At 45.3% G+C, this 288,358-nt stretch overlaps 1 protein-coding gene across 1 annotated transcript; it reads left to right on the top strand.

Annotated features, from left to right (window-relative positions):
• Positions 1-78,602: 78,602 nt before the first annotated feature.
• LOC309415180 (E3 ubiquitin-protein ligase UHRF2-like) lies at positions 78,603-235,971 on the top strand (the record flags this gene model as incomplete). The annotated part of the gene is made up of 16 exons (XM_082012621.1): positions 78,603-78,755; positions 128,050-128,292; positions 171,591-171,853; positions 183,809-184,027; positions 195,940-196,049; positions 202,153-202,339; positions 205,443-205,566; positions 205,909-206,016; positions 209,672-209,776; positions 221,630-221,736; positions 224,799-224,961; positions 230,247-230,384; positions 231,207-231,330; positions 231,713-231,873; positions 234,085-234,183; positions 235,825-235,971. The coding sequence occupies 16 exons, from the start codon at positions 78,603-78,605 to the stop codon at positions 235,969-235,971; spliced, it is 2,451 nt and encodes an 816-aa protein (XP_081868747.1).
• Between the last annotated feature and the right edge of the window lie 52,387 nt (positions 235,972-288,358).

Genomic DNA, 288,358 nt, shown 5'->3' with positions numbered 1-288,358 from the left:
ATGTTACTGGAATACCGCATTCCCCAACTGGACAAGCTATCGTTGAACGAATGAATCATTCCCTGAAGGGTTTATTGCAAAAACAAAAAGGGGGAGAGGCTACCACACCACCGCAAGAACGTTTGAATAAAGCCTTACATGTGTTATATTATTTGCGTCTAGCAGAAGGAGAAACAGTATCTCCCATAATAAAACATGAAACAGGAATGACAGGAAGTCTGTTTGAGTTAACACAAAATGTGCAAGTAAAAGTTAAAAATTTGGAAAAGAATATGTGGGAAGGACCTTTTCAACTGCTAACCTGGGGACGAGGTTATGCTTGTGTCATTACAGATTCTGGAACTCGTTAGGTGTTGGGATCACTCTGCACGGCTCGACCTTAAGGAGAAGGAGCTGCAGCATTGAGAAGCTGGTAAACAGCTAGATATCTGCACGGCTCGGCCTTGAGAAGAGGGAGCTGTGGCACTGGGAAGCTGGTAAACAGCTGGACATCTGCAGGGCTCGGCCTTGAGGAGAAGGAGCTGTGGTAAACAGCTAAGAAGCAGCACTGTATAAGAAAAACAGGATGGAACCCGGACCACGTAGCAGTAAGCGCAAGTAGGAGGAGTATGATAATGCACTCTTTAGAGCTAAGCCAATGATTGTAAGACAAGTATGCATAAGGTAGAACTTAGTGTATAAATATGTGTAAGGTTTTGCAATAAAGTTGAAGCTTGCTTTATCACTCATATTGAGTCGACTGCATGCCTTCCCTCGCTCGTCGCAAGTGGCGCCCGAACAGGGACCCCCATCCTTGTTTTTCACCGGACAGCGAGATCGGAGAAGCACTGGTAGCAGCGACCAGGGAGCAGAAGATCGGCGGACGCTGCCGCGGCGCGCCTGATCCGTGCTTGAACCCAGGATAATTAAGAAGGGGTTCGCCGTCCGAAAGAAGGCTACCCAAGGGAAAAGGCTGCAAAAATAATTGACCGGATAATTAAGAAGGTCAACGTAGCGCGCAATGGAAATAGAGGTAGCATTCGAAATCTTAAAATGCTTTTTAGAAAAGCGGGGAGTAAGCCAATTAAAAGATCTGGCTGGGTTAATTGCGTTAGGGAAAGCGAAAGGGTTTTTTAAAGACCCTGAAAGTATGTTTGAAGTAGATGAGTGGCGTTCTTATGGAGATTGTTTGTGGGATCTAGTAATCGATGATGAAAAATCAGCAAAAAATTAATGAAATCTTGGAGAGATGTTATTCATTGCATGAAAAGATATAAAACTGAAAAGCGAATAGCACAGGCAACAAAGACAGTATAAAATCTACGACGCTCTAGAGGTTGATCCTAGAGACATTAAAAGAACTAAAGGCAGAACGCATCGCATGAAGAAGGGGCGATGGTCAGACTCCTGCTGCATATGCTCTCTAAGAGAGGACTGAAATATGATGAATATACACTTAGAAGGCTTCTAATTTGGTGCCAAAAAGGGTACCCCCCCGATGCGTCTGTGGCGTTTAAGGCAGAGACGTGGGAGGAGATAGGAAAAATGTTATAGGAACATATTGGGAATGGAGATAAAACCACCGCAGAGTTAGTGACGACATGGAAGTTGATGTTAAACACATTAAAAGCCTTAAAGGGAGAGAGAAAAGCTGCAGCTGATATGGAGGAGGCTGTTAAACCACCTTCAACCAATCCCTTTTTAACTGAGTCAGAGGGTCCAGGACCTTCAGCGACTCCGACTGCACCTCCTGAGGTGCCAGATGCACCGAGTAAACCGGCTGCATAGATAAGTCAGAGAAACAGATCTACGATGATGTATGTGAGGGCAAGACGGGACAACGTTGCCCAGAACAATGTACTCAATGTTCCCCTGTGTGCCCATGTGAAAGATCAATGGGGTGAGTCTCGAAAGGAGATGGGCAAGCAGCGGAGCTAGCAACAACATGGCAATTGCTATTGGAGACTGTTTTGAAGAGCCAGGGGCTAGCAGCAGACTCTGCAACAGCTTTTGAGTTACCTACCTGGGAGAAAGCAGGGAAATTGGTGTTTGAGGCAGCCTCTAAAGGGGATCATACGGCTGCGAAAGTGTTAACAACCTGGCGATTAGTCAGAGACTCTATAAAGGCGATAAAATCAGAGCGAACAGCGGTGGCAGCAGCTGCCGCTGCCACAGCCTTGGGAGAGAAGGGAGGCCGAGCTGGGGATGGTGAGAACGAGCAACCCCCGCCCGCCCCCCCCCACCCCCCCGCCCCCCCCCCCCGCTAACGCAACCAGCGGAGGTGGCAAGTCCTCCTTGGCTCCCGCCTCCTGACCCGTGCCGCAACAGGAGGGGGCTGCCTGGGATGATCCTTCCCCCAAGTCAAGATACGACCCTGCCCAACAGTGGCGAGGCATGAGACAAGAGACTTTGGCAGAGAGGGAGGGGACGGAGTGAAGTGGGTACCGGCCAGGTCGGTACGGCCGGCAGTAAGACCTGAAGATCTTGTCACACGTCCCACGGACGCAGTCAACTCCGTCGTACCACCAGCTGATGCTTTCACTCTTTTGTATGCGGAATGATGGCTCGTTGACTGTCTCAGCGGCTCTCCCCAGACGGTCAAGAGCAGGAACTTCAATATGCCATATTTGTAAAACGGTGTTGTGGGTTTGTTCTATGTCGTTGTAATTATTGTCACAAATGTATCATTTCTTTTGCAGGGAATCAAAGAGTATATTTCAATTGCTTTTTTACCATTCCCTTAGCAGCTGAGGATGCAGAGAAGTTTGCCTTTACGGTACCATCGGTAAATAAAGGAGAGCTAGCAAAAAGTATCATTGGGTAGTGTTACCACAAGGAATGCAAAATTCACCTACGATGTGTCAGACATTTGTGGCATGGGCTCTAGAACCGGTGTGGAAAAAGTATCCAGATTTAATAATGTATCATTATATAGTTGATATATTAATAGCAGGGACACAATTGAATGCAGACCACATTTTACAGCACTTAGAGCACTATTTAGGAAAACGGGGTTTAAAAATAGCACCAAAAAAAAAAAAAAAAAAAAAAAAAAAAAAGGCAAAAGAAGGGACCATGGCAATATTTGAGCTGGATTATTACCAGGGCAGCGGTCCACCCACAAAAAATAAAGATTAAGGCGAAAATAGAAAATCTTTCTGATGTCCAAAAATTAATGGGGGACATACAGTGGGTTCGCAATATTTGCGGAATTACTAATGATGATCTAAGGCCATTGATGCCGCTCCTGGAGTCTTCGGTGGAGGCTCCAGAGCGACGTCAACTGAATGAGGATCAACACCAAGCTTTGCAGAAAATTACTGAGAAGATAGCCAGGTCACAGGATGTAAACCCCACGTTACCCATTTTTCAGAATGCTACCAATTGGTGTAATTATACAACGAGCAACATCTCACGCTCTACCATTGTCCCAATGAGATTCCCTAAAGGAATATTCTTGATTTGTGGTGATCGTGCATGGCAAGGTGTTCCCTCCCGTTTGAGAGGTGGTCCTTACACATTGGGGCACCTAACATTGTTAACTCCCAACACTTCTATGATATTGAACCTTACCCGACGGCATAGAATAAGATGACAGATTTGAAAATATCAGGAAGAGTGCAATGACCAACTGGATTTTTGGACTGCGGACAAAACCATACTAACCTCTTTCCTTGCCCCTGGGGTCGCTGCTGCCCAAGGCTTAACCACTTTAAATAAATTGGGATGTTGGCTAGCGAAACAAACCAATGCTACTTCTGCAACACTCAGTGCTTTGTTAATGGAAACTGACTCAATAAGGCATGCGACATTGCAAAATAGGGCAGCTATCGACTTCCTACTTTTGGCCCAAGGGCACGGGTGTGAGGAGTTTGATGGCATGTGTTGTATGAATTTAACAGATACATCACAGTCGGTAACTCAACAATTACAAAAACTGAAGGACTTAACGGACAGGTTACAGACAAGTTCACTAAACCTCGAATCATAGCTGTCAAGTTTGGGCCTAAGTGGATGGTTACAAGACTTAATAAAAGGGGCAGTTGTTATAGTACTTGTTATCTTAATACTAATGCTTATTGTACCATGTTTATTGCATTGTCTACAAGGAATGGTTCAAAAGGTAGTAAAGAATGCTTGGCTAGCTAATAACTCAAACGAGTATCTTACACACCCAATGAATGAGCTTTGTTAGATAATCACGCTCAAAACAAAAAGGGGGAGAGGCTACCACATTACCCTAAGAACGTTTGAATAAAGCCTTATATGTGTTAAATTATTTGCGGAAGGAGAAAGGACCTTTTCAACTGCTAACCAGGGGACGAGGTTGACGGTGGTGGCTGTTTAAAACCATGGGTAAAACCATGGGTAACCCACTTTGCAGGTGCCTTGAAGTGGGTGAGGCCATGGGTGGGGCAGTCGCCATCGTCATCGTTGGACACATCATGACACTATCAGGTGTCATCGCAATCTGGATGCCACCTCAGTCAAAAGAAAATGTAGGGGTAAATCACACTGAAATTTGCGGTATCATGAGATGAACGTGGAAAGCTTTTGAGGCAAAGCGTTCTATAACTACAAATGCTTTGGTAAGATATAATATTGGTCTTCATAGCCTTATACAAGTACCTTTTTTCTATCACTAGGAGTAGTTTATATCACTAGAAGTAGTACAGCTAGAATTGTTTTGCTTTGTAATATTCTGCTATTGACTTAAGCATAAATTGATACGTGACTGCTGAGTTATGAAAAAATGCCGTGTGAACAAAGCCTACAAACCAATAGACGGGATGGCTGTGGCGCGTGCAGCACGTCTGGCCAGCGGGCGCATACGCCATAGGCTCCCTGTGTTAAAAGCTGACAACTGAGGTGAGTTCCGACACTCGCTGGCCACGTGTGTCGAAACTCGTTCCTCTGCAAATGTGTAATACCGGGATTTCCTGAAGGGCAGTGGGCTGGTGTACGGCAAGGCCACCGTTGCCTCCGTGGGGACGCCCACGTAAAGCTGGCACCTACCAACTGCTGGGCTGAGTTCGCGGCACAGGACGATACAAGAATGTACAGAGGGTCCATCTTTCTCACAGTCCTCGGGTTGCGAATGATCCATCAGGTTTTGTTTTTACAAAAACAAAAAGGGGGAGATGTTGGGATCACTCTGCACGGCTCGACCTTAAGGAGAAGGAGCTGCAGCATTGAGAAGCTGGTAAACAGCTAGATATCTGCACGGCTCGGCCTTGAGAAGAGGGAGCTGTGGCACTGGGAAGCTGGTAAACAGCTGGACATCTGCAGGGCTCGGCCTTGAGGAGAAGGAGCTGTGGTAAACAGCTAAGAAGCAGCACTGTATAAGAAAAACAGGATGGAACCCGGACCACGTAGCAGCAAGCGCAAGTAGGAGGAGTATGATAATGCACTCTTTAGAGCTAAGCCAATGATTGTAAGACAAGTATGCATAAAGTAGAACTTAGTGTATAAATATGTGTAAGGTTTTGCAATAAAGTTGAAGCTTGCTTTATCACTCATATTGAGTCGACTGCATGCCTTCCCTCGCTCGTCGCAGTTAGGTACCCGCAAAATGGGTAAAACCATGGGTGAAACAGTCACCATCATCATCGTCAGACACATCTTGACACTACCAGGTGTCATCGCAATCTGGATGCCACCTCAGCCAAAAGAAAATGTATGGGTAAATCACATTGAAATTCGTGGTATCATGAGAGGAACATGGAAAGCTTTTAGGGCAAAGCGCTCTATAACTACAAATCCTTTGGTAAGATATAATATTGGTTTTCATAGCTTTGTGCAGGCGCTTTTTCCATCGCAAGGAGTAGTTTCCATCGCTAGGAGTAGTACAGTTAGAACTGTTTGCCTTGTAACATTCTGCTATTAATTTAAGCATAGTTGATATGTGACTGCTGGATTATGGTAATATGCCGTGTGAACAAAGCCTACAAACCAATAGACGGGATGGCTGTGGCGCGTGCAGCACGTCTGGCCAGCGGGCGCATACGCCATAGGCTCCCTGTGTTAAAAGCTGACAACTGAGGTGAGTTCCGACACTCGCTGGCCACGTGTGTCGAAACTCGTTCCTCTGCAAATGTGTAATACCGGGATTTCCCGAAGGGCAGTGGGCCGGTGTACGGCAAGGCCACCGTTGCCTCTGTGGGGACGCCCACGTAAAGCTGGCACCTACCGACTGCTGGGCTGAGTTCACGGCACAGGACGATACAAGAATGTACAGATGGTCCATCTTCCTCACAGTCCTTGGGTTGCGAATGATCCATCAGGTTTTGTTTATGGATAAACAAAAAGGGGGAGATGTTGGGATCACCCTGCATGGCTCGACCTTAAGGAGAAGCAGCTGTGGCATTGAGAAGCTGGTAAACAGCTGGATATCTGCACGGCTCGGCCCTGAGGAGAAGGAGCTGTGGTAAACAACTAAGAAGAAGCAAAGGAGTGCAGGAACACCTGCAAGCAGTGAATCCTGACTGTGTGAGAGGCGCATGGACAGTGCGTGATATTTTGTATATAGCCAATTGCAATAATGTGTGTAACAAGCTGTAACCAATCATGAGTGTGTGCGCAGTGACTAAGTGAAAATTATGATATATATTGGAGTCAGACAAGACAATAAACGGCATTGACCTGATCATATTGGTCGAGTACGTCGTGTCCGTGACTTCTGCGTCACTCCTACCCTCCAGCAGATCAACACTCCCACTCAACTTGGTGTCATCTGCAAACTTACTGAGGGAGCACTTGATCCCCTCATCCAGGTCATCGATAAAGATATTGAACAAGATAGGCCCCAGAACCGAGCCCTGGGGAACACCGCTTGTGACTGGCCACCAGCTGGATTTAATGCCATTCACATGATGTCATGCTCAGGAATAAAAGCTGAGAGAAAGGAGGGGGATGCAGGGACATTCCTGGGTATGTCATTTGCCTTCCCAAGCAACTGCTACACGTACTGAGGCCCTGCTTTCCAGGAAGTGGCTGGGCATCTTCCTGCCAATGGGAAGTAGTGAATAAATTCCTCTTTTCACTTTGCCTCTGCATACAGCTTTTGCTTTTCTTATTAAACTGTCTTTATCCCAATCCATGAGTTTTCCATCTTATTTTCTCCCCGTGTCTTATTGAGGAGGGGAATGAGAGAGCAACTGGGTGGGGATCTGGCAGCCAGCCAAGATCAACCCACCACAAGGTTGTTACTGTTAATTTCACATTTAGCTTCAGATTAACTTTCCATTCTGGGGCACATTCTAGACATTTCAGGAAATCTAATTTTCCTGCCTATATTTGCTGATTTCTAAGTGCTATACTTCATCACAGAGCAATATTTAAAACTGTCTGCATTTTTAACACAAAGGTAATCTGTCCTTTGGAGATATTTCACATATAAGGATTAATAATTTACATAAGTTGTTATGGCAATTATATATCAAAGTATAAATCTAGACTGTGGTGTTGATGCCCTGTGAAATCAAAATCAAATGTAAATATCAAGTCTTTGATTCAAGCTGCGTAGAATAGTTTGCTAAAAATAAAACAATAGTATTTTTTTTCCCCTGGACTGTCTGCTTTTAGAATGAATTTTAAACCCATGGTTTCCTGTGTGAGTTAATATGACTCAGACTTTTTCCATAGGAGTCCCTCATGTACCTATTTACATGAATTCTGATTCAATAGTGACAGGGAAAAAATTAATTAATAAAATTATAAACTAATCCTTAATTGATAATAGACACAAGTAGGTTTTATTTGCCTATGGGACAGGTGGGTGCAAAAAACTCCTTCAAAAAAAATAGTCTCCATTTATCACTTTATTAATTTTAGATAAAGAAAAACTATGATGACAGCTGTGACTTTAGAGATCTCTGTAGCCTCCCTTGATGGTGATAGCTTGGTCTAAGAGAACGACTGGTTGGACTACAAGCTGATGTGCTTTGTACCACTTCCCTCTTATAGTTGAACATGTATGTTTTTGCATCTACAAAATGAAAAGGAAATTGTTTGAAAATCTGTTTCTAACTCACTTATACTGTTTCTGAAGCGTATGACATGCAATACTGGTTCTAGATAAATAGACCAAAATCAGAGGAAGAGGGCGTGTCTGTCATGGATTTTGAGTGTTATATGGCAATTTTTTGTTGCATCATGAAATGTACGAAATGGTTTTCAAGTGACAACCATTAAATACATGAGGATTCCTGATCTTAGAAAATCACTGCTCAGGGAGTGGAGGAAACGTAAAGGAGATTATGACAGTTAATCTTATATCATGAGTGGCATGGAGAATGTGAATGAGGAATGATTCTTTGTTCTGTCACAGAATAACTGGAATGCAATTTTCACAGAATCACAGAATCACAGAATCACTAGGTTGGAAAGGACCTTCAAGATCATCAAGTCCAACCATTAATCCAGCACCACCATGTCCCCTAAACCATGTCCTGAAGCGCCACATCCGCACGTTTTTTGAGCACTTCCAGAGATGGCGACTCCACCACCTCCCTGGGCAGCCTGTTCCAATGCCTGACCACCCTCTCAGTGAAGAAATTTTTCCTAATATCCAATCTAAACCTCCCCTGGCGCAACTTGAGGCCATTTCCTCTTGTCCTATCGCTAGTTACTTGGGAGAAGAGACCAACACCCTCGTCGCCACAACCCCCTTTCAGGTAGTTGTAGAGAGCGATAAGGTCTCCTCTCAGCCTCCTCTTCTCCAGACTGAACAACCCCAGTTCCCTCAGTCGCTCCTCATAAGACTTGTGCTCCAGACCCCTCACCATCTTCGTTGCCCTTCTCTGGACACACTCCAGCACCTCAACATCCTTCTTGTAGTGAGGGGCCCAAAAGTGAACACAGGATTCAAGGTGCGGCCTCACCAGTGCCGAGTACAGGGGCACAATCACTTCCCTGCTCCTGCTGGCCACACTATTCCTGATACAGGCCAGGACGCTGTTGGCCTTCTTGGCCACCTGGGCACATTGCCGGCTCATGTTCAGCCGGCTGTCAACCAGCACCCCCAGGTCCCTTTCCGCCAGGCTGCTCTCTAGCCACTCCTCCCCAAGCCTGTAGCGTTGCATAAATTTTGATCAGGTCAGAACAGAAGCAGTTTATTACTATAGCTATATGAGAGAATACAGAGCAGCAGACAGATTCTGATGATATGAGCTTTGCCCAAATGAGGCAGTTTATACATCTTCAGGCTATATAACTTGTTCTTTGCCAAACTGTGTGTTTACGTGACAAGGTTTTGGTAGCGGAGGGGTCTGCAGAGGTAGCCTCTGTGAGAAGAGACCAGGAGCTGCTCCGTGCCCAACAGATCAAGTTCCAGCCAGCTCCAAAATGGACCCACCACTGTCCAAAGCTGAGCCAATCAGCAAATCTGGTGACACCTCTATGATAATGCATTTAAGAAAGGGTAAAAATGCCATGCAGCAGTTGAGAAAGAATAAGAAAAAATGTGTGTTGTTGTCCCAAATATGGGTTCTTCCACCCGGTGTGCAGAGAGCTGAAAAACACACAGAGCCGAGATATTTGCTTTTATTCCAAATCTGCGCAGAGTTGGGTGCTAGGTGGTAGGCCCACAAAGCTAGCATGCCTCAGTTAACACACAGAAAATATTTATACACTTCGAGCAACAGTTATCAGTATTTTTTAAAAGTTGGCTCCGTTACCCTTGTTCCCATTGGTTCTCGCAAGCCTCGTCTCCACTTAAAGTCACAGCATCCTTCTTTTTTCCTAGACATGCTCAGTGAGGAAGGGGCTTTTGTGAGGAGGGGGCTTTCCCTGCCCAGGGGCAGGTTTCTATTACGCCAGTTATACGTTCATTAGATGTGAATATGGATAGTTCACTCAAGGTTGAGTAGTTGTGTTCTTTTGTGATTATCTTGTTCCTTCCCTCAAGGTTGCACCTTGTTAACTGCTCACAGAGACTAAACAATACCCCCAGCTTCATTCCTTGCATACCTTCAACATGTGAGAAACAATCCTGCAGACACCAATGTCAGTGAAGTAGGAGGAGGTGCTCCAAGCACCAGAGCAGATATTCCCCTGCAGCCCATGGAGAAGACCATGGTGAAGCAGGTTGTCCTTGTGGAGGACAACACTGGAGCAGATATCCACACTGCAGCCCATGGAGAACCCCATAATGGAACAGGTTGGATATGCCCAAAAGGAAGCTGCAGCCCATTGAGAGCCCATGCTGGAGCAGGCTCCTGGCAGGAACTGCAGTCTGTGGGGGACCCACACCGGAGCAGTCCATTCCTGAAGGATTTTAACCTGTGAAGTGAACCTATGTTGGAGCAGTTCGTGAAGGACTATAATCTATGGGAGGGACCCCATGCTGGAACAGGGGGAAAGTGTGAAGAGGAAAGAGTGGCAGAGACAAACTGTTATGGACTGACTGCAACCCCCCATTTCCCCTGAGCCACTCAGCAGGGAAAGAGGTAGGAGAGTTGAGAATGAAGGAGTGAAATTGAGTCTAGGCAAAAGGAGTGTAACCAAGGTGGTAGGGAATTAAAATAAAATAGGGTTAGAAAATAGGTTTGTGAATTTGTAGCAAGTTGTAACTATAAGAACATTATGCACCAGCAATGCTGCTCGAGAACCCACCTAACCCTTCCCATCTTGATTTAATTATCAAGGAGTTAAGTGTAACATTGTGATCATGGTATTATGTTTTGTTCTAATAGCAAGTAGCTAGAAAGAAGGAACACCTTGGTCAGTTCTACGGTCCAGTGGGTGGGTAATTATTCATTCTATAGTCTTGTCTTAAAACAAAGGACTGTGGGATGAATGATTGCATATTGGACCGACAGCCCGTGAAGGTCTATTTAGTGTTGCCAAGCTTAAGTGAACTTTGTAGGAAAGGTAATTCCAGCAGGGGGAGATCGCGACCACCGACTCAGAGACCACCCACTCAAGAAACCCTCCGACTCAAAAGATTAAGGAAGTAAAATCCCAAGAAATTATAGTGAGCATGCGTGGTCATTTACATGTTAGGCGAGGAATATTTAACCAATCATTGTATGGAAACTTGATGAATATGTATTAATCTTGCCTATAAATGTTTGATTTTTGAACTGATCGACGAACACGATTTGGGAGGAGCTATCCCCCGTGTTCCCGGCGCCGTGAATAAAGAATGCCTGCCTTTTAACACTACATTGGTGTTACGAGGTTTATTCCCGATTTCGGTGACAGGAGGGTAAGGGAAGGTGGTTTTAGTTTTGTCTTTGCTTCTCACTATCCTACTCTAATTGGCAATAAATTAAATTAATTTTTCCTAAGTTGCCTCTGTTGCGCCCGTGACTGTACTTGGTAAGTGATCTCCCTCTCTTTATCTCAACCCATGAGATTTTCCATCATCTTATTTTATCCCCTTGTTCTGTTGAGGAGAGGAAGTGAAAGAGCAGCTGGGTGGGCATCTGGCAGCCAGCCAAGATCAACCCACCACACATGAAAACAAGGCAAGCTGGCATTTGCATCCCACTCAAATCTCTGGGTTTGGTATAAATCTTACTGCACCAGTTTAAAGAGGGGGAAAAAAACTGTCCTTGGTGAATGACATAAGGTGCATGTTTAACTCAGAGCTCAGACATTCCTGGGCTGATTGGAGATACACAATCTATCTAATACACTAATATGCAGAGCACAGGTCTCAAATTAAATTGTGAAAGGCCAAAACAGGTGTCAATGGCTCACTGACTGGATTGGCAAATGATGAATAGTAATGTTATATAAATGTTTACATTTATAACAATAATGGAACTGGCATGGTGTATTTCATAGGGCTTACTCCCCAGCTGGGGTGAATGGTCCTTGGCTACACTTCAAACCATCAACATCTTCCCATTGATCATTAATCCTTCTTAAACACCTTAACCATTATTTATTTCCATACTGAAATATCTTTAAATAAAAAATTCTGCTTGCAGTGCTATAATTTTTAGGTAAGCTCAACCAATCAGGGCATTTTATAAGGAAATCAGAACAATATGAGGCAAAATAAATGCATTCACTCATGTAAAAGTCTAGAAGAAGTAAAGAATACATGAATAATGAATAATATGCAATTAGCATTTCATTTAGAGTGAGAAAGCAGGAAAAAAAAGTGTAGGAGTGGGAGCACTGAAGGGTCAGTAGAAGATTTGTTTCTGTGGGAGTCCATGTGCTACTTTCAGACAAACTACAGACACTTAGGAATTGAGCAAGTGCTTCAGCAAAAATGTTGAGAATACAAAATTTTAATAATTTACAGCTTCAGTGGGGTTTTATAATGCTGGGGTGAGCAGTTTTCCCAACAGCAGAGTTCCTAATAATGATAGTTATTTGCAATTGTGGAGGAAAAAGTGTGTTAAGTGTCTGCACTTTCATCAGGATGAGAGAATGGGCTGTTGAAGGTTTTTTCACGGGAAACACTGGCACTTTAAAAGGCTTATCATTTTCTAAGGAAGAATGAGATTATACAATAGAAATGTTACAGGGTGTATCTACTTTTGGCAATTTATATCAGTAAGTATGTTGTTGATAATACCACACAGACACCCCTTCTCTACCTCATCTATTACAGACATAAATATGCAAACTCCTCAAATTAAAGCTGGCCGTATTTTAATTAAAAATATTCCTATATTTTGAAAGCTGACACTGGGGATAGCAAAAAGAAAAACCTTCCTAAACTGATAGAATAGATGTAAAAGAGGGAAAGTTACAACCAAGTTTTCCATTATGCCTCTCTGTGAGGTTGAGAGCAGGTAAACTGCTGAAGAAACCTTAAATTTCTTTTTACCTTAAACCTTAAAATTCTCCGGAGGCCAAGGGCTCGCAGAGCGGAGGGTAGCACCCTTCCTAAAGCAACAAAAGCGCAGGGAGAGAGAGGGTACCCCAGCCCCTCCCCCCCTCTGAGCCCTCAAGGAACACGAGCGACCCGGAGCGCGACGAACAGGACGTGGCGCGACAGTTAACAGGGCGGTCAAACAGGACGTGGCACGTCAGTTCACGCAGGCAGGGCACGCAGGCAGGGCACGCAGGCAGGGCACGCAGGCAGGGTGCAGCCCCACCCTAGCTCTAGAGGTTCTCTCAAGGAGTGGTCATGACCCTCCCAGAAGAGGCCCCAGCTATGGTCTCCACTCAGCTGAAAGCTGTTACCAAAATGAATGTGGCGACCTAGAGGGAGCTCCCACTCAAACACACAGCTGTCCAGGTCTCCAGCTGCAAGGAGTGCCTGAGCCTGTCACTTGTGCCAGAGTGCAGCAGAGACAACACCTGTGTGCGGTGTGACCAGGTGAGTGATCTGCTCAGCCTGGTGGCAGAGCTATGAGAGGAAGCGGAGAGGCTGAGGAGTATCAGGGAGTGTGAGAGGGAGATAGGTTGGTGGAGCCACACCCTGCCATCCCTGAGGCAAAGGCAGCAGATGGAGGCTCCATGAGAAGCAGGGGATCCCCTATCCTCTTGCCACCAGGCAGGAGGAGGGGACCAAGGAGATGAGGGGGAATGGAAACAGGTCCCTGCTCAGGGTGGCAGGCGAATCCCCTCCCGGCCTCCCTCACCTTCCCAGCTGCCCTTACACAACAGATATGGGGCTCTGGAACTTGAGGGCCAGGAACATGAGCATATAGATGAAGGTCCATCCAGGGGGTTGCCTAGGGTGAGTCAGCCAGCCCCATGCATTACGACTGCCTCTGTTAAGAAAAAAAGGAGGGTAATTGTTGTAGGCGATTCCCTTCTGAGGGGAACAGAGGGCCCAATATGCTGACCAGACCCAACCCACAGGGAAGTCTGCTGCCTCCCTGGGGCCCGGGTGAGAGATGTCACCAGGAAACTCCCTGGTCTGGTCTGGCCCACTGATTACTACCTGCTGTTGGTTATGCAGGTTGGCAGCGACAGGGTTGCGCAAAGAAGTCTAAAAGGGATTAAAAGGGACTTCAGAGCGCTGGGGCGACTGGTTGAAGGATCAGAAGCACAGGTAGTGTTTTCGTCAGTCCCTTCAGTGGCAGGGAAGAACACTGAAGGGGACAGGAAAACACACTTGGTCAACGTGTGGCTCAGGGGCTGGTGCCGTCGGCAGAATTTTGGGTTTTTTGACCATGGAGCGGTTTACACGGCACTGGGCCTGCTGGCAGCAGAGAGAGTTCAACTATCTCCAAGGGGCAAAAGGATTCTCGCTTATGAGTTGCTGGGCCTCATCGAGAGGGCTTTAAACTAGATTCGAAGGGGGAAGGGGATAAAACCAGGCTCACTAGAGATGAGCCTAGGGGTGGCATGCCAGAGTTGGGGGCGAAATCGATAGCCCAGCTCAAGTGCACCTACACCAATGCACACAGCGTGGGCAGCAAGCAGGAGGAGCTGGAAGCCATTGTGCAGCGGGACAGCTATGACTTAGTTGCCATCACAGAAACATGGTGGGATGACTCTCATGACTGGAGTGCTGCAATGGATGGCTATAAGCTCTTCAGAAGGGATAGGCATGGAAGGAAAGGCGGTGGGGTGGCTCCGTATGTTAGGGAGAGTTTTGATTGTATAGAAATCAACGATTGTGAAGACCAAGTCGCGTGCTTATGGGTAAGGATGAGGGGGAAGGCCAATGAGGCAGATATCGTGCTGGGAGTCTGTTATAGACCACCTAACCAGGATGAAGAGGCAGACGAAACATTCTGCAAGCGACTGGCAGAAGTCTCGCAATCGCGAGCCCTTGTTCTTGTGGGGAACTTCAACTTACTGGACGTCTGCTGGAAATATAACACGGCAGAGAGGAAACAGTCTAGGAGGTTCCTGGAGTGTGTGGAGGATAACTTCCTGACGCAGCTGGTAAGTGAGCCTACCAGGGGAGGTGCCTTGCTTGTCCTGCTGTTTACAAACAGGGAAGGACTGGTGGGAGATGTGGTGGTTGGAGGCCATCTTGGGCTTAGCGACCACGACATGATACAATTCTCGATTCTTGGTGAAGTAAGGAGTGGGGTCAGCAAAACTGCTACCATGGACTTCCGGAGGGCAGACTTCGGCCTGTTCAGGACACTGGTTGAGAGAGTCCCTTGGGAGACCGTCCTGAAGGGCAAAAGGGTCCAGGAAGGCTGGACAGTCTTCAGGAAGGAAATCTTAAAGGCACAGGAACAGGCGGTCCCCATGTGCCATAAGACGAGCTGGCGGGGAAGACGACCGGCCTGGCTGAACAGGGAGCTTTTTCTGGGACTCAGGGAAAAGAGGAGAGTTTATCACCTTTGGAAGAAGGGGAAGGCAATTAAGGAAGAGTACAAGGATCTCGTTAGGTCAAGCAGAGACAAAATTAGAAAGGCAAAAGCCCAGCTAGAGTTCAACCTCGCCACGGTCGTAAAGGATAACAAAAAATGTTTTTACAAATATATTGACAACAAAAAGAGAGCCAAAGAGAATCTCCATCCTTTATGGTATGCGGGGGGACACATTGCCACCAAGGATGAGGAAAAGGCTGAGGTATTTAATGCCGCCTTTGCCTCAGTCTTCAATAGCCAAACCAGATATCCTCAGGGTATTCAGACCCCTGAGCTGGAAGACAGGGATGAAGAGCAGAATAAACTCCCCGTAATCCAGGAGGAAACAGTTAAGGACCTGCTATGTCGCCTGGATACCAACAAGTCTATGGGGCCTGATGGGATCCACCCAAGAGTACTGAGGGAGATGGCAGAAGAGCTTGCCAAGCCACTCTCCATCATTTATCAGCAGTCCTGGTTAACAGGGGAGGTCCCAGAAGACTGGAGGCTTGCCAATGTGACACCCATCTACAAGAAGGGCCGGAAGGAGGATCCCGGGAACTACAGGCCTGTCAGCCTGACCTTGGTACCAGGGAAGATTATGGAGAGGTTCATCTTGAGGGCGCTCACAGGGCACGTGCAGGACAACCAAGGAATCAGGCCCAGCCAGCATGGGTTCATGAAAGGCAGGTCCTGCTTGACCAACCTGATCTCCTTCTATGACCAGGTGACCCGCCTAGTGGATGAGGGAAAGGCTGTGGATGTTGTCTACCTGGACTTTAGTAAAGCCTTTGACAGTGTCTCCCACAGCATTCTCCTGGAGCAACTGGTGGCTCGTGGCTTAGACAGGTGTACTCTTCGCTGGGTAAAAAACCTGGCTGGACGGCCGAGCCCAGAGAGTAGTGGTGAACGGAGTTAAATCCAGTTGGTGGCTGATCACAAGCGGTGTTCCCCAGGGCTTGGTCTTGGGGCCAGTCTTGTTCAATATCTTTATCGATGATCTGGATGAGGGGATCGAGTGCTCCCTCAGTAAGTTTGCAGATGACACCAAGTTGGGTGGGAGTGTTGATCTGCTGGAGGGTAGGAGGGCTCTGCAGAGGGATCTGGACAGGCTGGATCGATGGGCCGAGATCAACTGTATGAGGTTTTATAAGGCCAAGTGCCAGGTCCTGCACTTTGGCCACAACCACCCCATGCAACGCTACAGGCTTGGGGAGGAGTGGCTGGAGAGCTGCCCGGTGGAAAAGGATCTGGGGATGCTGTCTGACAGCCGGATGAATATGAGCCGGCAGTGTGCCCAGGTGGCCAAGAAGGCCAACAGCATCCTGGCCTGTATCAGAAATAGTGTGGTGGCCAGCAGGACCAGGGAAGTGATTGTGCCCCTGTACTCGGCACTGGTGAGGCTGCACCTCGAATCCTGTGTTCAGTTTTGGGCCCCTCACTACAAGAAAGGTGTTGAGGTGCTGGAGCATATCCAAAGAAGGGCCACGAAGCTGGTGAGGGGTCTGGAGCACAAGTCTTATGAGGAGCGTCTGAGGGAACTGAGGTTGTTCAGTCTGGAGAAGAGGAGGCTGAGGGGAGACCTTATCGCTCTCTACAACTACCTGAAAGGGGGTTGTGGCGAGGTGGGTGTTGGTCTCCTCTCCCAAGTAACTAGCGATAGGACGAGAGGAAATGGCCTCAAGTTACACCAGGGGAGGTTTAGACTAGATATTTGGAAAAATTTCTTTACCGAGAGAGTGGTCAAGCATTGGAACAGGCTGCCCAGGGAGATGGTGGAGTCACCATCACTGGAAGCGTTCAAAAAACGTGTAGACGTGGTACTTCAAGATATGATTTAGTGGGCATGGTGGTGTTGGGTTGGTGGTTGGACTTGATGATCTTAAAGGTCTTTTCCAACCTTAATGATTCTGTGATTCTGTGATTTTCTGTATCTCTTTAGTTAATTAACTGCCATTACAGGTATCATATAAATATCATCTAGTCCAAACCCCCTGCTGTGGGCAGGGACATCTTCAACTAGATCAGGTTGCTCAAAGCCCTGTTCAACCTGACCTTGAACGCTTCCAATGATGGGGCATCCACAACTTCTCTGGGCAACCTGTTCCAGTCTTTCACAACTCTCTTTGTAAAAAAAAAAATAATCAATTAATTAATTCTTCCTTATGTCCAGTCTAAATCTACCCTTTCAGTTTAAAACTGTTGCCCCTTGTCCTGTCACAACAAGCCCTGGTAAAAAGTGTCTCTCTGTCATTCTCATAAGCACCCTTTAAGTACTGAAAGCCGCAGTAAGGTCTCCCTGGGATTGTGTCTTACAGAAGTCAAGGTAAATGACATCAGTTGCTCTTCCATTATCCACCAATGCCTTATCCTCCAAGTCACCTTAAAACATTTAATTTATCTGGGAAATTACAGGAAAAAAATTTGCATGGATTTATACTGGGAAGTGTATCTGTCCTGGTTTTGCTGGGATAGAATCGTAAAATCAGTTTTCTGTTCAGGAAAGCTGCATTTCTGAGAAGACTGCAGCACCCATTACTGTGAGAACAAATGGCCAGCCATGGTATGCGGGTTTCCATAGTGATCAAGGCCTCTAGCAGTCTTGAGATAGCCAGGTGCTAAAGCTAGGAGGAACAGAGGCCAAGACAGATGACCCAGGCTGGCCAACAGAAGTATTCCATACCATAAACGTCACACTCACTATAAATTGGGGAGTCTGCTGGGAATGGCTCGCTCTCCCTCAATGGCTGCCATCCCTGGAAGGACTCGCCCATTGCTTTGCTTCTGAGGCCTACTCTCCTGTCCTAGTTTCAGCTGGGATAGAGTTAATTTTCTTCATAGAAGCTGGTATGAGACTATGTTTTGGATTTGGGGTGAGAAAATGTTCATAACGTGCTGATGTTTTGGGTTGTTGCTAAGCAGTCAAGGACTGTCCAGCTTCTCATGCTGGCCTGCCAGGGAGAAGGCTGGGGGTGCACGGGAAGCTGGGAGGGGACACAGCCGGGACAGCTGACCCAGGCTGGCCAAAGAGATATTCCATACCATATGACGTCAATGCTCAGTATATAAAGCTAGGACAAGGAAGAAGGAAGGGGTGGAGGGACATTCAGAGTTACGGCGTCTGTCTTCCCAAGAAACTGTTACGCGTGATGGATCCCTGCTTTCCTGGAGATGGCTGAATGCCTGCCTGCCAATGGAAAGTAGTGAATGAATTCCTTGCTTTGCTCTGCTTGTGTGCACAGCTTTTGCTTTACCTATTAAACTGCCTTTATCTCAAACCATGAGTTTCCTCACTTTTACTCTTCCGATTCTCTCCCCCGTCCCACCATAGGGGAGGTGAGCGAGCGGCTGCGTGGGGCTTAGTTGCTGGCTGGGGTTAAACCATGACATCTCCCTTCGCTGGAACTGTGCTGCTCGCAGTGTCCGCCAACCAGCATTTGCTGCTGGGAGCACACAGCTTGCGACCGCTATCTGGGCTGAGTATAACTCTGTGTACTTTATATTGCTTTACTATTAACACTAGTTTTATTAAACCTGTTTCTATTTCAACCCATTTGAACCCACGAGTTTCCTTTTTTTCCCCAATTTCCCTTTCTCAGCTGAGAGGGGGTTTTTGGGGGATAGAGCAAGTGCTAGTGTTTAGTCCGGAGGTGGGCTAAACCAAGACAGTATCATACATATATCATGTTTTTTAAAAGTTCTTTCTGTACAAAATTCCTATGATGTATTTGACTTTTTTGAGAATATAAAAGAAATTGTATATTCTGTCTACAAATGACTACTTCGCATTCTGTTGGGAAAGAGGTTTCCATAACAAAAAAATAGTAAATATTAGTTAAAGTATTTATTTCTTTTTAAAATATAATATTTCAATAAATGAATAAAGTCAGGGAATATACTACATCTGAGTTAGAACGTGAGCAGGACTACTTCCACCAGGACAAGTCACTGGCTTTGCCTGACAGAGTGGCCTTAACAATATGTTCACAATATTCCGTTCTAAGCAAAGATGTAGATGAAAGTAAATGCCATAAAACGGAATTTACTTGCATCTAATGTGGTCAGTATAAAGGATAACTTATTGTGATATACATCAAACAGGTCAGTTTGTTTACTTTTTTTTATTGCTACACAATTGGCTCTAACGTAACATGATTTATACCAACTGCTTAATCAACTGGGAATTTAAACTGCCATAGAAATCATGGCATTATAAAGCGCTGCTTGATGTCCTTTCTGTAAAATGTTTCACTTGCCAAGTTTTACCCTGGTGTCATTCCACAAGTGTGCAGAATGGCTTGTGGGTTTGCTACAAATCTACTTTCCTCAAGCAAAGCATCACTCTTGTATACACTGAACTTTGTCCTAAACTTCCAAGATACTTTTATACTTAGTATGTAAAGTATTGGGGGGGGGGGGTATGCATTCATATTTCCTGAATGTGGCAGCATCTATATGGACTGTAATAGACCTTGGAATCCTATGGGGAACATCAGAATAGTTTAAACAAACATGCATTTTTGATCTTACATTGTAAGACATTCGACTGCATTGAATTGTAGACTTATTGTCCTGATTTCGGCTGGGATAGAGTTAATTTTCTTTGTAGAAGCTGGTATGAGGCTATGTTTTGGATTTGGGATGAGAAAATGTTGATAACGTGCTGATGTTTTGGGTTGTTGCTAAGCAGTCAAGGACTGTCCAGCTTCTCATGCTGGCCTGCCAGCAAGAAGGCAGGGGGTGCACGGGAAGCTGGGAGGGGACACAGCCAGGACAGCTGACCCAGGCTGGCCAAAGGGATATTCCATACCCATATGATCACAGAATCACAGAATGGTAGGAGTTGGAAGGGACCTCTGAAGATCATCTGGTCCAACCCCCCTGCCAAGGCAGGATCACCTAGGGCAGGTTGCACAGGAACGCGTCCAGTTGGGTTTTGAAGGTCTCCAGAGAAGGAGACTCCACAACCTCTCTGGGCAGCCTGTTCCAGCGCTCCGTCACCCTCACAGTAAAGAAGTTTTTCCTCATGTTGCAGTTTCCTCATGCTGCCGTTTATGCCCATTGCTTTCCAGCCGGTCAACCCCTAACCTGTACTGGTGCATGGGGTTGTTCCTCCCCAGGTGCAGAACTCTACACCTGTCCTAGTGCCCAGTCTGACAATTTCCTTCATAGTATATCCTTGAGCCCTAATTCTCCAGCTTGAAGATATTTCTATAGGACTGCCTAGTAGTAGTTCTAACTGGAAGACTACTGTAACACTGGGGAGTTAGTGATACACATAATAGTTGACCTGAGTAGGCACAGGGCTGTGCTGTGCTGCGCGCATTCCTTGGCTGCAGGATAAACTTAGCTGACTAATTGTAATGGCGAAGTCTGTAGGTGGCTCCCACTTGGTACCTGGTGATGACACCAGTGGTGTGTCTTTGTCTTTATCTTGAAGTGAAGCAGCATGTTCTCATGTGAACATGCTTTTGCTTGAACAGTGGAGATTATTACTAGAATTACTTCTAAGAAAATCCTGTAAGATGGGATCTGCACAGCATGCCATTCCCTGATGGAAGGTAATTTTAATCAATAACTTATGGAATCTGAGTGCCTTTCTTACTGGGATCTATAATGAACACTTGCACCCATGCATTACATCTGACGTAGTCTGCAGGATCCCTGTGAGAAATGCCTTTTTGGAAAAAGGATAGTGAGGAAAAGACTGAATGGGTGCCCAGCTGGCCCCACACGCAGCCACAGGGGACACTCATGCAGTGTTTGGCCTGGGTGACCTCCTCAACGAGCTGGAAATGAGCAAAATAGTTATTTGGATGTCCCGCCCCAGTTGAAATATTAACTTGTCTCTCATGGTTTCGGCTGGGATAGAGTTGGTTTTTCTTCCTGATAGCTGTTATAGTGCTGTGCTTTGGATTTAGGTTGAGAATAATGTTGATAACACAATGATGTTTTTAGTTGTTGCTAAGTAGTTGTAGTGCTTAAACTCGGTCAAGGACTTTTCAGCTTCCCATGCTCTGCCAGCAGGGAGGTACACAAGAAGCTGGGAGGGGACACAGCCAGGACAGCTGACCCAGACTGGCCAAAAGGATATTCCCTACCATATAACGTCATGCTCAGTATATAAAACTGGAGTTGGCCAGGGGGTGGGAATTGCTGCTCAGGGATGGGCTATCGATCACTGGGTGGTGAGCAATTGTTGCATTGTGCATAATTTGTTTTTGTCTATGCCTTTATCAGTATTATTATTACTATTATTACTTCCTCTTCCTTTGCTGTCCTGTTAAACTGTTTTTATCTCAACCCACAAGGGTTTTTTTCCGATTCTCTCCCCCATCCCACCTAGGGGCGGGAGGCGAGCGGCTGCGTGGTGCTTAGTTGCTGGCTGGGGCTAAACCACAACAGTCTCCAAAAGCAATGGGTGGGAAAAGGAAAAACCCATCAGGATTTGCATCTTATTAGGTTGTTACTTGTTGGGATCACCCTGCATGGCTCGACCTTAAGGAGAAGGAGCTGTGGCGTTGATCTGCACGGTTCGACCTTAAGGAGAAGGAGCTGTGGCATTGAGAAGCTGGTAAACAGCTGGATATCTGCACGGCTCGGCCTTGAGGAGAAGGAGCTGTGGTAAACAACTAAGAAGCAGCAAAGGAGTACAGGAACACCTGCAAGCAGCGAATCCTGACTGTGTGAGAGGCGCGTGGACAGCGCGTGATATTTTATATATAGCCAATTGCAATAATGTGTGTAACAAGCTGTAACCAATCATGAGTGTGTGCGCAGTGACTAAGCGAAAATTATGATATATATTGGGGTCAGATAAGACAATAAACGTCATTGACCTGATCATATTGGTCGTATGCGTCGTGTCCGAGACTTCCGCGTCAGTTACTAACATGCTTGAAATGAGTGTGGGAATGTTTTGACCAGATAGAAGAGTTACAAAAGACTAATAAGATATGGTAAGAACTAGTTCAGGTATTCCAGCAACAAGAAACACCAGCCTTGAAGGAGCACGCTGCTTGTCGTGCTGTTTGGGGGCAGGATGGGCAGCGTCTGGTTTGTAAGCAGCAGGTACAAGGAAAGGTTGGGATCCTGGAATGTGGAATCATTGATTATGAACAAAGCAAAGGGCCCTCCTGGGCAGCCTCGATGCAAGTTTACACCCAGGGAGAATTGTAGACCGTTGCTGAAACATATTGGCAAAAAACAGGGGAGAGACTAGGGCAGTGGCTAATGTGAGTGTGTAAGATAATCAAGTAGGGTAAAAGCTCTAATGCTATTAACGATTGAGGGGGTGGGCTCCAGGAGGAGAGTACGTGTGTGTCGCGGTTTAACCCCAGCCAGCAACTAAGCACCACGCAGCCGCTCGCTCACTCCCCCACAGCGGGACAGGGGAGACAATCAGAAGAGTAACAGTGAGAAAACTCATGGTTTGAGATAAAGGCAGTTTTATAGGTAAAGCAGAAGTCACGCGCACAGAAGCAGAGCAAACCAGGGAATTCATTCACTACTCCCCACCGGCAGGCAGGTGTTCAGCCATCTCCAGGAAAGCAGGGCTCCATCACGCGTAATGGTTTCTTGGGAAGATGGACGCCATAACCCTGAACATCCCCTCCACCCCTTCCTTCTTCCTTGTCCCAGCTTTATATACCGAGCATGATGTCATATGGTATGGAATATCCCTTTGGCCAGCCTGGGTCAGCTGTCCCGGCTGTGTCCTCTCCCAGCTTCCTGTGCACCTCCAGCCTTCTCTCTGGCAGGCCAGCATGAAAAGCTGGACAGTCCTTGACTGCTTAGCAACAACCCAAAACATCAGCACGTTATGAACATCTTCTCACCCCAAATCCAAAATATAGTCTCATACTCGCTTCTGTGAAGAAAATTAACTCTATGCCAGCTGAAACCAGGACAGTGTGGGTGTCTGTGTGCTGCATTATAAAGCTGATGACCATTATGCTTCAGGGCAGAAGATGCATGCATCAGCTGATCATCTGAATGGTTGGGGTCTCCCATGATGGTGGGGACCTCACTGGAGATCCAGAGCACCTGTAACACTTATGCCTTCAGACAGCAAGCACACAGCTCTACCTGCTGGTTGGGGTCTGTTGTGCTGGCGAGGCTTCACTGGGGCTTTAGTGTGCACGTAAATGTAACCATTACACTTAAACACTCCACCATGGTTGGGGTTCAACCCTTGGCCAACTTACAAACCATTTTGAACCTGACCAAGGTGTTTAAATGAAAAGACAGCAATGGCTTGCGAGAGTGGGGTGGAGGGGCGTTCCCCTGGGTCCTGCAGTCCTCCCCGCCCAATTGTTCTGTAACAGTTCAGCAGTGAGTATTCCTGAATCCTTGGGAACAGAGCCCCTGTGTGAGGGGATGGAGGATTCATCCTTTTTCAAATGTACCCAAAGTGTTACAGTTGGTGATCAAACTAACTATATAACTCTGAAGGAGCATAGGAACACCCCAGCTATTGAACCAGCAAATGGTATTTGCCATAGAGCAAAGACGCAAGAAAATAGGCTAACCCTCTATACTTTGCTCCTTAGAAGTTGGAAAAATAGTTACATAAGAAATAAACAATTGCAAAAGGATTTCCTCACTTAAAAAGTCACAGAATCACAAAATCACAGAATGGTAGGGGTTGGAAGGGACCTCTGAAGATCATCTGGTTCCAACCCCCCTGCCAAGGCAGGATCACCTAGGGCAGGCTGCACAGGAACGCGTCCAGTCGGGTTTTGAAGGTCTCCAGAGAAGGAGACTCCACAACCTCTCTGGGCAGCCTGTTCCAGCGCTCCGTCACCCTCACAGTAAAGAAGTTTTTCCTCATGTTGAGGTGGAACTTCCTGTGCTGCAGTTTATGCCCATTGCCCCTCGTCCTATCACTGGGCACTACTGAAAAGAGACTGGCTCCATCCTCCTGGCAGCCACCCTTCAGATATTTATAGACATTGATAAGGTCCCCTCTCAGCCTTCTCTTCTCCAGACTAAACAGCCCCAGGTCTCTCAGCCTTCCCTCATACGAGAGATGTTCCAGCCCCTTAATCATCTTCGTAGGCCTCCGTTGGACTGTCTCCAAAAGTTCCCTGTCTCTCTTGAGCTGGGGAGCCCAGAACTGGACACAATACTCCAGATGAGGCCTCACCAGCGCAGAGTAGAGGGGGATGATAACCTCTCTCGACCTGCTGGTCAAACTCTTCTTAATGCACCCCAGGATACCATTGGCCCTCTTGGCCACCAGGGCACATTGCTGTCCCATGGATAACTTACTGTCTACCAGGACGCCAAGGTCCTTCTCCATGGAGCTGCTTTCCAGCGGGTCAACCCCTAACCTGTACTGGTGCGTGGGGTTGTTCCTCCCCAGGTGCAGAACTCTACACTTGTCCTTGTTAAATTTCATGAGGTTCCCCTCCGCCCAACTCTCCAGTCGGTCCAGATCCCGTTGAATGGCAGCACAGCCTCCTGGTGTATCAGCCACTCCTCCCAGTTTTGTATCGTCAGCAAACTTGCTGAGGGTACATTCCAACCTTTCATCTAGGTCATTGATGAAGATGTTGAACTGGACCCAGTACTGATCCCTGGGGAACACCACTAGCTACAGGCCTCCAGCTGGACTCTGCGCCGCTGACCGCAACCCTTTGAGCTCTGTTGCTTAGCCAGTTCTCGATCCATCTCACAGTCCACTAGGAACCCATACTTCCTGAGCTTTGCTATGAGGATGTTATGGGAGACAGTGTCAAAAGCGTTACTGAAGTCAAGGTAAACCACATCCACTGCTTCATCCCTTCATCTACCCAGCTAGTCACTCCATCATAGAAGGCTATCAGGTTGGTCAAGCACGGTCTCCCCATGGTGAATCCATGCTGACTACTCCGGAGAACTTTCTTTTCATCCATGTGCCTAGAGATGGCCTCCAGAGGGAGCTGTTCCATCACCTTCCCAGGGATGGAGGTGAGGCTGACCGGTCTATAATTTCCCGGGTCTTCCTTCTTGCCCTTTTTGAAGACTGGGGTGACATTGGCTTTCCTCCAGTCCTCAGGCACCTCTCCTGTTCTCCATGATTTTTCAGAAATGATGGAGAGAGGTGTTGCAACAACATCAGCCAGCTCCCTCAGCACTCGCGGGTGCATCCCATCAGGGCCCATGGATTTGTGAGCGTTCAGTTCAGCCAAATGATCTCTAACCCAAACCTCGTCGACCAGTGGAGAGTCCTCCTCCCTCCAGGCTTTTTCACTTACCTCCAGGGTCTGGGGATTCCTGAGGAGTAGTCTTAGCAGTAAAGGCTGAAGTGAAAAAGGCATTCAGTAACTCTGCCTTCTCTGCCTCCTCTGTCACCAGGGCTCCCACTTCATTCACCAAAGGTCCCACATTTTCCCTAGTCTTCCTTTTACCACTGATATACTTGAAGAAGCCCTTCTTGTTCTCTTTTACTTCCTTCACCAGATTTAGTTCCAAGAGGGCCTTGGCCTTCCTTGTTGCATCCCTGCACATCCTGACAACATTCCTATAGTCCTCCCAAGCGACCAGTCCCTTTTTCCACCTACTGTAAACTCCTTTCTTCCATACAAGTTTTTCCAACAGTTCCTTGCTCATCCATGGGAGTCTCCTGCCTCCTCTACTTGATTTCTTACTTAAAGGAATGCACCAATCTTGAGCTTTGAGGAAGTGGTGCTGGAATATTAACCAACTCTCTTGGACTCCCCTACCTTCTAGACTCCTAGCCCAAAGGATACCTCCAAGTAGGTCTTTGAAGAGGACAAAGTTAGCCCTCCTGAAGTCCAGGGTCGCAATCTTACTTATCGCCCTGCTTCTTCCTCATACGATACTGAACTCCACCATGTCGTGATCACTTCAGCCAAGGCTACCCCCAACCTTTACGTCCCCAACCAGTCCTCCTTGTTTGTTAATACAAGGTCCAGCAGCACACCTCTCCTCGTTGGCTCCTCCACCACTTGCGTCAGAAAGTTGTCATCAATGCACTGCAGGAACCTTCTGGACTGTGTGTGCCTAGCTGCGTGGCCTTTCCAACAAATATCTGGGTGATTCAAGTCACCCATAAGCACCAGGGCATGTGATTTTGAGGCTACTTCTAGTTGTTTGTAGAAGGCTTCATCTACTACTTCTTCCTAGTCCGGTGGTCTATAGTGAACACCCACAACAATATCGGCCATATTAGCCTGCCCCTTGATTCTTACCCATAAACTTTCAACAGGTACTTCATCCCCCCCTAGGCAGAGCTCAATACATTCCAGTTGTTTACGTTCATAAAGAGCAACACCGCCTCCTCGCCTTCCTGGCCTATCTTTCCTAAACAGGACGTAGACATCCATGTCAACGTTCCAGTCATGCGAGCTATCCCACCATGTCTCCGTGATTGCAATGATATCATGGCCCTGTGACCGCACACAGATCTCTAGTTCTTCCTGTTTATTCCCCATGCTGCGTGCGTCGGTGTACAGGCGTTTCAGGAAGGGAGTCGATCAATTGTCACAGACAATCTTGATATTATTATCACCCTCCCCCTTTGCATCTAGTTTAAAGCCCTGTCAATCAGCCCCGCTATCTCTTGGGCAAAGACCCTCTTCCACCTTTGAGAGAGGTGGCTCCCGTTTGATGCCAGCATTCCTGGTGCCGTGTATGCCATCCCATTATCAAAAACCCCAAAATTGTGGCGGTAACACCAGCCACGGAGCCATGTGTTGATGGACTGGATCCTCCTGTACCTTCCAGTGTCACTGCTTTCAACTGGAAGGACGGAAGAAAAAATAACCTGTGCCCCAGATTCTCTCACTAACCGTCCCAAGGCCCTAAACTCTCTCTTAATTGTTCGTGGACTACAAATTGCTGCTTCTTCTCCACCCACATGGACAATCAGTAGTGGGTAGTAATCTGTGGGCCTCACTAAGCTAGGAAGTTTCCTAGTGATGTCCTTAACCCGGGCTCCAGGGAGACAGCAGACCTCCCTGTGAGGAGGGTCTACGTGGCATATCGGACCCTCTGTTCCCCTCAGAGCAGAGTCGCCTACAACTACAACCCTTCTTTTTTTCCTTTTGTGTGTGGTGGTGATACAGGCAGTAGGCCTGTCTGACTGTGTAGACAACTCTGGTGTAGCTTGCCCGTCATCCACGTCCTCATTTGGCTGTTCTTTCTCAACCAGAGCCTCGTACCTGTTGCTCAGAGGCACCTGGGGGGGGCAAGGTGGGCACGAGGGGGTTTTGCCTGCTGTCCCTACCATGGACTTGCCTCCACTGACTCTTTTCATTTAGGCTTCTGCCTTTGGCTTGACAGGGGCAGGATACAGAGGCCCCTTGATCCTGGGTGCTTTCTGATGGGTGCTCCCAATTCTGTTTCAAGGAGTGCAGAGCCTGGCTCCACCAGGCACCAGAGCAGAGATTCCCCTGCAGCTCGTGGTGAAGACGTGGTAAGGCAGGCTGTCCCCCTGCAGCCCATGGAGGTCCACGGTGGAGCAAATATCCACCTGCAGATATTTGGAAAACCTCACGCCAGAGCAGGTGGATGCCCGAAGGAGAGTGTGACCCCGTGGGAAGCCCGCACTGGAGCAGGATCCTGGCAGGACCTGTGGAGAAGAGCCCATGCTGGAGCAGGTTTGCTGGCAGGACTTGTGACCCCCACGGGGGACCCAGGCTGGAGCAGTTAACAAAGAACTGCAGTCCGTGGGAAGGACTCATGTTGGAGAAGTTCATGGAGGACTGTCTCCTGTGGGAGGGACCCCATGCTGGAGCAGGGGAAGAGTGTGGGGAGGAAGGAGTGTCAGAGACAACGTGTGATGGACTGCGACCCCCATTCTCCATCCCCCTGCGCCACTCAGGGGAGGAGGTAGAGAAAATTGGGAGTAAAGTTCAGCCTGGGAAGAAGGGAGGGGTGGGGGGGAAGTTGTTTTAAGATTGGGTTTTATTTCTCATTACCCTACTCTGATTTGATTGGCAATAAATTAAATTAAATTCCCCGAGTTGAGTCTGTTTTGCCTGTGATGGTAACTGGTGAGTGATCTCTCCCTGTCCTTATCTTGACCCACGAGCCTTTCATTATATTTTCTCTCCCCTGTCCATCTAAGGAAGGGGGAGTGATAGAGTGGCTTGGTGGGCACCTAGTGTTCAGCCAGGGTCAACCCATCACACAGCCAAATTGTTACAGTGCATATTGTGATAATGGAATTGTTTCCCCACAGTTTTAGCAGACTTTGACCTGATAAAATACACAAAATATAATTTATGTCAGTCACACATGCATCCACTGCACTTCATTCAGAAAGGTCCTCTCTAACTAGAGATAGGTTTCATTAAACATATTTTTTTGAATATGCAGAAATTCTTAGGCATCGCAGTCAACCAACCTGTCTATTCAAAGCAGAAAATTGCAGTGAATATCTTTCTTCAAAATATATGATAGATCTAATATCTGGACAAGACAATGGAACATACCACCATGTTTAACAGAAGATGTTAGAGATGGTTTTACCTACAGGAAAAAACAGACTTCTAAAAATAGATTGGACTTCTGAAGAAATACATAAGACGCTGCCCAAATCTGTTAAACGACGGTCCAAGCAGAGCAGTTCTCTGGATGATAGCACAAATGAGCTTTCACTGAGAAAGAAAGATAAGTTGAGCACTACTAAGGCTAGAGTCCAGAGTTCCGAAAGTGGCATGCAGACAGACAGTTGTTTGACTGAGCTGAAACAATATGAACAACCAACTCCAGAATCATTTTTCCTGTCAGAACCTGCAACATCAATATCAAACTTTCTGAAAGGGACCAAACGCATCCAGGCCTTGCTTGCCAAGAGTATTGGAAACAGTGTGACATTAACAAATTGACTGCCACCTCCCCCAGGCATAAATGTATCTACTTCTGAAAAAACAGTTATATCACCTATGGAATCACTGCCAATAAAACCAGCACTGCCTTGCCAGACCAGTTCAAAAAGTCCTTTGCAAACAGCATACAAAATGCCAGGTAGCCATTATGTATTGAGAGGCCTTCACAACAGTTCAAAGAAAATTCAAATGCAAGCTGAAATTGACCCTAAAACTGGAGAAAAAGTCATGCAACAAGTCACGCAACCTAAGAATTTTCTTATTCAGCAGAATGAAGGAAAAACTATATCAAAGAACATTCAGTCATGGCAACAAAAGTCTCCTGAACTGCACTGTACAACCATCTCACAAGCAGCAACTGTCAATGTTTCTTTAACACTTGTCCTGTTAATACCAACTGCACATGCTCCCAATACACTGCCTAGTACAATTTTTAACAAGCATATTATGCATGTCACCGATAACTAGTCCTGTGAACAGACTGCAATCATTGCCTTCTGTAAACTCAACAAGTAACTTCTTATCACCAACAATTACAATGAGACACAGTGAAACTGACAAAACCAAGCCTACAGTTTCAGCTGCCCCATTCCCTATATCTTTGTCTTTACCCACTGTTTCTGCAGGTAGTCAGCCTTTTACATCAGCAACAACATTAAGTGGATCTACAAATACTTCTTCCTTTTATAGTCTCACATCACAGAAGACCAATGACTCCTTTAAAGCTAAGCAAGAACTAAAAACAGTGTGTATAAGAGAATCACAGGCTATTCTGGTCACAACACGAGGTGGGAACACAGGAATTGTTAAAGTACAGACAAACCCAGACCAGATTGCAGCTAAGTTTATCTCCTAATGCAGCTTTTGCTTATGCACCTCAACTTAAGGCATTTTTGGTGCCAAAATCCACAACATTATCAATCTCTACTCTGTCATCTATAACAGCCACATCTGATTTTCCAGTTTTTGGACAAGCATCTGTTTCTGTGTTTGCCACATCAGCAGCTGCTTCTTTCAACATTCCATCTTTTCCTGCTGGCTTAAATCAGATAATGGGGAAAAATTTCATATATATGTTAGGGCAGCTTCCTCATGGGGGCATCTTGAATCAAACAGAGAAAACCTGTCATGTATCTTCTCCTACTTTCTTGGCCCCCCTTTCCTCGACTAGTACTTTGATGTCAGCAATTCCAAACAGTCCTATTAATGCAATTAGTGTTGGACAGGATAACACTGGCATTACCCCAAGTTCTTCAATGCAGCAACGAGGTGATACTAAAGCTAAAAAACATCCCCTTATACAATCTGAGATTAGTACAGCAACAAATGGTGATGTAATCAGTGGTAGTCCTATTCAAAAAGTTATGTTAGTCAAAAATCCACCTATTTTGTCTCCATGTGGGGCTACAGGAGTCAATATAATACCTTCTCTAACCTCCACTGGTGTAAGTGCCCAGAAATTATTTTTCATTAATACTCCACTTCCTAGTGGTACATCAAACACTAATCTAGTTGTGGAGTCATCAAAACAGATCCTCCCATCTTCCCTAAATAAAACATTTGTTAGTGCCACAGAGCAGCCACAGTTGGTTTTGATCCCACCTACAGCAGAAGTACCAATAAAAAAAAATCGTCACCTAATGTGGCTCAAGTAAAAGATGTGAAAATCAGACTAAATATAGGGCACACCTTTGTAAATACCAAAGGCAATGAACAACAAACTCCATCGATTAATATATTGCAGTCTGTCAATTCTAAGGGAGAAGACAAAAAGAATACAGGTCTTTATGTCTGTCAAGCAGTGGTAGCTTGGTTCCAGTACATTCAGGGTTTACAAGTCAAAATGTTATATCATTGAATAAATCCATAGGTGTTGCAATGAAAGCCGCAACTGCCTTTACAGTAACAGCAGCAAATGCATGTTTGGAATCTGTTTCAGTAACACCAAGTGAGACTTCTGTTTGGACACAACCTACTGTCTTGATTGATGGAAACAACACTTCAAGAATAAGGCCGGGTTTAGTTAAGCAACTGTGTACATTGAATATCAGAAATACTGTGGGTATATCAACTGTGGAAACTGTTACCGAAAAAGTCAGCAAGAAAACCCTCTAACGCTTAGTTTGAAGTTTTAGAAGGCAGGCATTCTTTATTGCAGCGCTGGATGCACGGGGGATCGCTCCACCTAACGTGCATACCCTGAAACAAAAGTTCATCCTTTGTATACCTTAAAGACATGAATATTCACACATATTTTCCGAGAAATCTCCACCTCCCTGCCTATCTACTACAATTACATAACACTGGCATTGCAAAACTACACTACACATGCGCGGGGGTCTCGGGTGGTCGTCGGTGGTCATTTGGGGAGTTAGCCCCCTACTCCTTTTTCCCTTTTATGGTCACAGGTCTCCTGAGGATAGTTTCTTCTCCTTGGATGTTTGCCCCTCCTGTTGTACAGCCAAGCGATTCCTTCTTATCATCCTTGTTTGAGCATTCCTGCTAGGGTGTTTCTATTCGCAAGGTTAAGATATCTCCTCTGTACTCATTAATTTATCAGTCCTTGCTCTTAACTCTTCTTTGTTTTGATTTCATGAGGCCTCTTGGTTAGCATCGAGGCAAATATAGCCTAAGGACTATGAGAGTAAGCTGTTAAACATAATCACACAGTTATTAGGCTAAAGAAATCTGTACAAAAGTTAAACTAATCATGTAATCAATAACCTTCCAAAAAGTACATAAATGTATCAAAACAAGATATCTTGCTTCACCTGTGCTAATTTCAACAACACGACCAACAGTATCTCCTCAGAACTTATCATCTACTTTACAGTTTCCAGCTGTTAGCCTGCCTGGATCTGTAGCCATCTCCCCCAAAGTGATACATACAGTTCCTCAGTTGATAGCAGTTCCAAATCTCCCCTCACTTCCAAAAGACCAGCCGCCCACATTGCTTCAGTTTCAGTTACCAGGTATTTCAGCTGCTTTGCCATCTAATGCAGATATTCACGAGCCTCAAACTATATTGTCCTCTGCTTCGCAAAATACAGGTGAAGTCATTAATTTCCCCAGCTTTTCTTTACAGTGCCAGCAGATGTCTCCCAATATAGTGAAAGTCATACTTACACCTGTGCTTCTGCTATTCAGATGTCTGTCTTATTTTGTTGAAAACATAGTGGATTTCTTTAAAAAATTGTTAGATTATGGCTCTTTTCCATTTACCTGTGGGGCTTGAGAGGAGGAACAATATATTCAGGTTCAGTCAGAGTTATGCTTTCAGAGGGTTAATAAAATAGTCATGGCATGAATTTGTATATATTCCTGAATTCTTAACAATCTGTACTAAACTATATGTACAAAGAACTGTGCTGTTTTATTCATGTCTTGTTGACCCAATGTGTAGGGTTTTTAAATTTTCTAGTAGTTTTGGACCAGTGTACTGTTTGGCAACAATGCAGAAGAATCTGCATGTAATAAATCAAGGTGATATACTGCTTTGCATTGGTAATAGTTTAAAAGTATTTGTTGCATTGTGGCAGAAAATACATATATATATATATATATATATATGCGCACATCTTTTCTTTTAATGCAGTAGCATCTCACCATGGCTGGGTGCCTCTCTAAAGTGCCTCTGCATGCAATAGGGAGCAAACAGAAGGAATTAAAGGTCTGTGTGCAGCTGCAGGGCTGTGATCTCATCAGGATCATCAGAGACATGGTGGGATAGCTCAGACAGCTGGAGTGCTGCCATGGGTGGATACAAGCTCTTTCCATGGGTGGATACAGGCTCTTTAGGAAGGACAGGCGAAGAAGGGGAGTTGCCTTTTACGTGAGAGAGCAGCTGCAATGCATGGAGCTTTGTCTAGGGATGGATGATGAGCCAGTTGAGAGTTTAGGGGTTAGGATTAGAGGGCAGACCATCATGGATGACGCTGTGGACTGCCTGATCAGGAGAAAGTAGATGATGCCTTCTTCAGACAACTGGAAGAAGCCTCACGTTCACAGGTACTGGTCCTCATGGGAGACTTGAACCTCCCTGACATCTGTTGGAAGGACAACACAGCAGGGCACAAGCAAACCAGGAGGTTTCAGGAGTGCATTGTTGACAACTTCCTAACACAGTTGATTGAGGAGCAAAGAGAGGTGCTCTGCTGGACCTCATACTTACAAACAAGGAAGAAATGGTTGGGGATGTGAACATTAGGCATACCCTTGGCTGCAGTGATCATGAGATGGTGGAGTTAATGATCCTGAGAGGAAAGAACAAGGCAAATAGCAGGCTCACAACCCTGGACTTCAGGAGAGCAGACTTTAGCCTGTTCAAGGAGTTGCTTGGAAGAATCCCATGGCAGACAGTCATGGAGAGAAGAGGGATCCAGGACAGCTGGTTGATTTTCAAGGATCACCTCCTCCAACTTCCAGTTGGCCCATTCTGAAGAGCAGAAAAATCAAGGAAAGGCAGCAGGAAGCCTGCATAGATGCACAAGGAGCTCCTGCCTGAAGTCAAATATAAAAAGGAAGCCTACGAGAGGTGGAAGCAAGGTCAGGTGACCCAAGAGGAATATGCAGATACTGTCCGATCGTGCAGGGATGGGGTTAGGAAAGTCAAAGCCTGCCTGGAGTTGAATCTGGTGAGGGACGTGAAGGGCAACAAGAAAGAATTGTACAAGTACATAAGCAGCAAAAGGAAGGCTAGGGAAAATGCAGGCCTGTTGATGAATGGGGCAGAGACCCTGGTGGGAAAGGACATGGAAAAATGCCAAGGTACTCAATGCCTTCTTTGCCTCGGTGTTTACAGGTAAGACCAGCCTTCAGGAACCCCAGGCCTCTGAGACCGGGGGAAAGTCTGGAGCAAGGAAGACCCTTGGTGGAGGTTAGGGAACATTTAAACTGGACATACATAAGGTCACGGGGCCTTATAGAATGCACACAAGTGCTGAAGAAGCTGTCCAATGTCCTTGTGAGGCCACTCTTGATTATCTTTGAAAGGTCATGGCTATCTGGGGAGGTTCCTGAGGACTTAAGAGGACAAAGCCAGATTCTTCTGAGTGGTGCCCAGTGACAGGACAAGAAGCGATGGGCACAAATTGAAACACATGAAATTCCTTCTGAACATAAGGAAACACTTTTTTATTGTGAAAGTGATTGAACACTGGAACAGGGTGCCCAGAGAGGTTGTGGTGTCTCCATCCTTGGAAATATTCAAAACCTGACTGGACAAGGCTTCAAGCAACCCGCTGACCCTGCTTGAGCAGGGGGATTAGACCAGATGATCTCCAGAGGTATCTTTCAACCTCAACTATTCTGTGATTCTGTGAAAATGTCTTTCAGTATTATATAACAACACAACAACAATATAACAATATATTATATATGTATATATGATATGCAATACACATATACAACAATATATATAACAATAACAAATAAGATTACACTGTAGTGTATTACAATTAATGTATTACATTATATTGGAATGCAATATGTTACAATGACAAGATCTGTTTTTAAAAATATTAAATATATTATTTTAAATTTTGGTCTAGGTCTGATTAGAAGAAACAAGAACACTTGTGACTTTTTAGTGTGGTTGATAATTCTGTTATATTAGAAAATTTGAGTTACAGCCATTGTTAACTAATGACTGTCACTTGATTTCTCCTTCTAATGTTTTAGTCCTTCCCCCTTTTTTTTTCTTAAAAATTCAGCAGATGATAATGTGGACTAACAGCAGATGCTCAGTTGGAGTAATTATGATTGCGACTGCTCTCTTTGGATCAGTGCTTCTTTTTATGCTCTGCATTAAAAAAGTATTGTTGGAATAATTGCTGGAGGTGGCTTAGAAATCAAACTTATATTCACACTCTAAGAACAGCATTGAAGCAGGGTGGAATGCAGCTAATGTGCAACGCGTCTGTACCATGGCAATTCCCTAGGCAACCCTAGATGTTGGCAACATCAGGGGAACTTGGTGTGCTGACTCTGAGAGAAATTGCATGGAGGGCAGTTTCCTTATGTTCAGAAGGAATTTCATGTGTTTCAATTTGTGCCCATCGCTTCTTGTCCTGTCACTGGGCACCACTCAGAAGAATCTGGCTTTGTCCTCTTAAGTCCTCAGGAACCTCCCCAGATAGCCATGACCTTTCAAAGATAATCAAGAGTGGCCTCACAAGGACATTGGACAGCTTCTTCAGCACTTGTGTGCATTCTATAAGGCCCCGTGACCTTATGTATGTCCAGTTTAAATGTTCCCTAACCTCCACCAAGGGTCTTCCTTGCTCCAGACTTTCCCCCGGTCTCAGAGGCCTGGGGTTCCTGAAGGCTGGTCTTACCTGTAAACACCGAGGCAAAGAAGGCATTGAGTACCTTGGCATTTTTCCATGTCCTTTCCCACCAGGGTCTCTGCCCCATTCATCAACAGGCCTGCATTTTCCCTAGCCTTCCTTTTGCTGCTTATGTACTTGTACAATTCTTTCTTGTTGCCCTTCACGTCCCTCACCAGATTCAACTCCAGGCAGGCTTTGACTTTCCTAACCCCATCCCTGCACGATCGGACAGTATCTGCATATTCCTCTTGGGTCACCTGACCTTGCTTCCACCTCTCGTAGGCTTCCTTTTTATATTTGACTTCAGGCAGGAGCTCCTTGTGCATCTATGCAGGCTTCCTGCTGCCTTTCCTTGATTTTTCTGCTCTTCAGAATGGGCCAACTGGAAGTTGGAGGAGGTGATCCTTGAAAATCAACCAGCTGTCCTGGATCCCTCTTCTCTCCATGACTGTCTGCCATGGGATTCTTCCAAGCAACTCCTTGAACAGGCTAAAGTCTGCTCTCCTGAAGTCCAGGGTTGTGAGCCTGCTATTTGCCTTGTTCTTTCCTCTCAGGATCATTAACTCCACCATCTCATGATCACTGCAGCCAAGGGTATGCCTAATGTTCACATCCCCAACCATTTCTTCCTTGTTTGTAAGTATGAGGTCCAGCAGAGCACCTCTCTTTGCTCCTCAATCAACTGTGTTAGGAAGTTGTCAACAATGCACTCCTGAAACCTCCTGGTTTGCTTGTGCCCTGCTGTGTTGTCCTTCCAACAGATGTCAGGGAGGTTCAAGTCTCCCATGAGGACCAGTACCTGTGAACGTGAGGCTTCTTCCAGTTGTCTGAAGAAGGCATCATCTACTTTCTCCTGATCAGGCAGTCCACAGCGTCATCCATGATGGTCTGCCCTCTAATCCTAACCCCTAAACTCTCAACTGGCTCATCATCCATCCCTAGACAAAGCTCCATGCATTGCAGCTGCTCTCTCACGTAAAAGGCAACTCCCCTTCTTCGCCTGTCCTTCCTAAAGAGCCTGTATCCACCCATGGAAAGAGCTTGTATCCACCCATGGCAGCACTCCAGCTGTCTGAGCTATCCCACCATGTCTCTGATGATCCTGATGAGATCACAGCCCTGCAGCTGCACACAGACCTTTAATTCCTTCTGTTTGCTCCCTATTGCATGCAGAGGCACTTTAGAGAGGCACCCAGCCATGGTGAGATGCTACTGCATTAAAAGAAAAGATGTGCGCATATATATATATATATATATATATGTATTTTCTGCCACAATGCAACAAATACTTTTAAACTATTACCAATGCAAAGCAGTATATCACCTTGATTTATTACATGCAGATTCTTCTGCATTGTTGCCAAACAGTACACTGGTCCAAAACTACTAGAAAATTTAAAAACCCTACACATTGGGTCAACAAGACATGAATAAAACAGCACAGTTCTTTGTACATATAGTTTAGTACAGATTGTTAAGAATTCAGGAATATATACAAATTCATGCCATGACTATTTTATTAACCCTCTGAAAGCATAACTCTGACTGAACCTGAATATATTGTTCCTCCTCTCAAGCCCCACAGGTAAATGGAAAAGAGCCATAATCTAACAATTTTTTAAAGAAATCCACTATGTTTTCAACAAAATAAGACAGACATCTGAATAGCAGAAGCACAGGTGTAAGTATGACTTTCACTATATTGGGAGACATCTGCTGGCACTGTAAAGAAAAGCTGGGGAAATTAATGACTTCACCTGTATTTTGCGAAGCAGAGGACAATATAGTTTGAGGCTCGTGAATATCTGCATTAGATGGCAAAGCAGCTGAAATACCTGGTAACTGAAACTGAAGCAATGTGGGCGGCTGGTCTTTTGGAAGTGAGGGGAGATTTGGAACTGCTATCAACTGAGGAACTGTATGTATCACTTTGGGGGAGATGGCTACAGATCCAGGCAGGCTAACAGCTGGAAACTGTAAAGTAGATGATAAGTTCTGAGGAGATACTGTTGGTCGTGTTGTTGAAATTAGCACAGGTGAAGCAAGATATCTTGTTTTGATACATTTATGTACTTTTTGGAAGGTTATTGATTACATGATTAGTTTAACTTTTGTACAGATTTCTTTAGCCTAATAACTGTGTGATTATGTTTAACAGCTTACTCTCATAGTCCTTAGGCTATATTTGCCTCGATGCTAACCAAGAGGCCTCATGAAATCAAAACAAAGAAGAGTTAAGAGCAAGGACTGATAAATTAATGAGTACAGAGGAGATATCTTAACCTTGCGAATAGAAACACCCTAGCAGGAATGCTCAAACAAGGATGATAAGAAGGAATCGCTTGGCTGTACAACAGGAGGGGCAAACATCCAAGGAGAAGAAACTATCCTCAGGAGACCTGTGACCATAAAAGGGAAAAAGGAGTAGGGGGCTAACTCCCCAAATGACCACCGACGACCACCCGAGACCCCCGCGCATGTGTAGTGTAGTTTTGCAATGCCAGTGTTATGTAATTGTAGTAGATAGGCAGGGAGGTGGAGATTTCTCGGAAAATATGTGTGAATATTCATGTCTTTAAGGTATACAAAGGATGAACTTTTGTTTCAGGGTATGCACGTTAGGTGGAGCGATCCCCCGTGCATCCAGCGCTGCAATAAAGAATGCCTGCCTTCTAAAACTTCAAACTAAGCGTTAGAGGGTTTTCTTGCTGACTTTTTCGGTAACAGTTTCCACAGTTGATATACCCACAGTATTTCTGATATTCAATGTACACAGTTGCTTAACTAAACCCGGCCTTATTCTTGAAGTGTTGTTTCCATCAATCAAGACAGTAGGTTGTGTCCAAACAGAAGTCTCACTTGGTGTTACTGAAACAGATTCCAAACATGCATTTGCTGCTGTTACTGTAAAGGCAGTTGCGGCTTTCATTGCAACACCTATGGATTTATTCAATGATATAACATTTTGACTTGTAAACCCTGAATGTACTGGAACCAAGCTACCACTGCTTGACAGACATAAAGACCTGTATTCTTTTTGTCTTCTCCCTTAGAATTGACAGACTGCAATATATTAATCGATGGAGTTTGTTGTTCATTGCCTTTGGTATTTACAAAGGTGTGCCCTATATTTAGTCTGATTTTCACATCTTTTACTTGAGCCACATTAGGTGACGATTTTTTTTTATTGGTACTTCTGCTGTAGGTGGGATCAAAACCAACTGTGGCTGCTCTGTGGCACTAACAAATGTTTTATTTAGGGAAGATGGGAGGATCTGTTTTGATGACTCCACAACTAGATTAGTGTTTGATGTACCACTAGGAAGTGGAGTATTAATGAAAAATAATTTCTGGGCACTTACACCAGTGGAGGTTAGAGAAGGTATTATATTGACTCCTGTAGCCCCACATGGAGACAAAATAGGTGGATTTTTGACTAACATAACTTTTTGAATAGGACTACCACTGATTACATCACCATTTGTTGCTGTACTAATCTCAGATTGTATAAGGGGATGTTTTTTAGCTTTAGTATCACCTCGTTGCTGCATTGAAGAACTTGGGGTAATGCCAGTGTTATCCTGTCCAACACTAATTGCATTAATAGGACTGTTTGGAATTGCTGACATCAAAGTACTAGTCGAGGAAAGGGGGGCCAAGAAAGTAGGAGAAGATACATGACAGGTTTTCTCTGTTTGATTCAAGATGCCCCCATGAGGAAGCTGCCCTAACATATATATGAAATTTTTCCCCATTATCTGATTTAAGCCAGCAGGAAAAGATGGAATGTTGAAAGAAGCAGCTGCTGATGTGGCAAACACAGAAACAGATGCTTGTCCAAAAACTGGAAAATCAGATGTGGCTGTTATAGATGACAGAGTAGAGATTGATAATGTTGTGGATTTTGGCACCAAAAATGCCTTAAGTTGAGGTGCATAAGCAAAAGCTGCATTAGGAGATAAACTTAGCTGCAATCTGGTCTGGGTTTGTCTGTACTTTAACAATTCCTGTGTTCCCACCTCGTGTTGTGACCAGAATAGCCTGTGATTCTCTTATACACACTGTTTTTAGTTCTTGCTTAGCTTTAAAGGAGTCATTGGTCTTCTGTGATGTGAGACTATAAAAGGAAGAAGTATTTGTAGATCCACTTAATGTTGTTGCTGATGTAAAAGGCTGACTACCTGCAGAAACAGTGGGTAAAGACAAAGATATAGGGAATGGGGCAGCTGAAACTGTAGGCTTGGTTTTGTCAGTTTCACTGTGTCTCATTGTAATTGTTGGTGATAAGAAGTTACTTGTTGAGTTTACAGAAGGCAATGATTGCAGTCTGTTCACAGGACTAGTTATCGGTGACATGCATAATATGCTTGTTAAAAATTGTACTAGGCAGTGTATTGGGAGCATGTGCAGTTGGTATTAACAGGACAAGTGTTAAAGAAACATTGACAGTTGCTGCTTGTGAGATGGTTGTACAGTGCAGTTCAGGAGACTTTTGTTGCCATGACTGAATGTTCTTTGATATAGTTTTTCCTTCATTCTGCTGAATAAGAAAATTCTTAGGTTGCGTGACTTGTTGCATGACTTTTTCTCCAGTTTTAGGGTCAATTTCAGCTTGCATTTGAATTTTCTTTGAACTGTTGTGAAGGCCTCTCAATACATAATGGCTACCTGGCATTTTGTATGCTGTTTGCAAAGGACTTTTTGAACTGGTCTGGCAAGGCAGTGCTGGTTTTATTGGCAGTGATTCCATAGGTGATATAACTGTTTTTTCAGAAGTAGATACATTTATGCCTGGGGGAGGTGGCAGTCAATTTGTTAATGTCACACTGTTTCCAATACTCTTGGCAAGCAAGGCCTGGATGCGTTTGGTCCCTTTCAGAAAGTTTGATATTGATGTTGCAGGTTCTGACAGGAAAAATGATTCTGGAGTTGGTTGTTCATATTGTTTCAGCTCAGTCAAACAACTGTCTGTCTGCATGCCACTTTCGGAACTCTGGACTCTAGCCTTAGTAGTGCTCAACTTATCTTTCTTTCTCAGTGAAAGCTCATTTGTGCTATCATCCAGAGAACTGCTCTGCTTGGACCGTCGTTTAACAGATTTGGGCAGCGTCTTATGTATTTCTTCAGAAGTCCAATCTATTTTTAGAAGTCTGTTTTTTCCTGTAGGTAAAACCATCTCTAACATCTTCTGTTAAACATGGTGGTATGTTCCATTGTCTTGTCCAGATATTAGATCTATCATATATTTTGAAGAAAGATATTCACTGCAATTTTCTGCTTTGAATAGACAGGTTGGTTGACTGCGATGCCTAAGAATTTCTGCATATTCAAAAAAATATGTTTAATGAAACCTATCTCTAGTTAGAGAGGACCTTTCTGAATGAAGTGCAGTGGATGCATGTGTGACTGACATAAATTATATTTTGTGTATTTTATCAGGTCAAAGTCTGCTAAAACTGTGGGGAAACAATTCCATTATCACAATATGCACTGTAACAATTTGGCTGTGTGATGGGTTGACCCTGGCTGAACACTAGGTGCCCACCAAGCCACTCTATCACTCCCCCTTCCTTAGATGGACAGGGGAGAGAAAATATAATGAAAGGCTCGTGGGTCAAGATAAGGACAGGGAGAGATCACTCACCAGTTACCATCACAGGCAAAACAGACTCAACTCGGGGAATTTAATTTAATTTATTGCCAATCAAATCAGAGTAGGGTAATGAGAAATAAAACCCAATCTTAAAACAACTTCCCCCCCACCCCTCCCTTCTTCCCAGGCTGAACTTTACTCCCAATTTTCTCTACCTCCTCCCCTGAGTGGCGCAGGGGGATGGAGAATGGGGGTCGCAGTCCATCACACGTTGTCTCTGACACTCCTTCCTCCCCACACTCTTCCCCTGCTCCAGCATGGGGTCCCTCCCACAGGAGACAGTCCTCCATGAACTTCTCCAACATGAGTCCTTCCCACGGACTGCAGTTCTTTGTTAACTGCTCCAGCCTGGGTCCCCCGTGGGGGTCACAAGTCCTGCCAGCAAACCTGCTCCAGCATGGGCTCTTCTCCACAGGTCCTGCCAGGATCCTGCTCCAGTGCGGGCTTCCCACGGGGTCACACTCTCCTTCGGGCATCCACCTGCTCTGGCGTGAGGTTTTCCAAATATCTGCAGGTGGATATTTGCTCCACCGTGGACCTCCATGGGCTGCAGGGGGACAGCCTGCCTTACCACGTCTTCACCACGAGCTGCAGGGGAATCTCTGCTCTGGTGCCTGGTGGAGCCAGGCTCTGCACTCCTTGAAACAGAATTGGGAGCACCCATCAGAAAGCACCCAGGATCAAGGGGCCTCTGTATCCTGCCCCTGTCAAGCCAAAGGCAGAAGCCTAAATGAAAAGAGTCAGTGGAGGCAAGTCCATGGTAGGGACAGCAGGCAAAACCCCCTCGTGCCCACCTTGCCCCCCCCAGGTGCCTCTGAGCAACAGGTACGAGGCTCTGGTTGAGAAAGAACAGCCAAATGAGGACGTGGATGACGGGCAAGCTACACCAGAGTTGTCTACACAGTCAGACAGGCCTACTGCCTGTATCACCACCACACACAAAAGGAAAAAAAGAAGGGTTGTAGTTGTAGGCGACTCTGCTCTGAGGGGAACAGAGGGTCCGATATGCCACGTAGACCCTCCTCACAGGGAGGTCTGCTGTCTCCCTGGAGCCCGGGTTAAGGACGTCACTAGGAAACTTCCTAGCTTAGTGAGGCCCACAGATTACTACCCACTACTGATTGTCCATGTGGGTGGAGAAGAAGCAGCAATTTGTAGTCCACGAACAATTAAGAGAGAGTTTAGGGCCTTGGGACGGTTAGTGAGAGAATCTGGGGCACAGGTTATTTTTTCTTCCGTCCTTCCAGTTGAAAGCAGTGACACTGGAAGGTACAGGAGGATCCAGTCCATCAACACATGGCTCCGTGGCTGGTGTTACCGCCACAATTTTGGGGTTTTTGATAATGGGATGGCATACACGGCACCAGGAATGCTGGCATCAAACGGGAGCCACCTCTCTCAAAGGTGGAAGAGGGTCTTTGCCCAAGAGATAGCGGGGCTGATTGACAGGGCTTTAAACTAGATGCAAAGGGGGAGGGTGATAATAATATCAAGATTGTCTGTGACAATTGATCGACTCCCTTCCTGAAACGCCTGTACACCGACGCACGCAGCATGGGGAATAAACAGGAAGAACTAGAGATCTGTGTGCGGTCACAGGGCCATGATATCATTGCAATCACGGAGACATGGTGGGATAGCTCGCATGACTGGAACGTTGACATGGATGTCTACGTCCTGTTTAGGAAAGATAGGCCAGGAAGGCGAGGAGGCGGTGTTGCTCTTTATGAACGTAAACAACTGGAATGTATTGAGCTCTGCCTAGGGGGGGATGAAGTACCTGTTGAAAGTTTATGGGTAAGAATCAAGGGGCAGGCTAATATGGCCGATATTGTTGTGGGTGTTCACTATAGACCACCGGACTAGGAAGAAGTAGTAGATGAAGCCTTCTACAAACAACTAGAAGTAGCCTCAAAATCACATGCCCTGGTGCTTATGGGTGACTTGAATCACCCAGATATTTGTTGGAAAGGCCACGCAGCTAGGCACACACAGTCCAGAAGGTTCCTGCAGTGCATTGATGACAACTTTCTGACGCAAGTGGTGGAGGAGCCAACGAGGAGAGGTGTGCTGCTGGACCTTGTATTAACAAACAAGGAGGACTGGTTGGGGACGTAAAGGTTGGGGGTAGCCTTGGCTGAAGTGATCACGACATGGTGGAGTTCAGTATCGTATGAGGAAGAAGCAGGGCGATAAGTAAGATTGCGACCCTGGACTTCAGGAGGGCTAACTTTGTCCTCTTCAAAGACCTACTTGGAGGTATCCTTTGGGCTAGGAGTCTAGAAGGTAGGGGAGTCCAAGAGAGTTGGTTAATATTCCAGCACCACTTCCTCAAAGCTCAAGATTGGTGCATTCCTTTAAGTAAGAAATCAAGTAGAGGAGGCAGGAGACTCCCATGGATGAGCAAGGAACTGTTGGAAAAACTTGTATGGAAGAAAGGAGTTTACAGTAGGTGGAAAAAGGGACTGGTCGCTTGGGAGGACTATAGGAATGTTGTCAGGATGTGCAGGGATGCAACAAGGAAGGCCAAGGCCCTCTTGGAACTAAATCTGGTGAAGGAAGTAAAAGAGAACAAGAAGGGCTTCTTCAAGTATATCAGTGGTAAAAGGAAGACTAGGGAAAATGTGGGACCTTTGGTGAATGAAGTGGGAGCCCTGGTGACAGAGGAGGCAGAGAAGGCAGAGTTACTGAATGCCTTTTTCACTTCAGCCTTTACTGCTAAGACTACTCCTCAGGAATCCCCAGACCCTGGAGGTAAGTGAAAAAGCCTGGAGGGAGGAGGACTCTCCACTGGTCGACGAGGTTTGGGTTAGAGATCATTTGGCTGAACTGAACGCTCACAAATCCATGGGCCCTGATGGGATGCACCCGCGAGTGCTGAGGGAGCTGGCTGATGTTGTTGCAACACCTCTCTCCATCATTTCTGAAAAATCATGGAGAACAGGAGAGGTGCCTGAGGACTGGAGGAAAGCCAATGTCACCCCAGTCTTCAAAAAGGGCAAGAAGGAAGACCCGGGAAATTATAGACCGGTCAGCCTCACCTCCATCCCTGGGAAGGTGATGGAACAGCTCCCTCTGGAGGCCATCTCTAGGCACATGGATGAAAAGAAAGTTCTCCGGAGTAGTCAGCATGGATTCACCATGGGGAGACCGTGCTTGACCAACCTGATAGCCTTCTATGATGGAGTGACTAGCTGGGTAGATGAAGGGATGAAGCAGTGGATGTGGTTTACCTTGACTTCAGTAACGCTTTTGACACTGTCTCCCATAACATCCTCATAGCAAAGCTCAGGAAGTATGGGTTCCTAGTGGACTGTGAGATGGATCGAGAACTGGCTAAGCAACAGAGCTCAAAGGGTTGCGGTCAGCGGCGCAGAGTCCAGCTGGAGGCCTGTAGCTAGTGGTGTTCCCCAGGGATCAGTACTGGGTCCAGTTCAACATCTTCATCAATGACCTAGATGAAAGGTTGGAATGTACCCTCAGCAAGTTTGCTGACGATACAAAACTGGGAGGAGTGGCTGATACACCAGGAGGCTGTGCTGCCATTCAACGGGATCTGGACCGACTGGAGAGTTGGGCGGAGGGGAACCTCATGAAATTTAACAAGGACAAGTGTAGAGTTCTGCACCTGGGGAGGAACAACCCCACGCACCAGTACAGGTTAGGGGTTGACCCGCTGGAAAGCAGCTCCATGGAGAAGGACCTTGGCGTCCTGGTAGACAGTAAGTTATCCATGGGACAGCAATGTGCCCTGGTGGCCAAGAGGGCCAATGGTATCCTGGGGTGCATTAAGAAGAGTTTGACCAGCAGGTCGAGAGAGGTTATCATCCCCCTCTACTCTGCGCTGGTGAGGCCTCATCTGGAGTATTGTGTCCAGTTCTGGGCTCCCCAGCTCAAGAGAGACAGGGAACTTTTGGAGACAGTCCAACGGAGGCCTACGAAGATGATTAAGGGGCTGGAACATCTCTCGTATGAGGGAAGGCTGAGAGACCTGGGGCTGTTTAGTCTGGAGAAGAGAAGGCTGAGAGGGGACCTTATCAATGTCTATAAATATCTGAAGGGTGGCTGCCAGGAGGATGGAGCCAGTCTCTTTTCAGTAGTGCCCAGTGATAGGACGAGGGGCAATGGGCATAAACTGCAGCACAGGAAGTTCCACCTCAACATGAGGAAAAACTTCTTTACTGTGAGGGTGACGGAGCGCTGGAACAGGCTGCCCAGAGAGGTTGTGGAGTCTCCTTCTCTGGAGACCTTCAAAACCCGACTGGACGCGTTCCTGTGCAGCCTGCCCTAGGTGATCCTGCCTTGGCAGGGGGGTTGGAACCAGATGATCTTCAGAGGTCCCTTCCAACCCCTACCATTCTGTGATTTTGTGATTCTGTGACTTTTTAAGTGAGGAAATCCTTTTGCAATTGTTTATTTCTTATGTAACTATTTTTCCAACTTCTAAGGAGCAAAGTATAGAGGGTTAGCCTATTTTCTTGCGTCTTTGCTCTATGGCAAATACCATTTGCTGGTTCAATAGCTGGGGTGTTCCTATGCTCCTTCAGAGTTATATAGTTAGTTTGATCACCAACTGTAACACTTTGGGTACATTTGAAAAAGGATGAATCCTCCATCCCCTCACACAGGGGCTCTGTTCCCAAGGATTCAGGAATACTCACTGCTGAACTGTTACAGAACAATTGGGCGGGGAGGACTGCAGGACCCAGGGGAACGCCCCTCCACCCCACTCTCGCAAGCCATTGCTGTCTTTTCATTTAAACACCTTGGTCAGGTTCAAAATGGTTTGTAAGTTGGCCAAGGGTTGAACCCCAACCATGGTGGAGTGTTTAAGTGTAATGGTTACATTTACGTGCACACTAAAGCCCCAGTGAAGCCTCGCCAGCACAACAGACCCCAACCAGCAGGTAGAGCTGTGTGCTTGCTGTCTGAAGGCATAAGTGTTACAGGTGCTCTGGATCTCCAGTGAGGTCCCCACCATCATGGGAGACCCCAACCATTCAGATGATCAGCTGATGCATGCATCTTCTGCCCTGAAGCATAATGGTCATCAGCTTTATAATGCAGCACACAGACACCCACACTGTCCTGGTTTCAGCTGGCATAGAGTTAATTTTCTTCACAGAAGCGAGTATGAGACTATATTTTGGATTTGGGGTGAGAAGATGTTCATAACGTGCTGATGTTTTGGGTTGTTGCTAAGCAGTCAAGGACTGTCCAGCTTTTCATGCTGGCCTGCCAGAGAGAAGGCTGGAGGTGCACAGGAAGCTGGGAGAGGACACAGCCGGGACAGCTGACCCAGGCTGGCCAAAGGGATATTCCATACCATATGACATCATGCTCGGTATATAAAGCTGGGACAAGGAAGAAGGAAGGGGTGGAGGGGATGTTCAGGGTTATGGCGTCCATCTTCCCAAGAAACCATTACGCGTGATGGAGCCCTGCTTTCCTGGAGATGGCTGAACACCTGCCTGCCGGTGGGGAGTAGTGAATGAATTCCCTGGTTTGCTCTGCTTCTGTGCGCGTGACTTCTGCTTTACCTATAAAACTGCCTTTATCTCAAACCATGAGTTTTCTCACTGTTACTCTTCTGATTGTCTCCCCTGTCCCGCTGTGGGGGAGTGAGCGAGCGGCTGCGTGGTGCTTAGTTGCTGGCTGGGGTTAAACCGCGACACACACGTACTCTCCTCCTGGAGCCCACCCCCTCAATCGTTAATAGCATTAGAGCTTTTACCCTACTTGATTATCTTACACACTCACATTAGCCACTGCCCTAGTCTCTCCCCTGTTTTTTGCCAATATGTTTCAGCAACGGTCTACAATTCTCCCTGGGTGTAAACTTGCATCGAGGCTGCCCAGGAGGGCCCTTTGCTTTGTTCATAATCAATGATTCCACATTCCAGGATCCCAACCTTTCCTTGTACCTGCTGCTTACAAACCAGACGCTGCCCATCCTGCCCCCAAACAGCACGACAAGCAGCGTGCTCCTTCAAGGCTGGTGTTTCTTGTTGCTGGAATACCTGAACTAGTTCTTACCATATCTTATTAGTCTTTTGTAACTCTTCTATCTGGTCAAAACATTCCCACACTCATTTCAAGCATGTTAGTAACTGACGCGGAAGTCTCGGACACGACGCATACGACCAATATGATCAGGTCAATGACGTTTATTGTCTTATCTGACCCCAATATATATCATAATTTTCGCTTAGTCACTGCGCACACACTCATGATTGGTTACAGCTTGTTACACACATTATTGCAATTGGCTATATATAAAATATCACGCGCTGTCCACGCGCCTCTCACACAGTCAGGATTCGCTGCTTGCAGGTGTTCCTGTACTCCTTTGCTGCTTCTTAGTTGTTTACCACAGCTCCTTCTCCTCAAGGCCGAGCCGTGCAGATATCCAGCTGTTTACCAGCTTCTCAATGCCACAGCTCCTTCTCCTTAAGGTCGAACCGTGCAGATCAACGCCACAGCTCCTTCTCCTTAAGGTCGAGCCATGCAGGGTGATCCCAACAAGTAACAACCTAATAAGATGCAAATCCTGATGGGTTTTTCCTTTTCCCACCCATTGCTTTTGGAGACTGTTGTGGTTTAGCCCCAGCCAGCAACTAAGCACCACGCAGCCGCTCGCCTCCCGCCCCTAGGTGGGATGGGGGAGAGAATCGGAAAAAAACCCTTGTGGGTTGAGATAAAAACAGTTTAACAGGACAGCAAAGGAAGAGGAAGTAATAATAGTAATAATAATACTGATAAAGGCATAGACAAAAACAAATTATGCACAATGCAACAATTGCTCACCACCCAGTGATCGATAGCCCATCCCTGAGCAGCAATTCCCACCCCCTGGCCAACTCCAGTTTTATATACTGAGCATGACGTTATATGGTAGGGAATATCCTTTTGGCCAGTCTGGGTCAGCTGTCCTGGCTGTGTCCCCTCCCAGCTTCTTGTGTACCTCCCTGCTGGCAGAGCATGGGAAGCTGAAAAGTCCTTGACCGAGTTTAAGCACTACAACTACTTAGCAACAACTAAAAACATCATTGTGTTATCAACATTATTCTCAACCTAAATCCAAAGCACAGCACTATAACAGCTATCAGGAAGAAAAACCAACTCTATCCCAGCCGAAACCATGAGAGACAAGTTAATATTTCAACTGGGGCGGGACATCCAAATAACTATTTTGCTCATTTCCAGCTCGTTGAGGAGGTCACCCAGGCCAAACACTGCATGAGTGTCCCCTGTGGCTGCGTGTGGGGCCAGCTGGGCACCCATTCAGTCTTTTCCTCACTATCCTTTTTCCAAAAAGGCATTTCTCACAGGGATCCTGCAGACTACGTCAGATGTAATGCATGGGTGCAAGTGTTCATTATAGATCCCAGTAAGAAAGGCACTCAGATTCCATAAGTTATTGATTAAAATTACCTTCCATCAGGGAATGGCATGCTGTGCAGATCCCATCTTACAGGATTTTCTTAGAAGTAATTCTAGTAATAATCTCCACTGTTCAAGCAAAAGCATGTTCACATGAGAACATGCTGCTTCACTTCAAGATAAAGACAAAGACACACCACTGGTGTCATCACCAGGTACCAAGTGGGAGCCACCTACAGACTTCGCCATTACAATTAGTCAGCTAAGTTTATCCTGCAGCCAAGGAATGCGCGCAGCACAGCACAGCCCTGTGCCTACTCAGGTCAACTATTATGTGTATCACTAACTCCCCAGTGTTACAGTAGTCTTCCAGTTAGAACTACTACTAGGCAGTCCTATAGAAATATCTTCAAGCTGGAGAATTAGGGCTCAAGGATATACTATGAAGGAAATTGTCAGACTGGGCACTAGGACAGGTGTAGAGTTCTGCACCTGGGGAGGAACAACCCCATGCACCAGTACAGGTTAGGGGTTGACCGGCTGGAAAGCAATGGGCATAAACGGCAGCATGAGGAAACTGCAACATGAGGAAAAACTTCTTTACTGTGAGGGTGACGGAGCGCTGGAACAGGCTGCCCAGAGAGGTTGTGGAGTCTCCTTCTCTGGAGACCTTCAAAACCCAACTGGACGCGTTCCTGTGCAACCTGCCCTAGGTGATCCTGCCTTGGCAGGGGGGTTGGACCAGATGATCTTCAGAGGTCCCTTCCAACTCCTACCATTCTGTGATTCTGTGATCATATGGGTATGGAATATCCCTTTGGCCAGCCTGGGTCAGCTGTCCTGGCTGTGTCCCCTCCCAGCTTCCCGTGCACCCCCTGCCTTCTTGCTGGCAGGCCAGCATGAGAAGCTGGACAGTCCTTGACTGCTTAGCAACAACCCAAAACATCAGCACGTTATCAACATTTTCTCATCCCAAATCCAAAACATAGCCTCATACCAGCTTCTACAAAGAAAATTAACTCTATCCCAGCCGAAATCAGGACAATAAGTCTACAATTCAATGCAGTCGAATGTCTTACAATGTAAGATCAAAAATGCATGTTTGTTTAAACTATTCTGATGTTCCCCATAGGATTCCAAGGTCTATTACAGTCCATATAGATGCTGCCACATTTAGGAAATATGAATGCATACCCCCCCCCCCCAATACTTTACATACTAAGTATAAAAGTATCTTGGAAGTTTAGGACAAAGTTCAGTGTATACAAGAGTGATGCTTTGCTTGAGGAAAGTAGATTTGTAGCAAACCCACAAGCCATTCTGCACACTTGTGGAATGACACCAGGGTAAAACTTGGCAAGTGAAACATTTTACAGAAAGGACATCAAGCAGCGCTTTATAATGCCATGATTTCTATGGCAGTTTAAATTCCCAGTTGATTAAGCAGTTGGTATAAATCATGTTACGTTAGAGCCAATTGTGTAGCAATAAAAAAAAGTAAACAAACTGACCTGTTTGATGTATATCACAATAAGTTATCCTTTATACTGACCACATTAGATGCAAGTAAATTCCGTTTTATGGCATTTACTTTCATCTACATCTTTGCTTAGAACGGAATATTGTGAACATATTGTTAAGGCCACTCTGTCAGGCAAAGCCAGTGACTTGTCCTGGTGGAAGTAGTCCTGCTCACGTTCTAACTCAGATGTAGTATATTCCCTGACTTTATTCATTTATTGAAATATTATATTTTAAAAAGAAATAAATACTTTAACTAATATTTACTATTTTTTTGTTATGGAAACCTCTTTCCCAACAGAATGCGAAGTAGTCATTTGTAGACAGAATATACAATTTCTTTTATATTCTCAAAAAAGTCAAATACATCATAGGAATTTTGTACAGAAAGAACTTTTAAAAAACATGATATATGTATGATACTGTCTTGGTTTAGCCCACCTCCGGACTAAACACTAGCACTTGCTCTATCCCCCAAAAACCCCCTCTCAGCTGAGAAAGGGAAATTGGGGAAAAAAAGGAAACTCGTGGGTTCAAATGGGTTGAAATAGAAACAGGTTTAATAAAACTAGTGTTAATAGTAAAGCAATATAAAGTACACAGAGTTATACTCAGCCCAGATAGCGGTCGCAAGCTGTGTGCTCCCAGCAGCAAATGCTGGTTGGCGGACACTGCGAGCAGCACAGTTCCAGCGAAGGGAGATGTCATGGTTTAACCCCAGCCAGCAACTAAGCCCCACGCAGCCGCTCGCTCACCTCCCCTATGGTGGGACGGGGGAGAGAATCGGAAGAGTAAAAGTGAGGAAACTCATGGTTTGAGATAAAGGCAGTTTAATAGGTAAAGCAAAAGCTGTGCACACAAGCAGAGCAAAGCAAGGAATTCATTCACTACTTTCCATTGGCAGGCAGGCATTCAGCCATCTCCAGGAAAGCAGGGATCCATCACGCGTAACAGTTTCTTGGGAAGACAGACGCCGTAACTCTGAATGTCCCTCCACCCCTTCCTTCTTCCTTGTCCTAGCTTTATATACTGAGCATTGACGTCATATGGTATGGAATATCTCTTTGGCCAGCCTGGGTCAGCTGTCCCGGCTGTGTCCCCTCCCAGCTTCCCGTGCACCCCCAGCCTTCTCCCTGGCAGGCCAGCATGAGAAGCTGGACAGTCCTTGACTGCTTAGCAACAACCCAAAACATCAGCACGTTATGAACATTTTCTCACCCCAAATCCAAAACATAGTCTCATACCAGCTTCTATGAAGAAAATTAACTCTATCCCAGCTGAAACTAGGACAGGAGAGTAGGCCTCAGAAGCAAAGCAATGGGCGAGTCCTTCCAGGGATGGCAGCCATTGAGGGAGAGCGAGCCATTCCCAGCAGACTCCCCAATTTATAGTGAGTGTGACGTTTATGGTATGGAATACTTCTGTTGGCCAGCCTGGGTCATCTGTCTTGGCCTCTGTTCCTCCTAGCTTTAGCACCTGGCTATCTCAAGACTGCTAGAGGCCTTGATCACTATGGAAACCCGCATACCATGGCTGGCCATTTGTTCTCACAGTAATGGGTGCTGCAGTCTTCTCAGAAATGCAGCTTTCCTGAACAGAAAACTGATTTTACGATTCTATCCCAGCAAAACCAGGACAGATACACTTCCCAGTATAAATCCATGCAAATTTTTTTCCTGTAATTTCCCAGATAAATTAAATGTTTTAAGGTGACTTGGAGGATAAGGCATTGGTGGATAATGGAAGAGCAACTGATGTCATTTACCTTGACTTCTGTAAGACACAATCCCAGGGAGACCTTACTGCGGCTTTCAGTACTTAAAGGGTGCTTATGAGAATGACAGAGAGACACTTTTTACCAGGGCTTGTTGTGACAGGACAAGGGGCAACAGTTTTAAACTGAAAGGGTAGATTTAGACTGGACATAAGGAAGAATTAATTAATTGATTATTTTTTTTTTTACAAAGAGAGTTGTGAAAGACTGGAACAGGTTGCCCAGAGAAGTTGTGGATGCCCCATCATTGGAAGCGTTCAAGGTCAGGTTGAACAGGGCTTTGAGCAACCTGATCTAGTTGAAGATGTCCCTGCCCACAGCAGGGGGTTTGGACTAGATGATATTTATATGATACCTGTAATGGCAGTTAATTAACTAAAGAGATACAGAAAATCACAGAATCACAGAATCATTAAGGTTGGAAAAGACCTTTAAGATCATCAAGTCCAACCACCAACCCAACACCACCATGCCCACTAAATCATATCTTGAAGTACCACGTCTACACGTTTTTTGAACGCTTCCAGTGATGGTGACTCCACCATCTCCCTGGGCAGCCTGTTCCAATGCTTGACCACTCTCTCGGTAAAGAAATTTTTCCAAATATCTAGTCTAAACCTCCCCTGGTGTAACTTGAGGCCATTTCCTCTCGTCCTATCGCTAGTTACTTGGGAGAGGAGACCAACACCCACCTCGCCACAACCCCCTTTCAGGTAGTTGTAGAGAGCGATAAGGTCTCCCCTCAGCCTCCTCTTCTCCAGACTGAACAACCTCAGTTCCCTCAGACGCTCCTCATAAGACTTGTGCTCCAGACCCCTCACCAGCTTCGTGGCCCTTCTTTGGATATGCTCCAGCACCTCAACACCTTTCTTGTAGTGAGGGGCCCAAAACTGAACACAGGATTCGAGGTGCAGCCTCACCAGTGCCGAGTACAGGGGCACAATCACTTCCCTGGTCCTGCTGGCCACCACACTATTTCTGATACAGGCCAGGATGCTGTTGGCCTTCTTGGCCACCTGGGCACACTGCCGGCTCATATTCATCCGGCTGTCAGACAGCATCCCCAGATCCTTTTCCACCGGGCAGCTCTCCAGCCACTCCTCCCCAAGCCTGTAGCGTTGCATGGGGTGGTTGTGGCCAAAGTGCAGGACCTGGCACTTGGCCTTATAAAACCTCATACAGTTGATCTCGGCCCATCGATCCAGCCTGTCCAGATCCCTCTGCAGAGCCCTCCTACCCTCGAGCAGATCAACACTCCCACCCAACTTGGTGTCATCTGCAAACTTACTGAGGGAGCACTCGATCCCCTCATCCAGATCATCGATAAAGATATTGAACAAGACTGGCCCCAAGACCAAGCCCTGGGGAACACCGCTTGTGATCAGCCACCAACTGGATTTAACTCCGTTCACCACTACTCTCTGGGCTCGGCCGTCCAGCCAGGTTTTTTACCCAGCGAAGAGTACACCTGTCTAAGCCACGAGCCACCAGTTGCTCCAGGAGAATGCTGTGGGAGACACTGTCAAAGGCTTTACTAAAGTCCAGGTAGACAACATCCACAGCCTTTCCCTCATCCACTAGGCGGGTCACCTGGTCATAGAAGGAGATCAGGTTGGTCAAGCAGGACCTGCCTTTCATGAACCCATGCTGGCTGGGCCTGATTCCTTGGTTGTCCTGCACGTGCCCTGTGAGCGCCCTCAAGATGAACCTCTCCATAATCTTCCCTGGTACCAAGGTCAGGCTGACAGGCCTGTAGTTCCCGGGATCCTCCTTCCGGCCCTTCTTGTAGATGGGTGTCACATTGGCAAGCCTCCAGTCTTCTGGGACCTCCCCTGTTAACCAGGACTGCTGATAAATGATGGAGAGTGGCTTGGCAAGCTCTTCTGCCATCTCCCTCAGTACTCTTGGGTGGATCCCATCAGGCCCCATAGACTTGTTGGTATCCAGGCGACATAGCAGGTCCTTAACTGTTTCCTCCTGGATTACGGGGAGTTTATTCTGCTCTTCATCCCTGTCTTCCAGCTCAGGGGTCTGAATACCCTGAGGATATCTGGTTTGGCTATTGAAGACTGAGGCAAAGGCGGCATTAAATACCTCAGCCTTTTCCTCATCCTTGGTGGCAATGTGTCCCCCCGCATACCATAAAGGATGGAGATTCTCTTTGGCTCTCTTTTTGTTGTCAATATATTTGTAAAAACATTTTTTGTTATCCTTTACGACCGTGGCGAGGTTGAACTCTAGCTGGGCTTTTGCCTTTCTAATTTTGTCTCTGCTTGACCTAACGAGATCCTTGTACTCTTCCTTAATTGCCTTCCCCTTCTTCCAAAGGTGATAAACTCTCCTCTTTTCCCTGAGTCCCAGAAAAAGCTCCCTGTTCAGCCAGGCCGGTCGTCTTCCCCGCCAGCTCGTCTTATGGCACATGGGGACCGCCTGTTCCTGTGCCTTTAAGATTTCCTTCCTGAAGACTGTCCAGCCTTCCTGGACCCTTTTGCCCTTCAGGACGGTCTCCCAAGGGACTCTCTCAACCAGTGTCCTGAACAGGCCGAAGTCTGCCCTCCGGAAGTCCATGGTAGCAGTTTTGCTGACCCCACTCCTTACTTCACCAAGAATCGAGAATTGTATCATGTCGTGGTCGCTAAGCCCAAGATGGCCTCCAACCACCACATCTCCCACCAGTCCTTCCCTGTTTGTAAACAGCAGGACAAGCAAGGCACCTCCCCTGGTAGGCTCACTTACCAGCTGCGTCAGGAAGTTATCCTCCACACACTCCAGGAACCTCCTAGACTGTTTCCTCTCTGCCGTGTTATATTTCCAGCAGACGTCCAGTAAGTTGAAGTTCCCCACAAGAACAAGGGCTCGCGATTGCGAGACTTCTGCCAGTCGCTTGCAGAATGTTTCGTCTGCCTCTTCATCCTGGTTAGGTGGTCTATAACAGACTCCCAGCACGATATCTGCCTCATTGGCCTTCCCCCTCATCCTTACCCATAAGCACGCGACTTGGTCTTCACAATCGTTGATTTCTATACAATCAAAACTCTCCCTAACATACGGAGCCACCCCACCGCCTTTCCTTCCATGCCTATCCCTTCTGAAGAGCTTATAGCCATCCATTGCAGCACTCCAGTCATGAGAGTCATCCCACCATGTTTCTGTGATGGCAACTAAGTCATAGCTGTCCCGCTGCACAATGGCTTCCAGCTCCTCCTGCTTGCTGCCCACGCTGTGTGCATTGGTGTAGGTGCACTTGAGCTGGGCTATCGATTTCGCCCCCAACTCTGGCATGCCACCCCTAGGCTCATCTCTAGTGAGCCTGGTTTTATCCCCTTCCCCCTTCGAATCTAGTTTAAAGCCCTCTCGATGAGGCCCAGCAACTCATAAGCGAGAATCCTTTTGCCCCTTGGAGATAGTTGAACTCTCTCTGCTGCCAGCAGGCCCAGTGCCGTGTAAACCGCTCCATGGTCAAAAAACCCAAAATTCTGCCGACGGCACCAGCCCCTGAGCCACACGTTGACCAAGTGTGTTTTCCTGTCCCCTTCAGTGTTCTTCCCTGCCACTGAAGGGACTGACGAAAACACTACCTGTGCTTCTGATCCTTCAACCAGTCGCCCCAGCGCTCTGAAGTCCCTTTTAATCCCTTTTAGACTTCTTTGCGCAACCCTGTCGCTGCCAACCTGCATAACCAACAGCAGGTAGTAATCAGTGGGCCAGACCAGACCAGGGAGTTTCCTGGTGACATCTCTCACCCGGGCCCCAGGGAGGCAGCAGACTTCCCTGTGGGTTGGGTCTGGTCAGCATATTGGGCCCTCTGTTCCCCTCAGAAGGGAATCGCCTACAACAATTACCCTCCTTTTTTTCTTAACAGAGGCAGTCGTAATGCATGGGGCTGGCTGACTCACCCTAGGCAACCCCCTGGATGGACCTTCATCTATATGCTCATGTTCCTGGCCCTCAAGTTCCAGAGCCCCATATCTGTTGTGTAAGGGCAGCTGGGAAGGTGAGGGAGGCCGGGAGGGGATTCGCCTGCCACCCTGAGCAGGGACCTGTTTCCATTCCCCCTCATCTCCTTGGTCCCCTCCTCCTGCCTGGTGGCAAGAGGATAGGGGATCCCCTGCTTCTCATGGAGCCTCCATCTGCTGCCTTTGCCTCAGGGATGGCAGGGTGTGGCTCCACCAACCTATCTCCCTCTCACACTCCCTGATACTCCTCAGCCTCTCCGCTTCCTCTCATAGCTCTGCCACCAGGCTGAGCAGATCACTCACCTGGTCACACCGCACACAGGTGTTGTCTCTGCTGCACTCTGGCACAAGTGACAGGCTCAGGCACTCCTTGCAGCTGGAGACCTGGACAGCTGTGTGTTTGAGTGGGAGCTCCCTCTAGGTCGCCACATTCATTTTGGTAACAGCTTTCAGCTGAGTGGAGACCATAGCTGGGGCCTCTTCTGGGAGGGTCATGACCACTCCTTGAGAGAACCTCTAGAGCTAGGGTGGGGCTGCACCCTGCCTGCGTGCCCTGCCTGCGTGCCCTGCCTGCGTGAACTGACGTGCCACGTCCTGTTTGACCGCCCTGTTAACTGTCGCGCCACGTCCTGTTCGTCGCGCTCCGGGTCGCTCGTGTTCCTTGAGGGCTCGGAGGGGGGGAGGGGCTGGGGTACCCTCTCTCTCCCTGCGCTTTTGTTGCTTTAGGAAGGGTGCTACCCTCCGCTCTGCGAGCCCTTGGCCTCCGGAGAATTTTAAGGTTTAAGGTAAAAAGAAATTTAAGGTTTCTTCAGCAGTTTACCTGCTCTCAACCTCACAGAGAGGCATAATGGAAAACTTGGTTGTAACTTTCCCTCTTTTACATCTATTCTATCAGTTTAGGAAGGTTTTTCTTTTTGCTATCCCCAGTGTCAGCTTTCAAAATATAGGAATATTTTTAATTAAAATACGGCCAGCTTTAATTTGAGGAGTTTGCATATTTATGTCTGTAATAGATGAGGTAGAGAAGGGGTGTCTGTGTGGTATTATCAACAACATACTTACTGATATAAATTGCCAAAAGTAGGTCCACCTTAGAATATAATAATCATAATTATTGATAAAATAAATCAAATAGAATAAATCAAACCTAAATCATAGAATACTTTGGGTTGGAAGGGACCTTTTAGGGTCATCTAGTCCAACCCCCTTGCAATGAGCGGGGACATCTTCAACTTGATCATGTTGCTCAGAGCCCCATCCAACCTGGCCTTGAATGTTTCCAGGGACAGGGCAACTACCACCTCTCTGGGCAACCTGTGCCACTGTTTCACCATCCTCATTGTGAAACATTTCTTCCTTATATCTCATCTAAATCTACCCTCTTCTTACCCCTTGTCCTGTTGCAACAGGCCCTGCTAAAAAGTCTGTCCCCATCTTTCATATAAGCCCCCTTTAAGCCCTGGAAGGCTGCAATAAGGTCTCCCCGGAGCCTTTTCTTCTCCAGGCTGAACAACCCCAACTCTCTCAGCCTTTACTCATAGGAGAGGTGTTCCAGCCCTCTGATCATTTTTGTGGCCCTCCTCTGGATCTGCTCCAGCAGGTCCATGTCTTTCCTGTGCTCAGGGCTCCAGAGCTAGGTGCTGCACTCCAGGTGGGGTCTCACCAGAGCAGAGCAGAGGGGCAGAATTACCTCCCTCGACCTGCTGGCCACGCTTCTTTGGATGCAGCCCAGGACACAGTTGGCCTTCTGGGCTGCGAGCACACATTGACAGCTCATGTCTAATTTTTCATCCACCAGTGCCCCCAAGTCCTTCTCGGCAGGGCTGCTCTCAATCCCTTCATCCCCCAGCCTGTATTGATACCGAGGGTTGCCTCGGCCCAGGTGCAGGACCCTGCACTTGGCCTTGTTGAACCTCATGAGGTTCACACAGGCCCATTCCTTAAGCTTGTCCAGGTCCCTCTGGATGGTACCCTGTCCCCCAGGCATGTCAACCACATCACTCCACTTGGTGTCATCTGGAAACTCGCTGAGGTTGCACTCAATCCCACTGTCTATGTCATAGTTGAAGATATTAAAGAGTACTGGTGCCAATACGGACCCCTGAAGAATACCACTTGTCACCTATCTCCAACATTGAGCCGAATGGAGGACTCCAATCACAATAATTGCACTGTTTGTTAGGAGACCCCTTCTAATCAATGTGCTTGAGGCATCACTTTCTTTCCTACCATGATTACCTTCTGTCTATGAAAAAATTACAAATGTATAAAAATTAAATTAAGAAAAAAGTCAAATAAAACATTGTAGGAAACCATTCTTAGCTTCCCCAACCAAACTATTGGAAAGAGTCCAGAGGCAAATAAAAGTCCAGTTACTTCAAAATAAGATACTGTGGTAGGTTGACCCCAGCGAGCAGCTAAACACCCACACAGCCGCTCATTCACTCCTCAGCCAGACCCAGTACAATCTCCACCCTTTATATCATACCATTTACATCATGCTCAGGTGCTACACTATTCAATAAATCCTCATTAACCCCCTCCCTCCCTTCCTGTCTGTACTGGATTTGGCTGAGATAGAGTTAAATTTCTTCATAGTAACTTGTATAGTGCTATATTTTGGATCTGTGATGAAAACAGTGTTGATAACACAGGGATGAATTAGTTATTGTTGAACAGTGCTTGCACAGTGTCAAGGCCTTTTCAGATTCTCATGCTGCCCCGCCAGCAAGTAGGCTGGGGATACACAAGAAGTTGGGAGGGGACACAGCCGGGACAGCTGACCCCAACTGACCAAAGGGATATTCCATATTATATGATGTCATGCTCAGCAATAAAAATGGAGGGGAAGTTTGCCAGGGCTGCCATTGTTTGGGGACGGGCTGGGCATCAGTTGGCTGGTGGTGAGCAATTTTGGGGTTTTTTTTTAATCACTTGTTTTTCTTGGTTTTGTTTTTCTTTTTTTCCTTTTTTCCTTTTTTCCTAATTAAACTTTGTTTCCTTTTTTTTAACTTATTAAACTGCCTTTACCTCAGCCCACAAATTTTCTTGCTTTTGGCCTTCTGATTCTCTTCCCCATCCTGCTTTGGGGGGGAGTGAGTGAGCAGCTGTGCGGTGCTTAGCTGCCTACCAGGATTAAACCACAACAGTCCTTTTTGGTGCCCAGCATGGGACTTGAAGGGTTTGAAATAATGACAGATTTGACTAGAGCCTATTAGAAGGAACTTATAATTACTATATCTATTTAACAGTTACTGGTCATGATGTTGACTTATTTGTTCTCAACACTGGTTTATCTGTTTCCTTATCTGATCCATGCCACTCTCCCTTTTTTGCTGTACATCATATTTGAGATCTTGTTAAAGGCTTTTTTTGGCTTTTGCATTTTGCTGTGCTGTGTAGCACTTTGTTTGTTTTTTGCCTGGGAGATCTATGATAAAAGCACTGGCCTTGAGCCTAACCTGGTATTTGGGGCCTGCATTGCTGCTGTCCCAGAACTTTGGGAACCATCTCACGGGGACAATTAACAATTACACTTTCTCCCTTTTCTCCTCTGAGAGCCAATTTGTGGTAAAACCAAAAAATGGCACCTTCCCCTTCTCCTGCAGAGTCGATGTTTTCTTCCATGTTACAATAACTCTTCAGTATCTTGAACATCCTTGGGTAATCAAAATGCTCCTATTGGTATGTCTCAAGAATCTCTTTCCAGGTTTTCCTAAGGTTAACCAACTGTTTAGGAATATCACATAGGGATATGCCCTGAGGCAGTGTGGTTATGGGTGGCAAGGTGTGTGGGAGAATATGGGCAGGTACCTAGAATGATTGTCACCTCTGATGGTCTGGGACTTTACCCCTGAACAAGCACAGGATCCTAATGAAGTGATAGAATGTTTCAAAAAAGTATGCCCTGGCCCTGGCCCTGGCTCTGGCTGTGCCAAAGAGACACAACTTCTTGCACTGTGCTGAGGCCTGATTTATGCTTACTGTGCACTATTCAGCACTGTTCAGCACCCCTAAAGGGAAGAGAAGGTCTCTGGATCTGAAGACATAAAAACAGATACTTTGGCTAAAACAGAGACCCAACCCTCAACTATATCGGTCGCCGTGATAGTCAAGAAGAAACAATGGAAAGTCTACTTGGTTAGTAAGGGAGGAAGACACTTCTAAAAGGGAGCAGGAGGGAGAATCAGAAGAGGCACCTGTTCTGCAGCAGAGCAGTCACAAGAACAGGAAGGGGAAGAGACTGAAATCATAAACGAGTCAGAAACCACACGGTCCCTACCCCTGAGTGAGCTGTGAGATATGCAAAAAGATTTCATTCGTCATCTAGGCGAGCAAATTATCATCTGGTTGCTCTGATGATGGGATACTGGGGCCAATAGTCAGGAATTAGAGGGTAAGGAAGCCCAGAAGCTGGGATCCCTTGCTAGGGACAAGGCCGTTGACAAAGACACAGCCATCCTCAGCCTCTGGAGGCAGCTCCTTTTGAACACGAAGGAAAGGTATCCCTTCAAGGAAGATCTTGTAAATTACTGAGGCAAGTAGACCACCACTGAGGGAGGTAACCATTTGTCGTGGTTTAGCCCCAGCCGGCAACTAAGCCCCACGCAGCCGCTCGCTCACTCCCCCACGGTGGGACGGGGGAGAGAATCGGAAGAGTAACAGTGAGGAAACTCATGGTTTGAGATAAAGACAGTTTAATAAGTAAAGCAAAAGCCGCGCACGCAAGCAAAGCAAGACAAAGAATTCATTCACTACTCCCCATGGGCAGGCAGGTGTTCAGCCATCTCCAGGGAAGCAGGGCTCCGTCACTCGTAATGGTTTCTTGGGAAGACAGACGCCATAACTCCGAACGTCCCTCCACCCCTTCCTTCTTCTTCGTCCCAGCTTTATATACTGAGCATGATGTTATATGGTATGGAATATCATTTTGGCCAGCCTGGGTCAGCTGTCCCAGCTGTGTCCCCTCCCAGCTTCCTGTGCACTCCCAGCCTGCTCGCTGCAGGCCAGCATGAGAAGCTGGACTGTCCTTGACTGCTTAGCAACAACCCAAAACATCAGCACATTATCAACAGTTTCTCATCCCAAATCCAAAACACAGTCTCACACTAGCTTCTGTGAAGAAAACCAGCTCTATCCTGGCTGAAACCAGGACAGTATCCACCCCTTATTCCATACCATTTACGTCATGCCTGGGTCCTGTACTTTTCAATACATTCCAATTATTCATTATTACTCTTCCTGTCTTTTAATATATACACACAGATATCACTTTCTTAGTCCATGGGCCATCACTTTAAAATGCCTGTGGAGTTCATTCAGTCCATGACTCTGGGCTTCATCCATCATAGCAGTCTCTCAGGGCAGGGGAGATGGTATGTGGTGTTGGATCGTTATCTGACACGGTCCATGTCCATGATGTGCAGGTCGAAGATGTCGATCTCGAGGAAATTGTTGGGCGCAAGCTGCTGAAGCCAGTTCTGGTTCCATCACTGCTGCATGTTGCTTAGTTTCAGTGAAGCTCATTCTTCATCAGTCTGGGTGATTCTTACTGTAATACCATTGATATGGTAGATAGCAGCCATAGTAGTAATGACATACTGTATTGTGTAACAATTAACATAACACAATTCAAATCATTGACTATTTTCACCCAAAATCAAGTCTCCTTGAGGTACTGTTGCGTTAAGAGGCAGAGCAATTTGGCAGAAACTAAACCCCCTTGCTTTCCAGTCGATCCTCAGATATCAGAGGGACTGGGGGCGGCTGAGCTTAGGTTCTGAATGATGCCCAAAGTCAGCGTTAGTAGTCCGGTCGCGCCCAACACCTTCGTTGGACTATCACGGGTCCGGATGCACTACTAACATCACACTACCTGCTCAGCCGGACACCTCCTGAACTAACACGGCCGCACTCAGAGGTATGGTCGCGTTCAGGGACAACATACACACGGCTGAGTCAATCAATAGTGCGATTTATTGAAGCAACAGATACACAGGTTCTTTGGATTGCCGGTGATAAATTCACTGTCTGCAAAGCATGTGCAAATACCAAAAATATGAGTGACACTACTTGGCTATAAACGCATTAAAAAATGTAAAGTGACTCTATAGAGATTTCTAAGTTTCCCAGGGAGGCACTTGGTATGACCAAGTGTTCGAATCTTACCCAACGGCGTCCCGATGGGGGGGAAGAGAGGCTCAGCCCGTCGACTGATCCCAGAAGTTAGAATAGTACACGACGATGGTATCTTCCCTAACATCCAGCTCTTAAAACATTATTTTATAGTGTTTTACTTTGCAGGTGGAGCTTGAGTGACTCTAGTCATACATACCTTTATCAGGATTGGTGCAGAATTCTCTCGCTTCGCGTTTAAAGGTACAGACTAGGAAAAATTCAGTGTGCACACTCATTGAGGAGGGGTCGCACCTTGGGAGGGTGGTAACTTTTGAGAGGGGTGTGCATTTTAGTATTATAATGATATTATAATTAGCAAAGTTCACTCCAAGTACAGCACTTCATCAAAGTTGACAGGTCCTTGACCCAGGGCATCGCAAGCTCAGCTTATCAATGTACATCCTGTGCATCCCTAAACTCCCCTGTTCACAGAGCGTGGCCGCCATGTCTCCACTCCGCTCCACCCTCCATGTAATCTCTCCCAGAGTCAGCACACCAGGTGTCCCTGATGTTGCCAACATCCAAGGCCGTTCAGGGAGTCTCCATGGCACAGACTCATTGTACGAGTGCTACGTTCCACCTGGTTTCAAGGCTGTTCTTAGAGGGTAAATTTCCAAAGGACCCCTCAGCGATCACTCCACAGGTACACATCGGACTTCCCCATCCTTCCGCATTACCCACCAAGTGCACCCAGGTCCCTGGGCAAAGGCAATCCCGCGAATGGGTTTGCCTTTGCCTGAGGCAGGGTAACCCAGACTGTCTTCCCCAGCATATTTCTCACATGCACCACAGGGACTTTATCCCCTTCTACAGTACGTAAAAGTTTTGATTGGGCAGGGCCGGCTCTATTAGTAGATCCCCTAGAGTTGACTAACCAGGTGGCTTTTGCTAAATGTTTATCCCAATGTTTGAATGACCCGTCACCCATTGCTCTCAGGGTAGTCTTTAACAGTCCGTTGTATCGTTCAATTTTTCCGGAAGCTGGTGCATGATAGGGGATGTGATACACCCACTCAATGCCGTGCTCTTTGGCCCAGGTGTCTATGAGGTTGTTTCGGAAATGAGTCCCATTGTCCGACTCAATTCTTTCGGGGGTGCCATGTCGCCATAAGACTTGCTTTTCAAGGCCCAGTATAGTGTTCCGGGTGGTAGCATGGGGCACAGGGTATGTTTCCAGCCATCCGGTGGTTGCTTCCACCATGGTAAGCACATAGCGCTTGCCTTGGCGAGTTTGTGGAAGTGTGATATAGTCAATCTGCCAGGCCTCTCCATATTTATATTTCAGCCATCGTCCTTCATACCAGAGGGGCTTTAACCGCTTGACTTGTTTGATAGCAGCACACATTTCACATTCATGGATAACCTGTGCAATAGCATCCATGGTCAGGTCCACCCCTCGATCCCGAGCCCATCTATATGTTGCATCTCTTCCCTGATGGCCTGAGGTGTCATGGGCCCACCGAGCTATAAATAATTCACCCTTATGTTGCCAGTCCAGATCCACCTGAGCCACTTCTATCTTAGCAGCCTGATCCACCTGATGGTTGTTTTGATGTTCTTCCAGTGGCCCGACTCTTGGGTACGTGAGCATCTACATGGCGTACTTTTATGACTAGATTCTCTAGTCGGGCAGCAATATCTTGCCACAATTCAGCAGCCCAGATGGGCTTGCCTCTGCGTTGCCAGTTGCTCTGCTTCCATTGCTGTAGCCACCCCCATAGAGCATTTGCCACCATCCATGAGTCAATATAAAGATAGAGTACTGGCCATTTTTCTCGTTCAGCAATATCTAAAGCCAGCTGGATGGCTTTCACCTCTGCAAACTGACTTGATTCACCTTGTCCTTCAGCAGCTTCTGCGACTCGTCATATAGGGCTCCATACAGCAGCTTTCCACCTTCGATGTTTGCCTACAATACAACAGGACCCATCAGTAAACAGGGCATATTGCCTTTCGTTCTCTGGCAGTTCATTATACGGTGGAGCCTCTTCAGCACACGCCACCTCCTCTTCTGGTGATATTCCAAAATCTTTGCCTTCTGGCCAGTCCATGATCACTTCCAAGATTCCTGGGCAATTAAGGTTTCCTATTCGAGCCCGCTGTGTAATAAGTGCGACCCACTTACTCCACGTAGCATCAGTCGCATGATGTGTAGAGGGGACCCTCCCTTTGAACATCCAGCCCAGCACCGGCAGTCGGGGTGCCAGGAGGAGCTGTGCTTCAGTACCAACCACTTCTGAGGCAGCTCGAACTCCTTCATATGCTGCCAATATCTCCTTTTCAGTTGGAGTATAGCGGGACTCAGATCCCCTATATCCTCGACTCCAAAACCCTAGAGGTCGACCTCGAGTCTCTCCTGGTGCCTTCTGCCAGAGACTCCAGGTAGGGCCATTCTCCCCGGCTGCCGTGTACAGCACATTTTTAACATCTTGTCCTGCCCGGACTGGCCCGAGGGCTACGGCATGAATTATCTCCTGTTTGATTTGTTCGAAGGCTTGTCGTTGCTCAGGGCCCCATTTAAAATCGTGCTTCTTCCAGGTCACTTGATAAAGAGGGCTTACAATCAGACTGTAATTTGGAATATGCATTCTCCAGAAACCCACAACGCCCAGAAATGCTTGTGTTTCTTTTTTGCTAGTTGGTGGAGACATAGCTGTTATTTTGTTGATCACATCCGTTGGGGATCTGTTGATGTCCATCTTGCCATTTTATTCCTAAAAACTGGATCTCTTGTGCAGGTCCTTTGACCTTACTTTGTTTTATAGCATAACCAGCTTTCAGAAGGATTTGAATTATTTTCTTCCCTTTCTCGAAAACTTCTTCTGCTGTGTTGCCCCATTCGATGATGTCATCAATGTATTGCAGGTGCTCTGGAGCTTCCCTCTGTTCCAGTGCAGTCTGTATCAGCCCATGGCAAATGGTAGGGCTGTGTTTCCACCCCTGGGGAAGTCGATTCCAGGTGTATTGGACACCCCTCCAAGTGAAAGCAAACTGCGGCCTGCACTCTGCCACCAAAGGGATTGAGAAAAACGCGTTAGCCATATCAATGGTGGCGTACCACTTGGCTGCCTTTGACTCCAGTTCATATTGAAGTTCTAGCATGTCCGGCACGGCAGCGCTCAGTGGCGGCGTGACTTCATTCAGGCCACGATAGTCTACTGTCAATCTCCACTCTCCATTAGACTTTCGCACTGGCCATATGGGGCTGTTAAAGGGTGAGCGAGTCTTGCTGATCACTCCTTGACTCTCCAGCTGACGAATCAGCTCATGGATGGGAATCAGGGAGTCTCTGTTGGTGCGATATTGCCGCCGGTGCACTGTTGTGGTAGCGATCGGCACCTGTTGTTCTTTGACCCTGAGCAACCCCACCACAGAAGGGTCCTCTGAGAGACCAGGCAAGGTGGACAGCTGTTTAATTTCTTCCGTCTCCAAGGCAGCTATACCAAAAGCCCACCGGTACCCTTTTGGGTCCTTGAAATACCCTCTCCTGAGGTAGTCTATGCCCAGGATACACAGAGCCTCTGGGCCAGTCACAATGGGGTGCTTCTGCCACTCATTCCCAGTTAGGCTCACTTCGGCCTCCAGAACAGTCAGCTGTTGGGATCCCCCTGTCACTCCAGAAATACAGATGGGTTCTGCCCCTATATGGCTTGATGGCATCAGGGTACATTGTGCACCGGTGTCCACTAAAGCCTTATATTCCTGTGGGTCTGATGTGCCAGGCCATCTAATCCACACAGTCCAATAAACTCGGTTGTCCCTCTCCTCCGCCTGGCTGGAGGCAGGGCCCCTCTAATCCTGCTCATAGTACTCGTTACCCACTTCTTGTAAATAGGAATCAGAAGTCCCTTCAAGAAGATCAGGGGTGAGATCAGCTCTTCTATTCTTTCTGGGAAGCTGCCCACTGGAAAGTGGAGCAACGATTTTTCTGGAGGAACCTGAACCCCCTTTTGTAATTGTTTTTCCTTGCAGCTCGCGTACTCGTGCCTCTAGGGTCGAGGTAGGTTTTCCATCCCACCTCCTCATGTCCTCTCCGTAGCCACACAATTGAAACCACAGGGTGGCTCGCGGTGTGTATCCTCTATATCCTCTCTCTTGAACAGAAGAGCGCTTACTCCTAATGGCTGAGATACTGGTCCGTACGGGTGGAGGGTAGGGCATATCCTCTTTGAATTGCCGGAACTCCTGGGACAGTGTCTCTACAGCAGAGACGCAGGCCCGTAGGGAGGAAGAGAGACTTTCTTCGTATTGCCGGAGTTGGCCAGCCAATTCATCCACCGTTGGTCTCTCTCCGTCTTTCCAGGCCGTTACTGCTAATGAGTTGGCATATGATGATGGTGCACTCCGTACAAACTTCCGCCACATAGGTCGCGTGCAATTGACTTCATCTGGATCTTTGGATGATTGTCCATTGTCCAAGTCACCATAAATCACTTCCAGCACAGCTAGCTCCCTCAGGTACTGGATACCTTTCTCCATGGTGGTCCACTTGCCTGGGTGACGTAGAACATCTTCCTTGAAGGGATACCTTTCCTTCACACCCGACAGGAGTCGTCTCCAGAGGCTGAGGACTCGTGCACCTTTTCCAATTGCTTTGTCAATGCCCCCTTCCCTAGAAAGGGATCCCAGCTGCTTGGCTTCCCTACCCTCTAATTCCAGGCTACTGGCCCCATTATCCCAGCATCGGAGCAGCCAGGTGACAATGTGCTCACCTGGACGACGGCTGAAATCCTTTCGCATATCTCGCAATTCACTCAGGGATAGAGATCGGGTAGTTACCATCTCTTTTATGAGTTCTTCCTCTTCCTCCTCTTCAAGCGATGACTCGCTCTCTTCCCTCTTCCGTACTTGTGATGGCCCTGCTTCAGAGCACTCTGCCTCCTCACTCTCTTCCTCTGGCTCCTTCTTAGCAGAATCTTCCTCTGGCTCCTTCTTAGAAGAATCTTCCTCATCCCTTACTAAACAAGCTGACTTCCGCTTCCAAGATTTCTTCTTTTGTACAGAGGCAACTGATACCGGGATGGGCTGGTTCTCTGGTTCAGCTGCAACAGTCTGAGTAGCTACAGTGCCTGTTGCAGGGGTTGGAGTAGTCGCAGTGCCTGCCACATTGCCATCAGGTCCAGAGAGCCTCTCTCCCCTTTGCATAGTGTTAAATAGAGCTCGGTAGGCATGGGCCAGGCCCCAGCACATTGCAATGATTTGTGTCTCCTTGGAACTGCCAGGCCGACAGCATACTTCTTCCAAATATTCTGCTAGTTTATCAGGATTCTGCACTTGTTCGGGAGTGAAGTTCCAAAACACCGGAGGTGCCCACCGCCCCAGGCATTTGCCCATGCTGTTCCACACACCCTGCCATTCATAACTATCCAGCCTTGGGGCAGATCTCCGGGTGATATTCTTAAATTGCTTGCCAACCTTAGACAAAACCGAAACAATGTTCCCCAGAAGTAGCAATAGAGGTATTATAACTACCCAAGGGTGTTCAAAATACGGAAAAATTATTGTGATGAAGGAGGAAATGTTATGATAGAAGGTAGCAAAGGTACCATTCTGCATTTCCTCCATAGAAAGCCTTTCAGAGGCAGAAGTATAATTGCTAATCGTCTCCACAAGACTGTAGCCAAAATACAGTAACGGCTTTAGTACAGAGCTCAGATGATACCACATTAAGCTCAAGGTCAGTGCTCTAAAAACAAAACTCGCAGGTGAGTACAGCAGCCCACAGAAACCAACACCAATCCTTAACATGTACAACAAAGACGAGAGCATCATGCAAATCAAATAAACTGATATTGTGACCTGCAACCGTTATTATCTCAAGCCTCATGCCCCACGTTGGGCGCCAAAAAGGACTGTCATGGTTTAGCCCCAGCCGGCAACTAAGCACCACGCAGCCGCTCGCTCACTCCCCCACGGTGGGATGGGGGAGAGAATCGGAAGAGTAAAAGGGAGAAAAATCATGGTTTGAGATAAAGACAGTTTAATAAGTAAAGCAAAAGCCGCGCACGCAAGCAAAGCAAGACAAAGAATTCATTCACTACTCCCCATGGGCAGGCAGGTGTTCAGCCATCTCCAGGGAAGCAGGGCTCCGTCACTCGTAATGGTTTCTTGGGAAGACAGACGCCATAACTCCGAACATCCCTCCACCCCTTCCTTCTTCTTCGTCCCAGCTTTATATACTGAGCATGACGTTATATGGTATGGAATATCTCTTTGGCCAGCCTGGGTCAGCTGTCCCAGCTGTGTCCCCTCCCAGCTTCCTGTGCACTCCCAGCCTGCTCGCTGCAGGCCAGCATGAGAAGCTGGACTGTCCTTGACTGCTTAGCAACAACCCAAAACATCAGCACATTATCAACAGTTTCTCATCCCAAATCCAAAACACAGTCTCACACTAGCTTCTGTGAAGAAAACCAGCTCTATCCTGGCTGAAACCAGGACACCATTATCTGAGGGAATTAGCCATGGTGGAGGTGATCTACAGCAACCTGGACAACAACCAGGCATCCAAAGACCCAGATGAGGTCCAGTGCATGTGGTCCACGTGGTGTAATTTTCCATGGAGTGCACCAACGTCATATGCCAGCACCCTGGTGATAATGAGCTGGACAGACATGTAGACACCAACTGTGGATGGATTGGCCAGCGAACTCTGGCAATTCGAAGAGAACCTCTCTTCTTCCTTACAGGCCTGCATCTTGGCTGTGGAGACTTTCCCAACAGTTCCAGCAATTCAAAGAGAATGCCTTCTTCCTTGCCCATACTGACCAACATCTCAACTGTTAAGTCAGCCTTTTTCTGCTCAAGGGAAAGGGTACTGTGGATGCAGACCACACGCCACCCTGTGGTTCTATCCGTGCAACCACAGGGAGGACATGAGGAAGTTGGATGGTGTCGCAGGTGAATTATTAAGAGAAGTCATCGTTGTGGGGTTAACTGAAAGGATTTTATTAATGATTAAACGATGATCAAATGACAATTAAACAATAAAATGAAAATTAAATGGTAATCAAATAATGATTAAGCAATAAGTGAATGGTAATTAAACAATGATTTAAAGACAATTAATTGACAATTAAGTTACAATTAGGCAGTGGTCAAACACTCTACAACTTACTACACTTCTAATAATTAAGCTATAGCTTGATATATATAAATGCCGCTAGCATACAATATACTTTTAGGCCTAATATAAAATGTCGCTTACCTTGTTATAGATATCAGATGCCAGGTAAGGGGTCTCTCAACGTCAAGGAGTAACCTTGAGAGGTGTCACTGCTCAAGGGGGAGATCACTGCCATGCAGCCTGCTGTTGTATAAGACAGTTCAATGGGCTCAGGGGAGGGGCTACAAATAATTATTACATAAAGTGATTGACTTGTAGTCAAACCCCCCTTTGGTATATGTGCAGGTGTACAGCTGTAGCAGTTTTAGTTTTGTCTAGTCCCAGCTCAGGCTGCTACTGTTAGCTCCTGATAAGACCTGGGCTACACTCCTTATTTCCTGAGAAGATATGGCCTAGCACAGTTCTCATGGTTTGCACAGCAAGGCTGATTTCAGTCAGGCCTACTTGTCAGTGATGCCTGAACCAAAGTACTGTTCACTCAGTCACAGTTGGGTGCATCCGTCACAGATGGTAAACCTACCTCAAACCTAGAAGCATGGGTATGGGAATTGCAAGAACAAACAGCAGCCAAAAGGGGTCCATCCAGGAAAATTACTGCTCCAGTTTCTATTGGGCAAGTCCCCAGACAGAGTGGAAGGGTTGATCTTACTTCTGACCCTAATGAAGGGACTTCTATCTTGCAGTTACAAGAATCAAGTAATGAATACTCTGACCAAGAATAAAAGGGCCCTGCCTCCAGCCAGGTGGAGGAAAGGTACAACTGGGTTCACTGGACTGTGTGGGTTTGATGGCTTGGGACATCAGACCCACATGAGTATAAGGCTCTGGTAGACAGTGGTGCACAGTCTACCCTAATGCCATCAGGGTAAAAGGAGGGAGGAGCCTGTCTGTATTTCTGAAGTGACAGGGAGATCCTAACAACTGTCTGTGTTGGAGGTCAACATAAGCCTAACAGGGAATGAATGGCAAAAGCACCCTATTGTGACTGGCCCGCAGGCTCTGTGCATCCTTGGCGTTGACTACCACAGGAAAGGGTACTTCAAGGACCCAAAAGTCTACCAGTGGACTTTTGGTATGGCTGCCTTGAGTAAAAAGATTAAATAGCTGCCTGCTTTGCCCGGTCTCGCAGAGGATCCTTCTGTTGTGGCGTTGCTGAGGGTCGAAGAAAAGCAGATGCTGATTGCTACAGTGATAGTGCACCAGTGGCAATATCACACCGACCAGGACTCCCTGGTTCCCATCCATGAACTGATTCATGAGAGCCAAGGAGTGATCAGCAAGACTCACTCACCCTTTAATATTCCCATATATCCAGTGCAAAAGTCTGACAGAAAGTGGAAGTTAACAGCAGACTATTGTGGCCTGAATGAAGTTACGCCACTGTCCTGGTTTCAGCCAGGATAGAGCTGGTTTTCTTCACAGAAGCTAGCGTGAGGCTATGTTTTGGATTTGGGATGAGAAACTGTTCATAACATGCTGATGTTCTGAGTTGTTGCCAAGTAGTCAAGGACAGTCCAGCTTCTCATGCTGGCCCGCTAGCAAGAAGGCTGGGGGTGCACAGGAAGCTGAGAGGGGACACAGCCAGGACAGCTGACCCAGGCTGGCCAAAGAGATATTCCCTACCATACAACATCATGCCCAGTACATAAACTGGAGTTAGCTGGGGGGCGGGAATCGCTGCTCAAGGACGGGCTATCAATCACCGGGTGGTAAGCAATTTCTGTATTGGGCATCACTTGTTCTTGTACATTCCTTTGTCGGTATTATTATTGTTGTTATCATTGTTGCTTCCTTCTCTATTGCTGTCCTATTGAACTGTTTTTATCTCAGCCCACGAGTTTTTTCCCAATTCTCTCCCCCATCCCACTGGGGGAGGGGGGAGTGAGCGAGCGGCTGTGTGGTGCTTAGTTGCCGGCTGGGGATAAACCACGACAGCCACCATTAAGCACTGCCATACTGGACATACTGGAACTCCAGTATGAACTGGAGTTAAAGGCAGCCAAGTGGTATGCCTTCTGGGCTGCAAGCACACATTGCCAGCTCATGTCCAGCTTTTCATCCATCAGTACCCCCAAGTCCTTTTTGGCAGGGCTGCTCTCAATCCCTTCATCTCCCAGCCTGTATTGATACTGGGGGTTGCCCCCAACCCAGGTGCAGGACCCTGCACTTGGCCTTGTTGAACCTCATGAGGTTCACATGGGCCCACTTCTTGAGCTTGTCCAGGTCCCTCTCATTAGACCCTACTTGGAATAGTAGGAGCGGATGATAATATGTCGGGTTCATCAGGCTCGGCAGCCTCTCAGTGACATCATGAATGCAAGCCCCTGGTAGGCAGCAAACTTCTCATACTGTTATTTGTCACATCCAGAAATTTTTCATGTTATGTTATTTTTCCATGTCCTGTTCAGTTAGCTGAACTTCAGGCCAGGGCCTAGTCATCTGCCTGCATACTTTAACATTGTTCACTTCATGTACAGAGTTTCTGCTCACCCTGAATGGAGAGGATGGAAAGAAAGCCTCCCAGAAACAACTGCTAAACCCCAGATATTTCAGAAGAATGTCATCAGTGTAAAATGGGAATAAAGAAGTGATTGATCAGGCCCAGCATTCTCAGAACATTGTGTTGCTGCTAGTGCATTCTATTATTTCACTAGCCTAAGTTTTCTGGACAATAAAGGTCAAATTTTCTTACAGTACTCATTTACTTTATAGGTCTGCATTGACTCAGAAACATATAGGGTTTGTACTGAATTTGAAAGCAGCAAATTTGTTCCAGGAAGGCACAGCTCAGTCTACCATACTGGACAAGACCTAGGTCCTATCAAGAAACTGTAGAGTTGTGTCTATTAGCAGCTGACAACATACTTGGGGAAAAAAAAAGTAAGACACCCTAACCATAAAATCAGAAGTGGTTTAAGGCAAATGCTTTCTGTCCTTGCTTTTTACTTTTCTCAATTTACACTTTTATTACTTTTTTTAATACTGAAAACATTATTTCAAAATTTTTTGAGCTTGGTTGGTTGACCAGGATTGCTTCAGCATTTTCAAGAAATTCTGTCTGTCTCTCTGTCAGTACTGCTCTCCTTAACCAACATCCTAGGCACTTGGAATGTCAGACTAATACATTCCTACATGCACATTTTTCAGTCTTTCCATGCATTGCTCTGTATGGACAGTCTCTTCTCCCCTCCCTTCCCCTCTGGTCATATTCAAGTCCCTCAGCCTTTACCAGGCTTCCTAGTCAATGATGAAAGAAGCAACAAAGCAGCTAGTGAAATAATGCACACTTATTGCAAACTGACATGCTTCTGAGCAATTTCAGTGATATTTCTGTACTCTGACTTACATACTGTATCTCTGATGACGTGCGGAAAACAGACTCCACAAATCTGTAAGATTGTAAAATAGGTATGTTTATTCAGCGCTGGGCAGCACGGGGGGGATAGTCCCACCAAAAACCGTGCGCGCCCAACGCGACACTTACTTCGAATATATACAGCAAAGTGTTGCGTATACATAAAGTTTCGCAATATACCTATACATATGCATGATCTGTCCCCGCTTCGTATTAAAATGAGTTCTCCTCCCATTTGCGCTTGCGTGTTGCCTCCTGGTGGTGGTCGTCGGGGGTCGTGGGGATGAAGGCTGGTGGTTCCTCTTCGTCACCGCTAGTAACCTTTTGCCTTTGCGCAGGCTCCGTTGTTTTTTGGCTTCTATCCAAACCGCAGGGTCAGTTTTAGCTAGTTTCTTGAGGTAAGTTCTTAATTCTTATCAGGGACCGTCCTTGTGAGGAGCCACAAATCTTCTTGCTCCTTTCAGTTTATCAGGACCTGTCTTTGGGAGGAACTACAGTTCTCCTGCTTTAACTACTTCACACAATAGCTAACAAGATTTCAAGCCTTATCTACTAATTAACTGCTAAGACTCCCTTAACCCCTTCTCTCACTGATACCTCAGTGTTTTGCACCAGGAGGTGCTGGTCTGTTATGATCCCAGTAAGAAAGGCACTCAGACACTGTAAAATATAATATAAAATGCTATTTATTAGAGCTAACACTATAAGGAGAAAAGAGCACAGATGCTCTTACGTCCCTTTAGATGCTGGGAACCCTGAGCAGTGTAGCATTGAACGAGCCTCCAACCGATGTGCAGCATACTGGACAGACCCCATCCATAGAAGAGATTCGCCCCTTTCCGTCATTCAAGCTATTATAGGATTTTCTTGCAAGAAAACAACTCTGTTTATCGTTTCTACTGTCAAACAAAAAGCATGTTCTCATGAGAAATTCTTGCTACACTGTTAGATAAAGGCAAGGCCAGGCAGGTGGTGTAATCACCAGTACCAAGTGGGAGTTGCCTGCAGGCTCCTCTGTTACAATGAGCTGGCTGAGTTTATCCTGCGGCCAAGAGATTTGTGCAACATAACACAGGCCTGAAGGCCATGCCATACGTGTACCATGGTGCGGCGCAGCACAGACCTGGGCCTACTCAAGTTAACTGTACTGTGGATCACTAACTCCTCAATATACAATGGTCTTCTGGTCAGGATCACTACATTCCACCCCTTGATTCACATAGTGTTTACCTTTCCCAAAGATATTGTAAGTTACAAATTATATTAGTAAATCATTCATCTAAGAAAGTTTTGTTTTGTTTTTAATGTACTGTAACCGCTTTTGGTAAGAGCCCAATGTAATCTATTTGCCAGGTATGGCCAGGAACAGAGCCTCATTGAATCTGCCCATAAAGCTGCTGAGGCAACTTTTAAGCTTACAGACTGTACACCGCTGTACTACTTCCTGAATGGCTCCCTGGGCACATGGGATTCCCTAGCTTCACAGAATCACAGAATCATTAAGGTTGGAAAAGACCTTTAAGATCATCAAGTCCAACCATCAACACACCACCACCATGTCCCCTAAACCATGTCCTGAAGTGCCACATCTACACGTTTTTTGAATGCTTCCAGTGATGGTGACTCCACCACCTCCCTGGGCAGCCTATTCCAATGTTTGATCATCCTCTCACTAAAGAAATTTTTCCTAATATCTAGTCTAAACCTCCCTTGGCACAACTTGAGGCCATTTCCTCTTGTCCTATCGCTAGTTACTTGGGAGAAGAGACCAACACCCATGTCACCACAACCCCCTTTCAGATAGTTGTAGAGAGCGATAAGGTCTCCCCTCAGCCTCCTCTTCTCCAGACTAAACAACCCCAGTTCCCTCAGCCGCTCCTCATAAGACTTGTGCTCCAGACCCCTCACCAGCTTCGTTGCCCTTCTTTGGACACACTCCAGCACCTCAACATCCTTCTTGTAGTGAGGGGCCCAAAACGGAACACAATATTCGAGGTGCGGCCTCACCAGTGCCGAGTTCAGGGGCACAATCACTTCCCTACTCCTGCTGGCCACCACACTATTTCTGATACAGGCCAGGACACTGTTGGCCTTCTTGGCCACCTGGGCACACTGCCGGCTCACGTTCAGCTGCCTGTCAACCAGCACCCCCAGGTCCTTTTCCTCTGGGCAGCTCTCCAGCCACTCTTCCCCAAGCCTGTAGCGTTGCATGGGGTTGTTGTGGCCAAAGTGCAGGACCCAGAACTTGGCCTTATTAAACCTCATACAGTTGGCCTCGGCCCATTGATCCAGCCTGTCCAGTTCTCTCTGCAGAGCTTTCTTACCCTCCAGCAGATCAACACTCCCACCCAACTTGGTGTCATCTGCAAACTTACTGAGGGAGCACTCGATCCCCTCATCCAGATCATCAAAGATATTGAACAAGACCAGGCCCAAAACTGAGCCCTGGGGAGCACCGCTTGTGACCGGCCACCAACTGGATTTAGGGTCCATCTCTGTATGCCATCAACACCCAGGTGCCCATATTTTTTGTGGGCCCATTTAGCAAGGGCTTCCCCATTGGGAGATAGAGTATCAAGGGACAGGGGATCAGGAAGTAAAGTAGTGCTATTAATTTGAGCTAAGCGATCAGCTATGGCATTGTGCTCTCTCTCTTCCCCGACACTCCAGGTGACACAAATATCAACATGTTGAACCCCCAGGTATAAATTCACACATCTCATTGTCCAGTTGCCTGTTTGCCACTTATTAACTCATGCAGTTAATCCCTTGTATACTGCTCAAGAGTCAGTATCTATGTATAGCTCAGGAACTGGGGTTTCTCCTAATGTTTCTTATATTTCAAATTTTTTTTCTGACAGCATTTACTCAAGAAGATTTGTTTTCTCTATGAGAGATGACTTGTGTCCAGAATAAATGCTGGTATTGTAGGTATCCATATGCACCCTAAAATCCTTCCCTATAGACAGATCTAAAAGTGCAAAATTGGGAAATATGCAAATAGTTAGTTATGAAATAGATGAATCTAGTCTGAAAACAGTAAGACACATTTTACTTTTTTTTTTTCCTATTTCACCTCTTCCCCCTTCCCCCCAGAATGAAAAAACCTGGAACTTTTCTCTCAAGCTCTTTTGCTCTTCTCTCCAAGTACAAGCTTCTCCATGCAATCCATCTCTTATTCTGTCTTCACACAATGCTGTCTCCTGCACTGTATGTGCTTCCTCTGTCTCACCATTCACCAATTAACTGCTAATTCAGGCCCACTCCGTGGCTCAGTCCCCCAGCCCCATTGGTCTCTTCCAACACAGCCATCTATAAACTCAAGTCCCCCTTCATACACTTTTCCCTTGGACTTAACCCCCTTCTTGAGTTGGAAGCCACTTTCTCAAGCTGCGAGCTTTAACATACCTTAACTCTCCAAGGCTCAGCATACATTTGTTCTCTTCATTGAAATAAACATTCAAGTACAGAACTCTTCTTTTTTGACACCACCACCAAATCCAAAACCACAGCTGCCTATGTCCACTGTATGTTTTTCATTGCAATGTTGCCTGTACTGTTCCAAGGCACATTTAGTTTTGGTTAAGTACATCAAGATTATCAGGCAAAGGTTGCTATAAGAATACACTTGATTTATTAGTAGGGACTTTTATATTTTTTACTACTATTAGTGAAACTAACTAAAATTCATTTACAATTAACTTTTAGTCTGTAATTTCTAGTTTTTCTAAATTTCTAGTTTTTAGTCCTGTAATTTCTCTGCTGAGAAATTAATCTCTGCTACCCTCATTCCTGTCCATAATGCATACTATGCTGCTCAATTAATTTCTCTTTTATCAGTACATAATTTTCTCACTAGCATACCCAATCAGGACATTATCAGCTGCTAAATAACTAGCTCACTTTTCCTCTAACCTCCCCTTTTCACATCTTCTCACAGACTACCAGCCAAGTACTTTTTACATTCTTTCTTTCCCTTTATATTCTAGTCTCTAATTCCACTTTGCACATTACAAAACAGGCCACCTACAATCAATCCATAACAATGTGATCTTTCTAATCAGTAACCCCTGTGCCAGCAACCTGATCTCTGTTTCTTTACAACCCCAACCAGGTAATGAATTTACAGATATGGTTTTGTAGCAGGTTGATCCTCTTTTAGTCTCTGTCTTTCTAGCAAAAGGTGTTTCCTATTCCAGAAAGTTGATTCTGTGCTTTCTACATAGGCTCCCACAAAATATTGATTCTATTTCCTGTAACCCATTAAAACTGACCCCATTTCAGAGTCCCTCTAGAACCTTTTTTCTCCCCATTCCAGAAGAGAGACACATTCTGTTTGTGTAGCAGTAGCTTCAAGAGAAAGATTGTGATCTGCAAAACAGAAGACACTGCAAAGGGATTATATTGTGACTCTGTTCCCTTTACTGTGGTGGTGGAGTGAAGCTAGGGCAAAGCTGAAGACAGCTTGATTTATCTCTTTTTAGTTATGACAACCCACATTCCTACTGTATTCCTCTGCATTAATTATTTTTGAATGTTTCAGGGAAGCCAAGAAGGCTGGCACACAAAGATTTGACTAGATCACATGCACTACATTACTTGAATTTGAGCTTGTAACACTACCACCAAGCTATAAACCAAACTCTGAACTTGTGTCTCTGACACTCTAGTGTCATGCTGTAGTAAGTATAGTTACGGGGAAGTGTGTGTTATCTCAACAGAGATGGAACAATGGAGATAAAAGGGCAAGAAACCGATTTCCAGGAGGATTAAGCAAGTCTCATTTATTTCAGCTGCCTTTGCAAGTGCTTAATACTCATAAATCAGGCCTTAAAAGTAACTCAACCAAGGCCACAATGAGAATTATGTCAGACCTGAAATTAATATAAAGGGATCTTTGATATCATCATGATACAAAAAAAACACAAACACACATCTCTCTCATCTGGAACCTGTCAGTTTGTTATCTCAGTCTCTAAAGTTTTACTAAGGCAACAAAACTGCTGCAAACTCTGCCCAAAAATGTAGGCTTCAGTGCTCCCAGGCATGAGACACACCTATATCCATAAGCTGAATCTCACTGGGTACTGCATCAGATATGTTTTTACAGTACCATTTTACCAGTATACATGAAAAGTCCAGACTTTTTCAGTGTTACTCAGATTCTTGAGCAAAAATGTAGCAAATAAAACCCACACATCTGATCTGTGTTAAAAAAGAAGGCTTGATGTTTTTGTCCTGGCCCACATCTGCATTTTTCTAATATAAGAACAGACAAATCTATTCTGGAATTATTAGGCAGAAATAAGTCTGACTGAATTGAGGTTTTAATGTCACTTTTGTACTGGGAAACATTGGGGCCTAGATTTCATCAGTGGATGCAAAACAGTTTTACTTGCTTTTTATTTATACCACGTTAGGTCCATGCTTTTGTGTCACTGTGACACCTGACAGGCTGGGTCTTGACTCTGTGTGTGTTTGAAAAAGAAAGGTGGAATCAGAGTCACTTCCTATATCACTGGTATAATTTGCAGGCCTGAGACTGGAGACACTTTGTGAGAGAACGAGAAGATGCTCCCGCTTGGCTCCCATAAGAACGATAATAGCCGCTTGTCTACGCGCGCACTAAACTATATCCTATCCTATCCTATCCTATCCTATCTTATCTCTCCCCTCCCCTCCCCAGTCCTTGATACAACTACCGAGCAGGAGGAAAAAAAGATGCCGACCAGAAAATACTCAAAGGGCGGGGCTGGGCCAGGCGTGACTTTGTGTAAAGCTGAATCCGGAAGGAGAGGTGATGATGCCATCTATTCTTCCCCCACTTCCTCATGTAGTCTCTTTACGGCTGAGAGCTCTCGCGAGATCGCTATTGGCGCCGTGATCTCTGTACGAGAGCGGTAGCGGCTAGTAAACACTCTCTGAGGGTTGGTGATGGCTCCTGGTGGTGTTCGTTAGGCCTGCTTGTGGCGATTCCCGCCAGACTTTGCCTCGTGTTGTGCTGGCTTGGAGAGCTTACGGTTCTGTTTGTGTGATTACGGGGTACACTTGGGGAGTAGACGAGGATTGGGTCAGGTCTCCCTTTACCTCTCCGCGCCCTTCTGAGCCAGGCCTGCGGGCGGGGAGGCTCGTGTCTGTTCGGCGGGAATCAAATAAACCTGCTTCCATTGAGCTGAACAAAGAAGTGAGGGAAACGTCCGTTCTGTTTTCCGTTATCACGCACTCGGAGAACAAGATCTCCCATTCACCACGGGTGGCTGAGCTAGCGGAAGGCGCGCGCCATGTGGATCCAAGTTCGTACCATAGACGGCACTGAGACCCATACTATTGATGATCTGAGCCGTCTCACCAAGATTGAATGTTTGCGGGAGAAGATCCAGAAGACCTTTTGTGTGAGCCCCAACCGCCAGCGCCTCTTCTACCGGGGCAAGCAGGTGAGGTGGAGACCTGGTGGGTAGGGGTGGAGGGGAGCTTCTCTTTTATGTCATCTTCCCGTTATTATGTTCTCATCTCTGTGACTGGATGCAGAGCTCCTCGTCCTCTCCCATACTGGGATCTCTGGCTTTTGTTTTCTCTCCTCTCCCTGAGCCTAGGAGGTGGTGAGGGGCAAGGAGGGAAGACAAGCTGCCCGGCATGACAAAAGGCTCTGGGCCCACCTCTGGTTTCTTTCTGTACTTTTCCTCCCCACCCCCTGCAGTAGCGAGTGGGTACTAATGAGGTCCCTTTGTGTTTCTTTCCCCCCCCCCCTTCTTCCCCCACCCGAACCGAGGGGAAACTCCTTCAGCTTATCGCACCTAAGTGACGGAACAGACAGTGGGGTGTGAGGGGGAGGAAATCCCTTGCTTTACTTTTCCGACTAGGCAAGAGAACGCAGGTGTTTTCCCTAGGTTCCTGCCCTCTCGGTGCCCCATCTGGGTGTAAGGAAAACATTTTCTGTGTGCGCGCTGCAAGTGGTTTCCAAAGCCTAGGTGCCACATCACAGACTAAGGGTTTTCGGGGACTGTGCACTCTGAACTCCTTCCATCCACCAGAAGAGGAGAGACAGGACTCGTTATAATCCTTCCTGGAGGTGGGTACACGACTATGCAGGGGAGGGCGGGCGGACGCAGCGGCAGCCTGCATCACCTCGCACTCCCTGTCTCCCTTGTATTGAAGCTGCGCGTGAGTTTAGCGTCTTAGTCCTTTTAGGTGCTGTAAACAGCTTTTTTACAGAGAAGGATGTCAGTTGTAGCTGATATCTCAAGAAGTGCTTAATCTACACCTGGTTCCAATGGTATTGGGGACCACTAGTTAAGTTTTTTTCTATGAGTTGATACTTTCTCCCCTCATCAGTGTGGGGCACATCTTTATCCAAAGAGATTGTCTCATGCTGTATTTTTGCTGATGAAAGGTGTAACTTCTTTTAAGCATACATAAACGAGGTATGTATGGTGCTTGAATATTAGAGCAAGGCACAAATGTTACATGAGGGGAAAAAAAGGAGTATCAGATGTGTTGTATTTTTAGGGAGCTTGACTCTTAAGATGGGACTTGTTACTACAAATGAGCATGGCAATGCTAGCTTAAGCTGAGCGATGTAAGATGGGGCAAGATTTCTGTCCTATAACGGATGAAGCATATACCTGTATAAACAGGAGCAATCATGAGAAATAAAAGTTTACTATCACCAAGAGGTGAACATTCATGATTAGAGTGTGAACTAGCAATCTGAAATGTACTTAAAACCAAAAGGAAACAAATAGGTTTTATGTCATGCTGGCTGTGTTTTGAGCAATCTTGTTACTGCTCCACAAAACAGATTGGAGCCAGGTTTTGTGAGGGCATGTCGAAGCAGGTGGCTGCAGATAAACCTATGCTGCTCTGACGAAGTCAGATGCAAACAGCATTGGTCTTGAAGTTTTGTATTATGTCTGAGTCAGCATATGTATGTGTTTATGTGTATTGTTAAGGATCTCATCACGGATCACTAATGGGAGTGTTTAGAAGACTGATAAGTCAGTTTAAATCAAAATTTGACTAGGTTGGTATATATTAACAACACATTTTGTGGTAATGTCTAATTTTTTTACTTATTGCTACATAATTCAAAGCAGGCAGTTCGTAACAATCATATCATACATAGGAGTCAGTTGTGAGTATGCAGTACCATGAAGTTGATAGCATGTAGTTAATCCTCAGAGGCCTTAGTCTTGAGGTGATCAGGCCTCAGAGCTCTGACAAGGGAAGCTGGAACAGAAATAGGTGACTTGTCTGTCTGCGTCCCATCCTGTGTCTGGTGTCTTCATCCATGTCGTGTCCACCCCCCCCCCCCCCTTTCAGATCTTGTACTTCTGTGGGATGTTTGAGTTTCTAGACAGACAGTTCTTAGCCTTTGGCCTCTGTCCCTGGACTACATACTGCACAGTGTGTGTGTGTGGGGGGGCAGCAGGGGCAGGGACTACTTTCCCAATAGTAGATGCCTAATGCCAACTCTGGTTCACACAGCTGGTTCTCATACCAAGTTGATACAAGCCTAACTGTGTGATTTTGCACAGTTAACATAAGGCTTATATGTTTACTAGTTATGCTATATTATTGTGCTTATGTTTGATTTTAAAACAAGCTGATAGTAATTAAAATCCTGCTTAGCATGTTTCTACTTCTGTGAGTGCACCAGGTCTCTGCTCTGCCTGTTTGTGGAAAACAGTTTACCTGAGAAGCAGAGAAAATGAGTGTGTAGTGAGTTGTGATTCTCAAAGTAGTCTGTCAGAGGTCAAACTAACTAGAGTATCTGTATTTCAGCCATTATATTATCATGGAGTGTCTTAATTTAAAAAGTGGAATAACAAGATCTTATAGCTGAACTTGTCTGTGTGGATGGGTGATAGTTTAGCTTCACTGATGATCCCAACTGTGCCCTAGAGTTGTAGAGTTGTCATCTTCATTAGGTTTTGCTCATTATGTAACTACTTTTTTTTTAGTAACCTTCATAATGAGTTCTAAAGCTTCCTTGATGATTGGGTTTAATTGATCTAGCAGCTGATCTCATGGTACTAGTAACTAGAAGGGGGAAACTGAGAAGGATTGCTCCCATACAATTAAAACTGTATGTAGAGGAAATATTAGCACAGCAATATGTAAATCACTGCTGTAAGAGTCTCAGGGATGTGATAGAGATGCACAGATGTTGTAATTAAATGGGAAGTGAACAGAAAGCAATGTATTGTGCTAAAGGAATAAACTGTGAGGGGTTAGTCATGAGATGGACTTAACCCCCCTGTACATGATCTGGCTGGGATGGAGTTAACTTTCTTTATAGCAGGCCCGTATGGTACTGTGCTTTGGATTTGTGACTAAAACAGTGTTGATAACATGCTAGTGTTTTGGCTGTTGCTGAGCAGTAATTGTGCAGCATCAAGGCCTTCTGTTTCTCATTCTGCCCCTGCAGCAAGTAGGCTGTGTGTGTGCAAGCAGTTGGGAGGAGACGTTGCTGGGACAACTGACTGTCCCAAACTGACCAAAGGAATATTCCATGCCATGTGACATCGTGCTCAGCAATAAAAGCTTAGGGAAGGGGGGGGGGGCAGGGCATGTTTGTGGTTATGACGTTTGTCTTCCCAAGCAACCGTTATGTGTGCTGAGGGCCTGCTTTCCAAGAAGTGGCTGGATATCTGCCTGCTGATGGGAATTAGTGAAGGAATTCCTCTTTTTCTGCTTGGCTTGTGCATGCAGCTTTTGCTTCACCTTTTAAACTGTATCTCAATGCGCAAGTTTTATCACCTTCCTTCTACTTTCTCCCTGTCCTGTGGGAGAGGGGAGTGAGTGAGCAGCTGTGTGGGTACTTGGCTGCTGGCCAGGGTCAACCCACTATACCACCTGTGACAATACAGGCTGCAGAGTGACTGGCTGGGTAGCAACTCTGCAGAAAAGGACCTTGGGGGTCCTGGTAGACAGCAAGCTGAACACAAGCCAGCAGTGTGCCCCGTCAGCGAAGGCGGCCAACAGCATCCTGGGCTATATCAACAGGAGCATAGGCAATAGATTGAGGGAAGTGACTATTTCCCTTTACTCAGCACCTATTAGATCATATCTAGAATATTATGTCTGGTTTAGGTCCCTCAATGCAAGGACAATGCTGACAAGCTGGTGTTAGCCCAGTGGAGGGCTGACAAGATGGCCGTCAAGATGTCCTCTGTGAGGAGAGGCTGGGGGACTGGGCTTGTTCAGTCAGGCAAAGGAAAAGCTTGGTGGGGGGATGGTGATGGTGGCAGCTAATAGCAGCCTTTCAGTACCTGCAAGGAGGTTGGTAGGACCTCTTAGCATGATCTTCTCCACTCCCAAGAAAAACACAATCATGCTCCAGTATAAATAAAGCTGATTAAGGCTCTCGACTACAGAGGTGTGAGATATATTATGTCAAACATTCTACTTGCTCTTGAATTAACCAGTGTCAATACTAATGGGACAATTGGGGGGGGAAGAAACAGCTCCAGATCTCCATTTCAGTGGAGACCTGTGGGATCTTTGGGGTTTGAAGACAGCTAGGAGAAATAGACCTGTACTAGGAAGCTTGATCCAAAGAACTAGATCTATGACAGCGGAAGGCTTCATGTTGAGATTAAGGGTGACTAGCTTTCCAGTATCTCATGAATAAACATCACTGAGTAGCCAGTTCCAGATGTAAACAGAAAGAAAATGAATGTTTGACACACACACACACACACACACACACACACCCTCCCCCCCCATTGTGTGTATGCATTGCCAGACTGGACTTGTCATAACAGCTGGGTATCAAACAATATTTGCCATGTAACAAAGTCTCAGAAACAAATCATAGGTCTACTCCATGTTCCCAACCACATCTCAGAACATTACAACAGGCTTGTCCTTCAGCTGTAGCCTTCTTGGTGGACATTTTTTCTAGACTGGATAATAAAACAAGCAGTGACGGAGAACCAGTCTAGATACTGAGATGATCTCAGTGAGGATCTGAGCAGCTGTCAATCTGTGTCAGAGGCAAACCCCATAGTCTTCTCCATAACGTAAGAAAGACATTTTGATGGCCTTATGGGCACTAGGTTTATGGTCTCCATCTGCAGGTTGCTTGTCAGAGACATGCAGTTTCTTAAAGCAGAAAAAGCAACTGCTTCCGTCTCTGGCAGGAATGCTCTTGCTGTGGGCAAGGAGCTTAAAGCCCTTCAGCCAGGGTGAAATCATCTGCTGTAGGAGATAGAAGGAAGGAGAAATGAGCTACTGCATTGAAGAACACAGTAAGAAAAGGCTTGGTAAGAAAAGGCTGTCAAGGTGGATTAGTGTCACGCAGCCTAGCCCAAACCTAAGCATCCAGGAACAGCAACCATGCACAGAAGAAATAGGAACTAATAGTAGAATATGAACCTCAAAGAACAAGCACAAAGAGATGGCAAATAGGATAAGAACACCTAGAACTGAGACCTGAAGGACTTGCAGTACACACTACCCTATTTATCTATGTATTCTTTCTCCCTTGTGTTTGATACGTGTGCTCTACAGATACCAAAAAGGCAAAAAGACTGATGTCTGAAGCCAGTGTTATGAGTGCATGCACAACCACCCACCATGTGAATGCATGTTAACTACCACTCAAAGAACAAAGAAGTGGGATGTTGAAAGGTAAATACAAAGTGTCACAAATGATGCCTTGTGTTTTGTCAGATGTAGGCCATTAACTTTTACCAAAGTATCTATTAGCTGATAAATGCATAGATTTTGCTTGCTAGAAAGTTTTAAAATAACTTTTTTCCCCTGTAAGCTCAAACTTTTAACATTTCAGGTCAGTCAAGTAAATGAACATGACGTAAGCAAAATTAGATAAGACAATGTTTTAAGATGCTCACTGGCTAAGAACACAAACCTGTGATGGATTGTGTTATAGGAAGACTAAGATGACTGTCTGCATCTATTGGAAATTCTAGATCTTAAGGTACACAGGAAGTAAAATTGATGTTTTGTAACCATAAATACACCTATGCAAGTCAGAACAGCTTGACTATACTTTCTACTCCGCAGGTGGCTTCTCCCTTGAATCTCTAACTCTCATAAAATGACACTACCTACAAAAGAGGAACATAATTTAACTCCAATAATTACAAACACACTCTCAAATTTTGGCACTTTGCTAAATTAAATACTTCTGGGATGTTGCACAATTAACCAGTCTTAGAACCAGGACTCTGAAAGCATACCATGATCCATAGAGAATCATAGAATTGTTTAGGTTGGAAAAGACCTTTAAGATCATCGCGTCCAACCATTAACCTAGCACTGCCAAATCCACCGCTAGACCATGTCCCTAAGCAGTGCATCTACGTGTCTTTTAAATACCTCCAGGGATGGTGACTCCACCACTTCCCTGGGCAGCCTGTTTCAATGCTTGACAACCCTTTCGGTGAAGGCATTTTTCCTAATATCCAATCTAAACCTCCCCTGGGGTAACTTGAGGTCATTTGCCCTTGTCCTAACACTTGCTACTTGGGAAAAGAGACTGACACCCACCTCGCTACAACCTCCTTTCAGGTAGTTGTAGAGAGCGATAAGGTCTCCCCTCAGCCTCCTCTTCTCCAGACTAAACAACCCCAGTTCCCTCAGCCGCTCCTCATAAGACTTGTGCTCCAGACCCTTCACCAGCTTTGTTGCCCTTCTTTAGATTTGCTCCAGCACCACAGAGTCTTTCTTGTAGTGAGGGACGCAAAACTGAACACAGTATTTGAGGTGCGGCCTCACCAGTGCCAAATACAGGGGCATGATCACTTCCCTACTCCTGCTGGCCACACTTATTGCTGATACAGGCCAGGATGTTGTTGGCCTTTTTGGCCACCTGGGCACACTGCTGGCTCATATTCAGCTGGCTGTCGACCAGTGCCCCCAGTTCCTTTTCTCCGGGCAGCTTTCCAGCCACTCTTCCCCAAGCCTGTAGCGTTGCATGGCATTGTTGTGGCCGAAGTGCAGGATCTGGCACTTGGCCTTATTAAACCTCATGCAACTGGCATTGGCCCATAGACCCAGCCTGTCCAGATCCCTCTGCAGAGCCTTCCTACCCTCCAGCAGATCAACACTCCCACCCAACTTGGTGTTATCTGCAAACTTACTGAGGGGCAAACTTACCGATATCTATCATTTCAGAGAATTTTTTTTTAAGAATAGTTCAGTTGAAAGGGACCTGTAATGATCATCTAGTCCAATTGTAATGATACTGGGTGACTGAAGTTGTGAGAAAGTTCTGAATTTAAGTATTTTGATAAGTTTTTAAAGTAAATTTTTGCCTTCAACACTGCAGCTATCTTTTTCTTGTGTATGGACAAACATATCTGTGGATAAAAAATTGATGGTTGCAGATATAAAACTGTGTCTGAACTCCACGTTCAGACAAAAGCTATATTATCCTCCAAGGTAAGCATATAAAGAAAAGTTGTATCTAGTATTGTCTTCAACGTTCTTGTGTTTTTCCCTAGCAAAACCAGTTTAAATTGTAATTATTAAAAACAAGAAGACTTGAAATTGGTACTTAAAAAATATTTTGAAAACTTGAATCGATTCTCAACAAGATTAATACTGAATATGCTTCTGTGTAAAGTAAATGTTTGTTCCTTTACCTTTAATCTCACATGCCAAAGTGTGATGTTTTTGTTGTTCTCTGTAATAAGAAATCTCATTGATGCCATTGGTTTCGAAGCTTAGTTAGCTGCTTCAGCAAATCATTACAAAACTAGGATCCAATTTATGTGAATGCAACAGTACAAAAGCTGGTGATGAGAAATCCCTGCAAATCCCACTGAGTTTAATGGCACAAAGCCTCTACTCTAGCACGTCATAGGTTCTGAAATTTCCTTGTACCACAGATTTAAAAAATAAAAATAAAAAAGTCCCTTTGTACCTTCATCCAGCTCAGAACTTATTTTATGTTCCAAATCACCAGATTCTCTACAACAAACCTCTACGTGAAATGCAGACCTGTCATCTCATACATAAACATTACTTTTAAAACAAAATTTAAACAATTCAAACACCAGAATTTGCTCACATGAAATACTTGTTTAGACTTCAATGGAAGGAATTCATCTCTCTCGCAGGAGATGCCGATAAGGCCTGGGCATTGCCAGAGCAATGGCGGCTCACCCCCATGTCTCTGAAAAGTAGCCTAGGGAGCACTAGTGACCAGGAGTGTGGCATGGCAGTTTGTGCGGAAGGACGCGCAGGGAGGGCATAGTGGCCCCACCAGCTCAAGAGGTGAGTTCAATTGGTGGTCATCACCCTCTCAGGAGGAGCTTAGCTATGGTAGCGACCCGGTGGAAAGCCACATCCTCTGCACTCATCAGAATGGATGTGGCAACCCAGACAGAGCTCCCATATAAACATGCAGCCATCCAGGTCTCAGGCTGCAGGGAGTGACAGAGCCTCTCACTGGTAACTGATGGCAGTAGTGGGAACAGCTGTGTGAGGTGTGACCAGGTGGATGATCTGCTCAGCCTGGTGGCAGAGCTACGAGAGGACGTAGAAAGGTTAAGGGGCATCAGGGAGTCTGAGAAAGAGATAGATTCGTGCTTGCCAATGTGACGCCCGTCTACAAGAAAGGCCGGAAGGAGGATCCTGGGAACTACAGGCCTGTCAGCCTGACCTCCATACCGGGGAAGATTATGGAGCGGTTGGTCTTGAGAGTGCTCACAGGGCATCTGCAGGACAACCAAGGGATCAGGCCCAGCCAGCATGGGTTCATGAAAGGCAGGTCCTGCTTGACCAACCTGATCTCCTTCTATGACCAGGTGACCTGCCTAGTGGATGAGGGAAAGGCTGTGGATGTTGTCTACCTGGACTTTAGTAAAGCCTTTGACAGCGTCTCCCACAGCATTCTCCTGGAGAAACTGGCGGCTCGTGGCTTAGACGGGTTTACTCTTCGCTGGGTGAGGAACTGGCTGGATGGCCGAGCCCAGAGAGTTGTGGTGAACGGCGTTAAATCCGGCTGGCGGCCGGTCACAAGCGGTGTTCCCCAGGGCTCGGTTCTGGGGCCGGTCTTGTTCAATATCTTTATCAATGAGCTGGATGAGGGGATCGAGTGCTCCCTCAGTAAGTTTGCAGATGACACCGAGTTGGGTGGGAGTTTTGATCTGCTGGAGGGTAGGAGGGCTCTGCAGAGGGATCTGGACAGGCTGGATCGATGGGCCGAGGCCAACTGTATGAGGTTTAATAAGGCCAAGTGCCGGGTCCTGCACTTGGGTCACAACAACCCCATGCAACGCTACAGACTTAGGGAAGAGTGGCTGGAGAGCAGCCTGGCGGAAAGGGACCTGGGGGTGCTGGTTGACAGCCGGCTGAACATGAGCCGGCAGTGTGCCCAGGTGGCCAAGAAGGCCAACAGCGTCCTGGCCTGTATCAGGAATAGTGTGGCCAGCAGGAGTAGGGAAGTGATTGTGCCCCTGTATTTGGCACTGGTGAGGCCGCACCTTGAATCCTGTGTTCAGTTTTGGGCCCCTCACTACAAGAAGGATGTTGAGGTGCTGGAGCGTGTCCAGAGAAGGGCAACGAAGATGGTGAGGGGTCTGGAGCACAAGTCTTATGAGGAACGGCTGAGGGAACTGGGGTTGTTTAGTCTGGAGAAGAGGAGGCTGAGGGGAGACCTTATCGCGCTCTACAACTACCTGAAAGGGGGTTGTGGCGACGAGGGTGTTGGCCTCTTCTCCCAAGTAACTAGCGATAGGACAAGAAGAAATGGCCTCAAGTTGCGCCAGGGGAGGTTTAGATTGGATATTAGGAAAAATTTCTTCACTGAGAGGGTGGTCAGGCATTGGAACAGGCTGCCCAGGGAGGTGGTGGAGTCGCCATCTCTGGAAGTGTTCAAAAAACGTGTGGATGTGGCACTTCAGGACATGGTTTAGGGGACATGGTGGCGCTGGATTAATGGTTGGACTTGACGATCTTGAAGGTCCTTTCCAACCTAGTGATTCTGTGATTTTGTGAACCATGCCCTGCCCTCCCTGAGACAGAAGCAGGAACAGCCACCAGGAAAAAAACAAGATCAAAGGGGGTCCTCTATCCTCCCCCTGCCAGGCTGAAGGCAGTAACTTAAAGGAAAGGAGTGAATGGAGGCAAGTCCATGCTTGGGGCGGCTGGCGAAACCCCTCCTTGCCCACCTCGCCTCCCCAGGTGCCTCTGTACAACAGGTATGAGGCTCTGGATGTGGAAGGCCAGTCCATGGATGATGTGGATGACGGTCCAGCTTCACCAGAGGTGTTGCCAGGGTCAGAAAGGCCTACCGCCCATATCACGACCACCTCCGCAAGGAAGAAAAGATGGGTTATAGTTGTAGGCAACTCCCTTCTGAGGGGAACGGAGGGTCCACTATGCCTGACAGACCCTTCTCTTAGGGAAGTCTGCTGCCTCTCTGGGGCCTGGGTTAAGGACATCACTAGGAAACTTCCTAGCCTGGTGTGGCCCTCGGACTGTTACCCACTACTGCTCTTCTGTTTGGGTGGAGATGAAGCTGCAACTCATAGTCCAAGGGTGATCAAAAGAGACTTCAGGGCCTTGGGATGGTTGGTAAGGGAATCCGGTTCACAGGTTATTTTTTCCTCTCTCCTTCCAGTTGTGGGCAGCAACATAGGGAGGAACAGATGGGCCCAGTCTATTAACGCATAGCTCTGTGTCTGGTGTCACCGCCACAATTTCGGGTTTTGTGATAACGGGATGGCCTACATGGCATCTGGCTTAATGGCATCAGATGGGATTCACCTTTCTCAAAGGGGAAGAGGGTCTTTGCTCGCAAGCTAGCGGGGCCTTATTGACAGGGCTTTAAACTAGACTCAAAGGGGGAGGGGGTTAATATCAGGCTTGCCCGTGACAAGCTGTGGGATGACACGCCACCATTAGAGGGACAGGGTGCTAGCGAGGCCCCTCAGCCTGTTGCATCAGAGAAAGACCTCAAAGGAACAAAAGGGGGTTGCTCTAAGAGGGCGACATGGCCGACAGCCCAGCTGAAGTGCTTCTACACCAATGCACGCAGCATGGGCAACAAACAGGAGTCGTCAGAAGCCACTGTGCTGCTAGAAAGCTGCGACCTGGTTGCCATTACTGAAACTTGATGGGATGAATCCCACGGCTGGAGTGCGGTTATTGATGGCTGCAGACTGTTCAGAAGGAACAGGCAAGGAAGGAAGGGCCAAGGCGTTGCCCTCTACATCAAGAAATGGATAGTGTGTGAAGAGCTGTCTCTGAAGAATAGCCAGGAGCAGATCGAAAGCTTATGGGTAAGAATCAGGGACCGAGGCAACAGAGGGAACCTTGTGGTTGGTGTCTACTACAGGCTGCTCGATCAAAGGGAGTCTATTGATGAAGCCTTCTTAGTCTGGCTACAGGAGGCATCGTGCTCACAGGGTCTCGTCCTGCTGGGGGACTTCGATCACCCAGACATCTGCTGGAAAAGTAGCATGGCGAGCTGTAGGCAATCCAGGAGACTCCTGGAGTGCATGGAGGATAACTTCTTAAGCCAGGTAATAGACAGCCCTACCGGGGGGATGCCATACTGGACCTGTTAGTCACCAATGCGAGTGAGCTAATTGGTGATGTGATAAATGATTTAGTCCCAAACAGGATTACAATTTAAGTTTACAATTTATTAAACGAGTAGAGGCAAGCAAACAGCGCTGGGTGCGCCGGGAGTCTCCGCTCCAGCAAGACGCACGCGGTACAGTTCCTGTTCTTGGTTTATATCCTGTCTGCTAATACATATTCATGAATAGGCGTGTCTTCTTCGGCGCATGCCCTCTTCTCCTTCTAGAGTCTTCTCGAATCTTCCTCAGCGTGCCCCCAGGATGACCCCAAACTTTATGGATGCACTTTACAAGTTTCTCTTTACACAATACTATGCGGTCAGTGGTCAAACTGGTTTGAGCTGATATACCAGCAAAGTAGTTTAAGTTTCTCCTGTAAAATACCCCTTTTTATGGTGCAGGAGAAATCCATAAAAGTACAGAAGGTTACACTTCATCACACGAATCAGATGAACATATTTCACAATCCCCCATCTTCTTCTTTATAGTATTGATTCGTGTTTTCATTTCCAATCGAGTACTGCAGATATCTGCATTCCTTGTATAACTGAGTGGATTAATCTTGTAACAATCCCCCACATATCCCCAATACAACTATCCCGATTTTAGTAAGCCAATCACCACCCATAAAATCTCCCCAAAATCCTCCTAGATTGACTCCATTCCAAGTTTGTCTCTCAGGAGGCCATTCATTATACACCTGGACTCCTAGTCGCTCTCCCCGATTTATGGGTAACAGGAAAAAACTAGGTCTTACTAGTTCCAATTCTTACTCGTTTGGAGTACCCATTGTTGTTTCCTATTACCCTTTCCCATTGTTTTCCAAACTTGGGGATTACTTATATTGCTCTCCATAGCTTCCCATGGCCATCGTTCACCTCGATTTGTTCCACCACAAACATAACAATTAGTTATACTCAATGACTTAGCAATGCTTTCAGCAAGATTTACAAATCAATTTTTAGCAACTGTTTCTATTTCATGATCTTTTGTTCTTTATATCATAAGTCCCATTTTGGTTACTTTTTCCTGTTTCCACTTTTCTAAGTTTACAGGTCCTACACACTTCTGGGGTAAACCCCAGCTGGATGTTACAACCTTACTTAACTTATCCGTCCCCTTCTAGTGGTTACTACACATTGACTACAGTTATTTGCCGTAGTCAGAGTCAAGGAACTCACCCCAAGTAGAGCTAGAAGAGGTCCGGTCAGGGCCATAGTGATCGGCAGTCACAGCCCGAAGGGGTTGCAGCCCTTGGCAGACCCTTTTTAAGCCGCAACACCAGTTCCCCTCCGGTCTTGCCCTCTTCCTTCCTTTAAGGGGGTGCTTTCTTAGTACCCAAATTAATTCTTCTAAGGGGGTGGATGTTCCACAGCGGATGCACCTGAAGTCTATATTATTTAAACTATGTTCTTGTCCTCCTCTTGGAGAGATACTGAGAACATTTCGCTCTTACAAATAAACAACACCTTCTACACAAAGGCTTTGCTGATCCTCCCATACACTAGTATATTTGCAAAACTGATCCCTGTTATTAGTCTCCCTGTTCACCAATTCTACAGGAGTAGCCACAATAAAATTCCCACAGCAATTTAGCCTTTTACTCCTTCACTGGACCTTTCACTCGCGACACGTGTCCATCCTTTTTCAGCAGTTCTCACAGCTGTTTCTGTAATTGCAAATCCTAAAGGTGGTGTTTGGGCCACCATCCCAATCTCTCTTAATTCTTTTAATCTTTTTCCAATGGTAATTATATATTGTTGGATACTATGATCCTCAATTACATCGTTCCCCAGAGGCATTCCTTGAAAATAAGGCATGCCATACAACATTTCATATGGCGATAATCCAGTCTCACTGTCCAATGGTAAACATTTCGTCCAGGGCATTTGTGTCTCAATCATTAATTTATTCATTCTTTCTACCTTCCCCGAGCTTTGTGGGTGCCACGGAGTATGGTGTTCCCACTGAATACCTAATGATTGACATAATAGTTTTATTATTTTAGAAGTAAAATGTGTGCCCTGAGTCAGAATCAATGTACTGGATTATCCCATATCTAGGTATCAAATGTTCCAATAAAATTTTTACCACCATCTGTGCCGTAGCTCGTGCTACAGGGTAAGCTTCTACCCACTGTGTTAAATGATCTACTATTACCAATAAATATTTTTGCAATCGACTTGTACTTTCTCAAAAGGTCTGTAAGCTGTTTTTCTCCCTCCCGTGGAACATTTCTCGCCCATCGGGCAGTGTCCATTTTCCTTGTTCTAATTTAGCTCCTATTTTCTCCAATTTTGTTTGTTCTTCTGGGGTAAACTTCTCTCTTTCCTCTCGTCCTTCTTTGCTAGTGTCCTCCTTTGTTTGTATGACATTAATTTTGGCAACTTTAGTCCTCGAGGCTGCTTCCTGGGCCTCTTTATCTGCTAAGTTATTTCCTCTAGTTCGGTAATCTAATCCCTTTTGGTGTCCCCTCACATGTACCACTGCTATCTCCTTTGGTTCTCTTAATGCCTTTAAAATTTTTACTATTAATTCTTGATGTATTAAATTCCTCCCTTGAGTATTAATCAAACCTCTTTCTTCCCAAATTTTTCCAAAAGTGTGGACCACCCCATATGCGTATTTAGAATCTGTAAATATAGTCCCGCTTCTTCCTTTTAATAATTCCAGGGCCCTACATAGGGCATACAGCTCACAAGCCTGAGCTGACCATGATGGACTCAAAGGTCCTGATTCTACAAGTTCTAAGTCCTTATTAATTATTGCATATCCCGATTTCCTCTTCCCTTCTACCACTCGGGAGGAGCCATCTATAAACAGCGCTTCTCCATTTTCCAACTCAGCATCTCTTAAATCTGATCTCACCTCAGTCTGGGTCTCAATTACCTCTAAACATTTATGTTGTAATTCCTCTGATGGTTCTCCAAACAAAAATTGTGCTGGACTCTGAGCAGAAGTCACCCTCAGTTCTAAGTCAGGGGAGTCTATTAGTATTGCTTCATACTTTAGGATCTAGCTGTCCATTAACCATTTTTCCGCTTTTTGTTGTAAAACATTTCTGAATCTTCCTAACTTCCTCTATTAATAATGCTGTAGCAACCAAAGCTTGGAGACAAGCAGGCCATCCTCTGCTTACTGGATCAAGTAACTTAGAACAATAACCCACGGGTTTTTTGATTCCTGCCTAATCTTAAGAACTCCATATGCTGTCTGGCTTGATGTATTCACAAAGAGATTACTTTTTCACTATAATTTTCAAGCCATGGTCTACAATATCCTAATAATCCCAGTATTTGCCTAATTTCCTTTTTAGTTTGTGGGGGTCTTAAGGATAGAATCCCAGATCTTTGATCAGGACACCTTTAATCCCTTTTCCCCTAGAAAATTTAACAATTTAATGGTGGCTTTTCGGGTCCCCTCTTCAGTTTCTCCTGCTACTAATAAATTTGTCCAAATAGATTTGGTGACTCTGTAAACCCTTGTGGTAACACAGTCCATCTTAATTGTTATTTACGTCCTCCCACTCAAAGGCAAAATAATCTTTGGATCCCTCATCCAGAGGACAGGCCCAAAAAGCATCCTTCAAATCTATTACACTATACCAAGTGTGTTTGGACAACTTCAGGTTTTAATCCTTTTCGACCCTCCATAGGTATAGGGTATTGCTTGATTCTAATTGGGCAATTTGTCCCCTTGACACTGAATGCTCAAGTTTAACTTCAAAATCAAATCCCTTCCTAATAAATTGTATTCCGCTTCAGGGAGCAAAAGTAAATCATTAAGCAAGATATTTACTTTAAAAGGCTCTCCTTTTGCCCCTACTACTGACATATAGCTCTTCCCTTTTTCTATTCCTTTTGGAAGTTTTTGAATGGTTGATTTTTCGGCCCCTGTATCCACTAAAAATAAAACTTCCTCTTTATGGGGACCAATTAATAATTTTATCAAGGGCTCTTGTTGATGTTTAAGTCCCCAGAAGATATAGCCCCTGACACCCGTAATCTTCTTTGAACATTTTCTATATCCTGTCCCCTCTTGTTACAGTAGTAACAGATGGGAATTGTAAATCTTTCTCGATCTTTTGCTTTTTGTTTTTCTTCGTCCCTCCTAACATGGACTTTCTGGGCTTCTCTAAGTCTTATATCCCCCCAGGATTTAGCTACAAATTGTGTTCTAAGGAGTGCGGTCCCAGCCACTGTATTCGGCCTTGGGGAACCTCTTCCTTTATTCCCTGTATGATTATTTAATGGGACTGCCACAAACCCGATGCCTCCCTGATTGCCTCCGAGGGGTACTTCTCGTAGGGGATATAGAGAAGCTCCCTCAGATACAGCAGTCCTACTTCTCGTACATGCAGCCGGAGGTCGATCTAATTCCGGTGCTGTTGGTGGTGGAGGTAGGGGCAACGGTGGTACTGGTAGAGGTACTACGGCCACCGGAGAAGGAGCCGCTGCCGAAGATGGATATGGAGGTGGTAGGTTATCCAGTGGCTCCCATTTATCATCTTTTTCTTTTTCCTTTTCACTTCTCTCCTCTTCCTCAAACTTTTTATCTGTTTTTAATGTAAATAGTGAGGCATAATCGCTTTCCTCTTGACTAAAAGGTTCCTTCGTATTAACATATATATTTAAAGCCTGGCAGACCCAGTCTTCAAAAGATCCAAAAACAGGCCAAAAGACATGTGGTCTCAAAGGTTCTTTTGGCCGTTCTACCATACAATATTGAAATAATTTTAATTTACTTTTTCCTTTTCTGGGGCCCCTATCATTCCAATTTTTAATCATTATTCCTAATGGACTCTCTGGAGGTATTTTTAGTAATTCGCTCCCTTTCTTCTGGTCCTGGGTTCTCGATTTAGTCTGACCCATCTAGGAATTTTTACTGTGGCAATTCCTACAGCCCTTGGTTACCAGTAAGAGTGTCTTGCAGGGGGGTTTAGGACCTATCACCCACCCACGAATCCTATAGGAATCGCTTCGGTCCTTCACCGGCCAAGTCCCTCGCGGGAGATTGGAACCGCGGTTAGAAGACCTCCACAATCGCTTCGGAACTAGGTTCCGTCTCAGTCACACTCTTACACACACAGGCAACCGAATCCCACCCAACCGAATGGTATACACCTTAAATACTTACGACTCCGTCGTCTTCGTTCGGATCTTCGCGCGCAGAATTACGGGCAAAATAAACTGCTGCAGCCAGAAAGGGAGCTCATAAAAAAATCAAATTCTTTGCTTGCCCCTATTCAGGTTCAGGATGGCGTTAGTCCCGACCCGACCCGATGAGGAGCCACCAAATGGTGGGGCGCCCCTCCTAGATCAAGTCAGAATTCAGGAACCAAGACCATCCTGGACGAGCCCCCAATTGAGATAAATGATTGAGTCCCAAACAGGATTCCAATTTAAGTTTACAATTTATTAAACGAATAGAGGCAAGCAAACAGCGCTGGGTGTGCCGGGAGTCTCCGCTCCAGCAAGACGCACGCGGTACAGTTCCTGTTCTTGGTTTATATCCTGTCTGCTAATACATATTCATGAATAGGCGTGTCTTCTTCGGCGCATGCCCTCTTCTCCTTCTAGAGTCTTCTCGAATCTTCCTCAGCGTGCCCCCAGGATGACCCCAAACTTTATGCATGCACTTCACAAGTTTCTCTTTACACAATACTATGCGGTCAGTGGTCAAACTGGTTTGAGCTGATATACCAGCAAAGTAGTTTAAGTTTCTCCTGTAAAATACCCCTTTTTATGGTGCAGGAGAAATCCATAAAAGTACAGAAGGTTACACTTCATCACACGAATCAGATGAACATATTTCACAGTGATGTTAAGACTGGAGGCAGCCTGGGCTGCACTGGTGGAGTTCGCAGTTGTGAGGGATATGGGGCAGGCGAAGAGTAAAGTCAGGACCCTGAATTTTAGGAAAGCAAATTTCCAGCTCTTCAGGGAGTTAGTCAATAGGGCCCCTGGGAAACTGCCCTCAGGGACAAGGGAGCAGAACAGAGCTGGCAGATCTTTAAGGACACTTTCCACAGAGTGCAAGAGCTCTCAGTCCCCAGGTGTAAGAAATCAGGAAGGAAGGCAAGAGACTGGCATGGCTGAGTAGAGACCTGCTGGTCAAACTAAAGGGCAAGAAGGAAATGCACAGGCAGCGGAAGCAGGGACAGGTATCCTGGCAAGAGTACAGGGACGCTGCCCGGTTGTGTAGGGATGGGGTCAGGAAGGCCAAGGTGTGGCTGGAGCTGAACTTGGCAAGGGAAACAAGGAATAATAAGAAGGGCTTCTACAGGTATGTCAGCCAGAAAAGGAAGGTCAGAGAAAGCGTATCTCCCTTGATGAGCAAGACTGGCAGACTGGTAACAACGTATGAGGAGAAGGCTAAGGTACTGAATGACGACTTTGCCTCAGTCTTCACTGGCGGTCTCTCTTCCCACACTTCTCGAGAGGATGGCCTGCAAGACAGGGACTGGAGGAGCAAAGTCCCTCCCATTGTAAGAGAAGATCAGGTTCGAGACCACCTGAGGAACCTGAACACGCACAAGTCCATGGGACCTGACAAGATGCATTCCAGAGTCCTGAGGGAATTGGGTGACGTAGTTGCCAAGCCACTCTCCATGATATCTGAAAAGTCCTGGCAGTCAGGTGAAGTCCCTGGAGACTGGAAAAAGGGAAACATTGCACCCATTTTTAAAAAGGGTAGCAATGGGGACTACCCTGGGGATTCCCAACCTGTCAGCCTCACCTCTGTGCCTGGGAAGATCATGGAGCAGATCCTCCTAGAAGCTATGCTAAGGCACATGGAGGACAGGGAGGTGATTTGAGACAGCCAGCATGGCTTCACCGAGGGCAAGTCCTGCCTGACCAACCTAGTGGCCTTCTATGATGGAGTGACCACATCAGTGGACAAGGGAAGAGCTACACATGTCATCTATCTGGACTTCTGTAAGGCCTTTGACATGGTTCCCCACAACATCCTTCCCTCTAAATTGGAAAGAGATGGATTTGATAGGTGGACTGTTCGGTGGTTGAGGAATTGGTTGGATGGTCGCACCCAGAGGGTAGTGGTCAATGGCTCAATGCCCAGATGGAGATTGGTGATGAGTGGTGTCCCTCAGGGGTCCATATTGGGACCAGTACTGTTTAATATCTTCATCAATGCCATAGACAGTGGGATCGAGTGCACCCTCAGCAAGATTGCAGATGACACTAAGCTGAGCGGTGTGGTTGACATGCCTGAGGGACAGGATGCCATCCAGAGGGACCTGGACAAGCTCAAGGAATGGGCCTGTGTGAACCTCATGAGGTTCAACAAGGCCAAGTGCAGGGTCCTGCACCTGAGTCGAGGCAACCCCCGGTATCAATACAGGCTGGGGGATGAAGGGATTGAGAGCAGCCCTGCCGAGAAGGACTTGGGGGTACTGGCAGATGAAAAATTGGACATGAGCCCGCAACGTGTGCTCACAGCCCAGAAGGCCAATCGTATCCTGGGCTGCATCCAAAGAAGCGCAGCCAGCAGGTCAAGGGAGGTGATTCTGCCCTTCTACTCTGCTCTGGTGAGACCCCACCTGGAGTACTGCACCTAGCTCTGGAGCCCTCAGCACAAGGAAAGACATGGACCTGTTGGAGTGGGTCCAGAGGAGGGCCACAAAAATGATCAGAGGGCTGGAACACCTCTCCTACGAGGAAAGGCTGAGAGAGTTGGGGTTGTTCAGCCTGGAGAAGAGAAGGCTCCAGGGAGACCTTAATTGCAGCCTTCCAGTACTATAAAGGGGGCTTATAAGAAAGATGGGGACAGACTTTTTAGCAGGGCCTGTTGCAGTAGGACAAGGGGTTACAGTTTCAAACTAAAAGAGGGTAGACTCAGACTCGATATAAGGAAGAATTTTTTCACAATGAGGGTGGTAAAACACTGGCACAGGTTGCCCAGAGAGGTGGTAGTTGCCCTGTCCCTGGAAACATTCAAGGTCAGGTTGGATGGGGCTCTGAGCAACCTGATCTAGTTGAAGATGTCCCTGCTCATTACAGGGGAGTTGGACTAAATGACCCTAAAAGGTCCCTTTCAACCCAAAGGTTCTATGGTTCTATGAATCTATGAACTGAATATGAGCAGAGTAGTTTTTGAAGAAAATTTTAACTTATATTTTACATAGAAAAACAAGTAGAGAAAAATCCAGTGCATAGTTTCCTTTCCTTCGAGATAGGGATTCTGAGTTTCATAAAGTCAAGAGAAAGTTAATACTTCACAGGAATTTGTGAATAAAAGAGGAGAAGAAAGAAAACCCTCATTACTCTCAGGATATTCATTATATCTGACTGAAAGACATTATGGCTTTTTAATATTTCTTTCCTTGGTTGCAATATTGAACTTGTTCTCTTCGATTCCAAGTTTCTTCAACAAAATTATTTGTTTATACACACCAAAACATAACATGATGTCCTCAAAATAATATCAGAAGCACTTACTCATCATACTTGATATGATAAATAGCTTCTTCATCAGTCTCCGTGCAGTCTGAGTAAGATGTGGATGGTGTACTGTCCAAATAATTTGCATTCTCTCTAGAATGATCTTGATTTATGTTTCCATTAGTCCTTCTGTAAGAATTGCCACTCTTTACTTGAGCTTTACCATTCTTATGTCCTTTTGTTCCTCGAGTAACATTTTCTACATGAGCTTCAAACCAGGCTCCGATGCTGACATCACGGGCATCCACCAATTCGTTTATCTAAAAGGAAAATTTGATAATGAATATTTATTTTCTATAATCCTGGTTAAGAACAGAAAGGAAAACTGACTAAACTACTTAACTGTCAGTTAAAAACATTTATGCACCGCTGATTTCAACTGGTTTGGGCTTGGGTAAGTTAGAGCAACATTCAGTCATTCAAGTGTTGTGCTTTAAGTATTTTATTCCTCTACTCTTAATAAGATCTGTTATGAACACAATTTGTAAAAAATATATTTTTAAAAGTTGAGGATGATTTATTTTTTCTTTTTTAGCCTACAAATTAGCTTAATCTCTCTTTCCACTTAACTTTTTCTTGCTTCATGGAATTGTTCCTTATGACTAAAATAAGCACATATACTTATTAGCCCACAACCAGATTTTAAGATTTCCCTGGACTTCCAAATTGGAATTATTACTTAACTCTGATTCTTTTTGACCTGCACTGTTGCTGAATCCTTCAATGTTTGAGAAAAGAGGGGGGAGGGAGATGGGATCTCCAAGTCTAACAAGGCTGCTATCATAACCAATCGAGACTGGTGCTTCCATAAATCTTTCAACTGTAAAAAACAGAAGTCTCTCATGACTCTTCTCCTTTCTGTGCTCACAGTAGTGCTGGTAGTAAGTTATAAAACTACTCTATTGTAGAGCATCTTTCTGTCTGTCTGTCTTTCTCCTAACACATTTTCTCAAGCCTTCAACTAATTAAATACATATTACTTCAACAATACAAGGTTTTTCCTGTGATTTGAGTTAAACCACTGAGGTATACACCGCTTGAGTTACACAGGCATTCTTTTAAAAACTCTAGTGTATTTTCTTTGAAATATTAACTGGATTAAAATAGTATTAAAAAAACCCCACTTAAGGAACACCTTCGTACACTGCACACCAAGTGTAAGAAAACATTATTGCAATAGAACTGCTATGGAGCCATACCAAGTGAAGAAGATAAGGCATATGGAAGAGGACTCTAAGATGAAAAATTTAAGGTAAATTCCAAAAATGCTCAGAATAGGTTCAATTACTGTAAAATCAAATTGTGGGAATTACTTTTCACGCTCATTTCAGAAATAATAACAGGAATGTTTCACAGATGTATTTTTAGTTTTACTTTATTTGCAAAACATCCTTTTCTTCTGTTTTTTTTACATAAAGGAAATTTACCTTCTGAAGACCATCTAAATGTCCCTTTAAAAAAACCAAAACCAACCAACCAACCAACCAACAAAAAAACCCAGAAAAATTGAGCCCAAAAGATAACACATTAACATAGCAGCCAACCTCAGGGCATGAACAAACTTGTTTTACCACACTATGATGCATACAAGAGAATTGTGCATTTCCAAAATGTTTAATAAGCAGGCTCTGTACTGATACATAGATAGAACAATTATAAAACTCATTTTTCTGGGATAAATTTATAAGGCTGAATTGCTTCATGGACTGTATAATGCGTTTACAGTTTTTTAAAGCGAGGGCAGTTTAATTTGCCACAGATGTGTATGGTTTAATTTATAGCCTTAATCAAGCAGCAAGACAGTGACAGAGATGGGTATTTATTCTTACTACACCCAAAGACCAGCATCTATAAACAAGACAACATGAATGATATTAATTATCAGTATTTAAACTGAAGCAATCATTAGGTAATTTGAATTACAAATGAAGGCAGTTCCTAAACTAACAAATTTACCAAGAGATAGAGGGTGAAAGGTAAGAATATAATGCATAAAGTATATATCATATTGAGCCTATTTCTTCTTACTTTTCACACGCTTCCTTGAAAAAAAGCCATCAAAAATTCAACCCTTTCCTTTTTCCCCCCCATGTAAAATCCTGGCGTCTAATTTACATTTTTATTCTCAACTCCCACGATATTAAAAAGTATACCTTTTTAAAAGATAAACCTATAATAAAGAAATTAAAGCTCCACCTTGTTTTAAGTCAGTCTGTTGACCTATTTTAAACATAAGGAGCAGGTATTTCTGTAAGGAAAGCTCAGGAAAACATCCCTATGTAACCTTAGGCATTTCAATTAGTTCTAGCTTAAAGTGATTTGCAACTTCTTCCTCCTGAAAATGCAGTTGAGACACAGACATTATTGAGGTTTCCCCATCTGCAGCTACTTCTTGAGACTAGCTACAAAGATGACAAAGAAGCCATGTTATTCAAGCTAAAAAACATTAGAGCCAGAAAGAAGAAAGTCTCCCGTGATCGTTCCTCCCAAATGCATCTTTCTATACTGTGATGCTCGCGCTTGGACAATAGACTTCCCAGCCTTGTAGAGAATAAAGGCAAATAATTATGAGTATAAATCCTTGAGGACTATATCACAGTTATTTTATATACCATCCTATTTATACCTGATGAACTAAAGATGTAGACAATAGCAGAGGGGTTTAAAGAAAATCTAAGGCATTCAGAAGAATGTTAATCAGTGGTATAACAACGAAGCCTTTTTAATCTGTAACTCTGTTATGAATATAATTTGAATTGGTAAATCAACATGGACACAAGCTTAAATGCAGCCATTGATATGGAGAGCTTTAAACTAGACTTAGCAGGGGAAGGGGATGTGGTTTTGAGCAACAGAGAAGAGCCAGGGGCTTTTGATGTATTGGGAATCGAGGGAAACACCTGTGAAATGCCTCAAAGGAATTAGGTTGTGTTCCTCTAAAAAGGTGACAAGGTAGGTAGCCCAGCTGAAGTGCCTCAATACCAATGCATGCAGCATGGGTAACAAGCAGGAGGAACTGGAAGCCACTGTGCAGCTAGAAAGCTATCATCTGATCATTACCACTGAAAAGCGGTGGGATGAATTGCACTACTGGAGCGCTGCAGTCAATGGCAATAAACTGTTCAGAAGGGACAGGCAAGGAAGGAGGGGCAGGCAGGGGGGGTGGTGGTGGTGGTGATGGTGTTGCTCTCTATGTAAAAGAATGGATTGACTGCACAGAGCTGTCTGAAAAACAGCGATGAACAGGTTGAGAGCTTATGGGTAAAAGTTAGGAGCCAAGCCAACAAAGGAAACCTCGTGGCTGGCGTTTACTACAGGCTGCCCGATCAAGGGGAGCCTGTTGATGAAGCGTTCTTACTTCAACTACGGGAAGCATCATGCTCGCAGGCTCTGATCCTGCTGAGGGACTTCAATCACCCTGACATCTGCTGGAAGAGCAGCAGAGCAAGCTGTAAGCAGTCCAGGAGACTCTTGGAGTGCGTCGAGGACAATTTCTTAATCAAGGTCTCTTCAAAGGGATGTGAAGAATAACAAGAAGGGCTTTTACAGGTACATTGGCCAGAAAAGGAAGACAAAAGAAATTGTACCCCCCTGATAAATAGGACACGGAGAAGGCAGAGGTACTCGGCAATTTTTTTGCCTCAGTTTTCCCTGGTTCTTCCCACATCTCTCGAGTCCCTGAATCTCAAGGCAGGCACTATCGTAGGAGAAGATCAGGTTCGAGACCACCTGAGGAACCTGAACGTACACAAGTCCATGGGATGCGACGAGATGCATCCCAGGGTGCCGAGGGAATCAACTGATGTAGTTGCTAAGCCACTCTCCATCATATTTGAAAAGTCGTGGCAATCAGGCGAAGTCCCGAGTGACTGGGGAAAAGGGAAAGATCACACCCATTTTTAAAAAGGGTGAAAAGGAGGGCCCTGGGAACTACCAACCCGTCAGCCACAACTCTGTGCTGGAATCCTCCTGGAAGTTATGATGAAGCATATGGAACACAGGGAGGTGATTAGGGACAGCCAACATGGCTTCACCAAGGGCAAATCGTGTCAGACTAATCTGGTGGCCTCCTACGATGGAGTGACTGCTTTGGTGGACAAGGGAAGAGCTACAGATGTCACCTACCTGGACTTCTGTAAGGCCTTTGACGTGGTCCCCCACAACATCCTTGTTGCTAAATTGGAGAGATATGGGTTTGATGGATGGACTCTTAGATGGATAAGGAACTGGCTGGATGGCCACATCCAAATAGTCAACAGCTCAATGTCCAAGTGGAAACCAGTAACGAGTGGTGTCCCTCAGGGGTCTGTACCTTTATGATCGCTTCTCCATTTTGTTCTAATGGACAACACAGTGAATTTGCAAATAAATAAATAGGGTAAAACTAGAAAACCTCCCTGTGGCTTCAAATTTCCAGTTGGCTTTATCTTTCTACAGGAAGCCATTTCTGGTTCAGGGGTAAACTTATTTGAGAATACACAAAATGTTGCTGGCATTGTGTCTATGAACCCTCCTGAAATCTGCAACACTGGATATCCCAGTGCAGAGACACTTCAGTGATTCTATAGGAGTCAACTTGGACAGAGCCCAGTTAAGTTCTGCTTTGACAGTGCCCCCAAGGTACTTCTACAAAACCAGATTATCCAATATGGGTAATTTCTCAAGCCTGTCAAGGTCCCTCTGGATGGCATCCCTTCTCTCTAGCGAATCAACTGCATCGCTCAGCTTGGTGTCATCTGCAAACTTGCTAAGGGTGCGCTCAATCCCACTATGCATGTCATGGATGAAGATATTAAATAGTATTGGTCCCAGTACAGACCCTTGAGGAATACCACTCGTTACTGTTTTCTTTTTGGACATTGAGCCGTTGACTATAACTCTTTGGATGCGGCCATCCAGCCAGTTCCTTATCCATCAAAGCCAAGATCTGAAAGTAATGAGCAAGAGAGATTACATTTGGTGGTGGGTTCACCTTGGTTGGCTGCCAGACTCTCTCACTCCCCCTCCTCAACAGGATGGGGGGAGAAAATAAGACAGAAAAGCTGATGGGTCGAGATAAGGACAGGGAGATCACTTACCAATTACTGTTATGGCCAAAACAGACTTGACTTGGGGAAAATTAATTTCTTTTATTGCCAATTAGAAGAGAGTAGGACAGTGAGAAACAAAGGCAAAAACTAAAACACCTTCCACCTACTCCCCCTTCTTCCCAGGCTCAACATCACTCTTTTCATTCCCAACTATTTTACCTCCTCCCACCTCGAGCAGCATGGGGGGGGATGGGGAATATAGGGTTGCAGTCAGTTCTTTGTCTCTGCTGCTCCTTCCTCCTCATGCTTTTCCCCTGCTCCAGCATGGGTCCTCTACGGTCCACAGTTCCTGGCAGGAAAACCTGCCCCTGCATGGGCTCCTCTCCACAGGCCGCAGTTCCTGCCAGGAGCCTGCTCCAGCATGGGTTCTCCACAGTTTTCTGGCTATGGCATTTTTCTTCCCAAGCAAGCGTTATACGTGCTGTTTTCCAGGAAGTGGCAGGACATCTGCCTGCCAATGGGAAGTGGTGAATAAATTCCTCTTTTTGCTTTGCTTGTGCATGTGGCTTTTACTTTCCCTATTTAATAGAATCAAAGAATGGTTTGGGTTGGAAGGGACCTTTTAAGGTCATGTAGTTCCAACCCCCTGCCATGGGCAGAGACATCTTTCACTAGACCAGGTTGCTCAAAGCCCCATCCAACCTGGCCTTGAACACTTCCAGGGATGGGGCATCCACAACTTCTCTGGGCAACTTGTTCCAGTGTCTCACCCACCGGCATTATGAAAAATTTCTTCCTTGTATCTGGTCTAAATCTACCCTCTTTTAGTTTAAAACCGTTACCCCTTGTCCTACTGCAACAGGCCCAGGTAAAATGTATGTCCCCATCTTTCATATAAGCCCCCTTTAAGTTCTGAAAGGCCGCAGTAAGGTCTCCCCGGAGCCTTCTCGTCCCCAGGCTGAACAACCCCAACTCTCTCAGGGTTGTTCAAGGGGTAACAAAAAATGTTTTTACAAATACATTAACAACAAAAAGAGAACCAAGGAGAATCTCCATCCCTTATTGGATGCGGGGGGGAACATTGTCACCAAGGATGAGGATGAGGCTGAGGTACTTAATGCCTTCTTTGCCTCAGTCTTTAACAGTCAGACCAGTTATCCTCAGGGTATTCAGCCCCCTGAGCTGGAAGACAGGGACGGAGAGCGGAATAAACCCCCCATAATCCAGGCGGAAGCAGTTAACAACCAGCTACGCCACCTGGACACTCAGAAGTCTATGGGGCCTGATGGGATCCACCCGAGAGTACTGAGGGAGCTGGCGGAAGAGCTTGCCAAGCCACTCTCCATCATTTATCAGCAGTCCTGGTTAATAGGGGAGGTCCCAGACGACTGGAGGCTTGCTAATGTGACGCCCATCTACAAGAAGGGCTGGAAGGAGGATCCCGGGAACTACAGGCTTGTCAGCCTGACCTCCGTACCGGGGAAGATTATGGAGCAGTTCATCTTGAGGGCACTCACAGGGCATGTGAAGGACAATCAAGGGATCAGGCCCAGCCAGCATGGGTTCATGAAAGGCAGGTCCTGCTTGACCAACCTGATCTCCTTCTATGACCAGGTGACCCACCTAGTGGATGCGGGAATGGCTGTGGATGTTGTCTACCTGGACTTAAGTAAGGCCTTTGACAGCGTCTCCCACAGCATTCTCCTGGAGAAGCTGGCGGCTCGTGGCTTAGACAGGTGTCCTCTTCGCTGGGTGAGGAACTGGCTGGATGGCCGAGCCCAGAGAGTTGTGGTGAATGGCGTTAAATCCAGTTGGCGGCCGGTCACAAGCGGTGTTCCCCAGGGATCAGTTTTGGGGCCGGTCTTGTTCAATATCTTTATAGATGATCTGGCCGAGGGGATCGAGTGCTCCCTCAGTAAGTTTGCAGATGACACCAAGTTGGGTGGGAGTGTTGATCTGCTCGAGGGTAGGAGGGCTCTGCAGAGGGATCTGGACAGGCTGGATCGATGGGCAGAGGCCAACTGTATGAGGTTTAATAAGGCCAAGTGCCGGGTCCTGCACTTCGGCCACCACAACCCCATGCAACGCTACAGGCTTGGGGAGGAGTGGCTGGAGAGCTGCCCGGCGGAAAGGGACCTGGGGGTGCTGGTTGACAGCCGGCTGAACATGAGCCGGCAGTGTGCCCAGGTGGCCAAGAAGGCCAACAGCGTCCTGGCCTGTATCAGAAATAGCGTGGCCAGCACGACTAGGGAAGCGATCGTGCCCCTGTACTCGGCACTGGCGAGGCCGCACCTCGAATCCTGCGTTAGTTTTGGGCCCCTCACTACAAGAAGGACACTGAGTTGCTGGAGCGTGTCCAGAGAAGGGCAACGAAGCTGGTGAGGGATCTGGAGAACAAGTCTTCTGAGGAGCGTCCAATGGAACTGGGGTTGTCTAGTCTGGAGAAGAGAAGGCTGAGGGGAGACCTTATCGCTCTCTACAGCTACCCGAAAGGGGGTTGTGGCGAGATGGGTGTTGGTCTCTTCTCCCAAGTAACTAGCAATAGGACGAGAGGAAATGGCCTCAAGTTGCGCCAGTGGAGGTTTAGACTGGGTATTTGGAAAATTTTCTTTACGGAGAGAGTGGTCAAACGTTGGAACAGGCTGCCCAGGGAGGTGGTGGAGTCACCATCACTGGAGGTGTTCAAAAAATATGTAGTCATGGCACTTCAGGACATGAATTAGTGGGCACGGTGGTGTTGGGTTGACGGTTGGACTTGATGATCTTAGAGGTGTTTTTCAACCTTAATGATTCTGTGATTCTGTGATTCTGATGTCCTGATGTTTCATGGGCCCTCCAAGCTATGAATAGCTCACCCTTACTTTCCCAGTCCAGGTCTACCTGAGCCGCTCCACTTCTGGCAGCCTGGTGGAATGGAAAACGTGCCGCAATGAAGCGAGCCACATGAGTAAAGTGTCCCTGGAATAGCAGGCGGTGGCTGGGATATCGATATGGCGAGGCCTGGTATATTGACTATACTGCCACAAACTTGCCAAGGCAAGCTGAGTGTGGAAGCAACTACTGGGTGGCTAGAAACACACCCTGTAAACCATGCCACCGCTCGAAACACCATCCTGGGCCTTGAAAGGCCAGTTCTGTGGCAACAGGACACCCCATAAAGAACTGAATCAGACAATGGGACTCATTTCCAAAACAACCTCATAGACTCCTGGGACAAGAAACACAGCACTGATGGAGTGTATCACATCCCCTATCACCCACAAACCTCGGGAAAGATTGAACGATATAATGGACTGTTAAAGACTATGTTGAGAGTGTTGGGCAATGGGGCATGGAAGCTTTGGGATACAAATTTAGCAGAAGCCACTTGGCTGGTTAACACCAGAGGATCTGATAACCGACCTGGTCCTGCCCAAACACAGCCCCTACATACTGTAGGAGGAGATAAGGTCCCCATAGTGCACACAGGGAAGTGGCTGGGAAAGGCAGTGTGGGTTGCTCCTCCCATGGGAAAAGGAAAACCCATTTGTGGGATTGTCTTTGCTCAAGGACCTGGGTATACTTGGTGGGTAATGCAGAAGGATGGGGAAACCCATGCACCTACCACCATACACAAAATCATCCATTCCTTCATGTGGCACATCCACCTTTAAATAACAGTAACTCAATGATTAGCAGATTCTTAAGCCAATTGTCAGAGAGTTATTTTAAAATATTATTTTACAATGAATTAGTGTTCTATTCTCTGCCCATGTAATTTTTTTGAAATCAGTCGTCTTTACAGGGGTATTCTATGGCTACAGACTATTCTATGGCTAGTAATGCCACATTTAAGTCTGCAGCTAGAACACCAGAGAGGAGACTGCTGCAGGCATGCTTTTCTAATGATTTAAAAGGTATAAAGCACTGTGCGGTATTCAGCAGTAATGATACTCAGGGCAAAAATATCTGTTTCTGGTATGAGCAAAAAACCAAGTTCCTAGAATATCAGCAAATGTGCAAACTTTGAGCAAGTCAAATAATCTGCAACAGTGCCCATCTTTGGGGACAAAAAAATGAGAATTACCAAAAAATAACTGACACGCTCAAGTTCTTACACTACCTGACTTAACAGTAACTTATTTGTATATCCCTACCCAGCATTATTGCTTCATTAAGATTTAAAAGAATAACATAAGTTGGAAGACAATCAGTACTGGAGGTGCTCTACTTTGTTATAGAAGGAGAGACAAGCTACAAGAAGGTGTGGTTTCTTGAAGTACACACACTATACTAAAGTTAACATTACAAGGGGCTCATAACCAGTAAGGCTACATCCTCATAGCCAGCTACTGCAAGGAAGCAGCTATACCCGCAACATAGTACCACTTTCTCCAGCATAACCTTTCCTCTGCAATCAAGATGACACCACCTGGTTTGTTCCAACTTTCCAAGTTCTACTAAAGGAATAGAAAGATATAGAAAATTCAGGATATAGCCCCAGGTCCATATATGAACAAAGAAGGACAATCTGTGCACATTCAAAGGAAATTAATACATTAGACACTTTAAATCCTTACTGAACACAGTATTACTTATAAAAAAGTTCTTCTTCCCAGTAGTCAGCTCCTACATCACCAGAAAACACAAAAGCATTACTGAAATGAGTCACAAATAATCCCTCAGACAAATTAAGTATTCAACCTAAAAACCTGGCAATTTTCATCAAAATAAGTACTGCAATTTGTCTCTGAAACGAAGCTTTGGGGAATGGGTGAACAGCAAGTCCCCTGATCAGCTTGATAGGACATTCAATCCAACAACAGTTTATATAACAGATTGAGAAAAACTTTGCTCAAAGATGACTCCTCCAAAATGAGGGTGCCTAGGCAATGTATTAAACTAAAAGATATACATTTGGTAAATAATCTTAAATAATATTTTAAAGAACATTTGTTGTCAGTTCATAATTTACATTTATGAGGTCGACAGGCAAATAATTAGTCAAGCTGTATTTCATATAAGTCAATAATGACTCTCTAAAGGGATATTAGAATACGTACTAAAGCAAGAGTAACCTGCTTTAGAGCAAGAATAACAGATTTTTTCATTTTGCTAGCTCTTCTAACTCCAGTAATTTAGAAAACAGTCAAGTTACCTTAGTAAATTTCACTTCCATTTTTTCTTCCCGTTTAGCATGCTTCTAAAACTTAGAGCCTCATTAACATCTTTTGATTGATGCACCGTCAATAAACAGCTACACCTGGTGCATCTGTCATCACTCTTTCAGTATACTGAGCATCTACAAGAGAAAGATGACATCTTCCAAACACATAGAAATTCCTAGCGTCTACAAAGCATGCAATGATTTTGTTATTTAGTTGCTCCTTAGGGAGTGCAGCAGCCCAGAGCACTGCAAACAGAGGTGCGGCCACTAGCAGGGGCAGTTTGTGGTGTAGGGCACCCGGGACACTGCAGGGGCTGCTCTCAGTTTGCACACAGAAAGGCTGACTCCTGATTAGGGGGGATCCGTCTCACAGAGAGCAGCAGGTAGTGACATGGTAGTTGTCGCAGCAGTTATTAACACGGCTGTGGTGCAGAGGGGACGGGCATTTATGCTGAGGACTGCGTGGGGCTGCTTGGAGGTTGTGCAGCGATGGTCTCGAAGCAGGGCACACTCCCCAGCACTGACTGGTGATAACGCCCTTGGCACACTGGAGGCCTCGATCCAAACAGAGTTGGGGCGGGGTGGGAGGATGACACTTCCCAGGTCTCGGGCTGCAGAGAGTGCCTGGGGCCTCTCTGTGGGACTGGGGGCAGTGGTGGCATCTCCTGTGAGAGATGTGCTCTGGTCGAGGTGCTGAGTCACCAGGTGAAGGAGATGCAGGAAGAGATGAGCAGGCTGCAAATCATCAGGGAGGACGATGAGAAGATTGACAGGGTCTTTGCAGAAACTCTGCAGAGACAACAGCCTGAGCCACACACTGCAAGGAAGGAGGGACAGCTAGAGGCCATGGTCAAACAGGTAGCTGAGGGTGGCTGTCAAAATGGAGAAGGCTGGAAGCTTATGACTTCTAGCAAATGGAAGAAAGGCTCCTGCTCCACCTGCAGACCTGCAACTGCCCTGGGTATAGTGCCCTGAGCACTGGTGAGGACAAACAAGACCCTTCAGGGTACGCATCAGAGCCAGCTTGAGCCCATACCTTGTGTCTGCACAAAGGGAAAAAGGAAAGTGACAGTCATTGGAGACCCCCTCCCGTGAGGGGACAGAGGCACCTATCTGCTGACCCAAACTGATGTCTTCGGAGGTTTTTTGCTTGCCAGGGGACAGGATCCGGGATGTTGCAAAGGGACTGCCAAGTCCTGTCTGGCCCTCAGACTATCGCCCCTTCCTGCACTTCCATGCGGGCACCAATGTTGCTGCCAGGGGTAACCTGGAGTATTTCACAAGTGACTACAGAACTCTGGGGGTGAGGGTGAAGGGCATGGGGACCCAGGTGGTATTCTCCTCAATACTGTGAGTGAGGAGGAAAGGCTCAGGTAGTAGTGGACTCATCCAGTGGGTCAAGACCTGGCTGTGTGGCTGGTGTCACAGGCAGGGCTTTGTCTCCCATGGCCATGGGGCCCTCTTTGAGGAGCGAGGGCTACTGAGCAAGGATGGGATACATCTGACAAAGTGGGGCAAGAGCGTTTTTGCAAACAGGCTTGCTAACCAAGTGAGGTGGGCTTTAAAGTAGGTATGCCAGGGGAGGGTTACCGTAACCTGAAGAGAAGTGAAGGCACAAGGGTCAGAACAAACGTATCTGGGGGACAGCATGACAGGGGAGGCTCTCACACTTGCCCTGTAAAAGCAGCACGACTTGGGGCCCATCTCAAATGCCTGAACAGGAATGCATGTAGCATGGGGAACAAGCAGGAGGAATTAGAAGTCCGTACACGGTTGCAGAGCTATGACCTCATTCGGATTATGGAGACGTGATGGGATAGCTCTCCTGATCGGAGTGCTCCAGTGGAGGGATACAGGCTCTTCAGGAAAGATAGGGTGGGCAGGTGAGGAGGAGGGACTGAGCTCTACACAAAGGAGCGGCTTGAATGCATGGAGCTTTACCTTAGGACAGGTGACAAAGCCGTTGAAAGCTTGTGGGTAAGGATTAGAAGACAGACCAGCACAGGTGATGCTGTACTAGGTATCTGCTACAGACCTCCTGATCAAGAAGAAGAGGTAGATGAAGCCGCCTTTAGGCAGCTGGAGAAAGCTTCACAGTCACAGGCCCTGGTACTCTTGCAGGACTTTAACCACCCCAGTATCTGCTGGAAGGACAATATAGCAGGGTGCAAGCAATCCAGGAGACTTCTGGAGCGTATAGAAGACTATTTCTTGATGCAAGTGATCAGTGAACCGACTAGGGAAAATGCACTGTTGGACCTGCTACTCACAAACAAGGAAGAACCAGTTGATGGTGTGAAGGTTGAGGGCAGCCTTGGCTGCAGCAACCATGAGACCGTGGAGTTTAAGATCCTGAGAGGCGTGATCAAGACAAACAGCAGAATTACAACCCTGGACTTCAGAAGAGCAGATTTTGGCCTGTTCAGAGACCAGCTTAGCAGGATCCCATGGGAAATTGCCCTGGAGGGCAAGGGCGCCCAGGAGAGCAGGTTGATCTTCAAGGTCAAACTCCTCAGAGCACAAGAACGGTCCATTTGTAATGTGCAGGAAGTCGAGCAAGTGTGGCAGAAGGCCAGCATGGATGAACAGGGAGCTCCTGACTGCGCTCAGACACAAAAAGGAAATATACAGGAGGTGGAAGCAGGGGCATGCTACTTGGGAGGGATATAAAGACACTGCATGCGCAAGTAGAAATGCAGTCAGGAAAGCCAAAGCTCAGCTGGCGTTGAACCTAGCAAGGGAGGTAAAGGGCATCAAGAAAGGTTTCTCTAAGTACATCAGTAGCAAAATGAAGACTAAGGAGAGCATGAGCTCATTGTTCAATGGGACAGGGGACCTTGTGACAAGCGACGGGGAAAAGGCTGAGGTACTCGATGCTTTTTTTGCCTCATTTTTCACTGGTAAGGACCTCCCAGGTCCCTGAGCATCCTAGCAGAGTCTGGGGGAGTGAAGCAGTAGCCACAGTAGAGGAAGAAAGAGTTAGGAATTACTTAACCCACTTGGACATACACAAGCCCATGGGATCGGATGGCATGCATCTAAGGGTGCTGAAGGAGCTGGCTTGTGCAACTGTGAGGCTGCTCTCTAACATCATGGTCAAGGCAATGGTCATGGCAACTGGAGGAGGTTCCTCATGACTGGAAAAAGGCAGATGTCACACCCATCTTCAAGAAGGGAGGGAAGGAGGATCCAAGGAACTACAGGCCAGCCAGCCTCACCTCAGTCCCTGGAAAGGTTATAGAGCAAATCCTCTTAGAAGCCATTTCTAAACACATGAAGGACAAGAAGGTGATTTGGAGCAGCCAAAATGGCTTTACCAAGGGCAAATCATCCCTTATCAACCTCATTGCTTTCTATGATGTGGTGACTGGTTCTGTTGACAAGGGGAGGGGAGTGGATGTTGTATACCTTGACTGAAGAAAGGCTTTTGACACACTCTCTCACAGTCCCCTTATCACCAAATTGGTATGATATGGGCTGGATAAGTGGGCGATAAGGCGGGTGGAAAATTGGCAGGACTGCTGGGCTCAAAGAGTTGTGATCAGTGGTGCAAAGTCCATCTGGGGCCCAATGACTAGTGGGGTCCCTCAGGGATCAGTACTGGAACCAATACTGTTTAACGTCTTCATTAACAACCTGGATGAGGGGACAAAGTGCACTCTTGGCAAGTTTGCAGATGACACCAAATTGGGGGGAGCAGTCAATGTGCTGGAGGGCAGGGCTGACTTTCAGAGGGACCTGGACAGGCTGGAGAAACGGGCTGACAGGAACCTCATGAAGTTCAACAAAAACAAATGCCAAGTCCTGCACCTGGTCTGGAATAACCCCATGCAACAGTATAGGCTAGAGGCTGACTGCCTAGGAAGCAGCTCTGCAGAAAAGGACCTGGTGGACAGGTCCTGGTGGACAAGAAGTTGAACACAAGCCAACAGTGTGCCCTTGCAGCAAAGGGGGCCAACAGCATCCTGAGCTGTATTAGTAACAGTGCAGCCAGCAGTTCCAGGGAAGTGATCCTTTCCCTCTCTTGTCTTGGCACTTGTGAGACCTTATCTGGAGTAGTGTCCACTTTTGGTCTCCCCAGTACAAGAAAGACATGGGCATACTGGAGCAAGCCCAGTTCCTTTGTGTGCCTGGACATGGCTTCCAGGAGGATTTGCTCCCCAACCTTCCCAGATTCTGAGGTGAGTTTGACCAGTCTTTATCTCCTTGGATTCTCCTTCTTGAAGATGGGTGTGATGTTTGCCTTTTTCCAGTCATCAGGAACCCTCAGGGTCATCTCGTCTGGTTCCATGGACTTGTGTATGTCCAGTTGGCTGAAGCGCTCCCTAACTCAGTCTTCCTCTACTGTGAGTAATACTTCCCTGCCCCAGAGTCTGCCACTAGGCTCAGGGATCTGGGACACCTGAGGGCCAACCTTACCTGTAAAAAACTGAGGCAAGGAAGGCGCTGAGTTCCTTAGTCTTTTTGATGTCCTTAGCTATTAGATTCTGTGCTCCGGTGAGTAGTGGGCACATGTTTTCCTTAGCCTTTCTTTTGCTGATGCTGTACTTATAGAAGCCCTTCTTGTTGCCCTTTACATTTCTTGCTAGTTCCAACTCCAGCCAAGCTTTGGCTTTCCTAATGAAATCCTTGCATGCGTCTCCATATTCCTCCTGGGTAGCCGTTCCCTGCTCCCACCTTCTATGTACTTCCTTTTTGTCTTTGAGCCGAGTCAGGAATCCCCTGTTCATCTCTGCTGGCCTTCTGCCACGCTTGCTCGACTTCCTGCATGTCTGAGTGGATTATTCTTGTGCTTTGAGGAGGTTGTCTTTTTGAGGATCAACCAGCCCTCCTGAGCCCTTTGCCCTTTAGGACAGTCTCTCATAGTATCCTGCCAAGCAGGTCCTTTAACAAGCCAAAATTTGCTCTCTTGAAGTCTAGGGTTGTAATTTTGCTATGTGTCTTGCTCACTCCTTTCAGGATCTTCAACTTCATCCTCATCGTGGCTGCTGCCAAGGGTGCCATTGACCTTTATGTCCCCAACCTGTTCTTTGTTTGTGGGTGACAGGTCCAACATCTTCCCCTAGTTGGCTTGGTATCTCCATCAAGAGCTTGTATTCACAGAATCACAGAATCACTAAAGTTGGAAAGGACCTTCAAGATCATCAAGTACAACCATTAATCCAGCGCCACCATGTCCCCTAAACCATGTCCTGAAGTGCCACATCCACACGTTTTTTGAACACCTCCAGTGATGGCGACTCCACCACCTCCCTGGGCAGCCTGTTCCAATGCCTGACCACCCTCTCGGTGAAGAAATTTTTCCTAATATCCAATCTAAACCTCCCCTGGCGCAACTTGAGGCCATTTCCTCTTGTCCTATCACTAGTTACTTGGGAGAAGAGACCAACACCCTCGTCGCCACAACCCCCTTTCAGGTAGTTGTAGAGAGCGATAAGGTCTCCCCTCAGCCTCCTCTTCTCCAGACTAAACAACCCCAGTTCCCTCGGCCGCTCCTCATAAGACTTGTGCTCCAGCCCCCTCACCAGCTTTGTTGCCCTTCTTTGGACACGCTCAAGCATCTCAGCATCCTTCTTGTAGTGAGGGGCCCAAAACTGAACACAGGATTTGAGGTGCGGCCTCACCAGTGCCGAGTACAGGGGCACAATCACTTCCCTACTCCTGCTGGCCACACTATTCCTGATACAGGCCAGGATGTTGTTGGCCTTCTTGGCCACCTGGGCACACTGCCGGCTCATATTCAGCTGGCTGTCAACCAGCACCCCCAGGTCCCTTTCCGCCAGGCAGCTCTCCAGCCACTCCTCCCCAAGACTGTAGTGTTGCATGGGGTTGTGGTGGCCAAAGTGCAGGACCCGGCACTTGGCCTTATTAAACCTCATGCAGTTGACCTCTGCCCATCAATCCAGCCTGTCCAGATCCCTCTGCAGAGTCCTCCTACCCTTCAGCAGATCAACATTCCCACCCAACTTGGTGTCATCTGCAAACTTACTGAGGGAGCACTCGATCCCCTCATCCAGCTCATTGATAAAGATATTGAACAAGACCGGCCCCAGAACCGAGCCCTGGGGAACACCGCTTGTGACCGGCCGCCAGCTGGATTTAACGCCATTCACCACAACTCTCTGGGCTCGGCCATCCAGCCAGTTCCTCACCCAGCGAAGAGTAAACCCGTCCATGTAACGAGCCGCCAGTTTCTCCAGGAGAATGCTGTGGGAGACACTGTCAAAGGCTTTACTAAAGTCCAGGTAGACAACGTCCACAGCCTTTCCCTCATCCACTAGGCGGGTCACCTGGTCATAGAAGGAGATCAGGTTGGTCAAGCAGGACCTGCCTTTCATGAACCCATGCTGGCTGGGCCTGATCCCTTGGTTGTCCTGCAGATGCCCTGTGAGCACTCTCAAGACCAACCGCTCCATAATCTTCCCCGGTACCAAGGTCAGGCTGACAGGCCTGTAGTTCCCGGGATCCTCCTTCCAGACCTTCTTGTAGATGGGTGTCACATTAGCAAGCCTCCAGTCGTCTGGGACCTCCCCTGTTAACCAGGACTGCTGATAAATGATGGAGAGTGGCTTGGCAAGCTCCTCCGCCAGCTACCTCAGTACTCTCGGGTGGATCCCATCAGGCCCCATAGACTTGTGGGTGTCCAGGTGGCTTAACAGGTCCTTAACTGCTTCCTCCTGGATTATGGGCGGGTTATTGTGCTCTCCATCCCCATCTTCCAGTTCAGGGGGCTGAATACCCTGCGGATACCTGGACTGGCTATTAAAGACTGAGGCAAAGAAGGCATTAAAAGTACCTCAACCTTGTCCTCGTCCTTGGAGACAATGTTCCCCGCCATATCCAGTAGGGGATGGAGATTCTCCTTGGCTCTCTTTTTGTTGTTAATATATTTGTAAAAACATTTTTTATTATCCTTTACAACTGTGGCCAGACTGAGCTCTAGCTGGGCTTTTGCCTTTCTAATTTTGTCCCTGCTTGACCTAACGAGATCCTTGTACTCTTCTGGAGTTGCCTGCCCCTTCTTCCAGAGATGATAAAATCTTCTCTTTTCCCTGTGTCCCAGCAAAATCTCCCTGTTCAGCCAGGCCGGTCGCCTTCCCCGCCAGCTCTTCTTACGGCACATTGGGACTGTCTGCTCCTGTGCCTTTAAGATTTCCTTCTTGAAGACTGTCCAGCCTTCCTGGACCCCTTTGTCCTTCAGGACTGTCTCCCAAGGGACTCCCTCAACCAGTGACCTGAACAGGCCAAAGTCTGCCCTCCGGAAGTCCATGGTAGCAGTTTTTGCTGACCCCACTCCTTACTTCGCTCACAACTGAGAATTCTATCATGTCATGGTCACTAAGCCCAAGATGGCCTCCGACCACCACATCTCCCACCAGTCCTTCTCTGTTTGTAAACAGCAGGTCCAGCAAGGCACCTCCCCTGGTGGGCTCACTCACCAGCTGTGTCAGGAAGTTATCCTCAACACACTCCAGGAACCTCCCAGATTGTTTCCTCTCTGCCGTGTTATACTTCCAGCAGATGTCCAGTAGGTTGAAGTCCCCCACAAGAACAAGGGCCAGCGAATGCGAGACTTCTGCCAGTCGCTTATAGAATGTCTCATCTGTCTCTTCGTCCTGGATGGGTGGTCTGTAACAGACTCCCAGCAAGATATCTGCCTCATTGGCCTTCCCCCTCATCCTTACCCATAAGCACTCTACTTGGTCTTCACAATCATTGATTTCTATGCAATCAAAACACTCCCTAACATACAGAGCCACCCCACCACCTCTCCTTCCTTGCCTATCCCTTTGGAAGAGCTTATAGCCATGCATTGCAGCACTCCAGTCATGAGAAGCATCCCACCATGTTTCTGTGATGGCAACTACATCATAGCTGTCCCGCTGCACAATGGCTTCCAGCTCCTCCTGTTTGGTGCCCATGCTGCGTGCATTGGTGTAGATGCACTTGAGCTGGGCTATCGATTTCAACTCTGGCACGCCACCCCTAGGCTCAACTCTAGTGAGCCTGGTTTTATCCCCCCAACTTGTGGGTTGAGATAATGACAGTTTAACAGGTAAAGCAAAAGCTGTGCGCGCAAGCAAAAACCAAAATAAGGAATTCACTCACTACTTCCCATCGGCAGGCAGGTGTTTAGCCATTTCCAGGAAAGCAGGGCTCTGTCATGTGTAATGGTTACTTGGGAAGACAAACCTCATCACTCCAAACGTCCCCCCCCTTCCTCCTTCTTTCCCCCTAGTTTTATTGCTGAGCGTGATGTCATATGGTATGGAATATCCCTTTGGTCAGTTGGGGTCAGCTGTCCCGGCTGTGTCCCCTCCCAGCTTCTTGTGCACCCCCAGCCTACTCGCTGGCAGGGCAGTGTGAGAAGCAGGAAAGGCCTTGACGCTGTGTAAGTACTGCTCAGCAATAACTAAAACATCCCTGTGTTATCAACACTGTTTTCAGCACAAATCCAAAACACAGCCCCATACAGTCTACTATGAAGAAATTTAACTCTATCCCAGCCAAAACCAGTACACCCAGGCATCACCTGTGTTGGTCTGTTCTCTGATTTGTACTCACATTCTCCTGACTGGCTCCTCCCCCGCTCCAGGGCAAAGCTGTGTGTGTTTGAGCTACTCCTTTGCACAGAGCACAAACCCTCCCTGCCTCTTGTCCATCCTGTCCTTTCTGAAGAGCTCCATCCATCCATGGCCGCGCTTCATTTATGTGACCTATCCCCCACATCTCTGTAATCCCAATGAGAACAGAGCCCTGCAACCTTCCCCAGAATATTGATTTCTCTTGGTTTTGTCGTGTGTGTGTCCCCTCCATGCTGCATGCATTTATGAGCAGGCACTTGAGATGGGCTCCCACTTGTGCTGCTTTCATGGGGAAAGTGAGGGCCTACCTGTCCCCTGGGTACCTTCTCCATGCCCCTGTTCCTTTATTTCTCTTCAGGCTTTGGTCATCATGACCTGTCAGACCTAGTTCAAAGTCCTCCTTCCCAAGTTGGCAAGGATGACCCACTTTGTCAGGTGGTTCTTGGTCCTTCTCAGCAGTCCTCATCAATCAATTAGGATCCCATGGACACTAGCTGTGCAGCCAGGTGTTAACCTATAGGATGCATCTGCTCCTACCGGAGCCTTTTCCCTTCACCTGCAGTAGGTGAACTTGGTCTGGAGAACAAGTCTTATGAGGAGCGGCTGAGGGAACTGGGGTTGTCTAGTCTGGAGAAGAGGAGGCTGAGGGGAGACCTTATCGCTCTCTACAGCTACCCGAAAGGGGGTTGTGGTGAGGTGGGTGTTGGTCTCTTCTCTCAAGTAACTAGCGATAGGATGAGAGGAAATGGCCTCAAGTTGCACCAGGGGACGTTTAGACTAGATATTAGGAAAAATTTCTTTACCGAGAGAGTGGTCAAGCGTTGGAACAGGCTGCCCAGGGAGGTGGTGGAGTCACCATCACTGGAAGCGTTCAAAAAACGTGTGGACGTGACATTTCAGGACATGGTTTAGGGGACATGGTGGTGGTGTGTTGATGGTTGGACTTGATGATCTTAAAGGTCTTTTCCAACCTTAATGATTCTGTGATTCTGTGATTCTGTATTGAGAGGAACACCTGGGCTCCCATGTGCTTTACCCTTGTTCCCAGACCTCTGTTGTCACTCGTGATTTGCTCTAGGTCTCTTTTTTGCAGTGTTACCATTATTCACACAAATGAGCAGTAAGGGGTAATAGGTCAAAGGACTGGACGAGCTTTGGCAGCCTCTCTGTAGTATCCTGTATCTGGGCCTCCAGCAAGCAACAAACCTCCTGTGACACAGTCTTTCCTACAAGAAGACAGAACCGGGCTCTTCACAGTGGTGCATGATGGGAGGATGAGAGGCAACGGGCATAAGCTGAAACAAGAGAGGCTCTGACTGGATATATAGAGGAAACTTTTTCACAGTGAAGTCAATCAAGCAGTAGAGCAGGTTGCCCAGAGGGGTCGTGCAATCTCTGTCTGGATGTTTTCAAGACCTGACTGGATAAAGCCCTGAGCAACCTGGTCTGAATTCAGTGTTGACCCTGCTTTGAGCAGGATGTTGGACTAGGGCCCTTCTGAGGTCCCTTCCAACCTGAATTATTCTACGATCCTACGTCTGGTCAGCAAATGGGTCCCCTGTAGAAGGGAGACTCCAATTGCAGTCACCCTGATTCAAAAAAGTTAAAGAAATTTAAACTCAATAACATCAAAGTGTTATTAAGCAGACATCTTTATTGCAGCGCTGGACGCATGGGGGATATCTCCTCCTAACATGCGTGCGCTGAAACAAAAGTTCATCCTTTATATACCTTAAAGACATGAATATTCACACATTTTCCGAGAAATCACCCCCTCCCTGCTTATCTACTATGTTTACGTAATGCTGGCGTTGCAAAACTACGCTACGCATGCGCGGGGGTCTCGGGTGGTCGTCGGTGGTCGTTTGGGGAGTTAGCCCCCTACTCCTTTTTCCCTTTTATGGTCACGGGTCTCTCGAGGATAATTTCTTCTCCTTGGATGTTTGCCCCTTCTGTTGTCCAGCCAAGCGGTTCCTTCTTATCATCCTTGTTTGAGCACTCTTGCCAGTCTGTCTCTATGCTCAAGGTTAAGATATCTTCTCTGTACTCATTAATCTCTCAGCCCTTGCTCTTAACTCTTCTTTGTTTTAATCTTCATGAGGCCTGCTTTCCTCGTGGTTAACTGTTTACACATAGTTAAAATGTTAGTATTGAGGCAAATATAGCCTAAGGACTGTGAGAGTAGGCCGTTAAACATAATCACACGGTTATTAGGCTAAAGAATTCTATACTAAAGTTAAACTAATGTAATCAATAACCGTCCAGAAAGTACATATATTAAGAAATTTGCAAAACTTACAGTTGATTAGTTACACATGCTAAAACCTTATAATTGTTTCAGATCCTTGCTTCAACCCAATGTTCCCTCTTGGTGCTAATGCACAGTTCTATTGGGTGTACCGTGGCAAGGTTTTGGTAGCTAGGGGTGGGACTGCAGGGGTGGCTTCTGTGAGAAGAGGCCAGGGGCTGCCTTGTGCCAGACACAGACGGTTCCAGCCGGCTCCACAACAGACCCACCACAGGCCAGAGCTGAGCCAATCAGCGAAGCTGGTGGCACCTCTATGAAAGCATATTTAAGAAAGGGCAAAATGCCGCATGGCAGAGAGAGGACTGAGGAAAAAAAGTGTGAGAAACATCTCTGTGAACACCAAGGGCAGAGAAGGAGGTGGAGGAGGTGTTCCAGGTGACAGAGCAGATATTCCACTGCAGCCCATGGAAGAGACCACAGTGAAGCAGGTATTTCCCTGCAGCCCGTAGAGAGGAGCCACACTGGAGCAGGGGAAAAGTGTGAGGAGGAAGGAGTGGCAGAGACAAAGTGTTATTAACTGACTGCAACCCCCAAATCCCCATATCCCTGCACTGCTCAGGCGGGTGGGGAGGTGGGTGTAGAGGAGTCAGGAATGAAGGAGTGAAGTTGAGCCTCGGTGGGGTAGGGGAAAGATGTTGTTTAAATTTTTGTCTTTGTTTCTCACCATCCAACTCTATTTCAATTGGCAAGAAAATTAAATATAATTTTTCCCCAAGTCGAGTCTGTTTTGCCCGTGACAGTAATTGGTAAGTGATTTCCCTGCCTTTATCTTGACCCACAAGCTTTTTCATCTTATTTTCTCCCCCCTGTCCTGTTGAGGAGGGAGAGTAAGAGGGCGGCTGGGTGGGCATCTGGCAGCCAGCCAAGGTCAACCTACCACAACAGTTTGGGCCCAGCTGGCTCTGAAGCCTCCCTCAGAGCTGGTTTCTCCTCTTTGGCTACCAAGGTACTCTACCGGTTCTGTAAATTCAGATCCGCAGGTAGAGAAGGAGCCTTTTTCCTGCTGCCAGAAGTCACAAGCTTCCAGCTCCCCCCCCGCTTGGGCATGTCCATCCTGCTCTCGTTCAAACATAACCGCTAGCCATCCCTCTTTCCTTGCATCATGTGGCTCAGGCTCTCGCCTCTATAGAGTCTCTGTGAAGACCCTGTCCATCTCCTGCTCATCCTCCTCGATGCTACACAGCCTACTCCCCTCCTCCCATAGCTCCTTCACCTGCTGACTCAGTGGCTCGACCAGAGCATGTCTCTCACAGGTCATGCCACCATCACCCCCAATCCCAGGGAGAGGCCCCAGGCACTCCCTGTGGCCCCAGACCTGGGCAGCTGCATCCTCCCTCCAGGGCTCTGTGTCTGAGTCAAGCTCTCTGCCATACCAGGGGTACTCGCTCCACCCAGTGCTGGGGACCGAGCCCTGTGGCACATCACTGCCATTGTCAGACAGCTTTAAGCAGTCCCTATACTCTCTGGAGCGGTCTCTGGGCCTCCTTTGTGCCCCCCTGCTGTGCCAGCTGCCAAGTCTCTTAGCTGTGCTCTGCAAACTTGCTTAGTGGTTAAATAGGTGCTCCCCTGTAGCAGATAAGTTTAGTCTGACCAACTTTGTTGTTGTTTTAGCCTATCTATCAGGGAGCTAGTTACCTGGCTCTTTTGGTCTTTGTCCTCCAGGGATACACTTTGAGGTATGCTTTGACAGCAAGTTTACTGCTTGACAAAATACACAACATCAGCAGCTTTGACATGTAGTATGGCAATGAAAAAAATTTTCTGATAGTCATGATGGTATACGTATCATCATGATTGCCAAATGAAATGGCGGTACCTTCTGTATCTCCATTAGGTGGTTATATAATAACTTGCATAGAAAATATTGCATACATTGGACTCCTAGTCTAGACAATCAAGGATTAAGCTCTTCGGTGCTTTGAAATTTTGCTTGTCACTTGCTGTGCCTGTAAACTAAGGCATATTAGTGCAAATATTTTTATCAACTATTTTTTCCTTAGCAAGAACTAAGGACGTTAAAATATTTGCCTTTTTTTGCATGATTTGAATATTTTCATTCCTGTCCAGCCCAGACTAGTAATCAAGCAACTTGAGAAGAGAATAAGTACTTCAAAGTATTTCTAAAAAGAAGAAATAAAAAAATGTTAGCTGAGGTTTGAGATTTATATCTATATTTAGTAGTCTTCCAAAGTATTTTGCTCTGTAGCACTTCCCAAATGGACTAGTTCCCACTCATATATATGGGTGCCAAAGAATAATTATAATGACATGGTATTGGGAATTAGCTAAGGTTCTGGGAGAAGTATAGCTGGACTACAGTAGCGTTGTTCATTGGGTAATTAGCATCGCTGCCAGAGCTACTTAACTCTACTGGAAACGACATTGCACTAATACAACTATATTGTTCTATCTCCAGCACTAACTTGGGGTGTCTGTACTGTACTCTGCTGTGTGGTGGAGATGGGCTATATTTTTTTTATTCTTGCTTGCACCTTATTTTTTTTCTTTTGTGCAAAGAAGGCCTTCCTCAGTTTAGATGGCAGTCTGGCATCATCTTTACAACATATGACCTTATATGTTGCTTGCCTTTCTTAGTTTTGTTTTCTATTCTGACATCTTTTAGAGTTTATTGATGTTTCTTTAATTTCTTTATTGTATGGCTCTTTTCATGTTAGTAATATGAGCTACCTAAGTATTTACTGTCTTTCCTCTTACCCCTCAGGCCCTTCTCATTTCAAGGTTCTCTTTCCTAAGAAATCAGATGGAGTCTATTGGGTCTCTTCCCTGTAAATATCTATGCTGTATACTTGCACATAATATTTTTCTTTCGCTTCTGAATGTATGATGGTTAATTTGTTTCGTGATAATTTGTTCTGTATTCTTACCAATGAGTTTGCAGTAGTGGTTTGGGATGAAACCTTGGAAGCATTTTTGCATGACTCACTTAAGCAAACTTCCATGGTAACTGAATATTATCCTGAACTGCATGCTGCTACAGCTTTAAGATTAGGTATTGTTAGCAGCCTGTTTCTTATGAAGACTGATAATAAGCTTCTGTTGCAGTGAAAATAAGGGTATAGCTCCTCTAAACGTTTCAAAGGAAAGCAGAGGTAATGTGACAGTAAAATAGCTCATAATGTTTCAAATTATCAAGGGCAAGCCCAGCAGAGGGCCACCAAGATGGTCGGGGGCTGGAGCACGTGACATGCAACGAGAGGCTGAGAGCTGGGTTTGTTCAGCCTTCAGAAGAGAAGGTGCCAAGAGACGCTATTTCTGTCTGCAACTACCTGACCAGAGGATACAGAGAAAACGGAGCCAGACTCTTCTCGGAGGTGCACAGTGATAGGATGGGAGGCAACGGACACGTGTTGGAACATAGGGAATTCTGATTAGATATTAGGAGTTTGTTTGCTTGTTTTAACCATGAGGGTGTTCAAATACTGGAACAGGAGCCCAGAGAAGCTCCTTTGATCTTCTTCTGAACCCCACCGCCACACACACACTCTACTGTAATACCTGCATCTAACAATGAAGGTGAAACTACATAGAGAGTGTAGTAGAGGGGGTTTTGTTTGTTTTTAAACTTGAGGAGAATAGGTGATGACAAATCTTAATCTGCCCAGGCCTTACATGCTCCCTAAAACAGAGTTCTTGAACAGAAAAGACATAAGGATAGATAGCTTCAAGTTGAATAAGAAAACTTTGGTTAAGGGTCCTTTATAGAAGTTATCCACACTAAACCCATCATAAAGAATGTTATTTTGAATAAATTAAAGGAACCTAGAACTCCCCATTGGGTGCCCACATAAGTTCAGTGGAGCTTTTAGAATTTCTACTATACTCAATCTCATGATTTATGTACAGAACTTGCTCTTCCTGCCATGCAAGAAGGTTGCTGGGATTGTCACTTCCATCTAACCTTTTCCAGGAGTTAAGGATTTTTGATTCCTTGAGCACACAGCAGGAGAGTTCCCTGTTGAACATGCTCAATGATGGCTTTCCTCCAGTCAAAAGTTGCATCAAGTAACTGTCTTGTACAGAAGTATAGCACTTGGCCAATGCATTTACCTGTCCAAGAGCTATATTTCTGTTCCTTTCAAGGGTGCTTCAGAGGAGTCCTAGAGTAACAGAGCTGCAATAAAAAAATATCACCAGAAAACCAAATCAAAAAGTTGTCAGTATCCACCTATAGTATATAAACGATCCCAACATCAATTTGAACACCACAGGTCTAGTCATCACCTAGGCTATGTATTTGGACATACCTCCAAACAGCTTTTACAACTCAGAAAGTTAAGTGAAAATTTTAAACCAGCTTTTATGAATATAACAGTCATTCTTGGAAGAAAGGAGCACCCTGTTAGGTTATGTGATAACAAAACCTCATCTCCAGAGGAACAATGGCAGGTGGGGGAACCTGAAGAATAATCTGCCCAGGCCTATCGCAGGAGAGCCATCAGCCCATCAAAAGCTCATCTCCGCACACACAGGAGGGAGCACAGAGGCACAATGGCAGGCAGGGGAACCCCAATAACACAGTCAGAGTAAGGGACACCCTGCCCCAGCTCCTCCCAGGTCTGTCCCAGGAGAGCCTCAGCCCCATTGTCATTGTCCAGGGGTGACACCCATCAAGACAGTGTCAAGATGGTGACGGTTGGACTCAATGATCTTAAGGGTCTTTTCCAACCTAAATGATTCTATGATTCTAAGATGAGTAAATGGGAGAGGGTCTCTGGATCACCTCAGAGACTGGGGGGGGCGGGTTGGGGGGCACTGCCTGGGGAATATGGGACACATTATGGGATGCAGGGGAAGAGCATTTTGGGATCACACAAGACTTATTATGGGATGCTTAGGGAAGGAAGCAAAGGCAGGGAAAGGGAGGGATCTAGATGGTTTGGGGAAAAACAAGTACGGGAAAACAGAGGGATAAAAGGGGACGGTCACAGGTAAACAGATGGTTGGTCCGTATGCTTGTCTGGCCATACCCTGCACCTGATCAGCACAGTCTGCCCTGTCTTCTCATTAAAATCCATTTTAACTCTTTTCCTGGGTGAGTGAACTCTCTATTCTGTGTGTACATGTGTGCATGGAGGCCTAAATGCTAGCAACTAGAGTCAGACCATGGGTCATAGGGCCCATGTGTCTGGGGTGCCAGCAACTGGAGTGAGTGAGGGTACGCATGTTGGTGCGTGACCATCTAACTAGCTGGCGAGTGGGTTAAGTGGCTTGGGAGCCAGGTGTGCATATGTGCCCCTGGGGATGAGACAACTGGAGGAGTTGGCTACTGGAGGGACCAGGGTGTTCAGGCCAACTGCTGGAGAGACCATAGGGTCTGGGGGTTGACTAAGAGACCCCTTTATACACATGTCTGTGCGTGAGGCAACTGGGGAAAGCGAGTATGCATCTACTGGATGGACTGTCTATGCCCAGTTATTGGAGACATCCACAGCACATGTATCTGTGTTGGTGTGTGTTAAGGGCGGTCTGTACCAGCAGCTGGAGCAGGGCCACGGGCCTCAGGGGCTCACATGTCCAGGTACCAGCAACTAGGGAGACCGGGCATCCAGGGGCCAGCTACTGCGTAGACTGAGTGTCTAAGCCCAGCTACTGGAGGGATCCACATGGCATATATGTATATATTTCCTACTAACAGACCTTCATCCTGATGAGTCAGAGAGGGGAACAGGATGAGGCCATTGGTGTTGGATGAGTTTGTGTGAATGCTGAGTGTTTCTGCCTGTGTTGATCTGTGTGACCAGCCGTGTGTGCATGTATGCATGTTGTATATGTGTGAGGCCTACTGGGAATACAGGCTCAGTCTCGCTACTTGTTGGACCTGGGGGTACAGAGCTACAGCAGCCTTGCCTCCATTGGACTACCAGATTCAGCAACCCCTAACACACACAGGTTTAGGAAATGTCAAAAGCCTTTAGGTAGGCTATATTGGCCCATGACAAGTGTCCACAAGCTAAATGGCTAAACAGTTTTTGCTTATGCTTTCAACACTGAAGGGCACCTGACCTCAGTGCCGGGGAAGGTTATGGAGTAGATCATCCTGAGTGCCATCACATGGCACGAACAGGACAATCAGGTGATCAGGCCCAGTCAGCATGGGTTTATGAAAGGCAGATCCTGCTTGACTACCCTGATCTCCGCCTATGACAAGGTGAAACGCCTAGCGGATGAGGGAAAGGCTGTGGCTGTTGTTTACCTGGACTTTAGTAAAGCCTTTGACACCGTTTCCCAAAGCATTCTCCTGGAGAAACTGGATGCTCAGTGCTTGGATGGGCGTACTGTTCGCTGAGTAAAAAACTTGGCTGGACATCTGAGCTCAGAGAGTCATGGTGAATGGAGTTAAATCCCGTTGGCGGCCGGTCCCAAGTGGTGTTCCCCAGGGATCAGTTTTGGGGCCAGTTCTGATCAATACCTTTATCAATGGTCTGGACGGGGGGATCGAGCGCACCCTCAGTAAGTCTGCAGATGACTCCCGCCAAGTTGGGCGGGAGCGTTGATCTGCCTGAGGGTAGAAAGGCTCTACAGAGGGATCTGGACAGGCTGGGTCGATGGGCCAAGGCCAACTGTATGAGGTTCAACAAGGCTAAGTGCCGGGTCCTGCACTTGGGTCATAACAACCCCATGCAACATGATAGGCTTGGGGAAGAGTGGCTGGAGAGCTGCTCGGCGGAAAAGGACCTGAGCCTGGCGGTGTTGGTCAACAGCTGGCTGAACGTGAGCCAGCAGTGTGCCCAGGTGGCCAAGGCGGCCAATAGCATCCTGGCTTGTATCAGAAACAGTGTGGCCAGCAGGAGTAGGGAAGCGATCATCCCCCTGTACTCGGCACTGGTGAGGCCGCACCACAAATACCGTGTTCCATTTCGGGCTCCTCACTACAAGAAAGACATTGAGGTGCTGGAGCGTGTCCAAAGAAGGGCAACGAAGCTGGTGAAGGGTCTGGAGCACAAGTCTTATGAGGAGCGGCTGAGGGAACTGGGGTTGTTTAGTCTGGAGAAGAGGAGGCTGAGGGGAGACCTTATCGCTCTCTACAACTACCTGAAAGGGGGTTGTGGTGATGAGGGTGTTGGCCTCTTCTCCCAAGTAACTAGCGATAGGACAAGAGGAAATGGCCTCAAGTTGCGCCAGGGGAGGTTTAGATTGGATATTAGGAAAAATTTCTTCACTGAGAGGGTGGTCAGGCATTGGAACAGGCTGCCCAGGGAGGTGGTGGAGTCGCCATCTCTGGAAGTGTTCAAAAAACGTGTGGATGTGGCGCTTCAGGACATAGTTTAGGGGACATGGTGGCGCTGGATTAATGGTTGGACTTGATGATCTTGAAGGTCCTTTCCAACCTAGTGTTTCTGTGATTCTGTGATTAATCTGGGTGATTTTTACTGTAATACCGTTGATATGGCATATAGCGACCATAGTAGTGATGACATACAGTGTTATATATCAATTAACATCATACAGTTCAAATCATTGACTGTTTTCACCCAAAATCAAATCTCCTTGAGGTACACATCGGACTTCCCCATCCTTCCGCATTACCCACCAAGTGCACCCAGGTCCTTGAGCAAAGGCAATCTCACAAATGGGTTTGCCTTTCCCTGAGGCAGGAATAATCGAGACTGTTTTCCCCAGCATATTTTTTATATACACCACAGGGACTTTATCCCCGTCTACAGTATGTAAGAGTTTTGATAGGGCAGGGCCAGCCCGATTGGCAGATCCCCTAGTGTTGACTAACCAAGTGGCTTCTGCTAAATGTTTATCCCAATGTTTAAATGTCCCACCACCCATTGCTTTCAGTGTAGTCTTTAACAGTCCATTGTATCATTTGATTTTCCTGGAGGCTGGTGCATGATAGCACTATATGCACTATAATATATACAATACACTCATGTCACGAATGGATAATTTAGGCCGCTTAAAGATATCAGAAAGCGAATGATTTTAATATAAATTTCTAAAAAGTGTGACTCGACAGGATTCGATGGCAAGGTTCACTCTATTACTTATTCAACATGGAAAAGGTATACAGTGTCACGTTGTTCAGAGTGGACCAAAATCCACTCCTAGTCCCAGACTTGGTCTGTGGTTTATGACTAAGGTTAGGTAAGGGAAGTAAAGGTATGCCCTCCTGTTGAGTCACAAGGTTCAGAGTGGACTCCCTTGCTTTCTAAACTCCTTCTCAGAGAGGAGTCTAGGTGCGGCTGAATCCACTCCTAGTCCCTAATTATCCATTCGCAATAACTCACTATTAAATATAATTTAAAATGCATGTTTACCCATAGTTATTCCATAACAGTATGAGGCAATGCAGTTCCTAACTGTGATCTGAGTAGAAAATACCTGTGATACTTTAAATTCTAGTCCCATGATTAAAACATCTTGAGTCTGTAAAGATGTGTGTTTTTAAGAGATGTCATTAGACAGAAATCATGAGTCCACTGTGCTTGATGAGTTGTTGTTGACTTCACTCAAGATACATGATTTTATACATTTACCATATATGTCTCGTGTCTCTTCAACTTTGAAGCAAATTTCTGTTTTTTTTAAATTATCCTCTCTAAGAGGAGAGCTACATACTAATATCAAGGTGGAACTTTACCAATATACTGTTTTTTTCTTGACAGCTGGAAGATGGACACACTTTATTTGACTACGATGTTGGACTAAATGACATAGTTCAGCTTTTGATACGCTCTGAATCTGAAGCTCCTACCACTTCTGTGACAAATCAGGGTGGAGAGGTTAATCCCTGTGCTGTTTCCAACTGTAAAAACAAAGTCAAAAGAGCAGCAAGTGGTAGATCACCGAATCAGCCATCTACATCAGCTCACTTGTTTCTTATAGATCCTGGCATTGGATTGTACAAGGTATGTGCAAGTTTTGAAAGCAGGGGCCTTATCTTGCATCTATCACTTTAATTTTATTGCTTATACAGGCCTGTATCTTCAAACATTTTTTTTTCATAACCAACTTTATGTCAGTGGGACTGAGAGACTCGAGATGAGTTTGCACTGTGCAGATTAAAATAAATCTTAAACTGAGTTAAGAAATCATTTAGTTAGAACCTAAAACTGGTTGAACACTGGAAAAGGTTGCCCAGAGAGGTGGTGGAGTCTCCATCCTTGCCACCGTCCTGGGCAATCTGTTCTAGCTGACCCTGCTTGAGCAGGGACGTTGGACTAGGTAATCTCAAGAAGCCCCTTCCAACCTAAATGATTTTGTGATTCTATGAACAGATGCAATTGGAATATATTATTAGCTAAGGCATTCTGCTTTCCAAACTTAGTGTACAGGTGTGTAACATATTCAGAGACCTTAAGGACCTAAGAAGGTATTTTGTTTAAAATTATTGCAAGGTAACTTAGCGATTATTTCATCACTGATCTATAATTTTCAACATCATCTCTACCACTTCTTTAAATTAGGTTTAAATATTGGCTACCCTTTGATAGACAGCTTGCTTTAAGGAGAGAAACACTACCATCAGCAAGTTGATATATATGTGTGTCTGTGTATTAGTATTTATATAGTTGAAGCTTCAGAACAAAGTAGCAAATACTGGGGGCCCTGATGGAATTCACTGCCTTGAGGGATATGGACCGGGCAAAGAGTGAAGTCAAGATGCTGAATTTTAGCAGAGCAAACTTTCATTTGTTTAAGGAATTCATGGATGGGACCCCCTGGGAAACTGCCCTGGGGGATAAAGGAGCTGAACAGAGCTGGCAGCTATTAAAGGACATTTTTCTTAGAGCACAAGAACTATCGATTCCCACATGCAAGAAAACGAGCAAGGCAGGCAGGAGACCAGCATGTCTGAGTAAGGACCTCCTGGTCAAACTGAAACACAAGAGGGAAATGCATAGGCAACAGAAGGAGGGACATGCATCCTGGGAAGAATATAGGGATGCTGCCTGGATGTGTAGGGATGGGATCAGGAAAGCTGAGGCAGAGCTGGAGCTGAATTTGGCAAGGGATGTGAAGGATAACAAGAAGGGCTTCTACAGGTACGTTGTCCAGAAAAGGAAGACAAAAGAAATTGTACCCCCCTGATAAATAGGACAGGGGATCTGGTGACAACTGACACAGAGAAGGCAGAGGTACTCAGCAATTTTTTTGCCTCAGTTTTCCCTGGTTCTTCCCACATCACTCAAGTCCCTGAATCTCAAGGCAGGCACTGGGGGAATGAAGTCCCACCTATTGTAGGAGAAGATCAGGTTCAAGACCATCTGAGGAACCTGAACGTACACAAGTCCATGGGATGTGATGAGATGTATCCCAGGGTCCCGAGGGAATTGGCTGATGTAATTGCCAAGCCACTCCCCATCATATCTGAAAAGTTGCATCAGTCAAGTGAAATCCCCAGTGATTAGAGAAAAGGGAAACATCACACATTTTTAAAAAGGGTAAAAAGGAGGACCCTGGGAACTACATACCAGTCAGCCTCACCTCTGTGCCCAATAACTGTCCTGGTTTCGGCTGGGATAGAGTTAATTTTCTTCCTAGTAGCTGGTATAGTGCTGTATTTTGGATTTAGGATGAGATTAGTGTTGGTAACACACTGATGTTTTAGTTGTTGCTAAGCAGTGTTTACACTAAGTCAAGGACTTTCCAGCTTCTCGTCCTGCCCTACCAGTGAGGAGGCTAGGGGGGCACAAGAAGCTGGGAGGAGACACAGCCAGGACAGCTGACCCAAACTGGCCAAAGGGGTATTCCATACCATATGACATCATGCTCACTATATAAACTAGGGGGAAAGCTGGCTGAGGGCTGCTGCTTGGGAACTGGCTGGGTATTGGTGGGTGGTGAGCATTTGCATTGTGCATCACTTATTTTGCATATTCTATTATTATTATTTTTTTTCCCTTCCCTTTCTGTTAAACTGTTAAATCTGTCAACCCATGAGTTTTACCTTTTTTTCCAATTTTCTCCCCATTCCACTGTGGCAGGGGAGTAAACGAATGGCTGTGTGGTGTTTAGCTGCCTGCCAGGTTAAACCACAACAGTCCTTTTTGGCACCCAACATGGGGCACGAAGGGTTGAAATCATGACAGATTTGACCAGAGCATGTTAAATTTGTTTTAAGCATTCATTATAACAGTTTAATCATTGCTGGTCACAATGTTGTTTTATTTGCTCTCAAAGTTCTTGTGCTTGTTCTCAGGGATGTGTTATGTAGCACATTACTTGCTGTATATGTTCCCTGTTGTGCTGTTTATCATCTCTGGGAACTGGGTCAAGGTTACCATTTTGCTGTACTGTATAGCACTGGGTTATGATATAAAATTACTGGTTGTGAGACTAATCTGGTATTTGTACTCAGCATTGTCATCTTCTCCGTACATCGGGAACTGTCTCTCGGAAACTATTAATAATTGCACTCTTTACCTTTTCTTCTCAGAGAGCCAACCTATGGAGGAGACAAGGGGGGACACTTTCCCCCACTCCTTCACCTTCCCCTTCTCCTCCAGGCTACTTAAAACAGCTCTTAGGACTTTTGAATATCCTTGGGATGTTCAAACCAGTATGTTCATTTTGCTATGTTTCCTGAATGTGTTTCAGGTCTTTTTTAAGGTTAAACAGATATTTAAGAATACCACCAAGAGATCTGCCCCGGGACCGAATAGTTATGAGTGGCAGAGTGTGTGGGATAGTATGGGCAAGTACCTAGGACAGCAGGCACCTCCAGTGCTTTGGGACTCCACCCCTGAACAAGTGCAGAATCCTGAAAAACTAGTAAAATATTTGGAAGAAGTATGCTGTCACCCTGGCAATTCCAGAGAGATACAAATCACTGCAACGTGCTGGGACCTGGCCCATGCCTACTGAGCCCTGTTCAACACTATTCAGTATCCAGAAGGGGAAGAGGAGGTGTCTGGATCTGACAACAAAACAATGGCACTGCGGTCACTTCAACCCTGACAATAGGCACTGTGGCTACTCCAACTCTCGTGACAGCACTGGGGCTAATCCAACCCCAGCGAAAGGTACCGCAGTTACTCACAGGTACGTGAGTTGCAAGGAAAAACAATCACCAAAGGGGGTTCTTACAGGAAAATTGCTGCTGCAGTTTCCAGTGGGCAGTTCCCCAGACAGAGCAGAAGAGCTGATCTTACTTCTGATCTTAACGAAGGGACTTCTGATTCGTATTTACAAGTGAGTAATGAATACCAGGACTAGAGGTGCCCTGCCTCCAGCCAGGTGGAGGAAAGGGAAAACAGGGTTTATTGGACTGTGTGGATTCGATGGCCTGGCGTGTCAGACCCATAAGAATATAAGGCTTTAGTGGACACCAGAGCACAGTGTATCCTAATGCCATCAAGCTATAAAGGGGCAGAACCCATCTGTATTTCTGGAGTGACAGGGGGATCCCAACAGCTGACTGTACTGGAGGCCGAAGTGAGCCTAACTGGGAAGGAGTGGCAGAAGCACCCCATTGTGACTGGCCCAGAGGCTCTGTGTATCCTGGGCATAGACTACCTCAGGAGAGGGTATTTCAAGGACCCAAAAGGGTACCGGTGGGCTTTTGGTATAGCTGCCTTGGAGACAGAGGAAATTAAACAGCTGTCCACCTTGCCTGGTCTCTCAGAGGACCCTTCTGTTGTGGGGCTGCTGAGGGTCGAAGAACAACAGGTGCCAATCGCTACCACAACAGTACACTGGCAGCAACATCGCACCAACAGAGACTCCCTGATCCCCATCCATAAGCTGATTCGTCGGCTGGAGAGTCAAGGAGTGATCAGCAAGACTTGGTCACCTTTTAAAATCTCTACATGGCCAGTGCAAAAGTCTAACGGTGAGTGGAGACTAACAGTAGACTTGTGGCCCAAACAAAGTCACACTGCCTTTGAGTGCTGCCATGCCAGCCATGCTACTACTTCAATACGAAGTGGAGTCAAAGGCAGCCAAGTGGTATGCCACAACTGATATCGCTAATGCGTTTTTCTCAATCCCTTTGGTGGCAGAGTGCAGGCCACAGTTTTCTTTCACTTGGAGGGGCGTCCAGTACACCTGGAACCAACTGCCCCAGGGGTGGAAACACAGCCCTACCATTTGCCATGGGCTGATACAAACTGCACTGGAACAGGGTGAAGCTCCAGAGCACCTGCAATACATTGATGACATCATTGTCTGGGGCAACACAGCAGAAGAAGTTTTCGAGAAAGGGAAGAAAATAATTCAAATCCTTCTGAAAGCTGGTTTTGCCATAAAACAAAGTAAGGTCAAAGGACCTGCACAAGAGATCCAGTTTTTAGGAATAAAATGGCAAGATGGACGTCGACAGATCCCAACGGATGTGATCAACAAAATAACAGCTACGTCTCCACCAACTAGCAAAAAAGAAACACAAGCTTTTTTTGGGCGTTGTGGGTTTCTGGAGAATGCATATTCCAAATGACAGTCTGATTGTAAGCCCTCTTTATCAAGTGACCCGGAAGAAGAACGATTTTAAATGGGGCCCTGAGCAACGACAAGCCTTTGAACAAATTAAACAGGAGATAGTCCATGCCGTAGCCCTTGGGTTGGTCCTGGCAGGACAAGATGTTAAAAATGTGCTCTACACGGCAGCCGGGGAGAATGGCCCTACCTGGAGCCTCTGGCAGAAGGCACCGGGGGAGACTTGAGGTTGACCCTTAGGGTTTTGGAGTTGGCGATACAGAGGATCCGAGGCCCGCTATACTCCAACTGAAAAAGAGATTTTGGCAGCATATGAAGGGGTTCGAGCTGCTTTGGAAGTGTTTGGTAGTGAAGCACAGCTCCTCTTGACACCCCAACTGCCGGTGCTGGGCTGGATGTTCAAAGGGAGGGTCCCCTCTACACATCATACAAATTATGCTATGTGGAGTAAGTGGGTTGCACTAATCACACAGTGGGCTCGAATAGGAAACCCCAGTTGCTCAGGCATCTTGGAAGTGATCATGGACTGGCCAGAAGGCAAAGATTTTGGAATATTGCTGGAGGAGGAGGTGACGCATGCTGAAGAGGCCCCACTGTATAATAAACTGCCAGAAAATGAGAAGCAGTATGCCCTGTTCACTGATGGGTCCTGTCGCATTGTGGGTGTGGTGGGTTGACCTTGGCTGGATGCCAGTTGCCATGAAGGTGCTCTACCACTCACCTCCTCCGCAGGACAGGGGGGAGAAATTAGGATGGAAAAAAAAATAACCAAACATGTGGGTCAAGATAAAGACAATTTAATAAGCAGAAAGCAAAGGCTGCGTGCGGAAGCAAAAGAAAACAAAAGATTTACTCTCTACTTCCCATCAGCAGGCGATGTCCAGCCACTTCCTGGGAAGCAGGGCTTCAGTACGCGTAGAGGTTGCTCTGGAAGACAAACATCGGAAAACGAATGCCCCCCACTCCTCTTGTCTCTTAGCTTTTATTGCTAAGCGTCGCGGCCTGAAAGGAGCCATTTAGGATGATCTCCCTCCCCGTGGGACCAACGATCAAGTTTGTGATCCCCCTGGACTGAATTAAGGTGAAACGACACCAGCCAACCAATTTAACAATTTAATAATACAAAATGCAAGGCATGAGGTTATATGGATATCTTAATGACAACTACCCTAACTAAACAATTCGACTAAACAAACAAGTCCCGTGCAACACGTCTTTTACAATTCGACAAAGGAGGGGGGGAGAGAGAGAGGCAGCAAAGAAGATATCACCACCCGTGGATCCAGCGGCATCCCGTTGGTCTTCTTGATGTTCCTTGGTGGTGGTGGTCCCCCCTTCGCTTCTGATGGTGTCATTTTTATACAGTCCGAGTCCCACAATCTCCATCTGATTCCAAGAAACTTCATGCATATGCAACAGGCAATTGGCACATCTGCAGGCTTTGGTGTCCCTTCTCGCTACGCCGGCACTGTATCTCTGCTCTGCAGGAACTGGTATCTCGTTCTTCTTTGGGGTTTCCTCCGTTGTACCATGAAAGGTGTGGTTTCCTCGGAACCACGAAATGTTTAAGACAAAAGTGCATATCGGTGTGTCACACCACTCTGTGGCTTAAACATTGTTTGGAAGCCTCGTCCACAGGTGTGACATGAAGATAAGATTAGAGGGGATAGAAAAAGAAAAAAGAAAAGGTAGAAGTGACAATACATGCACATGGTAACTACAAGTATTTTTTAACTGGTTCACAACATTTTCTTATAACTATAATATATCTAAATCTAACAGATTCTACAAAACAGAAACGTGTCCCAGGCCTAGTTTGAGAACTTGTTTACAGCTCGGGGGGATTAGAAGCAGGAGGTGATTGTCCACAATGATAATCACAAGGTAAACACACATATATCAAAAGAGTATTTACAGCAATAGTTAACAAAATTGACACCCCAAAATAAAGTGTAACAATTAGGTATATTTTGGCCATTTCAACCTCTCCCCTTGCGATTCTTCTGGCAGTGCAGTTCATGGATGGTGTCTTTGTCATGACGGGAGAGTACCTTTTTTGTGTTGGTCTCGGGTTTCCAGCGATATGAAGCTGGTCGTTGTTGTCGGTTGTGGTCCTCATGGTCAGTACAGTGGCTGATGGCCACGCTACCCTGGCGCGTTGGAGTTGGGGTCTGCATACGCAGCAAGAAAAACAGATTTCCATGCCTCCAGCCCAGACCGCATGTGTGGTTTGGGTCTGGATACTCTCGTCACGGATTTTTCCCGCCTTCCGGTTTTGTTGTTTCAATTCCAATACAAATTGTCAATAATCTTTGCTGTATTCACCTCCCCCCACCCCGTGAGTCCATCTGATCTTAAATTGCTATTTCAGAATTAGGGACATCGATTAAGTCTTCCTCGTCTTTCTGTAAGGGGGTATAGTTAGTTGGACCATTCGTATGTTAACAACTTTCATTATAGTTGACTTCATACAAGATATTGCTACACCTACAATAATTACAATTGCAATAAACATCATTACAGATTGTATCAAACTTTGGATCCAGCCAGTGACACCAAACCCAAACCAACTAAATACCTTTGAAAGCCAGCTAACACTCATTGATTCTTGGAGCTCACGGGTGTCCTTCGCTACTTGTTGTATCTTCTCTAGTTGGACATTAAGGTCCAGTGTAATGTTAGGGATATGAATACAACAATTGGTATCCAAAAGATTAAAATAACCACAAAGACCATTTTGATATACCAACATTAAGTCTAGTGCCATGTGGTTTTGAAGAGCCCTTTTCGATGTAGCTTGCAATTGTTGATTAAGCAGCTGTATACTAGTTTCAGTAGCATTAGCTAGTTTTTCTACTTGATAAGCTAACCTACTTAACCATAATCACGTCCGCACGGTAGCACTCCCAAATCCCCAGAATCCTTCCATTCCCCAGACTATGCGGGTGGCGGTCCCTGGGTCTTGCTACCCCTCTACTCTACTGTCCAGTGTCACTTTCGCCCGCTTCATGTGGGTTATCCAGTGGGGTCGAATAGGGGTTCACTTCCACATGGGACATAATGTCGGGAGACCCAAGGTACATTGGAGTTTGGGTAGTCCCGCCCATAAAGAAGCGTACATATTACCATCGCTACAGGACCAAATCAAACCAGCCGGAGCGTCACCAGAGGCAACATGACAGTCATTGCGAGGTGCAAAATCTGCACTCACTGATTTATATGATATACTGTGATTTCGACATAAACAGCCCATTTTTAGGGTAATATAAACTGGCCAATAGTATTTAACCCAATCATATTGTTTCCAGTTAGAACAATTTATTGCATTTTGACAGGACCACAACGCTGACTTGTTTGATACTGAGCCAAAAGAAAAACCTGCATTCGAATGGCGTAAACCCCTGTCTGTCTAATCTGAACCAGACACAACCCTTATTGGGATTTTTTTTTTTTCTTTTTCTTGGGACAATCTTGTCCTCTATTCCATTGTATACACCATGTTGTATTTATGGGTTGATTATATTGTAGGACGTTAGTTGATCTTCCCCAGGGTCGCAAATCAGATGTTCCCCATATGATCTGATTGCAGGTAAAAGTTACGTTCAAGCCTTTTTCATAACACGTACAGGTTGTGCTATCAATGGTAGAAAAATTAAATGGCTGATTAATTTGTACAGAAACTTGCCTTCTATCTGAGGAATAAGGATTCACTATTTCAATGATACCCCAGGTATTCCACAGTCATAAGAAACTTCCTGCTATATCCGTAGGGAGAATACCCATCGGAAGGGGATCTTCTACAGATTTAGGCAAAGGCAAACAAGCAGTAATACTAGATTCATTGAGGGCACTTGCAAGCCCCTTTATCAAGGTTAAAACTAAGTTATCCTCCAGACCATGGGTGGCTTGGACTGATAAAGTTCGCTTGTTTTTACCTTGGATATGTTCCTGATTCCGGCAATAGATTTGCCATAACACATATAAACATATTAAACCAAGGCATATCTTTCTAACACATGTTAAAAATGCCATTTTTAGCTGTTGTGTTTTCAACAATAAAGCTAATTGTGATCATAACACATAATTACAAATACCATAAAAATAACTATTGTAACTACAAAAGATAGTATCCCTTGAGGACACTCCAGCTCAACATGAGATAAATCTTCTTCCCCAGTGTTCTTCTCCTTTCTTCTCCTGATCTCAGGAGTCCACCTGCAAGAGATCAGATAAAGCAACTCGGCTCGATTTCAAATTGGTTAAAAGGATGGAATGATCCATCTAGTATGGATTCGATGATCTTTCCATGGGCATCAGTGGCTACCCATGCATACAGATTTTTTTGAGCTTTCAGTACTAGAGGTACTTGTCCCACAGTGGGTAAATTCACTAAAACTGTTTGTCCTGGATAATACACTGAATTCCTCGGGTTCTTATTCTCCCTTAGTCCCAGGTAAGAGGGATGGAGGATTAGGACAAAAAGCTGTGAGGCTGGGGCAACTGTTTACTCCCCAGCGTCCACTGACTTTAGTTACTGCATCAGATACTCATCGTGCCCATCCAGGGTCATGTGGTCTCAGGGTTTGTTTAAGGAGTCCATTAGTACGTTCTACAATACCATTTGCTTGAGGGTAATATGGGGTATGAAAAATCCACTGTATCCCTTCATCTCGTGCCCACTCTTGGACCACCCCGGCAGTAAAGTGACTACCGTTGTCTGATCGGATAACTCTGGGTTTAGGAAAACAGCTAAACCATGATTTCAGACTGTTCACTGTATATTCTCCTGTTGGTCATGGGACAGCTTCAGCTTGAGTTAGTCCAGAAATTACCTCAATTCCTACCAATACATACCTCTTTCCTTCTGAGAGACGAAAAGGACCAATGTAGTCTACTTGCCAAGTGTCCCACAGTCCCTTATTGTCCCTTAAGTGCAGGGGTTGATCCTTGAGAGGGTTATGCTCCCCTAATCGTGTACGGCATAAGCTGCATGCTGAGGTGACGGTGTTACATAGCTCCCTGGTCACAGACCATCCCCTGCTAATTGCCTCTTTATAAAGGTCGTTACTTCCAGAATGGCCTCATTTAACATGTAACCATTCTAACAGATGTTCCCATTTTTCCCCTTCCACTTCCGCTGCTAATGTGGCTAAGCAGGTTAGTGAATCTACTTGATTGTTCAGAAGATGGAAAGGGTGGTCTCCTTTTTGGTGTGCAGCTACCCATCCTACTAGAAGAGATTTCTGTTTAGCAGTTTAGAATGTCTTCCCATTTTTCTCGCTGCCACACCGGTATCCGATTAACTTCCCATTGGTTTTGTTCCCAAAATGGGAGCCATTCAGTACATCCCTTGAATACAGCATATGAATCGGTATAAATAAACACTGGTTCTTTGTTTTCTGCTTCTCATTTTATCACACTCCAAACTGCTATCACCTCTCCTACCTGAGCACTTCCCTTCTGTCACTATCCGGTTCCCTGAATCAACGTGCAGCGCTACTGCTCGGTACTTCCATACCTTTCCCTCTCTTTTAGAGGATGCATCAGTGAACCATACATTCTTTAGTTGGGAATCAAGGGGAGGAGCAGGTTTTATAACTGAAGGAGGAGGCTCCTGATCTGGGTGATCAGAAGTCGGATCCTGTATTTGAAGCATCTTAGGTAACCCTTCCTCTATCTGGTACATATGACAGTAGTGGTCTAACTGTGCATACCATTTCCTTACTGTTTCTCCCTGTGCAACTCCAACAGGAGGTGGGGTTCCAGCTAATATCGGTTTCAAAACCTTAAAGGGTCCTTTTAAAATAATTGACTGTTGTCGTATGATTTTTTCAGCTTCTTGCAAGGCAAGGTTAACTACAAAAAGGCCTTTCTCCCAAGTTGAGTATCGCTTCTCTGCATCTTTAAAACTGCGAGAATAAAATCCTATGGGGCGAGTCGGATCATCAGGTCCACATTGCCACATATGTATGGATAATCCATGGATTGCAAAACCCCATTCGATATGGAATGGATCTGTTGGGTGTATTGGCCCTAAAGCCTGATGTACTCCAGCCTCAAAAATTAACAATTTTAAGGCTTCCTCATGAGCTGGGGTCCAGTCCCAGGCACCTTTTTTGTGCATTAAATCATACAAGGGACATGCTATGATGGAAAAATCTGGAATGTGCTTTCTCCAAAATACCAGCAGACCTAGGGCATGTTGTAACTCCTTCTTGTTTCCAGGCATTTTTACTTGTTCAAGGGTAGTTAAAGTCTCTGGGGGAATACATATTGTTCCTCCCCTCCACCAAATGCCTAAGAATTTCACTTCAGAAGAGGGAAACTGTACCTTTTCTGTTGGGATTTGGAGTCCTAAATTTTCCAAATGATCAATTATTTCAGATTGGGTTTGTCCTACTGCAGTGGCATCAGAGCCGCCAATCAGTATATCATCAATATACTGATATACTTTAACTCCTTCTCTGGGAGTAATTTGAGTAAGTTCCTGTGCCAGCGCACAGTGAGCGATGGTCGGTGAGTGACAGTATCCCTGGGGAAGGCGTGTAAAGGCGAATTGTACGCCCTCCCATGTAAAAGCAAAGCGATCTCTATCTGCTTCTTGCAAGGGAACCATAAAAAACATGTCCTTCACATCAATGGTTGCTAAAATTTGGTGAGCTTGCTCCTGTGTAGTTGCAATTTGTTCAGCTATATTAGGTACAGCAGCAAAGGGACATGTACTGGCGTTCAGGCGCTGATAATCAATTGTCAATCGCCACTTCCTGTTTGGTTTGCAGACTAGCCACACAGGGGAGTTATAAGGTGAGTGAGTGGGGACAATTGTCCCTTGTTCCCGTAATTCAGCTATTACAGGGGTAATTCCCACCCTTGCTCCTAATGGCAGGGCATAGGGTTTGACATTGACTATCTTTGAAAAAGGGAGTGTGGGTGCTGACTTGAAGCAGTCTCATTGAGGCTGTGGGGAGTCCGAACACCCACTCTTTTCCTACTGAATTTACCCAGGCGCAACCTTTAAGTAAATTGAGCCCCATAATGTTTGTTGGTAAATCTCCCAATATCATTGTGGTCTCAACAATTGTTCGTCTCCCGGCAGCCAACATTTAACTCAAGCTGTTCATTGTGGTTTAGAGTTGCCGAAAACATCAGTAACCCAGATTGGTTTCTTATCTGCAAATATGCCGCTGTTATCAGCGACATCTGTCAGGAGAGCTGACATTTGGACTCCAGTGTCTACTAGGAAGGTAACTGGAGTTTTAAGGGGTCCCAAAGGGAAAGTCATCAACAAGTCTCCTTTGCTGTTTTCTGTGAGCCTCCTTAAGTGGGCCCATGGGCCGTCCTCCGGCTCACTTAAAAAGGACTGGGGGGTGTGTGTGTGTGTCCCGACTCCAGGGCTTTTAAATCAATCAAATCAGTCTCACGGGATGCCTACAGGGTTACTGTTCCAGATCCTTGAGATAAGGAAGAAGGATCTTTGGGGATTGAGGAGGATGCGATTCCCTTTATTCTGTCCCAGCTTTTCACCAAACTTTCTAGGTTGGGAGTGGGTAACCTGTACATTACTTCTCTGGGAATGCCCTTTGAAATGCCTTCTGCCCATAATAACTGTCTTTTACTGTCCGGTACCTGTACCAGTTTCTCAGAATGTGGGGGTCGTGATGGTTTAAATTTCCTCCCACTTTCTTCGACTCTCCTTATCTCTGCCCTGTGCTTTGTTTCCTCCTGGCCAGTGAATCCCATGCATCTTCCGTAATTAATTAGTTCTTGCGCCACTTCCCCCCAGGTCATTTCGGGGGGGCCTCCCCTTCGCCTCGGTCGGGGAGTTCACAACCGGTCTTGTAGCTGAACAGCATACAGCTTTAAAGCATCGGGAAGTCCCCTGATTAGAGGATGAAACCTCTCGGGGTCTGCCACGCACTGAATGGGGGAGAGCTGTTGTGGAAGCAACAACCGGTCATGCATTAATTGGAGGCAGGCAGTTTTCTGCACGCTTTACAAAATGTGACTTGCCGTAGGTGTTTTAATAGAAAAAGGGTCCCCTCTCTCCATTTGGTCTAATCCTCCTGCCCAATAAGCCACCCTCTGGGTCAAGGACCAGGGTTCCTGATGATCATTAGTAGTTAAGAAAACTCCAGGTCCCCAATATCCTCTAGCCTCATCTTCACTCAACAGAATACAACCTCCCCCAGTAAGGGACACTCTCCAGACGTACTCGGTTTCAGTTTCTCGGGGGCCCCGAGAGTATTTTTCCTGTATTTTGGCCAAGTCCATAGGGGAAAAGGGGATGGTACGCATGGTATGTTGCTGGACACCCCCCTGACCAGTATCAATGATTTCAGTTTTGATCAAGGGTCTCATTATCACTTCCTTATCTCTAGGGTAAAAGATGTTCCTACTTTCCTCTAGTTCTTTAATTGGATAGATAGCTGTCTGTTTTTCTCCTAATTTTGCCAAACTTGAAAATCCCAGTTCATTCTCCAAATCTGAGCCCATTTCTCTCCCATCACCAAACACCTGTCCATTTTCTTGCAATTCAGTCCGTAAGATTCTCTCTCGGTCTAGTGAATTGGACAAAATTGAGTGAAGCCGCTCAGTAGTGCTACGCTCAGCAGTGAGCTGGCTTTGCAAGTTTCTTATCTGCTCTTGCAAGGACTCAATTGTCTCTTCATCTGCTTGCTTTTCCTCTTGAGCAGCAATTAGTGCTGCCCCAAACACTGCACAGACTGTTGCCTTTCCTTTCCCCAGTTGCAGTTTTCTTTCCTTTGCCAAAAGAGTGATCTGGTCAATCACTGCCTGTGAGTCATGCTAATTCTTTTGAGCCCAAGCCATGCCAGGAAGAGAGGGTAGGGCTTTATAGCCCTTCAGTTTCTCAAGCAGGGGATTCTCCCCCATCGTCGGATCCTCAAATCGATCCCGACAACAACTGTCAAACAATACAAAAGGAGTACTCCAAAGTATTCGGCCTACTGTGGGTTCACATACCTAGTGTGGATCTTTACAACAAGACCCTCTGTCCTCTCTCCCCTGTCAGGCACTTCCCAAGGAAGGGGCTGTGCTAAGGCCCCTGGTCCCTTCTTGTTGGTTCAGTTTCGCAAGGGGATCCTGTCTGTGACACCAATTTCGCGGCCCGAAAGGAGTCGTTCAGGATGACCTCCTTCCCCGTGGGACCAACAACCAAGTTCATGATCCCCCTGGACTGAATTAAGGTGAAACAACACCAGCCAACCAATTTAACAACTTAATAAAACAAAATGCAAGGCATGAGGTTATATGGATATCTTAACGACAACTACCCTAACTAAACAATTCAACCAAACAAGTCCCGTGCAACAAGACCTGTGCAACACGTCTTTTACAATTCGACAGAGAGAAGGAGAGAGAGAGAGAGAGGCAGAAAAGAAGATATCACCACCCGTGGATCCAGCGGCATCCCATTGGTCTTCTTGATGTTCCTTGGTGGTGGCGGTCCCCCCTTCACTTCTGATGGTGTCAATTTATACAGTCCGAGTCCCACAATCCCCGTCTAATTCCAAGAAACTTCATGCATATGCAGCAGGCTGATTCCAAGAAAATTCATGCGTATGCAACAGGCAATTGGCACATCTGCAGGCTTTGGTGTCCCTTCTTGCTACGCCTGCACCGTATCTATGCTCTGCAGGAACTGGTATCTCGTTCTTCTTTGGGGTTTCCTCCGTTATACCATGAAAGGTGTGGTTTCCTCGGAACCGTGAAATGTTTAAGACAAAAAACACATATCGGTCCGCCACACTGAGCTGATGTCATATGGTATGGAATATCCCTTTGGCCAGTTTGCGTCAGCTGTCCTGGCTGTGTCCCCTCCCAAGATCTTGCCGACCCCCAGGCTACTGATGAGGGGGAAATGTTGGAGAGACAGCCTTGATGCTGTGCGAGCACTGCCCAGCAGTAGCCAAAACACTGGTGTGTTGTTATGAACACCTTTCTAGCTACCAATACAAAGCACAGAACTATGAGGGCTGCTACAAGGAAAATTAATCCCATCTCAGCGAGACCCAATACAGTGGGAAAGCATAGGCCATGGAAGGCTGCTGTATGGAGTCCTATACAAGTCCTATGCTCTGAGCACCAGCCTCCAGGAAAATCAAATGATACAATGGACTGTTAAAGACTACACTGAAAGCAATGGGTGGTGGGACATTTAAATATTGGGATAAACATTTAGCAGAAGCCACTTGGTTAGTCAACACTAGGGGATCTGCCAATCGGGCTGGCCCTGCCCTATCAAAACTCTTACATACTGTAGACGGGGATAAAGTCCCTGTGGTGTATATAAAAAATATGCTGGGGAAAACAGTCTCGATTATTCCTGCCTCAGGGAAAGGCAAACCCATTTGTGAGATTGCCTTTGCTCAAGGACCTGGGTGCACTTGGTGGGTAATGCGGAAGGATGGGGAAGTCCGATGTGTACCTCAAGGAGATTTGATTTTGGGTGAAAACAGTCAATGATTTGAACTGTATGATGTTAATTGATATATAACACTGTATGTCATCACTACTATGGTCGCTATATGCCATATCAACGGTATTACAGTAAAAATCACCCAGATTAATCACAGAATCACAGAAACACTAGGTTGGAAAGGACCTTCAAGATCATCAAGTCCAACCATTAATCCAGCGCCACCATGTCCCCTAAACTATGTCCTGAAGCGCCACATCCACACGTTTTTTGAACACTTCCAGAGATGGCGACTCCACCACCTCCCTGGGCAGCCTGTTCCAATGCCTGACCACCCTCTCAGTGAAGAAATTTTTCCTAATATCCAATCTAAACCTCCCCTGGCGCAACTTGAGGCCATTTCCTCTTGTCCTATCGCTAGTTACTTGGGAGAAGAGGCCAACACCCTCATCACCACAACCCCCTTTCAGGTAGTTGTAGAGAGCGATAAGGTCTCCCCTCAGCCTCCTCTTCTCCAGACTAAACAACCCCAGTTCCCTCAGCCGCTCCTCAGAAGACTTGTGCTCCAGACCCTTCACCAGCTTCGTTGCCCTTCTTTGGACACGCTCCAGCACCTCAATGTCTTTCTTGTAGTGAGGAGCCCGAAATGGAACACGGTATTTGTGGTGCGGCCTCACCAGTGCCGAGTACAGGGGGATGATCGCTTCCCTACTCCTGCTGGCCACACTGTTTCTGATACAAGCCAGGATGCTATTGGCCGCCTTGGCCACCTGGGCACACTGCTGGCTCACGTTCAGCCAGCTGTTGACCAACACCGCCAGGCTCAGGTCCTTTTCCGCCGAGCAGCTCTCCAGCCACTCTTCCCCAAGCCTATCATGTTGCATGGGGTTGTTATGACCCAAGTGCAGGACCCGGCACTTAGCCTTGTTGAACCTCATACAGTTGGCCTTGGCCCATCGACCCAGCCTGTCCAGATCCCTCTGTAGAGCCTTTCTACCCTCAGGCAGATCAACGCTCCCGCCCAACTTGGCGGGAGTCATCTGCAGACTTACTGAGGGTGCGCTCGATCCCCCCGTCCAGACCATTGATAAAGGTATTGATCAGAACTGGCCCCAAAACTGATCCCTGGGGAACACCACTTGGGACCGGCCGCCAACGGGATTTAACTCCATTCACCATGACTCTCTGAGCTCAGATGTCCAGCCAAGTTTTTTACTCAGCGAACAGTACGCCCATCCAAGCACTGAGCATCCAGTTTCTCCAGGAGAATGCTTTGGGAAACGGTGTCAAAGGCTTTACTAAAGTCCAGGTAAACAACAGCCACAGCCTTTCCCTCATCCGCTAGGCGTTTCACCTTGTCATAGGCGGAGATCAGGGTAGTCAAGCAGGATCTGCCTTTCATAAACCCATGCTGACTGGGCCTGATCACCTGATTGTCCTGTTCGTGCCATGTGATGGCACTCAGGATGATCTACTCCATAACCTTCCCCGGCACTGAGGTCAGGTGCCCTTCAGTGTTGAAAGCATAAGCAAAAACTGTTTAGCCATTTAGCTTGTGGACACTTGTCATGGGCCAATATAGCCTACCTAAAGGCTTTTGACATTTCCTAAACCTGTGTGTGTTAGGGGTTGCTGAATCTGGTAGTCCAATGGAGGCAAGGCTGCTGTAGCTCTGTACCCCCAGGTCCAACAAGTAGCGAGACTGAGCCTGTATTCCCAGTAGGCCTCACACATATACAACATGCATACATGCACACACGGCTGGTCACACAGATCAACACAGGCAGAAACACTCAGCATTCACACAAACCCATCCAACACCAATGGCCTCATCCTGTTCCCCTCTCTGACTCATCAGGATGAAGGTCTGTTAGTAGGAAATATATACATATATGCCATGTGGATCCCTCCAGTAGCTGGGCTTAGACACTCAGTCTACGCAGTAGCTGGCCCCTGGATGCCCGGTCTCCCTAGTTGCTGGTACCTGGACATGTGAGCCCCTGAGGCCCGTGGCCCTGCTCCAGCTGCTGGTACAGACCGCCCTTAACACACACCAACACAGATACATGTGCTGTGGATGTCTCCAATAACTGGGCATAGACAGTCCATCCAGTAGATGCATACTCGCTTTCCCCAGTTGCCTCACGCACAGACATGTGTATAAAGGGGTCTCTTAGTCAACCCCCAGACCCTATGGTCTCTCCAGCAGTTGGCCTGAACACCCTGGTCCCTCCAGTAGCCAACTCCTCCAGTTGTCTCATCCCCAGGGGCACATATGCACACCTGGCTCCCAAGCCACTTAACCCACTCGCCAGCTAGTTAGATGGTCACGCACCAACATGCGTACCCTCACTCACTCCAGTTGCTGGCACCCCAGACACATGGGCCCTATGACCCATGGTCTGACTCTAGTTGCTAGCATTTAGGCCTCCATGCACACATGTACACACAGAATAGAGAGTTCACTCACCCAGGAAAAGAGTTAAAATGGATTTTAATGAGAAGACAGGGCAGACTGTGCTGATCAGGTGCAGGGTATGGCCAGACAAGCATACGGACCAACCATCTGTTTACCTGTGACCGTCCCCTTTTATCCCTCTGTTTTCCCGTACTTGTTTTTCCCCAAACCATCTAGATCCCTCCCTTTCCCTGCCTTTGCTTCCTTCCCTAAGCATCCCATAATAAGTCTTGTGTGATCCCAAAATGCTCTTCCCCTGCATCCCATAATGTGTCCCATATTCCCCAGGCAGTGCCCCCCAACCCGCCCCCCCCAGTCTCTGAGGTGATCCAGAGACCCTCTCCCATTTACTCATCTTAGAATCATAGAATCATTTAGGTTGGAAAAGACCCTTAAGATCATTGAGTCCAACCGTCACCATCTTGACACTGTCTTGATGGGTGTCACCCCTGGACAATGACAATGGGGCTGAGGCTCTCCTGGGACAGACCTGGGAGGAGCTGGGGCAGGGTGTCCCTTACTCTGACTGTGTTATTGGGGTTCCCCTGCCTGCCATTGTGCCTCTGTGCTCCCTCCTGTGTGTGCGGAGATGAGCTTTTGATGGGCTGATGGCTCTCCTGCGATAGGCCTGGGCAGATTATTCTTCAGGTTCCCCCACCTGCCATTGTTCCTCTGGAGATGAGGTTTTGTTATCACATAACCTAACAGGGTGCTCCTTTCTTCCAAGAATGACTGTTATATTCATAAAAGCTGGTTTAAAATTTTCACTTAACTTTCTGAGTTGTAAAAGCTGTTTGGAGGTATGTCCAAATACATAGCCTAGGTGATGACTAGACCTGTGGTGTTCAAATTGATGTTGGGATCGTTTATATACTATAGGTGGATACTGACAACTTTTTGATTTGGTTTTCTGGTGATATTTTTTTATTGCAGCTCTGTTACTCTAGGACTCCTCTGAAGCACCCTTGAAAGGAACAGAAATATAGCTCTTGGACAGGTAAATGCATTGGCCAAGTGCTATACTTCTGTACAAGACAGTTACTTGATGCAACTTTTGACTGGAGGAAAGCCATCATTGAGCATGTTCAACAGGAAACTCTCCTGCTGTGTGCTCAAGGAATCAAAAATCCTTAACTCCTGGAAAAGGTTAGATGGAAGTGACAATCCCAGCAACCTTCTTGCATGGCAGGAAGAGCAAGTTCTGTACATAAATCATGAGATTGAGTATAGTAGAAATTCTAAAAGCTCCACTGAACTTATGTGGGCACCCAATGGGGAGTTCTAGGTTCCTTTAATTTATTCAAAATAACATTCTTTATGATGGGTTTAGTGTGGATAACTTCTATAAAGGACCCTTAACCAAAGTTTTCTTATTCAACTTGAAGCTATCTATCCTTATGTCTTTTCTGTTCAAGAACTCTGTTTTAGGGAGCATGTAAGGCCTGGGCAGATTAAGATTTGTCATCACCTATTCTCCTCAAGTTTAAAAACAAACAAAACCCCCTCTACTACACTCTCTATGTAGTTTCACCTTCATTGTTAGATGCAGGTATTACAGTAGAGTGTGTGTGTGGCGGTGGGGTTCAGAAGAAGATCAAAGGAGCTTCTCTGGGCTCCTGTTCCAGTATTTGAACACCCTCATGGTTAAAACAAGCAAACAAACTCCTAATATCTAATCAGAATTCCCTATGTTCCAACACGTGTCCGTTGCCTCCCATCCTATCACTGTGCACCTCCGAGAAGAGTCTGGCTCCGTTTTCTCTGTATCCTCTGGTCAGGTAGTTGCAGACAGAAATAGCGTCTCTTGGCACCTTCTCTTCTGAAGGCTGAACAAACCCAGCTCTCAGCCTCTCGTTGCATGTCACGTGCTCCAGCCCCCGACCATCTTGGTGGCCCTCTGCTGGGCTTGCCCTTGATAATTTGAAACATTATGAGCTATTTTACTGTCACATTACCTCTGCTTTCCTTTGAAACGTTTAGAGGAGCTATACCCTTATTTTCACTGCAACAGAAGCTTATTATCAGTCTTCATAAGAAACAGGCTGCTAACAATACCTAATCTTAAAGCTGTAGCAGCATGCAGTTCAGGATAATATTCAGTTACCATGGAAGTTTGCTTAAGTGAGTCATGCAAAAATGCTTCCAAGGTTTCATCCCAAACCACTACTGCAAACTCATTGGTAAGAATACAGAACAAATTATCACGAAACAAATTAACCATCATACATTCAGAAGCGAAAGAAAAATATTATGTGCAAGTATACAGCATAGATATTTACAGGGAAGAGACCCAATAGACTCCATCTGATTTCTTAGGAAAGAGAACCTTGAAATGAGAAGGGCCTGAGGGGTAAGAGGAAAGACAGTAAATACTTAGGTAGCTCATATTACTAACATGAAAAGAGCCATACAATAAAGAAATTAAAGAAACATCAATAAACTCTAAAAGATGTCAGAATAGAAAACAAAACTAAGAAAGGCAAGCAACATATAAGGTCATATGTTGTAAAGATGATGCCAGACTGCCATCTAAACTGAGGAAGGCCTTCTTTGCACAAAAGAAAAAAAATAAGGTGCAAGCAAGAATAAAAAAAATATAGCCCATCTCCACCACACAGCAGAGTACAGTACAGACACCCCAAGTTAGTGCTGGAGATAGAACAATATAGTTGTATTAGTGCAATGTCGTTTCCAGTAGAGTTAAGTAGCTCTGGCAGCGATGCTAATTACCCAATGAACAACGCTACTGTAGTCCAGCTATACTTCTCCCAGAACCTTAGCTAATTCCCAATACCATGTCATTATAATTATTCTTTGGCACCCATATATATGAGTGGGAACTAGTCCATTTGGGAAGTGCTACAGAGCAAAATACTTTGGAAGACTACTAAATATAGATATAAATCTCAAACCTCAGCTAACATTTTTTTATTTCTTCTTTTTAGAAATACTTTGAAGTACTTATTCTCTTCTCAAGTTGCTTGATTACTAGTCTGGGCTGGACAGGAATGAAAATATTCAAATCATGCAAAAAAAGGCAAATATTTTAACGTCCTTAGTTCTTGCTAAGGAAAAAATAGTTGATAAAAATATTTGCACTAATATGCCTTAGTTTACAGGCACAGCAAGTGACAAGCAAAATTTCAAAGCACCGAAGAGCTTAATCCTTGATTGTCTAGACTAGGAGTCCAATGTATGCAATATTTTCTATGCAAGTTATTATATAACCACCTAATGGAGATACAGAAGGTACCGCCATTTCATTTGGCAATCATGATGATACGTATACCATCATGACTATCAGAAAATTTTTTTCATTGCCATACTACATGTCAAAGCTGCTGATGTTGTGTATTTTGTCAAGCAGTAAACTTGCTGTCAAAGCATACCTCAAAGTGTATCCCTGGAGGACAAAGACCAAAAGAGCCAGGTAACTAGCTCCCTGATAGATAGGCTAAAACAACAACAAAGTTGGTCAGACTAAACTTATCTGCTACAGGGGAGCACCTATTTAACCACTAAGCAAGTTTGCAGAGCACAGCTAAGAGACTTGGCAGCTGGCACAGCAGGGGGGCACAAAGGAGGCCCAGAGACCGCTCCAGAGAGTATAGGGACTGCTTAAAGCTGTCTGACAATGGCAGTGATGTGCCACAGGGCTCGGTCCCCAGCACTGGGTGGAGCGAGTACCCCTGGTATGGCAGAGAGCTTGACTCAGACACAGAGCCCTGGAGGGAGGATGCAGCTGCCCAGGTCTGGGGCCACAGGGAGTGCCTGGGGCCTCTCCCTGGGATTGGGGGTGATGGTGGCATGACCTGTGAGAGACATGCTCTGGTCGAGCCACTGAGTCAGCAGGTGAAGGAGCTATGGGAGGAGGGGAGTAGGCTGTGTAGCATCGAGGAGGATGAGCAGGAGATGGACAGGGTCTTCACAGAGACTCTATAGAGGCGAGAGCCTGAGCCACATGATGCAAGGAAAGAGGGATGGCTAGCGGTTATGTTTGAACGAGAGCAGGATGGACATGCCCAAGCGGGGGGGGAGCTGGAAGCTTGTGACTTCTGGCAGCAGGAAAAAGGCTCCTTCTCTACCTGCGGATCTGAATTTACAGAACCGGTAGAGTACCTTGGTAGCCAAAGAGGAGAAACCAGCTCTGAGGGAGGCTTCAGAGCCAGCTGGGCCCAAACTGTTGTGGTAGGTTGACCTTGGCTGGCTGCCAGATGCCCACCCAGCCGCCCTCTTACTCTCCCTCCTCAACAGGACAGGGGGGAGAAAATAAGATGAAAAAGCTTGTGGGTCAAGATAAAGGCAGGGAAATCACTTACCAATTACTGTCACGGGCAAAACAGACTCGACTTGGGGAAAAATTATATTTAATTTTCTTGCCAATTGAAATAGAGTTGGATGGTGAGAAACAAAGACAAAAATTTAAACAACATCTTTCCCCTACCCCACCGAGGCTCAACTTCACTCCTTCATTCCTGACTCCTCTACACCCACCTCCCCACCCGCCTGAGCAGTGCAGGGATATGGGGATTTGGGGGTTGCAGTCAGTTAATAACACTTTGTCTCTGCCACTCCTTCCTCCTCACACTTTTCCCCTGCTCCAGTGTGGCTCCTCTCTACGGGCTGCAGGGAAATACCTGCTTCACTGTGGTCTCTTCCATGGGCTGCAGTGGAATATCTGCTCTGTCACCTGGAACACCTCCTCCACCTCCTTCTCTGCCCTTGGTGTTCACAGAGATGTTTCTCACACTTTTTTTCCTCAGTCCTCTCTCTGCCATGCGGCATTTTGCCCTTTCTTAAATATGCTTTCATAGAGGTGCCACCAGCTTCGCTGATTGGCTCAGCTCTGGCCTGTGGTGGGTCTGTTGTGGAGCCGGCTGGAACCGTCTGTGTCTGGCACAAGGCAGCCCCTGGCCTCTTCTCACAGAAGCCACCCCTGCAGTCCCACCCCTAGCTACCAAAACCTTGCCACGGTACACCCAATAGAACTGTGCATTAGCACCAAGAGGGAACATTGGGTTGAAGCAAGGATCTGAAACAATTATAAGGTTTTAGCATGTGTAACTAATCAACTGTAAGTTTTGCAAATTTCTTAATATATGTACTTTCTGGACGGTTATTGATTACATTAGTTTAACTTTAGTATAGAATTCTTTAGCCTAATAACCGTGTGATTATGTTTAACGGCCTACTCTCACAGTCCTTAGGCTATATTTGCCTCAATACTAACATTTTAACTATGTGTAAACAGTTAACCACGAGGAAAGCAGGCCTCATGAAGATTAAAACAAAGAAGAGTTAAGAGCAAGGGCTGAGAGATTAATGAGTACAGAGAAGATATCTTAACCTTGAGCATAGAGACAGACTGGCAAGAGTGCTCAAACAAGGATGATAAGAAGGAACCGCTTGGCTGGACAACAGAAGGGGCAAACATCCAAGGAGAAGAAATTATCCTCGAGAGACCCGTGACCATAAAAGGGAAAAAGGAGTAGGGGGCTAACTCCCCAAACGACCACCGACGACCACCCGAGACCCCCGCGCATGCGTAGCGTAGTTTTGCAACGCCAGCATTACGTAAACATAGTAGATAAGCAGGGAGGGGGTGATTTCTCGGAAAATGTGTGAATATTCATGTCTTTAAGGTATATAAAGGATGAACTTTTGTTTCAGCGCACGCATGTTAGGAGGAGATATCCCCCATGCGTCCAGCGCTGCAATAAAGATGTCTGCTTAATAACACTTTGATGTTATTGAGTTTAAATTTCTTTAACTTTTTTGAATCAGGGTGACTGCAATTGGAGTCTCCCTTCTACAGGGGACCCATTTGCTGACCAGACGTAGGATCGTAGAATAATTCAGGTTGGAAGGGACCTCAGAAGGGCCCTAGTCCAACATCCTGCTCAAAGCAGGGTCAACACTGAATTCAGACCAGGTTGCTCAGGGCTTTATCCAGTCAGGTCTTGAAAACATCCAGACAGAGATTGCACGACCCCTCTGGGCAACCTGCTCTACTGCTTGATTGACTTCACTGTGAAAAAGTTTCCTCTATATATCCAGTCAGAGCCTCTCTTGTTTCAGCTTATGCCCGTTGCCTCTCATCCTCCCATCATGCACCACTGTGAAGAGCCCGGTTCTGTCTTCTTGTAGGAAAGACTGTGTCACAGGAGGTTTGTTGCTTGCTGGAGGCCCAGATACAGGATACTACAGAGAGGCTGCCAAAGCTCGTCCAGTCCTTTGACCTATTACCCCTTACTGCTCATTTGTGTGAATAATGGTAACACTGCAAAAAAGAGACCTAGAGCAAATCACGAGTGACAACAGAGGTCTGGGAACAAGGGTAAAGCACATGGGAGCCCAGGTGTTCCTCTCAATACAGAATCACAGAATCACAGAATCATTAAGGTTGGAAAAGACCTTTAAGATCATCAAGTCCAACCATCAACACACCACCACCATGTCCCCTAAACCATGTCCTGAAATGTCACGTCCACACGTTTTTTGAACGCTTCCAGTGATGGTGACTCCACCACCTCCCTGGGCAGCCTGTTCCAACGCTTGACCACTCTCTCGGTAAAGAAATTTTTCCTAATATCTAGTCTAAACGTCCCCTGGTGCAACTTGAGGCCATTTCCTCTCATCCTATCGCTAGTTACTTGAGAGAAGAGACCAACACCCACCTCACCACAACCCCCTTTCGGGTAGCTGTAGAGAGCGATAAGGTCTCCCCTCAGCCTCCTCTTCTCCAGACTAGACAACCCCAGTTCCCTCAGCCGCTCCTCATAAGACTTGTTCTCCAGACCAAGTTCACCTACTGCAGGTGAAGGGAAAAGGCTCCGGTAGGAGCAGATGCATCCTATAGGTTAACACCTGGCTGCACAGCTAGTGTCCATGGGATCCTAATTGATTGATGAGGACTGCTGAGAAGGACCAAGAACCACCTGACAAAGTGGGTCATCCTTGCCAACTTGGGAAGGAGGACTTTGAACTAGGTCTGACAGGTCATGATGACCAAAGCCTGAAGAGAAATAAAGGAACAGGGGCATGGAGAAGGTACCCAGGGGACAGGTAGGCCCTCACTTTCCCCATGAAAGCAGCACAAGTGGGAGCCCATCTCAAGTGCCTGCTCATAAATGCATGCAGCATGGAGGGGACACACACACGACAAAACCAAGAGAAATCAATATTCTGGGGAAGGTTGCAGGGCTCTGTTCTCATTGGGATTACAGAGATGTGGGGGATAGGTCACATAAATGAAGCGCGGCCATGGATGGATGGAGCTCTTCAGAAAGGACAGGATGGACAAGAGGCAGGGAGGGTTTGTGCTCTGTGCAAAGGAGTAGCTCAAACACACACAGCTTTGCCCTGGAGCGGGGGAGGAGCCAGTCAGGAGAATGTGAGTACAAATCAGAGAACAGACCAACACAGGTGATGCCTGGGTGTACTGGTTTTGGCTGGGATAGAGTTAAATTTCTTCATAGTAGACTGTATGGGGCTGTGTTTTGGATTTGTGCTGAAAACAGTGTTGATAACACAGGGATGTTTTAGTTATTGCTGAGCAGTACTTACACAGCGTCAAGGCCTTTCCTGCTTCTCACACTGCCCTGCCAGCGAGTAGGCTGGGGGTGCACAAGAAGCTGGGAGGGGACACAGCCGGGACAGCTGACCCCAACTGACCAAAGGGATATTCCATACCATATGACATCACGCTCAGCAATAAAACTAGGGGGAAAGAAGGAGGAAGGGGGGGGACGTTTGGAGTGATGAGGTTTGTCTTCCCAAGTAACCATTACACATGACAGAGCCCTGCTTTCCTGGAAATGGCTAAACACCTGCCTGCCGATGGGAAGTAGTGAGTGAATTCCTTATTTTGGTTTTTGCTTGCGCGCACAGCTTTTGCTTTACCTGTTAAACTGTCATTATCTCAACCCACAAGTTGGGGGGATAAAACCAGGCTCACTAGAGTTGAGCCTAGGGGTGGCGTGCCAGAGTTGAAATCGATAGCCCAGCTCAAGTGCATCTACACCAATGCACGCAGCATGGGCACCAAACAGGAGGAGCTGGAAGCCATTGTGCAGCGGGACAGCTATGATGTAGTTGCCATCACAGAAACATGGTGGGATGCTTCTCATGACTGGAGTGCTGCAATGCATGGCTATAAGCTCTTCCAAAGGGATAGGCAAGGAAGGAGAGGTGGTGGGGTGGCTCTGTATGTTAGGGAGTGTTTTGATTGCATAGAAATCAATGATTGTGAAGACCAAGTAGAGTGCTTATGGGTAAGGATGAGGGGGAAGGCCAATGAGGCAGATATCTTGCTGGGAGTCTGTTACAGACCACCCATCCAGGACGAAGAGACAGATGAGACATTCTATAAGCGACTGGCAGAAGTCTCGCATTCGCTGGCCCTTGTTCTTGTGGGGGACTTCAACCTACTGGACATCTGCTGGAAGTATAACACGGCAGAGAGGAAACAATCTGGGAGGTTCCTGGAGTGTGTTGAGGATAACTTCCTGACACAGCTGGTGAGTGAGCCCACCAGGGGAGGTGCCTTGCTGGACCTGCTGTTTACAAACAGAGAAGGACTGGTGGGAGATGTGGTGGTCGGAGGCCATCTTGGGCTTAGTGACCATGACATGATAGAATTCTCAGTTGTGAGCGAAGTAAGGAGTGGGGTCAGCAAAAACTGCTACCATGGACTTCCGGAGGGCAGACTTTGGCCTGTTCAGGTCACTGGTTGAGGGAGTCCCTTGGGAGACAGTCCTGAAGGACAAAGGGGTCCAGGAAGGCTGGACAGTCTTCAAGAAGGAAATCTTAAAGGCACAGGAGCAGACAGTCCCAATGTGCCGTAAGAAGAGCTGGCGGGGAAGGCGACCGGCCTGGCTGAACAGGGAGATTTTGCTGGGACACAGGGAAAAGAGAAGATTTTATCATCTCTGGAAGAAGGGGCAGGCAACTCCAGAAGAGTACAAGGATCTCGTTAGGTCAAGCAGGGACAAAATTAGAAAGGCAAAAGCCCAGCTAGAGCTCAGTCTGGCCACAGTTGTAAAGGATAATAAAAAATGTTTTTACAAATATATTAACAACAAAAAGAGAGCCAAGGAGAATCTCCATCCCCTACTGGATATGGCGGGGAACATTGTCTCCAAGGACGAGGACAAGGTTGAGGTACTTTTAATGCCTTCTTTGCCTCAGTCTTTAATAGCCAGTCCAGGTATCCGCAGGGTATTCAGCCCCCTGAACTGGAAGATGGGGATGGAGAGCACAATAACCCGCCCATAATCCAGGAGGAAGCAGTTAAGGACCTGTTAAGCCACCTGGACACCCACAAGTCTATGGGGCCTGATGGGATCCACCCGAGAGTACTGAGGTAGCTGGCGGAGGAGCTTGCCAAGCCACTCTCCATCATTTATCAGCAGTCCTGGTTAACAGGGGAGGTCCCAGACGACTGGAGGCTTGCTAATGTGACACCCATCTACAAGAAGGTCTGGAAGGAGGATCCCGGGAACTACAGGCCTGTCAGCCTGACCTTGGTACCGGGGAAGATTATGGAGCGGTTGGTCTTGAGAGTGCTCACAGGGCATCTGCAGGACAACCAAGGGATCAGGCCCAGCCAGCATGGGTTCATGAAAGGCAGGTCCTGCTTGACCAACCTGATCTCCTTCTATGACCAGGTGACCCGCCTAGTGGATGAGGGAAAGGCTGTGGACGTTGTCTACCTGGACTTTAGTAAAGCCTTTGACAGTGTCTCCCACAGCATTCTCCTGGAGAAACTGGCGGCTCGTTACATGGACGGGTTTACTCTTCGCTGGGTGAGGAACTGGCTGGATGGCCGAGCCCAGAGAGTTGTGGTGAATGGCGTTAAATCCGGCTGGCGGCCGGTCACAAGCGGTGTTCCCCAGGGCTCGGTTCTGGGGCCGGTCTTGTTCAATATCTTTATCAATGAGCTGGATGAGGGGATCGAGTGCTCCCTCAGTAAGTTTGCAGATGACACCAAGTTGGGTGGGAATGTTGATCTGCTGAAGGGTAGGAGGACTCTGCAGAGGGATCTGGACAGGCTGGATTGATGGGCAGAGGTCAACTGCATGAGGTTTAATAAGGCCAAGTGCCGGGTCCTGCACTTTGGCCACCACAACCCCATGCAACACTACAGTCTTGGGGAGGAGTGGCTGGAGAGCTGCCTGGCGGAAAGGGACCTGGGGGTGCTGGTTGACAGCCAGCTGAATATGAGCCGGCAGTGTGCCCAGGTGGCCAAGAAGGCCAACAACATCCTGGCCTGTATCAGGAATAGTGTGGCCAGCAGGAGTAGGGAAGTGATTGTGCCCCTGTACTCGGCACTGGTGAGGCCGCACCTCAAATCCTGTGTTCAGTTTTGGGCCCCTCACTACAAGAAGGATGCTGAGATGCTTGAGCGTGTCCAAAGAAGGGCAACAAAGCTGGTGAGGGGGCTGGAGCACAAGTCTTATGAGGAGCGGCCGAGGGAACTGGGGTTGTTTAGTCTGGAGAAGAGGAGGCTGAGGGGAGACCTTATCGCTCTCTACAACTACCTGAAAGGGGGTTGTGGCGACGAGGGTGTTGGTCTCTTCTCCCAAGTAACTAGTGATAGGACAAGAGGAAATGGCCTCAAGTTGCGCCAGGGGAGGTTTAGATTGGATATTAGGAAAAATTTCTTCACCGAGAGGGTGGTCAGGCATTGGAACAGGCTGCCCAGGGAGGTGGTGGAGTCGCCATCACTGGAGGTGTTCAAAAAACGTGTGGATGTGGCACTTCAGGACATGGTTTAGGGGACATGGTGGCGCTGGATTAATGGTTGTACTTGATGATCTTGAAGGTCCTTTCCAACTTTAGTGATTCTGTGATTCTGTGAATACAAGCTCTTGATGGAGATACCAAGCCAACTAGGGGAAGATGTTGGACCTGTCACCCACAAACAAAGAACAGGTTGGGGACATAAAGGTCAATGGCACCCTTGGCAGCAGCCACGATGAGGATGAAGTTGAAGATCCTGAAAGGAGTGAGCAAGACACATAGCAAAATTACAACCCTAGACTTCAAGAGAGCAAATTTTGGCTTGTTAAAGGACCTGCTTGGCAGGATACTATGAGAGACTGTCCTAAAGGGCAAAGGGCTCAGGAGGGCTGGTTGATCCTCAAAAAGACAACCTCCTCAAAGCACAAGAATAATCCACTCAGACATGCAGGAAGTCGAGCAAGCGTGGCAGAAGGCCAGCAGAGATGAACAGGGGATTCCTGACTCGGCTCAAAGACAAAAAGGAAGTACATAGAAGGTGGGAGCAGGGAACGGCTACCCAGGAGGAATATGGAGACGCATGCAAGGATTTCATTAGGAAAGCCAAAGCTTGGCTGGAGTTGGAACTAGCAAGAAATGTAAAGGGCAACAAGAAGGGCTTCTATAAGTACAGCATCAGCAAAAGAAAGGCTAAGGAAAACATGTGCCCACTACTCACCGGAGCACAGAATCTAATAGCTAAGGACATCAAAAAGACTAAGGAACTCAGCGCCTTCCTTGCCTCAGTTTTTTACAGGTAAGGTTGGCCCTCAGGTGTCCCAGATCCCTGAGCCTAGTGGCAGACTCTGGGGCAGGGAAGTATTACTCACAGTAGAGGAAGACTGAGTTAGGGAGCGCTTCAGCCAACTGGACATACACAAGTCCATGGAACCAGACGAGATGACCCTGAGGGTTCCTGATGACTGGAAAAAGGCAAACATCACACCCATCTTCAAGAAGGAGAATCCAAGGAGATAAAGACTGGTCAAACTCACCTCAGAATCTGGGAAGGTTGGGGAGCAAATCCTCCTGGAAGCCATGTCCAGGCACACAAAGGAACTGGGCTTGCTCCAGTATGCCCATGTCTTTCTTGTACTGGGGAGACCAAAAGTGGACACTACTCCAGATAAGGTCTCACAAGTGCCAAGACAAGAGAGGGAAAGGATCACTTCCCTGGAACTGCTGGCTGCACTGTTACTAATACAGCTCAGGATGCTGTTGGCCCCCTTTGCTGCAAGGGCACACTGTTGGCTTGTGTTCAACTTCTTGTCCACCAGGACCTGTCCACCAGGTCCTTTTCTGCAGAGCTGCTTCCTAGGCAGTCAGCCTCTAGCCTATACTGTTGCATGGGGTTATTCCAGACCAGGTGCAGGACTTGGCATTTGTTTTTGTTGAACTTCATGAGGTTCCTGTCAGCCCGTTTCTCCAGCCTGTCCAGGTCCCTCTGAAAGTCAGCCCTGCCCTCCAGCACATTGACTGCTCCCCCCAATTTGGTGTCATCTGCAAACTTGCCAAGAGTGCACTTTGTCCCCTCATCCAGGTTGTTAATGAAGACGTTAAACAGTATTGGTTCCAGTACTGATCCCTGAGGGACCCCACTAGTCATTGGGCCCCAGATGGACTTTGCACCACTGATCACAACTCTTTGAGCCCAGCAGTCCTGCCAATTTTCCACCCGCCTTATCGCCCACTTATCCAGCCCATATCATACCAATTTGGTGATAAGGGGACTGTGAGAGAGTGTGTCAAAAGCCTTTCTTCAGTCAAGGTATACAACATCCACTCCCCTCCCCTTGTCAACAGAACCAGTCACCACATCATAGAAAGCAATGAGGTTGATAAGGGATGATTTGCCCTTGGTAAAGCCATTTTGGCTGCTCCAAATCACCTTCTTGTCCTTCATGTGTTTAGAAATGGCTTCTAAGAGGATTTGCTCTATAACCTTTCCAGGGACTGAGGTGAGGCTGGCTGGCCTGTAGTTCCTTGGATCCTCCTTCCCTCCCTTCTTGAAGATGGGTGTGACATCTGCCTTTTTCCAGTCATGAGGAACCTCCTCCAGTTGCCATGACCATTGCCTTGACCATGATGTTAGAGAGCAGCCTCACAGTTGCACAAGCCAGCTCCTTCAGCACCCTTAGATGCATGCCATCCGATCCCATGGGCTTGTGTATGTCCAAGTGGGTTAAGTAATTCCTAACTCTTTCTTCCTCTACTGTGGCTACTGCTTCACTCCCCCAGACTCTGCTAGGATGCTCAGGGACCTGGGAGGTCCTTACCAGTGAAAAATGAGGCAAAAAAAGCATCGAGTACCTCAGCCTTTTCCCCGTCGCTTGTCACAAGGTCCCCTGTCCCATTGAACAATGAGCTCATGCTCTCCTTAGTCTTCATTTTGCTACTGATGTACTTAGAGAAACCTTTCTTGATGCCCTTTACCTCCCTTGCTAGGTTCAACGCCAGCTGAGCTTTGGCTTTCCTGACTGCATTTCTACTTGCGCATGCAGTGTCTTTATATCCCTCCCAAGTAGCATGCCCCTGCTTCCACCTCCTGTATATTTCCTTTTTGTGTCTGAGCGCAGTCAGGAGCTCCCTGTTCATCCATGCTGGCCTTCTGCCACACTTGCTCGACTTCCTGCACATTACAAATGGACCGTTCTTGTGCTCTGAGGAGTTTGACCTTGAAGATCAACCTGCTCTCCTGGGCGCCCTTGCCCTCCAGGGCAATTTCCCATGGGATCCTGCTAAGCTGGTCTCTGAACAGGCCAAAATCTGCTCTTCTGAAGTCCAGGGTTGTAATTCTGCTGTTTGTCTTGATCACGCCTCTCAGGATCTTAAACTCCACGGTCTCATGGTTGCTGCAGCCAAGGCTGCCCTCAACCTTCACACCATCAACTGGTTCTTCCTTGTTTGTGAGTAGCAGGTCCAACAGTGCATTTTCCCTAGTCGGTTCACTGATCACTTGCATCAAGAAATAGTCTTCTATACGCTCCAGAAGTCTCCTGGATTGCTTGCACCCTGCTATATTGTCCTTCCAGCAGATACTGGGGTGGTTAAAGTCCTGCAAGAGTACCAGGGCCTGTGACTGTGAAGCTTTCTCCAGCTGCCTAAAGGCGGCTTCATCTACCTCTTCTTCTTGATCAGGAGGTCTGTAGCAGATACCTAGTACAGCATCACCTGTGCTGGTCTGTCTTCTAATCCTTACCCACAAGCTTTCAACGGCTTTGTCACCTGTCCTAAGGTAAAGCTCCATGCATTCAAGCCGCTCCTTTGTGTAGAGCTCAGTCCCTCCTCCTCACCTGCCCACCCTATCTTTCCTGAAGAGCCTGTATCCCTCCACTGGAGCACTCCGATCAGGAGAGCTATCCCATCACGTCTCCATAATCCGAATGAGGTCATAGCTCTGCAACCGTGTACGGACTTCTAATTCCTCCTGCTTGTTCCCCATGCTACATGCATTCCTGTTCAGGCATTTGAGATGGGCCCCAAGTCGTGCTGCTTTTACAGGGCAAGTGTGAGAGCCTCCCCTGTCATGCTGTCCCCCAGATACGTTTGTTCTGACCCTTGTGCCTTCACTTCTCTTCAGGTTACGGTAACCCTCCCCTGGCATACCTACTTTAAAGCCCACCTCACTTGGTTAGCAAGCCTGTTTGCAAAAACGCTCTTGCCCCACTTTGTCAGATGTATCCCATCCTTGCTCAGTAGCCCTCGCTCCTCAAAGAGGGCCCCATGGCCATGGGAGACAAAGCCCTGCCTGTGACACCAGCCACACAGCCAGGTCTTGACCCACTGGATGAGTCCACTACTACCTGAGCCTTTCCTCCTCACTCACAGTATTGAGGAGAATACCACCTGGGTCCCCATGCCCTTCACCCTCACCCCCAGAGTTCTGTAGTCACTTGTGAAATACTCCAGGTTACCCCTGGCAGCAACATTGGTGCCCGCATGGAAGTGCAGGAAGGGGCGATAGTCTGAGGGCCAGACAGGACTTGGCAGTCCCTTTGCAACATCCCGGATCCTGTCCCCTGGCAAGCAAAAAACCTCCGAAGACATCAGTTTGGGTCAGCAGATAGGTGCCTCTGTCCCCTCACGGGAGGGGGTCTCCAATGACTGTCACTTTCCTTTTTCCCTTTGTGCAGACACAAGGTATGGGCTCAAGCTGGCTCTGATGCGTACCCTGAAGGGTCTTGTTTGTCCTCACCAGTGCTCAGGGCACTATACCCAGGGCAGTTGCAGGTCTGCAGGTGGAGCAGGAGCCTTTCTTCCATTTGCTAGAAGTCATAAGCTTCCAGCCTTCTCCATTTTGACAGCCACCCTCAGCTACCTGTTTGACCATGGCCTCTAGCTGTCCCTCCTTCCTTGCAGTGTGTGGCTCAGGCTGTTGTCTCTGCAGAGTTTCTGCAAAGACCCTGTCAATCTTCTCATCGTCCTCCCTGATGATTTGCAGCCTGCTCATCTCTTCCTGCATCTCCTTCACCTGGTGACTCAGCACCTCGACCAGAGCACATCTCTCACAGGAGATGCCACCACTGCCCCCAGTCCCACAGAGAGGCCCCAGGCACTCTCTGCAGCCCGAGACCTGGGAAGTGTCATCCTCCCACCCCGCCCCAACTCTGTTTGGATCGAGGCCTCCAGTGTGCCAAGGGCGTTATCACCAGTCAGTGCTGGGGAGTGTGCCCTGCTTCGAGACCATCGCTGCACAACCTCCAAGCAGCCCCACGCAGTCCTCAGCATAAATGCCCGTCCCCTCTGCACCACAGCCGTGTTAATAACTGCTGCGACAACTACCATGTCACTACCTGCTGCTCTCTGTGAGACGGATCCCCCCTAATCAGGAGTCAGCCTTTCTGTGTGCAAACTGAGAGCAGCCCCTGCAGTGTCCCGGGTGCCCTACACCACAAACTGCCCCTGCTAGTGGCCGCACCTCTGTTTGCAGTGCTCTGGGCTGCTGCACTCCCTAAGGAGCAACTAAATAACAAAATCATTGCATGCTTTGTAGACGCTAGGAATTTCTATGTGTTTGGAAGATGTCATCTTTCTCTTGTAGATGCTCAGTATACTGAAAGAGTGATGACAGATGCACCAGGTGTAGCTGTTTATTGACGGTGCATCAATCAAAAGATGTTAATGAGGCTCTAAGTTTTAGAAGCATGCTAAACGGGAAGAAAAAATGGAAGTGAAATTTACTAAGGTAACTTGACTGTTTTCTAAATTACTGGAGTTAGAAGAGCTAGCAAAATGAAAAAATCTGTTATTCTTGCTCTAAAGCAGGTTACTCTTGCTTTAGTACGTATTCTAATATCCCTTTAGAGAGTCATTATTGACTTATATGAAATACAGCTTGACTAATTATTTGCCTGTCGACCTCATAAATGTAAATTATGAACTGACAACAAATGTTCTTTAAAATATTATTTAAGATTATTTACCAAATGTATATCTTTTAGTTTAATACATTGCCTAGGCACCCTCATTTTGGAGGAGTCATCTTTGAGCAAAGTTTTTCTCAATCTGTTATATAAACTGTTGTTGGATTGAATGTCCTATCAAGCTGATCAGGGGACTTGCTGTTCACCCATTCCCCAAAGCTTCGTTTCAGAGACAAATTGCAGTACTTATTTTGATGAAAATTGCCAGGTTTTTAGGTTGAATACTTAATTTGTCTGAGGGATTATTTGTGACTCATTTCAGTAATGCTTTTGTGTTTTCTGGTGATGTAGGAGCTGACTACTGGGAAGAAGAACTTTTTTATAAGTAATACTGTGTTCAGTAAGGATTTAAAGTGTCTAATGTATTAATTTCCTTTGAATGTGCACAGATTGTCCTTCTTTGTTCATATATGGACCTGGGGCTATATCCTGAATTTTCTATATCTTTCTATTCCTTTAGTAGAACTTGGAAAGTTGGAACAAACCAGGTGGTGTCATCTTGATTGCAGAGGAAAGGTTATGCTGGAGAAAGTGGTACTATGTTGCGGGTATAGCTGCTTCCTTGCAGTAGCTGGCTATGAGGATGTAGCCTTACTGGTTATGAGCCCCTTGTAATGTTAACTTTAGTATAGTGTGTGTACTTCAAGAAACCACACCTTCTTGTAGCTTGTCTCTCCTTCTATAACAAAGTAGAGCACCTCCAGTACTGATTGTCTTCCAACTTATGTTATTCTTTTAAATCTTAATGAAGCAATAATGCTGGGTAGGGATATACAAATAAGTTACTGTTAAGTCAGGTAGTGTAAGAACTTGAGCGTGTCAGTTATTTTTTGGTAATTCTCATTTTTTTGTCCCCAAAGATGGGCACTGTTGCAGATTATTTGACTTGCTCAAAGTTTGCACATTTGCTGATATTCTAGGAACTTGGTTTTTTGCTCATACCAGAAACAGATATTTTTGCCCTGAGTATCATTACTGCTGAATACCGCACAGTGCTTTATACCTTTTAAATCATTAGAAAAGCATGCCTGCAGCAGTCTCCTCTCTGGTGTTCTAGCTGCAGACTTAAATGTGGCATTACTAGCCATAGAATAGTCTGTAGCCATAGAATACCCCTGTAAAGACGACTGATTTCAAAAAAATTACATGGGCAGAGAATAGAACACTAATTCATTGTAAAATAATATTTTAAAATAACTCTCTGACAATTGGCTTAAGAATCTGCTAATCATTGAGTTACTGTTATTTAAAGGTGGATGTGCCACATGAAGGAATGGATGATTTTGTGTATGGTGGTAGGTGCATGGGTTTCCCCATCCTTCTGCATTACCCACCAAGTATACCCAGGTCCTTGAGCAAAGACAATCCCACAAATGGGTTTTCCTTTTCCCATGGGAGGAGCAACCCACACTGCCTTTCCCAGCCACTTCCCTGTGTGCACTATGGGGACCTTATCTCCTCCTACAGTATGTAGGGGCTGTGTTTGGGCAGGACCAGGTCGGTTATCAGATCCTCTGGTGTTAACCAGCCAAGTGGCTTCTGCTAAATTTGTATCCCAAAGCTTCCATGCCCCATTGCCCAACACTCTCAACATAGTCTTTAACAGTCCATTATATCGTTCAATCTTTCCCGAGGTTTGTGGGTGATAGGGGATGTGATACACTCCATCAGTGCTGTGTTTCTTGTCCCAGGAGTCTATGAGGTTGTTTTGGAAATGAGTCCCATTGTCTGATTCAGTTCTTTATGGGGTGTCCTGTTGCCACAGAACTGGCCTTTCAAGGCCCAGGATGGTGTTTCGAGCGGTGGCATGGTTTACAGGGTGTGTTTCTAGCCACCCAGTAGTTGCTTCCACACTCAGCTTGCCTTGGCAAGTTTGTGGCAGTATAGTCAATATACCAGGCCTCGCCATATCGATATCCCAGCCACCGCCTGCTATTCCAGGGACACTTTACTCATGTGGCTCGCTTCATTGCGGCACGTTTTCCATTCCACCAGGCTGCCAGAAGTGGAGCGGCTCAGGTAGACCTGGACTGGGAAAGTAAGGGTGAGCTATTCATAGCTTGGAGGGCCCATGAAACATCAGGACATCAGAATCACAGAATCACAGAATCATTAAGGTTGAAAAACACCTCTAAGATCATCAAGTCCAACCGTCAACCCAACACCACCGTGCCCACTAATTCATGTCCTGAAGTGCCATGACTACATATTTTTTGAACACCTCCAGTGATGGTGACTCCACCACCTCCCTGGGCAGCCTGTTCCAACGTTTGACCACTCTCTCCGTAAAGAAAATTTTCCAAATACCCAGTCTAAACCTCCACTGGCGCAACTTGAGGCCATTTCCTCTCGTCCTATTGCTAGTTACTTGGGAGAAGAGACCAACACCCATCTCGCCACAACCCCCTTTCGGGTAGCTGTAGAGAGCGATAAGGTCTCCCCTCAGCCTTCTCTTCTCCAGACTAGACAACCCCAGTTCCATTGGACGCTCCTCAGAAGACTTGTTCTCCAGATCCCTCACCAGCTTCGTTGCCCTTCTCTGGACACGCTCCAGCAACTCAGTGTCCTTCTTGTAGTGAGGGGCCCAAAACTAACGCAGGATTCGAGGTGCGGCCTCGCCAGTGCCGAGTACAGGGGCACGATCGCTTCCCTAGTCGTGCTGGCCACGCTATTTCTGATACAGGCCAGGACGCTGTTGGCCTTCTTGGCCACCTGGGCACACTGCTGGCTCATGTTCAGCCGGCTGTCAACCAGCACCCCCAGGTCCCTTTCCGCCGGGCAGCTCTCCAGCCACTCCTCCCCAAGCCTGTAGCGTTGCATGGGGTTGTGGTGGCCGAAGTGCAGGACCCGGCACTTGGCCTTATTAAACCTCATACAGTTGGCCTCTGCCCATCGATCCAGCCTGTCCAGATCCCTCTGCAGAGCCCTCCTACCCTCGAGCAGATCAACACTCCCACCCAACTTGGTGTCATCTGCAAACTTACTGAGGGAGCACTCGATCCCCTCGGCCAGATCATCTATAAAGATATTGAACAAGACCGGCCCCAAAACTGATCCCTGGGGAACACCGCTTGTGACCGGCTGCCAACTGGATTTAACGCCATTCACCACAACTCTCTGGGCTCGGCCATCCAGCCAGTTCCTCACCCAGCGAAGAGGACACCTGTCTAAGCCACGAGCCGCCAGCTTCTCCAGGAGAATGCTGTGGGAGACGCTGTCAAAGGCCTTACTTAAGTCCAGGTAGACAACATCCACAGCCATTCCCGCATCCACTAGGTGGGTCACCTGGTCATAGAAGGAGATCAGGTTGGTCAAGCAGGACCTGCCTTTCATGAACCCATGCTGGCTGGGCCTGATCCCTCGGCTGTCCTTCACATGCCCTGTGAGTGCCCTCAAGATGAACTGCTCCATAATCTTCCCCGGTACGGAGGTCAGGCTGACAAGCCTGTAGTTCCCGGGATCCTCCTTCCAGCCCTTCTTGTAGATGGGCGTCACATTAGCAAGCCTCCAGTCGTCTGGGACCTCCCCTGTTAACCAGGACTGCTGATAAATGATGGAGAGTGGCTTGGCAAGCTCTTCCGCCAGCTCCCTCAGTACTCTCGGGTGGATCCCATCAGGCCCCATAGACTTCTGAGTGTCCAGGTGGCGTAGCTGGTTGTTAACTGCTTCCGCCTGGATTATGGGGGGTTTATTCCGCTCTCCGTCCCTGTCTTCCAGCTCAGGGGGCTGAATACCCTGAGGATAACTGGTCTGACTGTTAAAGACTGAGGCAAAGAAGGCATTAAGTACCTCAGCCTCATCCTCATCCTTGGTGACAATGTTCCCCCCCGCATCCAATAAGGGATGGAGATTCTCCTTGGTTCTCTTTTTGTTGTTAATGTATTTGTAAAAACATTTTTTGTTACCCCTTGAACAACCCTGAGAGAGTTGGGGTTGTTCAGCCTGGGGAAGAGAAGGCTCCGGGGAGACCTTACTGCGGCCTTTCAGAACTTAAAGGGGGCTTATATGAAAGATGGGGACATACATTTTACCTGGGCCTGTTGCAGTAGGACAAGGGGTAACGGTTTTAAACTAAAAGAGGGTAGATTTAGACCAGATACAAGGAAGAAATTTTTCATAATGCCGGTGGGTGAGACACTGGAACAAGTTGCCCAGAGAAGTTGTGGATGCCCCATCCCTGGAAGTGTTCAAGGCCAGGTTGGATGGGGCTTTGAGCAACCTGGTCTAGTGAAAGATGTCTCTGCCCATGGCAGGGGGTTGGAACTACATGACCTTAAAAGGTCCCTTCCAACCCAAACCATTCTTTGATTCTATTAAATAGGGAAAGTAAAAGCCACATGCACAAGCAAAGCAAAAAGAGGAATTTATTCACCACTTCCCATTGGCAGGCAGATGTCCTGCCACTTCCTGGAAAACAGCACGTATAACGCTTGCTTGGGAAGAAAAATGCCATAGCCAGAAAACTGTGGAGAACCCATGCTGGAGCAGGCTCCTGGCAGGAACTGCGGCCTGTGGAGAGGAGCCCATGCAGGGGCAGGTTTTCCTGCCAGGAACTGTGGACCGTAGAGGACCCATGCTGGAGCAGGGGAAAAGCATGAGGAGGAAGGAGCAGCAGAGACAAAGAACTGACTGCAACCCTATATTCCCCATCCCCCCCCATGCTGCTCGAGGTGGGAGGAGGTAAAATAGTTGGGAATGAAAAGAGTGATGTTGAGCCTGGGAAGAAGGGGGAGTAGGTGGAAGGTGTTTTAGTTTTTGCCTTTGTTTCTCACTGTCCTACTCTCTTCTAATTGGCAATAAAAGAAATTAATTTTCCCCAAGTCAAGTCTGTTTTGGCCATAACAGTAATTGGTAAGTGATCTCCCTGTCCTTATCTCGACCCATCAGCTTTTCTGTCTTATTTTCTCCCCCCATCCTGTTGAGGAGGGGGAGTGAGAGAGTCTGGCAGCCAACCAAGGTGAACCCACCACCAAATGTAATCTCTCTTGCTCATTACTTTCAGATCTTGGCTTTGATGGATAAGGAACTGGCTGGATGGCCGCATCCAAAGAGTTATAGTCAACGGCTCAATGTCCAAAAAGAAAACAGTAACGAGTGGTATTCCTCAAGGGTCTGTACTGGGACCAATACTATTTAATATCTTCATCCATGACATGCATAGTGGGATTGAGCGCACCCTTAGCAAGTTTGCAGATGACACCAAGCTGAGCGATGCAGTTGATTCGCTAGAGAGAAGGGATGCCATCCAGAGGGACCTTGACAGGCTTGAGAAATTACCCATATTGGATAATCTGGTTTTGTAGAAGTACCTTGGGGGCACTGTCAAAGCAGAACTTAACTGGGCTCTGTCCAAGTTGACTCCTATAGAATCACTGAAGTGTCTCTGCACTGGGATATCCAGTGTTGCAGATTTCAGGAGGGTTCATAGACACAATGCCAGCAACATTTTGTGTATTCTCAAATAAGTTTACCCCTGAACCAGAAATGGCTTCCTGTAGAAAGATAAAGCCAACTGGAAATTTGAAGCCACAGGGAGGTTTTCTAGTTTTACCCTATTTATTTATTTGCAAATTCACTGTGTTGTCCATTAGAACAAAATGGAGAAGCGATCATAAAGGTACAGACCCCTGAGGGACACCACTCGTTACTGGTTTCCACTTGGACATTGAGCTGTTGACTATTTGGATGTGGCCATCCAGCCAGTTCCTTATCCATCTAAGAGTCCATCCATCAAACCCATATCTCTCCAATTTAGCAACAAGGATGTTGTGGGGGACCACGTCAAAGGCCTTACAGAAGTCCAGGTAGGTGACATCTGTAGCTCTTCCCTTGTCCACCAAAGCAGTCACTCCATCGTAGGAGGCCACCAGATTAGTCTGACACGATTTGCCCTTGGTGAAGCCATGTTGGCTGTCCCTAATCACCTCCCTGTGTTCCATATGCTTCATCATAACTTCCAGGAGGATTCCAGCACAGAGTTGTGGCTGACGGGTTGGTAGTTCCCAGGGCCCTCCTTTTCACCCTTTTTAAAAATGGGTGTGATCTTTCCCTTTTCCCCAGTCACTCGGGACTTCGCCTGATTGCCACGACTTTTCAAATATGATGGAGAGTGGCTTAGCAACTACATCAGTTGATTCCCTCGGCACCCTGGGATGCATCTCGTCGCATCCCATGGACTTGTGTACGTTCAGGTTCCTCAGGTGGTCTCGAACCTGATCTTCTCCTACGATAGTGCCTGCCTTGAGATTCAGGGACTCGAGAGATGTGGGAAGAACCAGGGAAAACTGAGGCAAAAAAATTGCCGAGTACCTCTGCCTTCTCCGTGTCCTATTTATCAGGGGGGTACAATTTCTTTTGTCTTCCTTTTCTGGCCAATGTACCTGTAAAAGCCCTTCTTGTTATTCTTCACATCCCTTTGAAGAGACCTTGATTAAGAAATTGTCCTCGACGCACTCCAAGAGTCTCCTGGACTGCTTACAGCTTGCTCTGCTGCTCTTCCAGCAGATGTCAGGGTGATTGAAGTCCCTCAGCAGGATCAGAGCCTGCGAGCATGATGCTTCCCGTAGTTGAAGTAAGAACGCTTCATCAACAGGCTCCCCTTGATCGGGCAGCCTGTAGTAAACGCCAGCCACGAGGTTTCCTTTGTTGGCTTGGCTCCTAACTTTTACCCATAAGCTCTCAACCTGTTCATCGCTGTTTTTCAGACAGCTCTGTGCAGTCAATCCATTCTTTTACATAGAGAGCAACACCATCACCACCACCACCACCCCCCCTGCCTGCCCCTCCTTCCTTGCCTGTCCCTTCTGAACAGTTTATTGCCATTGACTGCAGCGCTCCAGTAGTGCAATTCATCCCACCGCTTTTCAGTGGTAATGATCAGATGATAGCTTTCTAGCTGCACAGTGGCTTCCAGTTCCTCCTGCTTGTTACCCATGCTGCATGCATTGGTATTGAGGCACTTCAGCTGGGCTACCTACCTTGTCACCTTTTTAGAGGAACACAACCTAATTCCTTTGAGGCATTTCACAGGTGTTTCCCTCGATTCCCAATACATCAAAAGCCCCTGGCTCTTCTCTGTTGCTCAAAACCACATCCCCTTCCCCTGCTAAGTCTAGTTTAAAGCTCTCCATATCAATGGCTGCATTTAAGCTTGTGTCCATGTTGATTTACCAATTCAAATTATATTCATAACAGAGTTACAGATTAAAAAGGCTTCGTTGTTATACCACTGATTAACATTCTTCTGAATGCCTTAGATTTTCTTTAAACCCCTCTGCTATTGTCTACATCTTTAGTTCATCAGGTATAAATAGGATGGTATATAAAATAACTGTGATATAGTCCTCAAGGATTTATACTCATAATTATTTGCCTTTATTCTCTACAAGGCTGGGAAGTCTATTGTCCAAGCGCGAGCATCACAGTATAGAAAGATGCATTTGGGAGGAACGATCACGGGAGACTTTCTTCTTTCTGGCTCTAATGTTTTTTAGCTTGAATAACATGGCTTCTTTGTCATCTTTGTAGCTAGTCTCAAGAAGTAGCTGCAGATGGGGAAACCTCAATAATGTCTGTGTCTCAACTGCATTTTCAGGAGGAAGAAGTTGCAAATCACTTTAAGCTAGAACTAATTGAAATGCCTAAGGTTACATAGGGATGTTTTCCTGAGCTTTCCTTACAGAAATACCTGCTCCTTATGTTTAAAATAGGTCAACAGACTGACTTAAAACAAGGTGGAGCTTTAATTTCTTTATTATAGGTTTATCTTTTAAAAAGGTATACTTTTTAATATCGTGGGAGTTGAGAATAAAAATGTAAATTAGACGCCAGGATTTTACATGGGGGGGAAAAAGGAAAGGGTTGAATTTTTGATGGCTTTTTTTCAAGGAAGCGTGTGAAAAGTAAGAAGAAATAGGCTCAATATGATATATACTTTATGCATTATATTCTTACCTTTCACCCTCTATCTCTTGGTAAATTTGTTAGTTTAGGAACTGCCTTCATTTGTAATTCAAATTACCTAATGATTGCTTCAGTTTAAATACTGATAATTAATATCATTCATGTTGTCTTGTTTATAGATGCTGGTCTTTGGGTGTAGTAAGAATAAATACCCATCTCTGTCACTGTCTTGCTGCTTGATTAAGGCTATAAATTAAACCATACACATCTGTGGCAAATTAAACTGCCCTCGCTTTAAAAAACTGTAAACGCATTATACAGTCCATGAAGCAATTCAGCCTTATAAATTTATCCCAGAAAAATGAGTTTTATAATTGTTCTATCTATGTATCAGTACAGAGCCTGCTTATTAAACATTTTGGAAATGCACAATTCTCTTGTATGCATCATAGTGTGGTAAAACAAGTTTGTTCATGCCCTGAGGTTGGCTGCTATGTTAATGTGTTATCTTTTGGGCTCAATTTTTCTGGGTTTTTTTGTTGGTTGGTTGGTTGGTTGGTTTTGGTTTTTTTAAAGGGACATTTAGATGGTCTTCAGAAGGTAAATTTCCTTTATGTAAAAAAAACAGAAGAAAAGGATGTTTTGCAAATAAAGTAAAACTAAAAATACATCTGTGAAACATTCCTGTTATTATTTCTGAAATGAGCGTGAAAAGTAATTCCCACAATTTGATTTTACAGTAATTGAACCTATTCTGAGCATTTTTGGAATTTACCTTAAATTTTTCATCTTAGAGTCCTCTTCCATATGCCTTATCTTCTTCACTTGGTATGGCTCCATAGCAGTTCTATTGCAATAATGTTTTCTTACACTTGGTGTGCAGTGTACGAAGGTGTTCCTTAAGTGGGGTTTTTTTAATACTATTTTAATCCAGTTAATATTTCAAAGAAAATACACTAGAGTTTTTAAAAGAATGCCTGTGTAACTCAAGCGGTGTATACCTCAGTGGTTTAACTCAAATCACAGGAAAAACCTTGTATTGTTGAAGTAATATGTATTTAATTAGTTGAAGGCTTGAGAAAATGTGTTAGGAGAAAGACAGACAGACAGAAAGATGCTCTACAATAGAGTAGTTTTATAACTTACTACCAGCACTACTGTGAGCACAGAAAGGAGAAGAGTCATGAGAGACTTCTGTTTTTTACAGTTGAAAGATTTATGGAAGCACCAGTCTCGATTGGTTATGATAGCAGCCTTGTTAGACTTGGAGATCCCATCTCCCTCCCCCCTCTTTTCTCAAACATTGAAGGATTCAGCAACAGTGCAGGTCAAAAAGAATCAGAGTTAAGTAATAATTCCAATTTGGAAGTCCAGGGAAATCTTAAAATCTGGTTGTGGGCTAATAAGTATATGTGCTTATTTTAGTCATAAGGAACAATTCCATGAAGCAAGAAAAAGTTAAGTGGAAAGAGAGATTAAGCTAATTTGTAGGCTAAAAAAGAAAAAATAAATCATCCTCAACTTTTAAAAATATATTTTTTACAAATTGTGTTCATAACAGATCTTATTAAGAGTAGAGGAATAAAATACTTAAAGCACAACACTTGAATGACTGAATGTTGCTCTAACTTACCCAAGCCCAAACCAGTTGAAATCAGCGGTGCATAAATGTTTTTAACTGACAGTTAAGTAGTTTAGTCAGTTTTCCTTTCTGTTCTTAACCAGGATTATAGAAAATAAATATTCATTATCAAATTTTCCTTTTAGATAAACGAATTGGTGGATGCCCGTGATGTCAGCATCGGAGCCTGGTTTGAAGCTCATGTAGAAAATGTTACTCGAGGAACAAAAGGACATAAGAATGGTAAAGCTCAAGTAAAGAGTGGCAATTCTTACAGAAGGACTAATGGAAACATAAATCAAGATCATTCTAGAGAGAATGCAAATTATTTGGACAGTACACCATCCACATCTTACTCAGACTGCACGGAGACTGATGAAGAAGCTATTTATCATATCAAGTATGATGAGTAAGTGCTTCTGATATTATTTTGAGGACATCATGTTATGTTTTGGTGTGTATAAACAAATAATTTTGTTGAAGAAACTTGGAATCGAAGAGAACAAGTTCAATATTGCAACCAAGGAAAGAAATATTAAAAAGCCATAATGTCTTTCAGTCAGATATAATGAATATCCTGAGAGTAATGAGGGTTTTCTTTCTTCTCCTCTTTTATTCACAAATTCCTGTGAAGTATTAACTTTCTCTTGACTTTATGAAACTCAGAATCCCTATCTCGAAGGAAAGGAAACTATGCACTGGATTTTTCTCTACTTGTTTTTCTATGTAAAATATAAGTTAAAATTTTCTTCAAAAACTACTCTGCTCATATTCAGTTCATAGATTCATAGAACCATAGAACCTTTGGGTTGAAAGGGACCTTTTAGGGTCATTTAGTCCAACTCCCCTGTAATGAGCAGGGACATCTTCAACTAGATCAGGTTGCTCAGAGCCCCATCCAACCTGACCTTGAATGTTTCCAGGGACAGGGCAACTACCACCTCTCTGGGCAACCTGTGCCAGTGTTTTACCACCCTCATTGTGAAAAAATTCTTCCTTATATCGAGTCTGAGTCTACCCTCTTTTAGTTTGAAACTGTAACCCCTTGTCCTACTGCAACAGGCCCTGCTAAAAAGTCTGTCCCCATCTTTCTTATAAGCCCCCTTTATAGTACTGGAAGGCTGCAATTAAGGTCTCCCTGGAGCCTTCTCTTCTCCAGGCTGAACAACCCCAACTCTCTCAGCCTTTCCTCGTAGGAGAGGTGTTCCAGCCCTCTGATCATTTTTGTGGCCCTCCTCTGGACCCACTCCAACAGGTCCATGTCTTTCCTTGTGCTGAGGGCTCCAGAGCTAGGTGCAGTACTCCAGGTGGGGTCTCACCAGAGCAGAGTAGAAGGGCAGAATCACCTCCCTTGACCTGCTGGCTGCGCTTCTTTGGATGCAGCCCAGGATACGATTGGCCTTCTGGGCTGTGAGCACACGTTGCGGGCTCATGTCCAATTTTTCATCTGCCAGTACCCCCAAGTCCTTCTCGGCAGGGCTGCTCTCAATCCCTTCATCCCCCAGCCTGTATTGATACCGGGGGTTGCCTCGACTCAGGTGCAGGACCCTGCACTTGGCCTTGTTGAACCTCATGAGGTTCACACAGGCCCATTCCTTGAGCTTGTCCAGGTCCCTCTGGATGGCATCCTGTCCCTCAGGCATGTCAACCACACCGCTCAGCTTAGTGTCATTTGCAATCTTGCTGAGGGTGCACTCGATCCCACTGTCTATGGCATTGATGAAGATATTAAACAGTACTGGTCCCAATATGGACCCCTGAGGGACACCACTCATCACCAATCTCCATCTGGGCATTGAGTCATTGACCACTACCCTCTGGGTGCGACCATCCAACCAATTCCTCAACCACCGAACAGTCCACCTATCAAATCCATCTCTTTCCAATTTAGAGGGAAGGATGTTGTGGGGAACCATGTCAAAGGCCTTACAGAAGTCCAGATAGATGACATGTGTAGCTCTTCCCTTGTCCACTGATGTGGTCACTCCATCATAGAAGGCCACTAGGTTGGTCAGGCAGGACTTGCCCTCGGTGAAGCCATGCTGGCTGTCTCAAATCACCTCCCTGTCCTCCATGTGCCTTAGCATAGCTTCTAGGAGGATCTGCTCCATGATCTTCCCAGGCACAGAGGTGAGGCTGACAGGTTGGGAATCCCCAGGGTAGTCCCCATTGCTACCCTTTTTAAAAATGGGTGCAATGTTTCCCTTTTTCCAGTCTCCAGGGACTTCACCTGACTGCCAGGACTTTTCAGATATCATGGAGAGTGGCTTGGCAACTACGTCACCCAATTCCCTCAGGACTCTGGAATGCATCTTGTCAGGTCCCATGGACTTGTGCGTGTTCAGGTTCCTCAGGTGGTCTCGAACCTGATCTTCTCTTACAATGGGAGGGACTTTGCTCCTCCAGTCCCTGTCTTGCAGGCCATCCTCTCGAGAAGTGTGGGAAGAGAGACCGCCAGTGAAGACTGAGGCAAAGTCGTCATTCAGTACCTCAGCCTTCTCCTCATACGTTGTTACCAGTCTGCCAGTCTTGCTCATCAAGGGAGATACGCTTTCTCTGACCTTCCTTTTCTGGCTGACATACCTGTAGAAGCCCTTCTTATTATTCCTTGTTTCCCTTGCCAAGTTCAGCTCCAGCCACACCTTGGCCTTCCTGACCCCATCCCTACACAACCGGGCAGCGTCCCTGTACTCTTGCCAGGATACCTGTCCCTGCTTCCGCTGCCTGTGCATTTCCTTCTTGCCCTTTAGTTTGACCAGCAGGTCTCTACTCAGCCATGCCAGTCTCTTGCCTTCCTTCCTGATTTCTTACACCTGGGGACTGAGAGCTCTTGCACTCTGTGGAAAGTGTCCTTAAAGATCTGCCAGCTCTGTTCTGCTCCCTTGTCCCTGAGGGCAGTTTCCCAGGGGCCCTATTGACTAACTCCCTGAAGAGCTGGAAATTTGCTTTCCTAAAATTCAGGGTCCTGACTTTACTCTTCGCCTGCCCCATATCCCTCACAACTGCGAACTCCACCAGTGCAGCCCAGGCTGCCTCCAGTCTTAACATCACTGTGAAATATGTTCATCTGATTCGTGTGATGAAGTGTAACCTTCTGTACTTTTATGGATTTCTCCTGCACCATAAAAAGGGGTATTTTACAGGAGAAACTTAAACTACTTTGCTGGTATATCAGCTCAAACCAGTTTGACCACTGACCGCATAGTATTGTGTAAAGAGAAACTTGTGAAGTGCATGCATAAAGTTTGGGGTCATCCTGGGGGCACGCTGAGGAAGATTCGAGAAGACTCTAGAAGGAGAAGAGGGCATGCGCCGAAGAAGACACGCCTATTCATGAATATGTATTAGCAGACAGGATATAAACCAAGAACAGGAACTGTACCGCGTGCGTCTTGCTGGAGCGGAGACTCCCGGCACACCCAGCGCTGTTTGCTTGCCTCTATTCGTTTAATAAATTGTAAACTTAAATTGGAATCCTGTTTGGGACTCAATCATTTATCTCAATTGGGGGCTCGTCCAGGATGGTCTTGGTTCCTGAATTCTGACTTGATCTAGGAGGGGCGCCCCACCATTTGGTGGCTCCTGATCGGGTCGGGTCGGGACTAACGCCATCCTGAACCTGAATAGGGGCAAGCAAAGAATTTGATTTTTTTATGAGCTCCCTTTCTGGCTGCAGCAGTTTATTTTGCCCGTAATTCTGCGCGCGAAGATCCGAACGAAGACGACGGAGTCGTAAGTATTTAAGGTGTATACCATTCGGTTGGGTGGGATTCGGTTGCCTGTGTGTGTAAGAGTGTGACTGAGACGGAACCTAGTTCCGAAGCGATTGTGGAGGTCTTCTAACCGCGGTTCCAATCTCCCGCGAGGGACTTGGCCGGTGAAGGACCGAAGCGATTCCTATAGGATTCGTGGGTGGGTGATAGGTCCTAAACCCCCCTGCAAGACACTCTTACTGGTAACCAAGGGCTGTAGGAATTGCCACAGTAAAAATTCCTAGATGGGTCAGACTAAATCGAGAACCCAGGACCAGAAGAAAGGGAGCGAATTACTAAAAATACCTCCAGAGAGTCCATTAGGAATAATGATTAAAAATTGGAATGATAGGGGCCCCAGAAAAGGAAAAAGTAAATTAAAATTATTTCAATATTGTATGGTAGAACGGCCAAAAGAACCTTTGAGACCACATGTCTTTTGGCCTGGTTTTGGATCTTTTGAAGACTGGGTCTGCCAGGCTTTAAATATATATGTTAATACGAAGGAACCTTTTAGTCAAGAGGAAAGCGATTATGCCTCACTATTTACATTAAAAACAGATAAAAAGTTTGAGGAAGAGGAGAGAAGTGAAAAGGAAAAAGAAAAAGATGATAAATGGGAGCCACTGGATAACCTACCACCTCCATATCCATCTTCGGCAGCGGCTCCTTCTCCGGTGGCCGTAGTACCTCTACCAGTACCACCGTTGCCCCTACCTCCACCACCAACAGCACCGGAATTAGATCGACCTCCGGCTGCATGTACGAGAAGTAGGACTGCTGTATCTGAGGGAGCTTCTCTATATCCCCTACGAGAAGTACCCCTCGGAGGCAATCAGGGAGGCATCGGGTTTGTGGCAGTCCCATTAAATAATCATACAGGGAATAAAGGAAGAGGTTCCCCAAGGCCGAATACAGTGGCTGGGACCGCACTCCTTAGAACACAATTTGTAGCTAAATCCTGGGGGGATATAAGACTTAGAGAAGCCCAGAAAGTCCATGTTAGGAGGGACGAAGAAAAACAAAAAGCAAAAGATCGAGAAAGATTTACAATTCCCATCTGTTACTACTGTAACAAGAGGGGACAGGATATAGAAAATGTTCAAAGAAGATTACGGGTGTCAGGGGCTATATCTTCTGGGGACTTAAACATCAACAAGAGCCCTTGATAAAATTATTAATTGGTCCCCATAAAGAGGAAGTTTTATTTTTAGTGGATACAGGGGCCGAAAAATCAACCATTCAAAAACTTCCAAAAGGAATAGAAAAAGGGAAGAGCTATATGTCAGTAGTAGGGGCAAAAGGAGAGCCTTTTAAAGTAAATATCTTGCTTAATGATTTACTTTTGCTCCCTGAAGCGGAATACAATTTATTAGGAAGGGATTTGATTTTGAAGTTAAACTTGAGCATTCAGTGTCAAGGGGACAAATTGCCCAATTAGAATCAAGCAATACCCTATACCTATGGAGGGTCGAAAAGGATTAAAACCTGAAGTTGTCCAAACACACTTGGTATAGTGTAATAGATTTGAAGGATGCTTTTTGGGCCTGTCCTCTGGATGAGGGATCCAAAGATTATTTTGCCTTTGAGTGGGAGGACGTAAATAACAATTAAGATGGACTGTGTTACCACAAGGGTTTACAGAGTCACCAAATCTATTTGGACAAATTTATTAGTAGCAGGAGAAACTGAAGAGGGGACCCGAAAAGCCACCATTAAATTGTTAAATTTTCTAGGGGAAAAGGGATTAAAGGTGTCCTGATCAAAGATCTGGGATTCTATCCTTAAGACCCCCACAAACTAAAAAGGAAATTAGGCAAATACTGGGATTATTAGGATATTGTAGACCATGGCTTGAAAATTATAGTGAAAAAGTAATCTCTTTGTGAATACATCAAGCCAGACAGCATATGGAGTTCTTAAGATTAGGCAGGAATCAAAAAACCCGTGGGTTATTGTTCTAAGTTACTTGATCCAGTAAGCAGAGGATGGCCTGCTTGTCTCCAAGCTTTGGTTGCTACAGCATTATTAATAGAGGAAGTTAGGAAGATTCAGAAATGTTTTACAACAAAAAGCGGAAAAATGGTTAATGGACAGCTAGATCCTAAAGTATGAAGCAATACTAATAGACTCCCCTGACTTAGAACTGAGGGTGACTTCTGCTCAGAGTCCAGCACAATTTTTGTTTGGAGAACCATCAGAGGAATTACAACATAAATGTTTAGAGGTAATTGAGACCCAGACTGAGGTGAGATCAGATTTAAGAGATGCTGAGTTGGAAAATGGAGAAGCGCTGTTTATAGATGGCTCCTCCCGAGTGGTAGAAGGGAAGAGGAAATCGGGATATGCAATAATTAATAAGGACTTAGAACTTGTAGAATCAGGACCTTTGAGTCCATCATGGTCAGCTCAGGCTTGTGAGCTGTATGCCCTATGTAGGGCCCTGGAATTATTAAAAGGAAGAAGCGGGACTATATTTACAGATTCTAAATACGCATATGGGGTGGTCCACACTTTTGGAAAAATTTGGGAAGAAAGAGGTTTGATTAATACTCAAGGGAGGAATTTAATACATCAAGAATTAATAGTAAAAATTTTAAAGGCATTAAGAGAACCAAAGGAGATAGCAGTGGTACATGTGAGGGGACACCAAAAGGGATTAGATTACCGAACTAGAGGAAATAACTTAGCAGATAAAGAGGCCCAGGAAGCAGCCTCGAGGACTAAAGTTGCCAAAATTAATGTCATACAAACAAAGGAGGACACTAGCAAAGAAGGACGAGAGGAAAGAGAGAAGTTTACCCCAGAAGAACAAACAAAATTGGAGAAAATAGGAGCTAAATTAGAACAAGGAAAATGGACACTGCCCGATGGGCGAGAAATGTTCCACGGGAGGGAGAAAAACAGCTTACAGACCTTTTGAGAAAGTACAAGTCGATTGCAAAAATATTTATTGGTAATAGTAGATCATTTAACACAGTGGGTAGAAGCTTACCCTGTAGCACGAGCTACGGCACAGATGGTGGTAAAAATTTTATTGGAACATTTGATACCTAGATATGGGATAATCCAGTACATTGATTCTGACTCAGGGCACACATTTTACTTCTAAAATAATAAAACTATTATGTCAATCATTAGGTATTCAGTGGGAACACCATACTCCGTGGCACCCACAAAGCTCGGGGAAGGTAGAAAGAATGAATAAATTAATGATTGAGACACAAATGCCCTGGACGAAATGTTTACCATTGGACAGTGAGACTGGATTATCGCCATATGAAATGTTGTATGGCATGCCTTATTTTCAAGGAATGCCTCTGGGGAACGATGTAATTGAGGATCATAGTATCCAACAATATATAATTACCATTGGAAAAAGATTAAAAGAATTAAGAGAGATTGGGATGGTGGCCCAAACACCACCTTTAGGATTTGCAATTACAGAAACAGCTGTGAGAACTGCTGAAAAAGGATGGACACGTGTCGCGAGTGAAAGGTCCAGTGAAGGAGTAAAAGGCTAAATTGCTGTGGGAATTTTATTGTGGCTACTCCTGTAGAATTGGTGAACAGGGAGACTAATAACAGGGATCAGTTTTGCAAATATACTAGTGTATGGGAGGATCAGCAAAGCCTTTGTGTAGAAGGTGTTGTTTATTTGTAAGAGCGAAATGTTCTCAGTATCTCTCCAAGAGGAGGACAAGAACATAGTTTAAATAATATAGACTTCAGGTGCATCCGCTGTGGAACATCCACCCCCTTAGAAGAATTAATTTGGGTACTAAGAAAGCACCCCCTTAAAGGAAGGAAGAGGGCAAGACCGGAGGGGAACTGGTGTTGCGGCTTAAAAAGGGTCTGCCAAGGGCTGCAACCCCTTCGGGCTGTGACTGCCGATCACTATGGCCCTGACCGGACCTCTTCTAGCTCTACTTGGGGTGAGTTCCTTGACTCTGACTACGGCAAATAACTGTAGTCAATGTGTAGTAACCACTAGAAGGGGACGGATAAGTTAAGTAAGGTTGTAACATCCAGCTGGGGTTTACCCCAGAAGTGTGTAGGACCTGTAAACTTAGAAAAGTGGAAACAGGAAAAAGTAACCAAAATGGGACTTATGATATAAAGAACAAAAGATCATGAAATAGAAACAGTTGCTAAAAATTGATTTGTAAATCTTGCTGAAAGCATTGCTAAGTCATTGAGTATAACTAATTGTTATGTTTGTGGTGGAACAAATCGAGGTGAACGATGGCCATGGGAAGCTATGGAGAGCAATATAAGTAATCCCCAAGTTTGGAAAACAATGGGAAAGGGTAATAGGAAACAACAATGGGTACTCCAAACGAGTAAGAATTGGAACTAGTAAGACCTAGTTTTTTCCTGTTACCCATAAATCGGGGAGAGCGACTAGGAGTCCAGGTGTATAATGAATGGCCTCCTGAGAGACAAACTTGGAATGGAGTCAATCTAGGAGGATTTTGGGGAGATTTTATGGGTGGTGATTGGCTTACTAAAATCGGGATAGTTGTATTGGGGATATGTGGGGGATTGTTACAAGATTAATCCACTCAGTTATACAAGGAATGCAGATATCTGCAGTACTCGATTGGAAATGAAAACACGAATCAATACTATAAAGAAGAAGATGGGGGATTGTGAAATATGTTCATCTGATTCGTGTGATGAAGTGTAACCTTCTGTACTTTTATGGATTTCTCCTGCACCATAAAAAGGGGTATTTTACAGGAGAAACTTAAACTACTTTGCTGGTATATCAGCTCAAACCAGTTTGACCACTGACCGCATAGTATTGTGTAAAGAGAAACTTGTAAAGTGCATCCATAAAGTTTGGGGTCATCCTGGGGGCACGCTGAGGAAGATTCGAGAAGACTCTAGAAGGAGAAGAGGGCATGCGCCGAAGAAGACACGCCTATTCATGAATATGTATTAGCAGACAGGATATAAACCAAGAACAGGAACTGTACCGCGTGCGTCTTGCTGGAGCGGAGACTCCCGGCGCACCCAGCGCTGTTTGCTTGCCTCTACTCGTTTAATAAATTGTAAACTTAAATTGTAATCCTGTTTGGGACTAAATCATTTATCACATCACCAATTAGCTCACTCGCATTGGTGACTAACAGGTCCAGTATGGCATCCCCCCGGTAGGGCTGTCTATTACCTGGCTTAAGAAGTTATCCTCCATGCACTCCAGGAGTCTCCTGGATTGCCTACAGCTCGCCATGCTACTTTTCCAGCAGATGTCTGGGTGATCGAAGTCCCCCAGCAGGACGAGACCCTGTGAGCACGATGCCTCCTGTAGCCAGACTAAGAAGGCTTCATCAATAGACTCCCTTTGATCGAGCAGCCTGTAGTAGACACCAACCACAAGGTTCCCTCTGTTGCCTCGGTCCCTGATTCTTACCCATAAGCTTTCGATCTGCTCCTGGCTATTCTTCAGAGACAGCTCTTCACACACTATCCATTTCTTGATGTAGAGGGCAACGCCTTGGCCCTTCCTTCCTTGCCTGTTCCTTCTGAACAGTCTGCAGCCATCAATAACCGCACTCCAGCCGTGGGATTCATCCCATCAAGTTTCAGTAATGGCAACCAGGTCGCAGCTTTCTAGCAGCACAGTGGCTTCTGACGACTCCTGTTTGTTGCCCATGCTGCGTGCATTGGTGTAGAAGCACTTCAGCTGGGCTGTCGGCCATGTCGCCCTCTTAGAGCAACCCCCTTTTGTTCCTTTGAGGTCTTTCTCTGATGCAACAGGCTGAGGGGCCTCGCTAGCACCCTGTCCCTCTAATGGTGGCGTGTCATCCCACAGCTTGTCACGGGCAAGCCTGATATTAACCCCCTCCCCCTTTGAGTCTAGTTTAAAGCCCTGTCAATAAGGCCCCGCTAGCTTGCGAGCAAAGACCCTCTTCCCCTTTGAGAAAGGTGAATCCCATCTGATGCCATTAAGCCAGATGCCATGTAGGCCATCCCGTTATCACAAAACCCGAAATTGTGGCGGTGACACCAGACACAGAGCTATGCGTTAATAGACTGGGCCCATCTGTTCCTCCCTATGTTGCTGCCCACAACTGGAAGGAGAGAGGAAAAAATAACCTGTGAACCGGATTCCCTTACCAACCATCCCAAGGCCCTGAAGTCTCTTTTGATCACCCTTGGACTATGAGTTGCAGCTTCATCTCCACCCAAACAGAAGAGCAGTAGTGGGTAACAGTCCGAGGGCCACACCAGGCTAGGAAGTTTCCTAGTGATGTCCTTAACCCAGGCCCCAGAGAGGCAGCAGACTTCCCTAAGAGAAGGGTCTGTCAGGCATAGTGGACCCTCCGTTCCCCTCAGAAGGGAGTTGCCTACAACTATAACCCATCTTTTCTTCCTTGCGGAGGTGGTCGTGATATGGGCGGTAGGCCTTTCTGACCCTGGCAACACCTCTGGTGAAGCTGGACCGTCATCCACATCATCCATGGACTGGCCTTCCACATCCAGAGCCTCATACCTGTTGTACAGAGGCACCTGGGGAGGCGAGGTGGGCAAGGAGGGGTTTCGCCAGCTGCCCCAAGCATGGACTTGCCTCCATTCACTCCTTTCCTTTAAGTTACTGCCTTCAGCCTGGCAGGGGGAGGATAGAGGACCCCCTTTGATCTTGTTTTTTTCCTGGTGGCTGTTCCTGCTTCTGTCTCAGGGAGGGCAGGGCATGGTTCCACGAGTCTATCTCTTTCTCAGACTCCCTGATGCTCCTTAACCTTTCTACCTCCTCTCGTAGCTCTGCCACCAGGCTGAGCAGATCATCCACCTGGACACACCTCACACAGCTGTTCTCACTACTTATGAGGAGCAGCTAAGGACTCTGGGTTTGTCTGGTTTGGAGAAAAGGAGGCTGAGAGGTGACCTCATTGCTCTCTACAGCTTCCTGAGCAGGGGAAGTGGAGAGGGAGGTGCTGATCTCTTCTCCCTGGTATCCAGTGACAGGACACATGGAAATGGTTCAAAGGTGCACCAGGGGAGGTTCAGGCTTGACATCAGGAAGCATTTATTTACTGAGAGGGTGGTCAAACACTGGAACAGATGTCCTAGAGAGGTAGTCGATGCCCCGTGCTTGTCGGTGTTTAAGAGGCATTTGGACAATGCCCTTAGTAATACGCTTTAACTTTTGGTCAGCCCTGAAGTGGTCAGGCAGTTGGACTAGATTGTTGTAGGTCCCTTCCAACTGAATTTTTCTTTTCTTTTCTTTTCTTTTCTTTTCTTTTCTTTTCTTTTCTTTTCTCTTCTCTTCTCTTCTCTTCTCTTCTCTTCTCTTCTCTTCTCTTCTCTTCTCTTCTCTTCTCTTCTCTTCTCTTCTCTTCTCTTCTCTTCTCTTCTCTTCTCTTCTCTTCTCTTCTCTTCTCTTCTCTTCTCTTCTCTTCTCTTCTCTTCCCTTCCCTTCCCTTCCCTTCCCTTCCCTTCCCTTCCCTTCCCTTCCCTTCCCTTCCCTTCCCTTCTCTTCTTTTAGTTTAAGAGGTTATATTTCTATATTTTTATAACAGTCCAACTTCCTTTTCCTGGGGTTATTTTCAGTGTCCACATTGCACAGTTTTTCCAGCACATATGGAGGCTATGCAACCTCTACAGTCACTGCAAAATGGCTTTACACAGATAATTTAAGACTATGTTGTTAAACAGAGTTGGCACCTCCAAAACTTTAAGCACCTCTTTTTTATTATTTTTGTGCTCTTTAATTGTAGTAGAATCCCATTCAAATAGCACTACTTTAATTGTTCTAAATGAATGTCTCTCAACTTGAAAAGGGAATAGAGCTCAGTAGAAATTTTTCATAATATAGCTGGGATGGGGGAGGTGACAATCACGTTTGTAGTTTAAAAAAAAAAAAAAACACAACTGCCAAAGAACCCAAAATCCCATAAATGTCTTTTAGTGAACTGTCTTTTTCTTTCTGCCTATTCTTTATTTCTTATAATTTTGCAACCCTTACTGTACCTCATTAAGAGAAATCCTGAAGTAATGCTTCTCTGATTTAACATAATAGGGTTTTAATTTTATAACTAAAGAGAGAAAACACTTTAAAACTATTAGCTGCCATGTCTATTAGAAAGTCTTAGAAATAGTCCTGATGTTGGTTATGAGTTTCTGCTGTTAGCCATTTTTTTGAACATTGTTTGGTAAATGGAATGTGGACTCGTGCAATCTTCATCATGAGATTTTTTTTTATATGTGCTGTGTTTATAGGGTTGATTTTTTGAAGATTCTAGTTTTAATCTTTGTTGGTTTTTCACTGTTGGTTTAATTGGGTCCTTTGACTTTACTGAGAACACATTTGATCTGTGCCTATGTGGAAACTTGAACTTGAACTTATAAAAAGAAATCATCAAATGCTCATGGATTTTTTCTTTCCTTTGGATTGCTGGATGCTTTTTCTGCTATGAGATTAGTCAAGTCCCTAGTCCGCATTTAGACTAATAAAATTTAGAAAAAAACATACTAGATCAAATATTTAAACAGAGTTAAGCATTAACACTCACAAAAGTTATTTTGAAAAACATTGTCTTTAACTTACTTCTTACTACTTTGGGAGTACTAATTGTCTTTTCTGTTCTGTTTTGCCTTTCAAGGTATCCAGAGAATGGCATAGTAGAAATGGACACCAAAAATCTTCGACCACGAGCAAGAACCATTCTCAAGTGGAGTGAACTAAAAGTGGGTGATGTGGTGATGGTTAACTACAATGTTGAGGCTCCAGAAGAAAGAGGATTCTGGTTTGATGCAGAAATTACCTCTCTGAGAGAAATTTCAAGGACTAACAAAGAGGTTCATGCTAAAATTTTGCTGGGGTAAGATTTCTTTGGCTTAATATGGAAAGCCTATTTGCATTCTTAAATAAGCAAACAAAACCTAAAGCTTTTAGGTTTTGTTTGCTACTCATTAGATTAACAATAATATACTGTATTTCCACAGCTGAGCCAGGTCTGGGGTTCATGTGTGAAGGAAATTCCTTTAGAACCTTTGATATGTGCCTTAATTCCCCTAGTGGAATCTCTCATTTCTCAGTAGACCACGATGAACATGCTGAGACAATACTCACCTGATTGCACTGTCCTCTTTTATTGTTGAGTCATGGAAGCGCTATCTGGACTTGTTAACCAATCATCACATCCCACATCTTCTTCCCCCTCTGTGCTGGTTCCATCCTTAGTGTGTATGGGACCCATAAATACTTTATAAGGCAATACTAGCCCCCCATTTCCACCCTTGCTTACGCAGCTCAGTGAGGGAAAGGGTGGTCATCTTGTCATGGCAGCATAAGGCCAAGACCAATGTCAATGCCTCCCACCTCCCCAAGGGTGTCAGGTGCAGAGGGGAGTTTGGTCATGGAGTGATGAAGGATTAAAATCAAGGCAGTCAATAAGGTGGTGCGTCGAGAAACCATCAGAATAGTGCGAGCCAGAAGCCAAGTAAGAATGTATAATATGATGACTAGAACAAATAAGAAACCGCTCAAAATAAGTATAAAAACTAGGGGAATGAAGTAGGACATCCCCATAGCTGTTGCAGTCCATTCTAGCAGGGATTCCTACCAGCTATGTCTCACTATTTTTTGAACACATTCCAGGATTTATTTGATCTTTGTGGTATCATGGTGGACAGCTATTAAAGTTTGTTGTGCCTGCTCCTTTGCATGTTTCAGTAGTCGATGTAACTCTTCACGTTGCAAAACACATTCAACCATGACAAATTCATACCGGTAGGGGTAGGGGTGATGTGGAGGTAGAGGGTATAATTAGTTGACAGTACTTGATAAATTATAATTGGGGCAGTATAGTTAAAATCACATCCGGATAGGGTTGTAAAATAACAGGTACATGGATTAACTAACATAAAGTAAAGTATGGTGTCATGGTTTAACCTCAGCCAGCAACTAAGCACCACGCAGCCACTCGCTCCCCCACGGTGGGAGAAGGGAGAGAATCGGAAGAGTAAAAGTGAGAAAACTCATGGTTTGAGATAAAGACAGTTTAATAGGGAAAGCAAAAGCCGCACATGCAAGCAGAGCAAAACAAGGAATTCGTTCACTACTTCCCATCGGCAGGCAGGTGTTCAGCCATCTCCAGGGAAGCAGGGCTCCGTCACATGTAATGGTTTCTTGGGAGGACAGATGCCATAACTCCGAATGTTCCCCCACCCCTTCCTTCTTCTTTGCCCTAGCTTTATATACCGAGCATGATGTCATATGGTATGGAATATCTCTTTGGCCAGCCTGGGTCAGCTGTCCTGGCTGTGTCCCCTCCCAGCTTCCCGTGCACCCCCAGCCTTCTCCCTGGTAGGCCCGCATGAAAAGCTGGACAGTCCTTGACTGCTTAGCAACAACTGAAAACATCAGTACGTTATCAACATTTTCCCATCCCAAATCCAAAACACAGCCTCTCACTAGCTTCTATGAAGAAAATTAACTCTATCCAGGCTGAACCAGGACATATGGTTATATGTAGAGTTAATATATACAGGACATGAAGATCATGAAGATGCACAACTGTTCCAGACATAGATGAGTATTGTCTCAGTTCACTGAGGTCTACTGAGAAATGACAGACTCTGCTAGGGGAATTAAGACACATATCAAAGGTTTTAAAGGAATTTCCTTCACACATGAACTCTAGACCTCACTCAGGGATGCAGGCTTCAGTGTCTACCGATTGCCATCCTTTCGTTCCTTGCCAGGCCCATTGTTGATGATCCACAGGATAGATCACGGATCTGGCAATATTAAAATAGTGAATTCCATGAGCCAGATTTTCCCATTTGTCCTGAAAATTTAGTGAACCAAGAGTCATGGGGAATTGGGATTTCTTCTTCAGAGTAGCAAGATGTCAAAGGAGGCAATCTACAAGAAAAGAACAAAATGCATCCTGTCTAGGCTACAAGCCAAGCAGCAAGTAGTTATTTGAGTTACTCTTTTCAGAATTCCTCCATACAAAACTGGTCCTAGTACCCTTGTAATTAGAGCTGTGGTGATGGTGTTGGTAGAGGGAATACATGCTCACACTGTAGTCCCTACGAGAGCTTGTGAAGGTGGCGAAAGGAGGGGTTTCTGTAATAGGTGAGTCTTAGGGAACTTCGGTACCTGCAGAATAGGGAAAGGAGAGAGGAGTGAGAACAAAATGGTTGGGACCTCAAGGCCAGACTCTGTCAGTGATAGCGGAGATACCGAAAACCCAGCACTGAATGGTAATGGATTGTGCACATCCTTCAGGAAGGGAACATTGCAAAGGACATTGTGAAGAATAAGATATAAAACCTTAAGTGTAAGGAGGCGATCCCCAAAGAGTTTGTAAATATGATAAAGGGCAAGGAAAGTGGCAGGTAAAGAATAGAATAGAGTAGAATAGAACAGAATAGAATAGAACAGAATAGTTCAGTTGAAAGGGACCTACAACGATCATCTAGTCCAACTGCCTGACCACTTCAGGGCTGACCAAAAGTTAAAGTGTATTACTAAGGGCATTGTCCAAATGCCTCTTAAACACCGACAAGCACGGGGCATCGACCACCTCTCTAGGAAGTTTGTTCCAGTGTTTGACCACCCTCTCAGTAAATAAATGCTTCCTGATATCAAGCCTGAACCTCCCCTGGTGCACCTTTGAACCATTTCCATGTGTCCTGTCACTGGATACCAGGGAGAAGAGATCAGCACCTCCCTCTCCACTTCCCCTGCTCAGGAAGCTGTAGAGAGCAATGAGGTCACCTCTCAGCCTCCTTTTCTCCAAACCAGACAAACCCAGAGTCCTTAGCCACTCCTCAGAGGATGTGCCTTCCAGCCCTTTCACCAGCTTTGTTGCCCTCCTCTGGATGCATTCGAGGACCTTCACAGCCTTCTTAAATTGCAGGGCCCAGAATTGCACACAGTACTCAAGGTGAGGCCGCACAAACACTGAATACAGAGGGATAATCACCTCTTTTTACCAGCTGGTTATACTGTTTGATGCACCCCGGGATGAGGTTTGCCCTCTTGGCTGCCAGGGCACACTGCTGACTCACACTGAGCCTGCTGTCAACCAGCACTCCCAGATCCCTTTCTGCAGGGCTGCTCTCCAGCCACTCCTCTCCCAATTTATCCTTGTGCCTGGCATTACTCCATCCCAGGTGCAGAATCGAGCATTTGTTCTTGTTAAATTTCATGCCATTAATCATTGCCCAATGCTTCAATCTATCTAGATCCCTCTGCAGGGTGTCTTGTCCCTCAAGAGAGTCAACAGCACCTCCCAGTTTAGTATCATCAGCAAACTTGCTAATGGTGCTAACTTGCCAACTCCTGCATCTAGATCATTGATAAGAATAGTGAACAGAACTGGCCCTAAAAAAAAGCATGCTCCCATTCTTGATATGAGGCTTCCACACCTTGCCACACCTTGCTACCAAAATGAGGATTGCCTTTTCAGGAATGCCCAGGGACAAATAGTCTTTCCATGCTTCAAGGTGCTTTGGGTCAAGGCCCTTTTGCACAGTCTTAGGGGGATTTTTAACTACCCGGACACAAGTGGGTTTGGTGGTAACTACAGCTGCATCTTCAAGGACATAGGAAGATAATAAAATGGGCATAGCAGAAACTACCTCTTATAATACCTGGATGCTGCACCTGTAAAGCAAGCGCCTATTGGCAATAAATGGGCTCTGAGTGGATCAGGGCCCTTTTTGACTAGTGGGTGCCACTGGGCCTCAGTGGGACATCCCCATAGGTCTTCCTTTACCATCTAAAGTGCAATTGATAACCAACCTATCTATGTGGAATAGGAAAAAGAGAAAGCTGTGACGTTGTATAAGCACTGCTCAGCAGTAGCCAAAACACTGGCGTGTTATCAATGCTTTTTTAGTCACAGATCGAAAGCACAGCACCATGCAGGCTGCTATGAAGAAAATTAACTCCATCCCAGCCAGACCCAGTACACCTGTTTAATTTTAGGAACTTGGGTTCATGTGTTACCAAGAGTGAAACTGATGTTACAGTGTGACTTGAAGTGAACATTTCTTTTTAGCTAAGAAAAAGTTTGCTTTAGTGGTGGCACCTCCTAAATTTCACCACAACAAACAGTATCATAATTCTAAAAATATTTTCTTTAAAATTATTTTAACCATTCAGATTTTAGAATGCTTTTTATTGTAAGAATGAAGGAATGTTGAATTTTTATGAATATTTCTAATGTAGGACATGATTGATTGGGAGAGAATGGCAGAATATTTTTATGATGAGCCGCAATTTAATATTTTTCTTACGTACCAGAAATAGTCGCATTTTTTAAATGTGAAAGATGTTGAGTTGGTAGCTTTTGCAAGCATATGCAAATCTGTTTTGAGTATTGCTTTTAAATTTAGGTTAATAGGAGTGATTTAGATAAAATATTTCAGTGTATTATGGCTTCTCGTGTTTCAAAATGTAGAGAAGGCATATGAATTCATTTTAGAGACAATTGTCATTTAAGAAAAAACACCCTCAAATTTAAAACAAGGCATTGAATAGGAAGTTTGAATTATTAAGCACAAACTTATCAAGGGGAGAAGTATGTTTTAAAAGAAAAAACAATCCAGAGATCTCAAGATCATAGGATAATTCAGGTTGGAAGGAGCCTCAAGAGGTCTCCAGCCCAACTTCCTTCTCAAAGCAGGGTCAGCTATGATGTCAGACCAGGTTGCTCAAGGCTTTATTCAGTCTGGTCTTGAAAACCTCCAAGAATGAAGACTGTACAATCTCTCTGCATGCCTGCTCCACTGCTTGACTTTCCTTATGGTTTTTCCATGTAATGCATTTAATATGTGTATGACATTTGGTGAACTGCAGAAATGGACTTCATGACCTTCTGCAAAACAAAACTGTCCAGAGGTTGTTATATATGAACCTCAGGTATGAACCTCTGGTTATTGATAATGTTTTTAAAACTGCTCTTTGGGGTGTGTTTTCTTAGTGGCAAAGGTTCTTTTGTGTTCCCCCCATTAAAATGGGTTAATCAAAATATGCTTTATATAGGCAAAAACAGATATTTAAGGTGGTATCTACATTATCTAATAAAAACTCTCTTTATTTCAGTTAGAAATTTTATGGGTCAATTTTTATTTTTTTTTTAAACCTAAGTGACCTAATAGTTATGTTTAAATTTTGAAGATGGTAAGTAGGTATTCTTATTTCACTACCCTCTGGAAGAAATTTGAAAAAGCCACAATAGAGAAATATTGTATTCCCAGATAGTGAATTTATTTGGCCAAATGAAGTCCATTTTCTAAGTAGAATCTTATTTATTTCAATGAGTATTCTGCCTGACTAAGTGTTCAGGCTTCATTGATGTGTTAATATATATGTAGCCAATCAACTACGACAGTATGTAGAAAGCAAAATTTTCTGAGCCCTGATGTTTCTTATGATTCATCCAGGTATAATTCTGAATCGCCTGAGTTACCCCAGTCATTCATCTCAATGGTAAAAGTACAAGATAAACTTCCAGGTATTGATAAACTTGTGTAAAGAATATAATTCCATGGGAATTACTTGATTTCAGGTATTTGGGTTTGTAAAATCAATCCTTTAGTGTTAGTGTTAGCTATTAATTATTTTCAATAAAAACTGTAATTTATCATGAGAGACTTCTTTTTAGGTGATTTGTTAAGTACTTAAGAAAAAAACTTGGCAGGCAGTAAAGGGAAGCAGGACACCTGCAGTTGTTCCATTCACTGACTCTTTTGCTCTTCAATATTATGTTTAAGAGGGCTTGAATATTTGATTCAAAATAATACAACTTTTTATTGATCTTTATTGCTTTTGACAAAAGGTGTCATTGAGTTGCTGGCACAATGACAGGAAATAACACTGTATATAGTGTATGGTGTAGAGTCAATAAAACTTGTGATGAGGAAAATATATTTTTTACTGTATTTTTGACATGCATATCTGTTATGTGGTATTTCTTTACTCATTTCTCAGTCAAACCCTAGTGGAAAAGTCTTGAAAAATTTGTCATCATTACTTCATTTTTTGTGAAACTAAGATAAATTAGAGAACATTATCAAACAGAAGAGTGAAACTGAACAAAGATTAAGAAAAAATTCATTGCAACAGCAGATCTAACCATGTATTAATAATTCTCATTTGTTCTCTATCTGCACTGCAATTAAAGGTTGTCATTGTAGTGTTTCTAAAGCCTATCCAAACTGGACTTAATGCAGCTTAAATACAAATATCAGCAAAGCTGTGATGCTATAAGTGCAGATCAAGTCTGCCCAAGTCGGTAGCAGGCTGACAATGAGAGTCACAATACCAGAAAAGTTCAAATGCCGCTTTGCCTTTTTCTTTGCTAGACTTCAAGGTTGATGAACTCTCACTTTTGCTTCACTCAATATATCAAGGCATTTGAAGGTTTGAATTTAGCAAGGGCTTCTGTCCTGGTTTTAGCTGGGATAGAGTTAATTTTCTTCCTGATAGCTGGTGCTGTGTTTTGGATTTGGGATGAAAATAATGTTGATAACATACTGATGTTTTTAGTTATTGCTAAGCAGTCGAGGACTGTTCAGCTTGTCATGCTGGCCTGCCAGCGAGAAGGCGGGGAGTGTACGAGAAGCTGGGAGGGGACACAGCCAGGACAGCTGACCCAAACTGGCCAAAGGGATATTCCATACCATATGATGTCATGCTCAGTATATAAACTGGTGGAGTTGGCCGGGGAGGCATCACGGCTCAGGAACTAACTGGGCATCGGTCAGCGGGTAGCGAGCAATAGTGCTGTGCATCACTTGTTTTGTATATTCTTTTATCATTTTTATTATCTTTTTTTTTCTGTCTTTTCCAACTGTCTTTATCTCAACCCACGAGTTCTACCTTTTTTTCCCCGATTCTTTCCGCCATCCCGACCTTTGGGGGTGTGTGAGCAAACAGCTCTGTGGTTGTTTTAGCTACCTGCCAGGTCGAACCATGACAGCCTCTCGCAATACCATGAGTTGTCTTTTTTAAATCTTTGGATTAATTCAAGGCTAACAGTAAAATCAGTTCACTACAGACTGATTATATCTCTGTCTCCAAGCAAATATATTATGATATATTGATTATGATATGATAAATTCATTAGAGCAGCAATAATGGAATGTAGTGGTAAGGATCTTGAAATATGCTCTTAATCAGTGCTTTTCCAAGCATTTTTGCATTTTGTACATCTCTGTCTTTTTTATTGTGCTTTTACATTTAACCTGATGGATTTTGAGCCTATCTTCCTCATTTAGACACAATTTCTTCTTTTTGTAGGATGCTTTCTTGCCTCTTGTAATTTCCATTTCCCTGCTGTTTAGCCTTGCTTGGATTCCTTTTATTCACTCTTGAAAATCGATAGCCCAGCTCAAGTGCATCTACACCAATGCACGCAGCATGGACAGCAAACAGGAGGAGCTGGAAGCCATTGTGCAGCAGGGTAGCTATTACAGTCGCCATCACAGAAACATGGTGGGATGACTCACATGACTGGAGTGCTGCAATGGATGGCTATAAGCTCTTCCGAAGGGATAGGCATGGAAGGAGAGGCGGTGGGGTGGCTCTGTATGTTAGGGAGTGTGTAAATTGTATAGAGCTCAATGATTGTGATGACACAGTCGAGTGCTTGTGGGTAAGGATGAGGGGGAAGGACAACAAGGCAGATATCCTGCTAGGTGTCTGTTACAGACCACCCATCCAGGACGAAGAGGCAGACGAAACATTCTACAAGTGACTGGCAGAAGTCTCACAATCGCAAGCCCTTGTTCTTGTGGGGGACTTCAAGTTACCAGACGCCTGCTGGAAGTATAAGACAGCAGAGAGGAAACAGTCTAGGAGGTTCCTGGAGTGTGTGGAAGAAAACTTCCTGACACGGCTGGTAAGTGAGCCTACCAGGGGAGGTGCCTCGCTTGACCTGCTGTTTACAAACAGAGAAGGACTGGTGTGAGATGTGGTGGTCGGAGGCCGTCTTGGGCTTAGTGACCACGAAATGATAGAATTCTCGATTCCTGGTGTGTTTAGGAGTGGGGTCAGCAAAAACTGCTACCATGGACTTCCGGAGGGCAGACTTCGGCCTGTTCAGGACACTGGTTGAGAGAGTCCCTTGGGAGACAGTCCTGAAGGGCAAAAGGGTCCAGGAAGGCTGGACAGTCTTCAAGAAGGAAATCTTAAATTCGCAGCAGCAGGCGGTCCCCATGTGCTGCAAGACGAGCTGTCAGGGAAGACAACCGGCCTGGCTGAACAGGGAGATTTTGCTGGGACTGAGGAATAAAAGGAGAGTTTATTACCTTTGGAAGAAGGGGCAGGCAACTCAAGAAGAGTACAGGCATCTCCTTAGGTCAAGCAGATACAAAAGCCCAGCTAGAACTCAATCTGGCCATGGTCATAAAGGATAACAAAAAATGTTTTTACAAATACATTAACAACAAAAAGAGAACCAAGGAGAATCTCCATCCCTTATTGGATGTGGGGGGGAACATTGTCTCCAAGGATGAGGATGAGGCTGAAGTACTTAATGCCTTCTTTGCCTCAGTCTTTAATAGCCAGACCAGTTATCCTCAGGGTATTCAGCCCCCTAAGCTGGAAGACAGGGACGGAGAGCAGAATAAACCCCCCATAATCCAGGCGGAAGCAGTTAACAACCAGCTAGGCCACCTGGACACTCAGAAGTCTATGGGGCCTGATGGGATCCACCCGAGAGTACTGAGGGAGCTGGCGGAGGAGCTTGCCAAGCCACTCTCCATCATTTATCAGCAGTCCTGGTTAACGGGGGAGGTCCCAGAAGACTGGAGGCTTGCCAATGTGACACCCATGTACAAGAAAGGCCAGAAGGAGGATCCCAGGAACTACAGGCCTGTCAGCCTGACCTTGGTACCAGGGAAGATTATGGAGAGGTTCATCTTGAGGGCACTCACTGGGCATGTGCAGGACAATCAGGCCCAGCCAGCATGGGTTCATGAAAGGCAGGTCCTGCTTGACCAACCTGATCTCCTTCTATGACCAGGTGACCCGCCCAGTGGATGAGGGAAAGGCTGTGGATGTTGTCTACCTGGACTTAAGTAAGGCCTTTGACAGCATCTCCCACAGCATTCTCCTGGAGAAACTGGCAGCTCGTGGCTTGGACGGGTTTACTCTTCACTGGGTGAGGAACTGGCTGGACGGCCGAGCCCAGAGAGTAGTGGTGAATGGAGTTAAATCCAGTTGGCGGCCGGTCACAAGCGGTGTTCCCCAGGGCTCAGTTTTGGACCTGGTCAACAACCCCATGCAACGCTACAGGCTTGGGGAGGAGTGGCTGGAGAGCTGTCCTGTGGAAAAGGACCTTGGGGTGCTGCTTGACAGCCGGCTGAATATGAGTCAACAGTGTGCCCAGGTGGCCAAGAAGGCCAACAGCATCCTGGCCTGTATCAGAAATAGTGTGGCCAGCAGGAGTAGGGAAGTGATTGTGCCCCTGTACTCGGCGCTTGTGAGGCCGCACCTTGAATCCTGTGTTCACTTTTGGGCCCCTCACTACAAGAAGGACATTGAATTGCTGGAGCGTGTCCAGAGAAGGGAAATGGAGCTGGTGAGGGGTCTGGAGAACAAGTCATATGAGCAGCAGCAGCTGAGGGAACTGGGGTTGTCTAGTCTGGAGAAGAGGAGGCTGAGGGGAGACCTTATCGCTCTCTACAACTATCTGAAAGGGGGTTGTGGTGAGGTGGGTGTTAGTCTCTTCTCCCAAGTAACTAGTGATAGGATGAGAGGAAATGGCCTCAAGTTGCACCAGGGGAGGTTTAGACTGGATATTTGGAAAAATTTCTTTACTGAGTGGTCAAATGTTGGAACAGGCTGCCCAGGGAGGTGGTGGAGTCACCATCACTGGAGGTGTTCAAAAAACGTGTAGTCATGGCACTTCAGGACATGGTTTAGTGGGCATGGTGGTGTTGGGTTAACAGTTGTACTTGATGATCTTAAAGGTCTTTTCCAACCTTAATGGTTCTGTGTTTCTGTGATATTTTGATAGGTGGTATACATTTGTTCTCAGTGTCTAGCATGTTGTCTAAGTAGTCTTCACACTGCCTGTACAGATTTTACTCAATTATTTTTTAAGGAAGCTTTTGTAATTCTTTTTAATTTTCCTTTTTGAAATTGAATTTAACTTGGCTTTTCTTACTCTTGCGAAGATACTGAATTTAAGTACATCATTCCAGAGCAATGCAGTAATGCAATGAACCAGGTCTTGCACAGTGCATGAAGTCACTCAGGACCAAGTCAAGAGTTCTTCAGCTTTTGTGTATTCCTGGCTAGCTGCTCCAAGGAACCCTCATTGGCAGTGTCTAAAAATTTAATTTTGACATTGGATCTAGTACCTGATCTGTTACTGTAATGTTTCCTTTCTTCTTAATATGTCTGATGGCCTTCAACATCTCGTAATTGTTATTATCATGTTGTTTAAGTGCACAATAATGCAGTCCTAATGCTATATTTTTACCATTTAGACCTGGGATTTCAGTTTCTATAGATTCTCTTACTGATGTTTATATATATTCTTGTGGTATAACTCCATATCCAAGATAATATCTTTTTTTCATCTAACACCTTTGGTACTTGCTGCTTGAGCTTTGAAGACACATTTTTGTTGAGATGCAGAATGTTACTTCTGGTTCATTTCTCAAAATAGCTCTCATAGCTTAGTGGCATGTGGTCTAACAATTTGCTGAAACATTCTTGACCAGCTCTATTAAAGTTGACTTGTCAAAAAAACCTGCCTATAGACTTCTTGCACACACATATGGCTTATTTCCCTATAGGTAACAAAGCTTCTTAAAAGGAATCCTTGATTGATGTCATTTAGAGCCACTCACCATTGTGATTATCCCCTGATCCAAGGTCCTAGTTGAGATACAGTAGCTAAATTCAGCATCTAAGTAATCATAAACAGCAAGGTTGGATGGGACTAAATGAGTTCCTCTTAGACCATTCTTTAAGATAAACTGTACCTGTTGTTATTTCTGAAAGGCACTTGTCTAACCTGTTACTGAAGACATCCTTTTCTTGTCCCCTCTTTCTTCTTTCCCTTCTCTCCTCAAGCCAAAAATTCCATTTTGCTAGTTAATAGGGAAAGTCTCATTTGTAGCTGCAATACCTGATTTATGCTGAAATTGTCAATACAGTTTATTTCTCAACAAAGTTTTATGTTACTAGTTTAATACAGTATGCTTCAGAATTTAAATGGATGCTTATTAATAGCCAAGAATTTATTGAATTCCTGTCTGTTTTTACTTTTCCATATAGATCTGTCTAAAGTTTAAGATATATTTATATTTCTATATTTTGCATTTATACACACACGTGCACACATGCACACAAATATGCATGTATACATATATACTTTCAATTCAATATACTTTCATTTCAAAGTTTCCTGTTATTTAGAAGGAAAATGAGGCATAACTGTGTGTTGGTTTAAGGTAAAATTGCTGTTGTGGTGTGTATTATATTAGAAGTATCCTTAGAAGAATCAAGCTGGACAATGAAACATTATGTTGGGATGTTCTTCATGTGTGCCACTAACTAGACTGTACACTGTGTTTTGATATTGCTACATATTAGAGCACTGCATTGAAATTTGTTTGTGAAGTCAATAAAAACTATTTTATCATTGATAAAAGATGCCAGTTAACTATACTACTTTGCTTAGGGTTTGCCAATTATAGAGGCTAAGACTGAGAAACAGAGTTCAATGTACTTTATTATATTTTTATTTTTCAGAGGCCCAGAAGATGCAATAAATGACTGCAGAATCCTTTTTATAGAGGAAATGTACAAGATTGAAAAGCCAGGAGCTTATCCACTAACATTTGGAGATGGAGATTTCAAAAGTATGCTTTTTTTATAGTATGATTAAGACTGTTAGTTCAATATTTGAATGGCATTAAAAAATTAAGGGATTAGAGCACAGAATTAATTTAATTAAGGTTTCTTTTGTGTCTAATAAAACAGATTTTTGGTTTGAAAAGTTTTTACTATAATGTGGCTTTATTACATGGCATATTGAGAATAAATTTTTGATGTAATGTATCAACACATTAGTGCTATGAATATAATCTCATAAACAGGTAAATGGCTGATGGTTTAGATTATCTGTACGGAGTGAGTTCATAGTCTGAGATAAGTTCCTAGGCAGGTATACGAATCACAAAACTTACTATCATCTTAATTGACATCTCATTTGAGTTCTTAACAGATTCAAAAGACTGAAAAATCATTAGCTGTGTAGAGCAAGAAAGTGTCAGGCTTGTTAGAACTATGAAAAAAAAATATATATTTGATTTTAGATTATTATTTGACCACTTATGTCCTCCTGAACACTAAATACACTATGTCTCCTCCCTGCCCCACCCAAAGGGCAGTTCTCTAAAAAGCAGTTTAACATTGTATCCTAAGAATAGGAGTTATAAGACAGTGTTTATAATGGGAACACTGAGAGGTTGATCTGTGGCATTATTGATAGATATTACTGAATTTTAGAAGAAGCAAATTTATCGCAGTTTAGTTTTCATTTATAATCTAAGGCTAATATTTGTGTCATTGTATGTAGGTGTCATTAATACACAAGACTTTATTTGCAGTGTACTATTAAAGAAATGATGTCATTAAAAATCAGTGTTTTTAAAAAAGCAAATTCCATTTGCAAATGTATTCATAAAAGTAGAAATGTAATTTTCAATAAATGAAGACATTTTAAGCAAATAATTTTTTCATTGTTTATTATTTATTTTTCTCAGATTAGTCAATGAAAACTAACAAAACATTTCATTTATGTTCTCTTAGTCACTTTATGGGTGATTCTCAACATTGTAAAATAATATTTTTGTGATAAACTGGCAGTTTGAGAAATTTTAAAATTTAGAGATAGTGTAAAACCAAGTTATATCTGCTTTGCATTTATGTACCTAATTTATATATATAGAAAGAGTATATTTTTAGTTTATAAAACTGATTTGAGAGGGTATGTAAATTTGTCAATTTATTATTATTATGCTTTATTTAATTACATACACCCCTATAGTGCAGTGGAACTAAGTTTAAAGTTGTGTTTTATGTAAATGATTACTTTATCACTAACTTTAGGTCATGGATTAGGCTTCAGGCCTTATTTATTTTACATTCTATATTTTCCTGCACTGGCTCCATGTTTTATTGTATAAGAATCAAGTTTTCAGTTCCTACTCGTTTTCAGTTACTACTGTCACATATTATTTCTTTGTCTCCTTATTTGTAACCTGTTCTCAAACCTCTCACGTAATTGATATCTATAAATCTGCACCTATATGGTTTCTATGCAATTCTTGATCCCCTTTTCATTTCTTTCAGGATTATTTTTTACAAACCATCATAAGTAAGTGTAACACAACAATATTAACTTACATTTTAACCTCAAAGATTTAATTGCTAATTTGCTGCTGGCTATGTAACTTTATTCCTTTGTCTTCATCTACTTTTTTCCCCCAAAGTCCAACTTTCTCACTACACTGTTTGCTTCACTTTCTCCTGCTGTTATTCTGATCTTTTTTTTGTAAGCTGTCCTGAATTTGTTCTATGAAGCACAATGCACTATAGTTTTCTTATTGCTTATGGCTCAACTGATTTCTTTATTGCTCCTCTGTATTTGCCTCCCTAGTCCTACTCTACATTTAAAAATTAGCCATCTAAATACATACAGCTCGCTCAGTTTATTTGTATGCTAAGAAAAACAGTAGACTGGTATTTTAATAACAGTAGCTAGAATTCAAAGAGAATGAATTGGCTTGAAGGATGTTGACGTGCTGGAGCGTGTCCAGAGAAGGGCAACGAAGCTGGTGAGGGGGCTGGAGCACAAGTCTTATGAGGAGCGGCTGAGGGAACTGGGGTTGTTTAGTCTGGAGAAGAGGAGGCTGAGGGGAGACCTCATTGCTCTCTACAACTACCTGAAAGGGGGTTGTGGCGACGAGGGTGTTGGTCTCTTCTCCCAAGTAACTACTGATAGGACAAGAGGAAATGGCCTCAAGTTGCTCCAGGGGAGGTTTTGATTGGATATTAGGAAAAATTTCTTCACTGAGAGGGTGGTCAGGCATTGGAACAGGCTGCCCAGGGAGGTGGTGGAGTCGCCATCTCTGGAAGTGTTCAAAAAACGTGTGGATGTGGCACTTCAGGACATGGTTTAGGGGACATGGTGGTGCTGGATTAATGGTTGGACTTGATGATCTTGAAGGTCCTTTCCAACCTAGTGATTCTGTGATTCTGTGATATTTTAGATGAACTAAAATATGAAAAGAAAAACAGAAACTGGTCAAAACAGAACTGGTCATCAACATGTTACTTGAACTTCCATCAGAATCTAAATTTGTACTACATGCATTGGATAAGTTTTTTCCTACAAAAGAAGGGAATATGAAAGAACCTATGCAACTAAATTTTACAGTGATGGTAGGGGTGAACAGGCTCATCTCTACCCAAATAACAGTGCAAATAAAATCAATGCAATTTGAGTTATTAAAACAGTTTAAAATAGAAATGGGAAAAGGATATTTTCTGTCCCAGTCCTTCCCCTTCTTCTCACTGTGTCTGCTTTGAAGTTCCTCTGTTAGAGGACATGAGGAAACTCTTGCAAATCGATTGTTATCAGTAATAAAAATAGCTATATATTTAGTTTTTCTCATCTATCTTAATTTTTTTATTGTATCCTTTTACCTTTGTCCTAAAGTAATAGTAGTAACAGGAACCAAATATTATGTGGTAGGCCTCAAGATATATCACTTCTCCTTTTAAAAGTAAGAAAAGGCTATTCTTAATTTATAGCATTTCTGACAGTCTAGAGCTACTTGGCAGCATCAGAAAACAGTTCTGTTTACCCAAGTGAATGATATAATTAAATATTGCAGTAGTTCCAGAGAACCAGAAGATCAATTGTAAACTTCATAGGATGGTTGAAGAAAATGCAATATGGGGAAAAGAGAAGCTAATTTAAACTTTGACTCATGCTACTCATTTGTCCATTATTATCAAAGGTGTCTTGGTTCTCTAGCTCAGTGGACACCAAAGTGGGGTGCATGCACCCTAGGGGGTGTGCAAGACAATCCTTTGGGCTGCAGGAAGAAAATATTTGTCCTGTTAAAAAATGAAATGAAATTAAATTAAATGAAATTTAAAATAGTGTTTATTTAATCTTTCTCATCCTTTTTTAATTTCTGGTTTTGTGTATGTTTTATAATGTACATAATATATTAGTAGAGTAGTACATGTATATAATTTGTAAATAAATATACTAATAAATACAATATATTAACATACTATATTTATAAATTAATATATAATGAGGGTTCATACTCAAAAGTTTTTTACTGATGGGGTGCACAAACAAAAAAATTTGGAGACTACTGCTCTAGCTTCCTGCTTCCAACCCAAACTCTCAATCATTCCGGTTCCTCCTTGTCCTCTGATTCAAGGCTCATTTATTCACTGAAGTAAGAAAAATGTTCTTTCAGCCATATGGAAGTGATCTGGTCATCACATTACTTTGTTCTTGTTGTTATTATATCCTGCATCACATCATCATGGTTTAGTTTGTCAGATTCACCTCCATAGTCTTTCTTGATGGTTTTCACACGGAAATACTCACTCCAAAATTGTTTTCCTTTAATGCTATAGTTCTTTGAGCTGTGGTCAAGTGCTCTTAAGTGTGTATGGGTGTGCTGGATCCTGCACTTTGGTCACAACAACCCCGTGCAATGCTACAGGCTTGGGGAAGAGTGCCTGGAAAGCTGCCTGGTAAAAAAGGACCTGGGGGTGCTGGTTGACAGCCGGCTGAACATGAGCCGGCAGTGTGCCCAGGTGGCCAAGAAGGCCAACAGCGTCCTGGCCTGTATCAGGAATAGTGTGGTGGCCAATAGGAGTAGGGAAGTGATCGTGCCCCTGTACTCGGCACTGGTGAGGCCACACCTTGAATCCTGTGTTCAGTTTTGGGCCCCTCACTACAAGAAGGATGCTGAGGTGCTGGAGCGTGTCCAGAGAAGGGCAACGAAGCTGGTGAGGGGTCTGGAGCACAAGTCTTATGAGGAGCAGCTGAGGGAACTGGGGTTGTTTAGTCTGGAGAAGAGGAGGCTGAGAGGAGACCTTATCGCTCTCTACAACTACCTGAAAGGGGGTTGTGGCGATGAGGGTGTTGGTCTCTTCTCCCAACTAACCAGTGATAGGACAAGAGGAAATGGCCTCAAGTTGCGCCAGGGGAGGTTTAGATTGGATATTAGGAAAAATTTCTTCACTGAGAGAGTAGTCAGGCATTGGAACAGGCTGCCCAGGGAGGTGGTGGAGTCGCCATCCCTGGAAGTGTTCAAAAAACGTGTGGATGTGGCGCTTCAGGACATGGTTTAGGGGACATGGTGGCGCTGGATTAATGGTTGGACTTGATGTTCTTGAAGGTCCTTTCCAACCTAGTGATTCTGTGATTCTGTGATTCTGTATACTTGTTTCAGACACTTTCTGTAATAGTCAGTTCTGCTACATGTATTCCATTTACCTACTCTCTCCTTCTAACACTATTAAATGTTCCCCTTTTACTATAAAGGCATTTCTTACCTTAGCTGAGGAACCAGTACCTATGCTGTTACTATATGAAGGATATGTTGGTCCAAATTCCCAAATGAGTAGAAACAGAAGTGTAGCATTAATTCCATTTCTGTAAAAAGAAACTGTATCAAAATTGGTGATCTGGGATCATCTGTCGTCCTTGATTGATAATTCTTATATCCATCTGGATATTAATTTTTTAGAGGGATGGAGTTTTTCTGAGTTGTAATTTGCTCTTCATAGGTCTTAAGCTATCCCTTTAAAATTTATTAATATCTATATTTAAGAAAACTCTTACTGAAGAATATGCCAAGGTCTGATCTGTGGGAAGAGTGTACAGGTGGAGTAGTGGTGGTGAGGAATCAGAGAAGCTGCTGATTGGTCACTTTCGTTGTTGTTTGTACACATGGCAGAAGAAATTCCATTAGTCCAGGGAGTCAAATGCCTCATTATAAAAGCACCATTTTGAAATAGGGACAGTCCTCATATGTGTAAAGGATTGAGTCCTATTGATGTAGTAATGCATAAAAACAGTAATCTGGTCATTTTACAACACTAATGTAGGCTGATCCAAGTGCTTAAGTTTCAGTAAACCAACATAATTATATGTATCCTTTCATTTGTCTGTTTGAATTAAGAGGAAAAAATAATTTATTACTAAGAATATAGATGGAACTTGTCTATCAGATTTAAATAAAAATTGTCTTGAATTGATGAAATTAGAATAAAACCGTATTATTCTTTATCAACCCTGTGCATTTTTTTAAATTGCAACACTATAAAGGACTGTAATTTCACAGTTCTGTTCAAGTCCTTCTACAGGCAGGCCTGCCAAGGCAACTTGCAGAACAATATCTACTCATGACCTAGTCCATCAAAATGAGTCTATTTATTCACATTAATAAGTGCTAAGTCTTCATAAAATTAGTCAGTTGTTATAATGGACTCAGTGCAGTCAAGCTGCCAGTGAATTATGTTGCCACTGTTTGAGTGTGTAGAGCTATTTTCTTTCTTTTTTACATCCCCCACGCCCCTATCCCCTGATGGCCAGGGTAGCAGAGCAACAGGCTAGGTTGCAACCTAACCTGGAAAATGACAATGACCCTTTCATAAATGTTAGGCTGAAGAACACAAGTTGATATTGACAGTAGCTTAGTCATGTAGTAATACATAAGTGTTATATAGGTATAAACTGTTCCTGTTGGCTTGATCTTTTTAAACCCAGACTTCATTGTAATAGCAAAGCTACTACATCCATGGCATGTTCATGTGGGCACACACATACACATATATATATATATTCTTTTTCCATTGTGTTGCATTTATAAATCTGAAATCAGTTTTCTAAGACCTGTGGCTTTTTATCTTTTTTGATAGGAAAGAGTGGCCCTGAATGCAAGCACTGCAGGGCTGACCCAGATAAGGAATGTCGCTTTTGCTCCTGTTACTTGTGTGGTGGAAAACAGGATGCTCACATGCAACTCCTTTGTGATGAATGTAATATGGCTTATCATATATACTGCCTGAACCCTCCCTTAAGCAAGATACCAGAAGATGAGGATTGGTAAATATACAAGGATGATTTACTTATGTATATTCCCATTCTACACAAGGTACCTCTTTGTTATTTGCAACTAGAGGAATTACTGAAGAGCTTTTATATTTCTGGTATGTTTTTCATCCTTGCACTGTATGTAAACATATTTACATTTTATGTTAATTTTTTAAAATAAATATAATTCATAAACTATTGGTATTGAGCATTACTGTTCATTACAGAATTTCAGAAATTAGCTTGTTCAGTTCATGACCTCTGTGACATTAACTGATGTTATTATACTTAATTAGCAACACCTACAGTGGTGCTTCCCCAACCTTTTATTTGTTTTATTCGGGCTTCATTGTTGCTTCTCTTTTAATCCTTTTCTTTCCCCTCAGTCTCATCCCCTGTTGCTGCCTCCTTGCCCTTTCCTTATCCTATAGCTGCTTCATTCATTTTTTCTGCTGTGAGAAAACCTTACTCCTCCCCATTTTCAGTAACTCTAGCACCACCAGAAAACTAGTAGGCCTTGGTGGACTTAGCTAACTCCATTCTGAGCTGACTCTGCATGGAGCCAGCATCAGCCCATTGAAGCTTATAATCTTGAGTTCCATGCCACATCTCACCTGTATCAGTTATGTGCAACTCATGCCATTTGTACTTATAACCTGCTTGTAAAATATATTAAATGCTAGTCTTTTATAAGTGACTTATAAATAGAAGTTTAGAATTAAGTTTTCCATTATGAATACATCAATAGATGTCTATGGACATGTTTTAAAGAAAAACTTTGAACTGCACTTTGTGATAGATTTTAGTGGAACCACACTTCAAAAAAATATTTTAGGTACTTTACAAGTTTTAACATTCTATGAAAGTAAATAACTTAGTGTACTATATTACGTCAGCTGAGCTGCCTCATAAGTTTGTTTGTAGTTCAGTGTCTAATCCTCTACCTTTTTTCCCGGGCTAATATATTTCAGTTTCCCCAAATTCCAGTTATATTTATACCTATGTGCAACTTCAATTATGACATTTGGTGAGGGTTTTTTCATTGTGTATATTTGCACACTGAGATGCTTCTGCTGATTTAAAAGGAAATAGACATTTCCTTTTGAATATCCTAAACTGAAAAGAATTTTACTCATATTTGCTCTGTTTGGAGAAACTGCTGAATGTGAACACTATCTAGAAAATATTTTCAATACATATTGCAAATATGTATGAGTTGTTGGGACTAAATATAGCAATTATTGTCTGTGTGCTTCCCATTTCTTGTATATGCAAAATGATTGTGTACACAGGTATATATAATCTTTATTCAGCAGTCTTTGTTGGGCAGCATGTGAATCCCAAATATCCCCAGGTTTTCTACTTTTGTGCACAGAAGACTAATCTGCCCCAACATCCATTCACTTCCTGCTAATTGCTTATGGAAGTGAGCTAAAGATCTTAGTGCTTCCAAATCATGTGTTGGAAAGCGTTCTCTGCTATAGTTTCAGAGTTGGTCACGGTCCTTAAACAGTGTTCTTTTGTGACTGTGCTTGACTTTTGGATATAAAAACTGAGAAGCTTTTTTACTACAGTCATCCAGAATATTAAAGGGAATATTATTCAGGATCTGTCCTCTGACAGTGCATCCATTCTTCTTCAGGTCCCCTTATTTGTAAAAGACTCTATACCAGTACTCCAGCAGCAAAAAGTAATTTTACGTTCCAGTATTAATCACAACAAGGTTACAGAAAAGAAAATACACATGCTCCAAGTTTAATTTAAAAAAAACCCCAACCCTCAAAACATGTCTGAACAGGAAAAAACATAGCCTGAATGTCAATGTCCAGGTAGATTATGCCTAGCAGAAAATTATGGAAAATTTCTTCTTTACCTTTAAATTGAACAGGTATGATTTGGAAATGATTGTTTTAGTCTATATCTTTCAATTTTTAGAATTTTAGAATACTTTTACATTATATCTTGGTTTTGGTGTAATAAGCTGCTTTAAGAGTACCAAGACCCCAAGTGCTAAACTGAATTGTGAATTGCGACTGTGTTGTGCAATAAGTATATGAATTCTAGGTTGCAAATAAAAACATGATTTGAGGTAGCGCCCATCTTCTTAGAGGGTTTAGAGTGTGTACACAGGCAATTCTTGTGAAATATCTGTACACAGTGACTTGTTGCCCTATGGTAACTAGTCTTTCTGTTCATACTCAAAGATAAAAGGTATATAGTAAAAGAAAGGCATTAGTAGTAGTAGTAGTAATCTAAATATATTGTTGTTATTATTATAGATCAGACTTCTTCCACTAGTGACTTTTGGACCAAACTCAGCCCATGGAAGCCAGAAGCAATGGCAGTTGCCTTTGCCTTGGCACTCCTGGAGTGGTAAAAAAGTGCTGTTAGAAGCAATAAAAGGATCTGTGTGCTCCCTTCCTCCCTTTGCCTTAGCCACTGTTTCCTACAATCTCCTATCCTTTTTCAACTGTAATGGCTTTATGGTGGCTGGAATGAGTCCAAATGCCGTATGAGGCAAAGAAATATATAGAAATGGAGTTTAATACTCTTCCCATTTGTTGAGTACTGAGTCACATTCCTGATGCCTTAGGCATGGTGGGGTAGGATAAGGATGCATGTGTACATGCATGCATGTTTTGTGGTACCCTAGGGCTGTTCCACATCCATCTATCTGAAGTGAGATTTGGTGCAGTAAAAGCAGATGATGAGTGGGCAGGATGTGGAAATTAACCATGAGCATTAGTCAGCAGTATACTCTAATCTCATTTCTCCTCTCCCCTATGTGATCCAAACAAACAAGGAAAGGAAGAGAAAATGAGAAGGGAATACAGGAAACATGGGGACCTCTCGTACATCGCATGAGAAGAGAAGAGTGAAATATTTCACCTCTACCAACCTACTTTAAAAAAAAGTCTTGTTTTAGAAGTGGACAGTATTTGTTCTTGTTGAGTTTATCTTTTCAACCTGAGTCCTCAGCTTTTAAAAACTGTTGTATATTTGCTAGCTTCAAAATATTTAGTCAGGATGAACAAATTTGACACTATTTTGCTTAGAAGAAATGTATTGCCATTATTACTAAGTAATAAAGAATTTACCGAAACTTTTATTTTAGGTATTGTCCTTCATGTAAAAATGATTCTAATGAAGTTGTAAAGGCTGGAGAAAAACTCAGACAGAGTAAAAAAAAAGCAAAGATGCCATCTGCCAGTACTGAAAGCCAGAGAGACTGGGGCAAGGTAGAGTGTATTTTAGTTTTAAAATAGCTCATCGTTCATGTATGTGTTACATCTTTAACTACATTTATATATATGCATTAAACAAAATTCAGTACAGTATTGAACAGGCTGTAATGTTGAATCCTGTACACTGTCTACCGAAAGTTAAAACATCTGAAGAATTATTAAGATGACTAGAAGTAAATAGACATGAAAATTAATTAATTAATTAAAACTGCTGTTGACAATTTTTATATTAATATATTTTGAAGTGTTTAATGGTTGGATGTCTTGGTACCTGTATTAGCTTTTATAAAGTATTTTAATTATGATAAAATTCATTCTCTCTGATGTGTTTTTTAGGGCATGGCTTGTGTTGGTCGCACTAAGGAATGCACTATTGTCCCTTCTAATCACTATGGTCCTATACCTGGCGTCCCTGTTGGGACAACCTGGAAATTCAGAGTTCAGGTATGTTTTTAGATTTGTAATTGAAATAAATCTGAATAATAGGTACAGTTTGGGCACAAAACTTATTTTTGGATTGGCAATTCTTAAGAATAAATATAGAGAGTGTATTTTAATTCTAATATTCAAGATACTGCCAACTATAGTGGAATTCGAAGTATACTCATTTGAAAATACAACTTAATTGCAATTGTAAAAATAGTGCTTACTATTTTTAAAGGGGAGCCTGCTATAATTAGGATGGACTTATATCTCATGTGTTAAACTCTGAACTGAAATAATTAGAGGAAGTTGAATATTTTCTGAAGTCTAGTGCTATGGAACGTGAACAGATCCATTCCGCTTATGGATATAGATTATAGAATTCAGAAAACATTTGACTGTATCCAGTGGTGTCTCTAACGCTTATTAGCTGGTCAGGATCCCCACTGAGGGCTACTGTGCAGTTGCAATATAGTTCCTGTTTCAGTGCATGCTTCTTTTCCAATGTGTTGTGGTGCCAGGCTTGGTGCTAGTGTGCATGCTATCCATACTTAGCACAGGAAAGAAATAAGATTTTGCTGAGGGTTCTAAAGCTCCGGTGGGGGTGGAACCCACTGTCCCCAAGATAAGAGCCACCTCTGATTGTATTACTCTAAATTGATTACCTGTTCCTTTTGGGTCATACACAACTGGCATCAGCACTTTCCTTTAGGCTGATGAATGTTTTAAACTAATACAAGCCAGTATTGACTACTAAAAGTAGTCGTCCACCCAGCCATGTCCACTTCTTGCACTGTCTCTTCCGTTTTCTGTCACAAATGTATCTCAGGCCATACAATAAACTATATTGGAAAGTAATCTGGCAGAAAAACAATCCTTTGTGGGGGAGGGTAATTTTCCCAATCCATTTCACTTTGTGGTTATACAAATATTGTGTCAGCACAAAGGGGACACGAATGAGCAGTGTGGAGTAGAAGAACATATTTCAGGAGTATTCCCACCATAGCTAGAGGAATAGACAGAGACTTTTTCTTCCCCTTGGGGAAGAGGGATGTGGCAAGAACCAAAAGCCTCTTCTAATGTGTTTTCTGAAGTCTTCATCCCAGCCATTGCCTCCAAAGAGAGTACTTATAAAAACCCTGTATTTCTTATGGAAAATGGGTGTCCAAATAATTTTGGGATTGGTATGACATGCAAGTCTTCAGGTGTAAATGGTCAACAGCAAAGGTTTTACCCCTTAGCAACAGTTTTCAGTTTCTCCCCTTAATAGAATTCACAGTGAAACAGCTGAATACTAAACAAGTTCCTTGAATCTTGTCTTACTTTGATGCTAACGTGAGCACTACCATCAATACAGATATTGATTGTTTGAGAAAAATAATTACTATTTTTATGCTTTTTGTGATATTTTGATTTATTCCTACCATATTTGAAGAACTTTTCTGTGAAGCAAACTAAAATAAATACTTCAAAACGTATTTATATCCTGAAAAAGTACTTCTGTAATCATTAATCTTTACATTAGTTTCCAGGTAAATTATATTCTCTTAGGGGAAGTTTTAAAAATCAGTTCTGCAAACTCAAGATCTCTGAATCAAATTTTATTGTTACTGGATCAGTCAGTATCAGCAGGAATAAAAATTAGGATTTCATCTTTTTAAGTATTCCATTGGTGGAATAGATCAAATAGATCCCAGAAGTGCTGATTGCAAACAGGAATATAAGTAAAGAGATTTGTTTTTCTCAGAAAATTAAGCAGATAAGACTTATAATATAGGGTGTAGATATTAGAAGAGTTATCATTTGTTTTTATAAAAACTTTTTTTTATAAAAACTTAAAATTTTTTATAAAAATTTTTATAAAATTACTTAATAATGGCTATATAATAACTATATACTTTTTTAAAAGATCAACATTTTTTTCCACATAAAAAGTTACACTTTTATTTCTGATTCAACTGTTCTTTTGTATGAAAATGGGGTTTTAGCAGATTTATGAGAATTTAGAAGGAAAATGCTGTAAATGCTGTCTCATGGTTTTCTTCCTTTTTTCATGCAAAAAGCTTCTTAAAAATATTTAAATGTGATGTATTATATCCTGTAGTCGTGTAGTTTGAAGGCTTACAACTCTCTTTTTCCTAGAAGGAAATTGACTTAGAACAGCATCCAAAGGGCAGAAATCTAAATTTTAAGTCAAATTCTGGATACCTCATGAAAATGAAAGAAGGGAGAGAGGAATGAATGAAATGATATTTAATAGAATGGGAGAGAACAGAGTGGTAGTGAGACCTGTGCTGTTCAACCTGTTCATAAATGGTCTGGAAAAGTTGACAAATAACTGACAGTTAAGTGACAATGCTAAGTTGTCATGGATAGTAAAGATGAGGGGGGAAAAAATCATTACTTTTCATAGCTAATAAAGGGCTTTCAGCTAATTATTATCATTTAGGAAAGAGAACTTGTAATAGATAATTTTTTAAATATGCCATCTTGGTGCTCAGTAGTGGTCAGAAATGTAAATCAAGTGTTAGGAATTATTAAGAAAGGAAGAGGAAAAGCAATATAATTATGAAGAACAAGGATGGTTAAAGGATTTCGTGCAAAAACTGTATGAAAGATGGCATGCTACAGAGGTCTATTAAAATTGAAGAAGGTGAATAGGGAACAACTGTATGTTCTTTTTTGATGCAAAAGGAGAGGGCATCAAATGAAATGATCAGGTGTGAGATTAAGAATGAATGGAAGCAGTACTAATTCATGGAATATGCAGAAATACCATGAACTCTTTCCTGTAGGATATTGTGAAAGCTAAGAATGTGCAAGAGTCCAGAACTCTAGTAGATAAATTAATAGCCATTGGTTGACTTTTCTTCCATGAAATGCAAAGATTATGCCTTTGGCTCAGGAAATCTAAGCCACACATAGCTGGAAACTGAGAAGATTTATATGTAAATATCATTGTGCACCTGCATAGTCAGTTTTCACACTGACCAGCTATCTGGTTTTATTTGTTGTCAGAGACAGGATATTTGGCTAGCTGGAACTCTGGTTTGATGCAGTTTGATGACTGTTATATTCTTATGACAATAGCAAAGCAATGCAAAATCTTATTAAATTGCATAAAAGTGTGTGCGTGTGGAAAGTACAGGAGTTGAGAACTGGAAAAAGAGAAAATGTTCAGAGATGAAGGAATGCTGTAAATGTGATTGCATTTTCCTGAGTTGGTTAACTTTTAACAATACTTGACATAATTTTCACAAAAAAATTTTTACTTGCTATGATCTTTCTTGCATAATTATTTACACAAATTTAAAATGCTACTGAATTAGAAAGATAATCTGTATCTTCTTTGTGTTGGTCTAAGCAACCATGAATCTGGTCTTAAATGTTGCTTATGGCAAGAATCGTGAAAATTTTTCCTAAGGGACAAAGTGTACCTGTTCATCTTTCTATCAGCACTGTTCTATATTGTCCTTTCTTTTCATTGGATGTCCTTTCTTTTGTGGTGGTTTTTTTTTCCTTAAAAACCCTAAAAAATACATAAATTTATTTCCTTTAATGGTAATCATGTTACACAAACATGCTTATGGAAATAATTTTTAAACAGAAAAATTATTGCAGAAGGCCAGTGGTTTCAAAAAGTTATTTTAAAATTTGTTCTTCTTTAATACTCAAGGTGAGTGAAGCAGGTGTTCACAGACCCCATGTTGGTGGAATTCATGGACGCAGTAACGATGGAGCTTATTCACTTGTACTAGCTGGAGGATTTGAAGATGAAGTGGTATGTCAGTTAGTCAAACCACTAACATGTTATTTTAAAGTTTATAAAGATGAAAAGTGGTGTCTGTTGCTGATCCTAAAATTAGTACTTATGAAAATATGAGTATGCAAAATTACTGCTACCCAATATCTAATTTGCTATGTGTTACTATTTTTAGAATATTTTTTTAATAAATTTTTCTTAAAGAATATTCTTAGCCTCATTAATTACATCTGAATTTTAGAATGTTCATGGAAGTCAAGATTCAATGTGCTTATATAGTCTGAATTTATTTTAATTTAAAATCTTATATTTTACAAGTCACAGAATAACAGAATCATTGAGGTTGGAAGAGACCTTTTGAGAGGGTCTAGTCCAACATCCCTGCTCAAGCAGAGTCAACTAGAGCAGGACTGTGTCCAGTCAGCCTTTGAATATATCAATGTATAGACACTCCACAGTCTCCCTGGGTAGCCTATTCCAGTTTTCAACCACCCACACAGTAAAAAGTGTTTCCTTATGTTCACACAGAACCGCCTGTGTTTCAGTTTGTGCCCATGGCCTCTTGTCCTGTCACTGGGCACCACTGAAAAGAGCCTGACTCCATCCTCTTTGCACCCTCCCTTCAGATACTTGTACACATTGACGAGATCCCCCTGAGCCTTCTCTACTCTATGCTAAACAGTCCCAGCTCTCTCAGCTTTTCCTCATATGTGAGGTGCTCCAGTCCCTTAATCATCTTAGTGGCCCTTCGTTGGACTCACAGAATCACAGAAACATTAAGGTTGGAAAAGACCTTTAAGATCATCAAGTCCAACCAGCAAACCAACACCAGCATGCCCACTAAACCATATCTTGAAGTGCCATGTACACATGTTTTTTGAACACTTCCAGTGATGGTCACTCCACCACCTGCCTTGGGCAGCCTGTTCCAATGTTTGATCACCCTCTCAGTAAAGAAATTTTTCCTAAGATCCAGTCTAAACCTCCCCTGGCACAACTTGAGGCCATTTCCTCTCTTCCAACTGCTAGTTACCTGGGAGAAGAGACCAACATCCACCTCACCACAACCCCCTTTCAGGTAGTTGTAGAGAGCGATGAGGTGTCCTCTCAGCCTCCTCTTCTCAAGACTAGAAAACCCCAGTTCCCTCAGTCTCTCCTTATAAGACTTGTTCTCCAGACCCCTTACCAGCTTTGTTGCCCTTCTCTGGACACGCTCCAGCAACTCAATGTCCTTCTTGTAGTGAGGGGCCCAAAACTGAACACAGGATTCAAGTTGCGGCCTCACCAGTGCCGAGTACAGGGGCATGATCACTTCCCTACTCCTGCTGGCCATGCTATTTCTGATACAAGCCAGGATGCTGCTGGCCGCCTTCGCCACGTGGGCACACTGCTGGCTCATGTTCAGCTGGCTGTCAACCAGCACCCCCAGGTCCTTTTCCGCCAGGCAGCTTTACAGCCACTCCTCCCCAAGCCTGTAGCGTTGCATGGGGTTGTTGTGACCAAAATGCAGGACTCGCTACTTGGCCTTATTAAACCTCATACAGTTGGCCTCAGTCCATTGATCCAGCCTGTCCAGATCCCTCTGCAGAGTCTTCCTGCCCTCGAGCAGATCAACACTCCCACCCAACTTGGTGTCATCTGCAAACTTACTGAGGGAGCACTCGATCCCCTCATCCAGTTCATTGATAAAGTTATTAAACAAGACCGGGCCCAAAACTGAGCCATGGGGAACATCGCTTGTGACCGGCCGCCAGCTGGATTTAGCTCCATTCACCACTACTCTCTGGGCTTGGCCATCGAGCCAGTTCTTTACCCAGTGAAGAATGCACCTGTCTAAGCCATGAGTCGCCAGTTTCTCCAGGCGAATGCTGTGGGAGACACTGTCAAAGGCTTTACTTAAGTCCAGGTAGACAACATCCACAGCCTTTCCCTCATCCACTAGGTGGGTCACCTGGTCATAGAAGGAGATCAGGCTGGTCAAGCAGGACCTGCCCTTCATGAACCCATGCTGGCTGGGCCTGATCACCTGGTTGTCCTGCACATGCCCAGTGAGTGCCCTCAAGATGAACCTCTCCATAATTTTCCCTGGTACCAAGGTCAGGCTGACAGGCCTGTAGTTCCCCAGATCCTCCTTCCGGCACTTCTTGTAGATGGGTGTCACATTGGCAAGCCTCCAGTCATCTGGGACGTCCCCTGTTAACCAGGACTGCTGATAAATGATGGAGAGTGGCTTGGCAAGCTCCTCCGCCAGCTCTCTCAGTACTCTCGGGTGGATCCCATATAGGCCCCATAGACTTGTGGGTATCCGGGTGGCATAGCAGGTCCTTAACTGTTTCCTCTTGGATTATAGGGAGTTTATTCTGCTCTCCATCCCTGTCTTCCAGCTCAGGGGGCTGAATACCCTGCGGATACCTGGACTGGCTATTAAAGACTGAGGCAAAGAAGGCATTAAGTACCTCAGCCTTGTCCTCATCCTTGGTGACAATGTTCCCCCCCACATCCAATAAGGGATGGAGATTCTCCTTGGCTCTCTTTTTGTTGTTAATGTATTTGTAAAAACATTTTTTGTTATCCTTTACGACTGTGGCCAGACTGAGTTCTAGCTGGGCTTTTGTATCTGCTTGACCTAAGGAGATGCCTGTACTCTTCTTGAATTGCCTGCCCCTTCTTCCAAAGGTGATAAACTCTCCTTTTTTCCCTGAGTTCCAGCAAAAGCTCCCTGTTCAGACAAGCTGGTCATCTTCCCTGACAGCTCGTCTTATGGCACATAGGGACTGCCTGCTACTGCACCTTCACGACTTCCTTCTTGAAGACTGTCCAGCCTTCCTGGACCCTTTTGCCCTTCAGGACTGTCTCCCAAGGGACTCTCTTGACCAGTGACCTGGAAAGGCTGAAGTCTGCCCTCCAGAAGTCCATGGTAGTGGTTTTGCTGACCCCCCTCCTAAACACTCCAAGAATCGAGAATTCTATCATTTCGTGGTCGCTAAGCCCAAGACGGCCTCCGACCGCCACATCTCCTACCAGCAGGTCAAGCAAGGCACCTCCCCTGGTAGACTCGACTCCCTCCAATATGTCCATGTCTGTCTTGTACTGGGGAGCCTTGAACTGGACACAGGGCTCCAGGTGTGGCCTCATCAGTGCTGGGTAGAGGAGAAGGATCACCTTCCTCCATCTGCAAGCAACACTATGCAGCCCAGGATATTGTCAGCCACCTTTGCCACAAGGGCACACTGCTGGCTCATGTTCAACCTGGTGTCTACCAAGACTCCAAGGGCCTTTCCTGCCAAGCTGCTTTCCACATGGTGGGCCCCCAGCGTGTACTGGTGTCCGGGGTTATTTTGCTCCAGGTGCAAGACTTGACATTTCCTTTTGTTGAACTGCATGAGGTTCCTCTCAGCCCATTTCTCAAGTCTATTGAGATTCCTCAGAATGACAGCACAACCCTCCAATATATCAAGTGATTTACAAGTGATATACTTCAAGTTCTGTCCTGGTTATTGCTTTTACTGTTCTCATGTTAAACAGATAGGTGCCTCCTCTTTTGGAGTCATTATAACTCTAAAGTTAAATGCATCGCATTTTCATTTTAGTGAGATCAGGACAAAAAAATGCCTGTGACAAGGACATACAAGACAGACATAATGGAGCAAGTCCAGTGGAGGTCACCAAGCTGATCAGGGGGTTGGAACACATGACATACATGGAGAGAACTGGGTCTCAGTTCTGAAGCTGTCTTCAGCTACGTAATGGGAACATGTAGCGAAAACAGAGCCAGACTCTTAGAGGTGCACAGTGGAAAGATGAGAGGCAATGGAGACAAGTTGGAACATGGGATATTCCAGTTAGGTATGAGGAAAAGAAAATCCTCATACAGATAATCAAACACTGGAACAGGGGCCCAAAGAAGTTATGGGATCTCCAACCCTGGAGATATCCAAACCTTGACTGGAAAAAGCCCTGAGCAACCTGCACTAACTGGATCTGTTTTGAGTGAGGGTTGGACTTAGAGACCTTGAGAGGTCCCTTCCAACCTAAATCATTTGATAACTCTATGAAATAAATACATTTTGGAGAACATTTTACTATATATTTATAATCTCTTTCAACCTTTTATACTCACTGCCAACATGCTACCTCTTTAATGTTGTCTTTTTGGCTCTGAATGAACCGTTTACCATTGGGGTAAGAGTAGTTTCAAAAATATATTGCAGGAAATAGAATTCACTGTTTGACTTTCAGGTTTTGTCTTTTTTATGATTCACATTTGGAAGCTCATGAACCTGCAAACATAGACTTGTGAGGGACTTTGCTCACCTGAGGGTTTGGAATGCTTGGTAATACATTGCCTCAGTACAGGATTGGGCCTCAAAATTGAAAAGGAACAAGGTTGTGCTTTGTAAAAATGAATATTAGGCCAAATAAAATTTAGCTTCGTATGTAAAATATTCTTACATGCATCAAAATTTTTATATGTTAATATCTAATATCTAATGTTTAACCTAGGATTTTAGTGACAACTGCTTGAATTGCTTCCATCACCTGATTTAAAATGCATTGACTATAGTTCTTAGATTTAGTGTTGGTTTTGTTAAAGCTGCAAATCTTCTGGTGGTCCTGTTGTTGATACTTAATAACTATAATGGGCATATTAGCTGAGAAAAAGCAAGAATTATTTTGTGAATTTGAAAGTAAGAATTTTTTTCAGAATGGATTAACAGTTGTAACCCAGATATTAGTTATTTTGAGCTACTGTGAAAGATATGATCACAAACTGCATGGTTAAATGTTTTTGAAGCATTTATTCATCAAAATTCATGGCTGAAGATATTTTACTTTTTCCTTGAGTTGAAAAATTGATATTCTGGTTGTTGTCACTGTTTTTGAGTTGGGGTCAAAAACTATGTTTACTTTCTTTGTGTATAAACTTTGAGATCCATACTTCTGCTGGATTGAGGTAGTGTTATTAAGATGTTAATTTTAATTCAGTGCTGTTCAGATTGACAAAGTTTGTTTCTTCACTAAGTGGCTTTTGCATATAGAATCATGTGGTGCCTTGTAACATTGAGGTTTAGAATGTCTTGGAGAATAGTATCTGCTGTGATCGCTCACATACTCTTGCAGAAGATTCTGAGGGTATATAAATATATATATCTATTTTATAGGGTAGTTCTAGTAACTCAAATGTGACTCCAAGCTAATATACTTGTTGCTTAGATTCTTTGTTTAATCCAGGTTAATCAAATCTAGTGCCTAGAATGTGGCATTAATAAACTGCTTTATGAAATAATCTACTGTCCATTTTGGATAGTCTGTGTATCCACATCAATCTTGTGTTTGGGTAATCAGTTCCAAGGTGTCAGTATGGTTGTGTTCTACTTCCTTGAAATTGTACAGTTACAGCATTAATTAATATTTAGATCTCTAGATTTGTCTGGAGCTTATGATGAAGATCCAAAACCTTTGAACCATTGCTTAATGGTCCACTGTGGACCTCCATGGGCTGCAGGGGGACAGCCTGCCTCACCATGGTCTTCACCATGGGCTGCAGGGGAATCTCTGGTCTGGCGCCTGGATCACCTCCTTTCCCTCCTTCTTCACTGACCTTGGTGTCTGCATAGTTGTTTCTCTCACGTATTCTCACTCTCTCCGGCTGCAAATGCTGCCTGACGGGTTTTTTCCCCTTCTTAAATATGTTATCACAGAGGCACTGCCACTCTTGCTGATTGACTTGGCCTTTGCCAGAAGCAGGTACGTCTTGGTGCCAGCTGGCACTGGCTCTATCAGACACAGGGGAAGCTTCTAGCAACTTCTTGCAGAAGCCATCCCTGCAACCCGCACCGCTACCAAAGTCTTGCCACGCAAACCCAATACAAGACGATAGGTTTAGACTAGATATAAGGAAGAAATTTTTCACACTGAGGGTGGTGAAACACTGGCACAGGTTGCCCAGAGAGGTGGTAGGTGCCCCATCCCTGGAAACGTTCAAGGTCAGGTTGGACGGGGCTCTGAGCAACCTGATCTAGTTGAAGATGTCCCTGCTCATTGCAGGGGGGTTGGACTAGATGACCTTTAAATGTCCCTTCCAACCCAAAGTATTCTATGATTCTATGATTCAACTTGTATATCCTATTTGACCTTTTATCAGAGGTTCAATGTCCTTTCCATTTCCCCCCCTCCTCCAAATCATCACCCCTGTTCTTCTTTAATATGATGAGGGCTCTGTTTATGTTGCTCATCAGTACTGTTTTCTTCCTATTCCAGCAACTGTATTGTCTTTCCCCACAATTACTTTTGTCTGATACTGTGGCAAGGAAAGTCCTTTTGAGAAGATGAGCAGGAATGAGGTAAAGGGTACTGTTATAGAGAAAAGTGCTAAGACATGCCATCCTCTGGTAAACTGATCTGTAACAATCATCACAGAATCATAGAATCATAGAATCATTTAGGGTGGATAAGGACCCTTAAGATCATCGAGTCCAACCGTTAAGCTAATACTACCAAGTCCACCACTAAACCATGTCCCTAAGCACCACGTCTACACATCTTTTAAATACCTTCAGGGATGGTGACTCAAGCACTTCCCCGGGCAGCCTGTTCCAATGCTTGACAACCCTTTCGGTGAAGACATTTTTCCTAATATCCAGTCTAAACCTCCCCTGGTGCAACTTGAGGCCATTTCCTCTCTTCCTATTGCTAGTTACTTGGGAGAAGAGACCAACACCCACCTTGCTACAACCTCCTTTCAGGTAGTTGTAGAGAGCGATAAGGTCTCCCCCGAGCTTCCTTTTCTCCAGACTAAGCAACTCCAGTTCCCTCAGCCACTCCTCAGAAGACTTATGCTCTAGACCCTTCACCAGCTTAGTTGCCCTTCTTTGGATGTGCTCTGGCAACTCAATGTCCTTCTTGTAGTGAGGGGCCCAAAACTGAACACAGTATTTGAGGTGCAGCCTCACCAGTGCCGAGAACAGGGGGATGATCACTTCCTTAGTCCTGCTGGCCGCATTATTTCTGATACAAGCGAGGATGCTGTTGGCCTTCTTGGCCACCTGGGCACACTGCTGGCTCATGTTCAGCCAGCTGTTGACCAATACCCCCAGGCCCAGGTCCTTTTCTACCAGGCAGCTCTCCAGCCACTCTTCCCCAACCTATCATGTTGCATGGGGTTGTTATGACCCAAGTGCAGGACCTGGCACTTAGCCTTGTTGCATCTCATACAATTGGCCTCAGCCCATTAATACAGCCTGTCCAGATCCCTCTGTAGAGCCTTTCTACCCTCAGGCAGATGAACACTCCCACCCAACTTGGTGTTGTCTGCAAACTTACTGAGGGTGCGCTCAAACCCCTTGTCCAGATCGTTGATAAAGATATTGATCAGAACTGACCCCAATACTGAGCCCTGGGGAAGACCACTTGGGACCGACCACCAACTGGATTTAACTCCATTCACCACAACTCTTTGGGCCTGGCTATCCATCAAGTGTTTTACTCAGCAAACAGTACACCATCCAAGCCATGAGCAGCCAGCTTCTCCAGGAGAATGCTGTGGGATACCATGTCAAAGGCTTTACTAAAGTCCAGGTAAACCACATCCACAGCCTTTCCATCATCCACTAAGTGGGTCACTGTCACAGAGGGAGATCAGGTTAGTCAAGTGGGACCTGTCTTTCATAAAGCCATGCTGACTGGGCCTGATTGCTTGGTTGTCCTGTACGTGCCGTGTGATGGCACTCAAGATGATCTGCTCCATAACCTTCTCCAGCACTGAGGTCAGGCTGACAGGCCTGTAGTTCCCTGGATCCTCCTTCTGGCCCTTATTGTAAATGGACATCACATTTGCTAACCTCCAATCAACTGGGATCTCCCTGGCTAGCCAGCGCTGCTGATGAATGATGGAAAGTGGCTTGGTGAGCACTTCTGCCAGGTCCCTCAGTACCCTTGGGTGGATCCCATCTGGCCCCAAAGACTTGTGTGTGTCTAAGAGATGTAGCAGGTTGCTAAGCATTTCCCCTTGGATTATGGGGGCTTCATTCTGCTCCTCGTCCCCATATTCGAGCTCAGGGGGCTGGGTACCCCAAGAACAACTGGTCTTACTATCAAAGACTGAGGCAAAGACATTAAGTACCTCTGCTTTTTCCTCATCCTTTGTCACTGTGTTTCCCCCCCACATCCAATAAATGATGGAGATTCTCTTTAGCCCTCCTTTTGTTGCTAATGTATTTATAGAACATTTTTAATTGTCTTTTACATCCGTAGACATATTAAGTTCTAGTAGGGCTTTGGCCCTTCTAATTTTCTCCCTGCATAGCCCTACGACATCCTTGTATTCCTCCTGAGTTGCCTGCCCCTTCTTCCAAAGGTCTTTTTTTCCCAGAGTTCCACCCAAAGCTCTCTGTTCAGCCAGGCCGGTCTTCCTCCCTGCTGGCTCATCTTTCAGCACATATGTATGGTCTGCTCCTGCACCTTTAAGATTTCCTTCTTGAAGAATGTCCAGACTTCCTGGACTCCTTTGCCCTTCAAGACTGCCTCCCAAGGGATTCTCTCAACCAGTCTCCTAAACAGGCCAAAGTCTGCCCTCCAGAAGTCCAAGGTAGCAGTTCTGCTGACCCCCCTCCTTACTTCTCCAAGAATCGAAAACTCTATCATTTCATGATTGCTATGTCCAAGACAGCCTCCAACTGTCACATCACCCACAAAGTCCTTCTTTGTTCGCAAACAACAGGTCCAGTGAGGCGCCTTCCCAAGTTGGCTCACTCACCAGTTGTGTCAGGAAGTTATCTTCCACACACTCCAGGAACCTCCTAGACTGTTTCCTCTCTGCTGCATTGTATTTCCAGCAGACATCTGGTAAGTTGAAGGCCCCCACAAGAACAAGGGCTAGCATTTGTGAGACTTTTCCCAGTTGCTTATAGAATATTTCACTTGTATTTTCATCCTGGTTGGGTGGTCTATAACAGACTCCCACCATGATATCTACCTTGTTGGCCTTCCCCCTGATTCTTACTCATAAACACTCGACCCTATCGTCACCATCATTAAGCTCTAGACAATCAAAACACTCCCTAACATACAGGGCTACCCCACCGCCTCTCCTTCCTTGCCTATCCCTTCGGAAGAGCTTATAGCTATGCATTGCAGCACTCCAGTTGTGTGAGTCATCCCACCACATTTCTGTGATGGCAACTATATCATAGTTTTCCTGCTGCACAATGGCTTCCAGCTCCTCCTGTTTGCTGCCCATGCTGCATGCATTGGTGTAGATGTACTTCCGTTGTGCTATTGATCCCATCACCTTTTTGAGTGGAGAAGCCCTAATTCCCATGTGACCATTCTCAGGCACTTCCATGGTTTCTAACAGATCAATAACCCTTGCGTCTTTGCTGCTTCATGGATCTCCATCCCCTACCCTCATTGGATTGGCTAATGTGCAAGTGCTTAAAGCTGTAATTCTGATAAAAAGATAGAGTTCCATTTTTTCCTCACTTTCCTTCTGGAGTTCCAGTTTGCCCCAAATCTATAGCATTTTGCCCATTCACGTGTAGAACACTGAAAGGGTATTGGACAAATAAGTATGTATGCCTAGACCTTACAACTATCATCTCTTTTTTTAAGCCCAGTGGCTAAAATATAGCTTTGACTAAAGAATATCTTCCAGAGTCATCTAATTTTATTTTCAAGGCCTCAAAAGTTTGAGAATTCCCTGTTTCCCATAGAAATTGGTTATAGTGGTTAATTATAGATATAGTAAATATGTGCCTTTCATTTGAATTTGTTTGAATTAAGCCTCTATCCGTTTCTTCTTATGTTTTTTTGTTAGACAAAAAATATTTTTGTATTCAATATTCGTGAAGGTACCTTCATGAAGGTACTTGTACATAATCTTTTTTGCTAAACTAAACAGACTATATCCTTTGTCTCTTCTGAGTTTCTCCAGTCTTGTTCATTTCTTTGCTTTTTTCCCTCCAGGTTTTTTAACATCCTTTTAAATATGCTATTCCAATACTTGTTTCAACAGTGCTGTAAAAGAGGTAAAAACACCTCCCAGTTTCTGATTACTATCACTTCCTTAAATATTCTATTTTCGGTATTTTTTCCAACCCAAATTTTTTACCTTCTAGTGTTTTTGTTTTGTTATATCTAAACAAAAAGGAAAGAGAAAGACTCTAGTAGTTCTGTTGCTGAATTTATTAAGATTTTTCTACACAGTTTAAAGTAAACAGCATTTCTGGAATTACTTTATGGCCCTATACAACCAACATTTCTCTGTCATGACACTTCTCTTGTTCTGTTATTGCCAGTCATAAAATATGTAATAATCTTGCAGTGGGTTGTGATTGGTTCCATGCTGATGTCAAACATTTAATAGTGGTGTCGTGGTTTAGCCCCAGCCAGCAACTAAGCACCACGCAGCCGCTCACTCACTCCCCCTCCCGCAGTGGGACGGGAGAGAGAATTAGAAAAAAAAACCCTCGTGGGTTGAGATAAACACAGTTTAATAGGACAGAAAGAGAGAAGGGAACAACAATGATAATACCAACAAAGGAATGTACAAGAACAAGTGATGCCCAATACAGCAATTGCTCACCACCCAGTGATCGACAGCCCGTCCCCGAGCAGCGATTTCCGCCCCCCGGCCAACTCCAGTTTATGTACTGGGCATGACGTCGCATGGTAGGGAATATCTCTTTGGCCAGTCTGGGTCAGCTGTCCTGGCTTTGTCCCCTCCCAGCTCCCCGTGCACCCCCAGCCTCCTTGCTAGCAGGCCAGCACAAGAAGCTGGACTGTCCTTGACTGCTTAGCAACAACCCAAAACATCAGCACATTATCAACAGTTTCTCATCCCAAATCCAAAACACAGTCTCACACTAGCTTCTGTGAAGAAAACCAGCTCTATCCTGGCTGAAACCAGGACAAGTGGTTAGAAATTGACTGAATTTTACTACTGCATACCAGTATGTTTAGGTTTTTTGCTCTGAAACTTTGTATGAAAATTACTAATTTACTAAGCATTCATTTTATATCAGTGCTTCATGCTTTGCCAAAGATTTGCATTTTAAAAGAGAGACATTATAAATATATTTGTGTCTTTTCTAAAATACTTAGATTTCTTATGAATATTGTGAATTTGTGACAAGTTAAAGAAAAAATAATAGTGGCTTCAGTTAAATGCTATGTATATATTTTAAAGTTTTTTTAAAGGAACATTTAATCAACCTTCATTCAATTTCACATAATTCATCATTAGTAAATATAGACTACTACAGAATTATGTCAGTTCATAAAACTTGCATCTGAATGAGCCTTCTAATCTCTTAGCAGTTCAAAACAACTGAAATCGAGGTGGGGGCAAGCTATGCAAATGCAGGATTTTTTTTCCTGAATTTTTTTACTTGATAGTAAATTAGTATAGTGTTATTGAAGCAAAGTACTCATCTTGTACTTAAGTACAAAGTGCTTTTGGTGCTCAGTCCCATGAAGAAGCACCAGTGAGGCCTCTGAGTGATGTATTACATATTTTCCAAATGGGATTTTCTTGTAAACTGTGAAGTTAGAGAATGAGTAAACACTAGCTAGAATGCATTCCCTCTATCAGAAATATTTGTGACTAAAAGTAATGCTTGAAGAGATCAAAGAAATTTTTAGGGCAGGTGTGTTTTTTATAATCACTTTCTGATTAATATGCTGCATCTGAACCAGTAGCTTCTTGCTGTCATGGTTACTCTGAAAGGAGAATGATGTTAAAACTGAGCACATGTTTTTCTTTGCCTCAGGCAATTGTTCTTGTTTGAGTAAATAGAACCAATGAAGGAGCAGGTTTTCAGTTCAGATGCTTTCATACGGAATGCTAAAATGGAGGATAATCTTCTTACACAGGACCGAGGAGATGAATTCACTTATACTGGGAGTGGAGGTAGAGATCTTTCTGGAAATAAAAGAATTGGAGAACATTCATTTGATCAAACATTAACACACATGAACAGGTAAGTTTTTCAGACTAAATTTAAAAAATTTCCAGACCAAAGAGTTGAGTTTTATTCCTTTAATTTAAAAATTATTTTTGCAAAATTTGTTCACTCTTATACATCTTCTGCTATTGTAAACAGTGGTGCCTCTTGCTGTTTAGAGGCATTTTGTCAAATATGGCATTATGCTGATTTAAAGAATTATTTGTAACTGATTAAAATATATTGCTGTATTATAGGTTCAGCTGGCAACTATGTATCTAGTTGAAATTGTCCAACACTTCTGTGGTGGGTTGACCCTGGCTGGACGCCAGGTGCCCACCAAAGCCACACAATCACTCCCCTTCTCAGCTGAACAGAGGAGAGAAAGTATAACAAGAAGCTTGTGGGTCGAGATAAGGACAGGGAGAGATTACTCACCAATTACCATCACGGGCAAAACAGACTCGACTTGGGGAAAAATTAATTTAATTTGCTACCAATCAAACCAGAGTAGGATAATCAGAAATAAAACCAAATCTTAAAACACCTTCCCCCCACCCTTCCCTTCTTCCCAGGCTCAACTTCACTCCGGATTTTCTCTACCTCCTCCCCCCAAGCGGCGCAGGAGGATGGGGAATGGGGGTCGCTGTCAGTTCATCACAAGTTGTCTCTGCCACTCCTTCCTCCCCAGGGGGAGGACTCCTCACACTTCCCCTGCTCCAGCATGGGGCCCCTCTGACAGGAGACAGTTCTCCACGAACTTCTCCAATGTGAGTCCTTCCCACAGGCTGCAGTTCTTCATGAACTGCTCCAGCCTGGGTCACTTCCATAGGGTGCAGTCCTTCAGGAACAGACTGCTCCAGTGTGGGTCCCCCGTGGGGTCACAAGTCCTGCCAGAAAACATGCTCCAACATGGGCTCCTCTCTCTACGGGTCCACAGGTTCTGCCAACAAATCTGCTCCAGTGCGGGCTTCCCACGGGGTCACAGCCTCCTGCGGGCGCATCCACCTGCTCCAGCGTGGGGTACTCCACGGGCTGCAGGTAGATATCTGCTCCACCATGGAGCTCCATGGGCTGCAGGGGGACAGCCTGCCTCACCATGGTTTTCACCATGGGCTGCAGGGGCATCTCTGGTCTGGCGCCTGGATCACCTCCTTTCCCTCCTTCTTCACTGACCTTGGTGTCTGCAGAGTTGTTTCTCTCACATATTCTCACTCCTCTCTGGCTGAAGGTGCCGTTGCACAGGTTTTTTTCCCCTTCTTAAATATGTTATCACAGAGGCGCTACCACCATCGCTGATTTGCTTGGCCTTGGCCAGCAGTGGGTCCATCTTGGAGCCAGCTGGCATTGGCTCTATCAGACATAGGGGAAGCTTCCAGCAGCTTCTCACAGAAGCCACCCCTGCAGCCCCCAATGCTACCAAAGCCTTGCCACACAAACCCAATACAACTTCTTATGTGAAGACTTGGTTTTCAGTTGATTAGAAGTTTGCCAAACTTAAACCTCTTAAGCTGAAAATTTCTGTGCTGGGTATTTGCCTCAGATTGCTCTTATAGAGTTTCATCTTAAATGGTTTAACAATTTATGAATGTCAGGAATGAAGAAAGTATGTTCATTTGCCCATACTAAAAGAAATCTTACATATTTTTGATAGCCTTTAGTGCCTTCATACTTTGAAGAACAAGGAATTTGTATTGCTTTGCCTTTAGGTTGTCTGTTTTGATGTCCCTGATAAAAGTTGGCCTATTTTTTTTCCAAATTGTAGGAAAAAACAATTGACTGAAAAAAAGGGTTTGAAAAAATAAATTAGACATTTGCTTAAAATATATTTATGTTCTGTAAATAGCCTGCCTAAACTCTAGGAATTCTCAGTACCCTTACATTTCTAAATGTATACCATCTGCATGAAGCAACTAACCATGCAGTGGCTATGGGGTACTAAGGTTGACTGGGACTTTCTCTACCAGATCTGACATTGGATGTGCTGTGCTTCTGTCAAGCACCAAAATTGAGTGGGGAGACATTCTTTCAGGCTCTGTGCTGGCACTCAGAGAAGAAAGAAGAAAAGCCTGACTGGGATACTGACAAAGGAGGAGAGAGATGTAACAGAAACACAGAAACAAGAGCGTGGAAAGAAGGGAGACAAAAAATAGATTTGGGCAGCAGATTTATAATGGCTTTTAATCATTAAAGCAATTAGACAATATAAATACTGTTGCTTAATGTTCCTCTACATTATTATAATGTTCCTCTAAGATATGCCAGCTCTCTCCATGAGATTTATTCCCCTGTGTTCCTTTTAAAAGGATAAAGGTTTATCCATATTTTCACTTCCTGACAAAACAAATATTTTCCCCCCCTCATGCATGTAAATTCTTATTCTCATCCATTCTTAAAGCTAATATGTGATGAGGGAGATGCTGCAAGTAAACAAGGAAGAACGTTTTTGTGGTGTTTACTGATGATATTTATTCTTTTCTGAATCTTTGGTGATCCATCTATACTCTTCTAGATCAAAATACATAGAAAAGAACAACATTATGGTTTGCTTGTCTCTGAATTAGTTCATGGCATTTAACTCCTAAACTTAGGACTAAGAAGAGTAATATTTGTTACAGATATTTTTGGATAGTCACTATGTACTTTTTTTTCCATATGTTACTTTTTCGTAATGTTTATCAATTCATGCACACTTTAAAAGCCTAAAAATATGCAGTAATGTGGAATAGTCAGAGAGATAATTTGCCATTGTTACAACTTTTTAAAATCCTTCCATGTTACTTGAGAAATAATTATTTTTAAAAATGAAAAAATATTAAACCTGAAGGGATTGGTTTCTTTTATTTAACTATATTAGCCGAGTTTTCATCGTGAACATTTGGAACTAAATATATTGCATTCCTATTCTCACACATGGTAGAGTTGACCTCAGTGCTTCCATCAGAATTGCAGTCTACTGAAGAATTCACTGCAAATTCTTCTTCTGCTTAGTAAACATAATTGGATAAGGCAAACAAATTTGATGTTGTCACACTGATTCTCAGTAGTATGTCATATGAAGCAATCTATTTTATGAAGATATTTAATGTGATTTTCAGGGCATTGGCCCTTAACTGTGATGCCCCACTGGATGATAAAAACGGAGCAGAGTCTAAGAACTGGAGAGCTGGTAAGCCAGTCCGAGTAGTGCGCAGTTCAAAAGGACGACGGATCAGCAAATATGCCCCAGAGGAAGGCAACAGATATGATGGCATTTACAAGGTATTATGATTTTTACTGTATATATAGCATTACATTTTTCTTAAGACATGTTTTTTAAGAGATTTTTGTGTTACATAGAAAACTCTTCATTATTGCTTTTGAAGGAATAATTCATTTTTTACCATGAGGACGGTTTAGCCTACCTTGTTCTGTAGTGAAATGAAATATAAGTATTCCATTCCATTCCAACTGTGGCATTGACAGATTACGCGGCAGTTCATGCAGATGTACGTGCAGGAAGGGTGGCGCACTCTTCCAGTTATCAGGCCGCTTCCTGCTCTGCTCACCCACAGGCTTAAGCTGCAGCCCGGATGGTCACCCCAGCTAGCTGGTGGCTGTGCAAGTCTACCCAGCAGCTTAAGGTCTCTAGGGAATTAGAAGGGCTTATTAGGCAGTGCTTTGAGATTGTCAGAAGCATAGTGGTAGAGAACAGGCAAGGGCTGTGCTCTGCCGCAGACAGGTATCAGCTACCTAGCCAGGCTAGCCTGGGACAAGTGGAGGCAGCCACCCAGACAGGGAAACTGCTGTCCAGGTGGAAGGCTGGAAAGCCTGCACCCCTGCCTCCTGGGTGGAGGAAGGTGCAAGCTCCACCTGTGCAAGATGTGCTCTGGTGGAGTCACTTCAGGCAGCAGGTGGAGGAGCTGCAGGAGGAAGTCAGCAGGCTATGCTGTATTAGGGAGGGGGAACAAGAAACAGAGTATATTTGAGACTTTGCAAGAAGAAATACTAAGCACTGATCTCCAAGGACTACCAGACAAAGAGCATCAACAGCAAACAAACAACACCTTGGAGAGAGAGGCACCATGGTCTCTGGTGACTCGTGGCAACAGGATATCACTCCCCACTCAGAGCCCAGATGCGAGGGATTCCATGGGAAGCATCCATGGGAAGCATCCATGGAGGGCAAAGGAGCTTGTGAGTGCTGGGGATTATTCAAGAACAGCCTCCTGGAAGCACAAGAACAGTCCATCCCATACAAAGGGAAAGGAAGAAGGCAGAACAAGAGTCCACCCTGGCTTAACAATGACCTTATGGGTGTGCTTAAAGGCAAAAAAGAAGCATGCCAGCTATGGAAAGGCAGCCAAATAGCCATTGAGGACTACAAGAACCTTGCTAGGGCATGCAGAGATGCAGTCAGGAAGGCTAAGGCTCAGCTAGAACTGAAACTGGCCAGAGATGTCGAGAACAACAAGAAAGGGTTCTTCAGGTACATGAGCAGTAAGCAGAGCACAGGGAAGACATGGGCCCATTGCTAAACAGGGCAGGGAAACTAGTTACTAATAACGCTGACAAGGCAGAGGTCCTCAATACCTTCTTTGCCTCTGTCTTTACTGGTCACAAGATCAAGTAGCTACGACAATGCATGTGTTGACCCACCAGTAGTGGAGGAAGGGCTGGTCTGTGGCCTCTTGCAAGGGCTCAACCCACATAAATCTATGGGCCTGGACAGAATCCACCCCAGGGTATTAGGAGAAGTGGTTGACATTGTTGCAAGGCCACTGTCTATAATCTTTGAAAAGTCATGGAGATAGGGGGATGTCCCTGATGACTGGAAGAGGGCAAATGTCATACTCATCTACAAGAAGGGCCCAAAAGAGGACCCATGAAACTACAGGCTTATTAGTCTTGCTTCAATCCCTGGAAAGTAATGGAACGAGTCCTCCTAGAAACTATCACAAACCTAATGATTGGGAAAAGCCAACACAGATTTACCAAAGGCAAATCTTGCCAGACTAACCTGAGCACCTTCTACAACAAAATAACATCTTAGGTCAACACGGGGAGAGCAGTGGATGTTGTTTACCTGGACTTCAGCAAAGCGTTTGACACTATTTCCCACAGCCTTCTCCTGGACAAACTGGCAAGATACAGATTGGATGGGTGGACTGCAAGGTGGGTAGGAAATTGACTAACAGGCCACCCTCAGAGGATGGTGATCAACGGCTTTTACTCATGCTGGCATCCTCTCACAAGTGGGGTTCCCCAGGGATTGATACTGGGCCCCACACTGTTCAACACTGTGGTGTAAGGGTGAACAAGGACCTCGGGAGACTGCGCAATAAAACCACCCGCATCAATCCTGGATAGGAAGAGGGAGGTGTATTCCCTCATCTTCTCCACAAGATAGCTCCCCCAGCACAGTAAGGGCATCAATGCCAGGGCAAAGCGCATAGCCACTGTTTGTATTAACATGTTCCCAAGCTCAGCAAAATAAAGAGATAAGCAGTGCAGCCAGCAAACTCAGTGACCTGCATAGAAGCTTCCCACTTAATAACTACTATAGCTATAGCACGCTCAATTCAAAACTGCTGTTGTCTCAAGCCTCACACTGGGTGCCACAAAGGACTGTGGTGGGTTGACCTTGGCTGGATGCCAGGTGCCCACCAAGCTGCTCTATCGCTCCCCTTCCTAAGCGAAATGGGGGAGAAAATAAGATGAAAAACTCATGGGTCCAGATAAAGGCAGTTCAATAAAGAAAAGAAAAAGCCATGCATGGAAGCAAAGGAAAACAAAAAAAATTATTCTCTACTTCCCATCAGCAGGCCAGTGCCCAGCCACTTACTGGGAATAAGGGCCTCAGTACGCATAGCGGATGCTTAGGAAGAGAAAAACCTTAATAACAAATGCCCCCTGCTCCTCCTCCTTTCTCTTAGCTTTTATTGCTGAGCATGATGTCACGTGGTATGGAATATCCCTTTGGTCTGTTTCACAGAATCACAGAATCACTAGGTTGGAAAGGACCTTCAAGACCATCAAGTCCAACCATTAATCCAGCGCCACCATGTCCCCTAAACCATGTCCTGAAGTGCCACATCCACACGTTTTTTGAACACTTCCAGAGATGGCGACTCCACCACCTCCCTGGGCAGCCTGTTCCAATGCCTGACTACTCTCTCAGTGAAGAAATTTTTCCTAATATCCAATCTAAACCTCCCCTGGCGCAACTTGAGGCCATTTCCTCTTGCCCTATCACTAGTTACTTGGGAGAAGAGGCCAACACCCTCGTCGCCACAACCCCCTTTCAGGTAGTTGTAGAGAGCGATAAGGTCTCCTCTCAGCCTCCTCTTCTCCAGACTAAACAACCCCAGTTCCCACAGCCGCTCCTCATAAGACTTGTGCTCCAGACCCCTCACCATCTTCGTTGCCCTTCTCTGGACACGCTCCAGCACCTCAACATCCTTCTTGTAGTGAGGGGCCCAAAACTGAACACAGTATTCAAGGTGCGGCCTCACCAGTGCCGAGTACAGGGGCACAATCACTTCCCTACTCCTGCTGGCCACACTATTCCTGATACAGGCCAGGACGCTGTTGGCCTTCTTGGCCACCTGGGCACACTGCCGGCTCATGTTCAGCCGGCTGTCAACCAGCACCCCCAGGTCCCTTTCCGCCGGGCTGCTCTCCAGCCACTCTTCCCCAAGCCTGTAGCGTTGCATTGGGGTTGTTGTGGCCAAAGTGCAGGACCCTGCACTTGGCCTTATTAAACCTCATACAGTTGGCCTCTGCCCATCGATCCAGCCTGTCCAGATCCCTCTGCAGAGCCCTCCTACCCTCCAGCGGATTAACACTCCCACCCAACTTGGTGTCATCTGCAAACTTACTGAGGGAGCACTCGATTCCCTCATCCAGATCATCAATAAAGATATTGAACAAGACCGGCCCCAGAACCGAGCCCTGGGGAACACCGCTTGTGACCGGCCGCCAACCGGATTTAACATCGTTCACCACAACTCTCTGGGCTCGGCCATCCAGCTAGTTCCTCACCCAGTGAAGAGTAAACCTGTCTAAGGCACGAGCCGCCAGTTTCTCTAGGAGAATGCTGTGGGAGACGCTGTCAAAGGCTTTACTAAAGTCCAGGTAGACAACATCCACAGTCTTTCCCTCATCCACCAGGCGGGTCACCTGGTCATAGAAGGAGATCAGGTTGGTCAAGCAGGACCCAAGTTTGGGTCAGCTGTCCTGTCTATGACCCCTCCCAGCCTCTTGCCTACTGGCCTTTGGGGTCAGGGGGTTGGAGAGACAGCCATGATGCTGTGGGAGCGCTGCTCAGCAGTAGCCAAAACATTGGTGTGTTATCAACACCTTTCTAGCTAAAAATACAAAGCACAACACTCTGAAGACTGCTATGGGGAAAGTTAACTCTATCCTAGCCAGGCCCAATACAAACATCTTCATAAATGATCTGGATGATGGGATTGAAAGCACCCTCACCAAGTTTGCTGATGACAGTAAACTGGATGGTGAGGTGAACACATCAGAAGGGACAGACATCTTACAGAGAGACCTGGACATGCGGGAAGAGTGGGCTAGCAAAAACAGTATGAAGTTTAACAAAGACATGTGCAAAATCCCTTACCTGGGTCAGAATAACCAAAGAGGCCAGTATAGGCTAGGATCTGTGTAGCTGGGGACCAGGCTTGCTGAAAGGGACCTGGGGGTCCTGGTGGACAACAAGCTGAACATGAGTCAGCAATGCGTTGCTGCAGCAACAAAGGCAAATCAGATCCTGGGCTGCATCCGCAGGGGCATTACCCACAGAGATAGAGACTTGATCACATCACTTGGCGCTTGTCAGGCTGTACTCTCTTCACAAGGAGCCACATGGAAAAGACAAGGTGCAACAGGTACAAGTTGCACTGGGAGAGACATAAGAATGAAATATTTTACAGTGAGAACAATCATTCACTGGAACAACCTCCCCAGGGATGTGGCATGTGGCAGAGTCCCCATCACTGGAGATTTTCAAGATGTAATTGGACAGGGTGCTAGATAATCTCATCTAGGCTCCCTTTCCCACAAAAGGTTGGACCAGATGATCTTGCGAGGACCCTTCCCACCTGGGCTGTTCTATGATCCTATTATTCTATTCGGAGCAGTGATAGTAGAACACAGTCCATAATAGGACATATTAAGTTGAATCCGTAAGCTATTTTTGTGTGTGCTCATTGAGTCATATTCATCTCTGGAAATCAATTGATTTCTTCACCCCTTCCAGCTCCTTTTCTGGCTTTTCATACACTTAATGTCTTCTCAGTATCTGAAATAAAGATGTGCATCTTTTAAAACAACTGAGAGAAGAGATACTTTAAAATAGTAACACATAATTCAAATTTCCTCTTTGCCTTAAACCAATAAAGTATGACTATCTGCATGTGTTTGACTTGTGGTAAAATAATGACTAGCAGAATATCTGTTGAACTTTTGGGTAGAAGTTCTTAAATTAGATTTGAGGATCGATCTACTGTGATTGATAGCAAAAACATAAACCTGTTGTTATTTATTCTTAGGTGGTAAAATATTGGCCAGAAATTGGGAAATGTGGGTTCTTAGTTTGGCGCTATCTTCTGAGGAGAGATGATATTGAACCTGCACCTTGGACTTCAGAAGGGATGGAACGGTCAAAGAAACTGGGTCTGAGTGTACAGGTCAGAATCAGTGTTCACAAAGTTGCTCTGATTTTCTGTTCAAGTAAATGGACTCTTAAATTTTAAAACTAGGAATGTGAAATAAATTTAAGCCCCATTTTTCATATACTACAATGAGGCAGGGTCTAATATAACAATATTTTAGATCATCTGTAATTTGAAAAACTATGATATTGGCAAAGCAGAAAGAATTGTGGATAAAGCTTTCTGCCTTAACAGGAAATTACTCTGTATATATGGATCAGAAAATTATTGCTTTGAATACAGTTTTGTGATCCTTATGCTGGATAAGATTTATAAAAGTAACTCTTGTAATAGTTGACTCTCTTCTTAGAATTTAAAAAATATATAGGTTTTTATGTATTTTTCTCTAATTGTAACCTATGATTGAGGAACTATTATAGATAACATATTTCAGGCAGGGACTTTGGCACTGTGAAATTTGTGGCAGATAGGAAGAATCAAGGTAGTATTTTTTTTCCTCAGCAAACCAATAATTTCCTTTGGATGGATTGTTTTACTACATGACATCATCTTCAACTTTAGCTTTCCGATTTGTGTAGTTGGAGTTGTAGATATGGATATAAGGTGCCTTTTAATAAAAATCTATTCTAGATCAGATCCTTTGACAACTACAGTTTTCTAAATATATATTATTTTAAAAGCTTTCCTGTTTATATAGGGTTTAAAAAATATTTTTATATTATTTCAATATGTAGTCATAGGGGTTTACATTCTTTTAGAAAATAGATTTGTCAGTATTTGGGAATTCCCAGATGCCAGTGGATTTTGTTTTAAAACTGTTTTTCGGGGTTTTTTTAGTATCCAGAAGGTTATTTGGAAGCCATGGCTAGTAAAGAGAAAAAGGATAAGGTTAAGAAGCAAACTGTGAAACAGAAGCCAACCAGACAGAGTAACGGAAACCAGAAAAGGACAATTGATGACGGTATTTCTTTTTACTTCTTAGTGTTAGAGCTCTGTCAAGTTATATATAAGCCAACAGTATGAAAACTACCAGGAAGTTGGAAGTCGTTTGGAATCCAAATGTAAAGTGTTAAGTGCTCAGTAATAAAATGGGAAGCTGGGGATCTTATGGTGCTGTTCCATACTTGTAAGGTTTCTTTTTCTTAAACTTCATAGAAAAATGAACACTCTTCTATGTAGTTATGATCTATAGTTCAAAATAAAGCTAGGCAATTTGAATTGGAGCTTTATTGCATCATTACATAGATGTGATTCGTGTTTTAGCTTTCTAGAAATAATTTTGTCTTCCCTTTATAATAGTTCAGACTACCACTGTCACTGTATCTTGTCATAATTTTAAACAGGTATAGAGGAGACTAAAAATACATCCAAAGCCATGAGAATGGGAGATGGAGGGAAAGGAGAGTCTTTCCAACTGACCCAGCAACAGCAGTGGCTGATTAAAGAAGACTGTATGAACCAGAAATTGTGGGATGAAGTACTTGCTTCTCTTAAGGAAGGACCAGTATGCTTGCAGCTTGCTTAAATTATTCATTTTTAACCTTTCTTTATATAGAGTTAGGAGAAATGAGGCTTTGTTAAAACCTGATTCACTTGCTTAAAATTGCTGAATACATACTATCTGTTTAGAAACAGTTGATAGGGCATGTAATTTCATTCACTTAAGGAGATAGAAAAAATACCGTCATATTGAGAATTAGATACCAAATAAAAATGTTTTAAACTCAAGTTTAGCAGATTATTCCACTCACTATAGAGAGAACCTTAATTAAAAAAGAGGAAATATTTCCCCAGCTTTCAAGAAAATAGCAAGGATAGTTCAAGTTTGAAGACACTTGTGGATTTTTTTTTTATTAGTCTCTGATGGAATATCCTCCAAAATATTATGTCCTTGAACATTAATTAGCTTTACTGATGTTCCAATTCATAGTTATTTTAGCTGTTTTGCAGAAGAAAAAGAAATCAAGATATCAGGATGGTAAAGGTCAACATCAAGTCAGTGAAAGAACAAAATATTAGATGGAGAATGGATGCCTAAAAATGAATGTACAAAATCACTTTATTTGGTAATTGCCAGGGCTATTTACTTTTCTTCTTTGACAGAAAAAGCATCCGGTAACTCCTTGTTCTTCCACTTACAGTACTACTATTGCTATAATGCTACTGCACTTGTATAGGAGCTAATACTGTAAAGTTATAAGTTGTTTATCTGTAGGTTGTCCAATGTTTGTAAATAATTAGACTTTCAACTCTTAGTTATGTGACAAAATACAGTAAATATGTGTTCCTAAAGCAACAGAAAACAGTATCTTAAGAGAAATCCAGTTACTAGAAAGTTCTTTTCCTATAGATTCCTGCCCATAATTTTGATTGCCCTTGGTGATAGCCATTTCAATGGGAATCACACAACTACCATCTAAATCTTAATACTTGAAACAACCTTTCCACTTTAACTATAAGTTTTGGGTTGAGATGAATCTGATATTATTAAAATTATTGAAAAGAACTGTATTTTGAGTAACTTTAGATCTGTTTTTTACACTTCTATACTTGAGTGAGTATGCTTGAGACTACTGAAATACCAGAGAATAAGGTCTCTGTAAGCATGCTTGTACGTGTAAAATCTATGCCACAAAATTTATCCCACATTCTTCAGAGTTGCTCTGAGAAGACTGAAAAACAGGAAGATTCTTCTACCTATTGCAGAGTATTTCAGAGTGAGGACTCAAAAAACCAATTAAACACCTCCAGCAGGTGCAGAGGTGAATTTCTTAGTGAGGGAGGTATACAGTACTTTGCTTTCCCTTTGCAGAGCAGCAGCAATCACTTATCCATCATGGATGTGCAAAATTCTAGTGATGATCACTAAATATAGATATTAGCTTCCAAATTCTCTGACTTGTGCTAAGAATCAGGCTTGATGGGCCCCCTGTTTTGTTTTTAATTATAATAATGTATAACCAAATAACCTTCAAAACCTTAGTTCTCTGACTTCTGGAAAAGCAGGGAAATTAATTGTTTATGGACTTGCTTTCTAAATACTTTGTTAGCCACACTACTTCTCATGAATGTGAAGGATAGAAGATGAGCCTTCAAAAAGCTTTTGATGTAATAAATATAATTTATTAGATGCATACTTTGCATTGAATACAATAGAGGTTCACTTCTGAGGAAATAAGAATGAACAAGAAGCTGTGAACAATAATAATACATGGAATGAGCAGAAGATAGGTAGAAGTAATAGCAGAGGACGTGGGAATGTCTTTATGTAAATGCCCATGAATACAGGAGTAATGGTGGTAGGCTTTGAAAGGAACTGAGACCTGAAGATAGCACTAGAAACGTTTCAGGGTAAGCAGTCTTTGCAATGTCAAGCTGTCCTATCACACTGAATATTGGATTTAACAACTCCTAGCAGTTGTGTAACATTATTAGACCATGCTAACTGTGAGTTTGGGAAGAGTAACAAGGATGTTAAACTAGTATCTCATGAATGTATCTCTGCATTTACCAAAGGCCAAATTTTTTACTCAATTTAGGTCTGTGAATTTGGCTGACATTTTATAATTTAAATATAGGTAACAATTACAGTAGTTAGGCAAATTAGTTTTTAAAAACGCTTTAATAATTTTAAATAAAAATGCTCTTTTTTGTTTGCATATTTGTGAATGTGCCTCTAATAGTTCTACTTTTCTCTTCTTTTGCCCTATACTAGAATTTCCTGAAGAAACTGGAACAATCTTTTATGTGTGTCTGCTGTCAGGAGCTGGTTTACCAGCCAGTGACAACAGAGTGCCTCCACAACGTCTGTAAAGTAAGAATAATCCCTGTATTGCTCTGGGCTGCGTTCTTGGCCCTGAGACACCGATCACCAAAACCAACATAGATTTTAGGAAGACAATAATTATTGCCTAGCAGTCTGAGCAAGAAATGTAATGTGCTTGCTTCCAGTTGTGTAGCTGCCATATAATCAATCTTAATTTTATGTAAAAATTAGTGGAAATGTATTTAGTATAATTTCTTATAGACATGATGTATCGAGTTTATCACTCCTTTGTAATTAGTGGAGCTATGCTAGGGATAGGTTTGTTCCAGGAGCTAGATGTTGGTACAATAAGATTAAGTTAATTTTATGTAGTTAAGGAATGAGAATAGAGCAAGATTGCTCCTTCAAAGAGTTGCTTGTTACATAGAGATAAAGTATTATGAGAGGGTTAATATATAGAACGGTGGAAAAAACATGGCGAATGTTTAATGGCAACAACTTCAAAGCATAGAATCTGAATCTATCAATAACATCCAATTACTGTTTTAAGGTATAGACTGACAGACAGTCATGGTGTTTGGGCAAAGATTGGCCCTCATAAAACTTTCATATTTAACTTATATGCTTGGACTATCTGCAGTCTGGGAAAACAAAAAAAAAAAAGGCGGCAACATTAATAATCATCTTTTAGATACTGTAGTCTGAAACCTCTTTTATTCTACTCATGCCTTTGAGGCTTATACACTAAGTCTTGTCATAAAGATAAAGTAGCTATGGATTGTTAGATAAAATGCTATAAACCTGTATGATCAGCTACATCTTGAAATGAAACTCTGGCATACTTACAGCACTCTAACAGAAATGCTAGAAATAAACTGCAGACTGGTCCACAGGAACGCATTAGGGAAAATTAAGTATCTTAGTAGCAACACTTTTAATTCCTGACAAACTCAATTCTTTGCCTCCTAATCAAAAGAAGATTTATTTGGTTAAGTCCTTTGTGATGGGTTGACCCTAGCCAGCAAATAAGCACCCACCAGCCACTTGCTCAATCCTCCCCACAGTGGGAAAAACTCATGGGTTGAGATAAAGACAGTTTAATAAGTGAAGAGAAAAAAAGAAAAGGAAAAAAAAAGTGATGCAAAGCCATTCGCTCACCACCTCCCACAAGTAGACCAATGCCCAGCCAGTCTCCAAGAAGTGGCTACTTTGGAAAGACCACCCCCCAGTTTTTATTGCTGATCGTGACATTATATGGCATGGAATATCCCTTTGGTCAGTTTGGGTCAGCTGTCCCAGCTGTGTCCCCTCCCAACCTCTTGCACATCCCTGGCCTACTTGCTGGGAAGGCAGAATGAGAAACAGAGAAAGCCTTGATGCTGTGCAAGCACTGTTCAGCAACAGCTAAAACATTGGTGTATTATCATCACTGGTTTAGTCACAGATCTAAAACACAGCACCATACAGGCTGCTATGAAGAAAATTAACTCTATCCCAGACAGACCCAGTACATAATTTCAGTTTTAAAGGCAGAAACATGGCAAGAGAACTCAGTAAGAATTTGTCATTTCTGGAAATGCGGGAAACTGCATCTTTGATTCCTAGTAATTGCTTAATTTTTGCTAGCTAAATTTTCAATGTAAAGCAAAAGCTGTAACACTTTTACTTCTTTGTCTTTGTATGCCCTAGAGCTGTTTACAGCGCTCTTTCCGAGCTGAAGTCTTTACCTGTCCTGCCTGCCGCTATGACCTCGGAAAGAGCTACACCATGGTTCCTAACAAGATATTGCAGACACTACTTGATCAGTTCTTCCCTGGTTACAGTAAAGGACGATGATATGTTCAAATCCTTTCTTACTTCTCCCATTGACTTTATAGACAGTAAAGGAGAATAAACATCTAAAAGTCAACAGTGAACCAGCCAGCTTGATGGAAGTGAATCTATTGTCACATTTTGAAGCAGCTAATCCTCTTCCTCCTCATCACCATCTTTCTTCATGTAGTGAGAACTCTAAATCTCTGCTGTCTTTAACATCAAAGGTAGTTTTGGTGAGCTGACAAATAATTTTTAAAGGGAGGAAAAAAACCCCAAACCAGAAGCTTTAGGTCTCAGTGGTGAGTCCTAGCTGGTGCTTAAGTTATGATTTGTTTTTTGTAACTACCTCAGGTAGAGGAAAACAAATTGTGGGGAGGAAAAATAGTTCATAAAGTTTTAGCTACCCACTGCTTTATTAATTTTACTTGTGTCTAGTCTATGTGGTTTGATCCAACAAAAAAAGCCAAAAAACCCAAATACCCAAAATAACACAACAAAAAACAAACAGCACTTAAGTCAGCTGGATTAAAGAACAGGAAAATCTGTGGTGTGCATAATCCTTTTTTTGTCTTTGTTCCATTATAGTGTATTTTTTTTGCAAGAACCGGCTGACTTTTAGTTTTTGTGAGCTTCACTGTGCTTTTTCTTGTATCTTATGCAAGCTGACTACTAAGGACTATTGAACAATATGAACGCATTGTTGCTACAGTAGTGTAAAATGATCTGTGTTTTTTTGCACTTAGCGGATATTCAAGACAGTAGTTGTGTACAAAAATCCATATTAAAAAGCCACTTTTGTATTAGTTCAAAATGTATGCTTTTAGTAGGTCTTGAATCAGTGACAATAAATCTATACAGCATTGAAGACAGTGCTAGCTTGAAAAGGGTTTAAATTGCTTCATATGGTGACCTGAAATTTTATATACAATATATTCCCCCAAAATATACATTATTAAATATTTTATGATTCAGAAATGTTGCTACTTTTGTGGGTTTTGTATTATCCAAACTTGTCAAATCATGACATTTAAAATTAAGATACTTTTTTCAGACTACAGAATGCTTCCTTTAGGCAGGCTTCTTATTCTTCAAACTTGAGTCTTCATATACCTTAATTCATTCATCAAGAAAACAGAAGAATGCTTGCTCAAATGAATTTCAGAGCCACTATACCACCACCCTCCCCAACCATTCCTTAAGAAAAAAAGCTAACCTTATTCAGGGTCTTACATATGAGATACATATTTCTCCTGTAGCAGAGCTTGTGCTACAGGTGCAGCTATTCAAGCCTCTGCTTGAGACAAGCATGAGTAGCCCTAGCTCTATATATCAGAGCAGGAGTCCTGGGACCTGCTGCAGGAGAGAGCCTTTCTTTCCCATTACCATTGTACGTTGTGGGATCCCAGCACAGTGATCAGTAAAAGGGTTGTCTAAGTAGTCATGGGGTGATACCAACAGTGTATAGTCTAGAAAGGAGATATGTCATTATGTTGGAGGGAAATAACAACTAGATATTATTTTTTGTGTCAATTCTCATTTCAGACCTTTGAAATACTATTTATTGTTTACTGTTAAATATTGTTTGAGGCTGAATTATATCAGTAAGGTATTATCTTTGATTTGTTACTAGTTTTATGTAAAGTGATAATCCCCTTTTGAGTGCTTGTCTACATGTACATTCATATTGGAGAAGTATGTGCACAGTTATGATGACATTCTCTGATTCAAAACCTTGCCTTCACCTCTGTAATGAATCAGACAAATGTAATTGCTCTTTTTTTTCTTTTTTTTTAATGCATAATGCTTTAACGTTGGTAGCATCTTGAACCACATAATATTGAAGACATGCATTGTTGAACAATTCAGAAGTTAAAGCTTCAGCTTTTGATCTTTTTCTATACTTACTAGGAAATGAGGTTTCAGACACTATGCAACAACTAAGCATATAGTTTGAGAACTGTAGACTGTTTCGTAAGTCCGTAGATTTCCCAAATTATAGCCCAATGCTTTTTATGGTGAAAATTATACCTTTGCGACCAGCATATGCATCTGTGTAATATGCACCTACCAAAAGTCTACAGTATTTTATACCTTTTGATGGCCTTTGAATTGGTAAAAAGCTACCAAACTGAATAAGATACTATTAATGCACCATTTTATTAGAGAAGTCTTATCAAAACTGCTTTGGAAAAGGCAACTTTTAATCCTGATTCCCAAGTCTTAAACTAAAGTTGGTAACATTCATCAAAACACACAAATACCTAGAAAATATAAATCTGAACTATTCACCTTCTCTGTTAAATGTTTAGCAAGAAACTGTTCCAAATATTAACTTTTATTTTTCTTATTCAGAAGAGTTAGTGACTTTTGATTACTAGAGAACCTAGCTTTTTCCCTAGTCTATATTAATTCAGTGAGTTTACTTTTAATCTACCATTTGTCACAAAGTTTAAGGCCAACTGTAGGAAGTTCCTAAATTTTTTTTATGGTTTTGGCTTAACTTTTTTTTTCAGACCATTTTAATGACTTAAGCACAATTGTTTGTAATCAACGGATTGACAAGATTTTGCATAGTTAATGACAACTGAAAACACATCCATTGCTTTCACCTATATTAAAAGTCCAGTTTGTAGTAGTATTTCACAATTTTGTAAACCCTTAGTGCCATACCAATGTCTATTAAATGTCTTTTTTCAATATTATTGAAGAAGTCTAAAATTTTCTAATGCTGAATCTCTCTCTGTATACAACAATGGCTTGTCTGTTTCCTGTTACTTTCATATGATGATGCAACCTCTGTGAAATTAAATTCCCATTGGAAGTCACTAAGTAGGTAATGAAGAATTGCAACTCCAAAACCTTTACCATAAAAGACACAAATGTAGAATAGGTAAAATAGCTCTATTAATACAAGCCTCATTTTTGTCACTTCAAAGAAAGCCCCCAGGCATTCTCGTACCTGTATACCATAAAGTTCTAGTGGTTACTGTTTGGATGATGTAAAATTGTGCAGTCATTTCTCCACTCTAAATATTACTACAGTACATACTTCCTGATCTGCAGCACTACTACTTTATGCAGTGACAAACTAACTCAACTTCAAGGGAACTCACTTGATTGAACTCAAGTATCTGCACAGACATGCCAGAAAAGCTCTTGTGTTCCTTTCAAATACACTACATTGGTGTCTTCATCATAAAGTCATCACATGTAAAGTCTATCCCACCAACTATATAGACAGTCTCAGAAGCCAAATTTTTATATAAACTGATTGATGGGAACAGATGGGAAGATGTTCCTGTTCAAGGTTTCAGTCCTGGCCACTTTTTACTTCTACATGGCATTATGTGAAACAATAGGACTCTGATCTCAAGTGCTCATTCAGTATTCCTGGAGGGCTAGAGCTTAAGTTTTGAAGCCATTTTAAAGCAAGCAATAGTCTACGTAATGAAGCAAGGCAAGTTAAGCATGCTGACTAAACCAGAGTCATTATTCAAACTAAGAGGTCTGAAAAAATGCATGGAAAAAATATTGTACTTTTGTTGGATGAGATTTAATGTACGAAGTTCAATTTCAATATTTGTAGAAAAGCTGTTTCATACTTTACCTGGATTAGAAGAAGAGGTTTATATGGAACTATAAGGAAAAAATTATGTGATACTGAAAAATGCAGGTTTAATGCTCAGTAAAAATTGAACATCATAGCTTGTGGGGGAAAAAAACAGATCTTTAATATTACATTCTGTCAGTATTTTACTTTGTGTAGGACCTACTGCTACTGTAGCAGCTCTGACAAATCAGAACTGAAGTATCAAACAAAACAGACATCAAGGTTTTATACTTCTGTTAGCTAAAGTTTAAAAGTTAGAGTTCAAAATATGATGTGCTTAATTCTGGCTAACTTTATTGGAATACTAAGATTGGCAGGTAAAACAGGTAAGAAATATTAACACTAGCAATACTAGTGGTAATATATGTATTAAATAATCCATCTGTCTTTAGAAAATAAAAAGTTACTGCTGTGGTTGATATTCATTACTATTGCCTTATGATGCATCTGGAATTAAAAGGTTTGCATCCTGTTCTGTCTGTGCTGGGTGGGGTGGGGGTGGTGAGAGACAGGGTGCAGGGTTCACCTAGATCTCAATAAAAAAGGCCTGATGACAAATGGCTTAATAAAATATCTGTTTTAATAAGATAAAATAAAAAGAGGAATATAGATAGTGTGTAAATTTTGCATGCTGTCAGACGCTGGGAACCACAGTTCATGCAGCATCAGCTCAATCCTGGATGGATTTTCCCACGGTACGCTGGGCAGATCCTGTCAATGGAGAGGTTCTTCCTTTTTGGTCATTCAAGCTATTATAGGCTTTTCCTAGAAGAAAACAACTCTATTTATCATTCCTACCGTTAAACAGGAAGGGTGTTCGCATAAGAGCTTCTTGCTGCACTGTTAGATAAACGCAAGGCCACGCAGGTGGCTTAATCACTGGTACCAAGTGGGAGCTGACTCTGCAGGCTCCTCTGTTACAATGAGCTGGCTGAGTTTATCTTGCGGCCAACAGATTTGTGCAGCCCAACACATGCCTGAAACCCGTGGGCTCAGGCCCGGGTCTATTCAGGTTAACTGTTATGTGGATCGCTAATCCCTCGAAGTACAATGGTCTCCTGGTCGGGACCACTACATTCCACCCACTGAGCCACATAGAGCCAAAAATGTTATAAGTCACATTTTATATCAGTAACATATAGACTTCTCAAGCCATAAGTACAAGGCCCAATAAAGAATCACAGAATCATAGAATAGTTTGGGTTGGAAGGGACATTTAAAGGTCATCTAGTCCAAACCCCATGCAATGAGCAGGGACATCCTCAACTAGATCAGGTTGCTCAGAGCCCCGTACAACCTCACCTTGAATGTTTCCAGGGATGGGGCATCTACCACCTCTCTGGGCAACCTGTGCCACTGTTTCACCACCCTCAGTGTGAAAAATTTCTTCCTTATGTCTACTCTACATCTGCCCTCTTGTAGTTTAAAACCATTACCCCTTGTCCTATCGCTACAGACCCTGCTAAAAAGTCTGTCCCCATCTTTCTTATAAGCCCCCTTTAAGCACTGAAAGGCCACAATCAGGTCTCCCCGGAGCCTTCTCCTCTCCAGGCTGAACAACTCCAACTCTCTCAGTCTTTCCTCATAGGAGAGGTGCTCCATCCCTCTGATCATTTTTGTGACCCTATGGACCCTCTCCTCTTTCCTGTGCTGAGAGCTCCAGAGCTGGATGCAGCACTCCAGGTGGGGTCTCACCAGATCAGAGCAGAGGGGCAGAATCACCTCCCTTGCCCTGCTGGCCACACTGCTTTGGGTGCAGCCCAGGACACGGTTGGCCTTCTGGGCTGCAAGCGCACGTTGCCAGCTCATGTCCGGCTTTTCATCCACCAGTACCCCCAAGTCCTTTTCAGCAGGGCTGCTCTCAACCCCTTCATCCCCCAGCCTGTATTGATACTGGGGGTTTCCCCGACCCAGGTGCAGGACCCTGCACTTGGCCTTGTTGAACCTCATGAAGTTCACACAGGCCCATTCCTCGACCTTGTCCAGGTCCCTCTGGATGGCATCCCGTCCCTCAGGTATGTCAACCGCACCGCTCAGCTTGGTGTCATCTGGAAACTCGCTGAGGTTGCACTCAATCCCACTGTCTATGTCATAGTTGAAGATATTAAAGAGTACTGGTCCCAATACGGACCCCTGAGGGACACCACTTGTCACTGATCTCCATCTGGACATTGAGCCGTTTACTACTACCCTCTGGAAGCGGAAGAAGACATGGCTTGTTCAAGATAAATAACTCCTCGAATACAGTGTCTTCCGCAAGGGTCCCAATGCACATACCACTTTGAAAACTGTGTTAATATTAAAGTTTTAGCACAAAGAAGATAAAAGCTCAGATTTGAGGCAACCTTAACATCAACTACTATGGAAAATGAGTATTGAACCAACTAATTTTTCTTCCACCTAATATACTGATTGTATTTACGTTAACTAAGCAGGGATTCTTTTAATAAATACAGAGTTTACCAGAAATATATACAGTATATAAATCACCTAAGCTTGTCTAGGGGGAAAAAAGCCATCCTGGTAGACTGAATCAATCAGGTGAATCCAGACAGTTGGAAGTAGTATTATGAAGATGCTGTCTTCTGTTCAGAATAGATTTCTACTGGTGGGTAAGTACAAATCAGATGTTGATTTCCATATTTGTTATCAATGCATGCCATTGAAGTCCAAAGCTTGCTTTCTGATTTCACAAATGGCTAAGCACAAAAGAAAAAAATTATTTTAACTGTTATATCACTCTCTGATCAAGCAAATCTGTGTAATCAGTAAAACAAACATGCAAAGAATTAAAAAGCCATATAGCCATTTCTTCAGTGCTTGTCAGAGTCGAGTCATGCATCTTAAATCTATTAGGAATCTTTGAAAGTTAGCAAGCGTGTGGAATAAGTATGATGCAATCAAAACAATTTAGTTTTAACAAAAAAAAAAAATTATAAGCACATCCTCCAGCAAAGACTTATAAAGATACATTGTTATGATTTAAAAAGCATGGTCCTCATTAACTGGCTAAAAGATGGAAACCAAGGAATAGGAGAAAATGGTTACCAAGTTCTGCAACTCTTTCAAACAGAGATCAGCAATAAAATTGTGGTGGGTTGACCTTGGCTGGATGCCAGGTGCCCAGCAAAGCCACTCTATCATTCCCCCTCCTCAGCTGGACATGGGAAAGAAAATATAATGAAAGGCTCGTGGGTCGAGATAAGGACAGGGAAAGATTACTCACCAATTACCATCATGGGCAAAACAGACTTGACCTGGGGAAAAATTAATTTAATTTATTACCAATCAAATCAGAGTAGGATAATCAAAAATAAAACCAAATCTTAAAATACCTTCCCTGCAGCCTTCCCTTCTTCCTGGGCTCAACTTTGCTCGCAACTATTTTACCTCCTTCCCAAGTGGCACAAGGGGATGGGGAATGGGGGTTTTGGTCAGTTCATCACATGTTGTCTCTGCTGCTCCTTCTCCACAGGGGGAGGACTCCTCACATTCTTCCCCTGCTCCAGCATGAGGTCCCTCTGACAGGAGACAGTCTTCCACAAACATCTCCAATGTGAGTCCTTCCCACAGGTTGCAGTTCTTCATGAACTGCTCCAGCATGGGTCCTTTCCACAGGGTGCAGTCCTTCAGGAACAGACTGATCCAGCGTGGGTCCCCCACGGGGTTGCAAGTCCTGCCAGAAAACATGCTCCAACATGGCCTCCTCTATCCATGGGTCCACAGGTCCTGCCAGGAGCCTGCTCCAGCGTGGGCTTCCCACGGGGTCACAGCCTCCTGCGGGCGCATCCCCCTGCTCCGGCATGGGGTCCTCCATGGGCTGCAGGTGGATACCTGCTCCACTGTGGACCTCCATGGGCTGCAGGGGGACAGCCTGCCTCACCATGGTCTTCACCACGGGCTGCAGGGGAATCTCTGCTCCGGTGCCTGGATCACCTCCTTTCCCGCCTTCTTCACTGACCTTGGTGTCTGTGGAGTTCTTACACATATTCTCACTCCTCTCTCCGCTGCTGTTGTTCCCGAATATTTTTTTTTCCCCCTTCTTAAATATGTTATCACAGAGGTACTCCCACTGTCGTTGATTGGCTTGGCCTTGGCCAGTGTCAGGTCCATCTTAGAGCTGGCTGGTGTTCTGGTTTCGGCCGGGACAGAGTTGGTTTTTCTTTCTGATGGCTGGTATAGTGCTGTGCTTTGGATTTAGGATGAGAATGATGTTGATAACACACTGATGTTTTTGGTTGTTGCTGAGTAGTTGTAGTGCTTATACTAGAGTCAAGGACTTTTCAGATTCCCATGCTCTGCCAGCAGGGAGGTGCACAAGAAGCTGGGAGGGGACACAGCCAGGACAGCTGACCCAGACTGGCCAAAGAGATATTCCCTACCATATAACGTCATGCTCAGTATAAACTGGAGTTGGCCGGGGGCAGGAATTGCTGCTCGGGGATGGACTAGCGGTTCACAGAATCACAGAATCACTAAGGTTGGAAAGGACCTTCAAGATCATCAAGTCCAACCATTAATCCAGTGCCACCATGTCCCCTAAACCATGTCCTGAAGAGCCACATCCACACGTTTTTTGAACACTTCCAGGGATGGTGATTCCACCACCTCCCTGGGCAGCCTGTTCCAATGCCTGACCACCCTCTCAGTGAAGAAATTTTTCCTAATATCCAATCTAAACCTCCCCTGGCGCAACTTGAGGCCATTTCCTCTTGTCCTGTCACTAGTTACTTGGGAGAAGAGGCCAACACCCTCTTCGCCACAACCCCCTTTCAGGTAGTTGTAGAGAGCAATAAGGTCTCCCCTCAGCCTCCTCTTCTCCAGACTAAACAACCCCAGTTCCCTCAGCCACTCCTCAGAAGACTTGTGCTCCAGCCCCCTCACCATCTTCGTTGCCCTTCTCTGGACATGCTCCAGCACCTCAACATCCTTCTTGTAGTGAGAGGCCCAAAAGTGAACACAGTATTCAAGGTGTGGCCTCACCAGTGCCGAGTACAGGGGCACAATCACTTCCCTACTCCTGCTGGCCACACTATTCCTGATACAGGCCAGGACGCTGTTGGCCTTCTTGGCCACCTGGGCACACTGCCGGCTCACGTTCAGCCGGCTGTCAACCAGCACCCCCAGGTCCTTTTCCGCCGGGCTGCTCTCCAGCCACTCCTCCCCAAGCCTGTAGCATTGCATGGGGTTGTTGTGGCCAAAGTGCAGGACCCGGCACTTGGCCTTATTAAACCTCATACAGTTGGCCTCTGTCCATCGATCCAGTCTGTCCAGATCCCTCTGCAGAGCCCTCCTACCCTCCAGCAGATCAACACTCCCACCCAAGCACTCCCATGTTGTGCTCAGCAATAAAAGCTAAGAGAAAGGATGTCCTGGTTCCAGCTGGGATAGCGTTAATTTTCTTCATAGAAGCTAGTATGAGGCTATGTTTTGGATTTGGGATGAAAATAATGTTGATAACATACTGATGTTTTCAGTTGTTGCTAAGCAGTCAAGGACTATCCAGCTTCTCATGCTGGCCTGCAAGCGAGAAGGCACGGGGTGCACAAGAAGCTGGGAGGGGACACATCCAGGACAGCTGACCCAAACTGGCCAAAGGGACATTCCATACCATGCGATGTCATGCTCAGTATATAAACTCGGGGAAGAAGAAGGAAGAGGGGAGACATTCGGAGTGATGGCTTTTTGTCTTCCCAAGAGACCATTACGCGTGATGCAGCCCTGCTTCCCTGGAGATGGCTGAACACCTGCCTGCCGATGGGGAGTAGTGAATGAATTCCTTGCATTGCTTTGGTTGCATGTGTGGCTTTTGCTTTACCTATTAAACTGTCCTTATCTCAAACATGAGTTTCCTCACTTTTACTCTTCTCATTCTCTCCCCTGTCCCACCATGGGGGATTGAGCAAGCGGCTGTGTGGTGCTTGATTGCTGGCTCAGGTTAAACCACGACAAAGGAGGAGGGGGTTGGCATTCTGTATTAAGACGTTTGTCTTATGAAGCATCTGCTATGTATACTGAAGCCCTGCTTCCCAGGAAGTGGCTGGACATCGCCTGCTGATGGGAAGTGGAGAATAAATCTTTTTTTCTTTTGTTTTGCTTACATGCATGGCCTTTGTTTTTTTGTTTCTTCTCAAGAAGAAACTAGCTTTACCTCTGTGGTGTGTTAACCTTGGCTGACCACCAGGTCCTCATAAAGCCACTCTATCACTCCCTCTAACGTCAGAAGGATAGAGTTAAAAAAAAACTTACAGATAAAAACTTTTTAGGCTGAATAAGCATATAATGAACTCGTCTGAAACCAGGATAACAAGAATGGAAGGCCCCTAAGATTAAAGGATGGAAAGACCTCAGAGGTTAAAATAACCAGAAACAAGACACAGTAATTAAGAGCAGTATCTAAAGACAGTAAAATTCTGTCAGCCCTTGTAGATAATGCCTCGTTATAGCTTCTTTACATAAACCAGAGACAGATTTGGACAAAGATCAAAACCAGAAGGTGTCCGCTACATAGCCTATGGTGATTTTAATACTAAAAAACACACCTCTAGGAGGAGATTTTAAATGTAAATGTAGTACCACTTTAATATAATGAATTAGGTAATAGTATAATGAATTAGGTAATTGATGGAGCATGCATACAAAGACTGCTGTGATGTAAAACCATATATCATTTTGTTGGGATCACCCTGCACAGCTCGACCTTAAGGAGAAGGAGCTGTGGTGTTGATCTGCATGGCTCGACCTCAAGGAGAAGGAGCTGTGGCATTGAGAAGCTGGTAAACAGCTGGATATCTGCACGGCTCGGCCTTGAGGAGAAGGAGCTGTGATAAACAACTAAGAAGAAGCGAGGAAAACAGGAACACCTGCAAGCAGCGAATCCTGACTGTGTGAGAGGCGCGTGGACAGCGTGTGATATTTTGTATATAGCCAATTGCAATAATGTGTGTAACAAGCTGTAACCAATCATGAGTGTGTGTGCAGTGACTAAACAAAGATTATGATATATATTGGAGTCAGACAAGACAATAAACGGTTTTCGGAATATAACTCTCATAGAGTTGTGAAGTTCATCCTTCTCCTGCAACTGGTGACCCCGACGTGATACGATCTCTGGGATCTCATCGTTGAACGCCGGTCGAGTGCAGAGGACGCTGCGGGAGAAGCCCGGTTGGAAGAATTGCAGTCAGCGGGACTGACGCAAGGAAAAAGAAAAAGGAATACGTTGCAACGGAGAAGCACCCAGCGAGGTGAGGTGAGCAACCGGGGCAGCATGGGGCAGAACGCACCGCATGAAGAAGGGGCGATAGTCAGACTCCTGCTGCACATGCTCTCTAAGAGAGGACTGAAATATGATGAATATACACTTAGAAGGCTTCTAATTTGGAGCCAAAAGAAAGGGTACCCCCCCGATCCGTCTGTGGCGTTTAAGGCAGAGACGTGGGAGGAGATAGGAAAAATGTTATGGGAGCATATTGAGAAAACCGCCGCAGAGTTAGTGACGGCGTGGAAGTTGATATTAACCACATTAAAAGCCTTAAAGGCAGAGAGAAAAGCTGCAGCTGATATGGAGGAGGCTGTTAAACCGCCTTCAACCAATCCCTTCTTAACCGAGTCAGAGGGTCCAGGACCTTCAGCGACTCCGACTGCACCGCCTGAGGTGCCAGATGCACCAGGTGAATTGGCTGCATTAGATAAGTCAGAGAAACAGATCTACGATGATGTATGTGAGGGCAAGACAGGACAAAGCTGCCCAGAACAATGTACTCAATGTTCCCCTGTGTGCCCGTGTGAAAGATTGATGGGGCGGGCTTTACCACCCCCGAAACCACCCAGACTTAACCGATTGAAAGCCGTAGTTTTGAAGCCTTCAGCCGAGCCCCTGCCACCTTTATGGCCCCCGTTGCCTGATAGCAGCAGCGAAGAAGAAGAGCCTGTTGTAGAGACTATAGGGAGGCAAGAGCCTAGGATGAAAGGTGACCCTAGAGAGCGGTGGAAAGACGTTTTTTTAGGAGCAATGAAAGACGAGGAAACGGAGTTACTGATGGCATTTCCTGTTAGTGTACAGTCTCACGGGCCCAATCGCTGGGACCCATTTCATTGGGACTTGATTAAGGAAGTGCGGAAGGCAGTGCAAAATTATGGCTTGCAATCACCTTTCACGCAAGCTCTATTAGATAACATAATCACGGGAATGGTTCTTACACCATGGGATTGTCGGCAGATGATAGATATGTTGTTGACACCAACCCAAAGGTTATTGTGGGCAGACAGATGGTATAAACTCTGTATGCAAGAAGCCCTGAGAAACCTGGAGCGTCAAGACGGCGATCCACTCCAGAACATTACTATGGAACAAATGACAGGCCAGGGACTGTTTGTGGATGTTAGATTGCAAGCTCGGCTGCCCTTAGAAGCCTTGCAATTCGTTGGGTGACTAGCGTTGAATGCGTTGCGAACAGTCCCTGAGGAGGGAAAGAGGCAACCATCTTACACTCAAATTAGACAAGGGAGAGATGAACCATATATGTCTTTTGTTGATCGTCTGAGAGACACTTTGAATAAGGTGTATACCAATGAAGACTCAAAACTAGCAGTGCTGTTGAATTTAGCGGTAGAAAATGCCAATGTAGATTGTAAAAGCATTTTGTTAGCTTTGCCAAAAGAAGCAACGTTAGTACAAATGGTAGAAGCCTGCAACAGAGTAGGCTCTGCCACACGTCAGGCAGAAACACTCGCAAACGCCTTTGCAGCAGCAATTAAGCCATTTATAAATGGAAAAGGGGGGAAAAAATGTTTTAATTGTGGAAAAACAGGCCATTTTAGAGCTCAGTGCAAGGCCACAAGGAAAGGACCTAGGCAGATTGAGACAGGTCATAAATCCTTCCAACAAGGACCCTTTCAGCAAGGAATAGGCCCAGCAGGAGCACCATGTGGTCGATGTCAAAAATTTGGTCATCAAGCCTCAGAATGCTGTTCAAAGTATCATCGGGATGGTATGAAATTGGGAAACGGGCGACTGAGCATGAAGGCAGCCCACACGACGACACAAATGGGGAAGCACCACCAGGCTGCTTGGCAAGCCTCAGTGCCCAAACCAGAGGGAGCGCCGGAATGGACGTGGAAACAACAGTAGAAGTTACCTTAAGGGACATGTCGGTTTATGATGTCCCGACTAACGCGAATGGACCATTAGGATATGGATTGAGTGCTTTGTTATTAGGACGATCTTCAGCAACAAAGCAGGGACTTTTTGTTCTCCCTGGAGTCATTGATGAAAAAGGCCATATTGTGCCAACCACTAGTCCTTGGAACACACCTGTTTTTGTGATTCCAAAGAAAAGTGGAAAATGGAGACTATTACATGACTTGCGAGAAGTCAATAAGGTTATAGTGGACATGGGAGCCTTGCAACCAGGGCTACCATCTCCCTGTATGATACTGAAGTATTGGAAGCTTTTGATTATAGATCTCAAAGATTGCTTTTTTACAATCCCTCTGCATGAAGACGATGCCAAACATTTTGCATTCTCAGTCCCAAGTACAAACAAGGCGCAACCCATGCAAAGATATCATTGGACAGTATTGCCACAAGGCATGAAAAATTCGCCCACGATGTGTCAAATTTATGTAAATTGGGCTTTACAGCCAATCAGAAAAAGGTGGCCTCAATATCTCATCTATCATTATATGGATGACATATTGTTGGCTGGTGATCAATTAAATCCGGAAGAAATGATCGGGGAGCTCGTTGAGCTTTTGAGGCAAAGTGGGCTGCAAGTGGCGCCAGAAAAGATACAAGCTGAAGCGCCTTGGAGGTACTTGGGGTGGATGATCACTGAAACGTCGGGGACCCCCCAAAAGGTTGAATTCAGAATTCAGATTAAAGCATTAAATGATGTGCAAAAATTGGTAGGAGACGTTAACTGGATTCGACCTATTTGTGGGATCACAAACCAAGATATGGAGCCTTTGGTTCAGCTCTTGCAAGGGGATAGCAGGTTAAACTCTCCTCGGCAATTGACCAAGGAAGCCCGGGAAGCAGTAGCAAACATTTCTGAAAAGGTAACTCAAGCATTTAGTTCTAGGATAGACCCCTTGATAGGGATCACTTTGGCAGTAATCAATCACGAGCGACATCCCTATGCGCTTATAATACAGTGGATAACAAAGCTAGAATCAAAAGCAGACCCATTGAGAATTTTAGAGTGGGTCTTTTTGCCTCAGTAGCACAGAAAAACCATCACCATGAAAGTAGAGTGTTTTGCAAATTTGATTATGAAAGGGCGCAACAGAATTATTGATATATCAGCAAAGGACCTGAAAATTATTTTAATACCATTACAACAAGAATATTTGACTTGGGCTTTGCAGCCCTCTGTTCCCTTCCAAACTGCATTAGCAGGATTTGAAGGTGACATTCAGATTAATTATCCATCACACAAAATGTTTACCTTTTTTAAAAACCATGAAGTAGAAGAAAAATCAGTGTAGTCAATATCCAGTTCAAGGTGGTACAGTATTTACGGATGGTGGTGGGAAAACAGGCAAGGCAGCAATAGTATGGCGAGAGCATGGAGAATGGAAAGAACGGGTACTTGTCGTGCCAGGATCAGTTCAAAAGGTAGAACTACAGGCAGTAATTGAAGCCTTTAAATTATGGTCTGAAGAACCTGTGAATATAATTGCTGATTCTTTATTTGTAGTTGGAGTTCTCCAAAGATTGGAAGGTTCAATCCTCAGACAGGTACAGCAGGAACAGCTATATCAACAATTTAGAACGCTTTGGTTTTTATTGCAGAAAAGACGACATCCTTATTATGTTATGCATATACGCAGCCATACCAACCTTCCAGGGGAATTGGTGGAAGGAAATGCAAGAGCTGATCGGCTGACTGCCGCAGTATGGGCTGGACCTGCCCCGGACCATTTAGGTCAAGCACAAGCCTCTCATGCCTTTTTCCATCAATCTGCCAAAGTTTTAGCGAGACAATTTAATCTAAGTGCAGGTGACGCTAGAGCTATTATACAGACTTGTGCTGATTGTCAACAAATAGGCCCAGGTATCATGATTACAGTAAATCCCCGAGGATTGCATTCGCTACAACTATGGCAGATGGATGTGACACATGTCGCTGACTTTGGAAGATTTAAATATGTTCATGTTTCAATTGATTGCTATTCTGCAGTAGTTTGGGCCACTGCACAAACAGGAGAAACTAGTAGGCATGTACAAAAGCATTTGCGAGCTGCATTCGCAGCCCATGGTATACCCCTACAAATTAAAACCGATAATGGTCCTTGTTATGTAGCCCAGTCAACCCAACCATTTTTTGCTCAATGGGGAGTGACGCATGTTACTGGAATACCGCATTCCCCAACTGGACAAGCTATTGTTGAACGAATGAATCATTCCCTGAAGTGTTTATTGCAAAAACAAAAAGGGGGAGAGGCTACCACACCACCCCAAGAACGTTTGAATAAAGCCTTATATGTGTTAAATTATTTCCGTCTAGCAGAAGGAGAAACATGTAAAAGGAATGACAGGAAGTCTGTTTGAGTTAACACAAAATGTGCAAGTAAAAGTTAAAAATTTGGAAAAGAATATGTGGGAAGGACCTTTTCAACTGCTAACCTGGGGACGAGGCTATGCTTGTGTCATTACAGATTCTGGAACTGGTTGGGTACCCGCAAAGTGGGTAAAACCATGGGTGAAACAGTCACCGTCGTCGTCGGACACATCTTGACACTATCAGGTGTCATCGCAATCTGGATGCCACCTCAGCCAAAAGAAAATGTATGGGTAAATCACACTGAAATTAGCAGTATCATGAGAGGAACATGGAAAGCTTTTAGGGCAAACCGCTCTATAACTACAAATCCTTTGGTAAGATATAATATTGGTTTTCATAGCTTTATACAAGCACTTTTTCCATCACTAGAAGTAGCTTCTATCGCTAGGAGTAGTACAGCTAGAATTGTTTGCCTTGTAACATTCTGCTATTAATTTAAGCATAGCTGATATGTGACTGCTGGATTATGGTAAGATGCCGTGTGAACAAAGCCTATGAACCAATAGACGGGGTGGCTGTGGCGCGTGCAGCACGTCTGGCCAGCGGGCACATGCGCCATAGGCTCCCTGTGTTGAGAGGTGGCAACCGAGGCGTGTTCCGACACTCGCTGGCCACATGTGTCGAAACTCATTCCTTGGCAAATGTATAAATACCGGGATTTCCCGAAGAGCAGGGGGATCGGTGTATGGCAAGGCCACCGTTGCCTCCGTGGGGACGCCCGCGTAAAGCTGGCACCTACCGACTGCTAGGCTGAGTTCGCGGCACAGGACGATACAAGAATGTACAGATGGTCCATCTTCCTCACAGTCCTCGGGTTGCAAATGATCCATCAAGTTTTGTTTATACAAAAACAAAAAGGGGGAGATGTTGGGATCACCCTGCACGGCTCGACCTTAAGGAGAAGGAGCTGTGGTAAACAACTAAGAAGAAGCGAGGAAAACAGGAACACCTGCAAGCAGCGAATCCTGACTGTGTGAGAGGCGCGTGGACAGCGCGTGATATTTTGTATATAGCCAATTGCAATAATGTGCGTAACAAGCTGTAACCAATCATGAGTGTGTGCGCAGTGACTAAACAAAGTTTATGATATATATTGGAGTCAGACAAGACAATAAACGGTTTTCGGAATATAACACTCATAGAGTTATGAAGTCCATCCTTCTCCCGCATCATTTCTTTGTTATTTGTATTGTATATAAACTGCTGCTGTTTGAGTTAACTGTGTGCTTGATTTGCAATTTATTGCCTAGCACCTGTTTCTGCAGAATCGAAATAAAGCAAATATCTCGACTCTGTGTGTTGATTGGCTTTGCACACTGGGTGAAGAACCCCATTTTAGGGACAACGTTTTGGCAACCCAGATGGGACAACTATAAGGCCTTGCCCAGATCGTCTCACCTACCCCAGTGGCAGAGATTAGCATTGGACAGGACTCCAGCGTGGATCGGGGACTCCTCCAAATCCTCTCCAGTCTCGGGGCAGTGAGTGACTCAAAGGTGCAATGCCCAGAAGAGATATTTGTGCAAGAATGAAAGGGGGGTGAATTCCTGGGTTGGTGAGTATTACATTTAATTGCTTCCATGGAAGATTATATAAAGTTGCACGTAGAAGCGTAGTGAAAGGGGGCAAATTCACCTTTCCTGACAAATTGAAGTCAGAGCCAAGTGTGCATAAGGGAAATATTGGCCTAGGCATAAGTGGTTGGTTGGTTGGCATAAGTGGTATATAAATGGAATATGGGATCAAGTCAATCCATGATTCCTCTCCGTAGCCCTTTGGGTTGTATTTTAAAGAGTTGGAACTGGTTCGGGGGAGATACAATGACTAAAGATAAAATGAAAAGATATTGTAATCAATGGTAGACAAATTATAAATTAGATGATGATGAATGGTGGCCAGAAAACAGGTCTTTACACTTTAATACTATATTGCAATTAATATTGTTTTGTTGCCGGCATGGGAAGTGGGATGAAGTGCTGTATGTTGATGCTTTTATAACTTTGTATAGATATCCTGATATTCAGAAAAAGTGTGGGTTGGGAGGTGACTTGCTGATGCCATGTATCTAGGAGAAGGAGAAAAAACAAGGGGTGGTTTGTTGTGGAGATGAGCAGGAGGATATACAGTTACTAGCTCCCTCTCCCCCACCCCTGTCTAACACTGAGACAGGAGCAGACAAAGATGATCAGGAGACAAAAAATGAAAAAGGACAAACAGGAGATTAAAACTTCAGTCCTATTTCAAGTAGGACTCGGGGACACTCCCAGCCAGTGATACAGGTGCCCTTAAGGCAAGCAGTGGGAGCAGACGTTCTGCTGGTTTTTGTGCATGTCCCATTCACTACCTCTGATCTGTTAAACTGGAAACAATCTGTTGGTTCATACCAAGAGAACCCTGGAGGAATGCATCAGCTTTTAGAGACTATCATGCTGACTCACAACCCCAACTGGGGGCACATGCAGGCTTTATTGAATACCTTTTTCACTGCAGAAGAAAAAAGAATGGTGTTGGATAAGGTAAAAAAAAAAGGGGGGGGGGGAAGAGAAATTGGCAGGAGGATCCCAGTCAGTATTTGCCTTTAAGAGAAGATCCAGAGTGGAATCCGAATACTGGGTTTGGAAAAGCTAAAATAAAACAATATCAGCAGTTAATATAATATGGGATACAACATGGGGTCCCCAAACCGAAAAATCTGTCTAAACTATATGAAGTTAAACAATAACCTAATGAGAATCCATCAGGTTTCTATGAGAGATTATGTGAGGTGGCTAAGAAATGGACTGACTTAAATCTGGAAGAGGAGGCAAATCAAAAATTGTTTAACACGCTGTTTATAGGCCAGTCATCACAAGATATAATAAAAAAGTTGCAGGAAGTAGATGGAGCAGAAGGAATATCTATTTCTCAGTTTATTGCAATTGCTTATAAGGTATATGATAATAGAGATGAAAAGAAAGAGAAGAACAGATGAGAATGAAGTTGCAGGCTTCTCTTTTAGCTGCAGCAATTGTGGATTGGGGAGGGGGGGAGGGGAGGTCGTGAGGAAAGAGGTAGAGGTCCTGGAGCACAAAGAGGCACCCCTTTGGATCCAAATCAATGTGCCAATTGCAAACAGGAAGGGCATTGGAAAAATGAACGCCCCAATAAGAAAGGAAAAGATCAGTCAGGGATGTTAATGTTATGATGTTAGAAGATTCAGACAATGAATGAAGGGGACTGGGGGAAAACATTGAGGCATCCCCAGCAGATCCTCTGGTTCCAGTAAAGCCGGAGGATGAAACAATTGATTTTTTGATAGATAGTGGAGCTACCCATTGGGTAATAACAAGTTGTAGAGGACCTCTCAGTAAAACTGTGATACCAATTGTTGGGGCAACAGGAAAGAGGACTTTGTGGCCTTTTATACAACCTATGGAATGTACAGTTGGAGACACTAAACTGACTCATGAGTTTCTATATGCCACAGAATGCCACTTTCTGTTGTTAGGACGAGATTTGTTATGTAAATTAAATGCCCAAGTAACCTCTGAGAATTCTGTACAGCTGCACATCCCTCAAGAAACAGCATGGAAGGATCAAATCTGCTTGCTGACAGATAAGACCGCGGAAGAACCTGAAAATAATATCCTGGACATGGTATTCAATGTGGTAATTCCTCTGGTGTGGGCCTCAAAGAAACCAGGTAAAGCCAAGAATGTGATCCCGATCAAAATAGAACTGAAACCAGGAGTAAAGCAGGTGAGGGTAAATCAGTACCCTATTAGACTGGAAGCACACAAAGGATTGGAACCCTTAATACTTTCATGCAATATGGACTGCTTAGAGAATGTCAGTCTGAGTTTGATACTCCTATTTTACCTGTAAAGAAGCCTCGTCCCAAGGAATATAGACTAGTGCAGGATTTAAGACCAGTAAACCAAATAACTGAGGACATACAGTCTGTGTATGTCGATTGTGTGTGATAGGCTTTGTACACCAGATGAAGGACCCCATTTTAGGGACAACAAGTATAGAGATAAAGTACTGGCCATTTTTCTCATTCAGCAATATCTAAAGCCAGCTGGATGGCTTTCACCTCTGCAAATTGACTCGATTCACCGTGTCCTTCAGTAGATTCTGCAACTCGTTGTATAGGAGACCATACAGCAGCTTTCCACCTTTGAAGTTTTCCTACAATACGACAGGACCCATCAGTGAACAGGGCATATTGTTTTCATTTTCTGGTAGTTTATTATTAAACTAATTAACAGGGGAGGTCCCAGATGACTGGAGGCTTGCCAATGTTACGCCCATCTACAAGAAGGGCCGGAAGGAGGATCCCAGGAACTACAGGCCTGTCAGCCTGACCTCAGTATTGGGGAAGATTATGGAGAGGTTCATCTTGAGGGCGCTCACAGGGCATGTGAAGGACAACCAAGGGATCAGGCCAAGCCAGCATGGGTTCATGAAAGGCAGGTCCTGCTTGACCAGCCTGATCTCCTTCTATGACCAGGTGACCCGCCCAGTGGATGAGGGAAAGACTGTGGACGTTGTCTACCTGGACTTTAGTAAAGCCTTTGACAACGTCTCCCACAGCATTCTAATGGAGAAACTGGTGGCTCGTGGCTTAGACAGGTGTATTCTTCACTGGGTGAGGAACTGGCTGGATGGCCGAGCCCAGAGAGTTGTGGTGAATGGCGTTAAATCCGGCTGGCAGCCGGTCACAAGCGGTGTTCCCCAGGGCTCGGTTCTGGGGCCGGTCTTGTTCAATATCTTTATAGATGATCTGGATGAGGGGATCGAGTGCTTCCTCAGTAAGTTTGCAGATGACACCAAGTTGGGTGGGAGAGTTGATCTGCTGGAGTGTAGGAGGGCTCTGCAGAGGGATCTGGACAGGCTGGATTGATGGGCAGAGGTCAGCTGCATGAGGTTTAATAAGGCCAAGTGCAGGGTCCTGCACTTTGACCACAACAACCCCATGCAACGCTACAGGCTTGGGGAGGAGTGGCTGAAGAGCTGCCAGGCGGAAAGGGACCTGGGGGTGCTGGTTGACAGCCGGCTGAATATGAGCCAGCAGTGTGCCCAGGTGGCCAAGAAGGCCAACAGCATCCTGGCCGGTATCAGAAATAGTGTGGCCAGCAGGAGTAGGGAAGTGATTGTGCCCCTGTACTCGGCACTGGTGAGGCCACACCTTGAATACTGTGTTCACTTTTGGGCCCCTCACTACAAGAAGGATGCTGAGGTGCTGGAGCATGTCCAGAGAAGGGCAACGAAGCTGGTGAGGGGTCTGGAGCACAAGTCTTCTGAGGAGTGGCTGAGGGAACTGGGGTTGTTTAGTCTGGAGGAGGCTGAGGGGAGACATTATCGCTCTCTACAACTACCTGAAAGGGGGTTGTGGCCACGAGGGTGTTGGTCTCTTCTCCCAAGTAACTAGTGATAGGAAGAGAGGAATGGCCTCAAGTCATGCCAGGGGAGGTTTAGATTAGATATTAGGAAAAATTTCTTTACCGAGAGAGTGGTCAGGCATTGGAACAGGCTACCCAGTGAGGTGGTGGAGTCACCATCCCTGGAAGTATTCCAAAAACGTGTGGACGTGGCGCTTCAGGACTTGGTTTAGTGGGCATGGTGGTGTTGGATTAACAGTTGGACTTGATTATCTTAAAGGTCTTTTCCAACATTAATGATTCTGTGATTCTGTGATTATACAGTGGGGCCTCTTCAGCGTGCATCACCTCCTCCTCTGGTGACACTTCAAAATCTTTGCCTTCTGGCCAGTCTAGGATCACTTCCAAGATTCCTGGGCGACTGGGGTTTCCTATTCGAGCCCACTGTGTGATGAATGCGACCCACTTACTCCACGTGGCATCAGTTGCATGATGTGTGGACAGGGTCTTCCCTTTAAACATCCAGTTCAATACCGGCAGTCGGGGTGCCAGGAGGAGCTGTGCTTCAGTACCAATTACTTCCAAAGCAGCTCGAACTCCTTCATATGCTGCCAGTATCTCTTTTTCAGTTGGAGTATAGCGGGACTCAGATCCCCTATATCCTCGACTCCAAAACCCGAGAGGTCGACCTCGGGTCTCCCCTGGTGCCTTCTGCCAGAGACTCCAGGTAGGGTCATTCTCCCCGGCTGTGGTGTAGAGCACATTTTTAACATCTTGTCCTGCCCAGACTGGCCCAAGGACTATTGCATGGACTATCTCCTGTTTAATTTGTTCGAAGGCTTGTTGCTCAGGGCCCCATTTAAAATCATTCTTCTTCCGAGTCACTTGATAAAGAGAGCTTACAGTCAGACTGTAATTTGGAATATGCATTCTCCAAAAACCCACAACGCCTAAGAAAGTTTGTGTTTCCTTTTTGCTGATTGGTGGGGACATAGCTGTTATTTTGTTGATCACATCCATTGGGATCTGATGACGTCCATCTTGCCATTTTATTCCTAAAAAGAGGATCTTATTAAGATTGGAAGTCAGACCAGCCCTTCTACTCTGTCTGGGAAACTGCTCACTGGAAACTGGAGTGGCAATTTTCCTGGAAGAACTCCCTTTTGTGATTGTTTTGCCTTGCAACTCACGTACTCGTGCCTCTAAGGTCGAGGTAGCTTTTCCATCCCACCTCCTCATGTCCTCTCCGTGGTCACATAGATAAAACCAGAGGGTGGCCCAAGGTGTGTAACCCCTATATCCTCTCTCTCGAGCAGAAGAGCGCTTACTCCTAATGGCTGAGATACTGGTCCGTACGGGTGGAGGGTAGGGCATATCCTCTTTGAATTGCTGGAACTCCCAGGACACTTCTCCACAGCTGAGACGCGGGCCCATAGGGAGGAACAGAGACTTTCTTTGTATTGCCAGAGTTGGCCAGCCAATTCATCCACCATTGGTCCCTCTCCGTCTTTCCAGGTCATTACTGCTAACGAGTTGGCATGCAATGATGGTGTGCTCGATACAAACTTCCGCCACATAGGTCACGTGCAACGGACTTCATCTGCATCTGTGCTGTTCGAGTCATTATAAACCACCTCCAGCACGGCTAATTCCCTCAGGTACTGGATCTCTCTCCATGGTGGTCCACTTGCCTGAGTGACATATAACATCTTCCTTGAAGGGATACCTTTCCTTCACACCTGACAGGAGTTGCCTCCAGAGACTGAGGGCTTGTGTCTTTTTTCCAATTGCCTTGTCAATGCCCCCTTACCTAGACAGGGATCCCAGATGCTTGGCTTCTTTACCCTCTAATTCCAGGCTACTGGCCCTGTTATCCCAGCATCAGAGCAGCCAGGTGACAATGTGCTTGCCTGGATGACGGCTGAAATCTTTTCACATATCTCACAGCTCACTAAGGGATAGGGATCGGGTGGTTATCTCTGGTTCTGCCTCTTCCTCCTCTGGTTCTTGTGATGGCCCTTCTTCATCATCCTTTAAATTAGCTGACTTTTGTGTCCATTTCTTCTTGTATATAGGGGTGACTGATACCGGCACAGATTCGTTCTGCAGTTCATCTGCAGTGTCTATCACCAGGGTTTGAGTAGCTGCAGTGCCTGTCATGGGTGCTGTATTCTTAAATAGTTATTTAACTTTAAACAAGACCTGAAACACATTCAGGAGTAGGAGCAACAGAAACATGTTGGTTTGAACATCCCAAGGATATTAAAAATTCTCAAGAGCTATTGTAACTAGCCTGGAGGAGAAGGGGAAGGTGAAGGAAGGTGTCTCCCTCGTAGACTGGCTCTCCAAGGAGAAAAGGTAAAAAGTGTAATTATTAATAGTTTCCAAGAGATGGCTCCCAAAGTACAGAGATGATGGCAATGCTGAGTACAAATACCAGATCAGTGTCACGACTAGCCATTTTATAAGCCACTGTTACAAAATACAGCACAATGATAACCTTGTCCCAATTCCCAGAGATCATAAACAGCACAACAGGGAACATATACAGCAAGTAAGGTGCTACATAACACACCCCTGAGAACAAGCACAAGAACTTTGAGAGCAAATAAAACAACACCGTGACCAGCGACTATCAAACTAATATAATGAATGCTTATAATAAATTTGTTCTAACACCCTCTAGTCAGATTTCTCATTATCTCACACATAACACAGCAGAGAGGAAAGAGTCCAGGAGGTTCCTGGAGCGTGTGGAGGATAACTTCCTGACACAGCTGGTAAATGAGCCTACCAGGGGAGATGCCTTGCTTGTCCTGCTGTTTACAAACAGGGAAGGACTGGTGGGAGATGTGGTGGACAGAGTCCATCTTGGACTTAGTGACCATGAAATAATAGAATTCTTGATTCTGAGTGAAGTAAGGAGAGGGGTCAGCAAAACTGCTACCATGGACTTCCGGAGGGCAGACTTTGGCATGTTCAGGTCACTGGTTGAGAGAGACCCTTGGGAGATCATCCTGAAGGACAAAAGGGTCGAGGAAGGCTGGAAAGTCTTCAGGAAGGAAATCTTAAAGGCGCAGGAGCAGGTGGTCTCCATGTGCCGTAAGATGAGCTGGCAGGGAAGACGACCGGCCTGGCTGAACAGGGCGGTTTTGCTGGGACTCGGGGAAAAGAGGAGAGTTTACCACCACTGGAAGAAGGGGAAGGCAAATGAAGAAGTGTTCAAGGTTCTCATTAGGTCAAGCAGAGACAAAATTAGAAAGGCAAAAGCCCAGCTAGAGCTCAGTCTGGCCACAGTCGTAAAGGATAACAAAAAATACTTCTAGAAATATATTACCAACAAAAAGAGAGCCAAGGGGAATCTCCATCCCTTGCTGGATATGGGGGGGAACATTGTCACCAAGGATGAGGACAAGGCTGAGGTACTTAATGCCTTCTTTGCCTCAGTCTTTAATAGCCAGTCCAGGTATCCTCAGGGTATTCAGCCCCCTGAGCTGGAAGACAGGGATGGAGAGCACAATAAACTCCTCATAATCCAGCAGGAAACAGTTAAGGACCTGTTAAGCAACCTGGACACCCACAAGTCTATGGGGCCTGATGGGGTCCACCCGAGAGTACTGAGAGCTGGCGGAGGAGCTTGCCAAGCCCCTCTCCATCATTTATCAGCAGTTGTGGTTAACAGGGGAGGTCCCAGACGACTGGAGGCTTGCCAATGTGACGCCGGAAGGAGGATCCTGGGAACTACAGGCCTGTCAGCCTGACCTCCGTACCGGGGAAGATCATGGAGCGGTTCATCTTGAGAGTGCTCACAGGGCATGTGAAGGACAGCCGAGGGATCAGGCCCAGCCAGCATGGGTTCATGAAAGGCAGGTCCTGCTTGACAAACCTGATTTCCTTCTATGACGAGGTGACCCGCCCAGTGGATGAGGGAAAGGCTGTGGATGTTGTCTACCTGGATTTGAGTAAAGCCTTTGACACTGTGTCCCACAGCATTCTCCTGGACAAAGTGGCTGCTCATGGCTTAGACAGAGGTACTCTTCACTGGGTGTCCCGATCCAATGTCGGGGGAGGTTTCGATATGATCCCGAGAGCGTGATTAAGACACAAACGAGGTCAAATGCCATATACCCAAGACAGCTTTTATTATCAAAAGTAAAGAATTAGTAGCGATAGGACAGAATGGAATAAAAAGACAGAAATCAAGCAAGCATTCGGGATAGAGTTGCAAGGATAGTCACCACCATGGATCTGCAGCTGGTGAGGGGTCTGGAGCACAAGTCTTGTGAGGAGTGGCTGAGGGAACTGGGGTTGTTTAGTCTGGAGAAGAGGAGGCTGAGGGGAGACCTCATCTCTCTCTACAACTACCTGAAAGGGGGTTGTGGCGACGAGGGCGCTGGTCTCTTCTCCCAAGTAACCAGCGATAGGACGAGAGGAAATGGCCTCAAGTTGCGCCAGGGGAGGTTTAGACTGCATCTTAGGAAAAATTTCTTCACCGAGAGAGTGGTCAAGCATTGGAACAGGCTGCCCAGGGAGGTGGTGGAGTCACCATCTCTGGAAGTGTTCAAAAAACGTGTGGATGTGGCGCTTCAGGACATGATTTAGGGGGCATGGTGGCGTTGGGTTGGACTTGATGATCTTGAAGGTCATTTCCAACCTTAATGATTCTGTGATTCTGTATTGGACACCGCTCCACATGAAAGCAAATTGTGGCCTGCACTCTGCTTCCAAAGGAAGTGAAAAAAATGCATTGGCACTGTCAGCTGTAGCATAGTACTTGGCTGCCTTTGACCCCAGTTCATATCGGATCTCTAACATATGTGGTACAGCAGCACTCAGTCACTTTGTTCAGGCCACGATAGTCTACTGGTAACTTCCGCCCTCTGTCAGACTTTTGCACAGGCCATATGGGGCTACTGAAAGGTGAGTGGGTCTTGGCTCTCCAGTTGATGAATCAGCTTGTGGATGGGAGCGAGGGAGTCTCGGTTTGTGCGATATTGCCACCACTACACTGTCCTGGTAGCAATTGGTACCTGCTGTTCTTCAATTCACAACAATCCCACAACGAAGGGATCTTCTGAGAGGCCAGGCAGGGTTGACAGCTGTTTTATCTTCTCTGTATTCACAGTAGCTAACACTAAAATCCCATCGGTACCCCTCTGAGTCCTGGAGGTACCCTCTCCTGAGGTAGTCTATGCCAAGGATACAAGGGCCCTCTGGTCCGGTCACCATGGGGTGCTTTTCCCACTTGTCCCCTGTTAAGCTCACCTCAGCCTCCAGTACAGACAATTCTTGGCATCCCCCTGTCACTCCAGAGATCCAGATGGGTTCTGTGCCCCTATGCCCTGATGGCACCAGCGTACACTGTGCACCAGTGTCTACCAAAGCCATGCACTTCTGTGGGTCTGATGTGCCAGGCCATCGAATCCACACGGTCCAGTATACCTGGTCATCCCTTTCCTCCTCCTGGCTGAAGGCAGGGACCCTCTATTCCTGTTCCTCATCAGAGTATTCACTGTCTGACCTTTGCAGTGCCAGAACTGCACTGCTTTCAGCCAGGGTAGAGTTAATTTTCTTCATAGAAGCTAGTGTGAGGCTATGTTTTGGATTTGGGATGAGAAAATGTTGATAACGTGCTGATGTTTTGAGTTGTTGCTAAGTAGTCAAGGACAGTCCAGCTTCTCGTGCTGGCCTGCCAGGGAGAAGGCTGAGGGTGCATGGGAAGCTGGGAGGGGACACAGCTGGGACAGCTGACCCAGGCTGACCAAAGAGATATTCCCTACCATATAACGTCATGCTCAGTATATAAAGCTGGGACAAAGAAGAAGGAAGTGGTGGAGGGACGTTTGGAGTTATGGAATCTGTCTTCCCAAGAAACCATTATGCGTGATCGAGCCCTGCTTCCCTGGAAATGGCTGAACACCTGCCTGCCCATGGGAAGTGGTGAATGAATTCCTTGTTTTGCTTTGCTTGCGTGCGCAGCTTTTGCTTTACCTATTAAAGTGTCTTTATCTCAAACCATGAGTTTCCTCACTTTTACTCTTCTGATTCTCTCCCCCGTCCCACCGTGGGGGAGTAAGCGAGCGGCTGCGTGGTGCTTAGTTGCCAGCTGGGGCTAAACCATGACACCCCTCACCAGGATCAAGGGAGGTGATTTCAGTTCTTCTGTGTCTGGAAGATTGCTGATTTCCTTCTTGTGTCTCTACAGCGATTAAGCTGACAGCCTTCTTGGTTGGCCCCTTCTTAACAGCTGGCTTCCCTCTCAGTTCACATACATGGGCTTCCAGCTTAAAGGTGGGCTCACTGTCCCACTTCCTCATGTCCTCTCCCTGGTCACACAGGAAAAAAACAGAGTGCACCACGTGGCATGTGCCTGGGTCTCCCTTTCCCTCTGACTGGGGCAGGAGAAGACTGATTTCTGGGAGCACCCCTGACAGCCAAGGCGCTGGCCCATAGGGATGAGGAGGGACAGAGATTTTCCTCAAAGTTTTGGAGCCAAGAAGACACTCTCTCCACAGTTGGTGTATCTATATCTGGGCAATACATTGCTGCCAAGCTGTTAGAATATGATGCTGGGACACCTTGAATCACCTTCCTCCACATAGCCCGTGTGCACAGGACATCCTCCGGATCCTTGCAGACCTCATCATCTTCTAGATCACTGTAGATGACTTCCAGCATCGCTAATTCTCTGAGGTACTGGATGCCTTCATCTGCGGTAGCCCACTTTCCTGGGGAGTTCACAAGATCTTCCTTGAATGGATATCTTGCCCTCACACTTGAGATGAGTTGTCTCCAGAGACTGCAAATTGCTGCCTCCTCTCCAAATTCCTCTCTCAATTCCCTGGTTTCTAGCAAGGGATCCCAGCTGTTGGGCTTCCTTGCCTTCCAACTGCTGACTGTTGACCCTGTTATCCCAGTATCAGAGCAGCCATGCAGCAATCCGCTCACCTGGCTGGTGGCTGTAATCTCTCCATATGTTTCAAAGTTCTGATGAGGTCAGGGACCGGGTAGTTTCCACTTCCTGTCTGCATTCTCTCACTCCTTCCTCCAATCTCCTTGTTGAAGGACCAGGTTCTTGATCAAAACTTTCCTCTTCTTCCTCCTCCCTTATCAAGCGATGGTATGGACCCATTGTTCTCCTTGTCCACTGTTTCTTTTTCACTACTGGAGCAATTACTGTAGTTGTTGTTGTTTGGGTCCCTGCCTCAACCACAGTCCTCTGAGAGTACTGAACTGTGGCTTGATAGGCGCAGGCCAGGCCCCAGTACAGTGCTAGCAGCTGCTGGTTTTCATTGGGGTAGGCAAGGCACCCTTTTCTATTAAGTGGCGTGTCAGTTTGCCAGGGATGCTTGCCTGCTCAGGTGCAAAGTCCCAGGCTATGGGAGGCGATAACTGTCCTAGGAACCTGCCCAAATCCTTCCACACACCCTGCCACCCAGGGACTGGCCGCCTCAGGGCACATTTCAATATCGCCTCATCCAAAAGTTGTCTTCTCTTACACCAGGACGAGACCAGATTCCATAGACACCATAATATGCCAACAGTGTTAATTAATAGTATTAAACAGCTCATGTTAGGTTGAACAAGGACCTCAGGAGCCATTCACATCAATCCTGGGTAGGGAGAGGAAGATGTATTCCCCCATCCCCTCCACAAGATAGCTCCCCCAGCACAGCCCAGCCACCGATGCCAGGACAAAGCACATAGTCACTGTTTATACTAGCACATTCCCAAGTTCCTTCATCCTCCCCACAAAATAGGTCCCACAGCACACTAAAGACATCAATGCCAGGGCAAGGCACATAACCATTATTTCTATTAACATGTTCCCAAGCTTAGCAAAATAACGAGATAAGCAGTGCAGCCAGCAAACACTGTGATCCACACAGGAGCTTGCCCCTTAAAAACTACTATAGCTATAGCACCTTAATGCAAAAATGCCATTGTCTTGTGCCCCATGTTGGGCGCCAAAAAGGACTGTGGTGGGTTGGCCTTGTCTGGATGCCAGGTGCCACCAAGCTGCTCTATCACACCCCTCCTCAGCAGGACAGGGGGGAGACATCAGGATGGAAAGAAAAAATAACCAAACACGTGGGTCAAGATAAAGGCAGTTTAATAATCAGAAAGCAAAGGCCACGTGCAGAAGCAAAAGAAAACAAAAGATTTACTCTCTACTTCCCATTAGAATCACAGAATCGCAGAATCACTAAGGTTGGAAATGACCTTCAAGATCATCAAGTCCAACCCAACGCCACCATGCCCCCTAAATCATGTCCTGAAGCGCCACATCCACACGTTTTTTGAACACTTCCAGAGATGGTGACTCCACCACCTCCCTGGGCAGCCTGTTCCAATGCTTGACCACTCTCTCGGTGAAGAAATTTTTCCTAAGATGCAGTCTAAACCTCCCCTGGCGCAACTTGAGGCCATTTCCTCTCGTCCTATCGCTGGTTACTTGGGAGAAGAGACCAGCGCCCTCGTCGCCACAACCCCCTTTCAGGTAGTTCTAGACAGCGATAATGTCTCCCATCAGCCTCCTCTACTCCAGACTAAACAACCCCAGTTCCCTCAGCTGCTCCTCATAAGACTTGTGCTCCAGACCCCTCACCAGCTTCATTGTCCTTCTCTGGACATGCTCGAGCACTTCAACGTCCTTCTTGTAGTGAGGGGCCCAAAAGCGAACACAGGATTCGAGATGCGGCCTCGCCAGTGCTGAGTACGGGGGCACAATCCCTTCCCTACTCCTGCTGGCCACACTATTCCTGATACAGGCCAGGATGCTGTTGGCCTTCTTGGCCACCTGGGCACACTGCTGGTTCATGTTCAGCTGGGTGACAGCCAGCACCCCCAGGTCCCTTTCCAAAGGGCAGCTCTCCAGCCGCTCCTCCCCAAGCCTGTAGCGTTGCATGGGGTTGTTGTGGTCAAAGTGCAGGACCCTGCCCTTGGCCTTATTAATCCTCATACATATGACCTCGGCTCATCGATCCAGCCTGTCCAGATCACTCTGCAGAGCCCTCCTAACCTCGAGCAGATCAACACTGCTGCCCAACTCGGTGTCATCTGCAAACTTACTGAGGGAGCACTCAATCCCCTCATCCAGAAACATCCAGTCCGGTAGGTTGAAGTCCCCCACAAAAACAAAGCAAAACCAAACAAAAAAACCCAAACATGTCACCTCAGTTACCTTAAATACCACAGTAAAAAAACAACTACCTTGCACATTGTCATGGTTTAGCGCCAGCCAGCAATTAAGCACCACACAGCCGCTCACTCACTCCCCCTCGCAAGGTGGGACGGGAGAGAGAATTCTTGCTCATGAGCTGGCAGGCCTCATCGAGAGGGCTTTAAACTAGATTTGAAGGTGGGAGGGGATAAAACCAGGCTCACTAGAGTTGAACCTAGGGGTGGCGTGCCAGAGTTGAAATCGTTGCAGAGGGATCTGGACAGGCTGGATCGATGGGCAGAGGCCAACTGTATGAGGTTTAATAAGGCCAAGTGCAGGGTCCTGCACTTTGGCCACAACAACCCCATGCAATGCTACAGGCTTGGGGAGGAGTGGCTGGAGAGCAGCCCGGTGGAAAGGGACCTGGGGGTGCTGGTTGACAGCCGGCTGAATATGAGCCGGCAGTGTGCCCAGGTGGCCAAGAAGGCCAACAGCGTCCTGGCCTGTATCAGGAATAGTGTGGCCAGCAGGAGTAGGGAAGTGATCGTGCCCCTGTACTCGGCACTGGTGAGGCCGCACCTTGAATACTGTGTTCAGTTTTGGGCCCCTCACTACAAGAAGGATGTTGAGGTGCTGGAGTGTGTCCAGAGAAGGGCAACGAAGCTGGTGAGGGGTCTGGAGCACAAGTCTTATGAGGAGCGGCTGAGGGAACTGGGATTGTTTAGTCTGGAGAAGAGGAGGCTGAGGGGAGACCTTATCGCTCTCTACAACTACCTGAAAGGGGGTTGTGGCGATGAGGGTGTTGGTCTCTTCTCCCAAGTAACTAGTGATAGGACAAGAGGAAATGGCCTCAAGTTGCGCCAGGGGAGGTTTTGATTGGATATTAGGAAAAATTTCTTCACTGAGAGGGTGGTCAGGCATTGGAACAGACTGCCCAGGGAGGTGGTGGAGTCGCCATCCCTGGAAGTGTTCAAAAAACGTGTGGATGTGGCGCTTCAGGACATGGTTTAGGGGACATGGTGGTTCTGGATTAATGGTTGGACTTGATGATCTTAAAGGTCCTTTCCAACCTAGTGATTCTGTGATTCTGTGATTCTGTGATAGCCCAGCTCAGGTGCATCTACACCAATGCACGCAGCATGGGCACCAAACAGGAGGAGCTGGAAGCCATTGTGCAGCGGGACAGCTATGATGTAGTTGCCATCACAGAAACATGGTGGGATGCTTCTCATGACTGGAGTGCTACAATGCATGGCTGTAAGCTCTTCCAAAGGGATAGGGAAGGAAGGAGAGGTGGTGGGGTGGCTCTGTGTGTTAGGGAGTGTTTTGACTGTATAGAAATCAATGACTGTAAAGACCAAGTAGAGTGCTTATGGGTAAGGATGAGGGGGAAGGCCAATGAGGCAGATATCCTGCTGGGAGTCTGTTACAGACCACCCAAGCAGGACGAAGAGACAGATGAGACATTCTATAAGCGACTGGCAGAAGTCTCGCATTCGCTGGCCCTTGTTCTTGTGGGGGACTTCAATCTACCGGACGTCTGCTGGAAGTATAACACGGCAGAGAGGAAACAATCTGGGAGGTTCCTGGAGTGTGTAGAGGATAACTTCCTGACGCAGCTTGTGAGTGAGCCCACCAGGGGAGGTGCCTTACTGGACCTGCTGTTTACAAACAGAGAAGGACTGGTGAGAGATGTGGTGGTCGGAGGCCATCTTGGGCTTAGCGGCTCGTGGCTTAGACAGGTTTACTCTTCACTGGGTGAGGAACTGGCTGGATGGCTGAGCCCAGAGAGTTGTGGTGAATGGCGTTAAATCCGGCTGGTGGCCGGTCACAAGCGGTGTTCCCCAGGGCTCGGATCTGGGGCCGGTCTTGTTCAATATCTTTATATATGATCTGGATGAGGGGATCGAGTGCTCCCTCAGTAAGTTTGCAGATGACACCAAGCTGAGTGGGAGTGTTGATCTGCTGGAGGGTAGGAGGGCTCTGCAGAGGGATCTGGACAGGCTGGATCGATGGGCAGAGGCCAACTGTATGAGGTTTAATAAGGCCAAGTGCTGGGTCCTGCACTTTGGCCACAACAACCCCATGCAATGCTACAGGCTTGGGGAGGAGTGACTAGAGAGCAGCCTGGCGGAAAGGGGGGTGCTGGTTGACAGCCGGCTGAACATGAGCCAGCAGTGTGCCCAGGTGACCAAGAACGCCAACAGCGTCCTGGCCTGTATCAGGAATAGTGTGGCCAGCAGGAGTAGGGAAGTGATCGTGCCCCTGTACTCGGCACTGGTGAGGCCGCACCTTGAATACTGTGTTCACTTTTGGGCCCCTCACTACAAGACGGATGCTGAGGTGCTGGAGTGTGTCCAGAGAAGGGCAATGAAGCTGGTGAGGGGGCTGGAGCACAAGTCTTATGAGGAGCGGGTGAGGGAACTGGGGTTGTTTATTCTGGAGAAGAGGAGGCTGAGGGGAGACCTTATCGCTCTCTACAACTACCTGAAAGGGGGTTGTGGCGACGAGGGTGTTGGCCTCTTCTCCCAAGTAACTAGTGACAGGACAAGAGGAAATGGCCTCAAGTTGCGCCAGGGGAGGTTTTGATTGGATATTAGGAAAAATTTCTTCACTGAGAGCGTGGTCAGGCATTGGAACAGGCTGCCCAGGGAGGTGGTGGAGTCGCCATCTCTGGAAGTGTTCAAAAAGCGTGTGGATGTGGCGCTTCAGGACATGGTTTAGGGGACATGGTGGTGCTGGATTAATGGTTGGACTTGATGATCTTGAAGGTCCATTCCAACCTAGTGGTTCTGTGATTCTGTGATATACACACACACACAATATTTACATATATATGGAGAAAACATTATTTTTCCATATATCTGTGTGCATCAGCATTAATAAACCAGCATGTGACATGATTCAATCACACTCATATTTCAATTACTAAATGATTAGTAATGTCTTGCCTGCAAGATTTGTTTTTAGGATGCTGACCTTGAGCTTAATGTGGTATCTGAGCTCTGTACTAAAGCCGTTACTGTATTTCAGGTAGCATCTTGTGGAGACAATTAGCAATTATACTTCTGCCTCCGGAAGGCTTTTTATGGAGGAAATGCAGAATGGTACCTTTGCTACCCTCTCTCATAATGTTTCCTCCATCATCACAATAACTTTTTAGTATTTTGAACACCCTTGGATAATTAAAATACTTCTGTTGATACTTCTGGGGAACATCATTGTTTTGGTTTTGTCTAAGATTAGCAAGCAATTTAAGAATATCACCCAGAGATCTACCCCAAGGCTGGATAGTTATGAATGGCAGGGTGTGTGGAACAGCATGGGCAAATGCCTAGGGCGGTGGGCACCTCCGGTGTTTTTGGAACTTTACTCCCAAACAAGTGCAGAATCCTGATAAACTAGCAGAATATTTGGAAGAAGTATGCTGTCGGCCTGGCAGTTCCAAGGAGACACAAATCATTGCAATGTGCTGGGGCCTGGCCCATGCCTACCGAGCTCTATTTAACACTATTCAAAGGGGAGACAGGGTCTCTGGATCTGATGACAATGTGACAGGCACTGTGACTACTCCAACCCCTGTGGCAGGCACTGCCACTACTCCAACCCCTGCAATGGGCACTGTAGCTACTCAGACTGTTGCAGCTGAACCAGAGAACCAGCCCGTCCTGGCATCAGTCGCCCCTGTACAAAAGAAGAAATCTTGGAAGCGGAAGTCAGCTCGTTTAGTAAGGGAGGAGGAAGATTCTGCTAAGAAGGAGCCAGAGGAAGAGAGTGAGGAGGCAGAGTGCTCTGAAGCAGGGCTGTCACGAGGACGGAAGAGGGAAGAGCGGGTCACTGCTTGAAGAGGAGGAAGAGTAAGAACTCATAAAAGAGATGGTGGCTACCCAATCTCTATCCCTGAGTGAAATGAGAGATATGCGAAAGGATTTCAGCCGTCGTCCAGGTGAGCACTTTGTCACCTGGCTGCTCCGATGCTGGGATAATGGGGCCAGTAGCCTGGAATTAGAGGGTAGGGAAGCCAAGCAGCTGGGATCCCTTTCTTGGGAAGGGGGCATTGACAAAGCAATTGGAAAAGGTGCACGAGTCCTCAGCCTCAGGAGGCGACTCCTGTCGGGTGTGAAGGAAAGGTATCCCTTCAAGGAAGATGTTCTGTGTCACCCAGGCAAGTGGACCACCATGGAGAAAGGTATCCAGTACCTGAGGGAGCTAGCTGTGCTGGAGGTGATTTATGGTGACTTGGACAATGGTCGATCATCCAAAGATCCAGATGAAGTCAATTGCACGCGACCTATGTGGCGGAAGTTTGTACGGAGTGCAACATCATCATATGCCAACTCATTAGCAGTAATGGCCTGGAAAGACGGAGAGAGACCAACGGTGGATGAATTGGCTGGCCAACTCCGGCAATACGAAGAAAGTCTCTCTTCCTCCCTACAGGCCTGCATCTCTGCTGTGGAGAAACTGTCCCGGGAGTTCCAGCAATTCAAAGAGGATATGCCCTACCCTCCACCCGTACGGACCAGTATCTCAGCCATTAGGAGTAAGCGCTCTTCTGCTCGAGAGAGAGGATATAGAGGATACACACCGCGAGCCACCCTGTGGTTTCAATTGCGTGACTATGGAGAGGACATGAGGAGGTGGGATGGAAAACCTACCTCGACCCTAGAGGCACGAGTACGAGAGCTGCAAGGAAAAACAATTACAAAAGGGAGTTCAGCTTCCTCCAGAAAAATAGTTGCTCTACTTTCCAGTGGGCAGTTTCCCAGAAAGAACAGAAGGGCTGATCTCACCTCTGATCGTCTTGAAGGGACTTCTGATTCCTATTTACAAGAAGTGGGTAACGAGTACTATGAGCAGGACTAGAGGGGCCCTGCCTCCAGCCAGGTGGAGAGGGGCAACCAAGTTTATTGGACTGTGTGGATTAGATGGCCTGGCACGTCAGACCCACAGGAATATAAGGCTTTAGTGGACACCGGTGCACAGTGTATCCTAATGCCATCAAGCCATATAGGGGCAGAACCCATCTGTTTTTCCAGAGTGACAGAGGGATCCCAACAGCTGACTGTACTGGAGGCTGAAGTGAGCCTAACTGGGAAGGAGTGGCAGAAGCACCCCATTGTGACTGGCCCAGAGGCTCCGTGCATCCTGGGCATAGACTACCTCAGCAGAGGGTATTTCAAGGACCCAAAAGGGTACCGGTGGGCTTTTGGTATAGCTGCCTTGGAGACGGAAGAAATTAAACAGCTGTCCACCTTGCCTGGTCTCTCAGAGGACCCTTCTGTGGTGGGGCTGCTGAGGGTTGAAGAACAACAGGTGCCAATCACTACCACAACAGTGCACCGGCGGCAATATCGCACCAACAGAGACTCCCTGATCCCCATCCATGAGCTGATTCGTCGGCTGGAGAGCCAAGGAGTGATCAGCAAGACTCGCTCACCCTTTAACAGCCCCATATGGCCAGTGCGAAAGTCTAATGGAGAGTGGAGACTGACAGTAGACTATCGTGGCCTGAATGAAGTCACACCGCCACTGAGCGCTGCCGTGCCGGACATGCTAGAACTTCAATATGAACTGGAGTCAAAGGCAGCCAAGTGGTATGCCACCATTGATATTGCTAACGCGTTTTTCTCGATCCCTTTGGCGGCAGAGTGCAGGCCGCAGTTTGCTTTCACTTGGAGTGGTGTCCAATACACCTGGAATCGACTTCCCCAGGGGTGGAAACACAGCCCTACCATTTGCCATGGGCTGATACAAACTGCACTGGAACAGGGTGAAGCTCCAGAGCACCTGCAATACATTGATGACATCATTGTCTGGGGCAACATATCAGAAGTTGTTTTCAAGAAAGGGAAGAAAATAATTCAAATCCTTCTGAAAGTCAGTTTTGCCATAAAACAAAGTGTGAAATATGTTCATCTGATTCGTGTGATGAAGTGTAACCTTCTGTACTTTTATGGATATCTCCTGCACCATAAAAAGGGGTATTTTACAGGAGAAAGTTAAACTACTTTGCTGGTATATCAGCTCAAACCAGTTTGACCACTGACCGCATAGTAAGTGCATGCATAAAGTTTGGGGTCATCCTGGGGGCACGCTGAGGAAGATTCGAGAAAACTCTAGAAGGAGAAGAGGGCATGCGCCGAAGAAGACACGCCTATTCATGAATATGTATTAGCAGACAGGATATAAAGCAAGAACAGGAACTGTACCGCGTGCGTCTTGCTGGAGCGGAGACTCCCGGCACACCCAGCGCTGTTTGCTTGCCTCCATTTGCTTAATAAATTGTAAACTTAAATTGGAATCCTGTTTGGGACTCAATCATTTATCTCAATTGGGGGCTCGTCCAGGATGGTCTTGGTTCCTGAATTCTGACTTGATCTAGGAGGGGCGCCCCACCATTTGGTGGCTCCTCATCGGGTCGGGTCGGGACTAACGCCATCCTGAACCTGAATAGGGGCAAGCAAAGAATTTGATTTTTTTATGAGCTCCCTTGCCGGCTGCAGCAGTTTATTTTGCCCATAATCCTGCGCGTGAAGATCCGAACGAAGACGACGGAGTCGTAAGTATTTAAGGTGTATACCGTTCGGTTGGGTAGGATTCGGTTGCCTGTGTGTGTAAGAGTGTGACTGAGACGGAACCTAGTTCCGAAGCGATTGTGGAGGTCTTCTAACCGCAGTTCCCATCTCCCGCGAGGGACTTGGCCGGTGAAGGACCGAAGCGATTCCTATAGGATTCGTGGGTGGGTGATAGGTCCTAAACCCCCTGCAAGACACTCTTACTGGTAGCCAAGGGCTGTAGGAATTGCCACAGTAAAAATTCCTAGATGGGTCAGACGAAATCGAGAACCCAGGACCAGAAGAAAGGGAGCGAATTACTAAAAATACCTCCGGAGAGTCCATTAGGAATAATGATTAAAAATTGGAATGATAGGGGCCCCAGAAAAGGAAAAAGTAAAATAAAATTAGTTCAATATTGTATGGCAGAATGGCCAAAAGAACCTTTGAGACCCCATGTCTTTTGGCCTGTTTTTGGATCTTTTGAAGACTGGGTCTGCCAGGCCTTAAATATATATGTTAATTCAAAGGAATCTTTTAGTCAGGAGGAAAGTGATTATGCAGGATTATGGGACAGAACTTTACGTCCTTTTCCAGCCTCAATACTTACATTAAAAACAGATGAAAAGTTTGAGGGAGAAGAAGGAGATAAAAATGAGAAGGGAAATGAAAAAGATGATAAATGGGAGCCACTGGATAACCTACCGCCTCCATATTCTAATAATCCATCTCTGGCGGCGGCTCCCCCTCCGGTGGCCGTAGTACCTCTACCTATACCACCGTTGCCCCTACCTCCACCACCAACGGCACCGGAATTAGATCGACCTCCGGCTGCATGTACGAGAAGTAGGACTGCTGTATCTGAGGGAGCTTCTCTATATCCCCTACGAGAAGTACCCCTCGGAGGCAATCAGGGAGGCATCGGGTTTGTGGCAGTCCCATTAAATACCACAGATGTAAGAAATTTCAAGAAAGAAATGGGGACCCTATTAGATGATCCCCTCGGAGTAGCTGAAAAACTGGACCAATTCCTAGGCCCCAATATCTATACCTGGGAAGAAATACAGTCCATTTTAGGGATCTTATTTACTGCTGAGGAAAGGGGAATGATTAGACAAGCTGGAATGAGAATTTGGGAAAGACAGAATCAGGCAGGACCCCCGGGAGAACAGAAATGGCCAAATGTGGATCCCCACTGGGATCATCAACAACCCCAAGGAAGACAAAATATGAGGGATTTGAGAACGTTAATCATACAGGGAATAAGGGAAGCGGTTCCCCGAGGGCAAAACATTACTAAAGATGAATCTCCAACAGAATGGTTGGAGAGGTTGAGGAAAAACCTACAAATGTATTCTGGAATTGATCCGAATACAGTGGCTGGGACCGCACTCCTTAGAACACAATTTGTAGCTAAATCCTGGGGGGATATAAGAAGGAAATTAGAAAAATTGGAAGACTGGCAAGAAAGAGGATTAGAGGAGTTACTTAGAGAAGCCCAGAAAGTCTATGTTAGGAGGGACGAAGAAAAACAAAAAGCAAAAGTAAAAATTTTTGTAGCAGCAGTAAGGGAAAGTCAGAAAAATAAGACTCCATCTGGAGAGAAAAGGGAAAAAAGAATAGAGCAGACATCCCGGGGACAGCCTTATCGAGAAAGATTTAACAAGATGAGAAAATGTTCAAAGATTAGGGGTGTCAGGGGCTATATCTTCTGGGGACTTATTAATTGGTCCCCATAAAGAGGAAATTTTATTTCTAGTGGATACAGGGGCCAAAAAATCAACCATTCAAAAACTTCCAAAAGGAATAGAAAAAGGGAAGAGTTATATGTCAGTAGTAGGAGCAAAAGGAGAGCCTTTTAAAGTAAGTATATTGAAAGATGTAGAAGTAGAAACAGAAAAGAAAATTTGTCTTAATGATTTACTTTTGCTCCCTGAAGCGGAATACAATTTATTAGGAAGGGATTTGATTTTGAAGTTAAACTTGAGCATTCAGAGTCAAGGGGACAAATTGCAGATTAAATTATACACTTTAACACAAGGGGATGAAGAAGCTATTAACCCCTCAGTGTGGTATAAGGAAGAGGAAACTGGAAAGATAAAAATGGACCCCATAAGCGTTATACATATGGAGGGTCGAAAAGGATTAAAACCTGTAGTTGACAGAGTTTTGGAAAAAGGCACCCTAGAATCATGTATGTCACCTCATAACACGCCCATTCTTCCCGTAAAGAAACCAGACGGGTCATACAGGATGGTGCAGGACTTAAGAGCTGTAAATCAGCGACCAATCGCTAAATTCCCTGTGGTGGCAAATAAGGTAGAAAGAATGAATCAAACAATAAAATAACAGTTGGCTAAATTAATGATTGAGACACAAATGCCCTGGACGAAATGTTTACCACTGGCACTTCCAAACATAAGAACTAAACCATACAGTGAGACTGGATTATCGCCATATGAAATGTTATATGGCATGCCTTATTTTCAAGGAATGCCTCTGGGGAACAATGTAATTGAGGATCATAGTATCCAACAATATATAATTACCATTGGAAAAAGATTCAAAGAATTAAGAGAGATTGGGATGATGGCCCAAACACCACCTTTAGGATTTGCAATCCATCAGTTAGAACCAGGAGATAAAATTCTGATAAAAACATGGAAAGAAGGAAACCTATCTCCCCTCTGGGAAGGACCTTTCCTTGTTTTATTAACTACAGAAACAGCTGTGAGAACTGCTGAAAAAGGATGGACACATGTGTCACGAGTGAAAGGCCCAGTGAAGGAGTGGAAAGTCACATCTGACTAAATTGCTGTGGTAATTTTATTGTGGCTACTCCTGTAGAATTGGTGAACAGGGAGACTCCTGAGTGGATATCCATTAGGGAAAAAAATAACAGGGATCAGTTTTGCAAATATACTAGTGTATGGGAGGATCAGCAAAGAACTGAAGTCAAGGAACGAATGAACTCCACAGACATTGTAAAGTGATGGCCCATGGACTAAGAGAATGGTATCTGTGTGTGTATATATTAAAAGACAGGAAGAGTAATAATGAATAATTGGAATGTATTGAAAAGTGTAGGACCCAGGCATGACGTAAATGGTACGGAATAAGGGGTGCATACTGTCCTGGTTTCAGCCAGGATAGAGCTCGTTTTCTTCACAGAAGCTAGCGTGAGGTTTTGGCTGGGATAGAGTTAATTTTCTTCATAGTAGCTAGTATGGGGCTATGTTTTGGATTTGTGCTGGAAACAGTGTTGATAATACAGGAATGTTTTTGCTATTGCTGAGCAGTGCTTACACAAAGTCAAGACCTTTTCTGCTTCTCACACTGCCCTGCCAGCAAGTAGACTGGGGGTCCACAAGAAGTTGGGAGGGGACACAGCTGGGACAGATGACCTCAAATGACCAAAGGGATATCCCATACCATATGACATCACGCTCAGCAATAAAACTAGGGGGGAGGTTGATGAGGGGGCCACTGCTTGGGGACTGGCTGGGCATCAGTCAGTTGGTGGTGAGCAATTGTTTTAATTTGCATCATTTATCTTGCAATTGTTTTAATTTGCATCATTTTTCTTTCTTGAGTTTTATTTCTCTCTGTTTTTTTCCTTTTAATGACTATCATTATTATTATAATATTTCAATTATTAAACTGGTTTTATCTCAACCCATGAGTTTTCTCACTTTTTTTACCCTTCCAGTTCTCTTTTCCATCCCACAGAGGGGAGAGTGAGCGAGTGGCTGTGTGGTCCTTAGTTGCCAGCTGGCGTTAAACCACAAAACTAGAAGAGTAAGATCCTTTATTTGTGGGTAAGTAAATTAAGTTTCTAGTGTAACTAACTTCTTTGCTTTTTTTGGTAGGTGTACCACTTTTTCCAGAAAGGAGCAACCATAATCCATTCTTACAGCTCAGTGGACTCAAGTAATCTCCCCGTCTCGCTCTCAGCCACTCGTTGTAACAAAAATGCTCCTCTAATTCACAGAAACGATAAAGTTTACTACCGAGGACATCAATGACAGGATTGCCTGCCCCATTGTCTCAAAGGGGAAAGAGGTAAAAAGCGGCCCAACCCCCCCCCCCCAACACCGCCTCCTCCCCAAAAAGAACGCAGCTAGGCTGCAGACCAGCAAATGATGAGGTGCTGCCCAAGGCAGTCCCATCTCTCTGTACCCCCCCATGGCCGCGCCTGCCCAACAGTTGCCGAGGTACCAGTGCCCCGCCCACAGTGTCGGGTCGCATGTTGTGTGATTTGGTATACTACTTATAAAGAACTTGCTTAGCATAACTTGCTTAGCATTTGTAGCAAAATTTGCTGAAGCCTTAGGCCGCAAGCTGTGAACTTTCACCCAGATAGGCTGAACTTTTACTTAGTTAAGTAAAAGAAGGCCCCAGAGCCTGTTCAAGCTGGAAGATAAGGAACCAAGGAAGGTCGCTACAATCATCAGCTGATGCAGCAACCTTAGAGGTAGATAAGAGAAGAAACGGCCCACCTAGAGACAATGAAGGGACCCAATGAAGAACCGGAAGACCCCAGACCCTAATATTACTACTGGTCAGAACTGTCACGTGAGGGGTGAGGAATTTAGATTGTAAGGGTATAATTGCCCAGGGATTTCTTTGTTCAGGGTCCCTCTTCGGAGGCACCCAGCTTGAGCTGCTCTGCATGTCGAATAAATAAACCACTTAGCAGATTGGTGGCTCTTCTTCTTCGAGCAGGAACCTAGGGCCGAGCCCTGTTGATGGTGGCATAATTCCTGCAGGTGGCGAAATACCCTCAACATGGGCCAAGAGTGTTGACGGTGGCATAATTCCTGGCAGGTGGCATAATTTCCTTGGCATGGCATACGGGGTTGGGTCGGCGCTGGGCGTGAGCGGGCTGTCAAACTGCTTGCACTCCTTCTAGGACTCTGTCCTACCGGTACTGCCACTGAGACTGGATCTCCTGGCAGTGACTACCACTGTCTCATTGCGCTTCTTGCGTCACTGTTGGCGGCACTCGGTGTCACAGAGGATGTGGAAGGGGTTGGACTCATCGTCCAGGAGCTGGTAAAAGCAGTTGGCAGCAATGCAACTGAAGCTCTCCTGCATGATTGCCAACGGACTACCTACCACGCCCTTCATCGTTATTGCAGCTACCACAGGAAGCTGCAACAGCTCCTAATGCTGTACCAGGCACCATGCTGATTGCAGCTCAACACCATTACGACTCCCTCGCTCCCTTTCAAGCTTCAGCAGCCAATCAGTGCACAGAAACTCCCAGTGGCCTGAAGCCACCCCCCCATCAACAATTCTGGCCCCACTCACCATCAACATGCCATGACCAATGCTAAACAATGGCAAGAGTGAGCAACCAATCCCAGCTTTGGACTTAGCCCTCCCCCTGAGGTAGGACCATAGAAAATTAGCATGCGGCATCCAGCCTGTTCAATGCCGCTCACGGCATTCAATCCATATGAGTACGAGCTAATTAATTATTCATTGTTATATGCATTATTCAACAGTTGCTTCATGCTTATTGATCTCTTTCCATGGCCCCCTCGTCCTGGGGCTATGTCTGGCTCTGCCACTTGGCTGCCACTGACTTTTTTGTTATTGTTCTTGCTAAAGGTGACATTGCCAGAAATGCAGTGCATTAATTGGTCAAATAATTAATTCTGTAGTGCATTAATTGATCAAATCTTTTGACACAATGACCCCAGGAAGCTGGCAAATGTACAGACCTGGGGAATGAGGATACATTATTATTACTGAAACAAAATGAAGCAGCAGAGGAAAATAGAGCGCTTCAAACTCCTTAGACTTAAGAAAAGATTCTGATGAAAGGAAATCTAGAAGCCTTAACACAGCAGAAAGAAATTGCTGTGAATGTTCAGTGCTGAAACTGAAGGCTGCAGGAAAGAAGAATCCATGTCAAGTGGACTGAGTTAAAGCATGCAATGGCATGGTTATACTGCAGGTGAATAGCAATAACTCTATCCCAGCCATTGCTATTGCTATGGTTTCGGCAACAGTCCTCCGAACTTATCGTGAACTCAAGAGTTCAAAAGTGCAGAGAGGCATCCCACTCAGAGGGAGATGATGGTTGCAGCCGCTCGCTCAGTCCCCCTTCCCCCAGAGGATGGGGGAGAGAATTGGGAAAAAAACCTCGTGGGTTGAGATAAAACCAGTTTAATAGGACAGAAAGAGAGAAGGAAACAACAATGATAATACCAACAAAGGAATGTACAAGAACAAGTGATGCCCAATACAACAATTGCTCACCACCCGGTGATCGATAGCCCGTCCCCAAGCAGCGATTCCTGCCCCCTGGCTAACTCCAGTTTATGTACTGGGCATGATGTTGTATGGTAGGGAATATCTCTTTGGCCAGCCTGGGTCAGCTGTCCTGGCTGTGTCCCCTCCCAGCTTCCTGTGCACTCCCAGCCTTCTTGCTAGCAGGCCAGCACGAGAAGCTGGACTGTCCTTGACTACTTAGCAACAGCTCAAAACATCAGCACGTTATCAACATATTCTCACCCCAAATCCAAAACATAGTCTCACGCTAGCTTCTGTGAAGAAAACCAGCTCTATCCTGGCTGAAACCAGGACAGTATCCACCCCTTATTCCACACCATTTACATCATGCCTGGGTCCTACACTTTTCAATACATTCCAATTATTCATTATTACTCTTCCTGTCTTTTAATATATACACACACAGATACCATTCTCTTAGTCCATGGGCCATCACTTCACAAAGTCTGTGGAGTTCAGTCAGTCCTTGACTCTGGGCTTCATCCATCATAGCAGTCTCTCAGGGCAGGGGAGATGGTATGTGGTGTTGGATTGTTATCTGGCACGGTCCATGTCCATGATCTGCAGGTCGAAGATGTCAATCACGAGGAAGCTGTTGGGCGCAAGCTGCTGAAGCCAGTTCTGGTTCCATCACCATTGCACATTGTTTGGTTTCAGTGAAGCTCATTCCTCATCAGTCTGGGTGATTCTTACTGTAATACCATTGATATGGTAGATAGCAGCCATAGTAGTAATGTCATACTGTATTGTGCAACAATTAACATAATACAATTCAAATCATTGAATATTTTCACCCAAAACCAAGTCTCCTTGAGGTAAACATCGGACTTCCCCATCCTTCCGCATTACCCACCAAGTGCACCCAGGTCCCTGGGCAAAGGCAATCCCACGAACGGGTTTGCCTTTGCCTGAGGCGGGAGTAACCCAGACTGCCTTCCCCAGCATATTTTTTACGTGCACCACAGGGACTTTATCCCCTTCTACAGTACGTAGAAGTTTTGATTGGGCAGGGCCGGCTCTATTAGTAGATCCCCTAGTGTTGACTAACCAGGTGGCTTTGGCTAAATGTTTATCCCAATGTTTGAATGTCCCATCACCCATTGCTCTCAGTGTAGTCTTTAACAGTCCGTTGTATCGTTCAATTTTTCCGGAAGCTGGTGCATGATAGGGGATGTGATATACCGACTCAATGCCATGCTCTTTGGCCCAGGTGTCTATGAGGTTGTTTCGGAAATGAGTCCCGTTGTCCGACTCAATTCTTTCGGGGGTGCCATGTCGCCATAAGACTTGCTTTTCAAGGCCCAGGATAGTGTTCTGAGCGGTGGCATGGGGCACAGGGTATGTTTCCAGCCATCCGGTGGTTGCTTCCACCATGGTAAGCACATAGCGCTTGCCTTGGCGAGTTTGTGGAAGTGTGATATAGTCAATCTGCCAGGCCTCCCCATATTTATATTTCAACCATCGTCCTTCATACCAGAGGGGCTTCAACCGCTTGGCTTGTTTGATCGCAGCACACGTTTCACATTCATGGATAACCTGTGCAATAGCATCCATGGTCAGGTCCACCCCTCGATCCCGAGCCCATCTATACGTTGCATCTCTTCCCTGATGGCCTGAGGTGTCATGGGCCCACCGAGCTATAAATAGTTCACCCTTATGTTGCCAGTCCAGATCCACCTGAGCCAATTCAGTCTTAGCAGCCTGATCCACCTGATGGTTGTTTTGATGTTCTTCCAGTGGCCCGACTCTTGGGTACATGAGCATCTACGTGGCGTACTTTTATGACCAGATTCTCTAGTCGGGCAGCAATATCTTGCCATAATTCAGCAGCCCAGATGGGCTTGCCTCTGCGCTGCCAGTTGCTCTGCTTCCATTGCTGTAGCCACCCCCACAGAGCATTTGTCACCATCCATGAGTCAGTATAGAGATAGACTATTGGCCATTTTTCTCGTTCAGCAATATCAAAAGCCAGCTGGATGGCTTTCACCTCTGCAAACTGACTTGATTCACTTTGTCCTTCAGCAGCTTCTGCGACTCGTCGTATAGGGCTCCATACAGCAGCTTTCCATCTTCGATGTTTGCCTACAATACAACAGGACCCAAGAGTAAACAGGGCATATTGCCTTTCGTTTTCCAGGCACTCTTCCCCAAGCCTGTAGCGTTGCATGGGGTGGTTGTGACCGAAGTGCAGGACCCAGCACTTGGCCTTGCTGAACCTCATACAATTGACCTCAGCCCATCGATCCAGCCTGTCCAGATCCCTCTGCAGAGCCTTCCTACCCTCCAGCAGATCAACACTCCTGCCCAACTTGGTGTCATCTGCAAACTTACTGAGGGAGCACTCAATCCCCTCATCCAGATCATTGATAAAGATATTGAACAAGACTGGCCCCAGAACCGAGCCCTGGGGAACACCGCTTGTGACCGGCCACCAGCCGGATTTAACTCCATTCACCACGACTCTCTGGGCTCAGCCATCCAGCCATTTTTTTCCCAGCGAAGAGTACACCTGTCCAAGCCACGAGCCACCAGTTTCTCCAGAAGAATGCTGTGGGAGACGCTGTCAAAGGCCTTAATTAAGTCCAGGTAGACAACATCTACAGCCTTTCCCTCATCCACTAGGCAGGTCACCTGGTCATAGAAGGAGATCAGATTGGTCAAGGAGGACCTGCCTTTCATGAACACGTGCTGGCTGGGCCTGATCCCTCGGTTGTCCTGCACATGCCCTGTGAGTACCCTCAAGATGAACCTCTCCATAATCTTCCCCTGTACTGAGGTCAGGCTGACAGGCCTGTAGTTCCCCAGATCTTCCTTGTAGATGGGCGTCACATTGGCAAGCCTCCAGTCGTCTGGGACCTTCCCTGTTAACCAGGACTGCTGATAAATGATAGAGAGTGGCAAGCTCCTCTGCCAGCTCTCTCAGTACTCTTGGGTGGATCCCATCCAGTCCCATAGACCTGTGGGTGTCCAGGTGGTGTAGCAGGCCGTTAACTGCTTCCTCCTGCATTATGGGGAGTTTATTCTGCTCTCCATCCCTGCCTTCCGGCTCAGGGGGCTGAATACCCAGAGGATAACTGGTCTGACTGTTAAAGACTGAGGCAAAGAAGGCATTAAGTACCTCAGCCTTCTCCTCATCCTTGGTGACAATGTTCCCCCTCTCATCCAAGAAAGGATGGAGATTCTCCTTGGCTGTCTTTTTGTTGTTCATATATTTGTTAAAACATTTTTTTCCTCAGTCCCAGCAAGAGCTCCCTGTTCAGCCAGGACGGTCGTCTTCGCCGACTGCTCGTCTTATGGCACATGGGGACTGCCTGCTCCTGCACCTTCACGACTTCCTTCTTGAAGAATGTCCAGCCTTCCTGGGCCCTTTTGCCCTTCAGGACTGTCTCCCAAGGGACTCTCTCGACCAGTGACCTGAAGAGGCCAAAGTCTGCCCTCCGGAAGTCCATGGTAGCGGTTCTGCTGACCCCCCTCCTTACTTCACCAAGAATTGAGAATTCTGTCATTTCATGATCGCTAATCCCAAGACGGCCTCCGACCACCACATCTCCCACCAGTCCTCCTGTGTTTGTAAACAGCAGGTCAAGCGGGACACCTCCCCTGGTAGGCTCACTTACCAGCCGTGTCAGGAAGTTATCTTCCACACACTCCAGGAACCTCCTAGACTGTTTCCTCTCTGCTGTGTTGTATTTCCAGCAGACATCCAGTAAGTTGATGTCCCCCACAAGAACAAGGGCTTGCGATTGCGAGACTTCTGCCAGTCGGTTGTAGAATGCTTCATCTGCCTCTTCATTCTGGTTGAGTGGTCTATAACAGGCACCTAGCAGGATATCTGACTTGTTTGCTTCTCCCCTCATCCTTTACCCATAAGCACTCGCCCTTGTCATCACAATCGTTGATTTCTATACAATCAAAATACTCCCTAACATACGGAGCCACCCCACCGCCTCTCCTTCCTTCCCTATCCCTTCTCAAGAGCTTATAGCCATGCATTGCAGCACTCTAGTCTTGTGAGTAATCCCACCACGTTTCTGTGATGGCAACCAAGTCATAGCTGTCCCACTGCACAATGGCTTCCAGCTCCTCCTGTTTGGTGCCCATGCTGCGTGCATTGGTGTAGATGCACTTGAGCTGGGCTATTGATTTTGCCCCCAACGTTGGCATGCCACCCCTAGGCTCCTCTCTAGTGAGCCTGGTTTTATCCCCTTCCCCCTTCAAATCTAGTTTAAAGCCCTCTCGATGAGGCCTGTCAACTTGTAAGCGTGAATCCTTTTCCCTCTTGGAGACAGCTGACCCCCATCTGCTGCCAGCAGGCCCGGTGCCATGTAAACCTCTCCATGGTCAAAAAGACCAAAATTCCACTGATGGCACCAGCCTCTGAGCCACGTGTTAATCATATGTGTTTTCCTGTTCCTTTTAGTCTTCCTCCCTGCCGCTGAAGGGTTTGATGAAAACACTACCTGTGCTCCTGATCCTTCAACCAGTCGCCCCAGTGCTCTGAAGTCCCTTTGAATAGTTTTGCATTTCTTTGCGCAGCCTTATCACTGCCAACCTCAATAACCAATAGCAGGTAGTAATCAGTGGGCCGAATCAGACCAGGGAGCTTCCTAGTAACATCTCTCACCTGGGCCCCAGGGAGGCAGCAGACTTCCCTGTGGGTTGGGCCTGGTCAGCATATTGGGCCCTCTGTTCCCCTCAGAAGGGAATCGCCTACAACAGTTACCCTCCTTTTTTTCTTAACAGGGGCAGTCGTAATGCATGGGGCTGACTGACTCACTCTAGGCAACCCCCTGGATGGACTTTCATCTACATCCTCATGTTCCTGGCCCTCAAGTTCCAGAGTCCCATACCTGTTGTGTAAGGGCAGCTGGGACGGTGAGAGAGGCCGGGAGGGGATTCGCCTGCCGCCCCGAGCAGGGACCTGCTTCCATTCTCCCTCATCTCTTAGGTCCCCTCCTTCTGCCTGGCAGCAAGAGGGCAGGGGATCCCCTGCTGCTTGTGGAGCCTCCACCTGCTGCCTTTGCCTCAGGGATGGCAGGGTGTGGCTCCACCAATCTATCTCCCTCTCACACTCCCTGATGCTCCTCAGTCTCCACTTCCTCTTTCAGCTCTGCCACCAGGCTAGTTTTCCTAGTTTGGAAAAAATTGTATGCTATCACTGTTTTATATGGGTTTGATACCACAAGTAGAATATGCAAATTTACCCAAATGTATTGGGTTTGCATGGCAAGGTTTTGGAAGCGGGGGAGGCTGAAGTGGTGGTTTCTGTGAGAAACTGCTAGAAGCTTCCCCTGTGTCCGATAGATCCAGTGCCAGTCGGCTCCAAGACAGACCCACCACTGGCCAAGGCCAAGCCGATCAGCCACGGTGGTAGTGCCTCTGTGATAACATATTTAAGAAGGGGAAAAGAAACGGCACGCAGCATTTGCAGCTGGGGAGAGGAGTGAGAACATGTGAAAAGAACTCTGCAGACACCAAGGTCAGTCAAGTCAGGGGGAGGAGGTGATCCAGGCACCAGACCAGAGATTCCCCTGCAGCTCGTGGTGAAGACCATGGTGAGGCAGGCTGTCCCCCTGCAGCCCATGGAGCTTCACAGTGGACCAGATATCCACCTGCAGCCTGTGGAGGACCTCATGCTGGAGCAGGTGGATATCTAAGGCCAGCTGGATGGCTTTCATCTCTGCAAACTGACTTGATTCACTTTGTCCTTCAGCAGCTTCTGCGACTCGTCGTATAGGGCTCCATACAGCAGGTCTCCATCTTCGATGGTTGCCTACAATACGACAGGACCCATCAGTAAACAGGGTATATTGCCTTTCATTCTCTGGCAGTTTATTATATGGTGGAGCCTCTTCAGCACGCGCCACCTCCTCTTGTGGCAATATTCCAAAACCTTTGCCTTCTGGCCAGACCATGATCACTTCCAAGATTCCTGGGTGATTGGGGTTTCCTATTCGAGCCCGCTGTGTGATGTGTGCGACCCACTTACTCCACGTAGCATCAGTCGCATGATGTGTAGAGGGGACCCTCCCTTTGAACATCCAGCCCAGCACCGGCAGTCGGGGTGCCAGGAGGAGCTGTGCTTCAGTACCAACCACTTCTGAGGCAGCTCAAACTCCTTCATACGCTGCCAATATCTCCTTTTCAGTTGGAGTATAGCGGGACTCAGATCCCCTATATCCTCGACTCCAAAACCCTAGAGGTCGACCTCGAGTCTCTCCTGGTGCCTTCTGCCAGAGACTCCAGGTAGGGCCATTCTCCCCGGCTGCCGTGTAGAGCACATTTTTAACATCTTGTCCTGCCCGGACTGGCCCGAGGGCTACGGCATGAACTATCTCCTGTTTAATTTGTTCGAAGGCTTGTCGTTGCTCAGGGCCCCATTTAAAATCGTTCTTCTTCCGGGTCACTCGATAAAGAGGGCTTACAATCAGACTGTAATTTGGAATATGCATTCTCCAGAAACCCACAATGCCCAGAAAAGCTTGTGTTTCTTTTTTGCTAGTTGGTGGAGACATAGCAGTTATTTTTTTGATCACATCCATTGGGATCTGACAACGTCCATCTTGCCATTTTATTCCTTAAAAACTGGATCTCCTATGCAGGTCCTTTGAGGACCTCTCCTGAGGTAGTCTATGCCCAGGATGCACGGAGCCTCTGGGCCAGTCACAATGGGGTGCTTCTGCCACTCATTCCCAGTTAGGCTCACTTCGGCCTCCAGTACAGTCAGCTGTTGGGATCCCCCCGTCACTCCGGAAACACAAATGGGTTCTGCCCCTATATGGCTTGATGGCATCAGGGTACATTGTGCACCGGTGTCCACTAAAGCCTTATATTCCTGTGGGTCTGATGTGCCAGGCCATCTAATCCACACAGTCCAATACACTCGGTTGTCCCTCTCTTCCACCCAGCTGGAGGCAGGGCCCCTCAAGTCCTGGTCATAGTACTTGTTACCCACTTCTTGTAAATAGGAATCAGAAGTCCCTTCAAGAGGACCAGAGGTGAGATCAGCCCTTCTATTCTTTCTGGGGAACTGCCCACTGGAAAGTGGAGCAACGATTTTTCTGGAGGAACCTGAACCCCCTTTTGTAATTGTTTTTCCTTGCAGCTCGCGTACTCGTGCCTCTAGGGTCGAGGTAGGTTTTCCATCCCACCTCCTCATGTCCTCTCCGTTGCTGACGCGGAAGTCTCGGACACGACGCATACGACCAATATGATCAGGTCAATGCCGTTTATTGTCTTGTCTGACTCCAATATATATCATAATTTTCGCTTAGTCACTGCGCACGCACTCATGATTGGTTACAGCTTGTTACACACATTATTGCAATTGGCTATATACAAAATATCACGCGCTGTCCATGCGCCTCTCACACAGTCAGGATTCACTGCTTGCAGGTGTTCCTGCACTCCTTTGCTTCTTCTTAGTTGTTTACCACAGCTCCTTCTCCTTAAGGCTGAGCCCTGCAGGTGTCCAGCTGTTTACCAGCTTCTCAATGCCACAGCTCCTTCTCCTTAAGGTCGAGCCGTGCAGATCAACGTCACAGCTCCTTCTCCTTAAGGTCGAGCCGTGCAGGGTGATCCCAACATCTCCCCCTTTTTGTTTTTGTATAAACAAAACCTGATGGATCATTCACAACCCGAGGACTATGAAGAAGATGGACCATCTGTACATTCTTGTTTCGTCCTGCGCCGTGAACTCAGCCCAGCAGTCGGTAGGTGCCAGCTTTACGTGGGCATCCCCACGGAGGCAACGGTGGCCTTGCCGTACACCAGCCCACTGCCCTTCAGGAAATCCCTGTATTACACATTTGCAGAGGAACGAGTTTCGACACACGTGGCCAGTGAGTGTCGGAACACGCCTCGGTTGTCACCTTTTAACACAGGGAGCCTATGGCGTATGCGCCCGCTGGCCAGACGTGCTGCATGCGCCACAGCCACCCCGTCTATTGGTTCGTAGGCTTTGTTCACACGGCATCTTACCATAATCCAGCAGTCACATATCAGCTACACGGCATCTTACCATAATCCAGCAGTCACATATCAGCTATGCTTAAATTAATATCAGAATGTTACAAGGCAAACAATTCTAGCTGTACTACTCCTAGCGATAGAAGCTACTTCTAGTGATGGAAAAAGTGCTTGTATAAAGCTATGAAAACCAATATTATATCTTACCAAAGGATTTGTAGTTACAGAGCGGTTTGCCCTAAAAGCTTTCCATGTTCCTCTCATGATACCACGGATTTCTTTTGGCTGAGGTGGCATCCAGATTGCGATGACACCTGATAGTGTCAAGATGTGTCTGACGACGATGATGGTGACTGTTTCACCCATGGTTTTACCCATTTTGCGGGTACCCAACAAGTTCTAGAATCTGTAATGACACAAGCATAACCTCGTCCCCAGGTTAGCAGTTGAAAAGGTCCTTCCCACATATTCTTTTCCTTCTTCGCCTCAGTCTTTAATAGCCACTCCAGGTATCCACAGGATATTCAGCCCCCTGAGCTGGAAGACGGGGATGGAGAGCACAATGTACTCCTCATAATCCAGGAGGAAGCAGTCAAGGACATGCTAAGCCACCTGGACACCCACAAGTCTATGGGGCCTGATGGGATCCACCCAAGAGTACTGAGAGAGCTGGCGGAGGAGCTTGCCAAGCCACTCTCCATCGTTTATCAGCAGTCCTGGTTAACAGGGGAGGTCCCAGAAGACTGGAGGCTTGCCAATGTGACACCCGTCTACAAGAAAGGCCGGAAGGAGGATCCTGGGAACTACAGGCCTGTCAGCCTGACCTCTGTTCCAGGGAAGATTATGGAGCGGTTGGTTTTGAGAGTGCTCACAGGGCATCTGCAGAACAGCCAAAGGATCAGGCCCAGCCAGCATGGGTTCATGAAAGGCAGGTCCTGCTTGACCAACCTGATCTCCTTCTATGACCAGGTGACCCGCCTAGTGGATGAGGGAAAGGCTGTGGACGTTGTCTACCTGGACTTTAGTAAAGCCTTTGACAGCGTCTCCCACAGCATTCTCCTGGAGAAACTGGCGGCTCGAGGCTTAGACGGGTTTACTCTTCGCTGGGTGAGGAACTGGCTGGATGGCCGAGCCCAGAGAGTTGTGGTGAATGGCGTTAAATCCGGCTGGCGGCCGGTCACAAGTGGTGTTCCCCAGGGCTCGGTTCTGGGACCAGTCTTGTTCAATATCTTTATAGATGATCTGGATGAGGGAATTGAGTGCTCCCTCAGTAAGTTTGCAGATGACACCAAGCTGAGTGGGAGTGTTGATCTGCTGGAGGGTAGGAGGGCTCTGCAGAGGGATCTGGACAGGCTGGATCGATGGGCAGAGGCCAACTGTATGAGGTTTAATAAGGTCAAGTGCAGGGTCCTGCACTTTGGCCACAACAACCCCATGCAATGCTACAGGCTTGGGGAGGAGTGGCTGGAGAGCAGCCCGGCGGAAAGGGACCTGGGGGTGCTGGTTGACAGCCGGCTGAATATGAGCCGGCAGTGTGCCCAGGTGGCCAAGAAGGCCAACAGCGTCCTGGCCTGTATCAGGAATAGTGTGGCCAGCAGGAGCAGGGAAGTGATTGTGCCCCTGTACTCGGCACTGGTGAGGCCGCACCTTGAATACTGTGTTCAGTTTTGGGCCCCTCACTACAAGAAGGATGTTGAGGTGCTGGAGCGTGTCCAGAGAAGGGCAACGAAGCTGGTGAGGGGTCTGGAGCACATGTCTTATGAGGAGCGGCTGAGGGAACTGGGGTTGTTTAGTCTGGAGAAGAGGAGGCTGAGGGGAGACCTTATCGCTCTCTACAACTACCTGAAAGGGGGTTGTGGCGATGAGGGTGTTGG

Source organism: Phaethon aethereus, assembly GCF_964289735.1.
Source record: "Phaethon aethereus genome assembly, chromosome: W".
In the NCBI taxonomy this organism is placed as follows: Eukaryota; Metazoa; Chordata; class Aves; order Phaethontiformes; family Phaethontidae; genus Phaethon; species Phaethon aethereus.
The sequence above is the reverse complement of the archived record's forward strand: the minus strand, read 5'-3'. Positions and strand labels throughout refer to the sequence as shown.